At 36.8% G+C, this 288,358-nt stretch overlaps 1 protein-coding gene and 1 long non-coding RNA gene across 4 annotated transcripts; one reads left to right on the forward strand and one right to left on the reverse strand.

The window, feature by feature from the left end:
* Nucleotides 1–69,822: 69,822 nt before the first annotated feature.
* ELL2 (elongation factor for RNA polymerase II 2) lies at nucleotides 69,823–175,310 on the reverse strand. 2 transcript variants are annotated; one of them, XM_056824678.1, is made up of 12 exons: nucleotides 174,963–175,310; nucleotides 153,776–153,823; nucleotides 118,150–118,271; nucleotides 113,458–113,621; nucleotides 106,149–106,408; nucleotides 101,612–101,736; nucleotides 101,349–101,442; nucleotides 97,431–98,052; nucleotides 94,694–94,760; nucleotides 88,862–89,033; nucleotides 73,581–73,625; nucleotides 69,823–73,493 (listed from the first exon to the last, which is right to left on the reverse strand). In XM_056824678.1, exons 1-12 carry the CDS (start codon nucleotides 175,110–175,112, stop codon nucleotides 73,377–73,379), a joined length of 1,986 nt encoding a protein of 661 aa, XP_056680656.1. In that variant the 5' UTR covers nucleotides 175,113–175,310; the 3' UTR covers nucleotides 69,823–73,376. The 2 variants fall into 2 exon arrangements, with proteins under 2 accessions (XP_056680656.1, XP_056680657.1); XM_056824679.1 differs by lacking the exon at nucleotides 153,776–153,823 and having other exon boundaries at nucleotides 174,963–175,251.
* A 108-nt stretch (nucleotides 175,311–175,418) lies between these two features.
* LOC103097505 (uncharacterized) lies at nucleotides 175,419–237,333 on the forward strand. 2 transcript variants are annotated; one of them, XR_008917901.1, is made up of 4 exons: nucleotides 175,419–175,645; nucleotides 229,744–229,798; nucleotides 233,368–233,507; nucleotides 235,287–237,333. It is a non-coding gene; the product is annotated as an uncharacterized LOC103097505 (long non-coding RNA). The 2 variants fall into 2 exon arrangements; XR_008917900.1 differs by having other exon boundaries at nucleotides 233,368–237,333.
* The last annotated feature ends 51,025 nt before the right edge of the window (nucleotides 237,334–288,358 follow it).

The raw sequence follows: 288,358 nt of genomic DNA on the forward strand, positions 1-288,358 counted from the left end.
CAATGAAGAGGAAATTAAGGCAATCATTAAAAACTTCTTTGCCCAATTATATGGCAATAAATATACCAATCTAGGCAATATGAATGAATATTTACAAAAATATAAACTGCCTAGAATAACAGAAAAAGAAATAGAATTCTTAAATAATCCCATATCAGAAAATGAAATCCAACAGGCCACCAAAGAAATCCCTAAGAAAAAAATCTCCTGGTCTTGATGGATTCACAAGTGAATTCTATCAAACATTCAAAGAATAGCTAATCCCAATACTACACAAACTATTTGACATAATAAGCAAAGAAGGAGTTCTACCAAATTCCTTTTATGACACAAACATGGTACTGATTCCAAAGCCAGGCAGGTCAAAAACAAAGAAAGAAAATTATAGACCAGTCTCCCTAATGAATGTAGATGCAAAAATCTTAAATAGAATACTAGCAAAAAGACTCCAGCAAGTGATCAGAAGGATCATTCACCATGATCAAATAGGATTTATACCAGGGATGCAGGGCTGGTTCAATATTAGGAAAACCATCCACATAATTGACCATATCAACAAGCAAACAAACAAAAATTACATAATTATTTCAATAGACGCAGAAAAAGCCTTTGATAAAATACAACACCCATTCCTATTAAAAACACTAGAAAGCATAGGAATAGAAGGGTTGTTACTAAAAAATAATAAACAGTATATATCTAAAACCATCAGCTAATATCATCTGCAATGGGGATAAACTAGATGCATTCCCAAAAAGATCAGGAATTAAACAAGGAGGTCCATTATCACCTCTATTATTTGACATTGTACTAGAAACACTAGCAGTAGCAATTAGAGAAGAAAAAGAAATTGAAGGCATTAAAATAGGCAAGGAGGAGACCAAGTTATCGCTCTTTGTGGATGACATTATGGTCTACTTAAAGGATCCTAGAAATTCAACCAAAAAGCTAATCGAAATAATCAACAACTTTAGCAAAGTTGCAGGATACAAAATAAACCCGCATAAGTCATCAGCATTTCTATATATTTCCAACACAGCTCAGAAGCAAGAACTAGAAAGAGAAATCCCATTCAAAATCACCTTAGACAAAATAAAATACTTAGGAATCTATCTCCCGAGACAAACACAGAAACTATATGAACACAACTAGAAAACACTCTCCACACAACTAAAACTAGACTTGAGCAATTGGAAAAACATTAACTGCTCATGGGTAGGACAAGCCAATATAATAAAAAATGACCATCCTACCCAAACTTATTCATCTATTTAGTGCCATACCCATTGAACTTCCAAAAACTTTTTTTACTGATTTAGAAAAAACCATAACAAAGTTCATTTGGAAGAACAAAGTATCAAGGATATCCAGGGAAATAATGAAAAAAAAAATACAAAGAAAGGGGGCCTTGTAGTCCCAGATCTCAGACTATATTATAAAGCAGCAGTCATCAAAACAATTTGGTACTGGCTAAGAGACAGAAAGGAGGATCAGTGGAATAGACTTGGGGCAAGTGACCTCAGCAAGACAGTATATGATAAACCCAAAGATCCCAGCTTTTGGGACAAAAATCCACTATTTGATAAAAACTGCTGGGAAAATTGGAAGACAGTATGAGAGAGATTAGGTTTGGATCAACACCTCACACCCTACACCAAGATAAATTCAAAATGGGTGAATGACTTGAACATAAAGAAGGAAACTATAAGTAAATTAGGCAAACACAGAATAGTATACATGTCAGACCTTTGGGAAGGGAAAGATTTTACAACCAAGCAAGACTTAGAAAGAGTCACAAAATCTAAAATAAACAATTTTGACTACATCAAATTAAAAAGTTTTTGTACAAACAAAACCAAAGTAACTAAAATCAGAAGGGAAGCAACAAATTGGGAAACAATCTTCATAAAAACCTCTGAGAAGGGTTTAATTACTCAAATTTGCAAAGAGCTAAATCAATTGTACAGAAAAATCAAGCCATTCTCCAATTGATAAAGGGGCAAGGGCAGTTTCCAGATAAAGAAATCAAAACTATTAATAGGCACATGAAAAAGTGTTCTAAATCTCTTATAATCAGAGAGATGCAAATCAAAACAACTCTAAGGTATCACCTCACACCTAGCAGATTGGCTAACATGACAGCAAAGGAAAGTAATGAATGCTGGAGGGGATGTGGCAAAGTAGGGACATTAATTGAGTGCTGGTGGGGTTGTGAACTGATCCAACCATTCTGGAGGGCAATTTGGAACTATGCCCAAAGGGCGATAAAAGACTGTCTGCCCTTTGATCCAGCTATAGCACTGCTGGGTTTGTACCTCAAAGAAATAATAAGGAAAAAAACTTGTACAAGAATATTCATAGCTGTGCTCTTTGTGGTGGCCAAAAATTGGAAAATGAAGGGATGCCCTCCAATTGGAGAATGGCTGAAGAAATTGTGGTATATGTTGGTGATGGAATACTATTGTGCTAAAAGTAATAATAAAGTGGAGGAATTCCATGGAGACTGGAACAACCTCCAGGAAGTGATGCAGAGCGAAAGGTGCAGAACCAGGAAAACATTGTACACAGAGACTGATACACTGTGGTACAATCGAAGGAAATGGAATTCTCCATTATTGTCAATGCAATGTCCCTGAACAATCTGCAGGGATCTAGGAGAAAAAACACTATCCACAAGCAGAGGACAAACTGTGGGAGTAAAAAACCAAGGAAAGGCAACTGCTTGACGACAGGGGTTGAGGGTACATGTCTGAGGAGCGACTCTAAATGAACACTCTAATGCAAATACCAACAACATGGAAATGGGTTCAAATCAAGAACACATGTGATACCCAGTGGAATTGCGCATTGGCTATGGGATAGGTGGTGGGAAGGGGGAGGGGGAGGAAAATAAAATGATCTTTGTCTCTAATGAATAATGTTCGGAAATGACCAAATAAAATAATGTTTAAAAAAAACTTTTTATAATTACATAAATAAACAATTTTTGACAATTGATTTCTGCATTTTGTGATTCAGATTCTTTCCCCCCTCCTTTTCACTCCCCCTCCCAGAGTCAATAATTAGTCTGATATAGATTATAAATTATATTATTATAGATTATATAATTAGAACTTTGCTCCCCAGGACTCTAAATTCCAGCATCCCATTTATGTGTTACCTATGTCCTGATGTAGGGTGGATATATTTTGATGTAGTCCTGTGTAAAAGATGATATTGGAGGGGATATATTTGATGGATACTAGATTGCTAATGGATCAGGTAGATATTTTCCTTTGTTTACCCTCCTCCCTCTATATTTCCCTTCCTCCCCTCTGCTTCCTTTCCCCCCTTCTTTTTCAGCCTCCTTCTAAGTCACTCAGGGTGAGCTATAATGTTTCAGAGGAAATTCTCTTTTCTCTTCTTCATCTCAAGTAAGGGTTTATTGGGGAAAACAGGAAAGATGGAGGATGGAGGTAAGAAGGATGGGGTTTCCCTATTATCTACAGTGAGCCTTAGGTTAGAGAATATTGAGAGAAATGGCAATTCAGTCACTAGCATGAAACAGAGCAAGTCAGAGAGAGATATATGGACTATTGTCCTTCTTCTTCTGCCTTCAAATCACCAAGCCACCTCCAACTTGATTATCCCAAGTCCCAGAGATAAACCCAGATTCTTCCTTTAAAGTCACCACCATCAGCCAAAGCCCAGAAATTTAGTCAGAAGGCTCTTGCCTTCAACTGTTTCCCGGTCACATTCCAAATGGAGTTTTCCTTTGATTGACAGCTGATCAATCTCCAGCTTCTTGTCTTGCTGCATGCCTTGTAATTTCTTTCCTCCACACCTGCATCTCACTCTTTTCCCAGGAATTTTAACTGATGGAGGTGGGGTGAGTGCCAGGCAGGAGAATTTCATTTATGTGGCTTTTACTCAGGTTTTTACTTTTGTTCTTTTATTTCTTCTACTTCAAGTGATTAATAAACTTCATAAAATATAATACTTGGAGTTATTGGATATTAATTCAAATCTTATAATACCAATGTTTTCATGCAATACATATTTCCATACTCATCATGCCCTGACAGAAGACACATATCATGCATACAATAAAAAATTCATAAAGGAAATAAAGTGAAAGATGGCCTACTTTGATTTGTAATTAGACTATAACAGTTCCTTCTTTGAGTCCCTTGGAATAATCTTAGGAGCTTGTTTTACTGATTATAGGTTAGTCTTTCACAGCTGATCAGCATGTTATATTTCTATTACTGTGTACATTGTTCTCCTGGTTCTACCCACTTCACTTTGCTTCACTTCATATAAGTCTTTTCAGGTATTTCTGAATTCATCTTGTTCATCATTTCTTATGGTGTGAAAGTATTCCGTCACAACCATATACTACAACTTGTTCAGCTTTTCCTCAATTGATAAGACACCCCCTTCTGTTTGTAATACTTTGTCCCCCTCTTTGTGATCTCTTTGGGACCTAGTGATGGTATTGCTGGGTCAAAAGGTATATATAATTTTATAGTTCTTTGGGTGTGGTTCCATATTGCTCTCTGGAATGCTTATGTTCATGTTCATGTTCATGTTTCTACCAACAGTATATTAGTGTCCAATTTTCCTACATCCCCTACAACATTTATCATTTTCCTTTTTGGTCATATTAGCCAATCTGATAGGTACTGGGCAGTATCTCAGGGTTTATTAATTTTGCATTTCTCTAATCAATAGTAATTTGGAATATTTTTCAAATACCTGTAGATAGTTTTAATTTGAGAAGATAATGTATTGAGATTTACAATGAAGATCACTACCCATCCATTCCTCTTCAACTTGTGATGCTCCCTGACTCACCCAAAATGAAAGGTAGGAAATCCTTATTCATACATTATTGCCCCAGAGAAGGAAGCTTGACTTCAAGGGAATGTTGGCCAGGAGATTTGAAGGGAAGAGTGGTGGGCAGGATGGGGACAGAAATTTTATCAACGGTTCCTCTACAGCTGGTGCTCTAAATGCCTGGATAAGGTAGTATTAGGTTATAATTGCTCTGAGAGACCCAGATCCAGCTCAGAGGGGAGAGAAGATGAGAATTCGCAGAGGCAGAGGGAAGGTGTTGAATGGGAACTGGTGATAGGAGAGGACTTGGTGCAGTTGTATTGAAGGTAATCCTCCCAATTGGTTATTATTAAAGATGGTGGGAATTTGACCAGTTCTCCTACCATATGATTGCCTGCTTATATAGTCCTGGGGATCATGGCACACCAACTTCTTTTTCTGCCTATAGAATCAATCTCTGACATTTATCAGAGTTCCTTGTCAACCATAGACATGAAATATGAAAAGTTCTCTAAAATTTTTCTTCTGATTCCACATATCTTCACTTTTATAGTTTCACTTATGGAAAGGAAAACTGAGATTGAGGAACCATTTTAGAATGTTGGCAGGAGGGAGAGTGGCAGTTAGAGGAGCAGAAAGGGCTTGTGGGATTGAGAGCTTGGAAAGGGGTTTTTTGCCCTGTGAACTTATGAGAGACAGGAACTAAGAACCCCAAACCTGTGGTGCCAGAGCCTTGCCTCCATTTACCCTTGCCCTGAAGACAGAAGATCCCTGACATCTTGGATCAGTGATTAAAGAAGCAAAGAAAACAACAACTGCTGCTGAGGGTTGTTGATCCCTTGAACCTCATGGGGGTCAGCGGGAAGATCTGTCCCATCCCATTGCCTTCCCAAGAAGGATGCTAGTGACCTGTTTAGAGTAGGATGGTAAAGTGATTAGAGAGGAAGAAGGGAAAGAAACGCTGAAGCCTGAGCCATTTGGCTCTGCTGAAGAAGGAAGTGACAACCTGATTGCTTAATCCTGTAGTAGTAGTAGTAGTAGTAGTAGTAGTAGTAGTAGTAGTAGTAGTAGTAGTAGTAGTAGTAGTAGTAATCTCTCTGTAACAGAGGATGCCGATTGTCTTTGTATGTAGGGTTTCCTATTCCCACTGACCTATTCCCTCCCTTGTTTCTTGAACTATTAAACCACCCTGATTCTGAAGAAAACCTCAATCAGATCTAAATTGTTATAAAAGTTAAGGAAGAGAGTTAGAAGGAGGGAAAGAGGGTGTTGGGGCAGGCTGTCCATTTAGCCTTGGCTAAACAACAAAGAGCAAATAGGGATGTTCAGCCTGCCAGACAAGACTATGTGTCCAAAGGGGCTTTTTGGGGTTCGGGCACCAGCCAAGTCCTGAGGACAAGTGAAAACCATAAATCCTACAGAAGCCTACTATTGACACACAGCCCCTGTTCATCCATGCCACAACATCTGCTCAAGGGTACCCTTCCTGTGTGTTTAAAGTGTGAGGGAGAGAGGGAATTACACAGACCCTCTCTCAGCTCCAGTGGTTCTCTCACCCTACCACACCAACCCTCTTATCCCTTCACCTCCTCCATCCCTGCTCCTCCCCATCTATCCTTCCTTTTATAATCATAATACACTAATCCTAAATCTAATAAATTCTGTGTTCCAGAGGAAATTTAGAGTCTGGGTGGGACAATACTGGTGAACTCAATGGGGAGAGATAATTTGATTTTATTCTAAACTGGGTCCTTTCCCTGCTTAGTTCTAACTTTCAGGATAATGCCAAGCAAGCAGCCCACATAGTTCCCTTACCTTTTCATTTTAAATTAATTTAATTTTAAATTCCTGCTATAATCTCTGTTGGCCAGTAGATGGTAGCCACATCCTATTGTTGAGGGCGGAGGCTGCATTCACACTGTAAAAATCTCTTTTCAGGATCCCCAGAGTGACCTAGTGTGAAGTTGGTGTGAGCACCCAAAGGCAGCTTAAGCCAAATGCAGATGATGACTTACACTGCTTGATCTCATCTGATGACACTGTAGGTCAAAAAAAAAAGTACTTATGTAGCATGTCTAACTGGAGTTCACATCACCCAGTTCCCTGGGTTTTACAGGCACAATGAGCTCATGTTGAATGCATTTCAAGACCTTACCATGACTCAGATTCACTTTCTTTAAATCAAGGCCAGCATTACACTTCCCCTTACCTTGAGATAATACTTGATATTTTATGTCACTATCGCAACTATAGTAATTTAAGGAATCCAATTCTTTTTAACTTAAAAAAAAAAAAAGAATTTAATCATTTCAACCAGAGTTTTTTCCAGTTTTGATTTTTGTCACCCTGAGTTTTACAGACAGGTAGCCAGGTCCTTAAATCTATATGATATATATTTTTATATATTCTTGGGAAACTTGAAAATGTTCCCTTGGGAGGAAGTCCTGAGGGACAAAATATATAGAAAGAAAGTTTGATAATGGGGAGAATAAAAAGAAAGACGGGAGTGTAGGAGGGAGACATTCAGGTAACTGGGTGTGGGAGTGAGTTGCTGAGATTTGTCCAGGGTTGTTTTTTACACCTGGTAAGAATGAATGGGTTGGAGGTGATGGTGACTGTTGGGGAATCCAGGATTTGTGGACCTGTGAGAGTTTGAGTAAAAACAATAGATATTATCTTGAATTTGCTATACACCCAAAGAATGCAGAAAAAATTCTCATAGCTAGCTTTTGACACTAAAATTTGTGAAGGTCTTTTACAAAGATCATCTCATTTTATCCTCACCATAGCCCCAGTAGGTGCTAATATTGCCCCTTATTTCACAGATGAGGAAACTGAGGCACCAGGGGCTTAAGTAAAGTGCCCAGGGTCACTCATATATCTGAGTCAGGATTCAAACTCAGATCTTCCAGGTGTGGACTCCAACCAAGGCAGACCAGAGAAATATTGACATCAAAGCAGAAGAAAAAGAATTCAGAGCGGGCAAGTTCTTTACTTTGTCAAAGGTCACTTGCCTGGGGGTGATTCCAATGCCTGTGGTTCTAATGATTCTCAACCCCCTTCATTCTTGTTCCCAGGCAGCTTCCCTACTGTTTTTGACCCCTGACCTTTTCTCTATTCATTTCTTTCTCAAAGGGAGAAACACTTCTCAGAAACCCATCTCTGGACCCCTGTTTCTATCCTAGACTGCTTTGTCTCATTTGAATCCCTTTCCTTTGCTTTGAGAGAATTCTGCTTTTCACCAAAAATGACTTAATATCATACCAGGGATTGCAAAAATGTCAGAAGGTTCAGGGGCTTTCATTTCCATCATTGGTTTTGGACTGAGAGATTTCAGGAAAGCCATCAGAGCAGTGTCCATCTTCCTTTCCCTTCTTACATGGAATCCTACCTTCTTTCTGCTCCAGGAGTTAGAGACCATGTGCCGTTCACCTGGTCTCCTTCCTCTATTGAATTCAGAGTTTATAGCAGAGACCACTCTGAAGTACAAGAGATCTGACATTTTAAATGGTATTAGACTGCAAAGTTTCTTTACTGTGGAAGCATAATATTATAGGCATAGCTTTGGATATAAAATCTTAACTGCAGAAATTTGCAGTAAATGTATTTTCCCAACCAATTTTTTCCTCTTGTATTTTGACTACGCTATCTGTGTTTGTGCAAAATCCATTCAATTTTATGTAATCAAAATAATATCCTAATAGTATATCCTTTGATTATCTCAAACAGCCTTGCATATGCTTTTTGCAATTATGGATAAAAGGATGTCCTTCCCTAAATCTCTGATTTGTTTCTGAAATGAACTTTACATAAACATATATATATATATAAGTACATACCTATTTGGAAAATATTGGTATATGGTTTGGAATATTGGTCTAAACCAAATTTCTTCCAGACTGGTTTTCTGAGTCATTTTTGTCACATTGTGTGTCCCTTTGGTATCCCTTTCCCTGAAGTTGGTGTCTTCAGGCTTATTGAAATCTACCCATTTTTTTTTCATTTGCTTCTGGGCCTTACATTTCTAATTTCTCTCCTTAATCAACTTTTCTATTTTTTAAACAACTAGCATCAACTAGTTTTTATAATTACTACTTTGCATTGTCATTCAAAATAGAGTACTGCTAAGCCCCTTTCCTGCCCACTTAAAAAAATTATTTTCCTTTCGGTTCTTGAATTTTTGCTCTGCTAGATTTTTTTGTAATTATTTTTTCTAGCAATATAAGATAACTCTTTGTTACTTTCATTAGTATGGCACTAAATAAATAAATTGGTTTACATAGTGGCAGGTAGTTTATATGGCATAGTGGCATAGTTTAGATAATGACAATCCATTTTTTAAAGCATTGGCATGAGTTGCAACACCTATCCAGTTATTTAGACCTGTTTTTATTTCTGTAAAGACTGCTTTGTTATTCCCATACAATTCCTGTGTGTGTTTTGGTACGGAGATTCTCAAATACTCTATAGATTCTTTAGTTATTTTAAAGGAGGCAGGGCCTGGAGTTTGGAAGATTTGAATTCAAATCCAGCCTCACTATTGTGTTATGTTGGAGAAGTCACTTAACCTCTGTTTGCCTTAATCTACTAGACAGAGAGATGGCAAACCACCCTAGGATTTTTACCAAGAAAACCCTCTACAAGGTCATGGAGAGTTGGATAAGACTGAACAACAAAAACAGTTATTTTGAAAGAAATTTCTTTTCCTATCTCTTCTTATTAGGATATACAGGAAGGATAATGATTTGTATGATTTTATTTTATATCTTGCTGAAATTATTGTTTCCGCTAATTTTTAGTTGAACCTCTTAGGTTCTTCAAATAGACCATAAAACCATCTGCAAAAAAAGTCATAACTGTCTCCTATTTGCCTATTTTATTTCTTCTAGAAAATCAAGAGCTAGCATATCTAGGACAGTATCAAGTAGAAACAATAATTATGGACATGTTTATCTTAATGAAAAGACTAGTGTTTTTCAGTTACATATAATGCTAACTCTTGATTTTAGATAGATTCTATTTATTACATTTTTTAAAGATCCATTTATTCCTGTTTTAATAGCTTAGAAAGCAGAAATGGGTATTATATTTTGTTTAAAACTTTTTCTGTACTAATCATTATGTGATTTCATCAATTTCTTATTAATGAGGTTTATTATATTTATAATTTTCCTAATATTGAACAAACTCTGCATTCCTGGTATAAATTCAATCTGATCATAGTGTATGATCTTTTAAATATATTACTACAGAGTCTCTTTGCTGATATTTTATTTGTTATTTTTCTGTCACTATTTCATTAGCAGCATTGGGCCACAGTTTTCTTTCTTTGAATTTTCTCTCTTTGATTAGATATCAAGACTATATTTGTCTCATAGACAGAATTTGGTAGGATCCTTTATTTTTATATTTTTTGTAGTTTATGTAAAATTAGACTGAATTGATGTTTTAATTTTTTTTAGAATTCACTTGTAAATTCATTTGTTTTTGTCCCCCACCCTTACCATGGAAATTTATTTAGGGCTTGTTCAATGACATTTTCAGAGATGATACTATTTAAATGATCTACTTCTCATATTTCCCATCTGGCATTTTTTATATTGTTATAAATATTCATCCCTTTTTATGCTATCAAGTAGTCACAAAAAAAGACAAAACTGATAACATTAATTTCTAATCATTAGTTGGGCAAAATAGTTTCTAATAATTTCCCTTATTTGCTTTTCATTTAATGTGAATTTGCCATTTTTCATTTTTTATTGGAAATTTTGTTTCTAATTCTTTTAAGAAACAAATTAATGTTTTATCTATTTTATTTGTTTTTTTAAATACCTCCTAGAAATAGATTTTGAACAAATACATATATAACCCAGTGGAATTGCTCATTGGTTCCTAGAGGGGGATGGGAAGAGGAGAGGGAAAGAACATGAATCATGTAACCATGGGAAAATATCCTAAATTAATTAATTAATTAAATATTTTTTTTAAAAGAAAGAAATTAGGGAACAACAGCTACCTTTTAAAAAGAAGTACAAAGCTACATAGGTTCTTTATTTTTTCCCCTTATTTGGGAGCATTTTTTTTCAAAAATTAGAAATTTTTCCACTGGTAAAGAGAGTACAAACTGGCTGAAGCCAGGGTTATAATAAACTTTTGTCTTTCTATATTAAAAAAAATAGCTCCTAGTTTTGTTTATCAATTAGATAGGATTTTTTCTTTGTTCAATTTTGTTATTTGTTTGATTTTTCCAGTACTCTATTTTTTGCAGTTAGTTGGGTTATTTTTGGATTTTATAGTTCTTATTTTTATTATTGTTATTGCACACTCAATTCATTGATCTGTTTTTCCTAACTTTTTTTTGGTCAAAGTATTTAGTTAACTCTTCTCTTAAAGATTGTTTTGGCCATACCCCAAATGTTTGGCATATTGTCTTAATGTTTTAAAAATGAAATTATTGATTGCTTGTTCTTTGTTATTGTTAAATTTATTTATGTGGTTGGACTTGAATATTTAAATTGGTGATCACCAGGGATTTAATTTCTAAATCCAAAAATGAATTACTCACATAAATGGAATTATTGGTAGTTTATTTACAATAGAGAAAGATATTAAGGAATGAGAGAGAGAAAAAAAAACTCTGGCTTCCTCTGAACCAGGTAGAAATTTTAAGGCCCTAATCAGGGAAAAGAGTCTCAAGAAGATGGGCCTTTCTCAGGCCTCCACCTCCAGAAAGGCAGGAAAATAAGTCAACCTTTCACTTATCATGGTGACCATCTAAAAGGAAAGCAGTCTGAGGTCTCCTGCATGAGCTCCTCCAGGGGTTCAGTTCCACAGCCAAGTCTGAGTGTCTGTCTTCCAGTCTCTCCTCCAAGTGACTCTTCTTCACTCTATCACAAATCTCGAATGCTCGAATATATCAAATCTCCAAATTCTTTGAATGATACTTCTGGACTCTGTGATCCTCTTTGTAAAGATCTTTTTCTCTTGTGTTACCTCCCCTAAATTTCACATCTACCAATCACAGAAGATGCTCCTCTCCAAGACTGCCCACTCTTTAGTTCACAGCTTCTTTGGTTAGATAATACCTTGTTTGATTAGATCACACCTTTAGTAGTTAGTTTGCACCTTTTTGTAGATTGAAATGGGTAGATCTACTTCAAATACTGAGGACACCTTTTGGGGATTAAAATCTAAAAATAAATTGTGGATTACAATTCAATCTTCCCAATAAAGAAAGAGCTAAGTATCTTCATTGTTACAATCAGGGATTACAATTTAATCTTCACAATAAAGGAAGAGCTAAGTATCTTCATTGTTACAATCAGGAGATAGCTAAATCCAATCTTCACATAACCTTCTGGGTTATAGTCTTTATAAATTTTTTTATTTTATTTTCAGTTTCAAAGTCTCTTTTTAATAACTTTCTCTAGCTCATTGAGAAAGCAATAAGTACAATACCCATTGGGGTAGGGGTGGGTGGGGGGAAGGATCAACAAGAAAAAGAAAGAGAAAAAAATATACTATAGGCTATTCTCTGGGTCTATCAGTTTTCTGTCTGGAGGTAAATAGCATTTTTTCATCTAGAATGCTTTGAAATTGTGCTAAATCATTGAATTGATCAGAGTTACTGTCTCTTACAGTTGTCTGTCTTTACAATTTTGCTATTAGTCTAAATTGTTCTAGCTCTGCTCAGTTCACTTTGTACCAGTTCATATAAGCATATAAGTCTTCCCAGGTTTTTTTCTATAACTATCCCTTTCATAATTTCTTATGGCACAAAAATATTCCATAATATTCATATACCACAACTTGTTCCATCTTTCCCAACTGATAGACATTTCCTCAATTTTTAATTCTTTGCCACCACAAAAAGCTGCTAAAATATTTTTATTCGTATGGGTCTTTTCCCTTTTTCTTTGATCTCTTTGGTGTATAGGCCTAGTGGTGGAATTTCTGGGTCAAAGAGAATAGACAGTTTAATAGCTTTTCTGTCATTGTCCCAAATTGTTCTCCAGAATAGTTGGACTGGTTCACAACTCCATCAACAGTGTACCTATTTTCCCTAAATCTCCTCTGGCATTTGTCATTTTCCCTTTCTGTCATTTTAGATAATCTTATGAATATGAGGAAATGCCTGAGTCATTTTAGTGAGCATTTCTCGTATTGTTAGTTATTTAGAGCATTTTTTCACGTGACTATTGATAGCTTTTATTTCATCTAAAAACAATCTGTTCCTATCCCCCCTGATCATTTATCATTTGGGGAATGCCTTTTATTCTTATAAATTTGGCTCAATTCTTATACATTTGAGAAATTCAACCTTATCAGAGAAACTTATTGCAAAGATTTATAAATACCAGTTTCCTACCTTTCTTCTAATTTTGGCTACATTCATTATGTTTGTGTAACAATTTTTAATTGTACATAATCACAATTATCCATTTTACCTCCAGTGAACCTCCCTGTCTCTTTTTGGTCAGGAGCTCTTCTCCCCAGAGACCTTATCAGTAATTTCTTCCATACTCCACTAATATGCATATGATATAAACCTTTATGTCCAAATCATATACCCAATTGGAGCTTACCTTGGTATACAGTGTGAGATGTTGGTTCCTGCCTCATTTCATTCAGACAACTTTCCAGTTTTCCCAGCAATTTTTGTCACATAGTGAGTTTTTGCCTTAATAGCTAGAATCTTTGAGTTTTTCAGAGTTTAGGTTAAAGTAACATATATTTGTTCTCCAATTAAGTTTGAATAATTTCTTCAAAAGTTCTTGACTACGGGGTATCTAGGTAGCTCAGTGGATTGAGAGCCAGGTCTAGAGAGATAAGACGACCTAGGTTCAAATCTGGCCACAGACACTTCTTAGCTGTGTAACCCTGGGAAAGTCACTTAACCCCAATTACCTAGCACTTACCATTCTTCTGCCTTGGAACCAATATGTAGTATTGATTCTAAGGTGGAAGGTAAGGGTATAATAAAAAAAAAGGTTCTTGACTTTTCTTACTCTTAGTAAAGGATAAATTAAATCTTTCTGCTTTTCTGTAATTAAGATTCTAGTTTTATGTGCCAGCACATTGTTAGTTTTCATAATGTTGTTACGCTGTATAAAGATTAAAATTTGGGAAACCAAGGCAGATAGAAATTAGTTTCTCTCTGCAAGGAGTATTATATTTTTAGAGTTTTATTTAAGATAAGGAATTTAAGAATATACAAGTAAGAGAAGCATGTGCTAGGTGGGCCGAGAGGACCACTCAAATTTCACTCACATCATGAGATGTGTCTGCTCCGAAGCGAAAGTAGGAAAGAGACCCAGTAGTCTTTACAGCCATGTTAAATACCCCATCTCGCTCTCGGCCCAGGTGAGGTTACAAGGCATTTTGGGAAGTGAGCAAGGACTTCTGGGGACTAGAGTCCTGGATTCAAGTCTCCATTTTTACAGCAGACCTCAAAGATCTCTATATTCCTTTTGTAGTCCCATTAAACAATCACCAAAAAGCTATCATATCAATTTTTTTCTAAAATTCTATTGTTTCTGAAGTTCTTATTCATTTTTAATTAAATTTTTATAGATATGAAGGGAAATACACTAAGATCACCAACTATTATAATTTTGGTATATAATTTCCCCGTAATTTGATTAACTTTTTCTAACTACTTTAGAAGCTATGCCATTAAATGTACAAATGTTAAGAACTGATATTATTTCATTATCCATGATGTCTTTAAACATAATGTAATTTTTACATTTTTATTTTTATTCAATTTTTAATTAAAAATTATTTTATCTGAAATTAAAAAAAATCTATTCCTGCTCTTTTGATTTCACAAAGCACAATAACTTTTGTTAAGTCTATGTGTTTCAAGTATAAACCTGTAAGCAACATATTGATAGAGTCTGCTTTTTAATCAAGTTGGCTACCCTCTTCTATTTTATGGGCGAGTCCATTCATTTACATTCATGGCTATGATGGCTAATTGTGTATTTGTCTCCATCATATCATCTTAACACATTTTTTTTCCTTTTTGTCTCCCACAAACCTCTTTATCAAAGAGTAAAGAGGAAAAGAGAAGGAATTTGTTTAACATTATTGATCTATAACTGACACAATCTGATTTGATTCCATTGTTTCTCTCTTGCTGAGAGCTTGATTACAAATTCTTACATTTTCTTTATTCCTTTTTAATTCTTTCTTCATGATTCATACTTCGAAGTTGAAGTTTCTTTTGCTTCTATTTGCTCCCAAACTCTACCTTTCCCTTGATCCATTCCTCCTCTAGTTATCCTATTTCTCTCTTCCTTTTCATGGCTGAACTCTTTAAGAAAGCCATTTATATTTGGCATTTCCATTTCTTTTCAGTTCATATAGGAGTGTGTTGTGGTGAAAATCACCTTTAAAGGTTGTTAAAATATTAATTTATGGTCGCCAGGGAAATTAGCTATGTAATTCCCTAAATGAAACACTCAAGTCAGAATGGAGTTTATTGTAGTTTAATCAAAATCGGGAGTAAGAAAAGGGAGAGGGAGAGAAGGAGAGAGGAGGAAAGGGAAAGAGGTTAACTCAACCTTCTGATAGAGTCAGAGGGAGTTTTTAGGCCTGGAAGGCCAAGGTTAAGAAGGGAATCAGTCCTTGACTCATGTGACCAATCTGAAAGAAGCTGTCTGCGGGCCTCCTCTTTGCTCAAGCTCCTTGCAGGCACTGCCTCTCGCCCTGTCCACAGGAAGTGAGCGAATTCCAGAGGCTGTTCCCTGCCTCACAAGTGCCAATGGTGGCTCTAGCTTGACCTAGGACTGCCCAGAGGTCTGTCCTTTTTTGCACATGTCTGTTGAGGGCCATATTCTCAAATAATTAAATCTTGAGCTTTTTGCTGCAGCTCTTCCTAATCTCTACCTGAGTAGGATGGAGATTGCAGTTTCCAAGACCTGACTCTGTTACTCCAAGTATCTCCATTGTCTTTGATCAGGAAATAGCTAAATCCCATCCTCCAAAGAATGGTCTGAACAGGGTGGAGTAGTTTTGAAATTCACAGTGAGGTTCATCTGATAATTTGTTTCCTGTTTCTCTTTATTTTTATATACTCTTCTCATATTCCCAATTATGAGAAATAGTAAGTTTTTATTTTTCTTATTCATTTTTTTCTCTAGTATATTCTTCATCCTTTTTCTTTATCTCCTAAAACCATCAAAACAGAATAAAACTGTCTCTTGTTGCTGTTTTTTTCTTGTTTAATTCCTAGTGTGACCCTTGAAATCAATAGGATCATGTAGACAACCTTTTTCTATTTCCTTCCTTTTCGGTGTGAGTGCTTTCCTATAAATTAGCACCTTCTAGTTGTTCAAACCTTTCTAGGATCCTTTTGACTCCTGTGTTCTCATTTTGAAGTTTCTGTTCTGGTCTAGTCTTTTCATGAAGAGTACCTAAGGGGGCAGCTATGTAGCTCAGTAGACAGAGAGCCAGGCCTAGAGACAGAAAGTCTGGGGTTCAAATTTGGCTTCAGATACTTCCTAGCTATGTGACCCTGGGCAAGCCACTTATTCCCCCATTGCCACCTCTTACTATTCTTCTGCCTTGGACCCAATATATAGCATTGATTCTAAGAAGGAAGGTAAGAGTTTAAAAAAATGCTTGAAAATTCTATATTCCTTTATAGATCTGTTTTTCCCCATATAGGAGTATATTCCATCTTAAGTTATTCTGGGCTATAACCCTTTATATTTTGCCTTTTAGAATGTCATATTCCAAGATTTTCTCTTCTTAATAACTGTAGCTTCCAAGTCTTATGCAATTAAAACCATGGTTCTTTATTACTTGAACTCTTTCCCTCTGACTTTTTGCAGTGTTTTTTCTTAGTTTTGACCATATTTCTAGCAATTTTTTTCCCTAAAGGTTACTAATTTTTTTATATTCTCTTTACCCTAGAGAACTAATAGGTCTAGACAGTTTCTGTTCACTGTTTCTTCCATTTTCATGTCTATGTTTATTTTCTGTGTTGTGGCGAGATGTCAAAATGAATTATAAATTCTTTCCTTTCTATCTATTTTCTACATTAGTTGTTTCTGATAGTAACTACCTTACATTTTCTTCTTTTTTCTCAATATTTTCATTTTGTTAAAATATTTCTTGTCTCATCAAGTCATTGGCCTCATTTTACTCCATTCTAATTTTTAGAGAGTTTTCTATTTTGACAAAACCCCCTACCTTTCGTTATAAACTATTTATTATTTTTCCAATTCTTTCTCACTGAGCTGTCTTGTTTCATTTCTTCTATAAGACATATTGCTATGGCTAAGTCAATTTCCCCCCTCTGAGGTTCTGCTTGTGGTGATTATGGACTTATTCTCTCCTGGTTTTATCTTTTTAGAATCACTTGACTCATAGTTCTTTATAGGGTTGGTGTTTCCTTCTGATTATTTATAACTATAACTTCATTTTCTAATTTCGGACTTTGTACAAAAGACAGATTCCACTATTTCCAAAGTCTTGAATGAGGTGGTAAGGTCCAATTTGTTCTTGATCCCTATTTCCTGGGTTTCTGACACTGACTTCCACCTCTTTGGTATATCTATGTACAGAAACCAACAGGTTTCAGTGTCCCTAGTGAGAGCTCTTAGCATTTCTTTTCTCCCTTCATAACATTTGGGGGATCAGTGTCTTTTGTCCTGTTGGCCCCAGGGCACCTCTAGTTCGCTAGGTCTTCCAACCTTCCAGGGCATTTCCAGTTGGGGTGCTACCACCAGCTTCTGATAGGGGTTTTCCCTATCAATATACTACTGTAAGCTTCCATCCCCCCTTTGCCTTCCCCTGGTTTGGGAACTGTGGAGGTCTCCCTTCCCCCTTAGAGTGTGCCAGTCTGTCTGGATTGCCTGTGCTCTTGATGACTTTTCTGGCAAAAGTCCCTTATAGAACCTTTTATGTAGACTTGGCTTGGCTGGAGGATTTTACTAGTTCTTTTCCTTGGAATTCCTTGGTCACTGTTCAACTTAGTACACACTATGTAGGTTGTTACTGACTTTAAGGAGATCAGAGGACACTCCTTTTAGGCTCTTAAAGAGGAAACCTGGTGATCCTAGGGAGAGATCTGGGCCGCTCTGCATCCTTCCATGTGACCATCTTCTTAAAGTCATGCTTCAAAAGCACTTTTGTATACACTATCTGTAAGATGGGAAATCAATTGGCATAGTGGATAGTGTAGCCAGGTCTTGGTGTCAGGGGGACCGAAATTCAAATTTTGCCTTTCCAATGCTACTTGTGTAACCACAAATAAGTTACTTTACAAACTCTCAGTGTCCTCAGGCAACTGCCTAAGACTTTCAATTGCATAAAATTTGCTGATCTATACAGATATAAAGAATTCATAGTAGTAATTCCTTTCCTTAACTACACACACACACACACACACACACACACACACACACACACACACACGCATCACACGCATCACAGGTCCAGACCTGCTCCTCCTTTCTCCTACCTTCCCCAAATCTGTATATTAGGAATGAACTGTTTCAGGGCTTCTCTACCTCTAGCTTGGTTTCCATGTGAGAGTTTTGCTGGGATGGAAATATGGCTACTACTTAAATAGGAGAGAAATTGCATTAATCCAATTTTGTCCAAGTATTACATGGTGGTATGATTTTAAAAACAGAACTAAGTTTATTTTCACAGGAATTTCCCCCCTGAAATTATTTTTGGAAAACTAAAATGAAAGAAGTTTCAGAACCCTCTAAAATAAATCACAATAATGAAATTGCAGATTAGGTTTAAAAAAAAATATTACAGAAAATCATTCCAGTAGACATAAAGAAAATAAATTCTTAATCAAAAAAGAAAAGTATGAAAAGAAAATAGTGGTAGATGAGCAAAAATTATTAGCCTCATTTTATAAACAAAGGGCGGGGTAAATCAGTTTCTTAAAGTTAGTATTTTAGGGGGCATTGAGGTGACTCAGTGTATTGAAAGTCAGGCCTAGAGACAGGAGGGCCTGAGTTCAAATTTGACCTCAGATACTTCCTAGCTGTGTGCTCCCAGGCAAGTCACTTAACCCCCATTGCCTAGCCCTTCCCACCCTTCTGCCTCAGAACCAATACATAGTATTAATGAGTTTTAAAAAATAGTTGGTATTGTAATTTGGGGCCAAGCTCTTCTGACATGTAATCCTGGGCTCTCCTTATCACAATACAAAATTTCCTCAGGAACCTTGTAAGGTTTCCCAGAGGTTATATGATGTATCCTAAAGATAATTGGTGAGATAAATGAGGAAAGGGAGGATGGGGCTTCTTAACCCTCCTACCCTCTTACAGGGGAAATTGAAATTCAGAGACTAGTTCAGGATCAAAGAGGGGAAGCAAGCCTAGAATTCCCATTTCCTGTTTTTCAGTGCACAAACTCCTCAAGATCCAGTAGAAAGTTTTGTTTCCTGTGCTCACTTATGAGGAAACTCAGACACTCATGCCTTTAGAGTGTATCTTTGAAAAAAAAAAGTCTTCTGTCTTAGTATCAATTCTAAGATGGAAAAGCAGCAGAGGATAAGTGATTTGTCCAGGATCACACAGCCAGGAAGTGTCTGGAAACCGGGTCCTCCCAATGCCAGGCTTGGCACTTAAAGAGTATTGACATCAAAATAGAATTGGAAAAGGAGGAAAGAGGAAGGAAATGGAGGCATGAATCAGTGAGAGATCTTAAGTTTTCAGTGAAGTATTTCATCATATTTCTTCCTCTGTAAGAAGCTCACCATTTTTTGTTCAGTACTCATGTAGCTAACGACAAGGTTTATGCTATGGTCTGAGCCCTCAATCCTGTGGCTCATCTTCCATTCCTGAAGTGCTTTTGCATAGGAAAAACTTCCTGTCTGCATGTTGGAGTGCTAAATTCACCCCCGTTGCTTAAGTATCTGTATCCATGATAGACTGACTCATGCTGCTTTTCAGATGGCACTCAGAGTAGTAATGACTAGTGTGTGGAATTAGATCAGAATGGAAATTCCACAGGCTTTCGTGAAGCATAGAATGGAATACAGAATGGGAAGGAAGTGAAACAAGCAAAGACCTCAGAGTCAGACTTGACCTGAGCTCAAGTTCCGGCTTTCCCCCGCCCACTTAGTTTGTAGGACTGGCTGCTCTTAATCTAAATTGCTCTCAGAGGCAGTATGGTACAGGGGAAAGATGAGAGATATGAGTTCAAATTGGCTTCTAATTTGGATCACCTGTGTGATTTGGGGCCTGTCACTTAATTTCTGTAAGCTGCAATTCCCTTATAAAATGAGGGGGTTGGAGTAGATGGCCTTTCTGAGGTCCTTTTCAGCTTTTGTTCCAGTGGTCTCTAAATCAGCTTCCTGGTCTACCTGCCAGGGTAGTGAGGCTCAAATGAAAAAGGAGGTTGTAAATTAGAAGGTGCTACAATATTAGTCTTATTTCTTCCCTTCTCCTCAGGTTCCACTGACTCTTCATGACTCTGTTCCTAGACTGATTGGAGAAGAGGAGTACAGATCAGAGAATTCTTTGTAAGGATGAAGTGAAAAAAAGAAAAAGAAGAAAGAAGAAAGGGCTGGAGGGAAAAGATAAAGGAGGAAGAAAGACCTTCATGAGAAAACCTCCAAGAACCACGTAGTGCACGACGCTAGTCCTTTTGCTCACTGCTGTCTTGCTGACTTTTAAAGTGGATATGCATTTCTGACTCAGAGCATCAGCTTTGCAGCCACCATGGCCAAAGCATGGTGAAACGGCTGACTCATGACTCTGCGCCTTTGCTGCAATTACAAACATTATCATCTCATCTGGAATTAGGTGGGGTGGTGACTGGATATGAAATATATACATTTGGGAGCAGTTTTGGCAAAGTTTAATAAAATACTTAAGCCTGGGTCCTTCTCCAAATTCAGTAGTTAGAGTTATAAGGACAGAGTTGATAATTCTCCTACTTAATAAAAATAATCTGTCTATTATAAATTAATTAATAGACTTAAATAATAAACTATGTATTAGGTTAAATCATAACAAGACTAATAATGACTAGCATTTATATAACACTTACTATGTGTCAGGCACTGTGCTAAGTGCTGTACAATTATCTCATTTTATCCTTACAGTCCTGGGAGGTAGGCGCTATTATTACTCCTATTTTACAGATAAGAATATCCATTGCAGAAGAATAAAGAGGAGAAGAAGAATAGCTAACATGGATATAATGCTCTTTACATACAAGGCACTGTGCTAAGCACTGTACAGTTATTGTCTTCTCTGATCCTCACAATGACCCTATGTGGTAAATGCTGCTATTATCCCCATTTTAGAGATGAAGAGACTGAAGCAAACAGAGGTTAAGTGACTTTTCCCTGGTCATACAGGTAGGAAATATCTGAGACTGGATTTGCACTCAGGCCCTATCCCTCCATCTACCATACCACCTAGTTTCCTTATTGTCTAGTCTAATAATATTTTAATAAGTAATAACAAATGATACATGTAAACAATAAACAAAATACTTGTTAGACTACTTAAAATATCAGGGGAAAAGACTGACACATAGATCTCACCTGGGTACCACAAACACTTCTGGTAATTTTTCCCACAAAAGATGTCTTCTTTCCTTTCTACCCACTTCTTTCCCATCCGTTGTATCTTTTGAGAACTTGACTCAAAATCCATCTCCCCTAATAAGTTACCCTGGACCTCTCATTGACCATTTCCTTCTTCTGTTTCCCATCTCAATATTCATTTATTAAATTCATGGGAGATTATTTTGACTGACTCACTTTTGTTTGGTGAAGGGTTCAGTGTAGTTTTGCTTGTTTTTTGTCCTCTCAAATAGAGAGTAAGCTCCCCAAGAGCATGGATCAAATCTTATGGTCTCTTCTTTCTCTAGTCAGCTCCTTGCATAGTTATTGTTATGATAGCCTGGGTTCTAGAGATAGAACTACACTAGGCCTGAGTTACAATCTTTTCTCAGAAACTTCTTAGCTGTCTGACCTAGGTCAAGCTGTTTGACTTCTGTTTGTCTTAGTTTCCTTATTTGTAAAGATCTTTTCTTAGCTCTATATCTGTCATCTATATTTATTATTATGTTTTAGTCCAGACTAGCTACCAATGTCATTGATTTTCAAACTATACCAACCAAATCCCCCGAGCCAAAGCCTGAAGGTGAATACGAAATAAAAGAACATCAGGGATGTAGATCTGAAGGAGCCAGGACTTCCCAATACTGAACTAATTAATTAACATGGCCCATTGCACCACCATTCAAATTTGACTTTGCTGATAGAATCTCCTATTAGATGACACATCCGGATGTTTCTATTGCATGGTTGCCATTTGTCACATGCTTCCTGAACAGGTTTCCAGGTAACCTTAGTGGCTGTGCTTCTGGGGAAGGAGGAGTAGAAAATAGCTCACCTCTTCAGTAAGTGGTTTTAAAAATATAACAGCATTTAAAAGCTTTTAAAGGGCAATGTGGTCCCATCCAAATTGAACCACGCTTGCTTAGTGATAGTAGCCCACGTGATGACTGTGGCAAGGCAACTTCTGATTACTGCAGAATATGGATTTAAAAGTACTAACTACAGTTGGGAGTTGTTTTCCCCTCCCCCCTTCTTCTTTAGGGATTTACATAAGGAGAGAAGAAGGGGAAGGATTTATTTTGTGAAGCAGTAGGTCAGTGAGGGTTATTATTACTACATCACCCATTCATTCCCATGTAAGGCTAAACAATTCCATGACTAACAAGTGATCTCAAACCACAGAATTGAGCAACTCAAGTCTGAGCGCCTAAGGCAATAAGGGTTTCAGTGGGTGAGAAGTTCGAGCTATAACAGGCTCGAACATCCCAGAGGTATACAGGAGCCAGCTCCAACAAGCTCTTGGGAGCCATTGTTGGGTTTTCAGTGGGACAATTTGCACCTCAGAAAGCTTACAAAAGGCTTCAAATTAGGACTTAATTTATTGGTTACTGATTTCCCAGTGATGGAGAAAATGTTAGTAATGCAGATCAAACTGAAAAGTTTTTTGTGCTTTTTGGAGAGCAAACCTCTGTTCATCACGACCCTTCCTTTCCAGTCATTTGCTCTTGAAATTGTAGGGACAATTTCCTAGTATCTCCTACAGAGTTTCCTTCCCATTGGCCAAAATCTAGATGTGATGAACAATTCTAAAAGACCTGGCACAACTGAATACATCACATGGGTAGAGCTGAGCAGAACCAGGGAAAATCTGTAGGGAATTTTCCTACTTAGTCAGATCTCAGGGTTTGCCTTCTCCAGAGTATTAGTTGAGTTTTATGATGACAACAATCATAAAGTCTGTGATTTATTCCCTTCAATTGTAGCATGAGCAAGGGGAGGAGAAAAAGTTTAATACAGAACCTTGGTATCATGGAAAGGCCAGTCAATTGGTCAGCAGGTCATTTAACTTCTCATCTGTAAAAGGTGGAGTTAGAGGCAGTTAGGTCACTCAGTAGATCAAAAACTAGACCTAGAGAAAGGCGGTCCTTAGTTCAAAGTTCACCTCAGGCACAGGCAAGTCACTTAATCTCCATTACATAGCCCTTACTGCTCTTCTGCCTTGGAACCAATACCCAGTTCCAAGATGGAAGGGAAGGGTCTAAAAAAACATAAAAAGGTGGAAGTGCCCTCATTGACCTCTAAGTTCTCCTTCAGCTCTAAATCTATGATCTTGTGTTCTCCCTGAGTCATTTGTAAAATGGGGATAAAAAGTCACTCTACCTAATTCAATGGACTTATAGCAAAGAAAGAAGTCATAAACCTTATAATGTCCTCACTTTAGCACACATAATCTAAGGAGAAGAGGCCAATGCCATTGGGATATTAAGTAGGGGCAAGTATGTTAATATACTTTTTAAGGTGAAACCTTAAAAAAACTGATTTTTTAAAAGAAGGAAACGTAAAAACTTTTAAATTTAAAAATTATACTAATTATTATATATAATTACAATTTAATTTAATAAATAAAAATAAAATTTTTATAATTCCTTTTGAAATCCTTATAAATTATATTGTAAAATCATCTATATATTCTGTTCTGTTTTTTTTTTCTACAGGCATACTTCATTTTATACACCATATTAGGAAAGATTATATGAATCCATTAATATTTTTAACTGAGTGGGAGAGCTTACTGCATGAAAAAAATTCCACTGTGACTGAAAAAGACACCAAATACTACCTAATTTATATTTTGAGTGACATTTACATTATTAATAATTATATAATACATAATATATGGTTATTATGTGTTGGCTTATATTTATATTATGATTACTACATTATCACAGATAATGTATAATATTATAACATGGTGACAGCATCATTTGTACCATATTATTAATAAGATCATTGTGAGGAAAAGAATGTAACTTGGAAACTATTTCATAAAATTGACCCATTAAAGACCTAGAGGATGAAACACTGTCTAACTTGACACTTGGAGATTATGAGCAAAAGAAAAAAAAATGATAGGCAGATAGGGAAAGATATGTTAGGGTAGAAATGCATTATCCAAGAATTGGAGGTCCATCTCATTTGAGAATAGAATTCATATTATTACAAATCCTACTGTTGATTGACATGCCCATATATTTGTGATGAGAATAGTAGCTCCCATTTATATCACCCTAGCAATTTATAGAAGAATATTTATTTTATATTTATAAAAATTCAATGACAACTAGGTAGGTCCCACTATTTCTCATCACTATTTTAGAGATGAGAAACTGAAGTTCAGAATTAAAGAGTTGGCTCAAAGTTAAAAGCTGAAGCTAGAATTTGACTAGGTCTTCTGACTCCAAACTGAGTGTTCTTTTTTGCTCAGTATAACCTCTGTTTCTTGTAAAATGATATGCTCAGGACCTGAGGCGCTGAGTCTTGGGAAGTTTACCCAGCTGCTAAAACACCAACTAATTTTCATTAGACATCTAAGACACAGAACTTTCTTGAAGGGAAATGCTGACATTTTCTACCAATCAGGTAGTAAACCTGCCATTTTGTGACTAGATGTTTTCTTAAGCTTCTCTACACTGGTCCAGAAGCAGGGGCTCAGGTGAGGAGAGGAGTCCATTGATTTCCCCAGCATCTCCTTAGAAACAGCAATAGTATGCATTTGTGTTCAATATTCTGTGGGTTATCATGTCCCAAGCCTCAAAGGAACAATCACCAGATTTTTAAGAGCCTTTGTTCTTGTTTGGTTGTTTCAGCTGTGTCCCACTCTCTGTAAGACCATTTTGGAGTTTTTTGGCAAAGACACTAGAGTGGTTTGCCATTTCTTTCTCCAGCTCATTTGACAGATGAGGAAGTGAGGGACACCAGGTTAAGTAACTTGACCAGGGTCACATAGTAAGTGCCTGAGGCCAAATCTGAATTTCAGAAAGGTGAGTCTTTCTGACTCCAGATCCCCTCTATCTACTACACTACCTAGCTGCCCTTTATTAAGCACCTACTATGTGCCAAATACTCTGCTAAGTACTAGTCACTATTTGATTATAAAACTCTTTGAAAATGAAGTATAAAGGAAGCTCTTACATTATTTCATTTGCATAATATGTGTACATAAGATACATTTAATTAGACATTCACCAATTCATTCAAAAGCAACTGAGATATAAAATAGTCATGAAAACAAAACAAAACAAAAAAACACCTTATTTGGCTTACAAAGTCCACCACCATCTGCTTTCATAAAGTTCAGTCTCAAATGACCATATTCCTCACCCTCCTTGAAAAGGAGCCTGAGGTGGTATATAACCATGTGAGGACATCAATGGTAGAACAGGATGGAAAAGGACCAAATTTCCTGAGCCTTTTACTTAATGAAGATGATAACTTTATAAATGTTTGTTGAATTGAGCTGGATGGTAAAAGAAAAATAAAATAATAATTCACACAACTGGACATTAACAGGAGCCTTTCTATGGGAGCTGAGCAAAGGACATGTAGTGACTTGATCTGACTGAATTCTTGGTGGATTGTCTCTCACCTGCATGTGGCCCAGGGCTGATCCTCCGAATCTTAATGATGGTAGTGGAGGCCAGATTGTAGCTGAGACTATAAGGCACCTGTTCCCTGCAGTTACCAAGCAGAGGAGGGGCTATATACTCAACAGTGAACACTCTCCAAAGAGACTCTGGAGTGGGTGGACTTCAGAATGTACCAAACATTCATTTTCAGGGCTTGGATAATGGATGTATTTAGTTTAAGATTTGCATACATTGACCTTCGGATCACAAGCCTGTAGGCAGACAGACAACTTTTAAGGAGGGACTCCTGATACAAAAACCCAACAAACATACAGGGCCTCTTAAGAGTAGGAGCTTGTCCAGGTCAAACCAAACTGATATGTCTGTAGCCCTTTCCCTCCTCCCCCTCCAGAGGTCAACAATCTAGGGCCTTATCAGAACAGGAGGGCAAAGGAATTTCAAAAGCCATTTTGAACACACCCAGATTTGGCCCCTGAGATTCAAATCAGGATTGGGAAACAGCAAGCTCCAGTGTGTATAGGGCTCAAAGTTAGTCAGAGTTCTTAATCCTTTCTTTTTATGAATCCCAAATTTACTCAAGCAGTTTAGAAATAGAAATTTTTATACTGTTCTGATTATACACAGAGAAAAAAGAAAGACAATTCCCAAACAGGAATCTCTTCTCAAATGGTGTTGACGTTCAGTTTTTTTGGATGATGCATTTCAATATGTAACTTTTCCCTATCTTCTCATCATTTTCCTCTTTTGCTGATATGTCCAAGTGTCAGGTTGGGAGAACATTTCATCTTCCAGGTTTTTATGGATTGATTTTAGGTAGCATTTTTCAAGTACAAAGATATTAATAATCATTATATTATTAAGGTGTTACATATGATGCTGTCATCATTTTGTAGATGAGGAAACTGAGGCTCATAGAGACATTAAAGTGATTTGCTCAAGCTGAAGCAATTAGTAAGTGGCAGAAGTGGAAATCAGATCCAGATCTTACTGATGCTCAATCTGTTATACCTTCAGTTGAGCCAAACTGTCTGTATTTGTGGCATTAACATACCAAAATGGTGAGCAATTTTGCTTATTTTTAATAGTTTGGTTGTTAAGTGTATTTGTTTTAAAAAATCACAAAAATCATTTCCATGCTGGAGCCAGCTCCAACCAGCTCAGGAAAGTCCATTATTAAATTTAAATGTAAGCAATTACATCTGAGAAATTGGCAGATGCTACAAATGAAGACGATTTATTGTTTTGTTGATTGGCTAGACTTAAAAAAATGATGGAAAAAATGTTAATAATGAAACTCAATTTAAAAAGTGTGTCCTGTATACATTTTTTGGGGGGGAAGAGCTATTTGTTAAACATATGTCATGTTAATTTATTACTTCAGAGCTATACTTCTATCGTACAATAATACCCTTAGATTTCTCTGTGTCCTTTAGAGGCAGGATGATAAGTAGAAAGATATGGGGTCATGACAACTATTTTTTTTAACATGTAGACACAATTTGTAATAATTATTTTCCAGCATTTTGTAATCCATGTTTTCTCCCTCCGTCCTTCCCTCCCCAAGATGGCAAATGATATAGGTATACATGTTCTATCATATAATACATATTTAAATATTCATCATATTGTGAATTTTGAATGGTCATATTGTTCATATAAGAAAAAAAAACCTCATGAAGAAATAAGTGAAAAACGGTATGCTCCAACCTGAAGCCAAACTCTGTAGTTTCTTTTACAGTGGTAGTTAGACTTTTCTGTCATGAGTTCCTTGGAGTTGTCTTGTATTCTTGTATTACTGTTTGATTCATGGTTGATTATCATACATCATTGCTGTTACCATGTATAATGTTCTCCTGGTTCTGCTCACTTCATATGTTTTTTCCTTTTGTGTGTGTGTGTGTGTGTGTGTGTGTGTGTGTGTGTGATCATCTTGCTCATCATTTCCTTTGGCACAATACTATTCTATTGCAATCATATGCCATAATTTGTTCAGCTGTTCCCCAGTTGATGGATATCCCTTCAGTTTCCAATTCTTTGTGATCATAAAAAGAGCTACTATAAATAATCTTTGTACAAGTAGGTCCTTTCCCCCCTCTTTGACCTCTTTAGGATATTGTGACAGAGGCTGGCACATAAGAAAAGTGCCAGGTTGAAGAGTGTATGGAACTGATCATCTTGATGGGGGGAGGGCTCCCAGGAGTGGGGAATCTGGAGGAGGAGAAGACTCTGGCTGGTAGAGGAGTTGGGCTCTCAGTTGAGTTGGGAGAAGCTGAAGAGAGAAGGTTGAATGCCATTTGTATTCTAGGGATGGTTAAATCAGTATATATATATATATATATATATATATATATATGAGAGAGAGAGAGAGAGGAGAAGAAGAAGAGTGAAGACACCCCCTCCTTCTCAAAGCAGAGTTCAGGGGAGACAGCTGATGTCTAGGGTTTGCTCAGAAAGAGGAGAGGGGGTTTTGAAAATTTTCCCCCTTCTGCCTTCTCTCCTTAGCTAAGGCTGCTCTCCCAGATTTGCTCTTGTCCCTCTTGTCCCCCCTACACTACTTGAGACCAAAGGGTCTCCCCTTGATCTGTTCACTCACACTTGTTCATAGCTTGGGGATGTCAACTAGAAAAAACACAGAACTATTAAATAGTCAAAATCACTCTTTAATCAAGGGGAAAAGGGTTAGCGCTACTAATACAACAACAGAGCTGCTTCCCATGACATGCACAGAGTCAAGACGCCCTGGTCACTAGCCCCTGGGAGTGCCACTGACTCAGGATGGACTCCCGGGAACAAAAGAACTTGGGGAACCTATATACCCTTTGGAAATCCAGGGGCAGGGAAAGATGATTGACATCACTATGGCTACAAGGAAAATGGGAGTGTTCAAACTACACTGACAAGATGAAATCAAGCTAGAAGCTAGGGTGCAAGAGAAGGGGGCTGCTTACAAAGTTACTAAAGGATGGTTCATGCCCAGGTCTGACCTTCCTGAGAAAAGTTTTAATACAATAGGGGACACTACCTAAAACAAAGAATGTCCTTAGCATATGCTTATCTCACCCAACCAGGATTATCATTTCCCTTCAGGATAGATTCTTATGGGAACAGGGAACAAGGACAAGTTTTGGGGGTCTCCAATCTACAAGCTAAATCTAAAATTGGGGTTCATCAGATCTCACTAGGTAACAAGTTTGGGATTCCTAAATTCCATGTTGACAGGGAACAGATAACTTTTTAATGTCAACTCAATCAGAGTAATACAAAGAATAATTAGCATGGAAAGAATAGGAAAGGGAAGTAGGGGGAAGGGGGTTCCTGCTTCTATCTAAAACTCTTTTCCCTCCCTCCTTGAGTTTGGGGGGAACTCAGGATTTGGCAGCCTAAGTCCCCTGAGAGAAAGTCAGGTTGACTCACCCTGGGTTTGGTCCCTTGGCCACAGTTCAGACTAAGGGCAACAGGAGCTGAAGTAAAGTCATCAGAGATTCTAAAATGTCTTTCTCAGGTTTCCTCTTCAATAGTCTTTTCAATTGGGAAATGTTGGGGGGAAAGATTTCCAGTCATAGACAGGAAAAAGTGAGTAATCCTCAGGAGAAAGTCTTTTTCAACCTTCTCTCTTTGGCTTCTCTCAACTGAGAGCCCAACTCCTCTACCAGCCAGAGTCTTCTCCTCCTCCAGATTCCCCACTCCTGAGGCCCCTCCCCTGTTGAGATGATCAGTTCCATATACTCTTCAGCCTGGCACTTTTCTTATGTGCCAACCTCTGTCACAATATAGACCTAGTATCATTATTTTTATGTGAAAGGAGATACACAATTTCATCACCCTTTGGACATAGTTCAATATTGTTCTCCAGAATGGTTGTATCAGTTCATAGTTCCACCAACAGTGTATTAGTGTCCCCATTTTCCACATCTCCTCCAACATTTATCGCTTTCTTTTTTTGTCATATTAGCCACTCTGAGAGGTGTGAGGAACAACTGGTTTTAAATTTTGGCATGACACTTATTAGGTTTGTGACCTTGGAAAATTTAGGTTAGACAGCTAGGTAGTTAGAGTGCTGGATCTAGGGTCAGGAAGACCTGAGTTCAAATATGATTCCAGTCACTCACTAGATTTATGATCCTGGGTGAGTCATTAATCTCTGTTTGCCTCAACTATAAAATGTGGATAATAATAGCACCATCTTACAAGGTTGTTATGAAGATCTAATGACTCAAGTAGGTGAAAGCAGTTGATATAAAGTATTTTTTTTAAATCCTAGTCTGTATTTGAGATACTATATGCTAACAGATGTTCACGAGGCAGGTTTTCGTTCTATTCCTCTCAATCTTGTATATTCTTTTTGTTCTATTTATGTCAAGGTTCATGTTGAATTTTATAAGTTTAAAATGGTATCTACTGACTCATGAGTGATTCAGCAGTTGAAAGTATGAGTCAGCTGAAACTCAGGGGAAGAGGTATCTTCTCAAGGCTCCCAGGCCAATGTGTAAAATAACGCTGGAATGTAACAAGTGCTGTGGGACTTCAGTTTATGGAATTACCCTCTGTAATTCAATTCGCTGTTTAATTCTGGACACCATATCTTGAGAAGGACATTCCTAAACTGAATTTCTTCCAAAGGAGGTTGTCCAAAATAGGAAAGAGACTGGAAATCAAGACAAAGCATTGTTGGATTGAAGGACTCCTAAAGGTTTGGCCAGTGGGAGATAAGAATTATAGGACACAGAACTATCTTTATGCATTTAAAGGATTGTTGTATGGAAGAGGGTTGGAGTCAGTCTGCTGGACCTTAAAGAACTATCCAAATGAAGAATGGATGGCCTTTTTAGGAAGTGAAGGCTTCATTCAAGCAGAGGTTGAAGGAATACTTGTCAGGTATGCTGTAGATGAGATTTCTGCTCAGTTAGGAGTTGGAATGGATTTGACATCCCTTTTGAAGCTAAGATTCTTTGAACCATTGATCAAGAAAGATACTAAGATAAGGAAGACATAGTTTCTGCCCACAAGGTGCTTACAATCTAGTATAACCTACAGGATACTGATTTTTTTTTTGTTTTCTGTAAATCTAAACTGACCTCCAATTCAAGAGAGTAAATACTTAAGTTGTAGTAGCTCCCAGAGCAAATAACTCAGAAACCAGTGACTAGTAAAACTCGTTAGCATTTATGGCAGTAGTTACAGAGACACTGTTGAACCTAAGGACCAAATAACTTGTTATTACCCTAGAAAACATGAATAATCATAACCTCAGAAAGCATTTGGGAAGCAGAATAAAGGAGGGCAGTGAGTGTTTGGAACCTATGGTTTAAACAATACTGGACCTGGCCTTTTCAAAGATCTTTCCACCCTCTCAATGACATTCCCTGGCTTGGAAGACTTGAACACCTGCTAGAAGCCCAAGTCAAAAGCAAATTCCTTAAGCCCTGGTCATTATCAGCTGTCACGTTTCTATTGTGATTGGCATATTTTACAAACCAGCGATTCAAGTTTGCCTCTTAACCCTCTGATGTCTTCTTGGCAAGTAGCCCAAAACAGTCATCTAGGCTAAGTGAGTTAGTTTTACCTTTGTTTTCTTATAGTAGCTACTTATAAATTCTGACTTTCAGTTTACCACACCCACTGGCTTTTAAATACTTTGGAAAAATTCCAAATTGAATGGCGAGAAATGGAGTTTGAATTCATCTGGGAATCAAAGTCAATTCTTTTGCTTCAAAGCTGTGGTGAGGTGATCATTTGTGTTATGTGAATTCAGAATCAGGAATTTAGTTCATAATATGTTATTCGCTCTAAGGAGCAAAGTGACCTTGTTTTGATCTTGGACTCTGCCTTTGCCTGAGGAAGGATATTCTTCTTTCCAGCTCAAAATCTAGGATCCTGTGAAAGCAGAGTTGATGTGTGAAATCTAGTGAGGTGAAGAAATACCAAGCAGGGGACAAGAGCTGGCTACAGGTTGAGACCAAACAGTGAGTGGGACAGGAAACTAGGCAAGAAGGGGAAAGTGGCTTGTGCTCAGGCAAAAGCATTAATACAGGCTGAAGAGGCTCTGTTCTTCTCACTGGGGCCTGGTCAAGAACAGTGTAAAATAACCCATTTTTCCTCAATTTCCTTACCTGTAAAATGAGTAGGAGAAGGAAACAGAAAATCATTCTAGTTCCTTTGCTAAGAAAACCCCAAATGGATTCATGAAGAGTCTGACATGATGAAACAACAAGATGCTTTGACTTTTAACTTCTTTGCTCTCCTATTTTAGTGTAAATCTAGCTTTTGGTGGGGGAAGTGCTTACAAAAATATCTTCACTAATATAAACAACTTTCCTAGTAAATGAAGCCAGATAAAAGCAACTATGTGCACTTATTTTATAGTTAATATCCAGAAACTCATAATATCTCTAAAGGAATGGAATATTCTTAACTTCTGTGTGTGTATGTGTGCTTTAAACCTTGTGGTTTGTTGAACAGATAAACACTAGAGGAAGTTTAAAAAATAAGATAGTGATAAATTGTGGTTGTATTTAGTTCTCTGTTGCTGCTTCCTTTAAAACATCATACACTTACAATCGTACACCATGCATCACTTAGACCAATAGCCAAAGGTGAAAGGGGGAGGCATGGGGTTGTACTCATCTGGGACAAGTCTTAGGTCATAGTCAGTACCTGAAATGACTAAAAACAGAAAACAAGCTATATAGTAAGACCCTTATTTGGAGAATATAAAATTTGTTTTTGCTTTTGAAAATAATTTTTTCACCCCAAAGAATAAATGATATCTGGTTGACTTGAGAATCAATGCTTCCAATTTTTGTTAGTGTGAGTATATACACCTGACATTAATGTAACCCTCTCTAGGTCCCCATGCTTTTATATACAGTTTCATGGAGGACTGTAGCTGAAATGATTCCTGCCCTGGCATCACCAGCTTTCTGGTGATGCCTTTCTCTGCCTTTGGCTAGATTGCTTAATGGGTAATAGACCTTGGGCTTGCTACTTGGCCTATGCTTGAAGTCTTGCACTCCACTAGAGAACTCAAGGTCACCTCTGCACCAAGATGAAGCTTAGGAAAAAGACTTGAGCAGAGGAACATGTAGCTTAGTCAATGGAAAATTTGTGTACTGATGTAACTTTTCCCAGTTTGTCCCTTGGAACTGAACAACTGAAGGTGGAGAAATATGAAAATTGGAAAGGTTTTGAGTAGAGCTAGTGACCTTAGCATCTATCCAGGAAGGGCTATTCTAGCGAGGCTTATCACTCAAATGTTGGTCACTGGATCATTTCTGTTCTTAGCAAAATTTATCATGTTGAGGGGCTAGAATTGTGTTTTCTACTTTGGGAAGAATTGTTTGAAAACTGGTGGGAGCCTGTTCTATACATATTATACCTTTACATCTGTTCTTCTTTTAGAGAAAAATGGAATCCTTTCATTTTATAGTTCCCTGCATACGATGTTTATCTTATTTTTTCAATTATCTTCTTTATTATGAACTCAATCACCAATGAACACAAATATTCTAATATACAAAAACAGTGAAACAATGTAATTGAAATTCTAACTTACAGTCTATCTTTTTAAAGTGTGTATTAAATATTTTGGAAGGGGATAGCTAGGTGACTCAGTAGATTGAGAACCAGGCCTAGAGATGAGAGGTCCTGGGTTTAAATTTGACCTAAGATATTTCCTAGCTTGTGACCCTGGGCAAACCCCTTAAACCCCAATTGCCTAGCTCTTCTGCCTTGGAACCATTGCATAGTATTGATTCTAAGACAGATGATAAGGGTTTAGAAAAAAAAATGTATAGGTAGGAACAAAATTACTGTGTGTTCCATCTCCTTCTGAACTGCTTGTTTTCCTCTCTGCATTAAAAAGAGGAGGGAAAGTTTTATTAATTTTCTTCCCTTTAAAATTTTTTTTAATGTATTTCTAATACTTCCCACCAACTCATATTCCTCCTCCAGTGGAAGCCATCCCTTATAGGAAACAAGTATAGTCAGCAAAACAAATCAGTGCATTGGCAACATCTGAAAATGTTTTATATAATATTTATGTTTGAAATTCCTAATTATGATTTCACAGTGATAAGGATTCCAAAATTCAACCTCTGGAAACATCACATTGAAATTTCCCAGGAACTTCCTGTAGTTTTTGAAAAGAAGGAGTGGTAACCTTAAGGCTTGTCCTAAGAAGGAAGAAACTCAGCCTACCTTTTCTTCATTGAAACATATGTCTGTCCTTCTATAGCCTTTCCACAGACAGGGAACATTTAGAGAAGTACAACTGTACATGAAGTTCTAGAAGCTCTATTCGGATTAAGATTGACCTTTAGCTGAGGAACCCTGCAGTACAACTGTGAGATTCTGACCTATTTTCTCTGTACATGTATAATGTTGCACCTCTAAGGAAAACAGTGGCAGCTTCCCAAGCGAACACTAGGTCAGAGTCTAAATATCCTCAGAGAACTTCTTTCACTATTAGTGGAAGTCTGTACACACACATTAGGACAAATCCCAAGACTTCCATTAAAAGATTCCTTCTAAAGGAGAGTGAGGTACAATTTTGGGAAGATTTTTTTTTTTAATTTTTAAATAGTATTTTACTTTTTTCCTTAATTAAATGTAAAATCAATTTTTCCCTTCATTAAAATTTTTTGAGCCAAATTCCCCCCTTCCCTCCCTCCCACCCTCCCTCCTTCCTCTTCCTCACTTCCTGAGACAGAAAATAATCTAATATAAAATTTACATGTGCACTAATGTAAAATATTTCCTTTCCATATTAGTCATTTTGTAGAAGAGAATTCAGATAAAAGAAAAGATGACGAAGAAAGAAAGAACGTGAAAGATAGTACGTTTTGACTTGCATTTAGACTTCATCAGTTCTTTCTCTGGAGGCATATGGCATTTTTCATCATGAGTCCTTGGAGATTGTCTTGGATGGCTATATTGTTAAGGAAAGCTAAGTCATTCACAATTGTTCATCATATAATATTGCTGTCGTTGTATACAATATTCTCCTGATTCTCCTCTTCATTCTGCCTCAATTCACATAGGTGTTTCCAGGTCTTTGTGAAATCATTCTTCTCGTGATTTCTTATAGCAAAATAGTATTCCATTACAATCATATACTACAACTTGTTCAATCATTCCCCAATTAATGGACATTCTGGTAGGAAGATTTTTTAAAGGTGGGAATATAAATAGTTAGTCATCAGTGAAGAAACAATGGGAGAAATATTTTTAAAATATTTATTCTTATATGTGTTGAACAGTTTAAAAGTTAGATTTGGTTTTATTCAAGGACAATTTTAATTTTAATAGGAGAACAATGTCTGAATTTGGAGTGAGAAGCTGAATTCCAATCCTAACTTTGCTTTTAATTCTCTGTATAACTCTGTATACACCTCTCAATATCTTTATTTCCTGAGCTGAAAAAAGTGGAGGCCTACCTAGAAGAGAGAGGGAGGGTTTTTCTTCCTCTTCTCCATTTCCCTCCCTTAAATGCCATATTTTTCTATATCTTAGGGTTGAAAAGCCTAGTTTAAATGTGCAATGAATAAACATTTGTTAACTTTTGGCTGGAATAAGTTCCTAAAGACTCATAATATCCTATCTTTAAGATTGCTCTCTCTTTGCACATTGCCAGTTTTGTTGATGTATGTTGATAGATTTGGGGCTTGTTTTAACTCTACCTTTACTTGTGATTTTCTTGTCAACTAAAATGCTATCTATCCTTAGAGATGAGCATTTACATGCATTTTTTTCTGATTGACATTTATGTGGTTCAAGCAATATCCAATATTTTGACATTTTAAAAATACTTTTAAAAACACTTTTTAACAATTTAACAATATCTAACAATTTTAATGCCTATCTCTATGCAAGTTAGGCCAGTTCTTTAAAAGATATTAAACTGTAATAAATCTTTCAGATAGGATTGGCTCAGGGGACCAAGGGTCAGGCTACTGACATAGATTCCTGGTCAAAACAAAGAAGACACAATTCCTGAGATTTCAGTCTGCTCACCAAGCAGCATGAACAAGATTGAAAACTCAAATGAATTAATGGTTTCTTCAAAGGACTGGCTTGATTCAAATTTCTGGACTACACAATTCATTTTGGCCACAGTGATTTGGTTTCTGAGAAGATTCTTCTCTGGGTAATCTTTTCAAACACGTTTTTCCAGTAACATCATATACAATTCTGCTCAAAATAAGGATTTTTCAGGTCCAGAAGGGTTCCTCATTAGCTTTCATGAACCCATGTGTGTTACAGGGATTGGCCAATGGGAGCCCAAGCATTTCAACATTCATAGTGTGTTCTTTCTGGTATCAGTTCACATATAGACCTGGGAAACTGCACCATAATTGTATAATGTGATACAATGGAGAAATCCTGCCCCTGATTTCAGAGCAAATATTAAACTGAAGTGGGTGTGTAGCTCTAGAAATGCTCTCCTAGCCCATACTTCTACTGGGGGGTCTGGTTAGTCATTAGTTGATAAGCGTTTATTGTCTGCTTTATGCCAGGCCCTAGTAGTGCTGGGGACACAAAGAAAGATAGAAGATAGCCCTTGATCTTAAGGAGCTCACAGACTAAGTGAGGAGACAACAGGCAAACAACTCTGTGCCAATGAAATATAGACAGGATGAATTGGGGATAGTCAACAGAGGAAAAAGACTAATATTAAAGGGGATTGGGTAAATCTTCTTGTAAAAGGTAAGTTTTTAGCTGGTATACTCATTTACCCAAGATCAGAAAATAATAGACAATACACAGATAGAAGAAAAAGAGATAGCAATAGTTACACTGCCATATGGTAGGCTCAGGTGGGGAGAGAAGACAGATGGTACTACCTTTCTCCCTACCCAGAGGTTTACTCGGGCAAGTCATGTAATCTCTATTTGCCTCAGTTTTCTCATCTCTGATGATAATAATGGCACCTACCTTGATTGATTGTTGTGAGGATAAAATGAGATAATAATTGAAATGCATTAAAAAAAAGGTCTTCTACACAAATCTTTATTTCCTGTAATAATTTTCAGTCTCTTCTACATCAGCTAGTGTTTGTCATACTCAGAAAAACAATTGTTTGGATTTCATACAAGACACTTTTCTCCCTTCACCCTACACTTGACCTCTAGGAAAATGATGAAGTCTTACTGGACACTGAAAGTTCTCTCTGTGTTTCAAATTAGCCTGAAAAGATTGCCCTAATAATCCCATTTTCACCCACCCCTCCCTGCTCCCAACTCTTTAGGTTTAGAAGTATCCCTGGAGGTACCACTTGATGGATATTTCCACTGAATTTGTTTAGCAGTTTTTGCTTGTTCCAGTTGGGCATAAACATTTCCTTGCAGAGCCTAGAAAGACTTGCTGCCAGTCATATGTCATAATGAAAGACACAAGAAAGAATTGAGATGGAGGGTGGTCCCTTGAAGGAGCTCTTTCCATTAGTTTTTGTTCCTATTCCTTTCTTCTTATTATTCATTTGTATGGTAAATGACTTGTGTTTGAAATCTCCGAAGATGGAGATGTCTCAAGACTCATAGCTGGGGAAGTCTCTTGAGTGAGTCTCAAAAAGGTGACTACCATCCACTTATGGCCTCAGCTCAGAAAACTTCTGATAGAAACAAGTGATGGTGAGATGTTCTAGTCCACTGTCAACATCTTCCACAAATGGATAGATCTCAGCTAAGAATCTTTGGTGTGTAATAAGCATAGCAGATCATGGACCAATGGTAAGCTATTCCATACCAAGTAGTTGAAAGAGTAGACAACTTTGTAGTCCACAAAATAGCCCCAAAAGGTGGCTGAGGACCTACAAAGATGATGCACTGCACCTACCTTTTGCCCAACAATTAAATGGAAATAGGTTGCTAATGACTGCCTTCCTAACAAATGGGAAGAAGACTCTCTACAGGGGTACAGCTGAGAGCAGAGAAAAGAGTCCCAATGCTCTTAGGTACCTGGGGGAAGCTGTGGTAGGCTTGTAGCTGAGAGGGAGATGTGATAGGCCTGTCCCTGAGAATGTGAGGCCAGAATAAATAGAGTTGAACAGGTATGGAAATAATAGCCTTCTTTTCCTATGTCAGTAATGAGAGCTATTTATTATTTAATATAGGTGGCAGCTGGGCAGCTAGAAGACAGAGTGGGTAGAGTTTTGGGCCTGGAGTCAGGAAGACTCATCTTCCTGAGTCCAAATATGGCCTCAGTCACTTACTAGCTGTGTGACTTTAAACAAGTCACTTAACCCTGTTTGCTTCAGTTTCTTCATCTGTAAAATAAGCTAGAGAAGGAAATGGCAAACTACTCCAGGGTCTTTTTTTTTTAAACCCTTACCTTCTGTCTTAGTATCAGTTCTAAGACAAAAAAGTGGCAAGGGCTAGATAATCAGGGTTAAATGACTTGTCCAGGTCACACAGCTAGGAAATGTCCGAGTCCAGATTTGAACCCAGGTCCTCCTGACTCCAGGCATGGAGTTCTAATCATTGTACTACCTAGCTGCCCCACTTTATTATCTTTGCCAAGAAAACTCCTGGAGTCATTGACAGTTGGAAATAATTGAAAAATGACTGAACACCACTACCACCACCATCACCAACAGCAGCAATATAGACGGCAGCTAGGTGGCACAGTGGATAGAGTGCTGGGCATGGAGTTAGGAAGACCTGAGTTCAAATATGGTCTCAGACCTTAAGAGATGTGTGATCCTGGGCAAATCATTTGATCTCTTTCTACTGGGTTTCCTCAATTATAAAATGGGATTAATATTATATCACCTACCTAGTAAGATTGTTGTGAGTATCAAATGAAATAATATTCATAAAATGCTTAGCAAATCCCTTCCTTTATCTTTTTCTCCCCAAATAATAATTGGATAGCTAGCTGGTTTTTCTGTTAGACAGGAGGAAAATAGGGATGGAAGGCTTTTATTTTACAGATTAGGAAACTGCTCCAGAATACACAAAGAGTTTGCAACACAGTCAGGATTAGAATTTATGTCTTCCAATGTCCAGGTCAAGGCTATTTCCACTAGTTTATGCTGTTTACACAACTTTGTGATCCTGGCTAGTTATTTATTTCTCTGAGCCTCAGTTTCCTCATCTGTAAAATAGGATTAATATTACAATATGGGCTATTGGATGGATTAAATTTGAAAATATGTGGATGACTCTTTGTAAACATTAAGATCTATATAAATGGAAACTATTATTAACCTCACAGGACTGAAATTTCCTCCTCTGTAATATGGGACAGGAGGGGGGATAAATAATTCTTTCTAATTCTTAACTGTCATAACATTTTTTATTAATTAAAAAGATAGTATAGACTAATGGATAAGTGGGTCTAGTAGACAGGAAGGACTGACACACAGAGCTGAGTTAGCATTAACAAATCATATCACTCATGTCCTAGGTACTACACATCTAAGACCCCAAATTTCTGAATCTAAAAGAAAGACAAAATTGCATGTCTGAAACCTATATTCCCCCTTGAAACATTAATTTCTTAGCTTCTTTAGCTGTCAGGATAAAAATAGGGAAATTTAAAAAATCCAGAGGTGAGTATTAAGATAGATATTGGCATTTATAGTAACATAGATTTGATGTCCCAACTGTCACCAGGAGGCAAACATTCCTATATGAAGATGCATTGTACTCTGCGGGATGGGTGGGGGGAGACAGAAGGTAGCACATGCCCTGGCACCACATCATGATGACCACCATTTTCCCTTAGATCCTGATGGAGACAGACCAGGACCTCAAACCCCAAAGTGTTGGAAATAGCATGGTTTCTAGCTCAGTGCCCTCAGACACCATCCTCGAAGCAGTCCCTTTGGAGATGCAGCCTGGCAATAGATCCTTCCAGTGGTAGAGCCACAAATACTAAAGACCCAGAAAGGAATGTTCTTGCCACCCAAGTCCTTGGCATTGTCAAATGGTTCAATAAAGGAAAATGATGATTTTATCAGTGGAAATTATACTAAAGAAGAAGCATTGACATCTACTTTGCTGTGGACTAGTGGACCAATGGCTAGGACCTTTCCATCTGACTAGAAGATGGAAGCTTCCACACATATTTTCTGCCCCCATTGAATCTGAGCTCCAGAGGCTGGAACTGTCTTACTTTTCTATTTTTATCTACAGTTCCCAGCACAGTGCTTTGCACGTAGCAAATGCCTAATAAATGCTTTTTCACTCACTCATTCATCTATCCATTCATTCATTCAAAGAGGCTTATACTAGCAATATGTATTGAGATAAAATGGAATTTTAATCAAGTAAAAGAACAGCATTGAGTCCAATTCAAAACAAGCAATACCAAAGTAAAAAGAGCTGACTAAAAAAAAGGAATTTCTGGTTTAACCCACTAGGTTGAATCAAATACTCTTAGAAAGCTCAGATGGTTTTCTCCAGGGGAGAAATCCCTTTATCTCACTTTATCCCAACCCTTTTGATTAGATTATCTTGATTAGTATTCAGAATTCACTTTGCCTTTTTCTGTTTTTTAGATTTGTAAGGTATTCTTAGCACTTAGTATAGTGCTTGGCATATAGTAGGTGCTTAATGTTTATTAATTGACCAATAGAGTAAAAAAAAACACCACCACCTTACCTTCCATTAAAATCAATACAGTGTTGGGGGCAGCTGGGTAGCTCAGTGGATTGAGAGTCAGGCCTAGAGATGGGAGGCCCTAGGTTCAAATCTGGCCTCAGACACTTTCCAGCTGTGTGACCCTGGGCAAGTCACATGACCCCCATTGCCTAGTCCTTACCACTCTTCTGCCTTGGAGCCAATACACAGTATTGACTCCAAGACAGAAGGTAAGGGTTTTTAAAAAAAAAAAAAATCAATACAGTGTTTTAGTTCCAAGGCAGAAGAGCAGCAAGGGTTAGGCAATCACACAGGTAGGGAGTATTTGAGATCATATTTGAACCCAGGACCACCCATTTATGGGCCTGTCTCTCAATCCATTGAGACACCTAGCTGCCCCTAATAGATTGATTGTTTAATCATTATTGATTGATTGGTTGAGAGTAGGTTAGGAAATGCACTTTTTAAGTACATGGTAAGTGGGTGAGAATAGGGGGTGGCTCTAACTCAGATGTAGACAGAATTGCACTCAGATTTGGGGGGAAGGGTGGGATTTGCACTAAGAGTAAGAAGATCTTCATTTTGATCTCTGCTCTGACATGTTACCTTAGGCAAATCACTTTGCCTCTGGAATCTCCACAACTAAAAAAATGGGGATAATTTTTGCCCTATTTCTGTTCTATTTCTAAGTATTGAAGAAAAGATCAAATAAGAATTTTGCCTCTTTTTGTATCCTTTGCACAGTGCCCAGTACATACATATATGACTTAATAATTCTACATGGAAGTGTTTTGAAAGCAAAATAAAATGCAAGGTAGCTGGATTTTGAGGAGTAGAGAAAACACTAAGCTGAGCCCACCCAACATAAACAACTTTAAAATAATCCACCAAATCTAATTCTGGAGTGATAAGAGTAAACAAAAGATCAGAGTAAAACATTCTTTCAGTCCAAAACAACTTAGAAGGTTGGAAAGAGAGGGCAGCTGGGTAGCTCAGTGGATTGAGAGCCAGGTCTAGAAATGGAAGGTCCTAGGTTCAAATCTGGCCTCAGACACTTCCCATCTGTGTGACCCTGGGCAAGTCACTTAATCCCCATTGCCTAGCCCTTACCACTCATCTGCCTTGGAACCAATACACAGTATTGATTCCAAGACAGAAGGTAAGGGCTTAAAAGAAAAAAGAAGGTTGGAAAGAGAGATCTGTGACATGGGTAGAGTTTGGCCCAGAGCCCACATGAACAAAACACTAGTGGGAACTAGGAGGTGATGACATAAGCAGCAGCAGCTTCCAGGACTCCCAAGTCAGAGATGGTAAAGTGAACTATTAATTGGTTATAAAGAGACTACAAGGGAACCCTGTGCTAGCACTGGATGTAGGACCAGACACTATTTGGCAACTCCATTGCCTATACCCACTTCATAGTTGAAGGACAAGGAGTAGTACTTTTGGTTAAGAGAGAGTGGAATCCTTGAGGAGCAACTGATTAGCAACTGCACTGTTTATGCCCACTTCTGTGTCATAGCTCAAGGATGGAGAGGAACAACTCTATTTTCTGTACCCATCTCTGGGTTCCAGGGCAATGAGGAACACTTTCATTCAAGAGGGAATGGAAGCCTTGAGGAGCAGTATGGATTGCAATCCCTAGGGATATGGGGCACTTCCTGAATAGAGTGTAGACCAGGGGAGCAGTGACCACATCTCTTCCCAGATTATACCACCTTGGAAGCACTGAAAATCTTCCAAACTAGCTTTCAGGACTTTCAGAATCAACTCTTTAAAAACAGCTTTGTGAAAAAGGCCCAAAGCTTGAGACAGTTCCCCTCCTATTCCTAGCATCAACATAAAGTCCCAAACCCAGACACAGGTGGAAAAATGATCAAACAGCAACAACAAAACATAGCTGATTAATCAAAAGCTACTATGGTGACAGAGAAGACCAGGACACACACAAACTCAGAAGAAGTCATGAAACAGGAGCAAAGTCTCAAAGGAAAAAAAGGTGAATTGGACACAAGCTCAACAAGAAATCCTGGAAGAGCTAAAAGTGATTTTCAAAATCAAGTAATTAGTTGTAGGGGGGGAAATGGGCAACTAAATGAAAGCAAAGGAAGAAAATAATGAATTAATAATTTGGTAAAAAAAAAGGCACAAAAATACTGAAGAGAATAACATCTTAAAAAAAAAACAGAATAAGCCAAATGAAAAAGAGGTATAAAATTCACTTTTGAAAATAACCTCTTAAAAAGAAGAATTGACCAAATGGAAAAAGAGATACAAAGGCTTACTGAAGAAAATCATTTATCAAAAATTAGAATTGAGCAACTAGGAGCTAATGACTCCATGAGTTATTAGGAAACAATCAAATAAAGTCAAAAGAATGAAAAAGGTAAACAAATTTTGAAATATTTCATATAAAAAAAATTACCCATGGCAAATATATTGGGGAGAGATACTGAAGAATTATTGGATTACATGAAAACCAAGATCAAAGAAAGAGCTTAGACATCATATTTCAAAAAAAATTGTCAAGGAAAACTGCCCCAATATCCTTGATCCAAAGGATAAAAGAGAAATTTAAAGAATTAACCAATAACTATCTAAGAGATTGCAAAATGAAAAATCTCTGGAATATTATTTTCAAATTCTAAAGCTCCCAGATCAAAAAGAAAATATTTAATTTAAAATAACCATAAAGAAACTATTCAGGATCATTGGAGATTTCATAGCTACCACCTTAAAGGTCAGCAATATGATATTCCAGAAGGCAAAAGAGCTAGGATTACAATTAAGACTAACCAAATGTTGACTGGGATAAAACACAGAACTATTAAATAGTCAAAATCACTCTTTAATCAAGTGCAAAAGGGGTTCAGTGCTAATAGGCCTCAACACAGAGCTGCGCACCACACATGACTGCACAGAGTCACTGACCCCCAGGAATGCCAAATGTAAGAGAATGACAATTTCAAAGCGTCATTAAAGTTGGGGAACTTAAATACCTTTCTAGGTAAAACATGGGGGCTGAGGATGAGAGGGACAGTTGATTGACTTTACAATGGTAAGAAAGGAAAAGGAGGAATTCCAGACAGAAATAACAGTGAGGGGCTGATGCTTTACAATGGACACAAAAGGGAAAGACCCAGCCCAGGGCGGGGCCACCTTGGTAAAGGAGTTTAGACTAGGGGGAGAAACACTGGGATAAAAGAGATACTTAACCTCTGATGGGATTAGCTATTTCCATCAAAACTACCAGGATATCTATTGTTAGCCTGAGACCAGTGAAGTAGGACCTTATCTCAGGGAGAAAACTCACCTGTGATTAGGTCAAAACCTGGGGTTTCTACCTCCAAACTACATAAACTGGGGACTTCTAGATCCCACATTGACACAGAAAACACTATAACCCTTGAAGGGGAAAATGATTATTTAATGAAATAGGACTTTCAAGTATTCTCAATGAAAAGACAAGAACTGAAGAGAAAATCTGACTTTCAAATACAAGATTTAAGAGAAGCATAAAAGTAAATAAGAAAGAGAAATCATAAAGGACTCCATAAATCTGTTTACCTTTCCAAGTTTTTGAGGTAAAAACTCAACATTTAACAAAAATTGCTGGGAAATGGGAAAACTGAAAAGTAATTTGACAGAAACTAGGCATAGGCCTACATCTCATACATATCAAGATAAGTGATTTAGACTTAAAGGGTGATATCTGTCAACATGGAATCGAGAAACCCGCAAACTTATAGCCTAGTAAGATCTGATGAACCCTAAGTTTAGAACAAGCTTGTGAGTTGGAAACATCAAAGCTTGTACTTGTTCCCTGTTCCTGTGAGAATCCACCCTGAAGGGAATCTCAGACTAGCAGTTTCAGATTGAATACACCTAAGGTAAATGACAATCCCAGTTAAGTGGGGCTAAGCAAATGCTAAGTATTCTTTTTGTTTTAGGTAGTCTCCCCCATTGTATCAGAGACCCTTTTCCAAGAAGACCCACACCTGAGCAGGGATTCTCCTTTTAGTATCCATGGTAAGTAGCTGCTTCACTTACACCCTAACCCCATGATGGTGATCTTATGACACATGTAGCCATTTTCGATGACACGTGGCTGCATGTAGCTGCATACAGAGAGAAGTATAGGGCTGCATGCTGAAATGGATGTTTCATCCTCTGCTAATGTACAGCCAGGTGCAGTAGTCGAGGACAAAACATTTGCTGTAATATAGTGTAGACACTCTGTGCCAGAGGTCTATAGACCAAAGCAACAGAACTCTGGCACAGAGCATTTTGTTCTGAGACTTCCGGTTAGCCCATTAGAGGATCTTTGACCTCACTTCTGGCCAGCGGAGCAGGGAGCAGTGGAATGCCATGGCGGTGTATCTCTGGAGGTCCTGTGATAGCTATTAACAGAAACTACATAACCACAGCAACCATCATCCCATCTACTATTCTGGGGTGTCCTGGATTTCTAATTGACCATCATTACTGAGATAAGTGAGGGGGAGGCTGGGAGAGGCAAGGGCCTGTGCTATGGGTGCAGTTTCCCACCATTAGAAATAGAGGCAGCAATCTTAATTTACATAAGGAACACCATCTTGCAGCATAGTGCAGACTCCATTTCACCACTATTATTGTTGTGCATCCTTATTAATCTCTATTTCTGCTTATTAACACTGCCATTTCCTAAAAGACAGTTGCATGTGCCATCTTGTGGTCCATTAGGCTAGTTAACCCCTAATTGCCTGCAGGGCTAACAGGCTATCTATAATTCTATCTTCTGTCACTGCCGCCTGATGGAAAATACCCAAATTTAAAAAACAAACAAACAAGGTTAAGTAAAGGAAGTGGTAGTAGCAGTAGCTGACCCTTTCAAGAGACATGGACTGAGATGTATGGCATCATAGAAAATACGTTGTATGTGCTGAAATGGTAGTAAGCAGAAAGTGGAATATAAATAGACATTTTGAACCTAATCATCCCCAGCTCTTGAGAAAAAAGTGAGGATGAAAGGAAGGAATACATTTCCAGGCAGCTACACCTTTATAAGAACCCATATAATTCCAATGTTAAATTTGTAAAAGGCTCTACAAATTTAACATCTGCAAGTTTGAGTATTGCTCACTCCATAGCTCAGAATGGAAAAGCACTCAGTGAAGGATAATTTATTAAAGAAACTCTCCTAAGATGTGCACCAGTTCTATTTCATGATATGCAGACTAAAGATGCAATTATTAAGAGAATATCTGAGTTACCCCTCAGTAGAAATATCATAAATATAAAAAACCAAATAATGAGACAAATGTACATCAATTAAAGAGAGATATAAGTAATTGTAAATATTTTTCGATCTCTCTTGATGAAACTACTGATGTTATATCACATGCTCAGTTGGCCAGTATTGGTTGATATTTTGATGGTCTCACAATGAGAGAAGAGTTGATAAAGTTAGTATCAGTGCCAACAAGTATATCAGGAAGCAAAATATGTAAGGTTGTTATACAAACATTTCATGACCTAAGCATTGATATCTCTAACGTTGTGTCAGTGATGATAGATGGGGCACCAAACATGGTGGGGAAAAAAGTCAGATTTGTCAAATTATTTATGGAAGCTATTGTACATCCAATTGTACCTTTTCATTATATTATCCATTAGGAGGCTTTATGTGCCAAGGCAGGATTCACCAACTTAAATGACTTATTGTCAGTTGTTACAAAAATAGTTAATTTAATAGCTGCTCGCCCCCTTCACAAGCGAGAATATTCTGCACTTTTACTGGCGGTTGATTCCACCTACTGTAACAGTTAAAATTAGTGTGTCTGCTAAAAGTATTATATTTTTAGAGGTTTATTAAAGATTAAGAAATAAAGAAAATACAAAATGAGAAAGCACGTGCAACATAAATCTTGCCTGTTAGGTAGAGAGCCACAAGTGCCTAGAAGCAGAAGCCAAGAGAGAGAGCCAAAGTAGGCAGAGAGTCAGTTTAAATACCCATTTTGTTCTCTCCCCAGGTGAGCACCTCAGGTGAGATTTTAGGGAATTCTGGGAACTACCAAGGACTTCAGGGAATTGAAGTCTGATTCAAATATCTATTTTTACATTACTCCATTTGATCCTATTGGGAAAAGTTTCCCCAAAAGGATCATGAAAACATAATAAACTTAAAGATTACAACAATTTGAGGATAAGAGGAAAAAAAGAACAAAACCAATGATTGCTAGACACATTGACAAAAAGTTAGAGGGCAGTGCCCTTTGGCATGAAAGTATACATACAAATAAATGTTCAATCAACCACACCCAAAGTTCATTCTTGATCTTCTTGTGCAGCTTGTGGTCTGGAGGCATCTTCATGGTGTCTTCTCCAAACAGTTCAGTTTCTGGATTCAGAGAAATAGCATGTTTCTTAACCTAAAATTCTTCTTAAAAGGAATTTAAACTTTGCAATTTAAAATAATAATATTTTCATATTTCCCCATGATGAGGGTGATTGAAAAACACAGGATCACTTAGGGATGCATGGCTGAGTTATGAGGTATATGAATCAATTGGCAAGAGAATTTAAAAAGACATCAGAAAAATCCAAATAAAAAAGAAAATTTCTGGATGAAAATATAAACTATCAAAGTCTTATGTGTAAAAATTCCAAGTAAAGGAAAAGTAAATCTACAATAGGTCCTTGAATCAGGGCCCAAATAAAATGATCTAAGCAATGATGCATCTACCCAGTCAGTAGCCAGGACTGCAGAAAGTTTGCCACACTATGAAAGACAGAAAAGGGACTAGATTATAGAAGCCAAGGAGGAGCCAAGTTAGGGATACTCGTCTGTAAGTATTTTCAGAGTGAGTGTGGATACAAGGAAAGTCTACGTCCTAACATATGTTAAGCGTCGCAACCTTGAGTCTTCACACTAGTATATCCTGTGTGCTCTTTGTGGCACTAATCAGGTTTAGCTTTGTGCTACATTGGCCCTATGTAATGGCTCTTTTGTATATGTTGTCCTGGAATCAGACAGACTCATGAAGCAAAGTCCCATAATTTTTAAAACAATTAGTGGCGAACTTCCGGTCAAGATGGCGGCTTAGAGAAAGCTAAAGTTCAGATCTCCGGAAAACCCTTCCCGACTGATCTCAAACTATAAGCTCCTAAGGCACCGAAATTCAAAATGATCAACAGCACAGACCCTGGGAATCCTCCTCCTGGACCTGGACCTGGATCAAAAGGTACGGCCCCCCTCAAAAGCCAGAACCCAAGATCTCGGACCTAAGGGGTAGGAGCGCAGAGTCCAAGGCTCTGGGAAGCCCATCCCCCCCACCCCCCAGAGAGCAGGGTCATCTGAAACAACAGCAACCCTCAGGGCAGGCAAGACAGCCTCACCAGCTGGATCCTGCTATCCAAGACTCAGTGAAAGTCACTGCCCTCAGAGCTCCGGGAAGCCCTGGCCCCTTCCTCCGCAGAGAGCAGGGTCCTCTGAAACAACAGCAACCCTCAGGGCCGACAAAACAGCCTCACAGCCAGCTATTCTGAAGGCAACTTCTGGAAAGCAACCCGACCCAGTGGAGGGGGCACCTTAGCAGCAGAGAAACAGAGAGAATGGGGGAGAGTGTGGCCCCCTGGTCTGACCCTTCCATTCCAGTTCCAGTGAAAGTCATTGCCTGAAGGCGTACTCAATTTAACCCAGGGAAAGCTCATAGAACTGACAATCTGCCCAGGACTAAAGCCTCTGAACACCAGACAGAGATAAGAAAAGCTAATCCTCCACATTCAGAGATGGCAAACTCCACAGAAGCATATAAAGAACAGTAGTACAAATATGTAGGTTATCAATATCCCCCAAATTCTCAATAGCACAGTTAATTACAATAGCAAAGAAACACAGTATCATATTTCACATAAGTTGCTGTATGGCATTTTTAAAAGCCTATGAACTGATGGATATTTGTTACAATTTTTACAAATGTAGCAAATCTTTCAACCTTGGTGAACATATTTTTAAACAAAGTAAAACTTATTTTGGGTTTTGAACATCATCAAGAATTTTAGATATCATTCTGGTGGAAGTAAAGTGAGCTGAAGAGTTATAAATGAGAGATGCTCCCTTTTTTTGGAGGGAGGCTTCTAGGGGTACAATACCCTGGGATTAACTTCCCAGCTTCCATTCACATTTTTCTAAATGCGGGAATTGGGATTATAATTGCATTTCACTTCAGGTACTAAAATGGGCCTTACCTCGTGTTAGGGGCAGGCAAAATGACCAGAGATTGTTAAGAAAAATTCTACAAATCATGTCTAAAGAACCCTTAAAACCAACTTGAGATATTTAGCTCATTAAATTTTCCAAAGTTGTTATAGCAATTTTCTGATGGAGTCCATCTATCCTCTATGTGACAATTTACAAAGTCAAAGATAGAAAAGCTGTGGGCCTACTCAATAATGTTTGTTCAGTATAGTTATAAGGGAAAAGCAATAGAATTTAACAGTAGTTAAAACCCAGTACATTAAAATGATCCAATGTAACAGTATTCTGTATTCTGTATTGAATGCAGTGATATATGAACTTAAAATCACAAAGTTAAATCTTAAACAAAACAATCAGGAAAATGCAATAGAATACAGAGATTTTTATAAAACTTTGGAGTCTGAAAAACCTTAAAAATATAACCTTAAATCTCTTTAAAGTTCTTTGGGTTTTTATCCATTTAGATGCCTATTATTAGAAGGCAGAAGCTTGGTAAGCGGTAGGCGATGGGGGTTAAATGACCCGCCCAGGGCCACACTGCCAGGCAGTGTCTGAGGCCAGATTTCAAATAAGGACCTCTTGTCTCTAGGCTTGGCTCTCAAATCACTGAGCCCATGATTTGCCTCCCAATAGTGAGGGTGGATTTTAGGAATCTCAAATTTTGCCAAAGAATTGCAGGGAGTTGAATCTCTCCCCTGAACCTCAGGTGAGCTAAGTGAAAGAATCAATACAATCAAAAGATATCCTTTTAAAGTAGCTATGCTTTAAGTTGCCATTTGGAAAAGTCTCTTCCTTCTTTCCCTCTTTCCCCCTTACTGTGATCTCCTGCCCCTAGTCCACGTGGAGGCTAATTGTAGCCTAAAGAAAAAAAATCACCCCCATTTTTTACCAGCTGGTTTTTGATCCTGAAGAAATTGGGTCTTCTACCAGCAGCCGGGGTCAGGGGCGATGAGCGATCTGCTCAGAGGCCTGCTGGCGCCGAGGAGCAGGAGAGAGACCAGGAGCAGCAGTCGGAGCAGGAGTGACTTGAATCAAACAGGTCTGGATTGCAGGAGATCAAGAGGCTTTTCTGAAAATTCTTGGAGGAACTTGGCTTAAAAAAAATCTAGGCACTAGCTATTAAAAGCTGAACTTAGTAAAGATTTAGGAAAGTTAAGAAGATTGAGGGTATTTCATCACAACCAACGTGGTTTGCCAAAACTGTAATAGTTAGAATTAGTTTCTCTGCTAAAAGTACTATATTTTTAGAGGTTTATTAAAGATTAAGAAATAAAGAAAATACAAAATAAGAAAGCACGTGCAACCTACATCTTGCCTGCTAGATAGAGAACCACATGTGCCTAGAAGCAGAAGCTGAGAGAGAGAGAGCCAAAGTAGGCAGAGAGTCAGTTTAAATACCCATTTTGTTCTCGCCCCAAGTGAGCACCTCAGGTGAGATTTTAGGGAATTCTGGGAACTACCAAGGACTTCTGGGAATTGAAGTCCGGGGTTTAAATCTCCATTTTTACACTACATTGAACTGCTGATGTACACTAATGTAAGATGGCTGAGTTGAGGCAAAGTTCTTGAGTGCTTTGTGGAGTGCTTTGAAGAAATTAAGGTATTTCTTGAGGATAAGGATCTGGGAAACTTTCCTCAGCTCAATGATGATAAGTGGGTCAATACCCTGTTGTTTTTTACAGATTGCTCTGTTCATATTAATGAACTGAACTTAAAGTTACAAGGTTTTGGCAAAAGTATTGACATTATGTTTGGATACATAAAAGCTTTTGAAAGTAAACTTAAAATTTTCAAGCGAGATGTGGAAACTAAAACTTATAAGTATTTTCCTTGAGTAACAAAATATTTTAAGAAGGCCAGTGCAGCTATACAAAATGAAATGGAACCCTTGCATATAAAGTACCAGCATGTTTTAGACTCTTTACTTGACCAGTTCAGTGATAGATTTAACCAATTTAGAAGTCTAGAACAGACCATGAAAATAATTAAGTATCCTGATGTAGTAGTCTACAGTAGTTTGGAATTAAATGGTTTCCAATGGATGCAAATTGATGATTTGGAGATGCAACTTGCAGAATTTCAAGACAGCATCTGGGCTCAGGTGTTTGTTGACCTGAGGTCAAAGCTTGAGAATCTGGAAAGGTGCTGCTTGGAGAATCAAGAGGAGTGCCACTACAAATAGGAAATTTGGAGTGACTAGAACCAATTACCAGACACTTTTAGCACCCTGAAAAAATATAGCAATGGCTTTACTCACAATTTTTCCCTCTATGAACTTTTGTGAATCCTTATTCTCAGCGTTAATTAAAACCAACAAAAGAAATAGATTGACAGATGAAGTTAGTAGCCCTTGCTTGGGCTTGAAGTGTACAAGATACCAACCTTCAATTGAAGATTTAGCCAATGAAATTCAGCAACAAAAATGTCACTAATGTTTGTTAAAGAAGTTCACCTGTCCATCACTTTAGTTCACAGTACCTCACAAAAGTTAAATAATATCAAGACCAACAAAAGAAACTGACTGACAGATAAACAAAGAAGTCACTAGGTAAGTTAAATAATTAGTTTTTGGTTTATTAAATATAGTTATATATTACAATTATATATTTTTTGTTATTTAAACTATACATATTGCGAAATTATGTTTTTTTTCCCCTTGAAGTGACACACACCTGAGTTATGCTTGTTTTTTTGGTGAATTTTGACACACCAAGCTCAAAAGGTTGCTCATCATTGCCCTAACTTCTAGCTATGATTCCTTTCTTGTATTATAGCTTGTCAATATAGTTTGAATACTCCCATTTCCTTATAGTTTTGGTAATGTCAATCATCTTTCCCTGCCCCTGGATCTCCCAAATGGCATATAGTCCCCCCAAATTCTTTTGTTCTTTGGAGTTGTCAATCTAGTGCAGTTGGCTCTCCCAGGAGTCAGTGACTAGAGCAACCAGAGTCTCGAGTCTCGGGACTCTGCATGGGTGTGTAGCGTGCAGCTCTGTGTGGAAGCTTTGAGGAAAGCACTGGTTCCTTTTTTTTAAATTAATGAGTGGTTTTTCTAACTATTCAATAGTTCTGTGTTTTTTCCCAGTTAACACATCATAAGTAAATTATGGAGAGCAGCTAGGTGGCTCATTGGATAGAGAGCCAGGTCTGGAGACAGGAGGTTTCAATCTGGTCACAGATACTTCCTAGTTATGTGACCCTGGGCAAGTCACTTAATTGTAATTGCCTAGCCCTTACCACTGCCTTGGAACTGATATTCAGCATTGATTCTAAGACAGGATGGAAGATTAAAAAAAAAAAAAGCAAAGTAAGGCATCATGTTAAAATATACCGTCAGATCTATGGAGAGGGGAAGAGTTTATGACAAAATAAGAGATCGAGAGGATTATGGGAAATAAAACAGATAATTTTCATTACACAAAATTAAAAAGCTTTTGCACAAACAAAATTAATGCAACCAAAATTAGAAGAAAAACAGAAAACAGAAAAAAATTTACAGCCAATTTCTTGTATTAAGATCTCATTTTTCAAATATAAATTGAACAGAGCCACACTTGTAAAAATTAGAGCTATTATTCAATTAAGTGGTCAAATGATATGAACAGTTTTTGAAAAAAAAATCAGTTATCAATAGTGGAAAAATAATATGCAAAAAATAAACTATTAAAATATAAGGATAAAAAAGGCTTTTTAACTCTAAGGGATTCCAACTCCACCCAAATAAAATTCTCTGGTTCCTCAAGGAACTGCTTCTCCTGTTTCCACAGGCTACACTGATCCTTCTTGATCTAACTAACCCAAATTTTCACTATTCTACAATAAAGTAAATATTATTATCCTTATATGAAGTACATAACTCTTAAATTTGTCTCCAAGTTATGAAAATAGCAAAGCCTAGCTGGCTGAGCATCGGCAAGAATGAAGTTAAACTCAGAGTCTAAACCAAAGACCAGGTCTTTCTTTGGTCTTCTCAGATATAAAATCAATTTATGTAACAGCAATAGATAGTGTTTCCCAAGTTGGAAAAGGAAAATGATTTGGCTCCTTCAGGTTTTTCCTTCCTTTCCTTCTACCTCAGACAGTGAGGAGAGATAGAGAAAAGATGTCACTTGCTCCCACTACTCCAAGAGAGTCACTGCTACATGCTCAGAGTAACTGCCACAGAAAAACCATTAAAACCTTACACACATACTGTCAACCTTTGAAATTGACACTCTGTCTTAGATCTGCTTTAAATTCCAATTCTTTCTCAAGCTAGCTTCTCTCCTTCTTATCTCTAAACGAATATAACAAGACTCAATTTCTAATATCATTCTTCCTTAGAGCATATGATGAGATAAAAAATCTCTCCCATATGCTTGCTATTCTATATAATTTTAAAGCCATATCTAACCTTTTTATTATTTCCCTTAAAAATGTCTTAATCTAATGCTTATCATATCCTATTCTTATTGCTATACCTTATCTATGTTAACCTGAACTAGGGAGAAAATTTCAATGAAAACAAATAAGCAATGAAAACATACTTGTACAAATGCAAGTGCAAAACATACAATTACAGAAATTCAAAATGCAAAATACAAAATGCAAATGAAACAATAAAATACAGTTACAAGAAAACCAATTTATCTTATGTTTTACAAAAGACTAAAGCCTATTTAAAATAATAACTATGCAAAATTCATGCAAACTGAATCTTACAAATCCCATTTGAACAATTCAAATGAAACATTTTATTATGCAAAGACCTTATCCTAACACTAATACAGAAAACCAAACTAACTACATTAAAACTCAAAATCAACTTGCTAAACTAATAAAATCAAAACTTTGTAACAATTTACCTATATACACATCTATATAAATATACAGATCTGTAAAATTTCTATACTTATGTATGTTATATACAAATTATATTATAGACTATGCACATAGTATTTACAAACTATTTACATGTTGCCAGAGGAAAATAAACTTCCCTTCCTTAAGATAGTCTCAGAAAACCTTAAAGATTTTCTTTAGAATGATATATGTTTTCCTAGGAAAACATAAAGTCTTCCTGTGAGATAAGATCTTATTAATTTAATGTGTACAATAATTATTATTTTTCCAAGGTGATTTATCTGCATTTCTTTCTTTCCAGGAATACTCCTCACCTGGGTATGATGTTGCAGAGTTTGTGAGAAATGTGTCCTATATGTGTATATTATTTTATAGTGAATACTTCCCACATCTTTAAAATCATCTCCGCTGCTACTTTCGTCTATCTTTGTGCTGTTACTATGTAGTGTTTGTTTGCAACTATAGTGAAAGTGTATAATGTTAAAATGGTACAAAAATCTTACAGTTCATTTCCATAATCAGTACATGTTTCTCTTCTCTGTTGATTTTTTCTGCAATGTCTTTGTTACAGTTTGTTCTTTCTCCTGTCATCTTCTCTGTTTCTTCTATGTTGTCTTTTCCTTTGTCTCAATCTTGATCTCTGCATGCATTTTATTTTTCTTCTTGAATAATTTCTTCTTCTGATGTCTTTTTGACTGAAGCAATGTTTCCTGATATAATCTCTTCTGCTGCTATTGCTTTTTTCACATGCGAGCAATGCAGCCACAATTCTTTTTCTAATACACAAACAGCTTAAGGTGTTGTCAAAATAATATAGAAAGGCCCTACCCACAATGGCTGTGTTGTGCTAGTTCTATTAAAGTTTTTGATGTAAACTGAATCCCTTGGTTGTATCATATAGAGTGCATAATCTAATGGGCCCCTTGAGTTAAAATTCCCATTCCCTGTAATTCTCTAATCCTGTTTTATAACCCTGTGATATATTCAGCAAGTGCAAGATCTCCTTGCTATCTTAAAACTTTTTGCCTGCAATGGTGAATATCCAAATAATATTTCATATAGTGAGATATGCACATCTCCTCTTGGTTTAGTGTGCAGATAGAATAGTGCTACAAGCAAAATCTCTAGCCACTTCAAATGAGTTTCCATGCATAATTTCCGAACCATACTTTTGACTTCTCTGTTTAGTCTCTCTACCTGACCAGAACTTTGTGGGTGATATGAGACATGAAATTTTGGCACAATACCCAGGTTCTCATAAACTTGTTTTAGAACCAAATCTGTAAAATGGCTCCCTTTGTCAAAATCTACTCTTAGTGGTATACCAAATCTTGGAATGATCTCTTTCAACAGGATTTTGGCTACAAAGATTGATGTAAGAAATTTTTAGAAAAAAATAATAAAATACAAGGTAATTTTAAGAACTCACTTTACTTTTCTTCTATGCCCATCTTTGTCTAGAAGTATTCCTGAATCTTACCTTTTCAGCTCTACTGTGCCTCTTGGAGTACTCTCACAACCCTTCTATTACTCTTCATGCCTTTTAGGTTTGTTTATTTTTGTATTTTTACATTTTTACAAAAAAAAATTGTATTTTTAATCAGTTCTGGGATTTCATTGTCATTGGTAACTCCTAGAGAGGACACTTCCCTTACCAATGCAGGTTGAAGGTGGTTCTGCTATAGATCTCTTAGAAAATTTCCTGGGACACTGAGAAGTTGATTCAGATGACCAATATGTTCCATTGGTTGAACCTGAACTCAGATTTTCCTGATTCCAAGGTCTGTCCTTGAACTCTTATTATGTTTGTTTCTTTGTTTCCTGTTTCATCACCAAATTTAGTGCCCCTTCTACTATGGTTCCCAATGTAATTACTAATTTTAGCTCTTAAAAGTTAGTTAAGTTGTAACTCTTTACTAAAATCCTATACAAATCTTATTATTATTTGAAAGGAACCTTGTTTTTTTGTAGGATATGCCAATGGAAGTCAAGCTCTAATAGGTAGTAGTTGTAGTAATAATAATAATAATAATAGCAGCAGTTATTCATATAGTGCTTTAAGGCTTATAAATCACTTTATAAATATTATTTCATTTGAGCCTCACAACAATCCTGAGAGATAAGTGCTAGGAATATTCCCACTTTTGTGAATTTTAGATTTACTCCACCCTGCTTAGTCTTTAGAATTTTAGCAATAAGGAATGTATACACCCCCATTTAAGGATTAAGTGTAGGGGAGGAAGGTCTATGACCCACATGTGCTAGTAAGTGACAAATCAGAAACAACTGTCTGAATCCCTGGGCCATCCAATGCCAAGTTTAAGCCACCATTGGCACATGTAAGACACAGGAAGTGATGTAAATAACTGCCTTTATATTTCCTGTAAGAGGGTCTTGGTGGAAGAACTTGACTGTGGAGGAGCTGGAGCGTGAGACCTCAGACTGCTTCCCTTAGACTCTCACATGGTGAGTGCAAGGCTTACTCCTCTTTCCTTAGCTTTTCTGAAGGCACAAGCCTCTGAGGAGGCCCCTGACCTTGGAGGAGGTCTCGTGGTTGGAAGTCGACCTAGATTTGACCTTTGACTGGGGCCTATGAACTCCTGCCTGATAGCTCTCTCTTTTTCCTCTTTATTTCTTCCTTAATATCTTCACTCTATTGTAAATAAACCACCATAAATTTCCATTTTGACTTGAGTATTTCATTGGGATTTAGAATTTAAATCCCTGGTGACCAATTAAAAATATATTCAGTCCGACCATAAGTTTTACCCCTAACACTTTACAGATGAGGAAACTGAGGTAAACATATGCTTAGTGGCCTGCCCAGGGTCACACTACTAGTAAATATCTGAGGCTAGATTTGAACTCATGCTTTACTGATTCTACGTTTACTGGGTCACCTACTTTCTTTTAGGCCCTAGTAATCTGAAGTTTTAAGTAAGAATTTGGCTATTTGGCATTTAGATCTTTAATTTATTATCTGTTCATGGATAGATAGATACATACATAGATACATAGATAGATAGATAGGTAGGTAGGTAGGGAAAGATTTACAGTGGCTTTACAATGGACACATTCAAGTTGATTAACATTTTCAAGAAATTGGAGAATAGCTTTACAGTGGGTACATTCAAGCACTTTAACACTGTAAAGAAATGATCAGGAAGTTCAAGACAGATACAAAGAAAAGAGTTTGGGGACTGGATTATCTGGGAGGTGCTTCTATGAGGATCAGCCCAGCCATTGGTCTGGACCTCCAGGAAGAAGCTTCAGATACAATAGGAGATATTTCTAAGAAAAAAGGGTACTCAAGATTGATACTTAAGATTTGTTGATGGGTACTTCAGGGTCTAAGAACAGTCTAACCTGGGACTCCTGCCTCAGGCAAATTCCCAAGCAAACTCCAAAACACCCAATCCAAATTTGTCCTGCTAGGTATTTATAACTGAATAACTTGAGAATGATACTAATTTCTTATTCCACATAATGCAGACTGAGAAGAGGGTAAGGGTAGAAAACATGTCATTTAAATTGGTGGAGTATGTGGCCACAGGGATAAAATTGTTTCCTTTATACTAGGATCATAGATTTTGAGTTGGACAGAGCTAATTTTGGATCAGGCAATTCGATCTCTTCTTTTTATAGATGAGTAAACTGAGGCCCAGAGAGACGTCCTCTCTCAAAAGTGATTTGCTCAAAATTGCACAGGTAATGAGTAGCAATGTTAGGATTGAAACCTCATGTTTTATTTAAAACAATTTTTTTAAACCTTTACTTTCTGTTTTAGTAACTGTCAACCTTGAAAGACACAGAACCACCAAATTAGTTAGAAAAAACAAATCTTTAATCAGAACAAGGAAGATAATGCACTATTGGCCACTACCCAGAGTCATGTGCAAAATACCATGCAAAGACAAAGCTCTGGGACTCTGGGAAAACTGTCTCCCAGAAAATACACCTCAAAGGGGGATTTTCCAATGAGCTGAAGAACTTGGGGTCTTATATATACCTTTTGGGGAATAAAGGACAGGAAGGTCAATTGGCTTTCATGGAGACCAGGGAAGGAGGATTCCAGCCAGGGTCTGGACTACCTGGGAGAAGCCTGGAAAAATAAGAAGAAACTTTCAAGATAAAAGAGTATTTAAGGTTTGATTATATCTATTAATTCTATATAGGCTGAGATCATTGGGTACCTTAAGGTTTATTCAGGCTAAGACAAAGGTCAGTCTGGGAGTTCTCCAAAGGCAAGTTCCCAAGGGACAAAGACAAATTTGGGGGTTCCATAAAACAAAGTCCTCATGACAATTCTAAGACAGGAAGATACGGGTTAGACAAATGGAGTTAAGTGACTTATTCAGAGTAACACAGCTAGGAAGTGTGAGGCAAGATTTGAATTCAGGTTCCCCTGCCTCTAGACCTGGTGCTCTATCCACTGTGTCACCCCAGCTGCCCCAAACCCATTTCTTCTTGATTCTAAATTCTGGCTTTTCTATTTTTTCATGTTGACTCTGAGCTAGAAATGTTTTATGGCTACCTGTAAAAAAATTGCCATTCTAATGTGTCATTTTCTTCTTTAAAACTGCCCTGGGCAACAGACTCTTATAAATTGGCTAGACTCCCTAGTATAGCTCAGAGAGGCATTATAAATTCAGTCTAAGCAATCTTAATCCCCTATGCATTCATTACACACCAACCTCTAACCTCAGGGATTTAGGGATCATTGTGGGGCTCCTGGGGAAGGCAATCATTACTTCTTCCAAAGTTTTAAACTATTGCCATATTTTAGGCCATGAACATATATAACATTTCCTATATGTCTGAATGAAGAGCTCTGATTTCAGGATTGGTAATCTCGAGTTTAGCGGTTGTTTGCAGTCAATAGTCTGACCAACCAACCAAAACATCAATAGCAATAGGGGCAATGCTTCAAAATGGTCCCATGTCGAGTCTGAAATGTAATAAACAAGGGCATTTTTCAAAAACATTCCCATTGAGAGTACTTAATATAAAGAGACAAACCACAATATGACCTAAATATTTCTCTATTCTAAACAAAATAAGACTTGATAAAGGCTATTGTTGAACTGTGTGAAAGAAATCATTGGATTCTACTAGTTTCCATCCTTCTCTGTGACCCAGCTCTAGCTCCCCATCATCACTACTCCCTGTTGCTTGGAACCCCAAACAAAAAGGGGACAAGATTTCTATGCTGACTGAAGGGGACAGTCATGACCATGTCTTGTATTTGCTTATCCTAGGACAGGAAAGGATAAGAAGGAGCAGGTGGGGAGGTGATAATTGGCTTCCCCAGCACTCCCAATAGGACATTAAAGATTTGTCAACAAAAGGGAGGGTTGAAGGGGAAAGCAGGAGGCTGAGCTAACAGCTCCATGGTGCTACCATCTACCACACAGCTGGTCCCAGCTTGGAGCTTTGGTAGCTCAGGTGGCCATGACTTCCTTGGAGACCCTCCTGGAACTTCTTTGACCCCATTTAAAGGAACACTGAACTAAAAGGATTCTTTCCATGTAAAGGGCAACAAAGTTTACAGAGCCCTGGGTAGAGTTGTTTCACAGCAGTGTCTGTCTAGAAGCATTTGATCCACGATTAACCACGTCCACCACCAAACCCTGAAAACAACCAGGTGGCCTCAGTTCCTTGGGTGTGTGAATACTTTTGTTATAAACCCTCCACCCCTTTAGGACCACTGAGACTCAATTAAAAGCCAGAAGCTGTAAAGTTTAGCTAGAGAGAGAATGCTGAGACATGAATCAATCAAGATCCCTGAAGGCTCTTTGTAGTATTTAGGGGACAGCTTTCCTATTGCTCCGTGACTAAGCTGCATACTTGAAAACAATATTGAAAGCTGATTTCTTTGAGGATAGGGTCAATTTTTACTGCCTCAAATTGTGTCTAGTACACCATGGCTGTCTCAAATAGGCTATATTCAATTCCTTGTGAAAGCATCCAACCCAAACCTTAGCAATGTTATTTGTTGGCTGGTTTTATGTTGGAATACACTTTATTTGGTCAATTTGTCCAGGCTCTCTTTAGGACCTGGAAAAAAAATCAGATCTATTTTTAGCAATTGGCTTTATTCCTTTAGCATTATCTAATTTACTGCCTTGAGTTGCTCCACATGTGGAAATGGTATCTCTGTAGTAAGACTGTAACCCCTTTGAAGGGAAGGAGCAAGCTTTCTGACCTGGTAGAGTCTAGTCTACTCTCTCTGTCTCTGTCTCTGTTTCTGTCCACCTTTCACAACCAATTGTGTGATCTCGAACAAGTCCCTTCATCTATCTGGGCCTCTTCTGTAAAATGAGGGAGTTGGAATACTAAAGAGGAGCTCTTAACTGTGAATACATTCCAGAGGGTGCATGAATTTGGAACTTTTGATGTTCTGAAAAACATAATTGATTTCCTTTGTAATCCAATGTATTTCTTTTTATGCATATTAAAACATGAATATGGAAAACATCATACATGGTAACAGGAATATTGTGGGATGATCAAATATGACAGACTTAACCACTCTCAGCAATACAATGTCCCAGGACAATTCTGAGGGACTTTTGACAAAGACTGCTATCCACTGCCTGCCTGGGGAAGAACTGGAGGAGTCAGAAGGCAGATGAGAGAACACAATTTTTCACTTGTTTATTTGAGTTTATGTTTTGGGGTTTTGGTTTTATAAGATAAGTCACTTACAAAAGTGAATAATATGGAAATGTTTTGCATAATACATATAGAACCCAGACTGAATTGCTTGTCAGCTCCAGGAGGGGGGGAAGGAAGAATGGAGGATGACAATGGGGATCATATAACATCAGAAATTTGTGTGGAATTATGTGGAAATTTGTTATTACATGTAATTGGTAAAAAATAAAGTAACATGAAAAATAAAATAAAAGCACTATTATGAGAACTCCCTTAATATAATTTTTTCTTTATTCTTTATTACTGGGTCTTTTTGTAATTTTTTTCTACTTGTAGTCCATAAGTACTCTATTCAATGTGCTAGAGGCCTTACTCTGATTCTTTTAATATATCAGAGGTACTGGTATTTTCCTTGGCTGCTCAATTTGTTATCTATGCTTCAGCAATCCAACTTAACAAATACCCACAGGGTACCTATTGCTAGGTGGCATAGTGGAGAGACTACTGGATCTAGAGTCAGGAAGACCAGATTACTGCTTTAGTCACTTACTAGTGGTGTGACTTCAGGAAAGTTACTTAACCTCTCTCTGCCTCAGTTTCTTCATCTGCAAAATGGGGATAATACTAGCATCTCTCTCACAAGGCGTTTGTGAAGATCAAATAAGATAACATATACAAAGCATTTTATAAATCTTAATGCTATTATGTGACTCATTATTATTTTATTTATATAATTATTGATTATAAATTATGTAGAATATATTATAACTAAATATGTAAGATAAAATTATATCTATAAATTATGAATAAAAATAAAATATTTATATAATAATATTATTATTAGGTACCAGGTACTGTGCTGCCTGCCCTTAAGAGCTGATATTCTACTGGGAGATAGCAACATGTACACAAATGTAAATGCAAAACATATACCACATAAATACACAATAATTTTTCAGGGACTTGGGGCAAAGATAACAATGGGGAAAATAAGAAGAAGGCCTCTTGAAGTAGGTGTCAGTCACTTGAGCTGAGCACAGTTGAGGGGGCATCAACATGAAGCAGATGTCCCCTAGTAGGAGGGAAGAATGTGTGTGTGGGGGTGTAGAGACTGTGAGCCATGTCCTGGGCTTCTTCAGCAAGGAAGAATGTTCACTCCATGACCAGCTCGTCTCTTTTTCTAATCATACACAGTATTTTCACACCTGCAAATCATCACTGGTTTCAGCCTACTTATTACACTCACCATCATCTTATTACTGCTTTTAGGTTATCTGCAGCATTGATACTTCTGAAGTCATGATGTTCTATTATTTGCAGCCTGTGAAGATTGGATTTGGCTCTCCCTTGATTGTAACAATAAAGGTTGTTAGCTCTTCCTTTATTGTGAAGATTAAATTGCAAATCCCATCTATTTTTAGATTCTAATCCCCAAAATTTAAACCTAGTATTTAAAGTAGATCTACCCATTTTAACCACAAAAAGGTATGAACTAACTACAAAAAGGTGTGAACTAATCACAAAAAGGTATGAACACCCATTTTATACATTGAGTGGGAGGTCTGTGACCCATGTGTGGGCACGTGGCCACAAGTAAGCAATCCTGGAGAGGAGCATCTGCTGTGATTGGTAGACTTAAAAATTGGGGGAGTTGACACAAGAGAAAAAGGTTTTTAAATAGTGGAAACAGAGACTTGGATTTGGACTGGAAGAGACCCACTTGGGCTTGGAGTGAAGAAGAGTCACTTGGAGCAGGAGGGGAGACAGATACTTGAGGAGAGACTGGAAGACAGATACTCAGACTTGGAGTGAAGATACTTGGCTGTGGAATGGGACCCCTGGAGGAGCTCATGCAGGAGATCTCAGACTGCTTTCCTTTTAGATGGTCACCATGGTGAGTGAAAAGACTGACTTCCTTGCTCTTTCTGGAGGTGTGAACCTCCGAGAAAGGCCCATCATCTTGCGACTTCTTTCCCCTGACTGGTGCCTTAGAATTTCTAACTGGTTCAGAGAAAGCTGGAGTTGTCTCTCTTTCTCTTTTAATATCTTCCCTCTGTTGTAAAAATAAACTACCATAAATTTCATTCATTTACTTGAGTAATTCATTTTGGGATTTAGAAATTAAATCCCTAGCAACCACAAATTAAATAATTCAGTCTCAACCATATACAATTTTACAAGCCACAGAACACACTGACAGAATCTTAGTGTTTCACACCACCCATTTCTTCCATCTTTTTCACATTATCTCAATTTTCTGTTCAAAATTTTCCATAGCTCCCACCTACAGGATCATTTTGGGGGGCTTCTCTACAACCTAGAGCCAAATATACCTTTCTAGTCTTATATAACTACTAGTCTCCTATCTAACCAAACTGGACTAACTACTTCTCCCTTGAAATAATAACCTGTACTTTCCTCTTCCCATTTCTAGAATTCTTTCCCTTCCCTATTTAAAGCTTATGTTGAAGACACAGATCAAATCCTACCTCCTCTTGAAAGCCTTCCCAGGGAGCCTCTCTCCTCTGATACTTATTTACTGCCCCGCATTTTTAGTTACATTTTTATATGCATTCTTATCTCCACAATTAGATTGCAAAATCTTTTGATGTAGGACCTGTTCCCTACACAGTATCTTGCACCTATTAAAAAGGCATTTATTTACTACTTTGGAACTTTTATGGGGAAGAAACTTTCCCTAGAAGGACTGAGAAACTAAAACAGCATCAATAAAAATAATATGGTTCAGTGGATTGAGAGCCAGACCCAGACACAGGAGGTCCTGGGTTCAAATCTAGCCTCAGACACTTCTTAGCGGTATGTCTTTGGACAAGTTAGTTTACCCCAATTGCCTAGTCCTTTTTGCTCTTCTGCCTTGGAACCAATACCAGTATAGATTCTTAGACAGAAGATGAGTTGTTGTTTGTTTTTAAAGGAAATATATGCAAAAAAGAAATTGCGGTAATACTATGTTGAAATTCAAAAAGTTCTGATAGAACTCATAAAGAAGAAAAAATGACTATTCTACTACTATATAAAATTTGAATGTTGTAGACAATTAATTTTCTATAGGAAGAGTCATTTCTTAAAGGCTTCTCACAACCAAAACATTATATTAGGTTTATGTTGGTGAACTTATGGCATGTGTGTTGGAGGGGGACTGCTCCTCTGCCCCTCTCTATGAACACCTGAGGACATTCCTCACTCTCCGCCCCCTGCCCTCTACTCAGCATCCCAAAGGGAGCACGCTTCCTCTCTCCCATCTGTGGTAAGGGGAGGCTCAAATGTAACTTGAGGGTACAGTTTGGGCATTCAGTTTCTAAAAGGTTCACCATCACTGTACTAAATCTTGAGGATGTTCAAAGATTAAAAAATGGCAGTCCTCATCTTCAACTCAGGAGTTTACATTTGTGAAAGGGAATTTCTTTATCTTAATTTAATCAAATACTTTGGGGGTACTCCACCCTTTTAATTAAGTCAGGAACTTGTGAATTCTTTTGATAAGAGTTCATACCCTCAGAGATTGGGAGGTGGATCCTACAGACACTGCTCCCTGAGCAGTGTTAGGCAATTTGGAAGCTGTGATTGGTTACCCTGAAGCAGGAGAGAGACAGGAAATGACATGGAAAAAGGAAAAGGTGAGATGGAAAAGAACATTCATTCATTCTTGACAAGGAGGATTCTGAATGATTTTGTGCTGGATGTGCTTTCTGAGTAGATGACTGGAACTGAAGGAAGCACCAGTGAGACCTATATTGAAGAGGTTATCTGACTTCCTTGTGAAGATTAGGACCTGAGGGAGCTTTTGTCGTAGTTGAGCTGAATTTCTTCAGATTGGCAATTATAGGGTATTTAGCTAGGAAATATTTTCTACTTCCCTCTTATGTTTATAATAAATTATTAAGAGCTACTTTTTTTACTTAAGAAGTGAATTATTTTTATAAATGGCAAACACAATCTTACTTTTATAACTCTCACATTTAGTCAAACCTAATTTTAAATATCACACATTCTATAGTAGCAATGATTCACAAAATCACTTTTCAGAGGGACTATGAGGTTAAGATCATTTTCATAATAATACTGTTTTAATTTCTAATATGGAAAATAGCAACATATGTAACCCATAAAAATCAAAGCTATTGGAGATCCTCAATATTTTTTAAAAACCCTTCTATTCTAGCTTAGAGTTGATACTAAGAATCGGTTCCAAGGCAGAAGAGCAGAAAAGGTTAGGCAGTTGGGGTTAAGGGACCTGGCCAGGGTCATACAAAGCTAGAAAGTATCTAAGGCCAGATTTTGAATACAGGTCCTTCCAATTCCAGGCTTGGCTTTCTATCCACTGAGCCACCTAGCTGCCCTCATTCCCCATTCCTAAATAGTGTTAAGGGGGTACTGAACCCAAAGAGTTTGAGAATTGATGTACTACAGTGATAAAATATAATGAATGAGAAAGCATTGATGAAGTTCTTACTATGCGCAAAGCACTCTATGCTAAGTGTAAGGAATACAAAAAGAAAAAACAGACTGTCCTTATTCTTAAGGATATCACATTCTGAGAAGGGGAGAAAACACACATAGGGGCCAGGGTACTAAGGGGATGTCAAAGTAGATGGTAATGAATCTTTAATGTGATGTCCATGCATAAGCCAAAGATAGACACCAAAGAAAGGTGCTACCTAAACCAAAAGTCCGCAGCTTAGACCATGTGATAAGAGCTTTCAGCAAGGGTGTTTCTTAAACATGAATAGGTAGAGGAGGCAGCTGGGTGGTTTAGTGGATGGGAGGTCCTGGGTTCAAATCTGACCTCAAACCCTTCCTAGCTATCTGATACTGGGCAAGTCCCTAACCCCCCATCATCTATCCTTTACAGAATCTCTTCTGCCTTGGAACCACTACACAGTACTGATTCTAAGATGGAAGGTAATGGCTATATCCCCTCCCCCCATCATAAATAGGTACAGGGGCTTAGTTGATAAAGACCCAGGTCTGGAGATGGGAGATCCTGAGTTCAAATCTGGCCTCAGACACTTCTTAGCTGTGTGACCCCAGGCAAGCCTCAATCTCCTTTGCCTAGCCCCAATTCTCTCCTGCCTTGGAACCTACACTTTGTATTGATTCTAAGACAGAACATAAGGGTTAAAAAATCCCCAGAATTCATTGATTACCTTCTTCATAGGTAGGTGGAGGGGTAGGAGAAAAGGAGAAAATTTGAAACAAAAAAAAATCATTAACTGAATGTTAAACATAAATAATACAATATTTTATAAGAATATAATCTATGATAATATGAAATATAAATATGAAGTCAACAAGTATTCATTAAACACCCACTATTTCTTGAGATCTATGCTAGGTGCTAGGGAAACAGGTGAATAAAATAATTTGATTCTTATGGAGCTAAATCCAAAGACTGAAAGGTAACTTGCTGCTAGTTTGCATAATATATGTATTTATTTTTAGCCATCTGAATTTTTACCTAGGATCGTGTTTATGCCTCACCAAAGTGAGGTTTCTCTCTAGAATGCACAGTGCCCCTTAGGGTCCCACATTATTTTGTCTCTTGGCTAGGAATGGGAGCAAAGTTTTTGTAGGCTAAAGCCTAGCTACTCTGGTTTCCTGTTGATAACAGAGAAAATGAAGGGTCCTAAACCAAGGCTCTGCCAGCAAACTCAGATAAATAAAATGTTTCCTACATTTCAGAGACCAACTTGTATAGCTCATTGTCTTTCTACAAATAGTTACATTGTGCCAAGGATTCAACTACAGCAAATACAGCAAGGCATGGCCAGCCCAGCTGAATCATCTAAGCAAGGGAAAGCAAATGGCCCATGTTCAAGATCTCAGCCCTCACTTCCCATTCATTAAGTCACAGATGACAGAAGTATTTGGACCCCAACCATGCATTTAGCAAATAACCCCATGTCAGGGCTACCAACTACCATTGCTTCCCTGGTTAGCTTAAACCTGTAGGGCAGGTAAGTGTAGGCTTCAACCCTTAATAAAACAAACCCCCAAACACCCCACCCCAAAACATCAAGCCTCTCTCCACCTTTGCCTCCTTTGTATTTAATTTAAAACTGATTCATCACAGGGTTCCTCACCTTGAAACCAATGGCCCCATAGATCTTTAAGACTATCAGCACTGGGTTTATATTTAAAATATCTTTCATCCATGGAACTGCAAGTGCTTTCCAAGCAATAATTAATCTTTAGGTTTGTCCAGTGAGGTAGGCATTATTTTTATTTTTAGAAGAGGGATAGGTTAAGTAGACTGGACAGAGCTATAAAGCATTCCATGGATGGAGCCCCAATCCAAAGCTCACTCCTCCCAGTGTATTGCTTCATCAGATACACACATGGTTGGAACTGAAATTCTGCATGACCAGACTTAAAACACACCTGAAACACCATATAAATCTAGTAGAGAACAACATAAGCAATTCACAGTTTACTCATTTAAGAAGTTTACTACATTATAAATTCCTGCTCTCCAGCTTCAACTGGTCTATCATCCAAAAAGGCAGTATCTTTCTCTAAGTGACTCCCTGGCTTACTTATTCCCCAATGACACCATTCTAAACCTTTTATTTTCTCCTCACATTTCCCAGAGGAGGATCCCACCTCTTTACTGAGAAATTGAGATGATTCAGTGTGAACTTTTTCTCTTCTCCCCTTCATCTCAAATGCAAGACACTATACCCAACTCTCCCCTACTTTCTTCTAATCTCTCTCTGTTTTAAAAACAACAACAAACACATCTTACCTTCTTCTTAGAATGGGTACTAAGTATTAGTTCCAAGGCAGAAGAGTGATAAAATTGGGAATATGTGACTTTCCCAGGGGTACATAGTTAGGAAATGTCTGAGGCCGCATACAAATGTCTCCAGAACTGGCTCTCTACCTACTGAACCATCTACCTGCCTTTTCCCAGAGCCTTTAATGAAGTCGCCCTTCTCCCAACCAAGGCCAAACCCTCTACTGCCCTTGATCACATCTTGTGAACTGATTAGATCTTATCTAGCATTTTGCAAACTCAAATCACTCCCAGTCTAATCTTATTTCTCCCTATCTGCTAAGATCTTTCTCTGGCAGCAAAAACATTCGCACCTCTTCCATCATTAAATAACGTTTTCTACACCTTTCTATTCCCTCAAAGATTGAGGTAATTGTCCAAAATTTCTTCAGCCAAACTCCTAGAATATGGTTATTTAGTTGGCCCATGTCTTCTCCTCTCATATTCATTTCTTAACCCTTTGTAGTCTGGCTTCTAAACTTATCAGTTAACTAAAGACGCTCTCTCCAAATTCACCAAAGATCTAACTGCCAAATCTGGTGATCTTTTCCCCAACTGTAGTACTTAGTACATAGTAGGTAGTTAATAGATCCTACTACAGTTGAGGAAACTGAGGTAGAGATTAAAGGACTCACCCTGGGTCATAAAGCTAGTATCTGTGGATGGATTTGAACTTAAACTTGTCTTCCTTACTCCAGGTCCAGAACTTTATTCACTGCACCACCAAGCTGCTATATGGATTTAATTACTGTCTCAATGTAGATCTATGTAATTCAGCCACAGTCTCTCTGGAGTCTCAGGACCACATTACCCACTACTTACTGGCCATTTCAAACTGGAAGTCCTCAGAGATTTTTCAAACTCAACATAAAAAATGAACTCATTATTTTTTTATCTGAAATATATTTCTTTCCCAAATTTCTGTCAAAGGCACCAGAATTCTTCCAATCTCCTCAGTCAGTTCAGCATTATTCTCAGTTCTTTACTTTCCTTCATTTCATATGTCCAATCAATTTCCATATCTTGCTATTTTTTCTTTAACATCTTTGACCTGATTCCTTTTTCCTATTTATACAGCCACCACCCTTGGTTCAGGACCTCAATTCTTGCTTTGATTATTACAATAACTTCCTAATTGATCACCCTCCACACTGCTGTCAAGTCATTTTTCTCAAGTGTCACCCCATTCAAACTCCAGTGACACTCTATTATTGACTCTAGGATAAAAAATGACCCCTCTTTTTTATCTTTTAAAGCCCTTCAACAACCAGATTTCAATCTAGCCACACTGCATTTTTGCCAATCACTTCCCTTTCTCCATTGCTGGTTAGTCAAACTGACTTTCTCTCTCTCCATTACAAATGACATTCTCATCTCTTGGCTCTTTGCCTTTGCACTAGTCATCCCCCATACTTAACAATGCACTTCTCACTTCTACTACATAGAATCCTCTTCTTCCTTCAAGATACACTTCAAGCATAACTTTCTATGAGAGACTTTTCCTGATTCCTAACCTACTAATGCTCTCCTTCGAGCAAAACTACTTTGTACTTTACCTATTTTGTATTTATGGCTTTTGCAGTTATTCTCCTTAAATGTAAGTTCCTTGAGAGCAGGGATTAGTAGCACCTAATATAGTGCCTGATGTAGAATATGAACTAAATAAATGAATTTAGGAAAATCACTATGGCACTAATGCCTACTGGATTTCACACTTAGAAACGAGACAATTTTTTTTAAACCAACATTAAAAAGGCTATTCATTTTTCTTATTCCACATTATTGATTTTCCAAATACAATTTTCTCCCAGTATTAATACTCTTGTGAAAGTAGTGGAAGCATGAGAAATAGAAACAAATTTTTAGAGCATAAGTTTCTAACCTTGGGTTTATGAAACTTAAAAAAAAATGTTTGATAACTATTTCAGCATGATTGGTTTTCTCTGTAACTCTATGTATTTTAATTTATATACTTTAAAACATTATTCTGAGAAGGAATACCTCCATAGATTTTACCAGCCTGACAAAGGGTTCCATGACACAAAAAATCATTAAGTATCCTTGATTTAAAATTTAAGAATACATTCTTTTGTTTCTAAAACCCATCGCTTCTGTCTTAACATCAATTCTAAGTATCTGTTCCAAGACAGAAGAGCAGCAAGGGCTAGGTAATTAGAGTTAAATGACTTTCCTAGGGTCACACAGTCTGGAAGGGTTTGAGGCCAGATTTGAACTCAAATTCTCCCGACTCTAGGTTTGGCACTCTATCCTCTGTGCTATCTAGCTATCTATAATTGAAATCTTAAGAAGGAAGTCTTTTTTGCTTATTTTCAACTTTTATTTTCTGAACTCATCTGATAAAAACATATCATCAATTAAGATTATCCTCCACTGCCATGATATTCTAACTTTTCTTTTTAACTCATTTAAGCACTTTATGGCTCCTCTTTATAATCACATTAGATACAATGCAAATGCAGAAATGTCCTAAGCAACTTGGGATAAGAGAATGAGAGATTTAGAGTTGGAAGCAACCTTGGACACCAGATTTCCAATTGTCCTTATTTGACAGCTGAGGAAATCATGTCCAGAATTACATACCTATTATTATGTGTCTAAGGCAGGATTTTGAACTCATACCTCCTTGATGTCAAGTCTACCATTCTTCCTGCTACGCCACTTTTGTCTCCTCAGAATTGAGACTGCCATTTTCTGAAGCTAATTTTGCATGTTCAACAATTTGCAAATTCACCTTAGCTGGAGGAATGCTCCCTACTCAGTGAATATCACACTTGTATAAATGAGACAGGTTTCTACAGTAATAACTTTTTGAGCCTTTATAACAGATACACAAAGACTTTTTCAAAAGTTAAATATTTTGAAGTGAGATGAGAGAAACAACAGGATTGCAAAGTTAACATTTTTTATTGAACTGAAATTGGTATAGAACAGTGAGGGCAACAATGGCTCATGTGTTCATTAGCTTAACAAAATGCCCCTGTGGCATTTTACCTTTGAGAGTCCTAATGCGGATTGTGTGGAACCAAGAAATAGTATAGGTACATATTTTTTTAAACACTTCAAAAAATTCAGAAAGGAGCCTCACAGCCTTGTTTATTTAGTCTTCATGTTACAAAGCACTTTGCAAATATCCTCTGATGTTTTCCTTTAGTAGTGTCAGTTTAATATTCTTCCCCCAAAATGTTCCTTTCACAGTTCTGGCTATATTAACTCTTGTCTATTGGGTATGTGGAAGGAAAGGATTTAGTAACACTTAGGCAGATAGCTAGTTGTAACAACTTCAAAAGTAGCCAAGCATATGTGGTGAGTCAACATGGCCAGAAAGGCAATGAATTGGCTAAAATGACTCAGTAAAGTTTTAAAAATAAAGATGCACTTAATGGAATGAGTAAAAATACCAAGTTACAGTATCTTAACTGATGGATCATTTCTGTTTAAATCTCATTTCAGTTCCTTGCTTCTAACATGTGAATCTGCATTTACATAATATGGTTAAATACTTCAAGGGAAAAGGAAATTCTATAAAGATTCTAAGATTAATTAGAGAGTTAGAAATTAACACTGAATTAAAAAAATAAATAAAAGTAGCCAGCAATGATCTGAATTCGTTTCAACTAGCTACTTTGCAAGAATAAAGATGACTGTCTATTTAAAAGGTTGAGCCCTTATCCTAATTTTATCATTTGAGAAACAGAAACCAACAAAATGAGAAAAAAAACACTTGTGGTTTATTTTTTCTTTTATAAAACTATTTAGTATCATTTTGGTTTGATTTAAATCACCTGCTCATTCCATTTATAAGAAATAAAGAAGAAAAAACTCGTTACTATTAATGTTTTTCTCAAATGAATCAAACTGTATAGAGAGTAGTGTAACTGAATCTGCACCATCACCATCACCTGAAAAATTTCATTTGGCTTTCATCTGAGAGAATCAACAAATCTTGCAGAGAGATTAATATTATTAAAAAATATCACTTTGAGAAGTTCATATATTTATTCAACAGAGATGTAGACTAGAGTAAAAGCAGACTTAAAGAACTACATTTTGTAACCAATAGATGGACATACATTTTGCAAGGATAGGCACAATGCAAAAGATGCCATCTACATTAAGGCTTTTACAGTAGGTGGTGAAGCCTAAGGATGTGCAATGCTGGACTCTACAATTTAAATCGTTACCCAACCTGTAAACCAGAAGATGTGCTCACATATTTGTGGTAATAGTTTTAAGCAGGATAAAAATTTTTGGCTACAGGGAAAGTTTTATTTGTAAACATAGATTTAAATAGGAATTGGCATGGAAACAATTAGAGAGGGCCGCTTATGTCACAACTAGAGGAGAAATGACTTGTACATGATGATGGGTAAACACACATGAATAGCCTTTTCTCTCTTTTTCTGTTTTTTTAACTTGTGTTTTAACTGAAAGATGATCTCTAAGGTCCCCTTCCAGCTCTGAAATACTAAGATTTACAGACTTAAAGATTTGGAGTTGTACCTAAATTTTTAGAAACATATATTTCTAGTTTTAAAGCCAATAATTTCTTGTTAATATACTGATTCATCATCAACCAAGTAGTATACCTATTAATCCCTTCTGGGATGAACTGTGTTATTTATAGATCAAACCCTTGAGATATAATAATAAAATTACACTATATGTAAAGACCAAATTCTACCCTATCCCCTTGGTATTTGTAATTTTGTAAATTTGGAAACCTATTAATATCTAATAATGATTGCATCAATTATGAGGTAAGAGAAGAGCACCAAGAGTCTCAATGATGAGTAGTAAAATACCTTGAAATTCACTCTACAAAGTAATAGGACTATTGTTTGTAGTAATGTGAATGAGGTACAGTCAAAGGCAGACTTATTGAGCCTTTGCACATTTCTTCAAATGACCTAATCTTTTCAGTCAATGTTTTGCAGGGACATTGGAGAGAAAATCCCCCTATCATCTCTTACTACTGGATGATGAGATAGTACCCCCAAGGATCCTAACCACCAAACATATTCTGGTTTACAGTGATACATAACAAATTTGGTTGGAGTTGGGTTTTTTGGGAGGATGCTGGAAACATTTATTAAAGACACTACAAAAATTTTGGCAAACATTCCAAAAATCAGATTTGTAAACATAATGCTTCCCTTTTCAATTGGCAGCACTTTGAAAAGACAATACGGATAAGACAACACAATTTAAGTCAACATTAGTTCAAAGTCCTTACATGTTTGACCAAATAACTTATGTTCCCACATGGTACAAGTGATAGTTTAAATCAAAGTAAACAGATAAACTGCATGAAATGAAAGTTTGTGCTGTTTGATGAATCACAGTATTTTATAGTTAAATATATCTGTTCTTTGTTATATTCCTGTCACCCAGGAGAAAAAAAATCTTTAAATATACATTTCATGTAGGCAATAGCTTCTTTGCATATCTCTCTTCAAAAAAATACTTTATAGCAGTATATAAATAGGTTACCTACATGTTTAATTTTATAATTTTGCCCCAAAACTATAGACTGGTTTCATTTTCATGACATCAATTTTTCCCAACATTAATAAAGCTGACAAACTGTTGAAATGGAAATGCTTTTGTCTTCCACAATAGAAGTAGCAATTTAATAGGAACAAACCTACAGTAACACTCGTCAGTTGTTTTAACCTGAGCGTTTTGGCCTACTAAGAGTAGCAGCTTTTTTTATTCATGCATGCTCACATCCACACAACCTCTGCACACATACAGGACAAGCACACTCTTACAGACACTGGTAGGCCACAAAGTGCTTCCCATTGCTTTAATAAAATGGGAAGCAGTGTAGCTAATGATTAACTACACTATGGATACAACAAGCAAACACCTTAAGGCAATCATTGCAATGGGGGTTTTTAACTTGCAGAGATAAATTACTGTTTGAGATCAATTCAGGCTGTGTATAATTTATACATATATATAAACACACCCTTCTATTTCTTAACCCTCCAAAACAATGTTTTAACTTTTTTTTTTTGTATTTTGTGCAAATTTCTAAACCTTCTACCAATTAAGGCAAAGAGTTCACATGAACAAAGGTCAGAAGACAGGCCTATGCTTATCCAAAAGCATCTCAACTTGCTACATTATTTCTTCTAAAATGTGCACTTTTAAGTATAGACACTGGATCCCCACTATCTAAAAATGATTTCCAAGGACACACCCAAGTCTTGAAGGGGGAAAAGGGACCAGAAAAAAGCAGCTTTAAATATGCAGGGAAGCAAAATAATAATAATAATAATAATAATAATAATAATAATAAAAGTAACTCAAAGTTTGCTAATACTGAAACTTTTGACTGACAAAGTTTCAACTTTTTAGAATCTTGGAGCAACTCATTTGGAATCTTAAATAAATAAGCTTAAGTTTATTCACATCTTCTGGTCTAAGCAGAGGTCTAGTGCCAGGACCCTGCTTGCTGTTGGTCGAATTCACCGATTAGTCTTTTGATGTGAGCCAACTTGTTATGGAGATATTCACATCTGTATTTTTCTTCATGGTAATTGGGACTAGACTGTAGAAAGGAAAAATAAGAAAGGTTTCAGAAATATATAGTACTTTCTTACTACAGAATAGAAAATGAAATACTGAATGTCCTTACCTGATTGATCTTCTTATATTCTTCTAAGACTTCTTCGTGAATAGTCTACAAAAGAAAAGGCTTGAAATCAGAATAGAAGAAAGAATTCTTCATGAAGATTGAACAATTGATTTCCTTGGCAGGAGCTGAATTTCATTATTTTACTTTTAACTAATAATGCAGAAGTAAATAAAAACAAATCCATCTCCATTGCTTATACCCTAATTCACTAAGTAAGTAATCCTGTAAAAATGACCTATAAAGTCTATGTAAAGATGAAACCTGTTAATCTATTACATAACAAACCTCTAGGACATGGGCTTTCAGGTTGTTTTTCTAAGGGAGGTTGAGAGGAACTAATTTATAGTGATCCCTTCCTATTCTTATCTATTCATTTATTTTTATTTCAATGGGATTGAAATGAGGGCAAAGTGATTCCACATATAAATAAGGACATAACATATAGATTAAGTACTAACATACAAGAGTTTCAGTGGTTAGTAAACAAATATTTATTAAATGCCTACGATGTGCAATTTAAGTTACCAGGTATTGAAGATGCAAAGGCATGATGTTTCTGTCAACAAGGAGACAAGAGCTCACAGTCTGATAGTGAGGGGCTAAGCCCTAAAAAATGTGAGATGAGGCAGAATGGAATAAGTGCTATGAAGAGATCCAGATACAGTGCTGGGAAAAATCTAGGAATTTTGGATAGGGAATTCAAGGGAGGCTTAATAAACTGACAAATGGCTTAGATTATGAAGGAAAGGAATCATTTCAGAGAGGGCAAAATGGGAATGGTACCTTGAGGGGATGGCATGAACAAAAGCATGAAGACAGGAGGAAAAAGGAAAAAGATGGGACAGTTCAACTTGGCTAGAATATTGAGTACATAAAATGAAATAGCATGAGATAAAATGTAGGAAATACTACATAACTATAACTAGTGTCAGATTGTGGAGGACTTTGAATGCCAAGATATTTACACTGCAATTGTCAGTCAGTTTTTGTTTTTAGTAGATTGATGACACTGCCTAATCAGTGCATTAAGATTCATGTAAAGGGTACAGAAGAGAGACTTAAGGCAAGAAAACCAATTAGAAAGCTATTTCTGACTTTAGAAGGACTGGCTGGTATAGTAAGGGATTTTAACAGGGTAAGTTGACAGCAAGAGATCCTGCAAGTCAACATTCCACACAGAACTCTCAGGAGCACAGAGGCAATTTCTGAGAGCAGTTGGTTGATTCCTCTGGAATAGAGAGAGGCTGCTCTTTTTTTCTCTAGCAACCAGGAGAGCCAAGAGGGATTCTATCTGGTATTTCTGGGGTGGACTCAGAGAGCCAGCAATTCCCTCTTCTTTGGTTTTCTTAATATTCTACCTGTCCTTGCTGCTGTTGGTGCTGGTGCTGCCTTCAAGTGGATTTCAACAGAGCTATTACTGGGACTACTGCTTGACTCAAAGAGGACTCCTGGTTGTGAGATTCTTTGGCCTTTGTCCTTGGTTCCTACAACCCCCCCTAGCCTTAATTACTATTGTAAGAATTTAGTTTAGAATGATTATAGAAGGTATAAGGGTTTTAATCTCTGTTTTGGATTGGACGTTATTTCTTGGATTAGAAGTTATTAATTCCCTTTCCCCCCCTCCTCCCTTTAGCTAAATAAACCTGTTATTTTATATATATAGTTTTGATGGATTTGGAAGAATTAAGGAGAAAAGCAACTTATTTGTGCATGGATAATGATGATAGATAAGAAGACAGGGATACAGTAATTGAGGATTTAAAAAAGAAATTAAGGGATGCTGAAAATAAAGACAATGAAATAAAGGAAATAAAGGCAGTGGCAGCATTTAGATCTGTGCAATCAAAGAACCAGTACAGGCCAAGAGAAAAGAGATCTGGACCTCAAAGATGTTTCTTATGTAATTAAGTAGGACATTTTGTTAGAGAATATGGATTCAGAGTGCAACTTTCCAGGCAATTGAATCAGAATAATGGACATAATCGATAGTATAACAATAATTGGAATAACAATAATTACCAGAGAAGAAATACTAATAATTGTCCTAAGGCTTGCTTTCAGGGAGCTCAGGCACCTGATTTGAACACTATGCAAAGAATGGGTAAAATCAGGAGCAAGACCCAAGTACAGCCAAGTAGTTAGTGGATATAAGTGTGATCAGAACAAAAGGTCATGTTCATTATGGAGGTGTACCTGGAGTTCTCAAGTATTTGACAAATCAAGGGAAGAGGGATTGGAATTAAATGGAATTGAATGTAATGGAGATAAGGTTAATGAATTTATAAATATTGTGATTGAAACAAGGAATAATGTAATTAGTGTTAATAATTGTGAAAAGAAACTTGTAATGTAAAATTAGTGGAAAATTATAATGATTGTGAAATAATGGAAAATAATGAAGAATGTAAATTGGATAAAGATTAATGTGATTATAAATGAGAACAATGAGACCAAGATAGAGATTATAAAGACTAACCAGAGTATTGAAAAAGCTGATGATGGTATTAAAGATGTGAAATCCTGGGAATATCATGCAATTCAAGCAGATGTAAATTTTGATGGGCAGAAAATGACTGAGTTTTGTACTGATGTTACTATGTTAGCACCAGTGTTGGAAACATTGCAACCACCAAATAGTACAGAATCATATGTGTCTGTAACTATTGGAGACCAGATTTATGATCTTCTGGTTGATACTGGAGCCAGTAAATCAGTTTTGCAATTTTTTCCCAAGAATTGTAGAGCCATTGGTATAATGGAAGTAATAGGTGCTACTGGCAAACCACAGAGAGTAGCAAAATTACAACCCAAAATGATTACTTTAGGTCCATTATCTGTGGAGCATGCATTTCTGTTTATGCCAGACTGTCTAATGAATCTTTTAGGTAGAGATTTATTATGTAAATTAAGGGCAATGATCCAATGTACTGATACTGGTGATATCTCATTACATCTACCAGAAGAATCTCTGAAAGTTTTCCATTGCTATTCTTAGATTCAGTAAGTACAGAGGGTGATTTAGATTCAATCTATCCAATGCCTGAGGATATCGCTGAAGATCTTTGGTCAAAGTCTTCCACAGATGTAGGTCTATTGAAAATAGATACTCCAGTAAGGGTGAGGACTAAGGAAGGACCAGTTCCTTGTGTACCTCAATATCCCTTGACTGAAGAAGCAATTGAAGGTATCAGACCAATCATTGAATCCCTAATTCAACAAGAGATCATAATACCTTGATTTTCAGAATTTAACACTCCTATTCTTCTAATAAAAAAGCCAAAGTTAGATCAGAATGGCAAAGTTGTATGTCATTTTATACAGGATTTAAGAGCAGTCAATGATTATGTAATCAAGACTCATCCTGTTGTACTAAGTCCAGCTGCTATAATTTCTTCCATTTCCAGTCAGGCAAGATATTTCACTGTGGTAGATTTATGATCACATTTTTTTTTCTCAATTCCACTTCATGAAGATTCTCAAAAGATCTTTACTTTTACCTGGGAAAAAACCCAGAGGACCTGGACTCTTGCCCCAGGGTTTTATTAACTCTCCAAGCCAATTTTCACAAATTCTAAATAGTGATCTGAAAACTTTAACATTCAAAGAAAATAAATTAATGCATTTTGTGGATGATATTCTTCTTGCACCCCCAAATGCTAAGGAGTGTCTGAGAGATAGCAAGATTCTTTTGTTAGAAATATATAAGTCTCCCGGGTAAACATGGCTGCAATCTAGACGCTTCCCCTCCCAGGCACTGAACGAAAAAGACTACATCAAAAGAGCATAAAAATCACCTTTGGAAGAACGGAGGGACTCTCCAGTACCCCACAGAAACGAAGGTATGAGGGGTTTGAACATTTCCACACTATAAGGAGGAGGAAAAGCTCGCACAAAAACGTGAACTGAGCCGCCCATCCCCCCCACCTCCCCACCAAACCAGAGTAAACTATCAGAGCCCTCGCTGGGACAGCGAATGAATGAGGAGCTTCTCTGTCTGGGGGGGCACACCAGGGTTCTTGGGATCTAAAGACTGCAAGGAAACGACCTCTCAGGGCGGTTTCACGGGAGAATCCTGCACTAATCACAGGGGGCTGCGGAGCCGAACTCCGGGGCTGTTGCACTGATCGCCTGGGCGGTTAGGCTGAACACAGGGGCCCGCGCTCTAAGAAACCTCAGGAAGAACTAGTCTGAGGCAACCTAAATTCACAGAAAACCCGCCCATATCACCCAGAACCCAGACCAAAAAAGAAAGTGGAATAAAACCACCAATGGGATGGCTCACACAGGCCAAAATCAAGCCTCCAAGAAGAAAGGGGGAGGGGGGGGAAGTGACTACTGAAAACTTTTATGGAGGGAGTACCCAAGGAAAAGAAGAGAATGAGGATGAAATCCAAACAAAATAAGAACATGCCTCCCAAAATGGAAACTATCCACAAGCTCTGGAAGATCTAAACCTGGAGCTTACCCAAAAGATGGAAACCTTTTGGAAAGAAAAATGGGAGAAAGAGATCAGCAGTCTGATAGACAAGACTTCACAATTGGAGAAGCTGGAAGCATCTAATAGAAGGGCAGACAAAGCTGAAAAGCAAAACCAGTCCCTAACAACCAGAATTAAGCAACTGGAAGACAGTGAGCATGCCCAAAAGATGGAAACCTTTTGGAAAGAAAAATGGGAGAAAGAGATCAGCAGTCTGATAGACAAGACTTCACAATTGGAGAAGGAGCTGGAAGCATCTAATAGAAGGGCACACAAAGCTGAAAAACAAAACCAGTCCCTAACGACCAGAATTAAGCAACTGGAAGACAGCGAGATTACAAAACAGCAAGAATCAATAAAGCAAAGCCAAAAAATTAATGAATTAGAAGAAAACATGAAATATCTCACTGAAAAGGTCACAGACTTGGAAAACAGAGGAAGAAGAGACAACGTCAGAATTATTGCTCTCTCTGAGAAACCAGAGATAAACAAAAACCTCGATGCTATTCTACAGGAGATTATAGAAGAAAATTGCCCACATATTCTGGAGCAATGGGGCAAAATAGAAATAGAAAGGGTTCATAGAACACCCTCTATACTAAATCCCCAAAAGACAACCCCCAGGAATGTAATCGCCAAATACAAGAGCTTCCAAGAAAAGGAGAAAATCCTAAAAGAAGCCAAGAAGAGGAGCTTCAGATATAGGGGGGCTCCCATAAGGATCACACAGGACTTAGCGGCTAACACACTAAGAGACTGCAAAGCATGGAACACGATATTTAGAAAGGCAAGAGAGCTGGGTCTCCAACCAAGAATCAACTACCCAGCAAAACTGACTATATACTTCCAGGGGAAAGTATGGGCATTCAACAAAATAGAAGATTTCCGAGCATTTGCTAAGAAAAGACCAGAACTTGGTGGAAAATTTGATATCCAATCACAGAAAGCAAGAGAAACATGAAAAGGTAAATATGAAAGAAAGGGGAAAGGAGGTAAATCTTATCTTTTTCTTTAAGTCAAACTCTTCTATAAGGACTACATTTATATCAAATTTTATATATTAATAGGTGGGGAAAATGTATTATGTAACTCTCAAAAATTGTATGCATCATAAGAGTAGTTAGAAGAATCATACATAGGGAAAGATTGGGGCATCAAGAAGATTTGGTGAAAGGAGAAGCAAAGAAAGAAAAAGGGAAGGGGGGAATCATCGATAATACTAACATTTACTTCAAGAAATGGGGGGGGGGGCCTAAATAGAATAATCTTTCCCATACAAAGATACACATGGGAAGGGGAGGGGAAGAACTCTCATATGAGAAGGAGAGGAAGAGAGCGTGAAGTGGAATTACTTAAACCTTACTCTCAGTGAAATCAAATCTGAGAGGGAAGAACATCTAGATCCAGTGGGATCCTGAATTCTATCTTATCCAACAGGGTAAGAAAGAAAGAAAAAATCAAGGAGGGGGAGGGGGAAAAGAGTATAAAAAGGAGGGAAAGAGAGGGGGGAGGAGAAGGGAGCATAAAAAGGGAGGGGCTAGAAAGGGAAGCATATCAAGGGAGGGGACTAGGGGGATTGACATAAAATAAATCACTGGTGCAAAAGGAGATAGCTAAAGAAGAAAGGTCAGAACTAGGGGAAGATATCAAAATGCCAGGGAATCCACAAGTGAAAATCATAACTTTGAACATGAATGGGATGAACTCACCCATAAAACGTAGACAAATAGCAGATTGGATTAGAACCCAAAACCCTACCATTTGTTGTCTTCAAGAAACACATATGAGGCGGGTTGATACTCACAAGGTTAGAATTAAAGGATGGAGTAAGACCTTTTGGACCTCAACTGATAGAAAGAAGGCAGGAGTTGTAATCATGATATCTGACAAAACCAAAGCAAAAATAGACCTGATCAAAAGGTATAGGGAAGGTAAATATATTCTGTTAAAAGGGAGTATAGACAATAAGAAAATATCACTAATCAACATGTGTGCACCAAATGGTATAGCATCCAAATTTTTAATGGAGAAACTAGGAGAATTGAAGGAGGAAATAGACAGTAAAACCATATTAGTGGGAAACTTGAATCAACCACTATCAAATTTGGATAAATCAAACCAAAAAATAAATAAGAAAGAGGTAAAAGAGGTGAATGAAATCTTAGAAAAATTAGAGTTAATAGACATATGAAGAAAAATAAACAGGGACAAAAAGGAATACACCCTCTTCTCAGCACCACATGGCAAATTCACAAAAATAGATCATACACTAGGTCACAGAAACATTGAACTCAAATGCAGAAAAGCAGAAATAATAAATGCAACCTTTTCAGATCATAAAGCAATAAAAATATTGATCAGAAAGGGTACACGGAGAGCCAAATCAAAAATTAATTGGAAATTAAATAATATGATACTCCAAAATTGGTTAGTTAGAAAACAAATCATAGAAACAATTAATAATTTCATTGAGGAAAATGACAATGGTGAGACATCCTTTCAAACCTTATGGAATGCAGCCAAAGCAGTACTTAGAGGAAAATTCATATCCATGAGTGCATATATTAACAAATTAGGGAGGGCAGAGATCAATGAATTGGAAATGCAAATAAAAAAACTTGAGAAAGAACAAATTAAAAACCCTCCAAAAGAAAAGCAAACTAGAGATCCTAAAAATTAAGGGAGAAATTAATAAAATCAAAAGTGATAGAACTATTGAGCTAATAAACAAGGCTGGTACTTTGAAAAAACAGACAAAAAAGAGGAAGTACTGGTCAATCTAATTAAAAAAAGGAAAGAAGAAAGGCAAATTAACAGCATCAAGGATGAAAAGGGGGACCTCACCTCCAACAAAGAGAAAATTAAGGGAATCATTAAAAACTACTTTGCCCAACTATATGGCAATAAATATGCCAACCTAGGTGAAATGGATGAATATTTACAAAAATATAAATTGCCTAGATTAACAGAAGAAGAAATAGATTTCTTAAATAATCCCATATCAGAAACAAAAATCCAACAGGCCATCAAAGAACTTCCTAAGAAAAAATCCCCAGGGCCTGACGGATTCACCAGTGAATTCTATCAAACATTCAAAGAACAACTAACCCCAATACTTTACAAACTATTTGACATAATAAGCAAAGAGGGAATTCTACCAAATTCCTTTTATGACACAAACATGGTACTAATTCCAAAGCCAGGCAGGCCAAAAACAGAAAAAGAAAATTATAGACCAATCTCCCTAATGAATATAGATGCAAAAATCTTAAATAGGATATTAGCAAAAAGACTCCAGCAAGTGATCAGAAGAATCATTCACCATGATCAAGTAGGATTTATACCAGGGATGCAGGGCTGGTTCAATATTAGAAAAACCATCCACATAATTGACCACATCAACAAGCAAACCAACAAAAATCACATGATTATTTCAATAGACACAGAAAAAGCCTTTGATAAAATACAACACCCATTCCTATTAAAAACACTAGAAAGCATAGGAATAGAAGGGTTGTTCCTAAAAATAATAAACAGTATATATCTAAAACCATCAACTAATATCATCTGCAATGGGGATAAACTAGATGCATTCCCATTAAGATCAGGAGTGAAACAAGGATGCCCATTATCACCTCTATTATTTGACATTGTACTAGAAACACTAGCAGTAGCAATTAGAGAAGAAAAAGAAATTGAAGGCATTAAAATTGGCAATGAGGAGACCAAGTTATCACTCTTTGCGAATGACATGATGGTCTACTTAAAGAATCCTAGAGATTCAACCAAAAAGCTAATCGAAATAATCAACAACTTTCGCAAAGTTGCAGGATACAAAATAAACCCACATAAGTCATCAGCATTTCTATATATTTCCAACACAGCTCAGCAGCAAGAACTAGAAAGAGAAATCCCATTCAAAATCACCTTAGACAAAATAAAATACTTAGGAATCTATCTCCCGAGACAAACACAGGAACTTTATGAACACAACTAGAAAACATTCTCCACACAACTAAAACTAGACTTGAACAATTGGAAAAACATTAACTGCTCATGGGTAGGACAAGCCAATATAATAAAAATGACCGTCCTACCCAAATTCATCTATCTATTTAGTGCCATACCCATGGAACTTCCAAAAATTTTTTTTTACTGATCTATTAAAAAACATAACAAAGTTCATTTGGAAGAGCAAAGGATCAAGGATATCTAGGGAAATGGTAAAAAAAATACAAAGGAAGGGGGCCTTGCAGTCCCAGATCTCAGACTATATTATAAAGCAGCAGTCATCAAAACAATTTGGTACTGGCTAAGAGACAGAAAGGAGGATCAGTAGAATAGACTCGGGGTAAGTGACCTCAGCAAGACAGTATATGACAAACCCAAAGATCCCAGCTTTAGGGATAAAAATCCACTATTTCATAAAAACTGCTGGGAAAATTGGAGGACAATGTGGGGAAGATTAGGTTTAGATCAACACCTCACATCCTACACCAAGATAAATTCAAAATGGGTGAATGACTTGAGCATAAAGAAGGAAACTATTAGAAAATTAGGTGAACACAGAATAGTATACATGTCAGACCTTTGGGAAGGGAGAGGCTTTAAAACCAAGCAAGACTTGGAAAGAATCACAAAATGCAAAATAAATAATCTGGTATACATCAAATTAAAAAGTTTTTTTTACAAACAAAACCAATGTAACTAAAATCAGAAGGGAAGTAACAAATTGGGAAACCATCTTCATAAAAACCTCTGACAAAGGTTTAATTACTCAAATTTACAAAGAGCTAAATCAATTGTACAAAAAATCAAGCCATTCTCCAATTGATAAATGGGCAAGGGACATGAACAGGCAGTTCTCAGCCAAAGAAATCAAAACTATTAATAAGCACATGGAAAAGTATTCTAAATCTCTGATAATCAGAGAGATGCAAATCAAAACAACTCTGAGGTATCACCTCACACCTAGCAGATTGGCTAACATGACAACAAAGGAAAGTAATGAAGGCTGGAAGGGATGTGGCAAAGTAGGGACATTAATTCATTGCTGGTGGAGTTGTGAATTGATCCAACCATTCTGGAGGGCAATTTGGAACTATGCCCAAAGGGTGATAAAAGTCTGCCTGCCCTTTGATCCAGCTATAGCACTGCTGGGTTTGTACCCCAAAGAAACAATAAGGAAAAAGACTTGTACAAGAATATTCATAGCTGCACTCTTTGTGGTGGCCAAAAATTGGAAAATGAGGGGATGCCCTTCAATTGGAGAAGGGCTGAACAAATTGTGGTATATGTTGGTGATGGAATACTATTGTGCTCAAAGGAATAATAAAGTGGAGGAATTCCATGGAAACTGGAACAACCTCTAAGAAGTGATGCAGAGCGAAAGGAGCAGAACCAGGAAAACATTATACACAGAGACTGATACACTGTGGTACAATCGAAGGTAATGGACTTCTCCATTAGTGTCAATGCAATGTCCCTGAACAATCTGCAGGGATCTAAAAAACACTATCCACAAGCAGAGGATAAACTATGGGAGTAAAAACACCTAGGAAAAGCAACTGCTTGACTACAGGGGGGAAGGGGATACGACTGAGGAGAGACTCTAAATGAACACTCTAATGCAAATACCAACAACATGGAAATGGGTTCGAACCAAGAACACACGAGATACCCAGTGGAATAGTGCATCGGCTATGGGAGAGGTGGTGGGAAGGGGGAGGGGGAAGAAAATGATCTTTGTTTCCAATGAATAATGTTTGGAAATGACCAAATAAAATAATGTTTAAAGTGAACAAAAAAAGAAATATATAAGTGTGGGCATAAAATCTCCAAGGTAAAATTACAATGGGTTTTGCCTCGAGTGCAATATCTTGGTTTTGTGTTATCAGAGCTTTCAGGAAGAATCATGCAGAAGGAATAGCAGGTATGCATAAAATGAGTGCTCCTCAGACCAAAAAGCAACTCAGAGATGTTCTTGGAACAATTAGATTCTGTAGATAATGGCTATCTAGATATAGTGAAATAACAAAATGTCTAACAGATTTAACCAGGAATATAGAACCAGAACCTTTGAAACTAAGGCCTGAATATCCACAAACCTTAAGTAAGCTAAAAGATGCCATTTTATCTGCTCTAGCTTTGAGTATCCCAGACTATACAAAACTATTCCAACTATTTGTTAATGAAACTAAAGGTATTGCTTCTGGGGTACTGACACAGGCTTTAGGACAAAGTTATTGTCCAATTAGACATTATAGTTATCAGCTTGATCCAATAGCTATAGGTAACAGTTCCTTGTCATGTAGCAGTTGCTTCAGTGTTAGTCCAAAAGTCAGCAGATTTAGTTTTGGGATGTCCATTGTATATTGTTCACATCAAATAGAAGCACTAATGAGGACATTTCATACTCAAGCTTATTCAGATCAATGAATGTCTAAGTATGAAATTGTTCTCCTGGGTAGTGAGAACATCCATTTGAGGAGGTTATTAAATCCAGCTACGCTTCTTCCTCATTTGCAAAAAAATGGTGATCCATTACATGAGTGTGTAGAAGTAGTAGATCTAGTGGATATGCCAAGGATGGATTTGAAAGATGGTTGGTATTATTCACAGATGGTTCTTCATATTTGTGTGATGGAATTCGATGTACAGGTGCTTCAGTGGTCACAGAATTTGGGACACTGTGGTATGGCTCATTACTTAGTAACCTTAGTGCTCAAGGAGCAGAGTTGGTGGCATTGAAGCAAGCATGTCTTCTAGCTGATGGTAAAAATGCTAATATTTTTACAGACTCTTGTTATGCATTTTCAGTATATCATGCAACAGGGAAGATATGGAAACAATGAGGTTTTATTACTGCATTGGGAAAATCAATTGTACATGTAGAAATAATAACTGAGTTGTTGGATGCTATCCAAAAACTTAAACAGCTAGCAGTAATCCATTGTAGAAGTCATACTTGTGGCAGAGATTCAGTCTCTAAAGGAAATCATAGAGCTGATATAACTGCTTAGTTTGCAGCCCGGAATGCTCAAGTGTATGTAATGAATTTGTCAACTATTGAGTCTGATGATTTAGAAAGAGCTGATGTAGGATCAGAAATTCAGAAGTGGAAGGAGAAATACAGAGCAAGGAAAGAACATGGAATATGGGTTGCAGATACAGGAAAACTGCTATTACCTAAAAGATTTATTAACCTATTTGTGTCAAGCCATTCACACAAATGGTCATTTTGGTACTCAAGCTGTAGTTGACTCTATAAAAAGGCAATGGGTAGCACTGGGAATAAGTACTGTTGCAAATAAGATCTGTACAGGTTGTTCTGTTTGCCAAAAATTCAATCAAGGTGCATTCAGAAAGAAAGGTTTGGGTGGTAGACTATTGACATATTCTAGAGTTTGCAAATCAGTATGCCAAAGGCAGGAAGATACAAGTTGTCTTGTAATTGTTGATAGATTAACAAAATGGCCTGAAGCTTTTCCATCTGATACTAATACAGCTGGCTTTGTGGTGAAAGTATTGGTTAAAGAAATTGTTCCTAGGTTTGGTGTACCAATTACCATAGATTCTGATAAAGGATCTCATTTTACACAAGATATCCTAAAAAGAGTCTATGAGAATCTAGGAATAACACCTAAATATCATATTCCTTATCATCCACAAAGTTCAGGTCAAGTAGATCATGTAAATAGGGAACTCAAGACTATGGTGGGGAAAATTTGTGCTGAAATTCATCTAAAATGGCTAGATATTCTTCCCATAGCTTTATTTTAACCTACGTACAAGACCAAGAGCAGATTTACATATATGATCTTATGAAATGCCCTTCAGACATGCTCCATTGCAGGCAAAAACTTGTAAGACAGTTTATACATCTCTCTTAGGAGGAGATTGTCAATTTGCTTCATATTTAAGTGCATTACAACAACGGCTTCGAGAACTGCATGATATGGGAGTATTGATCCAATTTAGTCCATTGGATTATTCTTTTCATAATTTTCAACTAGGTGATATTGGTGTATGTGAAAAATTTTGCAAAAACACCAGCAACTCAAGAGAGTTGGGTAGGTCCTTATGTAATTGTGTTAGTTTCACCATCTTCAGTGAAAATATTAGGAAGAGATTTGTGGTATCATTGCTCATATATTAAATTAGCTCATTGAATTGATAATGAAAGTGTACAAATTGTAGAAGAAGAAAATGAAGAATTCATTGAGATTCATCAGTCAAATACAGTCTGCAGTCAAAAAGATCAGTAAGGAGGGGACCATTCCAGTGGAAGAGGACATTTGGATGGAAGAGGACATTGCAGATGAAGAGGAGGATTCATAAAATTGATGGACATTGTAAAAAAGACTGAAAGACTTATAAATATTAAGCAGATAAAGACTTTGAAAGGGAATTCGATCCTCTTCATTGAAAATTCCCTTCAAAGTCTTTATCAAACACTTGATCCTCTTCATTGAAAGTGATTGATAGACTAATGGTTCTAAGGAATTTGGGTAATGTAATATAATACAACATAACATATATTCACAAGCATTCATTACTACATTTTACTACCATGGATTTTGGAGGGGAAGAATTCTTCAAACAAGATGAGAAGAAGGGGGCAGCTAGGTGGCTCAGTGGATTGAGAGCCAGGCCTAGAGATGGGAGGTCCTAGGTTCAAATCTAGCCTCAGACACTTCCCAGGTCGGTGACCCTGAGCAAGTCACTTGACTCCCATTGCCTAGCCCTTACCACTTTTCTGCCTTGGAACCAATACATAGTATTGACTCCAAGACAGAAGGTAAGGGTTGGAAAAGCAACAACAAGGTGAGAAGAATAATAATCTGAAATTTTGGTAAGTACACTGCGTGCAATAGTAACACAACAATAACACAAACAGTAACACTGGCATAACACTAACAAAACAACATAACATAGCATGAATAACAACAAATACATATACACAAAAATATAAACATGGTTAGGTTACATTGATTCACTAGTTGAATGAGTGAAACAATGTATAGATAGATACTAACAATGTTATAGTTACAATATAGTATATATATAATTATAAAGTAGTTACTAACAAAAATAGTTAGCTACTTAGTTTAGAATAGTAATAGTGTAGGTAAGTGATATTAGTTTTAGGAGATTTTATTAAAATAGAGCTAGAGTTAGATAGATTAGAGTTTAAGATTGACAAAATAAGGTAAGATATTGAAACTACACTACAAAATACATTGCAACATACATAGCAAAATACCTTACATAGTACATATAACATCACATATCACACAAAATTGTAAATACATATGTAAACAGTGGGTATTATAGTTATAATTGTAAAATTAATTGTATTATAGTGTGTATATATAAATGTGTAACATGTGTAAATATGTAAATATGAAGTATATTGTATGTATTATATGTATATATGTAAAACTTATGTAAGCAGATTATATTTGCTAAATTCTTAATATAGAATAAGATTATGTTTAATTTTCATCTATTGTTAAATGTATTTTGCATAAGTAAGTTTGATGGTTTGGTTTAATTTTTTTTGGTAAAACTTATGCAATGTTGTGTTTATTATATTTTTCAAAATTTTTGTCTAAGTGTGCTGTTTATGCATTGCAATAGTAGTTGAATTTTTTGTATTAGTTGATAAGAGTAGTGTTTTATGATTTTAATGTTTTGCATGAATTTGTGTTTGTATTTTGATGCTATTTGCTTGTTTTGCTTTTGCATATGTTTGATCTGTATTTTGAACTTTGTATTACATTCCACACAGAACTCTCAGGAGCACAGAGGCAGTTTCTGAGAGCAGTTGGTAGACTCCTCTGAAATAGAAGCTGCTGTTTTTTCTTTAGCAGCCAGGAGATCCAAGAGGGTTTGTCTGGTATTTCTGGGGTAGACCTAGAGAGCCAGTGATTCCCTCTTCTTTGGCTTTCTTGACATTCTGCCTGTCCTTGTTGCTGGTGCTGCTGGTGCTGCTGGATTTCAACAGAGCTGTTACAGGGACTACTGTTTGACTCAAAGAGGACTCAAAGAGGTTGTGAGATTCTTTGTCCTTTGTCCTTGTTCCTACAAAATCCTCTAGTCTTAATTACCACTGTAAGAATTTAGTTTAGAATAATTATAGAAGGTATAAGGGTTTTAATCTCTGTTTTGGGTTAGAAGTTAGGTATCCCCTAATTCCCCCTTTCCCCTCCTCCCTAGCTAAATAAACCCATTATTTTATATTAAAAAAAAAAATATATATATATATATATATATATAGCTAGTTAGTTAGTCAGTCAGTTAGTTTTGAACCCTTCTTTTAACCCATCTATTACACTGGTAAGAAAAGAGATAAAATGAGAAAGAACATTTAGTTCACTAAGCTTACATCTAGAAAAAAAAGAATATTTGAATAATTAAATTGGAAAAATCTGGGAAAAGTTAAATCAGACATGGCAGCAAACTTTAAATATTTTTTTATGTGCTCATAAGTGTTTTGATGATTTTAAATTTTCTTTTGCATGATAAATGCAAAAAAAGTTATTGACCTATAATACTTTCTTTAAGTACTGTTGGGTCTGGAAACATAGTATGTGTGCTCTAAGGGATAGGCCCTCATTTTTATCTATGTCAAAGTGGTACTTCTCTTATGGCCCTAAACATTAAAGTTCAAAGAGTTAATATTATACGTCCCAAAAAGCTACATTCTTTCCATGCAAGGGATGAAATTCAATAACTCTCTGTAATAATTTTTCTATTAAATACCTCTTTTAATTATTTTTGCCTCTCTAATATTCATTACCTGATACTCCTTGGAGCCTGGAGAAAGGCGCTTACGTTGTGCATCAAGTTTAATAAACCTTCTAGCGACAGTTTCCATCTTGGCATGCAAAGTTCTGTACTCATCATACTCTGCATTGAAGTCATCTTTATAATTCTGGCGTTGCTCATGTGAGACAATAGCAATATATTTTCTAATAAAAATATATGAGGATTAATATTATGAGGCAGAACATAAAAAACATTAAGTATCATCATTCTGTCCAAAGATTTTATTTAAATATTTTTAAAGACATCTTCAATAACTTCTACTTTCATGCTTTCATTACCAAGCACAAGAAAACTACCTATATTCTCTTTGCTGAGTTATCACTAAACAAGCTATCAAAAGCTTAAAAGTCTAAATAAAATGCAAGAAAATGTAAAATAGCATTAATAACAACAACTTGGTAACAGAATTAAAATATTTTCAGGTAAAAAAAGAGTTTGATGCAGAGTGAAGTAAGTAGTCAAGAAAATAATATTCATAGCAACCACAACAATATAGGTAGAAAAAAATCTAACCAATAAATCAAAAGAAAATCTGAGAAAATTATAAAGATCAAGCATCACTTGATTGATGGGATATGAGAGGACAAGGTGGAAGTGGGAGGCCCACAGTTACATGCTTTTTGGGGAACTTTTCAATGTTTTGATTGATCAATGGTGTGGATTTCCCCCCTCTCAAAAAATACCATTTGTTATATGGAGAAGGAACCTTGAGACAATTATAATAATGTAAGATACAGAAGATAGTAATAAAATTTACTTTAAAATAAAAAAGTCATAAGGAATTCGAATGCTAAATATATAGTCAGAAAAACAATATCATTATATTTTACAATAGAGCAGCAATTGATTCAATTTGTTTTGTAAAAAGCATATTTTGTCAATTTTGTTCAGTATAATTGATTGACTTTTTAACCTTGTATTTTTTAAATGTATTTAGAAACATTATTCTGTGAAGGATTTCACCAGAATGGCAAAAGATATATGACACAAAAAATTAAGAACTCTTACAAGTGAATATCCTTTAGCTCTTTAAGAACAACTGGCATGGGGGCAGCTGGGTAGCTCAGTGGATTGAGAGCCAGGCCTAGAGATGGGAGGTCCTAGGTTCAAATCTGGCCTCAGCCTCTTCCTAGCTGTGTGACTCTGGGCAAGTCACTTGACTCCCATTGCCCAGCCCTTACCACTCTTCTGCCTTGGAGTCAATACACAGTATTGACTCCAGAGACAGAAGGTAAGGGTTTAAAAAAAAATTAAAAAAAAAAAAAAAGAACTGGCACAAAGAGTATTTCATAAGGGGGTAAGTTTGCATCTTAATTATATCATACCCTTTGCAGGTATATCCATAGACTAGGTTTTCTTTATCATTGAATTTAGTTTTTTGAAAACACATATATCACCTGGAATTCAGTAGTATACATTTTAAGCTGAGTTTATTATATTTTCTAACATTGGGTTACTTTACAGTCAACTCTAATTTAATACAGGATCCTATCAATTTCCTAGTAATGGATATATCACAGATGCTACAGGAAACAGTGATTTAATGCTCCACTTAGTATTTTTATTCATGCTGAGTTGGTATGCAAGTTTAATTTCAGTGTAACTGAGATAGCATCGCCATGCCAATTTCAAGCCACCTTGCTGGCCAAATTGCCAAAGGAGGGGCAAATTAATCTTTATTGCAAGTGGATTGCTTTTGACTGCACTCCCAGAGGAAACCCAGAAAAAAAAAAGAGAGAATTTAGAGAATACCAAGGGTAGGTAAAATGGCTACACAGAATATCAAGTTTAGTTTTATTTTACCACTGAAAATATTTATCATTTGCCAGATTCATGATTTCCAGATAAAATTTTATTTAGTGGTTCCAAACCATTAGGAGACATCACAAACTGGATTGTATTGTTGTGCTTCTGCTATAGAAATGTTTGGTTATATAGTTTAGAGTCTTGTCAGTATTTAATAATTTCTATTTACACATTAAAAAATTTTTTTCTTTTAAGTTTTATTTTAAAACAAGGAAATTAGCTCTCCTTTTTGGTTATAGAATGACATTTAAATTGGCACTAGAGCAAATAAAAAATAGCAATGAAACATGCAAAATAAATTATAGTTCTTGTGGCCAACTCCCAATTTTTTAGGGAATTATTTACTAAGTTTAACACTATTGCTTTTCATTCTGCCTTCTTTGACAATCAGTGTTAGCAAGATCAGGAAGCTGGGATAATAGAAAAGAAAGACAACTTATTCCATATCTACTTCACTAATTTAGCTGGGGTATAATTTTTAGTTAGAACTAATTTTAGAGTTTATGGAGGAATTATTTGTTCAATAATTTTATTCACTTAAACTAGGGAAAAGAAGAATGGACATGGACACAACTATTACATTCTTATATTCTCTCCTCATGACAGTGTTCTGGATTGGTTCTGTTCACACCTGCAGGATGCATCCTTCTAGTTTCCTTTTCAGGATGATAATCTCTCAGTTCCATTCCAATTTTGTCAATTTACCTAAAAATCTTCTGTCCTGAGACCTCTTTTCTTACTATACCCTTGGTGATTTTATCATTTCCTATGGATTTCATTTTTCTATGCTGACAAATCTCAGATTTCTGTATCCATCTCTCTCTTTCTTCTGAGCTCTCTTTAGTCAAGCATTTCCAACTACTAGACATTATTATCTGGATGTCCCAAAGGCACCTCAAACTCACTACATCTTAAACAGAAGCTATTATCTTTTTCTTTATGCCTATTCCTCCAATATTAAATTCTTTGGTTCTGTTTAGTGGGACCATTATTCTTCTAGCCAATCAGACTCTCAACTTAGGAATCATCCAACTTCTCACTCTCATTCACCTCCAACCCCATATCCAAGGTATTACTGCCAGGTATTAATGATTCTGTTTCTTGAATATATTTCACATCCATTTCTTGACTCATATCACAATTTTGATAACTGATCCTTATTATCTCTCATTTAGACAAACTGACTTTTTAGATCTCCAGTCTTTCCAGTCTTCGCAAAACTGTTAAAATGGATAGTCCTAAAGCATAGGTTGGCACATATCTCTACCCTACTTAAGGAATGTTAATGGCTCCTGTCCTTCTTTGATAAAATACAAGTTTTTCTACTGGTTATTAAAGCTTTTCCTAATCTGGCTCTAGCCTACCTTTCCAAGATGATTGACTGCACATGGATATTTCTTGCACACTCTATACTCTAGTCAAGCTAACTTTTTATTATGGCATTTATATGGTTCTCATTTCTGCTCCTATGAACAGTCTGAATCCCATTCCCCCATGCCTAGAATAATCTCTCCTTCTTACCTGCCATTGATTATCCCTGGCTTCTAGCTCCCTTCAAAAGCCTCTGCTTACTCAAGTGCCATCTCCTTCAAGAACCCTTTCTTGATTCTTTCAGTCCCCTAATCCTATGTATTGCTTGGTATCTATTTTGTATATATCTTTTATTAACTTGTCTGTGGACATGTTGTATTCTCTCCCTCCCCAATCTCCAAGTGAAATGTAAATTCTCTGAGGGCAGAAACTTTCAATTTTGTATCCTTATTCTCAGTACCTAGCCCAGTGCTTGGGACAGAATAAATACTTCATAAATGTTAATTGATTCATATTGTGGGAAATGCTGGTTAATTGATTATGTTGGAAAACTTCTTAAAAGTATACAAATCCAAAGATGCTGAATAAAGAACCAGCACGCCTGTTAAGGTTTCTCATTTAACCCTAACACTCATTTTTGTATCTATACATAAAAACAGTTACTAGCACACAATTTGTTAATCAAAAATATCAACATGCCAACTTGTGTTGAAAGGGCTATAAGAGAGCTACTTAAATTATGATTTCTTTGAAAAAAATGTAGTTACAAATGCTTCTGAATTTCCATTAGGAACTGAAGATAAATAAGAAATGGAATCCTTTCACATTCCTTAACAATGAATCTGTCATCACTAGTTATGTGGACAGTGGGAGGTGAGGTTGGTTCCACTCAGTAATAGCCAATGTATGACAAATTACATTTTACTATTCCATTGTGGTAGATCCCATATCTACAAAAAAAGAATTTAGGATATAGTTCTGCCACTTATTATATGAGAGTGGCCAACTTTCAAAGAACAGAACAATTTCTGTGGTGACAAAAAAGCATCCTCTTTAGCCATGGAATAGGTGCTGTCTCACCAGAGAGCACTGCTGACTATCAAAGACACTGGAGTGCCAACTCAGCAGACAGTGCGAAGTAGCTGATTTGGTCCTGGCTGCTACTGGTTTTTTTTTTGTTTGGTTTGTTTGTTTGGTTTTTTTAGGCTCCTCTAAAGAGCTTTAAAATCACACACTAATTTAATTGAAAGGGATTTTGTTTAGCACTATTTCTTGCATTCCTTTTTAGATATATGAATAATAACTAAGATGGAAAGCATGTTGGATCTGGAGTCCAAAACCCAGCTTGCTACTTGCTACTTATGTTACTTTCTTCAGTTACTTTAACCAAAAAATGAGGGGGGTTGGATTAGATCAAGAGTGGCAAATTCAAGCAGAAATGGGGGCCATGAAACTGCACATGAGGATTCACTTCTTTGTGGGCTACATATTGATTTAGAAAACCATATATTAACATTTTATATGTTTTATGGTCTTATTTATTTGATTAAGTATTGCCCAATTACATTTTAGTCTGGTCCTGGCTATAATTTGAGAGTGTATTGGGCCATGAGTTTGACACTTCTGGACAAGATGACCCATTATGGGTCCCTCTTAGCTTCAAATCTATTATCCTATGTTTTAGGAAATTAGCATTCATAAATAAGTTTGTTTCTCAAAATAAAGCAATCACATCTTATAGCATATCTAAAGATATATTTTAGAAAGAGAATTTTGTAAATTTGGATAGCCAAAAAATTTGGCATGATTTCTATCTAGTAAAGGTCTTAGGATGGCAAAAGTCTATTCAAACTTAGCCTCAATTCCATTTAGTTTTTAATTTTTCATAAATATTGTACATTTGTTCATAATTCATTTTGAACAGGGTTTGCCTGATTCCATTTCTTTATCTTCATGCTGCTTAGTTATTTTCTATTCCAACAGGACCTATGATACTATAGAAAGCAGATATGGATAGCTAAGTCATGATTTCTGTTTATAAGAACATTCCCACCTCAGCATTTTAATATGTTGGTGGCATTATGATGATATATTTTTCATACACATACCTATTCGCATACATGAAGAAGAACTAGAAGCATATAGGCCTTGTTCAAATTTCAAAATTTTCTCCATCTTAAAGGGAGAATAGATTCTGAGTGTTTGTTCCAATAGTTGAAGGAAAACATTTCGCTGTCCTTTATATGATTTAAGAGTATGTTGTAAATCCCAGTGATTCCACATTTACCAATAACTAAGCCTCCCATTGGGAGCCTAGAAAATGACTGCACCCTAAGTCAGGCTTGTCACCTTTGAAGTATTGGAGAGTTGAATTCTTCCATATTCAAATGCTTCATCTGCTCATGGGAACAAAGAACAGAATTCTTGTGCACTTAAAGGCCATTGAACAGAAGAACAGCCCAGAAGAAGGATGGGGCAGTATTACATGCCTAACCAGGAAAGCCAGTTGGCAGTACTAATTTTAGAAACACAAGCTTTTTAGGGATAGTCCTTTGGGAAGACAACATTGTCTAAGCATTTTAATTTAAGTAAATCTTCTTAAATTTTCTGACTTGGAAACCATGGAGAGAGAATTTGCAGACTTTTAAGCATCACACTATCATTGTGTGGCAGATATTCAACTTACATCAAGTAATCTGGTAGCTCAATGGTTGATGAAGGATCTGTGGAGGCAGTGCAAACCTCTTTAACTCCTAGGAAGAAACAGAATTTTAATATGTTCATCACCTAATGTGGTTACAATAAACCTCAAGTTCTAATCCAGATCAGAAGCACCCAGACCACTCTTCCTAGAAACTATTCTGCCACCTCAATAAGCAACAGTGAGCAAGGAATACAATTGAACATGAACAATAGAGGCCATATGACTAGCTCTACCACGGCCAATACCAGGAGTTGAAAGTGCACTGGCCACTGCAGCGTCTGCACAATAAAGGAATCCAATCTTAACCCAAGGTCAATCTTCTATTATTTCAAGAAAAGTTGTGGCATCTGCACAGCATTCAAGTACTGTGGTGGCAGATGCAGCCAAACAATTGGAGAAACAAGTTTTACATCAACATCTAATTTTCATGGGATTTGAACAAGACAGACAAGACAATAATGTGAGGCAGCAGGCTGCTTTAGTCACTGTATTTTTACAGCCATCCTTTTTGAGGGGAGATGTGGAGGAGGAGTATGAAGTCTGCTGAATTGTGTCAGAAGTTTTCCCATCAGTTTCAAGACACACACAATAAGGGAGTACTATGTCCTAATTCATACTGAACTAACCTCCTGTTACTAAAGACGGCTTTTTTTTTTTTAAAAAAAAGGAAAAGAAAAATAACGTCAGTCCCTGAGCACTGCTAGGAAAGTGTGTAAGATCCCCAGAGTATTTCATTTGAGTAAACTACCTTCAAAGAGTATGTTTAATGATTCTTTAATGAGCGTAAATTTGTGCCATCCAAAATAAAAAAAGGCTAATAAACTAAAACTCTATCACTTGCTTGCTGACAAAATTTAAATCTCCCTTGCAAAAGAAAAATGAACATTTTGCAATTTCATACTCATTTTTCCCCCTCACTCCCCCACTTTAAAATGCAGATCTCGCCTTCCAGACCATGCAGACTTTTAAGGATCCTATGAGCAACGTTTGGATAAAACAAAACAAAAATTTCAAAAAACTCTTATGATTTTATCTCTTACATATCTGTCTGAGCTAAAGGAGAATACGTTCTTGTGGATACCTGAGTACATGCCATCTAGTTCTTTTCCTGGTCACTAAACAGAGATTGATTTTTAAATCAAATTTGGAGAATGTGGCTTTATATTTTCTTCTTGTTTTCTTAGTTCTGGGAGACTCCAAATTCTAACTCAAAAGAAGCTTTTGTTTGACATGAAGTTAGAATCTGTCATGGAAAAGGAGTCGAACTGTAATTGAATTCCTGAGGAAAAACTGAATCTGGCTAAGAGTTGACTTGACCACCTTAGAAGTGTGAAATAATTGTCCCCAAGCATTAAATTGTTCTGGACACCAGCACCAAGATTAAGCCAGAAAAATAATTCTATCTTACAAGCAAGAGAGAGGTTAGGAGACAGCACATATTTAGAGATCTGACCTATGAATTCTGAATGCTTGACTTCTAATGTTCTTATGGGTTTTGAGGAAGACGGCCCCTGCCTCAGACTTACGATGCTACGAGTCTATGAAAATACTTTAAAAGGGCATAAGCTGACATGCTATTATAACCAAGTTCACATTAATGATAAATTTTACTACAAATTCATTTTACTGTTTCACTTCTGTAAATTTTCCCCTACTATAAGCATCACACAGGAAAAAAAAGGGGAAAAAGTCAGAGAATTGTACCATTTCAATTATATGCACAAATATAGAAAGTAAAATATGGCATTCCTTATTCATATACTTGACTAAAGCAGTATTTTTCTAGGCAATTTGCCTTAGTCATCGCCTGCATTTACAATTAGCTACAAGACTGAAAGATGGGCTTTGATTCTTCCATTTTTTAGTGAGCTTGACCTCAACTCTTAGAGAAGTAACTCCACAAAGCTAGTATTTTCTTTTGAAAATCAAAAGGCTGAATTGTATTATCATGAGATTTTAAGTTCATCGCAATGATTCCAAGGAAGCACCCCAGAAAGTCTATTGTGGGAATTATAGTACTTTAGCCATTAATATTTTATCTAAACAGTGCTTCTTAGCATATCTAGATTTTTTTTTACCCTTATATGTCAAGCTCCTGCCAGAATATACATACTTTCTGTATTTTATGGTTCTTAGGAAAAGAGGACATTTGATTTCAGTTTGGATAAAGAAATTCATGCACTCAATTATGCTAAATATCTGAGTTAATAGAAATCCAGAATTTTCTTAATTATGTTACTTTACTGATATATACAGTATTATTGTCATAATATAAAACATTTGCACAAGATATCAAATGAATCAACTAGCAACTTATGGAAAATTGGCAAGGCTCTGAATGAAACTGACATTATGAGCCCTCAAATTTAATTTCATTTGCAAGTTAAAAAAATTTTTTTTACATTTTCCCACTTCTAATGCTAATTCTAGTAGATATATCCTTTTTATGGGGAGGTTAATAAAGATTTCTTCTTAATATTTCTAGTTAAATAAGTATTAAAATGATATTTATAGTTATTATAATGTCCTGTAAAGCTTCTACAAAAGGCCTAAAAGATATTCTTGGGAGGGCTGATATAGTCAATACCATAATATTATTACCAAATACTGCACATGTAAAATCATGTTTAGAGATTCATTAGAAACCAGTAATCCTGAGCGTCCCAACAGCATTCCCTCATTGTTTTAAAAGAGCAATCTTTACAGAAATTTCAAATACCTTCGTTTAAATCCAGACTGGAGTTATTTAGCTTGGCAATTTCATCTTTTGTCTTAAGGTCTTTCTCCTTTTCCTCAATATTTTCAATGTCCTGTTTTTTAATTTGGTTCTTTTCCTTATGTTTTTTAGATTTTTTTTTAGATTTTTTATGTGACACTGAATGTTTTTCTTCCATTGGCTTTGGACACTTTGATAGAATTGAATCAGGTGGTGGGATTTCCAAAGAAGTCCTAGAGGTATATTTGTCCTGCTGGTCCTCAAAGATGCTACTTCCATTTTGATTAAAACTGTCAATAGGTAGGTCTTGAGTTCCCCGGCCTTCTGGAGTGCTAGGGGAATTGGAGTTAGAATTTACAGTCTGAGGAGGATTTGAAACTAGAAGGTGGGTTGAAGGAAGAGGTGGTAGAGTTGGGGTGGCAGCAGTTGCAGGAGGAGGAGGAGGAGGTGGTGGTGGAGGAGGAGGAGGAGGAGGAGGAGGAGGTGGTGGTGGTGGTGGTGGTGGTAGAGCATGGGTGGAATTCAAATGACTGTTTAATGTTGGGTGAACTCTATTTGTTAGGTGAGATATCCTCATTTTTTTATTCATTAAAGGATCTGTGAAATCTGAATCCAAGAGGCGTTTCTGAAAAACAATAATAGGAAGGAATAAAAACAGGTTAGTTGGCACCAATATGGAACACAACATTTAAATGACTGGTTAATGCACGTCCAGCAGAATAGCCTTGTTCACACCTTAATGCTAACGGTGAAACATTAACTTTTTCTCAAGCGTCAGCAACAACAATAACAACAAAAGTGAAGTCATCTAACAGTCTGGTTCATTGACATTTCTTAGGAGATGGTATTCAGATCTGTCTGATCAGATCACCACCTCTCTCTAAATGCCTCCCTCTGTCACAGAGATCTTAGGGCATAGTAATAGCACTAAATAAAGCAAGTAATCCAGCTCTGCTGGCCACAGTTGACCTAGTTTTAAACGTGAGGAGGGAGCAATTTATACCATTTCACCCTGTGAGAACTAATGAGACCTGGCAAAAAACAATAGGCCAACACTTATTTAGTCTCTCCTAATGTGTGAAAAAGTTCTGGCTTTAAAATGAATATTACACTCATAAATTTATTATTTCATCTTTTTTGGAACAAATGCTTATACTAGTAATGCCTTAACCACCAAATCTTTCCTGAAAAATACTAGTAGCATTTTTTTTACTTAAATATTCATTCACTAAGTTGTAATGATAAATAATGACAGCTAGCATTTCATATAATACTTTCAAGTTGACAAAGTGCTTGATCTCATTTTATTCTCATAACAACCCTAGAAGATTGGTGTTATTATTATCCTCATTCTACAGATGAGAAGTTAAGTGATATGCCTACGACCACACAGCTGTTGAGTATCTAAAGACATATTTGAATTCAGGTCCTTCTCACTCTACATGTAGTGCTCTATCAAAGGTGCTTTCTAGGTCATGAGAGAGCTGAGTGGCATTGGTAAAAATGATAGGGAATGTTTTCATCTTAACCAAGAGAATAACTACTGTCACAAAATTATAGATGGGTATAGAATCCATCTGCACCAGAGATCCTTAACCATGGATCCCAAAGGAGTTCTAGGTAGATTTTAGAAGGTTGGTGAAGTTGGATGGGATGAAAATTATATCTTTATTTTCATTAGCCTTTAACTGAAATTTAACATTTTCTTCAGGACCTAAAAACATTAGTCTGAGAAGGGGTCTGCAGGGTTCACCAGGCTGCTAAAGGAGTCAATGACATAAAAAAAGATTAAGAACCTCCCTTAACCTCCCTTACTATATATAGAAATGATACCCTTTAAATAAAAATTGAGGCAAGGCAGTTCCATGTAGAAGTTATAGATTTAAAATTAAATGTAGGGGGAAGCTAGGTGGCTCAGTGGATTGAGAGCCAGGCCTAGAGATGGGTTCAAATCTGGACACAGATACTTCCTAGCTGAATGACCCTGGGCAAGTCACTTAATTCCCCATTGCCTAGTCTTTACCACTCTTCTGCCTTAGAACCAATACATAGTACTTATTCCAAGATGGAATGTAAGGGTCAAAAAATGTTTTTAATTATATTAAATGTAAGATAATACCATATAGGCTTCATATATGATACAAATAACATAAGTAATAATCAATTCATTCATCTATCCTCTCCCTATAGAAGTGAACACCACTTATTTGCCACTACAAGTATCAAATCCTTCTCAGTATATAATTATATCAGAGTATAAGAAGTGTCATAACAGTTATTTGCTATGTGGTTAAAGCTCCTACAAAGTAAGAGTAAAGCCACAAATCAAAAGTTTTATTTTTTCCTCTGCTCCAATATTTCCTAATAGTTGAGGGTAAATTTCTTAACAAGAAGAGTGGAGATGTTATGCTCCTGAGATAATGATGAGGGTGAATTAACAGCTGTCATTAAACCCAAGGCTTGCTTCATTACTCTTTACCACATTACTCTTTATTCTCAGGCCTGGGCATGGGTGCCTAGAGTGGGAGGTCTATTCTGGTCATCTGGGTCAACTGTCAAGAATAAATGATCAAATTTGTTCAAGACTGCTCCAAAAGTGTGGGACAGAAGCAGAATATGTTCAATCTTGGGCAAATTGGTTCTGATTTAACCCAGAATTGCTCTGATCTCCTTCTGGAGCAGGCCTAATGCACTGGGGGATAATTCCAAGCCAGGGGATCACTCTGGGACACCCCACTTCAAAGAGATTACAACCCAACTGGCTTCTGGGAATTGAGATGCATGGCAAATGGTTCTTTGCTTCCTTACATTAAGTGATAGACTTCTAATAATAGTGAGGATCATCTTACTTAATGCGTTAAGACAAAAAAAAATTTTAAAAACACACTAACATTATCATTATTATATATATATAATGTATATATATATTATATATAAATATATATATATATAAAATATATATATATATAAAGACAAACATTATTGTCGTTAATTTGAGTTCACAATTTTTTTTCCTACCCCTGGAACACAGAGAAAAATGTTTCCTTTGAACCTAAAAGGATATTAAAAACAAACTTACTTGATAGCATTTTTTCCTTCCTGAAAAGGGATGTGAAAATTAAGCTCTAAAAAAGTGAATTAGGCTTCAAATGTATTAAGGAAGGCTTCCAGCAGCTTAAGTAGATTATCTAAGGAGAATTTATTAGAAATAAATGGCTAAGAATCAATCAAGGTGAATGAAGTGTTGAAGGGTTGCAATTTACACCAGTAGAAGGTCAGCCTACACCAAAGGAGAGAGAGAATAGCTCCATTTAAATATTCAAGTAAGGGAAATGGTGAATGCTTTTACAAAACAAATTTTTCTGTAGTATGAATAGTTACCTTCTATATTTACAATATTTGGCTTTCTTTAAGAAGTGGTACACACAGTACTTTTCTTAAATCATTTTTTCTTTTTGGGACTTTTAAGAAAATTGCTAAAAAGGTTTCAAAAATATTCAAGTTATACATGTTTCTAGTTAAGATTAAATTTGCTGAATTTCCTACAGTAAATCATAGAATCATGGGGCTGGAAGGGACTTGAGAGTCATCTAGTCAGTTATCAATGGAATAGAAGAAAATCCTGTTATGATATATAAACTTTCAGAACAACAAGTACAATTTCATCTGTTGCACCAGTGGGTCAAAGTGAAGCATTCCCATTAAGATGCCACCAGGAGTGGAAAGAGCCCTGGACTGGGAGCCAAGGGTCCTGGGTTCTAGTCCTGACTCTGCCCCTCTCCAAGTGGTATGGCCTTCAGCAATCACTTCCCCACTGTGGGCCTCAGTTCCTTGATTTTCTATAAATCATAGTTAGACTTGATGATCTCCAAGGTCCTTTTCAGCTCTAACATTCTATGATTCTATGATTTTATGAAATACCTGAGAAGGAGAAGATGCAGCATCTTTATTAGAACATATAGGAGATTCTGAACCGGTGGTGCTGGTAGCATTCTGAGGAGATGGATTTAATTTTCTGTAAAGGACACACATGTTCCAGGTTATACTAAAGATTTCATCAAGATTTTTAAGAGAAAGTTTACCCCTTGCTTCTCCTTCCCACCCCTCAAATCAAAGCAACATAAGTACCAATGTTTAGCGTCCTAATTTTATTCTTCCCCTTAAAAAACAACAAAACAACTTACCTAGAGAGCACTAATTCCAGTGACTGTCTGTCTATCTCATTGTATCCAGGCCAATCTTTTTGGAGTTCTTTAAATACATAATCCTTTAAGGTATAAGAAAGGTCCTTAGGATTCAGGTTTGCTACCTACAACAAAGAACACAAAAATACATTAGACTAATTTGTAAAAAAAAAAAAAAAACTCCACTGGTTCCTTATCATCTCTAGAATAAATTATAAAGTCTTCTCTTTGGCATTCAAACCCCAAAGTTTTTATTTGCTTGTATTTTTTTTTCTTTTTATTTCCAATGCCTGGCACTGATTTAGTAAATGCTTGCTGATTCACAACTGTAAGCTACTTAATACTTCTGCTAGTACAGAACCAGCAGGAACCTTTAAGATTTACACTTAAAAGCCGCCACTACTGAATTAATTAGCATATCAGAGATGGCTGATTTGGTACATAGTACATTTCATTAAATACCCCTTTTTTATTTTAGAAACTCTAGTTGCTATTTTTCTCCCTTTGTGGGCATCTAATGTTTTCTTTGTGAAAGGCTTTTTTACTTATATAATACTATAATATACAAAGACATGTAGGAAAAATTCATTAGGATAGATGAGGAGAAAAAAGTATTTCTTGGATACATTTATCTCCATTTTCCCAATCAGAGGTTCACAGTTATGTTTACTAATATCTCTATATATGTCTAGTTATAGCAATATTACTCTCAAAAGGAAGTTAATTCTCAAATTATCTGTGTTCCCTATAAACACATTGTTTACAAGGACACAAAAAACAACTGTGCATGTGAATTAAAACCCCCTAAACTTTTACCATAAGAAATATTCCTCTGGCCATAGTATGGAAATATAGATATATAGAAGAAGGGATGTGATTACACTGTTAATTAATGTCCGTTTTTTACCAAGTCTGGTAACTTGTTTGCAATACACCATTCAAGTCTCTATAGATATTTAAATAGATTTTAAATAACATTCTCCTACCTTTCACTAGCTAATAGAGAATCATTATTCCAGAAGCACTATAGGCATAATACAAAGTTAAAAGGAAATGGGTGTATCAATTTATTTTTCTTTATTTTTTACCTCTAATACTTTATTACCTATCCACTGATGCTATCATTTTCACAAATGCATGGCTCCAGAAGGAATTAATTATTTAAAGTTACTGAAACCCATCTAGATCAGTTTTAGGGAAATGACTGAGGCACACAGAGGTTGTTGGACTTCCTAGGGATCACACAACCAAATGTCAGATACATCTGAACACAGGTCTTCCTTCCCAACTCTAAGTCTGTCACTCATCTTCACTATGCCATTTGTATATATGATATGAAAACTAAAGGAAACTATTAGTTTTGTGTTAGAAAAATTATAAGTGAAAATTGTTAACATTAAGTTATATGTGCAGTATTTTTATGCAAGGTCACCAGATTTTTAAAGTGCAATTCCATTTTTCCATGAGAAATCCTTAGACTTCCCACTATCCTTTATGAAATTTATGACTATTATCCTCCTTAATAATCTGTATCCACATCTCTGGTTATCCTGATCACTAACTATGACAGTCATGAGGCCAAAATTTTTCAGGCCATGATGGAAGCTGAAGTATGATTTATAATTTGGGGTGTCACATTTCTATTGAATGATCAATGATCCTCAGGTTATTACTAGTGGAAATATTAGTTTCACTTAAATGAAAAGTCAGTCTTAAAAATTATGTCAATGTGATCTCTCTTTACTTTTTTATTTTTATATTTAAGCATGCTTTTAAAACTCTCTTTCATTTGAAGATCTTTTTGATGTTATCTTTTGAAATTGAAACCAGTTATTTTAACATTAGATCACAAAGGCACTGTTCTCCTGCCTTTCCAGTGTGCTGGGCTGTATAACTGTCAGTTCAACCTTCCATTTCCCTGGGCAACTTCCTAAGATTATAAATTACAGAAGAACTGCTGATATGCCTTGGTAGAAGGAATTTCCACAGTGAAATCCAAGTTAATTCTAGTAAAGCAAAATGGAAACCTAATTTGAATGCCCAGATAATTTGAATAGGAAAACTCTTTTTTTTTTTTTTGCTTTGATGATCAGGCTACTGAAGGCTGTCCTGGATTAAAATATAAATTAGTCACTGTAGTGCTTTCCTTTCTAAGTATAAACCTGGTTTTAACATTTGAGCTGGTTCTTCCTGTGCCAGGAAAATAGATGCATAATATTCTCTAGAGAAATACAAGGAAAAATTAAAAAAAGTCATATGTGTTATTTGTATAAGGAACAAGTTATCAAAGTTACCAAAAATATTAAGCTAATTTTAAATTTAGGTATAATCATCTTAGCCAGAGTTTAGTCTGAGGAGCTATCAACTTTCTGAATTAATAACTTTCAAAGGATGACTTGTAATAATCAGGTTGAGCAACAAATCAGCAAACATCCCTATTGGCAGAGGAGGAAAGGATTACTTTGGGCAGCTTTTCAACTTTTATTACTCAGGAGAGAATCAACCAGTTTGTGGACGATCCCTTGTTCTTTCTCTTTTCCCCTTTTATATGTACTTTTGGGCAATCTTGTTATATATTTCCATGGATATCAGAGAGAAAGGAAAGGCAGTAAAATTTTAATCAATACATTTGTGAACTACACAGATAAAGATTTAGATTGAATTAAATTAGATATAATTTGATACTTAAAGTATTTAAGTGCCTGTTCAATATAAGGCCTAGGGGACAAAAAGACAAAATTGAATTAGGTTCTGCCCTCAAGAAACTTCTGTTTTACTTGGGAAAGGTACTACCATAAAAATCAATTTTGTCAAGTGTTGGGAAGTTCACATTACTGATTTAAAGGAAGTTTTTGTATTGTTGGTGAATTTCTTCTATTTCTGCTTTGTCTTGGGCTTCTTAACATTATTGTACCTGATGGCTCAAAGGGAGTCTGAATATAGTCAAGAATTACCAGTGTGGGATCCTTACCTATCAATAATCCCAGAATGACTTACCTAAATGCTTCATTCATTCACATTTCATGAGTACCCAAGGTTTTATACATCTTTGTATACAAATATACATATGTATAGTTACTTTAGGCTTCTCAACCCCATGTTTATAATAAGTTTTACTAGACTATTACCGCCCTACTCCAAAGCAATAATTTCATTTCTTTAATTTGTAACTCGCCTGCCTGCGGTACACACCATTCCCCCAAAGAACTCTCTGCCATATGAACTTAAAACTGATTTTGTTTCTTGGGTTGCTTTAAAAAATATTTATTCAAATCATCTAACACCCCAAGATATGATTGTATAAATGCTGGGATGGAACACATTGAATGTCTATTATCTCTGCTCTAATCTGCATATCATTTAAGATGGTGCCATGAACATATTAGGTAAGGGAATAAAACGATTTTAATCTTGGAAGTAATAGATTAAGGTTTTTAGTGAAATTTAATATCTACTCCTAACATGGAATTGTTTTAAGAAAAAACAAAGGATAAAACTTCCCAAACTCATAACTATAATAAGAGGTCTGAATGCTATTCAAACTTGAATAGTTTCATAAATTAAGAGGCTAATACTATTAGCTTAAGAATTAACATTCAATTACTAGATTCATACCCATGATTATGATGCTATAAGGACTAATGGTCACTTCAAATTCTCCCCAAATTCATAATCTAAATACACATTTTATCTGCATAAAAATGAAGTTCTAGTAAATGTAGTTCATGGAAAGGGTTGGATCAGAAGAATACCAATAAGGAACCATTAATAAAACCCATATTCTAAATTGATCTTTACTTTTAAAAACATGTTAGCCAAAGTCATATACAACAAATGAGAAAAAAAGAGACAATTGTCAAATTCCTATTTGTGTCTAAGTCAATGGAAACTGGGGAAATTGTTCAAGTAACTCAATAAAAAGCGTGAAATATTCTTTCTTGCTTACATATTCTAGATCATAATTTCAAGAAGGAAGGGGTCTTTAGAGGCCATTTACCTTCCTTCTGGTTTGCCTTTCTCATTTAACAGATAAGGAAATTGTAGCCCAATGAGATTAAGTGACCTGCCCTATATTACATGGTAGTAAATGGCAGTACTGGGATACAAATACATTCATCTGTGGGGTACATAGAGGTCACAGGTTAAATGAATTGCTCAAGGCTTTGCAACTTTGATCTAGAATCCAAATGTCCCAAACTCCAGGTCCAAGAATGCTTTCCTGGTGGCTCACTGAAATTTGGAGCCTGCATAGTCCTTTAGTTTAGACTATCTAGATAAGAACTTCAAAATTTCTATTTCTATTTAGAATGTTTCAGCTTACAAATCTAAATGAATGAATTACATCTAAAGTGAATGAATTAAATGGCTGCCCTGAGGTAGCTCAACTTCACATAAGTTATGCTTTTTAAACTGTCCCTTTACTAAATTGAGTCTGACAGTTCTCTATTTTAAAGAGGAACCAGCCAGCTTAATTAAAGGTGAGGATTTCTCTAGAAGAGGATGAGAGGAACGACCACAAAAATTAAACTGGTCTCACCTGTTGAAGGATAGCTCCAAGGGAGTTCTTGTCTTTTTGATTAACACCATCTTTCTGTAATCTAGCAAGTAGCTCTGGTTTCTTGTAAGTCTTCAGTGCCAGGAGGTGAATCACCCTGTCTCTATAGGGCCGCTGAGAAACATTGTTGTTTAAATGGATCTTTCTTATTGTATTTGCAGGGTTAATAGGAGTTGACCTTTTCCTCTCAGGTACTGCATCTGGAACGACTTGAGGTGCTTTCCGAATCTGTACTCTTTTACCTAGGTCCATTGGAAAAGACAATGATTGTGTGCTACAACATGTGAATCTTCTAAAGGGCTTCTTTTTGTTTTCCCTAATTCATTACCTCAAAGTTCTTTTTAACATTGCAATTTTTCACCTAGAATTTGATAATCCTAAAGAAGATGAAGGGGGCACTTGGAATGTGACAGTGCATGGTTTTGCAGGGATGGGGTTACATAAGGTTGTCTGGTTGAGTTTTGAGTATGTCAAACAATTTACCTATTACTGCCAATTACTGAGGCAAATAATAATTCAAAGTAAGGTTTGAGGATTTCTCTATCAGGTCAGGTTTATCTAGACTCACTCATTAGATGAAGTCTAATGAGATCATATTAGTCCAATTTCTGAGGTCCAGAGAATTAAAGTGACAGCTCAAAATCACAAAGGGACCAGAGCCAGGCTATAACTAAGTCTCCTTACTCTTAGTTTAATATTAATGACATAATCACTAACAAAGATGAACATTCCAGTATACACAGAACCAAAAAAAAGACTGTATATGAAAACATTAACTTCTTTAATGCTAGTTTGTTTTTCTGTGCTGTATATAAATCTAGAAAATCAAAAGGTAAGATTAATAAAAATTGCTCTAGACTGCACTGAGAATGGGATGAATGACAGTTATGCAAATATTATATTAACCTTTTCACTTCAGGCACAAACTGTAAGGCTAGTACCTACTAATTTTATGTTCTTTATTGATGGTTGAGCTAGAAATTTTGGAAGCTGAAAAAAATTTTTCAAGAAATGGCCAAATAAGATCTTTATTCCTCAGCAATGGAAAGATGGTGAGTAGTATAATTATGCCTCTGCAAAAAGAAAAAGGAGGCCTTTCCCATTCTCTTTATGTAAACCACATCCATAGGAAAACCCTTTTCCTTATGAGAACCTAAATCTTACTAAGTTCTGCTTTATTTCTGATATTGATGCATCTTGTAGATATAGAAAGCTTGGCTGAAATAGGCATTGTATACCTAAGTACATAATTTATTGAACAATTTTTTTGGGGGGGTAAAAAGACTTATTATGAATGTTGTGTTATCTGGGGCTCATCTAGTTTTGATCCCCTTCCCTAGGTTTCCTGAAGAGAAGTCATGCTTATGCTCCTTAGTTAAATAGCTGTTTAGATTATTAAAATGACAGTCCAACACACCAGACCATGAGTTATAAATAAGACTAATTGGCATCAAATATTTCAGAAAGAAAAGTAAATGTTGGAATTCAAGCTCTAAATAATTCTGTCAGTAGCTTTATAACTGAAGTTAGAGCATGGAAGGTATGGAAAAGGAAGAGTGGTGTGGAAAGATGGTTTATTTTTTATTCTCAAGCAAAGTTAAGGGCACAGTTTGAATGATCTCAAGGAATCTCTTTCTACCATTATTATTTTTTATTTTAGCATCTGGACACGATACATGGCAAAAACCATTCCTCAAAGAACACAACAAGAAAGGTGGGAAAGTTTAAGGACTAAGGGATGAAATGGAAAAGAATTAAGATTAAAAAAACAACTTTTTTTTGCTCCCCCCCCCCAAATTTCAGAGATCATCAGTTTGGAAGTAAACATAATTTCTAACAATAACAAGAGCAAATCTTTCCCACCTTGCTTAGCTAAGCGCATCCTACCAAAGTAAACAGGTAGTTTCATGGTCAAGAGCAAGATAAATGTTAACAAACACAAAAGGTAGTAAAACTTTCACTATATGGCAGTTTACTTCATCCTTTCCTAATATGTATGGTTTTTCCCCATCTTAGAACAGCATGGAGGCCAGGGTTCTGGTTTAGTCTGTTCTTTTCTCAAGGCACTATCTTCCCTGAGGACAGGCAGTGAGACAGACAAAAGGGGCAATTTGGTTATGAGAGCACAGGAGTGATGTCAGGGTAGTGACATAGGAAAAAGGTCTAGGCTGGATCCTAGTACTGGCCAGGTAATCTGCCCCTTTTGATCTAGTTTTTATAACCAGCTGCCTAGCCTGAAATGAGAACCTATCCCGTGGAACTGGTGAGTTATTTGCAACAAACATTTGCACATCCTTTTGCCCACTCTAAGGTTCCTATTCAATTCGAGAAAGAGACTGTGGAAGAAAGAAAACATTAGTGACCAAACAGGCAGAAAAATAAAGCAGGAAATATTAAGTACAAGGGGCAAGGGTAGGGATGGGGAAAACATCTTTTTTTTTTTTAATTTTAGAAAGTTCCTTTAATGAAACCTGTGGGAGAACCTAATTCTCTTTCCAGACCCAACTTCTAATCAATCCCTAGAGTTTTTTTTTTTTATATAACTGGTGGTAGCAAATCAAACTGTGTTGTGTGTGACCTGGGGACTGCTCTTCTGAATCCATACTTCACTATATTAAGAGAGATACATCCAGGAGGTTACTGATATTTCTTCCACTCAATATGAGACAGAGAGTTAGTCATTATCTACATCTAACAACTATCAAATAAATAAGCAAGCTAAAACAAAGGCAAAATACCATGTCCCAGAAAGAGGGTGGATACTCCCAACTGGCTTTTTGAAATTGTTTTTCTGGCCTGTGGGAGGGAAAAAATAAAAGACACTGGCTTGGCAACATAAAGCCAATACTGGGCTTTAAAAACACCAGTAGTTAGTATAGGGATGCTGTATGTTATAACATATGGCTCATTGAACATATAAGCATAAACTTACATAATATATAATTACTTAGTTATTCAGTACAATGAAATATGCCATTTTTTGGAAGGCAACAAATACATATAAACACACATACATACAAGTATAGAAACAAATACTGCTCACACATTTTTTAAATGGGAGGAAATAGACATAGCCCTGGGAATTATATGTGTTTTATTTACTTATATCTAGAAAAATCAATGGCCAATAATGCGCATACTTGGAAACATCACTATATAAAAATATGCTTATAAGCATTAACAAGATCACATAGAGAGGGTAAAAAGCAATAAAAAGTTTAGGAATTTTTATAAAGGAATAAGAAATTTGGTGGACTGGCAAAAGGAGCTATGGCCAGTATTCTCTTAACAAAGTCTGTCTCTGCTTGTCTGTCTGTCTGTCTCTCTCTCTATATATATAATACACTTGTGGGAAACTTGGTAAAAGTAGAAATATAGAAGGACTAAGACTATGTATTCCCATTTAATATTGATTCTTCACTCTCATTCAGGCTATGGATTTCCAGGCCTTTCAATCTAGATAATTCACTTTTGCCTCTGTGTGATGAGTCTCTACCCACTGATATGAATCTATAGTACAGAAGACCATGATGCACTGGGTAGGGAGGGGGATCTCCCACATGCTATTGTCATATAAGCCTTGGCTGACTTTTCTGAATCTTCTATTGGAGACAACTCCTTGGTTGCCACCTGAGATCAGAACTTTCTTTAACCCTCCTCTTTGTTCCCAGGTAGACTTTCTGTTGAAAAAGAACTTGGGTTTTTTAGGCATCACTGCATTGACTTTGAACTTGGCTCTCTATAAGGGGCATTCTGTTTTATGAAGATTGCACAATTGCTTCAAAGACTATTTGCTGCTGACAAAATTTGGATGGTTAGTCAGCATTTAAGAAAAAGATCTGAAATAATCTTGACAAATTGGTTAAAATGGGAAGATACAAAAAGATAATTAGAAATATGACTGAAAGAGATCTGATGCCTAAGGGTTGAATATAAATGAGATAGCAATATGGCCCTCTGAAAAAGCATTATAATAAAGATCAGACCTTCATTAAAGCAGTCTGTCCAGTTTTGAATTCAGTGATGAGAAGAACTGGAGAGGATTCAGAAGAGAGCAATGAAAATGATTAGAGGGCTGGCATAGAAGCCATACCAAGAAAGATTAAAAGGACCTTGGGTTAGTTAGCCTGGAGAAGAGAAGCCAAGAAGAGCTGTAACAACAGTATTTAAGAACATGAAAGAATACTGTATGGGTGACTGTCAGCAGCTGGTTCAATGAGGATGAAGAAAAGGTTTGAGAAGTTAGTCAATCCTTAAGCATTTAGTAAAGTACCTCTTATGGGCCAGGTACTGTGCTAAGTGCTAGGGATACTAAGAAAACCAAAAGACAGTCCTGACTCTCAGGCTGCTCACAGACTAATGGGGAAGACAGAAGGAAAACAATTATGAACAAACAAAACACACACAGGATAATTTGAAGATAATCAATAAATCAAAGGCAGGGGCAGCTAGGCAGCTCAATGGATAGAAAGTTAGGCCTGGAGATAGGAGGTCCTAGGTCAACTTCAGACACTTCCTCACTGTGTGACCCTGAGTGAGTCACTTAACCCCCACTCCCTGGCCCTTATCACTGTTCTGCCTTGGAACTAGTACTTGCATCAGTTCTAAGTATTTAGAAAATAGGTCGGGTTTAAGATAAGAGTTTTAAAAAAAGTGAGCAAAGGCACTAACATTAAGGAATATCAGGAAAGAGTTCTTGAAGAAGGTGAGATTTTAGCTGGGCCTTACAGAGGAGGGAAGGGTATTTCATGCATGGGGAACAGGCTGTGAAAAACCCTGGGAGATGGAGCATTTTGTTTGAGGGACCATAGGGAGGTCAGTGTCACTCGCCTACAGAGTGAGGAGGGAGGGGAAGGGAGGAGTAAGGTTGGAGAAGACTGGACAGCTCTAACTGCCAAACAGGGCATTTTCTATTTGATCCCAACAGTGATGGGAGAGTGCCTACAGCTTATCAGAGTGGCAACAAGGCCAGATTTGAGCTTTAGGAAGATCGATTTGCCAGGTGCGTAGAAGGTGGCCTGAAGTGGGGAGAGACGCAGGGTGGGAGATTAACAAGCAACCTGGTTCAGTGGTCTGGGTGAAATGCTAAGAGCCTGCACCAGGGTGGTGGCAGTGTCCTAGGAGATTGAGGGGCTTATTTGAGAGATGTTACAAATTCCTAACCCTACCTGAAAGCCTAGGAACTGCTAGCAAGAGAAATTGTTAATAGTAAGGTAGACAACAACTCTATGTCTGGAATGGCTGGGTACAGCTATAACTAAAAATAGTACATTGTATAGAGCAGACACAGTATTTGTTGGTCTTCACTGAAGCAGGGAGGCTCAATAACCTCAAATCTCCTGAGTCCTTAAGTTATCTCCTGGAAGGATAGCGTTCCGAAAGCAGTGATACCAAACTACAATTTTATTTTTTTAGAGGCTGAAGTAACATGGTTACTCTTTAGTACCATTACATAGTAATGAACCTGTACCAAGTGGTGTGCAGGTGTTTTGAACCCAGTACACTCAAACTCTAAAAGCATTGCTCAACAAACAAGTCTCAAACACCTGAAGCCTACTTAAAACCTCCAAGCCATTCCCATGCAAAGTCAATTTTTTCATCATAAAACCATCTCTGATGAGCAATCATTGTCTTTTTACCTCTTTCTATTTACCTCCTCCCATTCCAAGCCCAACTGATTTCTCTGCTTTATAATAAATCAAAATATGTTTCAAGTCATTTCCAACTGGCTCTGCCACAGGGAGAAATTCTCTGACTTTTATTTGACTTCTGCCTTCCTTGCTTCACTTCTCTCTGACTCTTGTCCCAGATATCTAAGACGACTTCTATCCCCTTATGAAATTCAAAAATGTTTCACTTGAACTTCAATTAAAAAACTTTACGGTATGTTGAATGAAGAAAATGAAAAAAAAAATAAAAGTAATCTACAATGTTCATCTTTAGTACTTTTAGATAATCTTGTTCCATAGGGTTAAAAGGGGATGAGAGGTAACTTGAAATAAATACTATATTGTTAATTTAAAAAATAATACTATAACATTCAGACAACTGGTACATATATTTAATTAAGTGAATTTTTAAGATAAAGGAATAAGAAAGGTGATAAAAGATTGTTATTTCACTCATCAGAAAAGGGGGGAAAATGCTCTTTGGTGGCTGTGTGCTATAGAGAGAACTTGGTCCTGTGTGTACAGACACCTGGGGAAGTTATGAATTGTTGTTAGACCAAACTAAGTGTATCTAAGCTAAGCACCAGCTCCCAGGAGCATTGGCTTTGTTCCAAAAAAGTGCCTATTAATGACAGAAGTGTAGTTTCTAAACACTGATTGCATTGTAGCTGGTTCACACATAGAAGGGAAAACACAGAAGCAGAATTATACTCAGCCATGGAAAAATGAAGATTAAGGGGCCTGGTCCACAGAGAGGCTGTCACTGCTAGAATTTAAGTTTTGAAATTAATAATACTTCATCTTTTTTTTTTTAAAAGCATACTTGTGTTGTTTAAAACTGATAAAGGGTTCATCCTAATTCCTGATAATATTAACAGTCATTACAATTAATATACCAAATTAGGTCTGTTAAACATCTACTTCTTTCTTCATATCAAGACAAAATAAGGGTCACAGATGACAATCACTTTGCAGTCCTTTGTTCTGGTGGTTATGTTGACTAGAATTGGCACAGCCTGATTTTTAAGCCATTCTCCTGCCTGGCAGATGAAAAAAGCACCAGAATACAAGATGACAGTCTAAATTACTAAAGAGTAATTAGATTTCATTCCTTTAATGCCTGTACCCTGAGGCTTTGTAGCTCTTGAGAAGAAAAAAAAATTACTTTTTAAGCATCCGTTGCAAAATCCAAGGAGAAGTCTGTAATGGTGAATTGCCAACCCCCCCCCCCCCAACAAACAAACAAATTAAAAACTTACTACTAGAGAATTTTTTACTTTAAAAATAGTTACCAAACTGTAAAATAAAAACCATCCAAAATTTCTCATTGTTAAAATTTACTCCACTAGAAATAGTTTGGGAAATAAAGAGAAGGAAAAAAATAACTCAAAAATTAAGTTAAAAAATTTTAAATAACAAAATATTCTTCCAGAATAATTTCCACAAGATAATATAAAACTCTTTCATATTTATACTCCCATTTCCCCCAACAACCAACTTCCCAACTTCTTTGATTAAATAAGGTAATAATGGAAATGGAATTTACACATGGCAACCTAAGCTACTTCAATTGCTCTTTATGAGAGGTGTTTAAAAAGGAAAAAAAGGAAGTATATACATACCTACAAATGGTCCACCGGGTTTTATAACCTTTGTACTTCGGTTACGGGATTCCTCTTCTGCCTGGGTCATTCGTTCTCTTGTCATTTGATAGGAGTCATTTGTTGCACATACTGTAATTTTATCTTGTATAAATCCCAGGCAATTGAGCTGTGAGGCACCAGAACTGTAGAGTAACAAAGTAGCTTTGTAAGAGAAGATTATTTTAAATTTATTTTTCGGTAAATAGAAACAAGCTAGAGTTTTAAAAAAATTATTCTATTCTTGCATCTTGCCCTAATTTCTGACATGTTCTTCTCATTTACCCTGCTCTAGCCTTTGTAGAGAAGAGAAGCCATATAGGGTTACTAGAGGTGTATGTTTTTAAGAATCCTTTACTGATTCTTACTAGAATTGAAATGAAGTCTGTGTTTAAAAGCAACTTGTAATAAATTCTCTTTTTATAGGACAAAGCCCTAGCACTGAGCTGACTAGTGAGATGTATCTTGAATGTAATTTGCAAGCAATCTTTTACTTGGTGACAATATTCTAGCAAGCATTAATGCCATTTTTATTACCCTAGGATTCATATACCTTAGGATTTATATTTACCTTTCTGTTTAAAACTCACCTGTAGGGAATGAATTATTGGGGGTGGGGGTGGGGGGGAGAAGAAACATTATCTTAAAACAGTTGTAAGTTCTTTAACTTTCTGTAAGCAAGCTCTACTGTCAATGGATGCAAATTTATTATTAAATACAAAGGAAATATAACTATGAGTTGCTTTTTAAATGCTACCTGGTTTTATTTTGTTTTTTTTTAAATCAAGTTATTAAAAATTGACTTTAGAAGTTGTTTTAAGAACTGCTTTACACAAAAATTTGTACTTCTGAAATGTGTTAGTATCATTTATTAAGTGACACATAGCTAGAAATAAGGCAAATAAGATGAGTTTAATTTGCGTTTAAACTTCGATTCTAACATAAAATGGAGTGACATTTGGAGAGATAAATTTCAGGTGAGCAATTTCCTCTATAGCACTATTATTATGGGTCAAATTTTGTTTGACAACTAGGTGGCTAAGTGAATAGAGTTTCAGACCTGGACACAAGAGGTCCTGGGTTCGAATTTGTTCTCAGGCACTTTCTAGCTATGTAACCCTCAGGAAGTCACTTCATTCCAATTGCCTGTTATTGCTCTTCTTGCCTAATACCAATTCCAAAGAGAAAAGGTAAGGTTTTTTTTTAAAAAAAGAATATATGGTGCTGATATTTTGTGGCAAGTCATTTAACTTCGATTTGCCTCTTTCTTTATCTGTAAAATGAGGATAATAATAGCACCTACCTCTCAGGATTGTTGTTGAGGATCAAATGAGATCTCTGTAAAGCACTTAGCACAGTGCCTGGCACACAGCAGCAACTATATAAATGTTAACTATTTATTATTCCTATTAGTTATACAATACCATCATGAACAGTCAGTCACAACCAATCAACCAGCACTTATTAAGTATTTACTATAAGCCAGACACTATGCTAGATTCTGGGAATACAAAGAAATGCAAAAACACTGGCTATGCCCACAAGGAGTTCACATTCTAATGCCAGAGAAAGGCCTTATTTCTTACCTGACAAATATGGTGTAAATGGAAGGTACTAGCATCAGGGAAAGAGAAAGCCAGCCTACAGAAGGTGGGATTTGAACTGAGTGTAGAAAAAAGTCAGAGAGTCTAGAGGCTGAAGTGAGGAAGAAGAATATTCTAGACATGGAAGACTAAGGGCAATAAAAAGCACTCTATAAAAAAGCAAACAATACTTCCATATCCCAGTGGATAGATTAGTTATTTCAAACAAAATTCAATACATTCAAAAGTTTCTATTCAAATTCAAAATCCAGAACTTCAGATAAAATTCTAAACTACATAAAGAATATGACTAGTCTTTTCATATTGTTCAATTTAGTTAGCTGAAACATAAGAAAAAAGATAAAACAGTTTATAATTACTCAAATCAATGGTAAGAACATCAGAGCTTAAATAGTTAGAGGAGGCAGCTGGGTAACTCAGTGGATTGAGAGCCAGGCCTAGCAATGGGAGGTCCTAGGTACAAATCTCATCTCAGACACTTCCCAGCTGTGTGACCCTGGGCAGGTCACTTAACCCCCACTGCCTAGCCCTTACCACTCTTCTGCCTTGGAACCAATATACAGTATTGATTCTAAGAAGGAAGGTAAGGGTTTGAAAAAATAAAATAAAATAAATATTAAAAATAGCAGTCTTCAGGTTCCTTTCCCAATATTAATTTGTCCCATGGAAAGGCCAAAGTATACCTACCTATTGGTGAATTTCTATTAATAATTATAGCCTAATAATGTCACAGGCTAACATAATAAATGGGAAGCTTCAATGAAAATAATATCAACTAGAAAGCTAGGGTAGTAAAAATAAAGTAAAAAATAGGAGCTAGTTTTAGCATTAGTGAGAGATTAGAATAAAAAAGAACAAAAGAAAGTGAAAACTGGCAAGGCTTAAAAAACAAACAAACCATTTTTCTTAATTATTGATTCCTTAGAGACAGACTTCCCTAATGTCTTCCCAATACTATCACTTTAGGTCTTTTGAAGTACATAATTACAATTAAGACATTTTTCTTTCTGCTTGCTTTAAACACAAAGTGAAACTCCAAATAGCTTCTTTTGGCATAAGGCCATGGAAAGACCACCCTACTAGGGGGAATTTGAAAAGAAAGAAGAGCCAACCAGAAAAGTTAATAAAGGAATCTAGTCAACCAGTATTTGCTGATGTCAGGTTATGAGTCTAGAGACAGTCAGAGACAGAATAAATATAAGGCACAGTTTCATTCCTGCAAGTTTACAATTTTGTTCATGAGATAAATTTTATAAGCACAAAAAGATCAGAAATCAACACAAAAATCATAGAATGTCATCATATGTAAATCATAAAATATAGATAACAGGCTGACTTTTAAACTATAAAGTCTGCAGGGTTCCCATTGATGGATATATTATATACTTAGGCTGAGTAGGATGGGCTAAATTATAGAGGGCTTTGCACACAAGTCTGATGAAAGACAGAGATAATTTCCTTCACTTTCGCATTGCCCATCTTAGCGAAGTAAGGTATATATGCTCTATCTATAAGAGTAACAACAATGACAATGAGAGTAATAACGAAGCTAACATTTACACAGCACAGAAGTTTTCAAGAAACTGATAGGGCAATTAATTGAACAGTATAGCTTATTTATAAGATGCTGTTAAAGCTACTTAGTGAAATTTAAGAATTTTTTTCTAAAAGCAATCAGTTAAATTAACTGACAAAATGTAAAAGTGTGGTATTTTGGAATGAAAGTCAGGAAATTTGGATTCTAAATCACTGATATCTCCTACTAATTAGCTGTGTGACCTTGGATGAGACAATCAAAATTGATAGGCTTTAGTTTCCTCATCTGAAAAAATAAGGATATTGTTCTGGATTATTAAATAGTATCTTTGGCTTTGAATATATGTCCCTTTGAAATATAAAATTAGGGCCTAGTTAATCTCTTTTTTTAATTTATAATGAAAAGTCTAAGGGAAGAGAGGTATTTTTCTTTGGTTATTATAGTTACTACATACCCAGGTGAAATGACATAGTTACCTCTGATTTACAGCAACTTATCAAAACAAAATGACAGAGTTCCATTTAAAGAACCTATTATGCTAATCACCTTAAATGCTATGAAAGATTTCATCCTTACTTCCTCTAGACTTTCTAATCTCTGCTGGCTCATTTTGGAACTTCCCTCAGCACCTGGGGCCTTCTTGCCCAGGAAGAGTCTAGCACCCCTGCAGCTCACTACTCAGGGAATGTCCCTGAGCAAAGCCTGCCCCTACCTTCTGCCAATGATGAGGTTCTCTTGAAGCCTCCATCATTTTGTGGAAGGTCTAGCCTTCATTTTCCTCTTGGCCTTGTTCCTGATTTTCTCTGGAGTTTAAAACTCGGTCCCTGCCCTGAATCCCTTTATCCACCCCATCCCCTCCTTTTTCTGCCTCCCTTTTGTGTGTTATCCTTCCCCTACTGTGGGTACAGGTATTGTGTTTCTTTTTGCTTTTATCGGTACCCCCAGAGCTTAAGCACATATAAGTACTTAATAAATGCCTGCTTTTTACCTTCCTTCCTTCTTATGCTTCAAAGCAAAATTTCAATTATTTGTGTTATTTCTGTATATTAATCTTCAATCTCTCCCTGGTATTTTTTCTCCCAGAAGAAATAAAACATTCAGAATCTTTACTAATACTCTATGAGAATCAGGCTGTGACTGGACAATTGGGCAACTGCTGGAGGCTATATTCTGAGGAGTGACCTAGCCCACTGAGATATAGGAAGCACTAAAGCCACTTCATTAATAAGGAAAGGGTATAAATTTTTCATGGGGCTTTTTATCAATTAGAATTATGTCAATAGTCAAATAGAATTATTGCAATTAGAAATATGTCAATTAGAAATACATTAAGAAATACTAAATAAGTAGCCAATTCATTGTCACGGAAAGAAGGTATGCTTCTTTTATATTGCATATATAAAATTCATGTAAATTTGTTTTTTAGTGTTATTTTATATTAAAGAATTCTAACTATCCTTCTGCAATTTAATAAAAGTCTCAGACATAAAACAAATATAATTCCCTCCTGATCATGCCTAAAAATGTACTTACCTTGATACAGTTTGCTGGATGCAGTCAAAGCTTCCCTGAGGGTTATCTTTGCCAACATTTGACAGGTAGAAGTTAAAGTTATGCACTTCATTTGGGGGATCATTTTTGGGAATTTTGACAAGCTAAAAGAAAAAAAAAGAGAATTATCTTAGGTTATAAATTCAGCATAGGACTTTATAATAAAATATGCTATATCCCCTCTTGATGACTGTGCTCAAATCACAAAATTGTTAAGTTCAAAGCAGTCATCATTGAAAAAGGAATCTTTCTCCAAAAATTCTTATCTGCATCCTTTTCTGTAGGTATAATTATTTCCATAAGGTTTAGTAGATCAACTGCACATTAGCCAAATGAAAGAAAGAATAACAACTATCTTAAAATCCTCTTCTGGTTCTCCTCTGATTTGTTTGTTGATCAGAGTCCTTTTATAGATCCCAGTCAAGCAATCAATGAACATTTATTAAGCACTAAGTATGTACCAGGATCCCTCCTAGACTCTTCTTTTCTTTCTACACATTCTCTTAGTGAACTCATCAATTCCCAAGGGTTCAGTTATCATCCTTATGCAAATAGCTTCCAGATCTATATATCCAATAAATTTTCCCAAATTCCAAACCTGTATTGCCAACAATTTTGCTAGTCAGTCCCCTGGATGTCCCATAAGCATTTGCAAATCAACAGAATTCATTATCAGACCTGTTCTCTCCCTCCTGGCTTCCCTGTGTTTGTTAAGGGCATCATCATCCTTGATATCACCCAGGTTTGTAGTTTCTAAGTCAACTTCACCTCCTCTTTTCAGCCTCTCTTACCACCCATATCCAATTGAGTTTACAAATGTCTTTTGGATTTGAACTACAAAATCTCTCATCTGGCCCATTTTCCTCCATTCACACAACTGATACTTTAGTTCAAGGCCTTACTGCTTCTCACCTAGACGTAATCATTCTAATTTCAATCTTTCTCTTTTCCAAAAAACACCTTCCATATGGCTACCAAAGTGATGTTCCTAAAATACAAGTCTGATTGTATCAGTCCCCTGCTTAAGAAGCCTCATTGACTCCCTATAGCCACTAGGATCAAACAAAAACCTTCATGGGGCATCTAAGGCCCTTCGCAGTCTGAATTCCAGCTAATTTTTTCAGCTTTCATTTCACATAAATTTTCCTCAAATGTCCAAAGTTGCAGTAAAAGTAGCCTTCCATACTCATGGACATTTCACTTCTGCCTCTTAGAATATCTAACTTCTTTCAAAACTCAGCTAAAGAAGTCCTGACTTCTTCGTTTCCCTCCCAGAAGGCACTGTTGCTTCTACCAAAGAACTTTGTATATATTAAGTAGTTCCTTAGATGTATACCTGAGACTTCCCTCTCACTCCTGAACCCAGTTAACCAAGAGAGATGTAGAAGTGTTCCTTTTTTGTCTTGTATTTTTAGCATCTAGCATGTAGTGGGTGCTTAATGCTTATTGCATGCTTATTTAAAAAAGGAAATAGTTGATTTGGTATCACTGCCTTTCAATGAAGTCATGTTAATTTTTTAAAACACATTATATGAATCTTTTGTTTTATACTTCCTATATTTTCTTCACATTCCCTTCCCCCTCCCAGATGGTAAGTCTTTCTAATAAAGAAGAAAAAAGTCTGATGTCATAATAACAGTACCTAGTATTTATAGAGCTATAATGTTTACAAAGTATGTTACATATACAAATTCACTCATTTGATCCTCATAACAACCCTGGGACAGAGTCAATCAACTACCATAGTCTACCACTGCTACAAAGAGGTAGGGGAAAGTGTCTTGGAGTCAAACTTGGTTATAATTTTTAAACAATGTAAATCTTATTCAGTTAATCGAGAAGCATTTATTAAACCCCTAGAATCATTTGGTCTTATGTTGTATAATGGAGATACAAAGACAAATACCAAACAATTCCTGACTTCTAGGAGCTTATATTCAATTAGAGGTAATACAATCCATACATATATAAATTGAGTGCAAACCAAGAGAAAGTAAATATTAAAAAAAAAAATTCAGTAAGGCATTAGCCTCTGGGGGACAGGGAAAGGCTTTACATAGGAGATGACAAATGAGCTGAGATTTGAAGGAAGGTAGAGATTCCAAGAGAAAGCAGGATGTATTCCAGGTATAGGGAACAGCCAATACAATCATTACCTGGAGGTAGGAAATGGAATATTGTATGTAAGGAAGCGCAGGCCAGTTTGGATCACAGAGAGTATGTGGAGGGTAGTATTTAAAAAGCCAGGAAAGGCAGGTTGGAGCCATTTTATGCAAGGCTTAAAAGTCAAAGAGTTTGCTTTTAATCCCAGAGGTGACCTCTTTTTCAGAGAAAGGCTGTATTTACATTATCAGCCCTAATTTCTCTGGATATCTCCAACTAGATGCTCAGCAGTATGACAAATTCAATCATTATCCATTATCCTCTTCTACCCCCTGCCAAATCACCCCCTCTCAAACCTTTCCTCTATCTTTTGGAGGCCCCATTATCCTTCCAGTTACCCAGGTTTTCTTAATCTCTACCTTCAACCTATACCTGACTCTTCCATGTTCCTTACATATCAGATATGATCAGTTGCCAATTTTTACCAAACCCCCCCCCATGCTAGTGCTTTCTCATTCATCAAATTATATTGTATTTACTTAGAATCACAAAATATGTGCTCCTAGATTTAGAACTGAAAGTGACCTGGAAGTCATTTTATCCAATCCCCTTCTCATTTTATAGATGAGGAAACTGATGCCCAAGAAAAATAAGTCCTTTAACTCTAAACCCAGAATTTTTTTATGATATGACACAGGTGTTTCTTGACATGTACTCTATCCTAGGCAGTATCTCAGTTCCTTGAGGGAGCTTTGTTATCTTTCTACCATAAGCCAATGCTCAGCATAGTGCTTGGGATATATTTTAGGAAGGCATGTACAAATTACTGAATCTCAGTTCTGGAAGGGACCTTGGGGTCCAACTTATCTTAAACAAAAATCCCTTCTAAAACATCCTGTACCCACTTAGTTGCCATTTAATGTTGGCTTGAAGACTTCAGGTGAGGGGGTCATATTATCCTCCCCAAGAGAGCACATTTTATTTTGTCAGTTCTTAATTTTAGGAACTTTTTCTTCTGTTAAACCTAAATTTGCTTCTCTGTAATTTCTATTTATTCTTCTCAGCTATGACCTCTGGGGCCAAGCTGAACAAGTTTAATTAATCCCTTTTTCACATGACAGTCCTACAAATACTTGCAGATAGCTATCACATTCCCTCTAAGTCTTTTCTTTTGGGGAGGGAGGTTTCTAAGTTTTATTACTATTAATAATAAGCACTATACACCAGGGTATACAAAATGCTTTTCTCACAATAACCTTGTAAAGGCTTCATTTTACACATAAGGAAATTGACTCTTTGGAGGCAAAACACTTGTCTAAATCTTTTTACACTTGTCTAAATCTTTTTGCTAAACATGTCCATTTCTTTCAACTAATCCTCACATCATTAATTTCAGTCTCTTCACCATTCTAACACCCCTACTTTAGATGTTCTCTAGAAAATCAGTATCTAGAATATCAATAAACCTGATAGCCAGCTAGGGTCTGACCAAAGTACAATATGGTGGGATTATTACTGTCCCCAGTCCTGTATACTAGGCCTCTCTCAGTCTAGCCTAAGTTTATATTAGTGGTTTTGTCTGACATAATACATTGTTGACTCATGTTGAATTAGAGGTCCAGTAAAGCCTCCAGGTCTCTTTCAGACAAACTGAAAACAAAATGGATGTGGGCAAGTGAAAAAAAAAAGAGATAAGGAAAATGGGTGCTAAATGAATTTAAAATTTTCAATGAAAATAACTAACAGTTCAGATAGTGACTTTTTATCTATAACCACTTCACCATTTAGCCAGTCTTGCTAAGATTTAAATAATTAATTAGGAAGTTATCAACTCTGAATTTATTTAAACTTTACTTGACCCCATATTTTTGAAAAACAGAATAACATGGTAGTTTATGCCCTTTATAGATGAGGAAACTGAGATTTTAAAAGGTGAAATGATTCATTCAAAGTTATATACATAATGAATACTACCTCTTAGAATAACAAGTTCCACAAATTTATTGCTACCTGTATAAACCTGTGAAAATTCTTTTAAATTTTGAGAATGTTCCCTAGTTCTAGTATTCTGAGACTTTGTGAACAACTTGTTTTTATACTACATATACCATTATTCTACCTATCACCTTCATGATTTTAAAAACACAGGAAGGAGAATAGGCAGAGACAATGCTAAGGTAAGATGGAAGGAAAAACAAATCTATTCTTGTAAGCTGGCGTAATAATTTCTCTTTGTTTTAGTTATTCTGTGAGCAATATTAGTTTGGTAAAGAAGTTATGTCAGTATTCCCTTACTTCTAGGAGAGAAAATTCCCATGCCTATCTTCTCATCTCTTTTCTACTCTCCCTAGATTAGGACAAAATCGTGGCACAGGTTTTCTAACGTCCAAGTTTGGATAAGATAATACAGTCTAATGAACTGAAGTCTAGATCTGGGGTCAGGAATGATGACAATAATAGTAGTACTATTAGTAATAGTAGCAGCAGCAGTAGTAGTAGCTAGCCTTTATTTAGCACTTTCAGGTTTGTAAAACACTTTATAGACATTTCATTTAATCTTAATGGCACCATAAATAGGTGCTATTATCTTCATTTTACAGATGAGGAAACTGATACAAAGTAGAAAAGTGGCTAAGTGGCTTATCCAGGGTCACAAAGCTAAGTGTCTGAGGCAGGATTTGAACATGTCTTCCTAATTCTAGGCGCATTACTCTACACATCGTGCCATCCAGCTGCCTCTAAATCTTGCCTCTGATTGTACTTATGTGATCCTGGGCATGTCACTTAACTTATTTGAGACTTTCTTTCCTCATCTGAAAAATTAGATGAATACCACACAAATTATACCTTTTGGGGGTTATTATGAAGCTCAAATGAGATAATGATCACAAAACACAATGAATGGGGCAGCTGGGTAGCTCAGTGGATTGAGAGCCAAGCCTAGAGATGGGAGGTCCTAGGTTCAAATTTGGCCTTAGACACTTCCCAGCTGTGTGACCCTGGGCAAGTCACTTAACTCCCATTGCCTAGCCCTTACCACTCTTCTGCCTTGGAAGGTAGGGGTTTAAAACACACACACACACACACACAATGGAAATATACACAGTATTATGTAAAGGTTAGTTACAAGGATGATGATAATTTCTATGGAAAACTTAAGACTCAAAGAAGATATTTGTACTACATATGTCTGGAGCCTGGTTCTCTCAACACACAGGTATGGATGATCAGTCAAAAAACACCTCCAATGGCTCCTCACTGGCTAATCAATAAAAACCATATCTCTTGACTTCAAAACTGACCAAGGTTTGGCTCTGGCCCTATATTTCTGGCTTTATCTAACATTAACAACTCTTATGGATTAAAGTGCTTGCCATGAAATTATTATCATTGTTATTACAGATAAAAACTGGGAGGGAGCTGGAGGTTTGAGAATTGCTGCTCTACTTAACCCTCTAGCAAAACTAATTTACTTGACATTCCCTGAAAATATTCTATGCTTTCCATTCCCTGTACCTTATCTCTCATGGCTCAATATACCCATAATGCTTCCCCTCTACTTCAGTTATTGTTGTTGTCTATCTACTGAGGTTTAGCTCTAAGGTTACTTCTTTCTTTCATAAAGCCTCCAGAGATCTTGCATCTTGAAGTAACAAATTCCTCATGTAATCTGGCATTCTGGAAGGCTTTAGTGTCCTTTGACATGGAAAAATACTAATTTATATACCATATTTATATTTATTTTCTCTTACCAACTACAAGTTCCATCAAGTCAGGGATTCGGCCTGATTAGTTCTATGATAATGATAACTGCCAACAGCATTTTAGGGTGTGTGAGGCAGTTAGGAGAGTATAATGAATAGACCACTGGACTTAGGTTCCAAGTCAAGAAGACCTGAGTTCAAATTTGGTCAAGAAATTTATTATTTATGCCACTCTTGGTAAATCACGGAATCTCTCTCTCTGCCTCAGTATCCTCAACTGTAAAATGAAGGTAACAACTGCACCTAACTTCTAAGGTTTTTGTGAGGATAAATATCTCTATCTTTACAACTACTACCACAGGTATAAGATTGTTGCCATTTAACTGGATTACGATAATATGTCCCATACAAGTTTGGAAGAATTAAACACCCATTATGTGCCAGGCTATGTTAAGCACTAAGTCTTTTTTACTTCTATTCTTATCTCCCCCCAAAAATAATCTTTTACAGAAAGTTACGTTTCACTTATGAGCTTCCTTTTACTCTGATTATGATCCAGTCAATCAATCAGTAAATATTATTAAGCACATAGAATACCAGGTATAGTGCTGAGCACTGGGCATACAAGGAGGCAAAAGACAGTCCTTTCCCTCCTCAAGAAGCTTACAATTTAATAGGAGAGGTAACACACAGACAAATATATCCAATGCAAAGTTAAATAACAGGCACTGGAATTAAGTGGGGTTGAGGAAGGCTTCATGTAGGAGGTGGGATGTTATTTGAGACAAAAAGCCAGAGAAGCAGTAGTTGGAGTAGAGAAGGGAAAGCATTCGACAGCCAGAGAGAATACCAAAGGCCCAAAGAAAATGTCTTATTCAAAAAAATTAGGAGTGTTACTGGAAGTGATGAATGGCAGGGAGAAAAATGTAAGAAGACTGGAAAAGTATTAGGGGGCTAGGTTATGAAGGGCCTGAACTAGAAAGGTAGCGGTGTCAAAGGAGAGAAGAGGGTGTACTCAGTTTTAGTGATTCCCTGATGCTCTTTTCTTCTGTTTTATTTTAGTCCTTATCTACCTTGATTCTGCTTTGTTTTCCAACCCTCCAGCCCCACCAAATCCTCCTCCTGGTAACAAGTGAATAGATAGAGGAGAGAGAGAGTCAGACAAAAGAAAGAGATGCACCAGCTATGTCTGAAAATACATGTCCCATTTAGTATTTTTAATTGATCACCTCTCTGCCAGGAGATATGGGAAGCATGTTTCATAGTTGATAGAGAGCTTGGCCTAGAGTCAGGAAGACTCACTTTTCTGAGTTCAAATCTGGCCTCAGATACTCACTACTAGTTGTGTGACCTGAACAAGTCACTTATCTTTGCCTGAGTTCCTCTTCTGTAAAATGAGCTAGAGAAGGAAATGGCAAATCATTCCAGTATCTTTGCCAAGAAAACCCCAAATAGGGTCATGAAAAATTCGACACAACTGAACAACAAAAACTATCTTGTAAAACAGATAAATTTGCTGCAAATATTTCTTCTTAGTTAACTACTTCCCTTTTAAATCCAAGTGTATTGATTATGTTTGCAAACTTTTTAATTTTATGGATTTGATATGGTGCCCTTTCAAGATCTCTCTTGGAGCCAATATGGGAGAACTGGGTTCCTTGGAAAATTTTCAATAGTTCCATCTTACCCAGAGGTCCCTTGGGTTAAGATTTTCCTCCTCAAACTTCATTTCCCACAGCCCTTCCCCCAAAATGGTCAGTTCTAAATGGTCAGTTGTCTTTTTTTAGTCATTTTTGCCAATGTGATGAATTATAAAGTTGAAACTTAAAGCTGTTTTAATTAACATGAAGAGTGAGAGTGTTGCTTGCAGCCCAGAGAAATTAAGGGTTTTTTTGGTTTTTTTTTTTTTTTGCCCAGGGTCATAAATGTCTTAAGTGAAACTTGAACCCAGATCTTCCTACTTCTTAGACTGGCTCTCATCCCTCTATTTTTTTTTCAGACTTATACTCTTATTGGACCATAAGGTATCTGTGGGCAGGAACTGTACATTATCTAAACTTCTGAGATTAGCTAGTACCTAATACTGTGTTATTTAGATGATACCTGCTTAATTAATAGTTGTGCTGCAAAATTTAGAAAAAAACACAACAAAATACTGTAATCCATTCAGCTACTAAAGTAATTTTCCTAAAACACAAGTCTGATCATGTCATATTCTCTACTCAACAAATTCCTTTGGCCTTCTACTGCCTCTGTTTCATATTCAAAGCCCTTTATAACCCAACACCCTCCTAACCTTTTCAGGCTTCCTACATGTTATATTCCCTGATATGTATTATTTCATGCAGTGTCACTGGCCTCCTAGCTGTACTAAGAACAAGATGCTCCCCATTTCCAGCCTTCAGGAATTTTTTTCCTAGCTGTCTCCCATTCCTGGAATATTCTCTCTCCTCCAATCTAACCACTAACCTCCCTGTTCTCAAGGAGTTTGCAGTTTAATGGGGGAGATAGCATGTAAATCTAAAAGCATGATCAATCAATATTACTATTACACATCTCTCTGGGTGTGTTAGAAAGGAAAAGAGTGGGGAGTTTCGAGTAATAATAGATGAAAGGGATTGGTATTCATTGTATTGGAGATAAGAACTAGACTGGCTATTTTGTGGAGGATGAGGTAAAACCATGTTTCTGCTTCTTAATTAGTTGATCACATAATCCTTAAAGTTCTTCTCTGGCCCTCACTTTATAGACAAATGCTATAGATAGCTGGTTATCAGGGCCCAGAGCAGGACATTTACTCCATTGTGTTTATAGGTAGGTCTTTCAGACTTAACTTGGAGATTCTGGAACATCATTTAACTTATGGGGCAAAGTTGCTCACTGACAGTGCTTCATCCCAAATTCCCCAGTGCTTTCAGACACAGTATTTATTATATGAAAAGTGTTGTTTAGATAAGTATCATTTACTAGCCAATAATGGTGGCAGATCAATGAATGGGTTGGCTCGCAACTAGTTAAGACATATTTTGCTTGTCTGTCCTAGAAAAGACCTAGATTTTGTTCCCAAGTCTGACAATGATTTTACGTGATAGTCAGGAATCAGTAGATTAATACCAGCAAGATAGGAAGGCCAGAAAAACCATTCTGAAAGTAATGAAGGATTTCTTGAGGTATTTTGTACTCTTTATATTCTCATTTTGCTTTGTACAGGGTACAAATGTAATGATTGGGGATAGATGTCTTATTGGATGATTCCCTCCTCTCACTCTCATGCTGGTCTAGAAGGTGAACTAGGTTATGAGGTTGCTGCCCTAGGTAGGGTGTGAACATGGGGGAAGGAGAAAGGAGGTTCCCAGTAGGGGAAATTTTCCTTATCACATACTATAATGATTCCATGGCAACAGTGGTTAAATAAAAGCCTATTTAACTTCCCTCAGGACTCAATCACTATTTACATTTAAATTTCATAATATTTCATATAAGGAAGAAAACTTATAAATTTTTTTTAAAAAATCAAAATGAATGCTATAAAAATATCCCATTCTGTTCTGGAAAAACTTGCAAAGCAGATTTTTATTTTTGTTCCAAAAATGAGAGACTGCAAATCAAAGGTTAAGGACCACAATCCACAACTCTTATCCCAAACTCCAGTCTGTCTCTGATAAAAGCTATGAATAAAAAAGTTTCAGGGAACTTTCAGACATTTATAATTAACATAAACACAGTATACCATGGTATATATATGTTGAAGCTTCTAATTATTTTCACTTTCATGCTCAGACATGTGGCAATGGGATAGAATACTATGTGAACTAGCTTTTCACCAGTTTTGTGTCTCTCATTTCTATAAAGACTGAAGGCTAAAGACATACCAAAGTTACTACCACAACTGTTTTAATATTGGCTTAAAGTACCAATACTACCTCTATTGTAGGAGACTTCTAACATTTTGGTCAAAGGAAATTTTAGCTCAATTGTGTATAGGGGCACTTTCCTAAAATATCCAATTCTCTCTCAGTACTAACAGTAGGTCCATTTTTACCCAAGTTATTGGTAAATTCTCATCGCATAAGTCCATAGTTCTGTGATAAGCTCTCATTAGCATTTATTTGGAAGGACCTAGAAAATTTTCTAATCAGACTTGCTTATTTATCAAAGAAGAAACTGAGCCAGAGGCAAGAAGGGTAGAAATAACTAATAAATTAAGGGAATACATATTTAGGGAGTATAGTTGAAATTAGCCCACAGAGCCTTTTGCTTCTAAATAAATCTAGCTTTATATCCATTTTGAATCTAAGTTCCTTGTTTCTACAATGAAGGAAAATAAGATTCATGGAAATTAAACAATTTGCCTCAGTATTCATGGTAGTTATATATATATAAACTATACCATATCACCTATTAATGTATATAAGGTTTACTTCCTTTTTATACTCTATTGCAATGGGTACAATAGATTTACTGTTCTTAGAAGCTTAAACATTATGAGATTTTACGTAACTTTTCTATCAAAGCATTTTCATTTAGTGAATGATATAGATGATTTCTCAAGTCTCCCCTAGCAAAGCGATTTTATGCATCACTAGAGTGAATTTAAAATTTTGAATTCTACCAGGAACTTCCATTTCCTTAGATTCCTCTGGCAGAGCCTAGAGCAAAACTAGGAGTTTTGGGGTTGGACAGAGAGCTAATAACCTCAGGTGAGAGACAGATTTATGAGAACACGAGAAAACACAACAAGGTATATTGTAACTGATGATGAAAAAAATAACACTAAAAAAAAGTCTGTAAATTCCCACACGATTCATATGGGACAACAGTAATACTATGCCTACCTACCATGAAAGGAAGTCAGTACAAATTAGAGCAGTGCTTATTTCCTTCCTGGTAACAGTGTGGCAGCAACCATGCTAAGTGCAGAAGATATCAAATACATACAAGATATCAAATAAGTACTTGTGTATGTAAATAAGCAAGTAAGACAATGCCTTCCCTTAGAGAGTTTACATTCTAATGGGGAAGACAATATGTAAAGGTGAATTGAAAATGATAGATAGGTAGAAGAGATATGGCAAAATTGGGACACTAATGCACTTCTGGTGGAGTTGTGAACTGAACCAACCATTCTGGAGGGCAATTTGGAACTGTTCATACCTTTTGATCCTGTAATACCACTATTGGGTCTATATACCATAGTGATCAGAAAAAGGGGGAAATGACCTACTTGTACAAAAATATTTACAGAAGTTATTTTTGTGATAGCAAAGAAGTGGAAATTTAGGGGATGCCCACTAATTAGGGAATGGCTAAACAAATTGTGGTACATGTTGATGATAGAATGTTACTGTACTATAAGAAATGATAAGCAAGATGATCACAGAAAAAACTAGAAAGATCTGCATGAACTGATGCAGAATGAAATAAGCAGAATGGGGAGAACATTGTACATGGTAACAGCAATATTATACAATGATCAGCTGTGAAAAACCTAGCTACTCTCAGCAATAAAATGATCTGGGACAATACTGATGGGGAATGCTATCAATCTCCAGAGAAAGAACTGTTGGAGAAGGATGTATGGAGATGAAAGCACACTATCTTTCACATAAGTGTATTTATGGTTTTATTTGGGGGTTTTGGTTTTGTACAAGTGTGCTCTTAAAACAATCGCCAATATGGAAGTGTGGTTTTTGTGACAGTTAAAACAAAACAAAAAGAAAAAAGAAAATACTGGAGGAAGGGACATACTCACCTAGTACATGTTGAAGAAATGGCTGAGAAAGGGTGTAGAAGATTTGCTCTGGGCAAGATCAGGCAAATGCTGAATTATCAGAGTCTAAAGTACCAAGGGAAGAGTCCATATTTCTTGGGGGTAAGGAGGGGAAATAAGGGAAAGAAACCAGAGTACAGGTGGCATGATGAGGAGATTTTTGGGAAGTGAAACTTTAGTATAAGCAATTAGTCTGTCAACTCCAATAAATCTTTTAGTACAAAAATGAATCCAGATTTTCCTTGCATTCTTATTTGGGTTAAACATATACTAAATATAGAAGGTACTAGAAATAGAAGCCTTCCCTATAATTCATTGTTCAAGTATAATCTCCATATTCATTATTAGAGCTTCTTAAATAGTTCTGTTAAAGAAATGCATTAGAAAAATATGTGATGGATCATGTAGTATGATAGGGCTACGATTGAAGTTTTGATGTTAAAGGATTGCTCTACTGCAGGAATAACACAGAAATAGATTTTGAACAATGATACATGTATAACCCAGTGGAACTGCTTATTGGATTCAGGAGGGGGGAGGAAAGAGTGGGATGGTGGTGGTGGTGGTGGATCGTGAATCATGTAACCATGGAAAAAAAATATTCTAAATTAAAAAAAAAAAGAAAAGAAAAAATAGTTCTGTTAAAAAGTTCTCCATCCGTAGCTAGCTTTCTTTTTCTATTACTCAGTGAGGAAACCTCCTGAAGATAATCAATCGGTCCTGGTAAAACAAAGTATTCTTTTTCAGGCATGATTATTTAGGGGGAAAAAAGACAACAATAATGACAGGTTTTGAAAGCAACTGTAACAGAAATTACAAATAAGAAATATAGTCTGGAGTAGTGAAGGGTAAGCTTTTAAAACTCAAATACACAGGAACAGAAAATGAAAAATTAACTTTAGATTGTTTTTCTCTTTCCTATTAAAGTGTCTGATAAATGATCAAGATATTCTTAATATCGTTGCATTTATCTTTATTGTTAAATGCAATTAATAAAATTTTTTTAAACCCTTCCCTTCCATCTTGGAATCAATACTGTGTATTGGTTCCAAGGCAGAAGAGTGATAAGGATAGGCATTGGGGGTTAAGTGACTTGCCCAAGTGTCATACACATGGGAAATGTCTGAGGCCAGATTTGAAGGTAGGATCTCTAGGCCTGGCTCTCAATCCACTGAGCTACCCAGCTGCCCTCTTCAATTTTGTTTTAATCAACTAAGTTAGTGTTTTCCAAAGCAGGTTTTGATATTGCTCAGCAATGGTTACTAAAAATTACTTGGAAAACATTTTGGTATAGATGGCCTTTAAATAAGTGTAAGGATTGAAGTGGATACTGTAGGGTAGAGATCTATAAACTTGTTTAAAAAATATTTTGATAACTGTATTTCAAAAAATTGGTTTCCTCTATAATCCTATGTATCTTGTATTACTTCACATATTAATCTGAGATGGCATTCATAGACTTGGTCTGAGAGTCAAAGAGGTCTGTGATATAAAAAATGAGAAGAACATCTGGTGTAGAAGATGATGTCAATTTTTAGGTAATGAAAGAAAAGTCATAGGGGGCCGAAAATACTTAAATGGTAAGAGAAGGTACTGCTTGTGGAACTTGAAAAAATAAGAAAGTTGCATTAAGGATGGTATACTAATACCAAAATTGTTCTTGGAGGATAGGAGAGAGGGAACGACAACAGGGAAAGAGAGAAAGAGAAATACAGAGATGGAGAGAAAGTTTATCATGCCAGTCCTCCTCAGTTAAATGTTTAGTTTTATTTTTGCTCTATTTTTTTCTGGTTATCTGTGATTTTATTGTATAGGAAATTCCTAGGAGGGAACTTCCCTTAACCAATTCAAATTTGCAAATATTTTACAACAGTCTTAGAGATTTACATGAGGCACTGAGAAGGTTAATTGACTCCTGACAAAGATAGGACCTTTTAGGAAGTTGTTTTTAGAGTATAATTTACATATCAAAGAATTATGCAAGGATTTTTTTTTACAAGGATGCCTCCTAATATGAATTTGCTGAAGAAAGTCATGAATGAACTTGTTTTGTACTTTTACATAACTTTGTTAGGAAATTATGCCAAAAAATTACCACAATTATTTCTTTGTTTATTCTAAGAATTAGCACAGTTAAGATTTTAACATAAATTTTGTTAAATATAAAATAAAATAATTTTCATCATTTACTTTCATTTTTCAAGATAAATTTCCAATAAAAATTTTCAATTATTTAAAATAAATAATTAAAACAGTTTAAAGTGAATTTATTTTAAGTAACCTTTTTATAATATCAATCTTTGGATAAATGAGGATCTTTTGTATTTTGTTTAAATCCAGTCATGGATAGAACCAATTTTCACTGGTTAATGATACAATAAAGAAAAACTGAAAAGCTTAAATGTCCAAAAGACAAACATTAATAACATTGTATATAATTTTTTATTGACTCACTCTCTTTAAAAGCCTAAATATCCCACAAAACCAATGTTTATACAGAAACAAAATTTGGAGGTAAGTGATAGAGCAACTTGATAAAATATAAGCCAAACATTGTAAAATTGGGATTCCAAACTTATGGAGGCTTTTAAGAGTTCAAAGAAAAGTAAGCTGATCAGGTAAGAAAAGAAGAGAAAGAAACCTAAAACGAAATAAAGGGAAGAGTTATTATTTCATCAACTTTATTGCTTGTCTTCTGGATGTCATTTAACTTTATAGTTAAATAATCAGAATGAGAGAATTTGTTTTACCTCTTTCTGCTGTGCTACAAATATATCCCTAGGTTATATTACTTCTTCGGTTTGTAGGACATAGATTTATGTTCTGCATTTTTAGCTCATCATTTTTGTGTGAAAAGAGCTGTTAAGTTCTGACCTTGTCAAGGTGAGCTTCCTTCAAAGATGACTATTTCATAAAGCCCTTTTAAAAAGGTACACCAATTTATTCTTGAAAATAGTACTAGATTTAGTGTTTTAACATTTCTATACTTATGTTTTAACAAAAATGTATGCTTTTTCCTATATTTGTTTAATGCTATCTATACACGTTGTGAAGATCTGATTTAGCAGGAGCTGGAAAGTGATAACAGGTTTCCTATTGCTACACACAATCAATTATTCCCCCAGATTCACTCCATTCTAGGGATGTTTTGGTTCAAAACATTTGAGAGTTGTTTTTTGAGTATTTTGGGGTTTCTTTGGGGGGGGGAGAAAAGTTATAGAATTTACTGTGCTGAAAATTTCTTTTATGGTCCATGACTTGTTTGTACCCATTATCCTTAAAAAAACAAACAAACAAAAAAACACACACACTTTTTAGGTTCTCTCAGTGGCTTAAAAGCCATTGAAAGTGAGACTTTTTTTCAGCTATAAAGCTAAGTGTGGCTGTTCTTTCTCTTAGATTTCTGTTTATTTAAGTCATTCATGTACTCTCCTAAGGAGAATGGGAGGTAATGAAGTGTTTAAAGTCCTTTCTGATGTGTTGAAGACTAGTAATAAATCTGTAGATAATGAAGAGACTCCACCCCACTTCCTCCAGGTTTGTAGAAATTAAGCAACTAGGAACTTGGATCACAGATTCAAGGTTAGATTTTAGTAGATGAATTCTTAGTAAGCAATTCAAAATTTCTTCTTTCATAAGTTTACCAAAAAATCATAGCCATATATCCAATTATTCCAAAACTTAATTATGGATAAAAGAGGTGCAAAAACTTTCAACTTTAACACAAATACAATGATGAAAAACTAAAGATGACTGCTGTTTCTCTAGGAGATTAGCAAACACTGCTTCCCAAGTGCTCTATTCAGAAAAAAAATATGCAGCCTTCAGAGCCCCAGAGAGCCCCACAAACTAGTTACAGCACAACAAAGACAAGAGGAAATAAAATTAAGAGTTCTCATGGGAATGACAAAAACACCTTAAAGCATTGTCTTTGTAAATGCTGCCAAAGTTTTTTAGTTAGTATTTTTTCCTTGCATTTTCTTGTATTAAATAGCCCTAAAAATGCAGTCCTAAAAACTGCCAGTAAAAAGTTGCAAGGAATTTTGTATTTACTTTCATTCATGGTTCTCAAGAGGCTTTATGAATACCTATTTTCACAATACCCCTGTGAGGGAGGGTAAACTCATGCCAAAAAACAGAGCTCATGTTGTTAACAATAATTAGCTTTGTATATTTGTTTTCCAATTCTGCAACACAGAAGTCAGTTCTTAGAGATTTGATTTATCTGTATGACAGTAGGGTCATACTAAAATTTTATTTGAGAACTAAATAAACTTTTCCTCTATAATCTTTATTTTATAAGGGATTTTTTGATAGATTTCAAAGACCAGCTTTGCTGGGCTAATGAATCAGAAGCTCTAGAGTCTAGACTGATATCAACATGTTTGCCACTTTACTGCCAATATATACCTCCTATGTGCCATAATGCTAAAACATGAGTTGTCTTGCTGCCTGTCCCCTCTCTAAATACCTCCCAACCCCGTGCAGGAAGTGCCTATGGGATTGATTCAAATATCCCAAAGGAATAAAATATTTTTTCTCTGCAATAACATAGATCAGGAATAAAGAATGTTGCAACTACAAAATGTTTTATAAATACAAGTTATCATATTGAAGGTAGCATGAAAATCAGAAGACTTAAGTTCAGGATAAGTTCTTCCATTTGTGTGATACTGGGCAAGACCTTTAATTTAATATGAACCTCAATTTCCTCATTTTAAAAATGGGAATGATATTTTGAAGGTCAATTGAGATAATCAATCAATAAGCATTTATTAAAGCTCCTAGGTGCTAGAAATGCAAATATAAAGGTGAATTGGTCTCTGACCTCAAGGAGTTTACATTCTACCAGGGTCGGGAGAGGGGAGGGGTGGGGCGCGGGGGGGGGGGGGGGGGGGAGATATAACATGTTCGCAAATGAATAAAAACAAAATATATTTTTAAAAATGCAGGGTGAAAATTCTTAAAGGAAGTTACCCTGGAGCAAAGGCTTAAAAGGAGTCAAGAGTTCCAAGAGATGGGGGTAAGGAGGAAAAGCATTTCAGGAAAAGGGAATAGCAACAACAAATGGGCTGGTTTGGAGCACAGTGTTCATGACAGGGAGATGAATATAATAAACTTGGAAAGATAGAGGGGAGCCAAACAGTGGAAGGTTGTAAGCACCAAAAAGAAGTTGGAATTTTATCCTTACAGCAATGGGAAGCCACTGAGTGGAAGAGTGACATGGCCTGACCTATACTTTAAAATATCAGCTTGGCAGCTCTGTGTGTTTGTGTGTGTGTGTGTGTGTGTGTGTGTGTGTGTGTGTGTGTGTGTGTGTGTGTGTGTGCGTGCGCGCGCGCGCGGGGGGGGGAAGGGGGGATAGACTGGAGAATGAGGGGTGGTGGAAGTAATGAGATCAAATTAGGAGGTTACTGCAATCATAATGAGGGCATGCACTGGGATGGTTGTGAGGTGAGTGGAAAGAAGGGGACATTTATGAGAGATGTGGAGGAGGTATAATCAAATAAGACTTGGCAACTGGTCTTATATGGGGGCCTAATGAGGATAACTTCTATGTTATGAACATGGATAACTGGAAGAATGGTAGTATCCTTTATAAAGAAAAATTGGAGAGAAGAAAGGTGGGTTTAGAGGGGAAGATTAAAAATTCTCTTTCAGAAATGTTTGAGTTTGCAGTGTCTATAGGATGCTAAAGTTGAGAAGGGCAGTTGAAAATGTGTGAATGCTGATCAGAATAGAGATGAAGGCTGTGTATGTGGATACTGAAGGCACTTGCACTGAGATGATAGCTAAACTCAGTAGTTGGTGATCTGGTTACCAATTTACAAAAGCACTTTTAAACCCTTTTAGGACTTTACCCTATAAAAATGGGAGCTATTATTATGTTCCATATAGAAAAGGGCTAGGAGACCAAAGAGGAGGTGGTAGATATCTGCTGTGATCTAATGCAGCTTCTTCCCCTGAGACAACAGACTCTCCAAATCAAGCAGCCTCAATACCTGAGAGAATAATGAATCTTTTTCTTTGATCTTTTCCTTCTTTCTATCCCTCAGGAACTCTAAATTAATGCTGTTTAGGTTATAATTTCATCATTTATTTTCTATGTAGGTTTTGTTTTCACTGATTTTTTCTATTAATTTATTTGGATTAACATTTCAAAATGAAGTTCATGATTAATAGTAAAAGTAAATCAATGATCCAGTACAATTTAGAAGGCCATGTGAGAAAGCATGCGACCCACCTCAGAGAAAGGAGTTGAAGATTTGGAATGTAGATCAGAGGATACTATTTTTTTACATTGGTTTATTTATGGGTTTTATTTTGGGGTTTTGGACTTATATGATTATTTTCTTACAACAATGAACAACATAGAAGTATGTTTTGCATGATGATACATGTAAAACCCAGATCAAATTGCTTACTATCTCCAAAAGAGGGAAGGGAAAGAAGGGGAGGGAGACAATTTGGATCTTATAATTTCAGAAAATTTATGTTGAAAATTGTTATCACATACATGCAACTGGGAAAATAAAATATCTTTGATTTTAAAAAATAATAAAATAAGTAGTCAAAATAAGAAACTATCCAATTTTTAGCACCTCTTCATCCCATGTTCTAGGATCTGCAGGATTCTGTCTTTTTCTTTTGGTTCTATAAATTGTTTATCTGTCTAATCTCTGGGTTTTGCTATCTAGGGCATCCTTCACTTCTCTATCATTGTACCAAGCCTTTGCACTATCCAACTGCCCAGAAATGTTAGTGCTGACTTGTAGGAAAGTGGCTTCTCCTCCCACATGCCTGATAACAGCCAGTAACAGTCTGTGCGCTTTCCTTTCCAAACAGTGATCTGAGGGCAACAACTGAGTTCTCCTACTCAGGCAATAGTTGGCTCATGAGATACTTGGCTAGCTTTGGATAAATTTTCAATTTCTCCCTACTTGAATAACTTTTCCTTGTAGACTGTTTTTCAAACTTTTAGTCATTTCCCATGGCTCTTCATAGCACTTCTTTTAAGTTTTCTCCTTTTTCACTTAAATTTAAGACCTCAAATTTCATTATTAAACAATACTAAATTCACAAGAGGATGACCACCTTATTATAGTCTATCATCATACTTCTCTGTAAAACTTCATTACATTCCTAATTTATGTTCAAATTGTCATTCTTTAATATCTTTAAACTAACATACCTTGTGGTAGCTCAGTGGATTGAGAGCTAGGCCTAGTGATGGGAGGTCCTAGGTTCAAATCTGGCCTCAGACACTTCCCAGCTGTGTGACCCTGGGCAAGTCACTTAACCCCCATTGCCTAGCCCTTACCACTCTTCTGCCTTGGAGCCAATATACAATATACAGGGTTTTATTAAAAAATAATAATAACATACCTTGTAAATATTTAATAAATGCTACTCATTCCTCATGCTAACTATATTAACCTGCTTTGTTTTCCAAGATGTAAGACCAATTTTTATTTCTGTCTATGAGAACCTAATATGAATTTCCAGTAGTTAGAATGTAATATTCTTTTGTTTTAGCATTAGAAAATATCCTTTCACTAGAATCAAATATAAGAAGAAATTTTTTTCTCTCAATATTAGACGATATGAATTTTGATTAATATCTAGAAAAACAGATCTTAGAATTGCTGGGTATAAATTCAAGGTGCTCGTAACATGTTCATCCTCCTCTGAAGATGAATAAGTCTTATTCTTGCCTCATCACTGTATAAGGATAATCCTGGGCTCTTAGTGGTTGAGTCAGAATAGTGGAAAGCTCTTGGTAAGTTCACCAAGCAGGAAAGGCTTCAGGTATAGGTGAGGAGAAACACTCTTAATACCTCCCCAAATTACATCAGCTTTCTTGGCTGCTATATAACATTGCTAATTCACATTGAGCTTGCAGTCAACTAAAATCTCCAGGTCTTTTTTTTTTCCTTCCTCAGATTCATTGCTGCCCAGGCAAGTGCCATCATCACATAGATAGCTGGTTACTAGCTGAAGATTTTTTTCTATTACAGCTCTTAAATATATCTGTTAAGGGGTAGGGGTACCAGTATACACATATGATTGAAATTATAATTCTTTGAATTGTAGAAGTATAAAAAGTTCACAGTGCCAAGATTCAACATGTAACAAAAGTTAAAAGACTTGTTGAAATACACAAGCAATATAATAAGACATAAGTAGGTATTTTATGCTGCATATGGTAAAATTGAAAAGATCTTAGTTATAGAGAACTGTGAAACTCCAGCTAGGATAGCACCAACAAGTGTTATAAGACATGGCATTGGGTTTACATCAAACTATCTAAGTTTAATAATCAGAACTTATCTTTTCCTTAAAGTGACAGTTTGCTTATCTAATACATACAATAATAACATTTATATTTTAATATTCTCAACCTGTTTTTAATTGAAATCATGAAATTCAAATCTAATTGAAATCATGGTTCAAGCAATTCTACAATCTCAAAGGCTATTAGTTCATCCCATATCTGAATAGGCACCTATGGACCAAATGAACTGAATATAATAATCTAGATACACCTGATTAGCACAGATTACAACCTCCCAAATGTTGTTTTCTTTTATAATAAAATTGCCAGTCCTCAATTGACACAAATATTTCAAATGTACAAAAAGAACATGAAACCTATATAAGAAATTATGAACCTCTGTTATTTACAATTTATTTTTTAAGATGTGTGTGTATAGATGTATATATACACACACATACAAATTTTAACAAGGGTAAGAAAACTTTTATTTGCCTGTGTGCCTTTCTGAGCTTTTTTATTTACTTTTGTGCATTTAAAAGATGTTTTATTGATGCTCTTTTTTTTCTTTTCTCTCTTTTTTTAAACCCTTACCTTCTGTCTTAGAATCACAATACTATATATTGGTTCCAAGGCAAAAAAAAAAGAGTGATAAGGGCTAGGCAATGGGGGTTAAGTGACTTGCCCAGGGTCACACAGCTAGGAAGTATTTGAGGCCACTTTAAACTAGGACCTCCTGTCTCTAGGCCTGGCTCTCAATCCACTGTGCTACCCCCTCTCCCAGCTGCCTCTGATGCTCTTTTCCCCCTATAAACTATGCCTCTTTTAATATACTCCCAAATCATATTAGCTTTTTTTTTGGCTGCCATATAACACTTAACTCATATTGAGCTTGCAGTCTATTAAAGTGTCCATATCCCCACTTCCCACCCCCAGTTCATACTGTCTAGTCAAGTTTTCTCACATTGGAAAAAAACAAACAAACCAACCCTAACAATCAGTTTGGGGAACTCAAATCCAATTGAATCCAAGAAGACACTCCTCCAAATGGCCAAAGTACAACTCCATATTTATCCCTATTACATTTCAAATTATTTAATTTGGCCCACCATTCTACTATTCTGAAATCTTTTCAAATTCTGGCTGTCATTCAATATGTGAGCTACCCCTTATAGCTTGAAGTCCTATACAAATGTGATAACCATGCAACCTATGTCTTTACTCAAGATAAAAACTTCAATCTGTAAGGTCCAAGCATGAATCCCTCAAACCATCCTCTAAGCAATCTTCTTATTTTTAAAAAAAAATTATTTAGTCAATTTAGAACATTATTCCTAGGTTACAAGAATCATATTCTTTCCCTCCCCTCCTCTGACCCTTCCTGCAGCTGACTCTCAATTTCATTGGGTTTTACATGTGTCCTTGATCAGAACCTATTTCCATGTTGTTGGTGTTTGCACTAGGATATTCATTTAGAGCCTACATCCCCAATAATATCGGCCTCAACCCATGTAATCAAGCAGTTGTTTTTCTTCTATGTTTTTACTCCCACAGTTTTTCCTCTGAATGTGGATAGTGTTTTTTCTCGTAAATCCCTCTGAGTTGTTCAGGATCATTGCATTGCCACTAATGGAGAAGTTCATTACATTCAAATGTACCACAGTGTATCAGTAAGCAATCTTCTTATAGGATGACCTTGAAACATTAATTAATTCTTTGGGTCTGACAATTAAACCATCTTCAAATCCACCTAATTGTCTAGCCTATGCCTCTGAATCTTCTTCCTTAGAATAGCATGAGGGATTGTGTCAGATGACTTGCTAAAATCAAAGTATGTAGAGTATTCCCCTTCTACAATAATTAAAATAACTAACAATTACTTAGTTTTTTAGAGTTGAAAGTGATTTGCATACATTATTTCACTTAATCATTTAATTCTCACAACAACCTTGTGAAAGATGTACTTCAGGGTATTATTCCCATTTTATAAATGTGGAAACTGTCTCAGTTAAGGTAAATGATTTATTTATGTTCGTGCAACTGTAAATATTGGAGGAGGGACTATGGTTCAGAACTCGCTTAATGATTTAGTAATAGGATTCCCTGTCTAGAAACTATAAAAAAATGAGGTAAATCTGGCATGAACTTTTTTTGATGAAACCATATTGTCTTCATCTGATCATCATTGCCTTTTTGTTCACTTTCATTATCCACTGTGGTACAAGTGCAAATAGCTGAATTAGATATCAGAGGGGCTGGGTTTAAATGCTGGGCTCTTGTACTTATTACCCATGGAACCTTGGGCAAGTCCCTCAGCCACAGTTTCCTCATCTGTAAAATAAAAGAATTGGATGAGATGGTCCAAGAGGTCACTGTCAGCTCTAAACCTATGATCCTTTGACAAGAATTTTACCAGGAATCAAAGTTGAGTTTACTGGCATATAGTCTGCAGACTGGTCCCATTTTGGCAAACTGGGGTCAGTGTCTGCTCTCAATAACCCTGTCGCATCTCTCCTGAAAATTTTCAAAGATCACTAACAATGGCTCTGCAACCTCTAATTCTTTCAGTACATAGTTCATTGAAGTCAGATGACTTTAACTAATCAAAGGTAACTTAAGTGCTTTATTACTATGTGACTACTTAACTTTCACTTCAGCGAAGATCTTTTGGCTTTTTACTTTTCAAATCTCATCTCCTTGGTAGAGAAAACAGAAGCAAAATAAGAACCAAACAACTAGTTGTATTGTTTCTTACTAAGTTAGTACCTCATCCACCTCATTCGGTGGTCCTACCACTTCTTTGACTCTTCTCACCTTATTTTCTCTTAAAAACAAACAAACAAAAAAAAACAAAGAAAGAAATTCCAAACATATTTATAGCTTTCTTCATCAGCTTCTGTTCATTCTAAGTTTTAGTGTTTGTGATCCAATTCTATAAGAATAGATCATGTTTTTATACTACTTTTTTGTTAACTATTCTTACTTTTCTGTCTGTTACATTCTTAAAATTGATATATGAGGGCAGCTGAGTAATTCAGTGGATTGAGAGCCAGGCCTAGAGATGGGAGATCCTAGGTTCAAATCTGACCTCAGACACTTCCCAGCTGTGTGATCCTGGGCAAGTCACTTAACCCCCATTGCCTAGCCCTTACTGCTCTTCTGCCTTGGAACCAATACACAGTATTGATTCTAAGACAGAAGGTAAGGGTTTGAAAAAAAACATATTTACATAAATTAAGACAGTGGCCAAAACATTCAAACATACTTTCAGACAAATGCAGGTGTCTTTTTAAAGAATCTAAGTTGGCTGATGAATTTCCTGTGTATTCCAGAGTTTTTTTAAGCTAACATAGACTTTAATTCTCTTTTTTGTATTTCTCTTTTGACTTCACAATTTCATTGAGAGCACCTCATCCCTTGAAAGCTGACTTCTCTGCAGAATTTTAATCTATGGGAAACAATTTATTCTTTTATAATTTATAAGTCAGATTAAACCCAGCTTTTTTCTATACAAGATCTCTGAAGAAATAACTTTTGCCTGAGGCTTCTATCATGTCTACCTTTCCCTTCCACATTCAATTCCTCTTTAAACAGAAGTTCCTTTCATTGATTCTTCTACCTTTTAAAAGGATGAAATAATTCGTACATTCTGTTTTTAGCAAAGAGTATGAGTGGTTGTATAACTAACTAGTAACTGATAACTAAAGCCTCTCATCCATTTATGTCATGTTTTCATGCCAGCCTTGCGATTTGTTTTCCAAATATACCCTCTATTTTCTCCTTCTGTTCATGTGGTTGGAAATATACTACCATGACAACACTGCCTTCTATTTACTTTCTGTGTTAATCTTCACCCGAAGATTTGGAGCAAATTTCTCTTTCTCTCCCCCAACCCCTAATCCTGGCTTTCCTCAAGTGAGTATTTATTCTTAATATACAAAATTACTTTCTTTCACTCATATCCTCACTTCACTTATACTGTTTCTTTAAAATAAGGGATGCCTTCCTAGAGGCAGTCTAGTCAAGGGTCCAAACTCACCACATATCATTGATAACAACTAATATCAAATTTTCTTCCTTGTATTACATATATTTATATATTTGTCTAAAGGTATTTTAGGCTATGCATTTTACATTTCAATTTCCTGAAAATTTCTGCATATGATTATAAAAAGGATGGCTCTCATATAAATTTGCCACATATTAAAAAAAAAGGTTAAGTGTGGCAAACTGAGTAGAGAACTCATCTTGAAGTCAGGTGATAACCTGGTTTCAAATCCATCCTCTGCCTTAATTAACTTCTATGAGAGAAAAATTTTTCTCATGGAAAAAGAAAGGAATATTGTTTGTAGCACCTAACTCTCAGAATTTTTATGAGGGTCATATGAGAGAATTCATATAAAATGTTTTTGAAAATTTTAAGTGCTTATTAAATAAACATTAGTGCTTATTGTTAAAGGCAATAATAATAATGAGTATAATTTAGTAGCACATTAGAGTTTGCAAAATCTTTTACATACATCTGACTTTTAGAGAAATAAGCCCATTACCCATATAATATACACATGTACCAAGTGAAACAAAATAAAACAAAATTGAAAGATTTTTATCTAGGCAAAATCTTGGTAAAACATCACTGAATCATCTAAATTATTCTATTTTACTGTTATTTTGTAGCATCAAAATGCTTCTTAAAATAGGCAATGCTTGGCTTCTACTAAGTTATCTGTTAAAATGGCCATGGATCTTTATTTTTATGACACTGGTGGCTCAAATTTAGGGAATACTTTAGCAAAAAAGTGTTTTTTAGGAGTGTCAACATGAATAATTTTTTAAGGTTTGTCTTTTCAGCTAATGTAAATGAATTAAGCAACATTCCACTCAGCAAGCATTTATTAATAACCTATATTATACAAGATACTGGGAATACAAAGATGAAAATAACGTAAGTCCTCAAGAAGCTCACAACAGAGAAAATATTTATAATTTTGAGTTCTTCCACAGTCCCCAGAAAAATTATAAGGTTCCTATAATAGGCGTAAGTACAAAGGAAAAACATATACATATATATAAGCACTTGTTAAGAGAGAAGAAAATGAATATTTCTATATTAATAGGATAGAGAACTTTTCTCATTATTAACATATATGCCTCAATGAGCTAGAACTTAAAATTGAAAGAATCCTGGAGGAAAAAGATGGTTTTTGATTCTTCTTAATATGGAATGTGTTTCCAGACTTAATGATCTTTCTTGGAGAACTATAAAATTATGTTTGCAGCTGGTCTAAGCGCTAGCCTGTGTTTGGGTTGGGGGGTGAGGAGGGAAGTATCTCCAAGGAAAAGAAATGATTTAGAATCCCTTAGTAATCACATTAACCCCTTAGCCTCTTAGTATTCATGCATGGATAAAATTTATAACACTGAACACTGGGGTAGTTTGATACTCCAGATAACTCTTATCACCTTCTCTCTGCTATTCTCAAAAGATAATTATAGATTGCTATGGGAAGGACTATACTGCCTTATTTTTAACTCGTTAGTGATCATTCCTTTTAGGCCCTTCTGTTACCATTAGACTGTCAACATTAGAACTCCTTGAGACCAGGGATTGTCTTTTGCCTTTCTTTGTATTGCCAGCATTTAGCACATTTCCAGACATAAAATGGGTGTTTAATAAATGCTTGCTGATTTGATTTCTACATATAACTGATAATCCCAAAGAATCTGAACTCTAAGGAGGTCTAAAGTTTGAAATGGGAAGCATTCAATAGTATGTAAAGTTATTTCTCCTTGGACCTTTTAGGATTACGTAGTTCTTCCCACATCAGAAAAGAGTTAAACCCACTTCTCTGAACCGGTTGGTGTTTTGCATCAGTCTGAGAAGTGATACCATCCATTCTTAGTGCCACCTATCTCAGATTGTTGTAGGAAATTATATAATGATATAAATGATATAATGTATGTCCAGTCAAAAAGTATTTATTATTATCATTATGTAGGCTATTGTGTTAGGCATTCTGCTAAGAAATACAAAAACTGTTCTTGACCTTAAGAAGTTTACAACTTAATCAAGTTAAGTCAATAAGCAATTATTAAGTGCCCACTGTCTTCCAAGCACTGTGCTAAGCACTGGTGAGCCAAATAAAGGCACTAGACAGTTCTTGCTCTAATGGAGCTCCCAAATCTAAATGTGGAGACAAAATGCAAACAACCATGTACAAACAAGATACTGATGGGAGAAACTGGGGATGTTTTTAGAAAGAAGTCAATAGCACTAGGGGAAACTAGGAAACACTTCATGTAGAATGTGGGATATCATATGAGGAAGTGCCTTCTAGACTTACTTCATTTTTTAGCCTTTCCTTTCAGTCTTAGAATTGATACTTAATGCCATTCTAAGGCAGAAGAGAAGTAAGAGCTAGGCAACTGGTGGTTAAGTGACTTTGCCAGGGTCACAATTAGGAAGTGTTTGAGGCCACATATGAACCCACGTGCCCCTGCCCCCAGGCCTGGTTCTCTTTCCACTGAGCTACCTAGCTGCCCCCTTCTATACTTATTAACAAGGAGGTATGGTGCAATAGAAAGAATTAGGAATAAGATTAGGATTAGGAATTAGGATTAGGAGTAAGAAAGCCAAAAATTAAATTCTAGCTAAGGTACTGACTACTTATGTAACTTTGGGTAAATCACTTAAATATAAAATACAACCTAAAAGTTAAATACCTAAATGTCATCTACTGTCAGTGCTAAACAAGTCACTGAGATAATTTATGGGTTATTCAAACCAAAGATGGGAAAAAAAAGAGGACAAAGGGATATTATCTAGGAAGGAAAGGAAGCCTTAAGGTTTTATTTTTATCTCCACTGCTTGTTTTAGGCCTGTAGTTAATTATGCCTTTAAAGTACATAATGAACTAAGGAATGGCAGTAGGCAGGAAGCACTTTTAGGGTCTAAGGCATAGGTGCTGGTTTCAAGTGGGCTGAAATTGCCTGCTAATTTGGAACACTATATAATTTAGTTTTTTAAACCCTGAGACTTCTGCCCATCCCCAAATAACTTGAAATGGATAATTAGCAAAGTATTTCTAAATGCTTTGTTGGAGTTTTTAAGGGAATTTTTTTTTTTACTCTTAGATATCCTCTAGACTGTTGTGTGTCATATTCAGTCATCTGTTTGACCTGAGATCTAATCTTCTGAGTTCTTTTGCAAAGCATTTATTTAAAACTTGTTAGGCTGGCTGAATCTTTGCATATTCTTCTAAATGTACAAGCCTAATATGTCGTACATATTTATTGCTCACCTGTGTCCCATTCACCTTTTTAAATGAATTTTTCTTTATTTAAAAAAAAAAAGACCAATCACCAACAATGGGAACAGGGGAAAGAAAGGAGGGCTAGGTTAACTGTATTAAAGGTTACTGTAGCATTAAGCCCCAAATTTAAGCAAATTAACAATATAATACAGCAAATATAAAGAGGGTAACTTTATTCCCTTAAACATATTGGGTTACTCTATTGGGACTTTAGCATTAAAATGAAAATTGCCTCTTATAACCCTATCATTTAATGTAATCATTCCATCGAGGATACAAGTTCCCAAAGCCCTGGAAGCAAATCTACCAGAGGAGGAATACCACATGGCTGCATAATCAGTCATTACTTACAGATGAAAATCTGTTTCACAATTCATTTAAATTATGGATATATCAGAGACATGTCAGCTGTTTAGTGAATTTCTTAATATCCCTTAGGATATTTTACCCACCAGTTGTTGTACTAATACTTGCTTCTATAACAGGGTAGCACAGTGGATAAAGAGATGGCCTTGGGAGCAAGGGAAGACCCGAGTTTAAGTCCCTAGGTAGGTGATTCAACTTCTCAGAGCTTTAGGAAACTTTTTATTACAAAAGTTGCATAAGTTATGTTGATTTGTACTGGTAGAGAAAGTTTTCACACCTGGAGTTCCCTACAGAAATTAAATCTGAGGTCTGAATAAAACTCCATCTGTGTATGGTTATACACATGCAGGCACACATACTCCTATCTCTGGTGGTCATGTTTCAACACAAGTTCTAAAAGGGCAGTTTGGATAAGTACTTCTTCATTACTTCCAGGATTCTAGAACCCTGGAGTCACCTCTATGCCACGGTGAAATAATGGGCTAGGATTTTGGCAGAAGAATTCTATTATGATTTTCTCCCCCTCATTGGACTGATGTGCTAAAGAGTAACAGTGGGGAAGGTAACTGCACAGTCCCAAGCTGATGCTGAATCATCATGGCATGGAGGTGACCCTGGATTCTTGGAATCTATGCTAGTGGATCACAAACTCTGGCAGGTTCTACAATGCTGGAAAGACTCTGAGTGCAGTCCCTATAACAGATGGTGCCTATTTTGCTAAGAACTATCTTAAGTACAGAGAAGATTATCACCCATAGGCTGACCACTTGGTGATGAATTCTTCAGCCATGGCAACTCATAAAATGAATAGTACAAAGTGGCCTTCATTCATATGCATCTGTAAGGTGGTGGCAAGGGTGCTAACAGTCATATAGCTTTTGGGCTATCTATAAATTTGACTATGGGTTTCCCAGCCTCGAATCTCTCCACACTATAATCCATGCTCCACGCAATTGTCAAATGGATCTTCCTAAAGTGTGCAGGTCTGGCCATTCATTAAACTCCGGTGGTTCCCTATCACCTCCACAATCAATTACAAAATCTTCCACATAGTCGATAAATCCCTTCATAACCTCCCTACCTTTCTAATCTTACACCTAACTCCTCATTCACGTATTTAGTGATACAAGGACACTGACCTCCTTGCTGTTCCTCTCACACGTGGCATTCCATTTACCAATTCTGGTCATTTTTGCTGGCTGCCTTCCATGCCTGCAAAGCTCTCTGTCTTCGCTGCCATCTCCAAGATTCTCTGGCTCTCTCAATCTCAGCTAAAATTCTACCTTCTTCTGTAAAAAGCTTTTCCCATTCCTCCTTAATCTTAGTGCCTTCCTTCTGAGGGAACTCCCAAATTATCAAATGTATTTCCTGTTTGTACATAGTTATTTACATGTTATCTTTCCCATTGGAGTATAAGTTTTTTGAAAGTAGGCAATGCTTTTGTTTTGTTGTTGTTGTTTTAAAGCCTAGTCCAGAACCTGGCACAGAACAGGCTATCAGTCACTTACTAAATGCTACCTGATTGACTGACTGATTGAGACTCCAAATGAAAGATTTATTTATCCAATGTCCTAGTAGATATACTAGAGAAAATGAACTGCATCAATATTGACATCCTTGCTATAAATGAAATTAGAAGACAGAAGGAAATTGCAGCTAAATGAAAAGATGGATGGGGTACAGATTCTTTTTACAGAGGCAAATAAAGAAACTGGCAAAGGTGGTTTTATTGTGCAACCAAAGGCAACAAGTTGTAAAATACATGGGACATTTGGACATGTCTTTACAATCCCAGGATAGGCATATGCAAAAAGATGACTAACTGCAGCTAATGTCATTGGCCCTCCAAATTAAATCTAAATATACTTTGATAATGGGTGCCTGTAATGCATATATAAGTACAAGTAAGAAAGGCAAAAACACATTGGAAAATTAATTGGGTTTGCAAACTACATGGAAACCTCCTGGTAATAAGTCACAAATATTATATTTTTTAAAATGGAAGATGCACAAGATGAACATAAAATACTACTATTATTGCTACTACTAATAACTAGCATTTATACAACCCACCTGTGCTAGGCATTATGCTAAGCACTTCACAATTATTATCCCATCTGACCCTCACAACAGCCCTGGAGGGTAGGTACTTTTATTGTTCCCATGTGATAGTTGAGGAGACTGAGGAAAATAGAGATTAAGTTATTTGCCTAAGGACATAAGAGCTAGTAAATCTGATCTCTCTATTTACTGATTATAAGAAGGGGGGGGGGGAGAAAAACCCATTGATTCAGTATAGCTAAGTGTTAACTTAAAGTTTTCCATCAACAAGGTATTACCCATGTAAGTCAAAATTATATAAGATTCCCTTAAAACGAAGACACCTGGTCATCAAAATCAAGCAAAGTGTAAATGAGAATAATGTTGGCTTGTCAAAGAGTTTGCCATGGTCAAGGGAAGAGAACTCCTGCAGAGTCCAACTCAAAGAGAGATTCCCTATGGACTGTGAGATGTTCTAGATATTCTTGTAAACTTTTATATATTATCATTTTGGTTGCTAGAATCTGGCAGTGTTCTAAAAGAGATCCATAATAATTCAAACCCAAAATAGTTTGGGCCTAACTATTTCACAAAGGAAAATACAAATGGATAAGGAAAATCTATTGTTCAGACTATTTTATGTGTAGTTGTATAGAATCCTGAGAGTTTATCTAATGTTGTACAAACACTAAAAAATGGACAATGATATGGGCCCCAGAAGTGAATGGAATATGAAAGCAGCTTGAATGGTCTCTGTGAGGCTTTAAGTTTCTTAAGCTCCCCGTTGTTTCACCCTGAAACAAAGGCCCATATTTTTAAAACCAATGTTCTTCTAGTGATGTAGTGTAACTACAAGACATAGAATACCAGACTCCAAAAAAAAAGATCCTTAGATCACTGCCCAAAGGGCATCAGAGAGGCAGGCTCATGGTGGATATGTGTAGGCTACAACACATTATAAATGTGGAATTAAACAGAAACAGAATTGTATCAATTTTGAACATTCTTACTAATCAGAAGACAGACAGAAATTGCAGCTAAATAAAAGAATGGCACACAGAGAAGCAAATAAAGGAACTGGCAAAGGTGGTCTCCCTGTGTAGCCAAAGGCAACAAGACACAAAATTTTACAAAACATTTGGTTCTCTCTTGCACAGTGCCATGATAATCATGTTCAAAAAGACAGGAAAAGAATTAAAAAGGGTGTACCCAAAGTAGTGTGTGACTCAATTCTCTCATTATTCTAGTCTATCCTACACAATGCTGCCAAAGAAAGTTACCTTCTACATAGACCAAATAACTCTTCTATTCAATCAACTTAAGTGGCTTCCTATCATCTCTTGGATCAAATAAAAACTCCTCTGTTTTCAAAGCCTATGCAACCTGACTCTAATCTATACTTCCAGCCTTTATTGACATAACTTTTTCTCCCACACTGTGATTCAATCAAACTGACTTTCTCTCTGTTCCTCATGTTTTATTCCACCTCCCTGACTCTATGCCTATGCACTGGTTGTCATGCCTCATGCCTCAAATGTACTTACTCTTGTCTTATCTAACCCTCATAAGTAGGTTCCCATAAGCCACAGATTAAATGTCAACTAACTTCTGCATGAAATCCTTTTTTACTTACCTCTCTAAATGCTACTACTACCTCTTCCAAACTACTCTGTGTATATGTGTATATAGCTATATACATGCTACTTATTAACTTTATATTTATGCTGTATATATTTTAGACATACATTTATATGAATACTATATGACATGTATATTTTAAATATACATCATGTATGTATAATGTAAAATGTATACTGCATACATTATATTACTTTTTGTCTTTCCCATTAGAATGTAAGTTCTTTGCAGGTAGGGATTATTTCATTCCTTCTATTTGTAGTCTAATACAATGCCTAGTATATACTTTTGGCACTTAATCAAAACTTATTGATGGACTATATTATTCATTCTTACACCCAAAGATCAGGAAAATAGATTTATTTTTTTAAAGTACCTCTAGAATACAAATTGTTGAAACTGTCCATGTAATATAATTTTTGGTATCTAAAGGAATTGTGTTCTGAACTTAAGTTTATAGGGAAATGAACATGAAGTTAAGAGGGTTGGCATTTTACCAGTGCAGTCCTTCCTAATAAATAATTTTAGCATGCCAATACAATAGTTCAAATAGAGTTCTAGCAAAAAACAACTGTCTTTACTGTTCAATAAAATTTATTTACAAAAAGAAACTTAATAGTCACTATAAAACTTTGAGCATCTTGGGCATAGGTTTGAGAACCACAAAGATGATTTGTTCAGTTAAACACATTGTGAATAAGGGTCTTTTTCAAGGGATTTTATAAAGAGTTTCTGACACTTATCAGTTTTAGAAAACAGAATTCCCTATTCTCACTGGAACATTTTCCTACTTCTCATCCTAGTTCTTGGTGCTTTATAAATAGGACAATTCAATTATGTGTGCTCTTTAAAAAGACAGGATATTAAAACCTATTCACACATTGTACACAAGAATGATAGTATAAAAGAGTGCAAATGAAGTTATTCAGAATTGCCAAATAAATAACTTGCCTAACATTCCAGGTTGTATATATTTAGAGGAAAATTTAAACAAGAATATACTCAGACACAAAAGTGAAATACTTGAGTTATAAATAATATATTGGGGGAAGCTAGGTAGCTCAGTGAATTGCAAGCTAGGCCTGACCTGGGGTCATATTTGACACTTCTTAGCTGTGTGACCCTGAGTAAGTCATTTAGCCCCCCACCCCCCTTGCTTAGCTCTTACCATTCTTCTATCTTGGAACCAATACACATTGTTGATTCTAGGACCAAAGGTGAGGGATTAAAAAAAAAAAGTTAAACTGAAGGTTCATGCATATAAAATGGAAAATGCTGGTCACCTAAAGCATGATAAATAACAGGGAAAAGCATAACTGAGAAGAATTCAGCAGAGGTCTTAGCAGGTAAATCAGAAGATGTAAGGACTCAGTTTTAAGACACCATAGGAATTTTAACAACATTTCAATTCATCTTTGAATAGGCCAATAAACTAAACAGGCAGGACAATTAATGTAGACTTAAAAACCAAGGCTAACACCTAAGAAATGTAACATTGTTAAATAAAATTGTTGAATGAATCCCTTCAAGGAAATGTCTCAACCACTGTACTGAAAGGGCTCCTCACAAGAAAAACATAGGAAGGAAATACAAATTTATGGAAATTACCAGATTTTTAAGTCTCATCTATATAGCATAGCAGAGTAGTCAGCCTTATATATGGTCAAGAAATACTGAGTTCAAGGGCTGTTCCTAACCCCAAATATCTGAGTCCTTGAGTGAATTATTTAGCTTCTCAGTGGCAAGCTGAGGTTAAAAGTAACAAATAAATTGTAATTCTTCATTAGTGATGAATGTTTTCACATAAGGAATTCCCTAAACTGATGAAATGGGGGGAGGGGGAGGTTTGGGAACTGCCCTCCCACTTACTGTTACTAAACAATCCTGAATTCACCTTGTTGCCTGTGGACTTGTTAATGTGTGTGTGTGGGGGGGGGAGGGGGGCAATCAGGAGAGAGGAAGATGTGTGCAAGGCCAACACTAAGATCCCCCTGTTTGTCTGTCTTCCTTATCCTCACCCCCAACCCCACCCCATGTCCAGTCTTCACACTGAGGGACAAAAGTTCTGAAAGGTAGCTGGAACTATTCCAAAGATGAACTCTGTCATTCTGCCCCAGGTTGGACAGAAAGTCATCTCCTTCGCAGTGCTTAAACTAAACTGAGGGCTCATTTGGAAGGATGCAAACCTCAGCCTTCCCCCATCTCCTTGGGGCAGGCTAGCTGGGGTGACTCTAGTCTTGGTATCTCCCTGACCAATTTGGTCTCCTCCCCGACTGGGTGGAGAGAGAAAAGGAGGAAAAGGACAAAAAAGGCAGAGATATAGTCATATTCAGCAAAGAGGGGCAAGCAGATTAGGCCCTGCCTCGCCTTATTCTCCTCCCACCTCGTCAGAGAGCCTAGAATCATATCTCCTAAAATGTGAAGGATTTCCTGTACATGTCTAAAGGAGGCCACAAAAATTCACATATTAAAAAGAAATTCTTCTGAGCCAATGAAAGATAATAGAGCCCCAGATTCATAGCCAAGAACTGAGGCTTGAATTCTAGCTCAGATGGTCTTTGACACATCCTTTGGGTGCTACATCTGTAAAATGAGGGAGTTGGACTATGTCTCAGGGCCTTTGCAAGCTTTAAACCCTTTGATCATAAGTAAACCGACATTCCTTGAACTTTTTAAACAACTATACAGTGGGGCCTAGCTATAACAATGCCTCTTCCAGAACAAAATTCAACCTATAAAGCTGTTTCATCTTACATCAAATTAGTAGGGTTGTCAGTTATAGAAATGTCAAAGGGATGTCATCATAAGGCTCAACCCTGACATATATGAAGATTTCTACTAAAGAGGAATATAAAAATTTCCTTTAGCTCAGATTTGGAGGGAAGAAAAGGCTTTTCTTCTTTCTTTCTTTCTTTTTTTAAATAAAACCCTTACCTTGCGTCTTGGAGTCAACACTGTATATTGGCTCCAAGGCAGAAGAGTGGTTAGAGCTAGGCAATGGGGGTCAAGTGACTTGCCCAGGGTCACACAGCTGGGAAGTGTCTGAGGCCCAAATTTGAACCTAGGACCTCCCGTCTATAGGCCTGGTTCTCAATTCACTGAGCCACCCAGCTGTCCCCTTTTATTTCTTAAAACCTGGTTTGTACAGAATATTCCTTTGTCCCTCTCTGTAATTATTAAAATAAAAAAAAAAGGTATACAGAGCTTTTTTACTTTAAAAAAAATGAAGGCACATTCCCTTTGACAAAGCTTAAAAAAAAGGTAACAAAGAATATATACCAATATCACCAATCATAAAATTTCTCCCTCAATTTCCTTTCCTGTTTGGCAAGAAAATCAACTTCCAGAAATGTATATATTTTTAAAAAAAACATATAATACAACCATTGCTTAAGACATGTATGTGAGGGAGGGGATTTTAATTCATGTGAAGGACATACAGAGAATGAACCTATCTTATCTTCCATCAAAGTAGTAATGTTTATATTTTATTTCTTTAATGTTTATATATAGGTCATCAATTTTATAGATTTATCTGTAATTAATATCCCATATCTAGAGCTTTTGCTATTATTTTCATCCCTAAATGGAGCAATAAACTAGACACAGGAAGCTTTGCTATATTCTTTAGATCTCCTACTTCTATGTGTACAAGAAACTCTTAATTTTCTATCTATACATTACATTTATACACCTTAAATGAATTGTGAAATTTTGCCACATTCCACTCAATACTGATGGTAATTAGGGATCCATAAATTGCTTCCAATTGTTTTTAATTCCTTAGACTAAAGCACAGAATCATAGAACCTTGTGACCTAAACCAACTCTCTCACTTTAAGAAAACCTTCCCTAACATTCTTAAAAAAGTAGTTGGTCAGGCAACCTCTGCTTGAATAAACTCCAGTGACAGATCATATTACTTAAAAAGGAAACCAGTTCCATTTTATACATCTCCAACTATTAAAAAGTTCTTCCAAATATTTAATAATAATTTTTTCCTATTTAAAAATATTAATATCTAGGTTTTCCTTATAATTGTTGTTAACTCCTTAGAGCAGAATCAAATGGAGCTGGACTCTGATCAGTTATATAGTCTATAAAGTCTATAGAGTTAAGAAGAAGTAATTCATATATTGCTTTTATTATAATAATTTATTTTAGTAATTTGTGGTTTATTTACATATATCTACTTATTTACTTTAAATTCACAAAGGATGAACTAACCATGGTGCTCATCAAACCAAACCATGAGCAAAGGATGCTAGTACCCTTAGTTATCATTGATTGTAAGAGGAACAGATGAAAAAAAAAACAGATTAGAAATTTAAACATAATAGGTGAACTATTTTTAAAAAGCCACTTTCCTGCAAAATTTTGACATTAAAAGAATACTCACCCCTTGGAGTCCTTGAAACTGAATTGAAGGTCTGGAAGGAGTTAAATTCTATTAAAAAAAAGGCAAAAAAAACCCCATATCAATCAGCTTAACATTGTGTTACAATAACAGTAATAACTTCTTAAAAACTTTAATTTTTTTGCAAATTTGGTAAGGATATGTTTCACAAAAAAAATCTTTGTTATTATATCTAACTTCTAACAACTCTGAGATTAAGATGACATGATAAAAATATAGCAATGTTTGAATTATAAAATCAAAAAATGTTTCTATCTTTTAGATTTTCTCCCCATTCTGACTTAATTTGTCAATTTGCATACAATATTATGTCATAAGAATATATTTTCTTGCTTAGTTTCTCAAATTTTTTAAGACTGTGTTAAAAAAAGAAACCAAAAGAAATAGAGAAATATAGCTGGCTGGTAAAATGCAGTAATTAAAATGTTTCAGAAGATTCAGAAGAAGACTAACCACCTCTATTTCCATTTTATTAGCAATGAACTGAGGACCAGGTAACATGGGGTATATAGATCTCCCTCTTCCCAAGGATCTACTTTCAAATAAGCACATTTTCTGGGACAATACTTTCAGTGTTTGAAACTTTTAAAATTTGAGCTGAATATCTGATCAAAAAGTAAATTTCCATTTAAATATATATGATTTGGAAAGATTTGTCTCATTTTTTACAAATGATGTATCTTGGAACCAATTTTTGGCAGAGGACAGGAGGATACATCTTCCAAAAATTTAGTTTAGAAAAGTTAAATTTCCTTCCTCTTTTTTTGTATCTCCCCATACCCCCAAATCAGGCTGTAAACTTAAGGTCAGGAATTTGTGTTGTAGTTAGTATCCAGCAGCATATATCCATTCAACAAAAATTTAAGTACTAAGTTGGTAGTACCCAATCAGTGTTGTTTGATTTGAGTATCTCTATTCCATGAAGTAAATCTGTACCTCATACTCAGTGTAGAATAATAATTTTGTAACACAACCTGAAAACATTAAACACAATTTCTTGCTATAGTATTCACTCTGATTCCAGATTAAAAACACACACACACACACACACAAGCACTCACAAGTACTTCTATGTTGTTCTTCATTAACAATTATTGGATAGTTTGATTTACAGTTCACAAAAAAATGTTTTCAAACTGAGGTTTTAGTAACATGGGAGTGACAGTCATTTAAATAGACAATAAATTAGAAGTACATGTTTCAAAGGGATATTATCTTTCTATAAAAAATCTAAGGAAAACAGTCACCGATCTATAATTCACAAAAATGACAAAAAAGTTTCTTGGAATATATATTCCATGACTAGGCACTACAATAGTAATTATCATAATGATGACAGCTAACATGCAGTCTTTACTCTGTGCCAGGCATTAGACTAAGCACTTTACAACTATTATCTCATTTGATACTCACAACCACTTTAAAAGGAAGGTGTTGTTATTATCCTTATTTGATAAATAAGGAAATTGAGGCAAACAGAGGGTAGCGACTAGCATAGGATAAGACAGCTAGCATGTATCTGAGGTTTGAAAATAACCCCAAAATAAAATTTTTTAAAAATATTAACATAACAACTACTTTTAGGTTTATCAACAAAAACTGAACTTCTTATTTTAAAATTAAAACCCTTACTTTCTGTCTTGGTAACAATTCTAAGACAGAAGGGCAAGGGTTAGGTAAATGGAGCTAAGTGACTTGCCCAGGATCACATGGGTAGGAAGTGTCCAAAGCCAAATTTGAACCCTGGTCATCCCAACTTCAGGTCTGGTCTTCTTTACACTATGCCACCTAACTTCTCCCAAAACCAAATTCATTTTTTAGTTTGGGTGCTATGGGCTTGAAAACACTAACTTTCGGTCATCCATCCAATTTATCATACTGTCTTTTGACAGTTAAACTGCCAGAACTGAGGTGGTCTACCCCTGCCTGCCTCTGACTTTCATCATTCCATTAGAATTACTTTGCAGGATCACCCAATGACCTCCTCCTTTCTCATATTGTTAATCTCCCAAGTAGAAATTATTATTTATAATCTACAACGGTAGCTAGGCCTGGTGCACAGAGCACTGCATTTGGAAGTCAGGGAGACTTAAGATAAAATTCTGCCTCTGACACTTAAGTTGTTTGACTCTAGGCAAATCATTAGTCTCAAGTCACAGTCTTGATTTCTTCATCTGTAAAATGAGAATGATAATCATAGCATTTACATCACAATATTGTGAGGATCAGATGAAATAATGTAAAGTGCTTTGCAAACCTTAGGTCACTAACTCATGTTATTGGGTATTCTTGACACTAATAGACATAACTTCCTTTTTGGAACTATCTTGTCTCTTGCTGTTTGGTCCTATATCCTTATGTGGCTTTTCTTCTGTTTCTGCCTCTTCTTTCTCCAGCCCTTAATTGTCTTTGGCCATCTTGTCTTTTTGTCATTCTACATTTGTTCTCTTAGGAAGCTTATAGTTTTAGCTACTTACCTTTAGCTGACTCCCTCCTCCAAAATCTAAATGTCCATTCTTATTCTCTTCCCCCCTCTAATCCTGTACCTATAAAAGCCTAGAAGTTATCCCTGTAAAAATATATCAATGATTCTTGATATGAAATGTCAAAAATTTATTTTCTTTCTTCCCAACCTCCCATCAAAAGAGGAGTTTTTCTCTATTTCTACCGATGACAACTAAGATTCAGAACTTAAGACTTATTTTTACTCTTCCCTCTCAATCCCTATATCAAACAATAATATATCAATACTTGGACGCAACACCATACCAAGTACTTATGAAAGACATACAAATAAAAGACATGATTCCCTGACCTTGAGTAGTTTATAATATAAAACAATAACATATTAAACTTTGTAGCAATTATAAAAATAACAATTCTGAAAGGGAAAAGAACAGAGCAAGTAGGACAGAGTAGCTGGGGCAGGTTATAAGCTACATGAAAGAAGAAAGAATTGAGTTGGATATTGGAGGACAGTGACAACAAAGTCATAGAGTCAAGAATAAGAATGATGTCTGCAAGGGAAACTGATTATGTCTACCAGGTAAAAACAGCTTTGACTTGGGAAATAATGGACAATAAACTGATAGGTTTGAATGAAGGCGAAATTATGGAAAGCTTTAAAACTGGGTAAAAGAGTTTGAATTAAATGAAGTATAAAATGGGGAATTATTACAGGTTTTTGAACAGAGGAGTGCTTTCAGAAGATACATTGGATATTGGAAGAAATTGTGGATCATTTGGATTTCTGCTGCAGTAATCCAGATGTGAGGTGATGATGGTGTCTCCTACATATTACCAACGGGGCAAAATGAAGGATTATGGGGACAACTGGGTGGTTCAGTGGATTGAGAGCCAATCCCAGAGACAGGAGGTCCTGGGTTCAAATCTGGCCTCTGATACTTCCTAGCTATGTGACCCTGGGCAAATCACTTAACCTCCATTGTCTACCCCTTACTGCAATTCTACCTTAGAACCAATATGCAATATTGATTCTAAGATGGAAGGTAAGGGTTTTAAAAATTAAAATAAAAAATAATGAAGGATTATATTGAAGAACTAGGTTCCCAGGATCATATATTTTAGAGCTGGAAAGGGTCTCAGAAAGGTGAAGTGATTTTTTACCCCTTTGCTTTTTTTGGCCCAGGGTGTTCCCCTTTACTAGAAGTTCCTGAATCCTCCTTGTCAATCCAGATTTATCACTCAGTTCTCTCACAGATCAACTTAGTCTTTATCCTTCTAAGATTTCCCAGACTATCCTCACTTCAGGCTGATTGCTCCCTGGCTTCCAGTTCCAGGACACTTAACTATATAATGTTATGCTAAGCACCTGAGGGGCAACTTGGTGAAGTGGAAAAAGGCCAGGACTCCAGAGTCAAAAAAGACTTAGGAATCTTTCTTTTAACATTTGCTAGTTATTTGCCTAAGAAGTCACTTTACTATTCTTTATTTAGCATTAGTTTCCTATTATGTAAAAGGGAAATAACACTGATAATACTTAACTACTCAGTATGATGGTGAGAATCAAATTATATAATACATGTAAAATGTTTTATAAATCCTAAAGTGGTAAAAGATTGTCAGCTACTATTACCGTTCATTATTATGGTTTTGCAATTTCTTCCAAGATGGGTGACTTGACTCTAGTGTTAATATAAGCTCCTAGAAGGCAGGTACTGTGTCTTCCATTTCTCTGGTTATTTAATATATTGTCCTTAGAACACACAGCAGTTACTCAAAATATACTTGCTGAATATATGAATTTTAGGATTTTAAGCCAACAGAATGCTCTGCCTAGATATTTGTAAAAAGGCAGTTATCTTTTCAGAATGTTTCAGTAAAGGAATAAGAAAGTTGGAGAAAAGGACCTTTTCATCATCATTTTGGTATTTTGATTCTAAAAAAGGATGACTTTTATATAATCATTTCAATTTTTCTCTAGTGTAGTTAAAACACTTTGACATAGGGGGAAAAAAAGCCCCAAGAAGCACATTTCTGTTCCTAAATATAATTCTAGTACTAAGGAATAGTCTACTGTAATGGAAGACATTTAATGGAATTATATCATCAATTTTCACTGAAAAAGTAAAAATTTCACAACTAACAAAAGTACCTTGCACACAGATCCAAGTATGCCAGAATAAAAGTTCTTTCCTGAACAGCTACAACAGAAAGTACATTGATGAGAGAACAACTTAAAATAGCTTCAAATGTATTGTTTTAAATTCTGATTCTAGACTCATATGCAATCCTGGACTATGGTTCTTAAATGACATAAAAAATGTAACAGGAAGAGACAGAATACTGTAGTACATTTGCTATATCTAAAAGTCCTTGGTCATGATAAGCCTAGTAAGTCTTGAGAATGAGCACCATTATAGAAATTCCTCAAACAACTATGACTTGACTTACATACTTATCTTATATCTACAAGCCAGATAAGACAATAAATTGTAAATCTAAGGAAACTTGTTTTGCCAAATGTTTCAATTATAAGATAAATGAAATGTTATGGACTTATTAATGTCCCTAAATTGTTCTTCAACTTTATACCATCAGAAGTAATGTGGAACATTGCTGGGGGTGGGGGGCAGGGTAGAAAGCCTACACTGGAATCAGGAAGACCTGGGTTCAAGTCACATCTCTGACACATACCTGTACTAAGGCAAGTCACTTAAATTTTTTGCTCAAGGCTATTCTCAAAGGCTATAAGATTGTAAGGAAGGTGCTGATTTGTACTGGTAGAAGGTTTCCTCAAAGGAAATTCCAATGAAATCATAGGTACTACCCTCACTTTCTCTCATACAGAATTTAAAATATTTTAAAGTGTTAAACAGAAATAAAAGTACAGTTTTGCCTTTTACATGACTAGCTGCAAAGAACTGAAAATAAGTTTTATTAATCAGTTAATTAGCAAGTATTTATGAAGTGCCAACTGTTCTAGGCAATGTGCTAGGGACTAGGGATACAAATGCAAACAATCTCAATATCTAAATGCAAAGAGCTTAAATCCTAATGGAAAAGACAAGGATGTACATGTATATATATATACTGTATATATACACACAAACTATATATAAAATACACATCGATATATATGTAAAATACACATAATACATATATATAAAATCCAAAACATATATTTAGAAGATACATAGGTATACTATATATTAAAAGGTGTATCTATATATGTATAGGTATAGACACACTTAAAGTGGTTGGGGAGGTACTAGTAGTTAGGTAGAATTGAGAGAGGCTTCATGAAGAAGATGGTGTTTAAACTATATCTTGAAGAAAAGAGATACTATGAGGAATAGGCAAGGAGAAAGTATTTTCAAGGGAGGAGGCTGGAGGTGGAGTACAGAAGAGAAGGCTGGTTGGACTGTGCAGGTGGGAAAATAATATTTAGTAAGGTTGGAAAAGTAGGATGCTAGCAGGGCAGGTTATATAGGACTTTAACAGCTAACCAGAGGAGTTTTTAATTCAATCATACAGGCAATTTGAAACCAATGGAGTTGACTTGGGTAATCGAGTCACACAGTAAGATCTGTGTTTAAGGAAAATCATCTTGGGGGAATCTACTGATGCCTCAGTGGATAGATCCTAGAGACTAGACCGCCTAGGTTTAAATATGGCCTCAGACACTTCCTAGCTATGTGACCTTGGGCACATCACTTAATCCCAATCCCTAGCCTCTTCTTCCTTGGAACCAGTTCTTAATATCAATTCTAAGACAGAAGATAAGGATTTTAAAGGAGAGGGGTAAAAATCATCTTGGCAACAGTGTGTAGGATGGACTAGAGTAAGGAGAGATTTGAGGCAGGGTGACTAATTCAGAGGCTATTACAATAATCTAGGTGAAAGGTGGTATAGACTTGAACTAAGGTGTGAGTTATGTGAATGGAGAGAAGGGGGAGAGGTAAGAGCTGCTATGAAGTTACAAACAGCCAGATTTGGCAACTAATTGGATATGTGAGATGAAGAATAGTGAGAAATCTAGGATAATGCTAAAGATATTAATCTGATAAACTGGAAGGATTGTGGTGCCTTTCAATAAAAATAGCAAAGAGGGAGGGATTTGGGAGAAGGTTATGGAATTTTGTTTGGGATATGTTGAGGTTAAAACTGTCTCTGGTACATCCAGTTCAAATATCTAGTAGGTAAGTGGTATAACAGGACTGAAGCCCAGGGATGAGACTAGACTGTGTATCTAAGGCTGAGTCATCTTCATGGAGACAGATGACAGTTAAAATCATAGGAGCAGAGGGCATATAGGCTTATGAATAGTTTGATGGATTATTAATTATTATAAATTAGTTGAGTGTTGTAAAGGGTGTCATCCCTCTTTACTTAGCAAAAGAGATGATTGGCTGGGTGCTAAACCCAGAGCAGGAGTGTCTTTCAGTCCCCATATGTGTTCTACTAGTGTCTTCATGAGGTCAGGAGGAAGGAAGGTCTCACACTCAGTATTTGGTTGTGGTAAACTTCTAGGACAACACTGGCCTCCTTGCTGTTGCTTGACCAAGACACTCATCTCCCAGGCCCAAGCATTTGCATTGGAATTCTGTTCCCCCTTGCCTCTACTGTAAGTTTCTACCGCATTCCAGGTAAAATCCCATCTTCTCCAAGAAGCCTTTCTCAATCTCTTCCTGTTAGCCCTTTCCTTTTATAGATTATGTCCATCTTGTTTGTACACAGTGATTTCCATGATTTCCCTATTAGACTATGTGTTCTTTGGGAGGAGGGGCAGTCTTTAGCTTTTCTTTGTATCTCTAGCACTTAGCAGAGTGCCTGGTACATAGCAGATGCTTAATAAATGCTCACTGACTATGACATTGAAGAGTACCATAAATTGGGCAGGCATGGATGGGTTGAGCTCTGCCTTCCTGGAGGAACTACCCACAGCCATAAGACCATGAGTGGTTCGTAATAAATGTTCATTGACTAAGAACTGCCTAATTAGAATAATCAAGCTTGACCCAGAGAAAAGAGGAGAAAACTCGCTTCCTTCTTTTCTATGCAAAAGGGGGACACTGAGAGTGTGGCACATTTTATGTACTCAGACATGGCTGATATGTTTAATGGATTTGCTGAACTGTTCCCCGCTTCTCTACTCCTTTTCTTTTTTTTATAGGGAATGCCTCTTCAGGGGTGGAAGGAGAAGAGGAGAGGGGCAGGTGGAGAAGAACATTATATAAAAATAATGTAGAAACAAAATATATCAATAAAATAAAATGAAATGAACTGATTGAAATGACCAGATCCAACAATTAGTAATTAATAGATTGGAAGGCTTCTGGTCAAGACTGCTACCTGAATAGAGGAAGGCTACCCAGCTTTCTTATTTACTTCAGTAAAACCTTGAAATTCTCACTAGACTGAATAATGATCAAGAAAATTAATGAGAAAGTACAGCACAGTAAGTGATTTCTTCCATCCATAAGTACATAAAATGTTAGCCAGCAGCCCATGGGCAATAGAAGGGACCATCAGCAAGCAAAACTAGTGCCATAGACAAATATGCCTGTAGCCTCACAGCTGGCCATCGAAGGGCCAGAGATATTCCTTGCCTATAGGGCTTTCTATCCTGAGGGATCACTATAAAAGGGCTCTCCTAGAAAGCCCCAGAGTAGCTATAAACCAATCTGGGGGCCTTTAGGAGCCCTGGGGGGGCACCAATGAATACAGCTCTGGTTAGGACAACTAAGAGGTCCCTTATCACTCTGTCAGGCAGACCTTTGAGAAATCTGAAGATTCAAAGCTCTAAATTTTAAAATAAGAAGGGGTGAGAAAGCCCAACCCAGAAAGGAGTCATCAGCCCAGGAACCCAGGTGACCCAGGGCAAAACTAAGCCAGGTTAACCTCCCCACCCAAAAAGCACTGCACAGGGAAGAGTCTGTTCCTGGCATAAAGCCCTGATTCAGGAAATAAAGCTGGAGAGATTGATAAAGAACCAAAGAAGACACTGATCAGTATAAATTTTTTTTTTTTTAATGTACAGGTCTCCAAAAGAAGAGAAACTCTATAACAATAAAAGCACAGGGGGGTGGGGAGAAGGATTTTCTATAAGAACTATATGAATACTTAAAAGAAATGAAGCAAGAGCTAAAAAAAGGAAATAAAAGCTATAAAGGAATAAATTGGGAGGATACATGAATGTCTCATGGAGTTTCTAGTCTATTCTAGTTTTCATGGAATCTTGTTACTTGGATAATAGTAAAGTTGCCATTTTCTCTTTGTAAATCATGAGTAGAACAAACTTCTTTGATCCAGAAAAGGAAACTAAAAGAGAAGAAAGAGAAAAGCAAAGAACTAGAATTTGAGGAGTTGTTAATCACCTGAGGGAATATCTGAACAAAATGTGGTATATTAATTCAATGGAATATTATTGAACCACAAGAAATGATGAAAGAGATGATTTCTGAGAATTCTTGGTAGTATGAACTCATGAAAAAGGAAGTAAGCAGAACCAAGAGATTATGCAAGCATAAAAAACACTGTGAAGAAAAACAACTTTGAATGACTTAAGAACTCATATCAATACAACAAATAACTATGTTTTCAAAAGAACTATAATAAAAAATGTTACCCACCTTCTGACAGAGGGACATGACACTTTATTTGTTTTACTTAACTATGCCTATTTGTTCAAATGAGTTTTTCCTCCCCTTTCTTGGATTTTTAGTTGCAAGGAGGTTGAGAGTGCCAAGGTAAATTCTGGAAGCCCCGAGTTTGCCCATTTCCCTTGAGAACTGGCCTTTAGGAAGTCCCAAATTGATTTTGCTTAGACTGAACAAGGGATCTCCAAGTATCCAGTAAGTGTCCTGAATAGGAGTAATAGAAATGCTCAAGTCCTCAATCACCCTTTTTGTCATAGAAGTTTCCTCCATAGTATCAGAGATCCATTCCCAAGAAGCCCAACATGGGGCAGGAGCCATCCTTTTTGTACCCATAGTAAGTTAGGTCACTCCTTAATACCTTAGCCTCTAGCTACAGCCTCTTTCCCAAGCCTGCTTATAAACTGTCAGTATATGTCTGCTGTACATAATTCCCCCCAAAAATAAGTCCCCAAGTTCTATTGTTCTTTGGAGAATCATCTGGTGCAGTGATTCTCTGAGACAGAGCCCCAGAGTTCTGACTCTGGTATTTAGCACTGGGCTCTGTGTGGCAACCGACTATTAAGGACCTGTCTCTTTCTTGATTAAAGAATTGGATTTTATGACTACTTTAGTAGTTTTGTGCTTTTCCAAGTTGACAGGAGAGAAGAAGGGGATCAGGTTTAGAAATAATGATCCTTGAATAGGGTCAAAGAAGCCTTTTTTTTTTTCCCCAAATGCACAGAGAACCAGGAAGATGGTCAGAAGAAATAATGAAACACGGGACAATTTTGAAAGTGATGTGTGGAATTATATGCTTTAAAAAAATATTTAAGTGAGTATGAAATGGTAATTCAAACTTTAATATTTAATTCCTTTTTTGTGTTGTATATGGAAATACCTCTTTTTTTTTAGTGCTTACATTCAAAATTAAAATGTAATTTTAAAAAGATCATTGGGTTGATTTCAACTTAGAAGTTGCTATGCCCTACAGATCTATCCTTAACTCCAAGCTGCTAAATGTTTCTATTAATAACTTAGAAGAAAGAATATATGGCATATACTTATAAAATCTGCAAAGGAAAAAATAAGTCAAAGAATTTTGGATAGAGCAGAAAGGACACAGGACAAAAGCATTTATTTGATCATGTGATGAATTCTATTTTGTTAAAAGTTAGTTTGGGTTAAAACACTGCCTCTTGTGTTGTATATTTATTCAGTTGCATGTTTATTCAATTGTTTTTATTGATGACTAGCTAGAATGATCTGGCATCGAGGTGGCAAAGTGTGGAACCTGAAATCAGGAAGACTCACTTTCCTGAGTTCAAATATGGCCTCAGAAACTTACTTAACTGTATTACCCAGTGCATGTCACTTAACCCTCTTTGCCTTAGTTTCTTCACCTATAAAATGAACTGGAGAGGGAAATGGTAAACTACATTAGTAATTTTGCCAAGAAAACCTCAAATGGGGTTACAAAGAGTAAGACAAGTCTGAAAAAAAAAAAACCAAGAAGCTAGAATGATTGGCTGAAATAATGAAAATTAATAAGAACAGATGTCTGTATTGGGGATTTTTTAAAACTGCACAGGTATAGAATGGAGGATGCAAAGCTAGATAATAGTTTGTATGAAAAAGATCTGTGGGCTTTCTGTAATTTTACAAAAGTAGAAAGAACTGCCATAGATACTGGGTTCCACATATCTGGAGGCTTTCAAGTAGCATCTAAAAGATCTCAAATGTTCCTTTCTACTTTGCAATATTTTGGTTCTATGTTGCTGAGAATCCCTGGCAAGTTTTCCCTTTCCATTCAGCATGTTTCTAGGTTGCCTCCATCTAACATTTTATGCCTATAAGAAACTTCAGATCGACTTAGGAAATTTCCATTCATCTCAATGCTATTAAGTCTTACAGACAATAACAGAAAGTTTGTGGGCAAGCATGGTCTTTGATATATCTTTAAGGCTGGACTGGTTTTTCTCAAATTTTGCCTACAGGAATCTGATGTTTATGGATTGATGATGAATCCAGCAAAGTTTTTTCTTCTATGGAGAGAGTATATTCTAAGAGCAGAATGAGTTGTGTATTTTAAGACACTGCCAATCTGTTCATTTGTTTTTGGTTTGTTTTTGCTTCACTTTACTTTCATAACAAAGGAATGTAATTAGTTATTTTGGGATTATTCATGTCATTCACACTCTTCAGTTTTAACTTGCAGATGTATCTATTTCACATGACAATTTTAAAAGACATGTTGCCTATATGAACCATCACAATCACAGGCAAGGCTTTTCCTTTTTTCCTCTGTGAAACAGGCTAAGTTTGATGGCAAAGAACTCCTTCCCCTTGCACACAGAAAAAAGTCTTCTAAGTCTAATGATGCTTTTTCACTTTTGCAACTGCCTAGTAGGATGAAGAGTTAGGATACTGAGTTCCCTACATTTTAGTAGAATAGATTCTATTTCTTCCATAAGGAGTCTACTATACTATTTTAAGAATTTTTACTTTTAAAAATATCTCATTTTTGACAGCTTTACCGAAATAAAAACCACCAGAAATGTGGCCAATGTAGTTTTAAGTATCTAGATGGGGAAGTATGCCTGGGGCAAGGGTAGCAGTGAGAGGAAATATTTTGATTAAAACACCTAAAAGTATTAAAATCAGACAGTCTTCTGATGAAATAAAATATAACTAAACTTTATTTTCTTGGGTTCATAGGAGGAAAGGGGAGAATAAGAGTGATAGCATAAATACCAAACCACAGAGAATCCAGTAAGAAGTTTTTATACACTAAACCCTTACTAAATACTACCTCTCAAAAGGTCAACAGGTTAGAAAATCATACCACTAGCAGCGACAATAACAGCAACTACTATTTATATAGAATTTTAAAGTTTGCAAAGTACTCTATAAATCTCATTTAATCTTCACAATAATCCTGGGAGGCACGTGCTATTATTATCCTTATTTTATGGGTGAGGGAAACTGAGTAAGCCATCACTGACATGACTTCCCCAGGGTCACAGCTAACTGATTATCTACAGCTAAATTTTCAACATGGGTCTTCCTGACTCCAGGCTCATTCCACTATGCCACCTACAAGTATTATAATTCTTCGCTGCAGATGTATAGAAAGAAACACATTTAGCAATTTAAGTAAGGAATTAATACAGTTTGTCCAGTAAAGAATAAGTTGACTGATTTCTAGTTATTATAGCAAATCCAAAGATGTAAGAAGAGAATTTTAAAAAACCAAAGATCTAGTCTCTGTTCCACTCCATAAAAATGGTGAGGTTTTTTTGGTTTCTTTTCTTTGTTTTAGAATTAGGTTTTTAATGCTTCATCTGTAAACTTAAAGAAAAGACTGCCTGGGCCACTGAGAGACAAAATGACTTGTCCAGGGGGACACAGCTAATGTATATCCATTTTCCTAACTCCTAGGCCAGTCTTCTACTGCTATTACACTGTCATTCTATGGGGAAGAATATGACTAAATAATAGCTATTGAAAAGCTATATTTCTTTATTATAAGTCAAATACTAAGAATATAGTCAAAGATTTAGCACTATTTCAATGTCAGGATTTTAGATGGCTCTGTTTAAGAGAAAATTTTATCTGAAACAGTGGCTAAACAAAAAATGAGTTCTTGTGAATCATTTATTTTGTACTTGCAAGAATACAATTTCCTTGTCTTTTTTTCCAAAGGGGAGATCTACTTTGGCCTTTTAATTGTGATAAGTTTATCTGTAGATAGCTAGCTAGCTAGCTAGCTAGCTAGATGGATCTGTTCCTCATAAAGAAAAACATAGTTCCCTATGATAAAAACCTACTGAGCTGAAGATTTACACTGGAAAAAAAAGGAAAATAAAATGACCTTTGCTTAGAGGTATCTGAGTGACAGACAGAAGAGGTTGTTTGAATCCTGATGCTACTATTTTACTACCTTATGTGACTTTGGGCAAATTACTTAACCTCTCTGGGCCTTGGATCATCTGTAAAGTGAAGGGGTTTTAAGGCCCCTTCCAACCTTCTATATATTGGCCAATGAAAAGGTTTATGGTTTTATATTGAAAACTTAGAAAGCTTCCATAGCTTAAGGGAGAGTCCATAGAACTCAGCTTCCAAAAGTACATCTGCATTGATATTGTACTATGCGCATACACACATATCGTAACTATAAAATCGAACATGTTGGTTTGCTGACAGCTAAAGAAAATTGGGCATTGTTTAACCATATGGAGAATATTTAAGAGTAACACTGAATTTAAGTCAATTATCACAACACTAAATGGAATCTACAAAATAGTTTTCCTCTTGCTAAGATATTTTAGAGGAAAAGTCCCACAATTTGAAATAAGTACTATAAAGCTCAAGACCTGGATTTTTCATTTGTAAAGGATTTGTTCATTTATTCAGCAAACAATTATTAAGGATACAGTGAGGGAAGTTGGGGAAAGGTCTATATTCTTTGTTAAAAACCACAAACAATTCCCAAATTATCAAAACCAGATATTATAGCCCACTTCATAAATCTGACACAAAAAAGCCTTTCAACAAACTCACAACAAATAAATGATTCCACAATATCCTTGTTTTCTTTCAAGATAACAGGATATATTATTTTGTAGATCTGATACAAATGTCTTCTTAATATTTTTACTGAAATATCTAGTAAGTTACTTAACTATCTTTTTACAATATATGTTCCAAGATCAGTCAGCCAATAAACATTCATTAGTGCCTACTATGTAATGGGCTTTGTACTCAGTGCTAGAAATACAAAGAAAGACAAAAGATAATCCCTGCCTTTGAGGAGCTCACAGTCATGTACAAACAAGCTACATCTAGGATAAATGGGAAATAATCTATAGAGAGAAGTCATTAGAATTAAGAGGGTTAGGAAAAGGTTTCAGGTAGAAGGGGAAATTTTTAGCTGTGTCTTCAAGGAAACCAGGAGGAAAGGTTTTTGTTTCTTTTATTTAACTAGCCTAGATCTATGATTTTATCCTCCATCACAGTGGATAAAATGCTAATAGGTAACATCAGTGGAAATAATTTTTTTTCAAAAAGCACTCATAAAAAAAGTATCTTCTCCAGATAAAAAATAAGCAAATAAGAGTATCTTAGAGGAAAATTTAATTTATTGGATTGTTCTTGCATAGATTTCTGATGTCAAATTCTCTCTGACGGGTCAAACCCCATCCAATGAATAAGAAATTTCCTGGCAGGTTTCTTCAATAGACCATGAACCAAGTATTAATAACTGGACCATTACAATTTCTAAAAATGAATGATAAAAGTTTTATGTATTCAAGTAATATATGTGCTTTTAAATTTCCTAAAAGAAAATCTCAAACTAAAGAGGAATGAGACAATCAAAAGACACAGGAGAACAGAATGGAGGGGCAAGGGAAAAAACAATGACTTCTTTTTCCAAGAGTTTAATTAATCATCAGATTTAGAAGTGGAGCTTCGAAATATAAGTAAGAGCATATACCATAGTAGTATTATTTAACATTTATATTAGTCATGAGTGACAAACTATACTGGTTATCTTCAAGTAAAAACAAATTTTTTATTAACCAATCTCTGCAAGTTTTAAGTAGAATTTATAGAGGTTATGCACTTAAGGCTGTCAAAAAAGGCTTAACCCACACATATAAAATCTAAATCCTCTTAGCTATGAGAATAAAAAAGGCAGACAAAAAATTCCCATTATACCTAAGATTTCTTCTCTGTTTGCTCTAAGAAATGTAGTAATGTCCTAATTTCACATCCTGATATTTTTCTAGGTGGAAAATCACTTTTCAAACCTTCACCCAAACAAACCACTTATCTAATCATCATTTAACTTAGCTGAAAAAACTTAGTGTACATCACTGAGCTTTAACACTGGAAGGAGTGTTAAAATCTAGAATCAAGATCTGTAGATTTGCTTTCAGTCATCTAAAGGTCATTTATGATTCGATAGCAGACACATTCTGCAATAAGGAAAGCTGAAGCATGACCCTATTTGTCTATATTAATAATTTAATTACTTGCAGTACCAGTAGAACAAACTTGTTTTGAAAATGCTGGCTAAATGTTCTGTATTCAAACAGGATCAACCAATTATTTCTGGGTTTAAGTTCCTGGATTTTGATTCATAAAGTCTTAAATCATTTATATACTCATTATTTAAGGTGCTGTCTTCCCCTCCCCCCCCCCCTTCTCTACCTCATACTTAAATGTCAAGCATTGATTCTGTTGACTGGTTCCAGGTATGTACTTTCCAGGTTGTCAGTGGAATCCTTAGAACCAGTTCTTCCTGAAGGTTTAACATAGCCCATTGATAGCAATAACTCCATAGCCAAGCAAAATAGAGAGCTATAGCCCTCCCATGTAACTCTGGCCTGGATTATGTTTCATATTTCCCAACAGTGATTTTGGCGTGAAAAACCAGTTAGAACTGTGCTACAATGCTACCTGCTTTTTTTAAAAAAGTATTTTTTTAAAATACAACCCAAGGAGAAGGTTCAATGAAATTAAGACAAAATAATTTAGCTAGGGGTAGATAGGTTTTGTTTTGTTTTTAATGCATTGGAACTTTCCGAAAAATCGCATCAACATACATATAAAAGGAAAAAAATATTAGGTCATTTAAAATGCATTACTTATCCTCTCTGAAAGGCATCTTTTTTTTACCTAGTTTCCAAAAACATCCAGCCAAAACTAAGAAATAATCAGGCTATATACCCTCTGTAAAATAAATAGAAGAGCCTGGTTATTGCAAAACTAAACCAATGACTCAACAGTTGAAAATTATATTTTAGCACCTCTGTGAACCTGAATTCTGATCACAATCTAATAAGCTGTATGAACATTACTTCTTTAAATAATTTTAAAGTAAAAATAAAGATGTAAAGACTGAATCTTGTTGCTATTGTCATTAAGCATATTAACAATTATTCCAAGATTTCCACATTCTTCTAATCATATGTGTGAGTATGTATATGTACGTGTATCTCTATATATGTATAACATTTTACTTTCCAAATTCTCTAACTTTTCAGACAACCAAGCCACTGTTTTTCAGAACAATCTCCTTTGTTGTCACCTTTCAACCTTCACTTATTGCTGAATGATAAACTCTTAAGAGTTATCTACTATATGAAATCTTGATTTTTGTCTGGCAAAAAGCTTGAGATCAAAGTTTGCATTTTTAATTATTTTAAATTTAAAAATCAATATAGATAATTTACTGAATAACAGTTTTGGCTACTTTGTAAGTGAAGAGGGATTTGTATTAATTGCTCATAAACTATATTTATGTGAGGGAGATGGAGAAATGTTAATAACAATTAGAAATAGAACATTGATCAGGGAAGAAGATGACAATCAAGAAACAGAGCATTAAGTCAAATTAATGAGCTTTTATCAAAATTCAGTCCCATTATATGCCTGTCACCATAATAGGGATACAAAGAAAGGTAAAAAATAGTTCCTTTTCTCAAGGAGCTCATAATTATACAAAGAACTGTGTTCAAACAAGATAAATTGGAAGTAATTTCAGAGAAGAGAAGGCTTAAGGGACCAGGAAAAACCTCTGGCAGAAGGTGAAATTTTAGCTTATCCTAACTCTTAACTAGAATACTTAAAACAACCATTAGTGAAATTTTGGAAACCTACCATGGCAAGGACCATCAACTAATAGATCTTGGAGTAACTTACTTTATTTAATCTAGGATTCAGAGTGCATATCATTGATAAAAGGGAAAGAAAACTAGGTTTTATTTATGATTCTAAGGTGAAGTAAAGCTCAACTCAAAAACTTATTAAACCTCTACTATGAGCAAGACACTGTGCACCAATGATTATTTTGTTAGCTTAAGTTCTGAGCATTTCTGCTTTGGTAATAAGTATTAATACTTAAGCATATTGATTTAAACCTTAATGCTGATCAATATCAAAAAATGTGGATTTTTAAATGCTTATATTTATATTTGTACATCATTTACTACCAAGTACTAATAAAAACAAGGCAGTTTTGTTCAAATATAAAATTAATATTTTACAAAATAATGTTAATGGGACACTAATTAATGAATGTGCTATTCTTGCTTCCTAGAAATTAACTTTCACCCAGTTACATACACACAACACACACACACACTCTCTCTCTAAATAACAGTAAGCTTTAAAGTTAAAAAGATTTTAAGTGTAAATACATAATTAACACAGGAAGTAGATATGATAGTGCTTTTCACATAGTAAGAGCATAAATGCTTTTTAATTAATTCATTCAATGAGTATCACTTAAATTTTCATCAAGATAATAACAAAATTAAATTGATTAGATTGGTAATGAAATGAACTGAATGTAAAATTTGCATAGAATTTTATATTTGTAATTTAGGAATTCAAACAGCAAAACGATTTTACCAATGGTAACTGGCAAACCATTTAACTAACAACCATTTGCTATAAAATTCAGTACTGCTCATGGGGATATAATTATATTAAAATAGGCTTTCCCCCAAATATTGGCACAATCACACAGCAAATTTTAAAAAATTTTATGTCTCGCATGCCCTTTTCCTTACTCAGCTTACATTTACCTGCAGTTAAGAAGACAGCTTTGCTAATGTCAGCAAATTATCCACATACTCATCTGCTCAAACATGTTTGGTTCATAATGCAAGTCATGAAAACCTTTTAAGTTAACACACTTACACATATGACCTGTTTCAAAATGTTTCCTGATTCAAATTGACTGGAAATGTTCTCATAAAATAAACTGTCTCTTACAGTCATTTTTTTTATTTGTAAATTTAATTTGTATACTAACTTAAAAATCAAATTGTATAGGTTAAGACATTGGCAATCATATGGCATTATATCCCTCTTTTCAACAAGTAAGAGGGCCCACAAATAACTAAAATCTATTAGTTTGAGATGCCTTATGAAGCAATAAGAAATTGTGATTTAAGAAATAAGAGATGTCAGAATTTTAATTAAAGCAAAATTTTAATGAACTCTTTATGTTGCATAGTTTTTTTTAGGTTCACTCAACTACTTCTAAGAACTTTTCATTCCCTCTACCGCACAGCTCTGAGAAGTTCCTAAATTCACCTCCTCAAAGTCTACCAATTTTCAAGTCAGAATGGATTATCTTGGAAGAGTAATTCCACTGGACAAAGAACTGAAGCTTAATTTATGAAAATTCTAGTAATTGTAATGTTGAAATTTCTGGCTCTTAAAAAAGTATTGTCCCTTTAAAATTTTAGACTGGGAGAAGTAATAATAATTGATTTAACTTGCCTAGCTTGAAGTTACTTGGGGGATGCTTGCTGTCTGGCTCAGATCTCTTTACAATGAAGAATACAGGAAGGCTGAGGGAAATTTTATGAGAAACTGAAGCAAATTTTTCTGTGAGCATAGGCCTAAAACTTCTTTCCTACTACATAACATTCAGACACATATGTACATTTCCTAATTACAGCTTAGTTTTAAGTTTTTAGAATTTATTCTGACATGGGCTCAGTGTGAAAGGAGACCCAGACCAGTATATTTCTACAGGTACAATATGCTTCTCTATTAATCATTTGGCTGACTAGAACAAAACTATTAGTCAGGAGGAAAAGATCACTATAAGTTAGAGTGAGTTCTAAGACAAAGAAAGATTCAGTACTTTGTGTCTGATTTATTTAGTCAGACAACATATTGGAAGAGAAAACAACATAATAACCTTCCATTAGCTGGTCTAAAAAAGTCAATGTGGCAGCTCCCTAGTTTCAGACAGTTCCCCTACCTTTTGAAACTCTTCCCACTTCCTGACCCATAGTTCTAGCAGCCTCACCCTGACTCACAGTTTTGCCAAGCATGTTAAAAAGTTCTGCTGGTGCTGAACATACAGCCTGAGCTATTGGTTTGGCCTTGGGATAGGAACTGGTTAAGCTCAGAGCTGGGCCTTGTCCTGTGGCAAATGCCAAGTCAGCAGGTTTTCTCCCCCCTCCCCCCTCCCTTTTCCCCTCCCTCCCTGCACCCAGGAACTATGCACAGTACCAGCAACAGTTTTCTCTCCAGCCTTCCAGATGGGAGAAAAGGGCTCTTATGTCTAACCCATCCCACCTGGCTCCCATGAACAGAGAAATAAAGGGACAAGAAAAAACAACACATTTTTTCTTAACGACTCGCTCTGTCCCTACACAAAGAGTATACATATTCCACCAGTTTGCAGATGGGAGAGGAAAGTAATTTTATGGAAAAAGCCCAAAGCTAACACAGCTAATATTAACCCCCTGACTGATTCAAGGACTTAAGTTAGCTGCCTAACCAACACCATAAAATCACTGTGGAGAGGGGGTGATGGGAGATTTCCTTCACTTCTCAGCAAGGATGATGGAAGATATACTTTTCTGCTATCCACACCCACAGCTGACAGCAGTGGGATTCAAATTAGCTTAATCTTAACCCCTTACTATCCAGATATGGAGAGAATAAGTGAATGCCAGAGAAAAAAGTAGGGAAAATAAACGGGTCTCCTTTCTCTGACCCTCAGAGGTGGTGCAGGGCAGCACAGACTCGGAATCACTTAATCATCCTGCAACCCTCTAAAAAGCATATCTCCCTGCATGTCAGGGTTGTTCTCTGCCACCCTCTGTAGCCAGTCTCTTCTCTTCCCATTGCTCCTATGTCTCCTGATTACCTTTCCGGGTATACATACCTCTTTCCTTATGAGACTCTTTTCCCCTCTTCTGTTAGCCACACCTGTCTGTCTGGAATTTCTCTCTCTCTCCCATCTCTCTAGGCACATAGTGTCACCCGTGAGACAATATCGTTGTCCAGTCCCATTCCCTGCCTCCCCCATTCTCCACAGAAGTCCTACTTTTCCTGTATTTGAACTCGTCTCTTCATCTGCAGGGCTGTATTTTTCTCAGGCTGCATGTCTGCCTTCCAAATCTGGCCTGTCTCTCCTATTTACCTTTCCGTATCCTTCTTGGCAATAACTTGGTGAAACAGTACACATTTATTTGTGAATCCCTCTCTCCATATTTTTCTACCCTCAACTCTGCTGGGGTTCTTCCCAAATCCCTGATGTTTGTTCTCCTACCTTTAGACTACGTTGTGCCCGTCCTTTCCCTCTGTATCAATGAATCTCTCTTCTGTGTGTAAAGCTTGTCCACTGGTGAATTTATGGTTCCCTCTCTTCCTTGTACATGGCTCACAAGTGTGCGTGTTTTTCTCCTTGTGGGTGTCTCTATGTGCACCCATGTACCTTCTATCGTGTCGGTATCCCATTTCGTGATCCCGTGGGCACATGTCCCCACCTTGCTGTTCTTTATGTCAGTCTCTCTCTGGTCCTACAGCCTGCACTTCGATTCCTTCCGCTTGTTTTTCCCCTACGGGTAGGTGTCCATGTGCCATTCATTCCACCTCCACTTAGTGGGCGCCTCCAAGTTGCTCCCTCCCTCACCTTCCACGGGGTTTGAGTGTGCATCTTCACCACTATCACCCCACCCCACCCCCACCTCCAAGAAGTGTCTATCGGGCAGCTGTCCCCGAGCCTGTACAGTCGTGCCGGACTGTGTTCAGACTCTGTCCCGGGTCTGCCCCGGTGTTTCTCTCCTCTTCTCTACGGTGTTTGTGGGGTGTCCGCTCCCCCGAGAGCGGTGGGTGGGTCTCTCTCTCAGAGTCGCGACGGACACGGGTGGGGGTGGGGGGAGTGAACGGACCTCTCTCGGAGCCTTTGCTTGGGCTTGGGGGAATCCCACCGTCCAGCTGCCAGCCGAGGAAGGGGCATTCGCGACCGACGCCGCCCACCCGCTGGCCCCAGGCTGTCCGAGACCTAGCGAATACTCCTGGGAGGAAAGAATTCTCCCGGGCCTGAGGTGAACAGAACGGTTCTAGGAGGGAGGACGGAATCCTTCCAGGGCTGAGGTGGCTTCTGCCTGCCTGCCCCGTGACTTCCCTGCTGGGACAGGACGGGATGGGACCGGAGCGGGCAGGAGCTCGCGGCGCAGTCCAGCTCTGGAGCGCCCGCTCCGCTCAGTTCTACTCCGCAGCCCAGCCCAACCCAGGCTCGGACTCACCTTATGGGTCTGGTACGTCTCCAGCGCCCGGATCGCCGTCTCTGTGAGCTTCACATGCAACACGGTGATGTTGTCCTGGCCGAGCCGCCCGCAGGATAAACCATAGCGCCGCTCCTCCCGCAGACCGGCAGCTGACCCCCCCGCCGCCATCTTAAACTCCCCCGGGTGCTGCTGCTGCTGCTACTGCTACTGTTACTGTTGCCTCCACTGCGGCCGCAGCTGCTCCGGCTCCTGCAGCCGCCACCACAGCTACGGCCATCCCGCTGCTGACGTACTGTCATATACTGAGCGCAACTAAACCCTCCCGCTGCCCCGCTGCCGCCACGCCACGCCCCTTTCCATTCCTTTCCGCCCCCCAGGTCTGGTCACCGCCTCCTGCCTCCTATCATTGGCTCGCTTACTTCAAGGCCCTCCTCCATTGGCTGCACTCCACCCGGAGTGGGGCGGAGTCTCTAGTGGCTTCAGTTTCGCTTCAGAGACTGGATGCCAGGGAGCCCAAAAGCTTTCGTAGAGATGACGAGCTCCTTAATTATTTCTGACGTCACGGATGAACAACTTGCCCGGTCGGCCGTGATTGGTTAGCCTGGACTGTGGCTCTTGTCCTAATTGGGTAGCTAACTTTAGGTTTTGGTTACCTGGAGTCGGAACCCCTCCCAGTTAGGAAGTGAAAGCGAGGGTTGCCAGTGAGTGGTTCTATTTTTTTCTCCCTTTTCCGTGGGATGCCTGAACTTCTGTGTAGTCTTTGGGGATGTGAAAAGCCAGGATTGAGTCAGGGGATGGAAGTTGGGGAGTAGAGGTGTGGTGATAGCCAAGTAGGAATTTGCCCTCTTAAGTTTTGGGGGAAACTCCTAGTTTTTCGTGAGGACAGAGGATAAACTTCTTTCCAAAGCTCTGACACTACAGACAGGGGGCGGGGACTCTGCAGCTGGGAACCGGGAGTCTCGAAGCTGGAGGGCGGGGACTCTACAGCTGGAGAAGAAGAAACTTGCTCTGGGGAAGGGAATCTAGGAAAGAGGATTCTTTGCATTACGGAATTGGTGCTATAGACTTTGTTTGGAAAGTTGTATTAGCTTCCTTTGATTTCCTTTATTGATATGGAAAGAAACTGAATATTGTTAGAGGTCCATTCGTGGTTCTGCTGTTCATTAACTTTGTGACTTTAGGGCTTTAAATCATTTAACCGACCTGGGTCTTCTATTTCCTCATCTATAAAACGAAGGAGTTGAACTAGATAGCCTCCTGGGTCCCTTTAACTCCATTCTAATTCCACAAGAGTCTTTACTAAAACACTTATTCTAATGGAAACATTTGAACATATATCCAGTGGCGGAAATAGTACTGCTGAAATGCAATTAAAAAAGGCAAGAGCACGTTCCATTACCACTGCAAATTATATGTTTGTGGTCGAAGTTGGTTGGATATGAATATGGTTAAGTGCCTACTATGTGTGCATAGATCTATTGCCAGTTTCTGAGGGAGTTTCAGAGATAATAAATTATTCTTTCAAAGGATTGAAAGCCTTTGAAATTGAAAACCGAATTGGGTTAGGCTTTGGCCCAAATTCTAAGTAATATTGTTAATTGTATCTACATTTATTTAACTGGGAAGTAGGAAACACCTGAATGAATTAAAATGGCAAAGTAAGGAAGGCGTTTCAGAAACCAGCAGGGATCTAGGCACAGTAGAGAAATAAGGGACCGTCTTAATATTTCCCATTTAACAAAATCCTTCATTTGAGGAAAATAATTTCTAATATATCCCAAATTATATCAGACTCTAGCTTTATCGTGAACATGACTGAAAGTACAACAAATAATCAATAATTCTTTTCCTGCTTCTGTGGAAAGAACTTATAGATAGACTGCTGAAAATTAATTAGTGTTAAATGCATTGTTGGAAATAACATGGAATAAAGCCCTAGCAAGAGTTAAAGGGATTATTCCCCATAATGTCATTCCCATTTTAACCTGTCCTCTCAATACAATTAAAACATCCATACTGCTTTAACTGTAAGTTAATTAGATCAAATGAGATATTTGTAAAGTCCTTAGCTTTCCATTTGATTACTGTTGTCTTTTTTTCCCCCTTGACTTTGTCAGTTATGTATTTATAGTGTTTGCAGATAACAAAAATAATCATCTTTAAAATCTTTCCCTACATGTGGTTATGGTGGGTCAACTTTCACCTACAAATCATCTTAATTCTATTTTCCTTTTGGTGGTAACTCTACTGAAGTGTTTGGATGAGTAATTAATAGTATTTATTGCCACTGCAATTTTGAAGCCCCTTATTAGGAATTTCACATTCTATAATTTGGGATATATTGGAAATTTTTTTTTCTCAAATGTTAGAGCATCTACTGAATTAATGAAGGATTTAATATTTACATTTCTATTTTTTCCTTTGAACTTTAACATTTTATTTCTTGTGATTAAAGATATTCATAAAGACAACTTACCAAGCAAAAATGTTATTTGAGGGATCTTGCTAGTCATGCACTGATATCTCATAGCCACCTAAGTACATCATGCTTGCATGAGGATAGTCAGATTTGTGATGCTGATTAGGGTGATTATGAAGGGAGTTGATGAAGGTTACTATTTTTTATTTTTATAGCTATATCCAGTTTGTCATATCAATATTTATTGAATACTTACAATGTGTAAGATGCTATGGGATTTTATTGGATACCTACAAGGTATAAGATGCTGTGGGTATACAAATAAATATAGCATCTGTAGTTCCTGAATTCTAAGCAGCATATGTTCTGTTTGTGGTGACAGAGCCAATATACATAAAATAGAAAACCATTGAGTGCTGAATTTATTACTAGATCAGTATAGCAGGAATTCAGGAAAGGAAAGACCTATATGGCCTGTCATAAGTGAAAAAGGTTTCATGAGAGAGGTAGAAGAATTTGGGCCTTGAAGAATGAGTAGGATATAAATAAGTAGAGAGAAAGAACTATCAGATAAGGAGGTGGAGGTAGAGAAGGAATTCTCTCTCCTCAATCCATTGGATTTTATTTTTATTGTGATGGTGTTAAATGTCCAGGAGGGTACAAAATATACAATAAAACCCTATAATAAAGTGATTCACTGGAGTACATCTTAGTCAACTGCAATATTTTCAGGTTTGGTAATATTATTAGTGGACTTAGTCAGTGGACAACTTGTGGACTTAGTTGATGGCCTTTGAGAGTTGAGGTGCTTGAAAAAATTTATTGTTGTTCAATCAACCTGCTAATGAGTCATTCTGAGCCTAATTAGTTTGGCTAGAGTAATCAGTCAATTTATATGAATTATGATGCACCTTTTATGGATTAGGGAATTGAAGTAGAAAGAATAAAATTATTGCAAAGAACTTGCATTCTAATGAAGAATAAAAGAAGTAAATATAACAATATAGTTATATACAAAGCAGTTGGGTGGCTCAATGGATAGAGTGCAGGGCCTGGAGTTAGGAAGATCTGAGTTCAAATCCAGATTCAGACACTTACTAGATATGTGACCTTGGGTAAGTCATTTAACTGTTCTTTGCTTTAAGTTTCCTCAACTATAAAATGGGGGTAATACCACCTACCTCCCAGGGTTGTTGTGAGAATCAAATGAGTTAATATATATGTGTGTGTGTGTGTGTGTGTGTGTGTGTGTGTGTGTATGTATAACACAAATAAGTATAAATATTTATAATAAGAATTTAAATACAAAGTAATTTGGGAGGGAAGCTATGAGGGAAAGTTTTATGCCAGAAATAGTACTTGAGCTCTGTCTTAAGTGGAAGGAAGAGACTTTAACACAGAGATAAGGAAGGATAATGGCAAAGGCCACATTGGGAGATTTGTTTATTTCACTCATTCAGTAAGCATTTATTAAGCATCTATCATATGCCAGGCACTGTGCTGAGTTCTGGAGCAAAAGACAGTGCCTATTGTCACATAGTTTATAATCTAATGGGGGAGATAATATGTAGATAAATATATACAGAGCAAGCCATACACAGGATAAATAAAATATAATTAAATGAGAGGAAGCACAGAAATTAAGAGAGCTTACAGAAGGCTTCCTATGGGAGGTCGGATTTTAGTTGGAAATTAAAGGAAGCCAGAGAGATCAGTTGGAGCAGAGGAGGGTGACCTTCTAGGCCTCATGGACATTCAGAGAAAAACTTGGAACCAAAAGGTAGAATGTCTTGTTTGTGGAATATCCAGAAGATCAGTGTCTCTGAATCAAAGAGTACATGTCAGAGAGTAAGGTATAAGAAGACCAGAAAGGAAGGAGGGGGCTAGGTTATAAAGGGTTTTGAGTGGCAAACAACATTTTGTATTTCCATCTGGAGGCAATGGATGTGGGAGGAGCAGAGATGTCAGGCCCCTACATCACAGAATAAGGAAGAAATAATGTCCAAAGAGGCAACAAAGATGGTTGGGAAGAGCTTTAAAAGCTCAAAGCTATTTGATGGGAATTGATGATGTAACTACTCAATCAACATGGGTCAGACCTGTGCTTAAGAAAAATTACTTTGGAAGCAATGGGCAGGATGGACCAGAATGAACAGACACTTGAGGCAGATATACCACTTATTCTTAGAAATCTGCCATATGTGTAGTAAGATACATGTACACACATATACTCTACACAGCCCATTCCTGGGCCAGTTCTCAAAAACGTTCCTGCTTGATAGGATCTACCAGAATGTATTCCTCATAGCCACATCCTTTGAGAACTCAGTGTCCCCCCTATCCTAATGATAAAATATCAGAGAATGAATTTTTGATCCCACAGATAGGAATTGGACCAGTGACTGTATTGCCTTGGGGAACTCCCAGATGAGAGAACTTCTTTGGCCAGTGGAAGTTGTATTCTGTAATATAACTGCCTAAAAAATCATTGGTAAGCCCTCTAATCAGTATGTGTCAGAAGCAGGACTAGAATCCAGGTCAGCCAGTGTTGGAGGCCTGCTCTCTATTAGCTATGTTTTGCTACCTCATACTATCTGCCTCTCAAATCATAGCTCCTTTTTTCCTTTTAAAAGCCATACCCATGACTTTAATGGGAGAGGGAATTCCTGTTAAGGAAATTTTATTGACATGAAGTTCTATATCTGTTCCACACTCAGTCTTAGAGAGTTATCTGTATTACTGAGAGGTTAAGTGACTTACCAGAGATCGCATAGTTGGTATGAGTCAGTCAGGATTTTAAACTACAGGTCTTTCTGACCTTAGGGTTGGTTCCATTGCTACTTCAGACTTCTTATTATTCTTCCTATTTAGGAATATACAAAAATTTTCTGCTTCCTTGGGCCACTGGTAATGCTATAATTGACTTGCAGTTTTCTCCCTGTAGTCTAAAGTCATCTAGGTCAGGATGATTAAGATGTGATTAAATCTTAAATCCAATGGGCAAAAGTGAAATAAAATATAGTTTCTTCCCTCAAGAAACTTACTGAAATGAAGAATGGAGGAAGTTAGGACCAATACCCAAGTAACTGTAATATAGATATGGGAAGGGGATAAAAGAAACAGAACCAGGACAGCTGGGCCAGGGGACCAACAGGTTAACGATATTAACTATATTTCCATACCTTCAACTGTAAGAAACAACTGAGGACCTCTCAGTTAAGGACTATGCCTCTAACTTGCCAGAAAAGAAAATCGAGGTCAGTTGATGTGTGCTCTCCCTTTCTCTCTTTATCTCAAAGTCCCTTGACTGCCTCAAGGAGCCCTTCTTGATAAGGCCTTATGTGTATATGTGTAGTTGATTACTATAGTTCTTCCTCTTCATCTATCAAATTACAGTTTTAGTCATCTCCCCTGTCAAATCTTCAACTTCTTTATCTTTTGATTCTTTACTCTACTGCCTTCAAAAATGTTCAGATTGGCCTTTTGTCTTTATGCAAATTCCACTCTTTCATTTCCTTGCCTTTAGTCTGACCAAGCTCCTTATCTGAAATGCCTTCATCACCTCCACTTCACAGTCTTCCCCTCTCCTCGTTCAAGATGCAAATTAACTTTAGTATATCTAAGATAAGAAGGGAATTGGCTGAATTGGGAAGGAAAAAAGAGTAATAGCCAGGTGGTTCAGTAGATAGGGAACCAGGCCTAGAAATAGGTCCTGGGTTCAAATTTTACCTCAGACACTTCCTAACTGGGTGACCCTGTACAAGTCACTTAACCCACTATTGCCTAGCCCTTGCAGCTCTTCTGCCTTACCAGTACACAGTATTGATTCTAAGCTGGAAAGTAAAGATATTTTTTACAGAAACAAAGTATCAAATTTCTCAGATTAGGGTTTACAGGATGTCCCCCCAATTTTTTTGGGGGGGGGAATTATTTTTTAAATTAAAAAAAATTTTCCCCATGTTTCCATGATTCCTTTTCTTTCCCTCACCTCTTCCCTCCCCCCACCCAGAGCCAATAAGCACTTCCACTGAGTTATATAAATGTTATCACTTATAACTATTTCTATATTATTCATTTTTGCAATACAGCAATCTTTTAAAACCAAAACCCCAACTCATACCCATATAACAAATGATAAGTCTTGTGTTTTTCTTCTGCATTTCTACTCCCACAGTTCTTTCAATGTGGATAGCATTCTTTCTCATAAGTCCCTTGTGATTGTCTTGTAGTAGCAAAGTCCATTACATTGGGTTATCCCACAGTGTTTTACTTCCTGTGTATAATGTTCTTTTGGTTTTGCTCATTTTGCTCTGCATCAGTTCCTGGAGGTTTTTCCAGTTCATATAGAAATCCTCCAGCTCTTTGGCTCTGAAGTGTGAGAGAGCACATGGTATTGGAGACTGGGAGCTCTACATAAGCTCATACCTGATGCATTGGTACACCTGCCTCCCTAATAGTAGTATTTCTGGATCAAGAGGTATGCATTCTTTTAGTGTGGTTTTAAACATTAAATGATTGAAAGCAACTAAAATGTCCATTACTGGGAATATATCCCATGGAAGTTAGTGATTAAAAAAAAAAAAGCCTTCATATACACAAAACTATAGCCACTAAAGCTTAAAACTGCATTAAGACTTTTGGGAGATCCTGCTAAGTACAAAAACCATTCCTTGGTAGATCAAAGAATATGAACTAGCAGCTCTCAAAAGAATTACAAACTATTGCTATTAACATGAAACATGTGCAACAATTACAAAATATGAAAGTCAATGTTACCAGTCTCCAAGAGAAACGGGGACCATTAGACCATACTTGAACATCCTATAGGGTAGTATATGGACTTAGAGAACCACATTCTCATATCTATGTTTTATTGTATTTTTATTTGTTGTTAAATATTGCCCAATTATATTTTAATCTGGCTCTGGCTGCCCTCAGGAATGTTGTAGGCCCATAGGTGTTTGACACCTCAATTCTAAATCAATAATGATAGAAAAAACGCAAGTCAAAACAACCCTGAAGTTTTGCCTCATATCTAGAAAATTGGCAATGAAGACAAAAGATGATATGAAAGGGAATTCTTTATTCCCTGTGTCTAATTTGAGTTAATCAAAAAGTTAAAGTATTCCCTACTTAACACTAAGTAACAGACTTCACAAGTCACTTACTAGAAAAAGTTCACACCTCCAAAGTACACAAGCGATGTTCCCCCCTCCCCCCAGTGCTTAGCAAATTGGGAAGCTGTGATTGGTTCCCTGAAGTGGGAAGCAACAGGAAGTGACATGGAAAAAGGGTTATAAAAGGTGACACTCAAAAGATAATTGAGTCTTTCCTTGGCTCTTTGGGGAGGAAACTCCTGGAGGAGTATTCTGCAGAATTCAGCAGTAGAGGCTTTCTGGGTGAGTGACTGGAGCTGAAGGAAGAGGCTTGAGTTGGTGAAGCCCTTGCTGAAGACACTACAGGGACTCCTGGCTTAAGAAACTACCATGACTTCTTGGAGATCAGGACTTGAGGGAGCCCTTGCTGGATTGTACTTTTTTTGGCAGAAATTATAGGGTGTCTAGCTAGGCAATACTTTGTACTTCCTATATTTCTCTCTTTTACTATATCTCTATTAAACTAAGTTGTTAAGAGCAGCTAATAGACTTGTGACTTAAGAGTTAATTTTATAAATAGAGACCACAATCTTATATTTTTTAACTCTTATATTTAGTCAAACCAATTTTAATTTTTACAATGCAAATCAAAGATAAGGCATACTTTAGTGCAGCTATAGCAAACCTTTTAGATACCATGTGCCATGCCCCACCCCCACTGCATGCTGTACCCCACCCCCCAGAGACCCAGTTGGCCCCCCAGACAATGGACCCTATATGGAGGATGGTCTACTTTTCAGGCCACCTTAGGCAGCTCTCCAAGAAAAGCCAGGTGGCAGAGATTCCTGGGCCAGCAAGTCTTGGCACTATTTGATTGAGGGGAAGAGAGGCAGCTTAAACAGGGTTCAGGAATAAGACTGACTTCCCTTTTAAAAAAAAAATCATTCTTTGGGGTAGCTACTCCTGATCTGGGTTCAAGTCAAGTCTGAGCTTGCAGGAATTGCTTTACCAATGATGCTGGCCTGGTTGCTGTTGCCTGGCCTGAAGTCTTCTAGGTGAGGGTGGGCCTCATGTTTCCCCCAGTCTGGGAGTCTCTTTCCCTTCAGAGAGCCAGCACATTGTGCACTCACTCAAACTCTTTGATGGGGATGTGGGTTGTTGCAAGTGGGTCTTGATGGCCCCTTGGAAGTGGGGGGGTCTTGGTGCAGCAGAAGTGCCCTCCCTGGGCTTTGGTGAGGACTCCTGGGGAGGTTTGGATCTTAAAAGCAAAGGAGGGGCCCAGGGAGGCTCCACAAGCTCAGAAGTCAAATGGGGATGGGACATTGGGTGGGAGCCTCAGCGCCTTTCCCTTCCTTCAGTATAGCTATGTGGTGGGGCTCAGCTTAGGGACCGATCTGCCTCTCAGCCCCAGCCTCCTCTTCAAAGGCAGGAGAGTCAGGAGCCCAGACCAGGCAGAGGAGAGGGAGAAAGGGAGAGACCCTGCCTGAGCACTCTGCTCAGGGGAGGGAGGGGTGAAGAGAGAGAGGAGAGTAGCTCCGCCCCAGTCCCTTTGTCTTTCTCATAACTAACTCTGCCAGGACAGCACATGCCACAGAGAGGGCTCTGTGTGCTTTGGCACACATGCCATAGGTTTGCCATCAAGGCTCTAGTGCATTGTTAGTGGGGATGAGTCAATGTAACCATTTGAGGAAGGAAATTGTATTTATGTAAGTAAAATGACTAAAATGTCCATGATGGTGCAATCATAAGTTCATGTGGTAGGAATTGCTAAACAAATTATGGCATGTGAATATAAAGGAATATTGGTGTTCTGTAAGAAATGACAAAAATGGGAATTACTAGGGAGTATGGAAAGTATAAAAAATGGACTCGAATACAGGACTACAATCCCCACAAGCCTTTGCTCCACTTCCCCAGAATGCCTTGTAATCTCACCTGGGCCGAGATTGAGAAGGTATTTAAGCTGATTCAAAGGCTTTTGAGGGTCTCTTGGCTCTTGGACTTCCATTTTGGGGCAGATGTGGCTTTTTTTCATAATGTAGGCAAGGTTGTGTCTAGGCCTGTCTATGGCCTGGACACGTGTCTCTTATCCTGTATTTTCTTTATTCCTTAATCTTCAATAAACCTCTAAAAAAATATAATACTCCTTGCAGAGAGAAACTAATTTCTACCTGCCTCAGTCTCCCCATATATTCCCTAAATTTTAATCTTTACAAAAGACACCAGCTGATGGAGAGTGATATAGTCAAGAAAACAAACACAATGACTACCATAATGGAAGTGGAAAGAAACACCATGACAAAATCATTGAAAGTGAACGTTATTATTCGGCATGTCTGACCCATTTGGGGTTTCTTGGCAAAGATACTGGAATAGCTTGTCATTTCCTTCTCCGGTTTACAGATGAGGAAACTGAGGCTGTCAGGGTTAAGTGACTTGTCCAGGGTCACATAGCTAGTATGGATCTGAGGCCAAATTTGAACTGTCTTCCTGACTCCAGACCCTGCACTCTATTCACTGTACCACTTGACTGCCCCAAAGTGAATATTGTAGAACTACAAAGAATAAGCATTAACCCCTAAGAAAGAGATATGAGAAGATACCTACTTTCCTTTGCAGATGGGGAGGGGGGTCCACTGGTATGGAACATTGAGTATATTTTCAGATTTTCAAAAAAAATTATCTATTGGCTTTGCTGGGGTCAAAGATAAATAAAATTTTATTTAAAAAAATGTAACCCTACCACATATATTAGAGATTCTTAACCTGAGGTTTGTGAAATTTTTTAAGTACCTATATTTTGACAGTTATTTCAATATAACTGATTTCCTTTGTAATCCCATGTATGTAGTCTATGATTTAAAAATGTTCTGAGAAGGGTTTCACAAGACTGCCAAAGCTGAGAGCTAAGCCTTGGATCTATGTGGTTCTGGGGGCACCACCAAGGAGTAGGCTACCCCTGAGAATTAATTTCATCAACAACCCCACTGCCTTTCCCACTCTGACTACAATATTTGTAAGTTCACCACTGGTCGGAGATTTTAGGCCCAGTGTTCCTGTCTTCCCAGAATGGTAATTTATGGGAGATCTCAGATCAATACTTTCAAACATGCACCAAAGCCATTCTTTGTCATTTTGTTCATTTGTTAGAAATAGAATAAGTATTTATTTGTTTCTGGAATCTTTTAAACAAGGGGTATCTAATTAAACATCAGTTCATGATCAGCTTTATTCTCAACTAACAGCATAATTGGTATAATAGATGATAATGATTCTTTAGAGTTTAAGAAAACTGGAAGTTTTTCATTCACCATAGAGTGAATGCAAGTGGACTTGCCTTGGACTAATTTTTATAATTGACAGAGTGACATGCAAATAATTTACTGTAATTTATGTTAGGAGTACATTCCTTTTAGAACTGAAAGGAACCTCAGAGAACATTTATTTTAATCTCCTTATTTTGAAAATGAGGAAATTTTGGTATAAAGGGGTTAAGTATCTTGTGTGGTATCAGAACTCATCAGTTGTAAAACTGGAACCTCCACTTCTAAATTATTACTTTTTTTTCCGTATTAGACCACATAGATTATCTATAGTTTGAATTTTATTCCAGAATAGTGTTGCCAGTTTTCATGTTGGCTCAGTATAGTTAGAGCAAAGGAAAAGGCAAAAGCAAGGAAACTGACTCAGGATCTGCTGCTCTTGTTGTTCAGGGCACAACCCAAGGATAGCAAATTCTATAAGAGAACTTAGGATAGCATGGGCTCATCTTTCATCAATTTAGCTTTGTTAGTTGCTCTAATATCCTTGGCTGTCTAATTAGTACCCATTACCTCAGTGGTTTTCCAGATTCTAGGGAGACCAGTTTTATACCAGACTTAGAAATTTACCTTTCCTTTTTGTGAGGCTATACAAATGAGCAACTCTAAGTGGCTTTCCAGCAAGGTGATGGCTCTTTAAGATTTAAGAGTCTTATTTCCTGGTGTCATTGCCAAGTTCAAGAGCCAGGTTTCTAAATTTTTATATCTGAATGATCTATATGATCTTTAAGGACCCTTCCAAGACTAAAATCCTCAGACTTGTGGCAACATACATCATCTAAGTGTGACTCATTTGAAAATCATTCTGAAGGTTGTGATGCTTTCTATGTATATGTTCACAAAGATCTTTCCACCCCCCAGCCCCCAAACCCTTATCTTCTGTCTTAGAATCAATATTGGGTATTGGTTCCAAGGCAGAAGAGTAGTAAGGGCTAGGCAATGGGAGTCAAGTGAATTGCCTAGGGTCACACAGCTAGGACATGTCTGAGGCCAGATTTGAACCTAGGACCTCCTGTCTCTAGACCTGTCTCTCAATCCACTGAGCCATCCAGATGCCCCCCACAAAGATCTTTGAACACAATACACACCGAATTCTGATTTGTGACTGTTAACTATTATTTCAGGGTCTAGTGTCATTTTTGGATTTGTCATAGATCTACACAATTTTTTTTAAAATTGAAGGATCATTTTATATGTGTTAAAAATAAACAATTATTAGCTTGGTTAAAGATGAAATTATTATGGCTTTCCATGTTTATTCTATGACACCTTTAAATACTTTTTTAAAAGGTAGACATTGTTATGATTAAAATAGTGGGAGTTATAAACTGTGGCAGATAAAAGAGTGGTTGCCTTAAATTGTGACTGCAGAAAATATGGTTTCAAGACGGTGTCTTGTTTTAAATCAAATATAAGGTGGTTGCCAGGGAAAAATTCCCAAATATTAAATATACCCAAGTCAACTGGGTTTTATAGAGATTTTAATTAATACAAATGAGGAATTAAAGAAAGGGAGAGAGAGAGAAAAAGGGAATAATGAGAAAAAAAGGTTAGGCCAGCTTAGGCCAGCCTTAAGAGAGAGAGAGATCAGTCAGTCTTCAATCCACTCACCACAAGATTTGTCCCAAGCAAAATTCTAGTGTTCAGAGAGACACCATCTGCTTCCTCCAATTCAGCTTTTCCCAACTGACTCTCCTCAGAGAGACCTCTTCTCTCAGCTTCTGACCTCCTTTAAGAGGGAATGTTCTCCTTTGTCACCTCTCCTAAGTTCTCACATCTACCAATCACAGTAGACATTATCCAAAGGACAGACCATTCTTAATTTACACCTAAGTAGGTTTAAACTTTTGATTAAGTTCACACCTGAAAAACCTCTGAGTAAGTTCTCACCTCTTTGCTCCTTGTAAATTCACAAGTTGCCTGACCTTTATAAGTACTTAGCACCCTTTTGTATTAGATCTAAAAATAGGCACAGCTTAAGAACTTTTGCCTTATTATAAGTATACCTTAAGTACTTTTCATTGTTCAGCAAGGAGTTTCTTCCCCTAAAGTATGTTTAAGTAGGGGGTGGAGTAGAGGTCTCACATTCCTGATCTAAGTCCCTTCATTGTTTAAATGGGGAATGGTCTTAACCAAACCTTATGAAGTAGGGTCTGAGAATTTTTTAAGGTTCACAACGTGTAGCTGTTTTTGCTACTGCTATTGCACTGAGCTTGATGTTTTTACTTAAATCTTGAGATTGGAAGAGACCATATATATTATTAGACCCACTCAGACATCAAAGGAATACCCACTGCAAAATAGCTAACAAGAGGCCAACAACTCCTGCTCAAAAACCTCCAAATTGGAAACCTACCACCTCTTGAAATAATATATTCCACTTTGGGGCAATTCTGATTGTTAGGAGCTTTTTTTCCCCCTTTTGTACTAACGTTTAGCCTTTTTCCTAGCTCTGACAGCAAGTTTGCAACTTCTTCTTTGCAACCTTTATGCATTGCTCCTAGTTCTGCCATCTGACATCAATAGAACAAATCTGATCCCTCCTTTATGATAGCTCTTTGGATACTTTAAAACTATAATTTCTCCTCTGAGTCTTTTTTTGAAGCTAAACTTGTCTAGTTCCTTCAACTAATAGCTATATTTCAGTCAACAAGCATTTATTAAATATTTAACATATACTAGCACTGCAACTAGGAATCAGGGTGTTACATAGAAAAGTAAATAACAGAGACACTGGACCCTTAACTATCCTGGTGGCCCTCTGGATGTTTTCCAGCTTATCAGTGTCCTTAAACTGTGACATCCAGAACTGAACATGGTAGCCCAGATAAGGTCTGATGAAGGAAGAATGCAGTGGGGCTATTGCCTCCCTATTCATGGAACTATACCCTTCACTGCAGCTTAAGATTTAAATAGATTTTTTGGCTGCCACATCACATTTCTAAGTCATATTGAGCTTGTGGTCCCCTTATAACTGCCAGACCCCTTTTGGAACAATTGCAGTTTATTCATGCCTATCTCATCTCTCATTTGTGAAGTTGATTTTTTTTTAACCCAAGTACAAAATTTTACATTTATCCTATTATATTCAGACCTATTCTCTAGCTTGTCAAGATTTGTTACTAAGCAGGTTAGCAGTTTGTGTTTGTACCAATTTTGTGCAAATTTGGAAAATATGATATCTCTTGCCTTTTTATCTATATCATTAATAAAAATATTAAAAAGCAGAAGTCTAAAAAGTTGTTCTCCCTTCAAGGCCAAGTCTTTGTTCACTAAGTTGTCTCAAGATGAATATGTTTTGCTTGTACAGAGATCATGAATATTTGTATTCTGAATAAATTGTTCTTTTGTTTTCTTTTGAGAGAGTCACTATGTTTTAGTTCAAGTGCCTCTGTTTCCAGATGACTTATCTTAGTTTTTAAGTTCTTTTCCCAATTGTCTTCAGCCTCTCTTAATTGTGTTTTGAATTGCATTTTGAGTTCTTCCAAAGCCTGTATCCAATTCCCTGGGATTTCTGATTTTTCCTTTGCTGATCCCTCCCCCTCTGTTTTGTCCTCTCTTTGCTCATTACCTTTGCAAAAGCTGTCTATTGTAATTTCTTTCTTCTTTTTCTGTTGTTTGCTTGGGTTTACCCCTTCTTTGCTCCCCGTATTTGTCTGTGCTCTTGCTCCTCTCATTTTTTTTTTTTAGTTTTGGTTTTGGGACTGTCAGTCTCCCCTCTTGGAGCTTTGTCAGATCTCTTGGTACAGTCTCTAGGGGAGGAATGTTAGCTTCCCTGTCCTCTGGAGGCTTTTGATCGGGTTAAGTTCAACTGGGTTGGGCTGTATGTGCTCTGAGGCTGAAGACTCCTGGAAGGCTGGGCCGCCCAGGCTCTCTCCAGTTCTCTCCAGCTGCTTCTCTGCTGTCCTCAAGGTTCCCCAGTGCCTTTGCCTGCCTCCCTGAGCTCTGAGGAGTCCTGATGGGATTATGTTCAACTGGATTGGTCTGGATGTGCCCGGTGAGACTGAAGCCTGATGGAGGGACCAGCCAAGGCCCCTGGTCTCTCCATGGCTTTCTCCCCGCTGTCCACGCTGGATGCTCGGTGCCTGGCACCCCGCTGCTCACAAGGTAGACCCTCCAAACCAGTACCTTTGCCCGCTCAGAGGTTCCCGCTGCCACTGGGGGCTCAGCCCTCTGGGTTGGGGGGGAGGGGTCCTGGGACCTTCCCTCTGCCTTCCCCTTAGACCCGAGTATTCTCAGGTTCCAGCTTTTCGGGGGGCGTACCTTTTGATTTGAGTCCAGAAGGAGGGTTCCCCACATCTGTCCTGTTGCTCTGCTTGAATTTCGGTGCCCTAGGAGCATTCCGTCTGTAATCAGTAAGGAAGGGTCTTCCACAAGGTCTGAACTTTTGCAGCTTGCTAAGCAGCCATCTTGACTCCTGAGAGTCACTATGGTGAATTCCAGTTTTTCTATTTTGGCTTTTTTTTTCTTCTGCTGTGCAAGTCATACATTCTGCTTTCATAATTTTTATTTCCCTTTTGAACCATTTGGGAACATTCTGCTCTGGTTCCCTCTTCTTTTGGGTCCTTTGTCTCATTAGGTGTTAATACTCATTTGCTTTGCAATATTATTCAGAGATATCTGGATTTGTTTAGATGTTCTGGAGGCCATCTTCCCTTATGATTTAGTATCTTGCTTTTAATCTGCTTGTGCTCAAGATTTTTGAGTTTTCTTCCTTCTGAGATCTTTGGTCATTTCAATATTTATTTTACTTATAGTGCTCTATCATTCACTTTTGAACTCCTTCTTTGATGGCAGATCCCCAGGGCTGGATGTTAAAGCTGTCTCATCTTCTCTCCACATTAGGGAATTTCCTTTTTACTAGCTTCATCCTTTCCAAAACAGTTTCGGGGAAGACAGAATTGACCTCAGTTGGATGTCAGTCTCCTTTCCTTTAGGTCTGGTGTGGCCCTCCACATCCACTGGTACCTCTGCCCTTTGTTCTTTAGTGCTCTGGATCAGTGTTACTGCAGGGTAGCATGCTACCACCCCTGGTATAACACTCTTCCTTTTTTTCTATACCTTTGGCTTCTCTGTAACAGTAAAGGTGGACAGAGTTCAGTTCCACAGATTGTTGCCACAAAATTGTGGGTAAAAGTAGAATTAGGGTGTTCCAGAAGAGGCTGTAGGAGCCACAAGTAAATTACTGACCCACAAGCCTTTAAGTCCTGTTTTTCCCCTCTTCAAGAGTGTGGGGACTAGCTGAAGAACTGATACTAAATGATAGGATTAGGAATTATTATTACCTGTGATTAATTCTTCAGGTTGTTACTTCATTAGACTTTTGAGTATCTGTGTAATTACTATACCTCTTGTGCAAAATTCTTATATTGAGGAATTTTGAGAGGTTTTGAAAAAATGTATGCTATTTTCTCATGTTGGTCAGGTGACCTGGAAGTCCTTTACATCATTTCCCCTATTTTAGTCTTCCTGATTTCATTGGATTGTCATTTATTGTATACAGGTACTAAACATAATGGTAAAAATTTGCTATTTTTGTTTCCAAAAGCAAAGAACTTTTACTTCCCAAGAACTTCCCAAATATCTGGACCCTGCTTCCTGAGTCATCCAAGAAAATACACTTAAGGTTAACTATTTAGAAAACTTCTTAAGCACCTTCTAGTTGTTTGTGTCATAACATCTAAGAAAGTAGCTTTCTCTTCTAGATTTCTATCTAATTCTAATATTTTTAGGGTTTTTAATAAAAGATGATATATATTTGTACACACAGACATAAATGCATATGTGGGATGCATTGTGAGAGCATAACTAAAGGGCCAATCTTGGAGTCAGAAAGACTCTAAGCTGCCCTGCCTAATACATACTAGCTTTGTGACCTTGGAAAATAATTTACCTTCTTAGTTTCTCAAGTGCTCTAAGATTATAAGTTATTGATGAGTTATTCATCTATATCAGTAGAAGAAGTTTTCATATGGGGAATTCTCTGAACCAAAGAAATCACAGATCTTAAACCTGAAAAAGCATGTGTATACATACATATGTGAAATAATTGACATATCACACTTACTAGCTAGTATGTTATTTAACTTCACAAAGCCTGTTACCTTTTCTATAAAATGGGAATGAAACTGTAGGCAACTGGTGCCATAGGAAGAGGAAGAAAGTACTTCCTTGGGGCAATGAAGGAAGTGGGATTTGGCCTGGACTTTGAAGAATAGATAGGATAAGATGACAGGTAAATATGAGTGCAAAAAGAGAATAGCATTAGCAAAGTTATAGAATGGGCAAGTATGAGATTTTTTTCAAGAAGTGGATGGTGGAAAGGTTATTTTGACCATTATTTTAACAAATTCATTAACTACTTTTCTCTCTTCAAGGTAAGAATTTTAAAGATTAAAAAAATGTATTCACCTCTGCTTTAAATTCCTTCATGTACCAGTACAATGCTACAAATGTTTATTTAGCAAGAGGGATATAGTTGGGGGTCTAGTCAATACCCCTACTGCGTAGGGACCTCACCCTCTCAATTGGGCCTATGAGATACCCTCTTGCTCTGTGGTTTTGGTTTGCTCATTCTCACCTGCTCTCACACTAGCAGTTCTCAGTTTCCAGAGATAAACCAATACTAAAGATTACATTTAATCTCTTTCAGGGTCCTAGGCTAATTTTGTGAAGAGGTGTTTCCCTTGCTGACCACTCTAGCTCTTGAGCTAGAAGTCCACTAAATTTTCTGTCTGTATAACCTACCACCCAAAACCAAAGAGCAATGTATCTACATAGTATTTTGACATTTACCTAATCAGCCATTCACAATAATAACACTTTTAAAAGATCTTAAACATAATCACTCAACAAAAATGATATATATATTTTTAAACCCTTACCTTCTGTATTTGAGCCAATCCTATGTATTGGCTCCAAGGTAGGAGAGTGGTAAGGGCTAGGCAATGGGGGTTAAGTGACTTTGCCCAGGGTCACACAGCTAGGACATTTCTAAGGCCAGATTTGAACCTAGGATTCTCAATCCACTAAGCTACAGCTGCCCCCTAAAATGATATTTGTACCTACTAATATTTATGGAAATGCATTAATAAAATGCATCCCAATATACATACATATAAACTTGGAGGGTGATCTTCCACCAATGAGCTCAATATCTAGTAGGTACATATTTACAGGAACCTGGCAGAGAAGCCACAATCTTTAGCATTTCTCTTTAAGTTAGAGAAATGAAAGCTTATCAAACTGCCTAGCTCTTGGTTATAGAGAACAGACCATCTAGTTATTGATTCACCTGGACATTTGTCACTGTTAATCTGAACAGAGTTCATAGCAATACAGACTATGTTGACTCAGTAAGCTGCCTCTCTAGGATATCTAAGCAGATTGTTGCTGCTTGTCCTTTGTGTTTGAAGAGGACCAGTGACATCATGGGGTAATGACCTAGGAGTGAACTGGATTCAAGTGAGACAGATTTGCCAAAATCCTCAGCTTTGCTCTCTCTTCCACAGTCATCAAAGTATAGTGGCAAGACTAGAGTCAAGATGACAAGTGGAGGCTTGGAATGTAGATAGACATCTTCCATGTCTCACCAAGCTCTAAGTGCTCCACAGAGTGCCCGCTTCAATCACCTTTGTGGACACTGGAAAATTTTTTTCTCCTCTGTCCCTTCTGCTAGGAGAAGTCTTCAAATGCTTGGGAGTAGATGTCTCCCAAGTCACCCACTGGATTTTTGGTTATCGGTAATCTGGTTTTTTTGCTATTTGCTAAGATAATTTTACTGGGATGTGACCAGTGCACATGCTATGGCTTCTTGGAACCACAGGTGAGAGCTGGATGAAAAATAACATGAACAGTGGATGAACAGCCTACCTCACAGCAGAGGTTCCAGCCTCCCTGAGCATCCCATGTGCTCCCCCAACAAGATTCTTTGAAGGTCCTGGCTTTTCCTCCTCAAGCCAGATGTGGCAGCAGAGTGCAACAAGCCTAATGAAAAGCTTCATCTCCAGTGGCATTAAAGGTAGCTGTAACTGTCCCTGGAGCTCTTAGCCAAAGAAATCAATTCTTTCTTTGCTGACCAATTAGGAGTCACTCTACTAAAGCCTTTTATCAGTTACAGCTTCTAACTGCCACAGCTCTAATGAGGCATCTTTGAGCCCAACCCTTCTAGTCAGGATCTTCTACAACCCAGTTTCTCTACCTTTCAGTGGTTCACCTGAGAGCCTCCTGACTTTCAGTAGTAACATGTATCACTTAAAAAGTCACATATCTCCAAGGTTTTTTTCCTTTTTTAAGAATGCCTCAGTCTCCAATATCTATGATTTTTTTGTATTTTATTAGTTTTCACCCTCATTAGAAATAAAATATGCATATGCAAATTAGCCGAGGTACCTACCCCCTTGCAGCTCTTGAATGCTTCAGCATGATCCTTCATCTCTTTAGCGCTGTTGAAAACATTTCTTTGCACTCATATTTATTTCTCTATTTAATAAATAAAACCTTTTCCTCTGCTTTTATATAACAAAAACTCCCCACAAACACAAGGCATCACATTGTTAACAAAGATCTGGACCCTCATCCTTATACCACAGATCATTCTCAGTCCAAAATTATCCAAATCCTTTCTGAAAGCTATTTCTTCACACACAGCTTACCAGCAGATAGTAAAGTTCCATTCAAACTTTGTATGAAAATGTTTATAACAGTGCAATAGCTTATATTCTTTGACAATACAAATCTCTTCATACCAGAACATTTTTCTGTTCCTTTTACCACTACTACATTTATCTTAAAGGGGCAGGGTACATCAGGATCATTTATCTTCATTATTCTTACACGGGCAATTCAGCTTCTCCAAAGCTGTGAAAAAGAGCTAAAAAGTACTCCATTCCATTATATTTTTATTTTCCTTACCAAGTTCCTCAATCCTCTATGATGCCATTTGCAGGGTTTAATGAGAACTTTCTCCTTGTTCCATTGAGAGGCCTCTCTGTAAATCCAAACAATACTTTAACCACAGGAAACCTAAGACTTATGTCTGGCTAACCCATCACCACATGCTCCTTTCTTTCCACCATTTAAAAAATACATTTAATGACAATGCCATTGCAAAATCACACCAGCTGACTTCAGATGTTTTCAGCCAGGCCTAGATGTTTTCATCCTAGACCAAACCAATGATTCAACTTCAGGAATTAGAACACAGTGAGACACTTGAGGACCTTAAATGTAATCAAAACAATGAAAAGAATACAATTTCCAAAAGAAAGAATACAGAATCAAATAAAATATTACCTCCCTTCCCTATGGTAACCATGGCAACTGGCCACCCTAGGTCAGGAAGACATTTCCCTCAAGGCAAGGAGGCACTGTAGTAAAACTTGACACCAATTCCCCCTAGACTGAGTCTTTCATTCTACGGGTAGAAAGGAAGCCAAATGGCCTCCCTGCCCACTGAAAGAACCAGTCTAGCCTTTAGGCTGTTGGTGCCACTCCCTGGTGTGTAGGTAGGATGCTGGGCAGGGCCACAGAGAGGGAAGGAGAACAGGAAATTGGGGGGCAGGGGTATAAGGAGGAAGAAGAGGAGGTTATACGGGCAGGATATTCTTGTTTACCATGGAAAAAGAAGAATCTCAACATGCAAGCATCTTACTTGGAGAGGAAAACCAGGGAGTTATTTGGATAGTGCAGGAGCATAGGAAAAGGGATTGATTTCTTGTTCAGCAGCACCACAAATATGTTTAAATTATGAATCGGGTCTAAACACAAGGTGTTATTCCAAGTCTTTGGGGGGACTGTGTGTGTGTGACTCAGAGAGAGAAGAATCTTGCTTGAATCAGGGTATTTCTCCAATGATATCATTGGATCAGCTTCTGGCAGGAGCTGATAAGCTAGATCTTTTCTGTATTTATCTGTTCATGAACTTTTTATATGAGTTCTTTCTGTCTTTTTCAGTTTGGGTGGGAAAAATAAAGACTTCCTTATACCTATTATATGAGTAGATTGTACTTTGGATGCAGGAGATCCTTTTACCCAAATATGAGTACCTAAAATATAACTTACATATGAGTATTCTATATTTTCCTCAGTCAACTCTAGGTGTGGGGGGAATGAACCAAGGTATAATTAATCTCTTGGATTCAGATCTCTAAAATCAGATCTAGCCAATGTGACTTCAGGATTTTTGGGGGGCCTTGGGCCATAGGTTAAAGATTAAAATACTCTGTAGTAGTTTCTTAGTCTTCTGCTATAGCTCTTTTAAAAGGCAGGTCTAACACAGTCATTAGGCTACAGAAAGGAAAAAAAAACCCAAACTTCCTAAGAAAGCTCCATATGTTTGTTTGTTTGTTTTCTGAACCTTGATTACTTTTATTTGGTCATTTATTTTCCAGGAAGATATTCCCTGTCCCAGGCATCAAAAGACAACCCCAGTTTTATAATTTCCTTAGACTTAATTTTAATTTTTTTGAACTGTGTCATTTGACACACATTTTAGCATATAATTTCCAGCTTTTTAGAGCCCTTTTTAGGTTAAGATCAGAAATTTTCTGTTTAATTTCCACATGCTACACTGTTCTCAACCTCTTAACCTCTTTAGTGGTTGTTCTTCAGTCTTTTTTTTTTTCAGTCATGTCCACCTCTTTATGATGGTATTCAGGACTTTTTAAAATGAAGATATTGGACCCAAATGATAAACGGTCAAAAGATATGTACAAACAATTCTCAGATGAAGAAATTAAAACTATCTTTAGTCATTAAAAAATACTCTAAATCACTATTAGAAAAAAGAAAATTAAAACTCTGAGCTACCACTTCATACCTATCACATTGGCTCATATAACCAAAAAGGAAAATTATAAATATTGGAGAGGATGTGGGAAAATTGGAACACTAATATACTGCTGATTTAAAAAAAAGATATAATGGTGTAAGGGGGAGAAAAAGTTTTTGTTTTTTAATAAAAGGTTGGATTGGATTATTTAAAAATAGGGTCACCAGGAATTTAATTAATTCCAAAGAAATTTATTTAACAATTTATTTACAATATATAAAAAGAGTGAAAGTAAGAAAATAGAGAGGATAGGGTAAGATATCTAGCCTAAGCATTAAGTATTTTGCTCCAACCCCTGGCTCAAAAACAGGCAGGGGAGTTTAGTACTTAACCTTAGAGGCCTCGGCCCTTGTAGCCAATGACCTGGGGATGCAGGGAGCCTCACTCAAGAGGATAGGTCTCTCCTGAGTCTAGTCTCTTCAGAAAATCTAGGAAAGGAGTAGCTCTTTTCACTCACTACTTCTCAGTCCAAAGGACAGTCTCACCAGGAAAGGTCTCAGGTCCAGTCAGCAGATTCTTCACCAACCTCTAACTTGAACTCAGAACTCCAGAAGAAGTTGAAGTCCTCTCTGAAGATCTCAGATGAAGATCCCCCACAGGATGTTGTAATTCCCTTTTAAATACACTTTCTTTTTAGTCTCTTCCTGTGCCTTTCTCCACTTTTTGGGTGGATAAATCGTAGTCTAAAGCTTTGCTTAGGACTGCCCCCCCTGGGCAGTCAGTCGATTCTGATTCATCGCTCACTATCGCACACATGGGTCACAGACCCCCTCCACTCAAGTGTGAATGGGGTGTTTACACCTTTGGTGATTAAATAAAAATGAGCAGGGGAGTGAATTTAATCTTCACAATCAGGGGAGAGCTGACTAAGTTGCCTATCTATCTCAGTAGTTGATTAGATTTAGTTCAACAGCTTTCTCTGAAAACCATTATGATTGATCTCAAGTAACTAAGTTCACCCCAGGGGGTCTGACCCCTGAGATAAAACCTCAAAGTCAATCTGACAGGATTTTCAGATAGAAACCTGGAAAACACAGCAGGTGTGGTCAGATCCTTTTCTAGAGCTTTCCCAGTCAAACAGAGAACCTCCAAAGATGATTTAGGGGTTTACTCCTCCACAGTCAGGTTGAGGTGGATGAGCTCCAACAAGCTCACCTTTTCTCCACCCTTCTGGACAGGGAGTTTAATCCCCTACAGGAATTTAGCTATTGTCACTTCCAAACTGTTCCTCCTCTGCCTTCTGCCTGCTAAAATCCTTTCCCTTGAGTTCCTAGTCTGCGCCTTAAAGACAACCTTCCACTTCTCTTAAATCTTATTCAGTCTCTATCCTTTTCCCATTACATGATGGAACTGTGAACTGATATCACCATTCTGGAGAACAATTCGGAACCATGTCCAAAAAGCCATAAAAATGCCTACCCTTTGACCCAGCTATACCACCACTAGGTCTGAATCCCAAAGAGATCAGGGATTGGGAGAAAGGACCTACTTGTAAAAGATAGCAGCTCTTTTTGTGGTGGCAAAGAATTGGAAACTCAAAGGATGTCCATCAATTAGAAAATGACCAAGCAAGTTGGAGTCAATGATTGTGATGGAATACTATTGTGCCATAAGAAATGACCAAGAGGCCATAAAAAAATCCTATAAAGACTTATATGGAGTGATAGAAAGTGAAATGAGCAGAATCAGGAGAATGTCATACACTGTAAGAGCAAGACTGTGTGTTGACCAACTGTGAATGATCTGACTATTGTCAGCAACACAAGGATCCAATACAGCTCCAAGGGACTCAACAGGAAAAGCTATCTACTGCCATAGAAGGAATTGATGGAGTCTGAATGCAAATTGAAACATTTCATTTTTCACTTTCTCTCCTTCATGAGTTTTTTTCGTATAAAAGAGATATGTGTCTTCTTTCACAACATGATAAAGATAGAAATATATATTGCATATTATAATATGCATAACATATTACTTGCTATCTTGGAGACGGGGGAGAAAAGAGAAGGAAGGAGAGAACAAGGATCACAAAATATCAGAAAATTATTATTTAAAATTATATCATCATGGAAAAAAAATTTTAAGCCAACCAAGATCCTGGAATGATTTGCCATTGCCTTCTCTAGCTCATTTTATAGATTAAGAAACTGAGACTGACCCTGGGTAAGTCACTTAATGATCCTGGGCAAGTCACTTAACTCCCATTGCCTAGGCCTTACCACTATTCTGCCTTGGAACCAATACATATTGATTCTAAGGTGGAAGGTAAAGGTTTTAAAAAAATAAACTGAGGCAAACAGGGTTAAGTGACTTATCTAAGGTCACACAACTGGTAAATGTCTGAGGCCAGATTTGGATTTAGGAAGATGAGTCTTTCCAACTATGGGCCCAGAACTCTCATTGTGCTACCTGGTCATCTCTTTAGGTAGAAGTCTTTCAGAAAATTGCTATTCAGTCAGGGATCCCTCAGTTTCTCAATTCTAAAACTCAAATTTTGTCCTTCCATTCAGATAGGAAAGTGAGGGGGCCCAGTGAGTTGTGTTTTTGATCAGAAGTTGAGAAGACCTGGTTTCAGACCTGAATTCAAATTTTCCCTCAGACACTTAGCTTTGTGACCCCAGGCAGTCACTTAATCTCTATGTCTGCCTCAATTTCTTCCCTCTGTAAAATGAGGATAATAATAGCACTTACCTGACAAGGTTGTGAGAAGCAAATGAGATAGATGTTTGTTGTTATTGTTATTGTATTTGTTGTTATATAAGTGATAAGGGGAAAGGCTCCAGAACAAAACTTAAGACCAGAGGACAGGACCTTTGTTTCTTTCCTACTTAGTCATATTTTTGATATTTGATATGCAAATTATGGACAAAGACTTTCTACTTGGTCACATAAGCTCAATACAAGTTGATTTAACTGGCAAAGGCTGTGCTAGCTCATAATTAGAATAATCCTATTTCTCTAAAAAAATTAGAACAGTAATGATTTATTGAGATCTTCTGAACTTGATTTTAGAAGCAGATCATTTTTAACTCTGGTAAGTTTTACACCTACTACCAACAGCATTTTGCTTTCTATAGAAAGCTAAAAACGTTTATATTCTTCAGAAGGGAAGAAATGAGCCCCAAGCAAAATTTGACTAGGGCTACTGTTTATACCTCCTATTTTATTTCCTGATTAATTTAAATAGAAGTTGAATTTCCATGTCCTGTGGTTTTTTAAAAAGTCCTCCTCTTTTTCCATTCTTAGCCTCTCTAGATATGTAAATGGGGGGAAATAACATTGGCTTAGATATTTAAGTGTAAGGTATTTTTAATAAAAATTTTAATGTATGCATAATTAGTTTCTATTAACATTTTTTCTAAGAAAGACAATACAAAATATTCAAGTACAAAATTTCTTAAAATTGGCTTCCATGAATAGATTGGATTGACCCAATTGGAATGATCCAAGCTTCTCACTTCTCAGTGGCTCTCTGCATGTTTTCATTTTCTCTTTCTTTTTAATACAAATAAAAAGCCCAATCCCCATCCACTTAAGTTGCTTCTTTCTGAAGTGACTTCATATTATTGTTTTTGACTGGGAAGTGGTCCAGCCACACCTGCTTCTCTTTTCCTTTTCCTGAAAGGGAAAAATTGAGCTTCAGAATCAGGATCCAATGGATCATTCTGTCAAGCCAAAATTCCAAAATTTATATAAAAACTTTACTTTAGCCAACTACTTTGAGAAACTCCCTCACTATTCTCCATGAAGAGCTCTTTTGTTAACTGGGTCCTACAACACCTCTAGAGCTGTTTAGATAGTAGTTATACCTATAAACCGAGGAGAATCAGTATTTCAGTGTTTCTCATCAGGTGGCATAGCAAATAAAACCAGATGTGTAATTCATCTTTTCTATTTCATCCTTAGGTTGATTTTCAAGTGAAGGTAAAGGATTTCACTTTCATCAATTTGAATGGTATCAAATTAGGAGGAATTTCTTTACCAAAGCAGTCTGATTTTAGTTATCTTGGAAACCAAGCTTCACATCCCTTTAGAGTTTGTAAATATTTCAGGATTCCATCTCAGGCAAATAGAAATGTGTTACCTCATACAGTTAGGCCTGCTGAGAGAGTTTCCTGAAAAATAATCAAGTGTAGCAACTTCTGAGTAAAAGAGACCTTGCATTATATCCTTCCTTAACCTCACAGAACTTCTTAGTTCATTAGTAGGAAAAAAAATCCCTATACAGGACATGACTTATATTTGAATGGGGAAATGAAAAAAACAAAAAACAAAAAACCAAAACACTTCTTGCTCCCTGAAATGGTTTCAACCTTTATTGAAAGAAATCATAAAATTCTCCTTGTTCTACTGAAGTAGTTTCATCCTGCTGCTTTGTTATAGGAGTGGTGACAACAAAAATAGCATGGGATTATGGATTAAAGAATTGACAATATGATTAACTATGAATCTTTCTCTAAGGTTTGTTAAGTTTTTGTTAATGTTATTAGTTTTAACATCAAACATCAATGGGAACACAAGTATTTTTCACATTTCTATGGCCCTTTCTATAATAGGCAGTATGTGGATTACAGTATAGAATTCTACTTCTATGTGGTCATTGGGAAAAATATACATATAGGCAGTATAGTGGATAAAATGCCAGACCTAGAGTCAGGAAGACTCATCTTCCTGAGTTAAAATCTAGCCTTAGACATTTACTAGCTGTGTGACCCTGGGCCAGGCACTTAACTATTTGCCTCAGTTTCCTCACCTGTAAAATGTATTTGAGAAGGAAATGACTAACCACTCCAGTATCTTCATCATGGAAAACCACAACTGGGGTCCTGAGTCAAATTCCACTGAAACAACTGAACAACAACTGAACAACAACAACAAAATATATGTATATATATTTATTTATTTAGGCATAAATCATAACTACTTTCCCATTGACTTGTTAGTTTTGTACAGATAATCAGAATTCTATGAACCCTGTACAATCAGGTATAAAAAAGGCTAAGTAAACATGATTAATTTTGGAGCTTAGTGATTAAGGATAGTGATGATGTGATGACAATAACAATAATTGAAATAGATGGGTTCTCAGATAATATTGTTCAGGAGTTAGCAAACTATAGCAAAAAAAAAAGGCAAATCCACTGAATTTTATTTTATATTGTAAAAACCATTCTTATCTTAGGGGCTACAGAAAAAAGAGGGTAGGCTGGGTTTGGCTCTTAGATGGTAGTTTGTTCTCCCCTACTACAGTATATGGAATATGGGATTTGGAGTCTAGAGATCTAGATAGATATCTTTTGTCAGAGAAATACTATATTTGTGATGCTTTCATCTTTATTTCCTCAAATATAAAATGAATATAATAGTACTCATACTACCTCATAAGATCTGTTGTCAGAAAAGTATTTTGCAAGCCCATAAGTTCTTTTGTCAAAGCTTTTTTTCTTTATCTATTGAGATAATCATGTGATTTCTGTTGCTTTGATTATTGATATGGTCAATTATGTGGATGGTTTTTCTAATATTAAACCATCCTTTCATTCCTGATATAAATCCCACCTGATCATAGTGAATAATTCTCATGATCACTTGTTAGAGTCTTTTTGCTAATATTCTATTTAAGATTTTTGCATCTATATTCATTAAGGAGACTGGTCTGTAGTTTTCTTCCTCTGTTTTTGGTCTGCCTGGCTTTGGAATCAGTACTGTATTTGTGTCATAAAAGGAATTTGGTAAAAGTCCTTCTTTGCTCATTTTGTCAAATAGTTTGTATAATATTGGGATTAGTTGTTCTTTAAATGTTTGATAGAATTCACTTGTGAATCTATCTGGCCCTGGAAATTTTTTCCTAGGGAATTCCTTGATGGCTTGTTCAATTTCTTTTTCTGAAGCCCATAACTTCTTGAAAATATGTGTTACTTTTATCTGTGATAATCTCAATATGTATGCTCTCTTCAGCAATGTAAATTGTGGTCTATTCAATACTTCTTACCTTGGGTACATTTTGTTTGTGTTTTCCCACAAATCTTCCATAGACTGACCAACATATATGCTGGAGGCACTTTCCTCTAAGTCTTTTTATCATTACATAGTGTCATATGACCAATATCTATTCTACCCATCCCAGAGGACTTTTTCCCTTAAAAAAAAAGGCAAAGAAACAATCTTCAACACTTAATTGGCCTCTAAAACCTAGTCTCTAATAATTGACGCCCAATAGCTTTTCAGATTTGACATACCACCCTGTCTGGAGATGATACTATGGCAAACGGGAAGGTGAGGACAACTGCACCAAAATGAATCAACCCTCTATCTTTGTTGTAGATATTTTTTTTTAATGTATTGATAGACCAAATTGGTGACTTGCTAAACAACAAGTATTCTTCAAGTGCTTGGCTTTTCCTATGAACTTTGTTGCATTGAACATTTGTGAGTAGTAGTGAATCCCATTTAGGGAGCCCTGTAGTGTTCCAGAGTTTGATGCCATCAGTAAAATGTAATCTATGAAGGAGAATAGAAAAGACTCTGCAAATAAAGGGTCCCTGTTCCATTTGGATTCTGTACTACATATCCTCCATGACTGTAGGATAACCTTGATGAGCATATATCTTCTTCTTTTATGCCTCAATTGGTTTTAATGATCAGAGGATCATTGAACATCTCTCCCAAGGAATCCTGTTGCTTCTTAATTTTACACAAGGTACCTTGTTGAAGATGTGCTTTTATAGTGGCATTTTACTCAACTGAATCAAATACTTTTATTTATTTATTTTTTTAAACCCTTACTCTCTGTTTTAGTAACAACTCTAAAACAGAAGGTCAAGGATTAGACAAAGGGGATTAAGTGACTTTCTCAAGGTCACACAGCTAGGAAGTATTTGAGGCTAGATTTGAACTCAGATGCTCTCAACTCCACAACTCCTCTCAATTCACTATGCTATCTAGCTACTTCTAAATACTTTTTAAAAGTCATTTACAAAAATCTACAAAATCTGATTCTGGCACAGTAGGTAGTGCATCAGCCTCGCAAGCTGAAGGTCCCAATTTTGATCCTCAGAAGGAGGGTGTGATATATTGGGAGAGGCTTCTGGAGATGAAGAGTCACTCAACTTTGGCCTGGGCTTAGTCCCTGTCTGAAGTGGATTGTTAAAACTGAGATTCCCCTGGGGTGGATTATCACAGGAACAGGCTCAAACCTGAGACTTTCACCTCCAAAACTAAATGGACTAGGGATCACTGGGTCCCTCTGGACTACAAGTCTGGGAACTTTTAGATTCCACATTGACACCCTTTAATTAAATCAATTGCACCCAAAAGTTCATTCTGGATCTTCTTGATGCAATGTAGGTTTTTGCAGGCATCTTTCTTCAAACAGTTCACTCTCTGGATTCAAGTAGTTAGCAAGCTTCTTTTCCTGAAAATTTTCAAAATTTTAAATCTTGGATTTTTATGAAAATACAATACGATCTTCTCTGAAGAGGGTGTTCACCAACACCCAGATTAACTCAAAAGTGGTTGAGTTATGGGATATATGAGGCAATTATCAAAAGAAAAACTAAAAACATTAAAAGAAAAATAAATGGAAGAGAAAATTAAGCAATGGGAGAAATAAAAAATTCAAGATTCAGAATAAAAATATCAAAAACTATATAATATTTCTGAATAAAACAATAAGTTCATAACAGGCCCTTGTATTAGGGTCCAATTAAAGTAAATTTCTGTCCTACAAATCTGTAGGTAAAAAAATGCAATAATATTTTATTTACCCATTATAAGGCAGGGCTACAGGAAGTTACCATACTATAAGAGAAAAAAGGACTAGATTTTTGTGTAAAAAGGAAGTGTCATTCTCTTGTCTGATCTTTCATCATTTCTCAGGGATAGGGGAGCCAGAACAGTCAATTGTTAGGTATTTTCAGGGACAGCTGGGTAGCTCAGAGGATTGAAATCCAGGCCTAGAGTTGGGAAGTCCTAGGTTCAAATCTGGCTTCAGACACTTCCCAGCTGTGTGACCCTGGGCAAGTCACTTGACCCCCATTGCCTAGCCCTTACCACTCATTCTGCCTTAGAGCCAATACATAGAATTGACTCCAAGACTAAGGGCTTTAAAAAAAATTGTTAGGTATTTTCATAGAAAGTATTTTACATCCAGAGAAAGAACAGTGGGAGCAGAAACAGAGAAGAAAAATATATGATTGATCACATGGTTTGATATGGATATGTTTGGAGTTTTGATCTCTCTGTAGCAATTATGAATACCATGGAAATAGGTCCAGAACAATATACATATATAACCCAGAGGAACTACTTGTCAACTCTTGTATGGGGGAGGAAAGAGCAGGGGAGTTGGGGGGTGGGGAATCATGAATCATGTAACCATGGAAAAATATTTTAATTTAAAAAGAAAAAAAAGAAAAGAAAATTGAGCCTTCATTTCACTCAAAATTTTATTGCCTTTCATCAGGCTGTACTCCAGACTTCTTTTTAATCCCAATCCTCTTCAATTTCCTTTTACATATTCTCTTTCTCCCTTATAATGTAAACTCTGTGAGCATGAAGTATTTTTCATTTTGCTTATATTTTTAATCCCCGTGCTTAGCTCTATGCCTGGCTCATAAGCAAGCAATTAATAAACATTTGTTGGTTAATTTTTTCCAGAATGATCTGATACAATTTGGTCTCTGGTTGTGCTTTCTGCCAATTTATTTTTCTCTCCATCATTTCTTTTTTTCTTTTTTCTTTTATAGCTAATAATCTCCCCACATCTTTCTCTAAAAAGTTTTATGAATAAATTGACATTCAAAACCTGTTTAAGGTATAGACTTTCCTCTGACAAGGAGAACTGAATGTTTTCTGTGTGACACAATTTCTAGGCTCTTTTGTTCACATTGTGACTATTTCTTATCGGTTAAAATTTTCTAAGAAAACTAATGGTCCGTGTTGATGTCTGTTTCATGATCCGTGTTGATGTCTGTTTCATGATCCATTTCTGTCTCTCTTTTTTTTAAACACCAATAGCCAATTTGAATAGGTCAACTGGGAACCATTTTAATTATATGCTTTGAATCTTCTAATCTTTCTCTAAATAGTTGTTTATTTTGATTCTTGTTCCTTCACTGGTCTGACTGTTCAAAGGCATCTGATTTAGAAATTATTCCTTCATTAGTAGTCATTTCCCATCTATTCATATAGGGTCAATTGTATTTTTGATTGGTACTTGGCAAGGCCAGTGCATTCCAACTCTTTTTTTAAGTTTAAAAAGTATTTGTTTTTACAAGAATTTATTATCCTTTCCTTCCTCTATCTCCCTCCCCTCAAATGAACAATTATAAATCTTTAAAACTCTCACAACAAACAAATCCAGCAATAAAATAAAATAAAATTTCCATGTCCAAATAGGCATGCTAATTCTGGATTTTATATCTTATCACCTTTCTAACAGGAGGTGGGAAACATGGTTCTTTTTTTATATCTTTGGATTTATAATTTACTTTTGCATTCATCAGAATTCTAATGTCTTTAAAAGTTGTTTTTCTTCTCTGTAAGTTATTGTATAAATTGTTTCTCTATTTCTGTTCACACATAGAGGTTTTTCTAGTTTCCCATGAAATTATCCATTTCATTATTTCTTATTGCACAGTAATATTCTATTATGCGTATATACCCCAATTTGTTTAGCCATTCCTTAATACGAGGGTACCCCCTAACTTTCCCATATTTTGGCTCCTACAAAAGAGCTGCCATAAATATTTTTGTACAAAGAGGCCCTTTTTTGTTTGTTTCTTTGATCTCTTGGGATATAGGCTGAGTAAGTATATATGGGTCAAAAGGAATACACTGTTAGTAATTTTGAGAGGATTGTTCCATATTGCTTTCCAGAATGGTTGGACCAATTCACAGTTCCATTATGATTGGATTAGTGTGCCTATTTTTCCAGAGTACCCCTAACATTTGTCATTTTCCTCTTTTGTTGGCTTTGCCAAATTAAAGCCACCTTGATAAGGTTGAACCTCAGAATCTTTCCCTTCTTGAATTCCCTTCTTGAAAAGAGTTTTACTTTTGTACCAAATAATGGTGTGTTAGAATAAGTTTTACTGGCTCAGGAGAGCCAGTTGTTAAATTTTCAGTGTGAGTGCTGCAGAAATCAGCAAGTGCTCAAAATCAGGTCTTGATTTATTTATTGTTTCGTTGATTACATAGACTTAAGAAAGTTACAGAGAAAATGTTGATGATGCCAAATAAACTTAAAATGTGTTTCATGTACATTTTTTCCCCCTTCTGGATTGTTGATTGGTTGTTAAAATGTTTACCAGCACATCTTATAGTCCAGAACTGTGAATTTATTAGTGCAAGGAATTCCTAGTATGGGAAACTCCTTAAGGCTATGCAGCTACCACCTCATCTTTAACATATATTGTTAGTGAGTAGCTTGGGAAATTGGAATCTATGTACATGTATTGATGAGAATTTAAACCCCTGTCTTCCTAATGCTATCCACTAAGCAAAAGAAATTTTTTGTTATATATGGGCATGAAACTTCTCTGTCATTTATAAATTCCATAGTTTCTTTTCTTGATTTTGAATTGTATTTTCCATCATTTGAGGGACCATCTTATCCTAAGTACATCTTTATATGGAAATCAATGAGTATCAAAGGACGTGTTGATCTAAATTGGATGATTTGATGGAGTTATTCATATAATTTATCTACCTTCTCTTTCTCTCAACAAATGTTGGCCTATAAGCTTATCATCTTCCTGTGGTCTCTTTACTTATGTTCATTGTTAGCATCATAATTTAAGATGAAGAAATGTCTTATGAAACAATTTGCTATTGTTTTTGTTGACCTTTGATTGAATGGCAGAACCAATTTCACCAATTCCTTTATTTACTTATTTCTACTTGGAATACGAAATAGAACCTGTAAGCTATCCTTTCATTTAGTTGTAACTTCTTATATCTTGTGTTTTTATTTATAATTTAAATGTCAATGATAATAATTAGTTTATCCAGCAGCATAGTATAGACTTATTGATTTATTTGTTTCTCACATATCATGCCCTATCTACCTCCTGTCTCTTTGTCTTTATGCTTGGCATCTTCTGTACTCTTTGCAGACACACCCTTATCATCTTCACTTCATGGAACCCCTCATTTCTTTAAGATGCAGTTCATATGTGACTATTTCCTACATAAAGCCTTTTCAGTGTACTCTTTCTAAAACTAGTCCCCTCCCTCTTGCCAACCTGAAAAAACACAGAACCACCAAAGCAGTTATAATCATTAATTCTGATAAAGGAAACTATGCTCTTCTGGCTACCACACAGAGCCAATACACCACACAGAGGTAGCTTTCTGGGACTCTGGGAATAATGTCTCTGGGAAAGACACTAATAATGGGAATTTCTTTCAAGCTAAAGAACTTGGGGTTCTATTTATACCTTAGGGAGTATAATCAAAGAGGAACAACTGACCCAATTACTTAGAGACTTGGGAAAGATGCTGTGGCCAGAGGCTGGAATACCTGGGAGAGGTGTAGGTACAATAAGAGAAACTAATAAGGCAAAAAACATACTTAAGATATGACTTCCTGTCCCATTCAAATCCAGGGTGATGATGGTTGCTTGATAGTTTCTTGTTCAGTAGAGGAGGGTCAGTCAGGGATTTTTTTTTGAAGACAAGTTCCCATGGGAAAAGGAGTTTCATAAAACAAGGTTGTCACTTCCTAACTATCTTTTATTTAATGGTATTTTTATTTTATTTATTTTATATTTACTTGTTCTTTTTTATAATTCTAAATGAACATGTTGTTTTTCTTGATAGAACATAAACTCCCTGAGGATAGGATTGTTTTTACCTTTGTACCTGAGCACCTACCATCAGGATATACATTTTGGTATGTGTATCTTGGGGGAGGAGGTGTGTATGTATAAGAATCCTAGAAATTAGGATTAGAAAAGACTTCAATGATCAACTAGTCTAACTCTTATCTGAAAAGGAATCCTTGTTAGGAAATAACCAACAAATGCTTAAATTCCTACAAAGGAAGGAGATTTTCAAAGTAAAATCTTCCCTAACAATTTCATTGGCATTCATAAATATGCAATCAAGTGAACACCTTTATATCCTTGCTTGATCCATTTGAAATGCAAAACAGAATGATTTTTTCAATTGAAAGCAAAGTTTTTCAGAATATGGGCAATTCTCCTTTCCCATACAATAGTAGCTACAAATAGAACCATTTAAAATTGTTTTATATATAAGTCACTGTCATTTCAATGCTATCAATAGCTGAAGTTGGAAGCAAAATTTTTTTCCTCTCAAATAAGGCTTTTTTACTACTTAGCAATTCTAAGAATTATCTCATAAAATGCAAGCAATTTTTTATGTCACCCACATAGCCTTTGAAAAAATTTGGTTTTCTTTGTTAAAATATTTTATTTTGAATAGTCCTACTATCTTACAAACATATTCTTTATGTGTAATTTCAAGATGTTTCAATATATTATATTTCATGCTATCTTAAGCTAAATGACTTCCACTGAACAGAAAAGTTCTTTTGAATTTGTATGGTAAATATAGTGGATTAGATTTTCAGGATTTGGGTTTTTACCCAATGTTTCTCAATGTTTCTCTATTTAGATTGTCTCAGTTGTCTTTATAATTATGTATTTATGCATTTGAAGAGATCATTTCATTTTAAAAGGGAAAATAAAAATTTAAATGAATTTAAATTTAATTATTGAACATTTCAAAGGATTACCTTTAACTTTTCTCTAGTGATTGTTTGTAAAGTGGAAGTATTTTGGAAAACTGCTTGATATTTAGTGAATGGTCTTCAGAAATATAACATTGTGATACTTTTCATTTTCACAAAAAATTGTATTTAACTTTGATTAACATTTCTTGTTCAAATGCTGCATACAGTTAAGAAACACAACTCACCTGCCTCACATGAGTCTTTGCTAAAGATAGTCTGCCAGCTAGCGCATCTATTGACTCAAACTTGACCTTGTTTATGCATATCATATAAAATAATCTCTGGACTGCATTCACTGTCAACTGGGGTTATTCCCACTTTTTCAACTTCCATTTTGAGATTTGTTTCCAGAAAAAAAAGTAGATATATTTATGTGAAAGTTGTACCTAAAATTATCCAGATATTTTGACTATTGTTTTTAGAATCCTTTCCATGAGGTCCTTGCACACTCTTCCTGGAGATTACTCCCCACCCTTCCTAGTTCAGTAATCTAGAGTTTCTTAATTTTATCTTGATCAGTATTGTGAAATTTTGACAAAATTTATTTCAATGAGTTTGAATATTTTTGTAAATATTTTTGTTATAAAAGACTTTTGTAAGTAGGAGAAGGTATCATGAGATCAAATAGCAATGGATTTCTGGAAGCCTGAAAAGTCTGGACACCATCTTAAATTTCCTCTACATGACTTAGAATATGATGTGGAAGAAACTTTCTGCAGAACCTTCAGCTTATCAGTTTCAATGAGAAGTCATTACTAGGGGGGAATAGGTGGTTTCATGGATAGAGAACCAGGCTTGGAGGTTTAAATCTGGACTCAGTCACTTCCTAGCTATGTGACCTTGAGCAAGTCATTTAGCCACCATTGCCCACCTTTACTTTTATTCTGTCTTGGAACCAATACATAGTATTGACTCTAAGACAGAAGGTAAAGGTTTAAAAAAAAACTCAATACTTATACAATTACCATTTTCAGGTCATTCATGACATCTACAACAAATGAAATAAAAACAGCCATAGATCTCTAAGGAATTTCACAAGCTTCCATCTAAATCATTCCTTGCCTACTGAGTTCTTAATGATGTTACTCAGAATGCCATTAAATTAGCAACATTTTAAGAACAGATCCCCAGACAGTAATCAGGGAATTTTATAATTCTATCCCTGACCAAGAAATATTAGAGATAAGATTAAGATTAGAGGTGTCAATTTTTAAGGGCACTGTGCCTTCTTGGGACAAGGTATATTCTGCTTCAGGGAAGATTCCATAAAACAAGCCAGAAACCCCAAGAGAACCCCTTTTTAATTCAAGCAGGATCTCATGACCTACTTTTAGAAATAATTTGAAAAGTCCCTGTCAACCGCAAACAATCAAAACCCAGATCCGCTGTCATCCTTTTATAACTAGTATCATAACTGTTCCATCTGCTCATCCAGACAGCGTAAATACCCTTTTGACAGCTGTTTCTTTTCTCTTCTCATTGGTACCCTTAAGAAGGGAGAGAATTAGGTTTTTGATGAAAGGATTTTGCACATTGAAATATAGGTTAACACAGTTCTTTCCATGGGAAATCGAATCTCCAACCTGGAGTCATATTCCAGATAATTATTGCAGTAAGGAGAGCTAACAAATCATCAGAGTCTTCCTCTTATTTCTTTTGTGTTTTTCCATCAATCCTTCTATGAATCTGAGTATTTAAGTGACCTGTTTGTGTGAATGTATTGAAAAATGTGAGCCCTTTCTGCATATGTAGAGTCTTCTTTAGTCTCTGACTGGAATTTGTAATAGCAGACCTGATCATACTGACAAATAACCCTTTCAGGATTATGGTCAGGAGTGAGGAGTGGGAAGATGGAAAGGAAGGGAATAAGCATTTATTTAGTGCCTACTTATGTACCAGCCTCTATGCTGAACACTTTTTACAAATACTATCTTATTTGATCCTCTCAATCAACCCTGTGAGGTGGGTGCTATTATTGTCTCCATTTTAAATTTGTGCAACTGAGACAAAGTGACTTGGCTAGGGTCATCCAGCTGAGGAAGTATCTAAAGCCAGAGTTGAGTTCAAGTTTTCCTAATTCCAGGCCTGAACTCTATTCATTGTACTACCAACTGCCTCTAAAGCTGCAGTTCTTTTTTTTTTTTTTTGTCAGTGAAAACAAAATGTTTATTTGTTAAGTGAATTACAATTCAGTCCTTCCTTAATGCTTCATCATAGTGTTAAGTTCCCATTGACTTTGATGGGGAATATAGTAACCTGAGGTCCATGAACTTGGATTTTTAAAAATATGTTGGTAACTATATTATAATTGGCTTGCTTTGTAATCCTATGATGTTTTATTTTATGCTATTTAAAAACATTTTCATGAGAAGAGATTCACAAATTTCATCAGATTGCCAAAGGGGTCCATGACACACAAAACTCACTGGTTTAGAACATAAGGCATTGGCATAATTTACCTGATGGCCAAATGCCAGATTGCTTACTTTTCCCATTGTTTCTCAACATTCCAATTTTTTTTATTTTTTTTTAGATAATTTTTATTAGACATTATTTTTTGTGTTTTTTATTGTATTTCTATCACTCATCCTATTTCCAGAGTCCTTCAGCTTCTCTAAGTTACATAATCTCTTATCTGTTATCCATTATTTCTTTATGTCTTACCTACCAAAATTATATGGAGGCAGGCATTGTTTTGAACTCAGCACACTTAAAAAAAAAGTATGAAGAGAAGAAATAGGCTTCACTGAAACTTTTTTAGAAAATACATTGTAAACAGCAGAAATAAGTTGAGGGTCACACTGCCATGATAAATTTATCCTATAATTAAAAAAAACTATATATCATTAATATTCAATTTTATATAATATCTACTTCATGGTTTTCTCTGAATGTACAGAGTTCATATTAATCTTTGTCAAGTTCAAACAAACAACAACTAAAAGATCAATAGATTGATATGTTAGAATTTGGTAGTTGATGATCCTTCATTTTTTTTTAAATTTTAAACATTATTTTATTTGGTCATTTCCAAACATTATTCACTGGAAACAAAGATCATTTTCTTTTCCTCCCCTCCCCCCTCCCACCACCTTTCCCTCTCCCATAGTCGACACACGATTCCACTGGTTATTACATGTGTTCTTGACTGAAACCAATTTCCCTGTTGTTGGTATTTGCATTAGAGTGTTCATTTAGAGTCTCTCCTCAGTCATATCCCCTCAACCCCTGTAGTCAAGCAGTTGCTTTTCATTGGTGTTTTTACTCTCACAGTTTATCCTCTGCTTGTGGATAGTATTTTTTAGATCCCTGCAGATTGTTCAGGGACATTGCATTGCTACTAATGGAGAAGTCCATCACCTTCGATTGTACCACAATGTATCAGTCTCTGTGAACAATGTTTTCCTGGTTCTGCTCCTTTCGCTCTGCATCACTTCCTGGAGGATGTTCCAGTCTCTGTGGAATTCCTCCACTTTATTATTACTTTTAGCACAATAGTATTCCATCACCAACATATACCACAATTTGTTCAGCCATTCCCCAATTGAAGGGCATCCCCTCGTTTTCCAATTTTTGGCCACCATAAAGAGTGCAGCTATGAATATTCTTGTACAAGTCTTTTTCCTTATTATCTCTTTGGGGTACAAACCCAGCAGTGCTATGGTTGGATCAAAGGGCAGACAGTCTTTTATCACCCTTTGGGCATAGTTCCAAATTGCCCTCCAGAATGGCTGGATCAATTCACAACTCCACCAGCAATGAATTAGTGTCCCCACTTTGCCACATCCCCTCCAGCATTCATTACTTTCCATAGCTGTCATGTTAGCCAATCTGCTAGGTGTGAGGTGATACCTCAGAGTTGTTTTGATTTGCATCTCTGATTATAAGAGACGTAGAGCACTTTTTCATGTGCTTATTAATAGTTTTGAGTTCTTTGGCTGAGAACTGCCTGTTCATGTCCCTTGCCCATTTGTCAATTGGAGAATGGCTTGATTTTTTGTACAATTGATTTAGTTCTTTGTAAATTTGAGTAATTAAACCTTTGTCAGAGGTTTTTATGAAGATTGTTTCCCAGTTTGTTGCTACCCTTCTGATTTTGGTTACATTGGTTTTGTTTGTACAAAAACTTTTTAATTTGATGTGTTCCAGATTATTTATTTTGCATTTTGTAATTCTTTCTAGTTTTTGCTTGGTTTTGAAGTCTTTCACTTCCCAAAGGTCTGACATGTATACTATTCTGTGTTCACCTAATTTTCTTATATTTTCCTCCTTTATGTTCAAGTCATTCACCCATTTTGAATTTATCTTGGTGTAGGGTGTGAGGTGTTAATCAATTCCTAATCTCTCCCACACTGTCTTCCAATTTTCCTAGCAGTTTTTATCGAATAGTGGATTTTTGTCCCAAAACCTGGGACCTTTGGGTTTATCATATACTTTCTTGCTGAGGTTGCTTGCCCCCAGTCTATTCCACTGATCCTCCTTTCTGTCTCTTAGCCAGTACCAAATGGTTTCAATGACCGCTGCTTTATAATATACTCTGAGATCTGGGACTGCAAGACCCCCTTCCTTTGTATTTTTTTTTCATTATTTCCCTGGATATCCTTGATCTTTTGTTCTTCCAAATGAACTTTATTATGGTTTTTTCTAAATCAGTAAAAAATTATTTTTGGAAGTTCCATGGGTATGGCACTAAATAGATGAGTTTGGGTAGGATGGTCATTTTTATTATATTGACTTGTCCTACCCATGAGCAGTTAATGTTCTTCCAATTGTTCAAGGCTAGTTTTAGTTGTGTGGAAAGTGTTTTGTAGTTGTGTTCATATAGATCCTGTGTTTGTCTTGGGAGATAGATTTCTAAGTATTTTATTTTGTCTAAGGTGATTTTGAATGGGATTTCTCTTTCTAGTTCTTGCTGCTGAGCTGTGTTGGAATTATATAGAAATTCTGATGACTTATGTGGGTTTATTTTGTATCCTGCAACTTTGCTAAAGTTGTTGATTATTTCGATTAACTTTTTGGTTGAATCTCTAGGATTCTTTAAGTAGACCATCATGTCATCTGCAAAGAGCGATAATTTGGTCTCCTCCTTGCCTATTTTAATGCCTTCAATTTCTTTATCTTCTCTAATTGCTACTGCTAGTGTTTCTAATACAATGTCAAATAATAGAGGTGATAATGGGCATCCTTGTTTCACTCCTGATCTTAATGGGAATGGATTTAGTTTATCCCCATTGCAGATGATATTAGTTGATGGTTTTAGATATATACTGTTTATTATTTTTAGGAATGACCCTTCTATTCCTATCCTTTCTTGTGTTTTTAGTAGGAATGGGTGTTGTATTTTATCAAAGGCTTTTTCTGCATCTATTGAGATAATCATGTGGTTCTTGTTGGTTTGCTTATTGATGTGGTCAATTATGTGGATAGTTTTCCTAATATTGAACCAGCCCTGCATCCCTGCTATAAATCCTATTTGATCATGGTGGATGACCCTTCTGATCACGTGCTGGAGACTTTTTGCTAGTATCCTATTTAAGATTTTTGCATATATATTCATTAGGGAGATTGGTCTATAATTTTCTTTTTCTGTTTTTATCCTACCTGGCTTTGGAATTAGTACCATGTTTGTGTCATAAAAGGAGTTTGGTAGAACTACCTCTTTGCTTATTATGTCAAATAGCTTGTATAGTATTGGAGTTAGCTGTTCTTTGAATGTTTGATAGAATTCACTGGTGAATCCATCAGGCCCTGGGGGTTTTTTCTTAGGAAGTTCTTTGATTGCCTGTTGGATTTCTTTTTCTGATATGGGATTATTTAAGAAATCTATTTCTTCTTCTGTTAGTCTAGGCAATTTATATTTTTGTAAATATTCATCCATATCACCTAGGTTGGTATATTTATTGCCATATAGTTGGGCAAAGTAGTTTTTAATGATTGCCTTAATTTCCTCTTCATTGGAGGTGAGATTCCCCTTTTCATCCTTGATGCTGTTAATTTGCCTTTCTTCTTTCTTTTTTTAAATTAGATTAACCAGTACTTCGTCTATTTTGTCTGTTTTTTCAAAGTACCAGCTTCTAGTCTTGTTTATTAGCTCAATAGTTCTGTCACTTTTGATTTTATTGTTTTCTCCCTTAATTTTTAGGATCTCTAGTTTGGTTTTCTTCTGGGGGTTTTTAATTTGTTCGTTCTCAAGTTTTTTGATTTGCATTTCCAATTCCTTGATCTCTGTCCTCCCTAATTTGTTAATATATGCACTCAAGGATATGAATTTTCCTCTAAGTACTGCCTTGGCTGCATCCCATTAGGTTTGAAAGAATGTCTCACCATTTTCATTTTCTTCAACAAAATTATTAATTGTTTCTATGATTTCTTCTCTAATTATCCTATTTTGGAGTATCATATTATTTAATTTCCAATTAATTTTTGATTTGGCTCTCCCTGTACCCTTACCAATCAATATTTTTATTGCCTTGTGATCTGAAAAGGCTGCATTTATTATTTCTGCTTTTCTGCATTTGAGTGCCTTGTTTCTGTGACCTAGTGTATGATCTATTTTTGTGAATGTGCCATGTGGTGCTGAAAAAAAGGTGTATTCCTTTTTGTCCCTATTTATTTTTCTCCATATGTCTATTAACCCTAATTTTTCTAAGATTTCATTCACCTCTTTTACCTCTTTCTTATTTATTTCTTGGTTTGATTTATCCAAATTTGATAGTGGTTGGTTCAAGTCTCCCACTAATATGGTTTTACTGTCTATTTCCTCCTTCAATTCTCCTAGTTTATTAAAAATTTGGATGCTATACCATTTGGTGCATACATGTTGATTAGTGATATTTCCTCATTGTCTATACTCCCTTTTAACAGAATATATTTACCTTCCCTATCCCTTTTGATCAGGTCTATTTTTGCTTTGGCTTTATCAGATATCATGATTGCAACTTTTGCCTTCTTTCTATCAGTTGAGGCCCAAAAGGTCTTACTCCAACCTTTAATTCTAACCTTGTGAGTGTCAACCCACCTCATATGTATTTCTTGAAGACAACAAATGGTAGGGTTTTGGGTTCTAATCCAATCTGCTATTTGTCTACATTTTATGGGTGAGTTCATCCCATTCACATTCAAAGTTATGATTGTCATTTGTGGATTCGCTGGCATTTTGATATCTTCCCCTAGTTCTGACCTTTCTTCTTTAGCTATCTCCTTTTGAACCAGTGATTTACTTTAGGTCAGTCCCCCTAGTCCCCTCCCTTGAGATGCTTCCCTTTCTAGCCCCTTCCTTTTTATGCTCCCTTCCCCTCCCCTCTCTCCTTCCCTCCCTTTTTATACTCCCTCCCCCTCCCCCCTCCTTGATTTTCCTTTCTTTCTTGCCCTAATGGATAAGATAGAATTCAGGATCCCACTGGATCTAGATGTTCTTCCCTCTCAGATTTGATTTCAGTGAGAGTAAGGTTTAAGTAATTCCACTTCACGCTCTCTTCCTCTCCTTCTCATATGAGTTCTTCCCCTCCCCTTCCCATGTGTATCTTTATATGGGAAAGATTATTCTATTATGTCCCCCCCTATTTCTTGAAGTAAATGTTAATATTATTGATGATTCCCCCTTCCCTTTTCCTTTCTTTGCCCCCACTTTCCCCAAATCTTCTTAATGCCCCAATCTTTCCCTATGCATGTTTCTTCTAACTACTCTTATGATGCTACAATTTTTGAGAGTTACACAAAACATTTCCCCCCATATTAATATATATAATTTGATGTAAATGTAGTCCTTATAGAAGAGAGTTTGACTTAAAGAAAAAGATAAGATTTATCTCCTTTTCCCTTTCTTTCATATTTACCTTTTCATGTTTCTCTTGCTTTCTGTGCTTGGATATCGAACTTTCCACAGAGCTCTGGTCTTTTCTTAGCAAATGCTTGGAAATCTTCTATTTTGTTGAATGCCCATACTTTCCCCCGGAAGTATATAGTCAGTTTTGCTGGGTAGTTGATTCTTGGTTGGAGACCCAGCTCTCTTGCCTTTCTAAATATCATGTTCCATGCTTTGTGGTCTCAGTGTGTTAGTTGCTAAGTCGTGTGTGATCCTTATGGGAGCCCCCTTGTATTTGAAGCTCTTCTTCTTGGCTTCTTGTAGGATTTTCTCCTTTTCTTGGAAGCTTTTGAATTTGGCAATTATATTCCTAGGGGTTGTCTTTGGGGGATTTAGTATAGAGGGTGTTCTATGAACCCTTTCTATTTCTATTTTGCCCCGTTGCTCCAGAACGTGGGGGCAATTTTCTTTTATAATCTCCTGTAGAATAATATCGAGTTTATTGTTTATCTCTGGTTTTTCTGGGAGACCCATAATTCGGAGGTTGTCTCTTTTCCCTATGTTTTCCAGATCTGTGACCTTCTCAGTGAGATATTTTATGTTTTCTAATTCATTAATGTTTTGGGTTTGCTTTATTGATTCTTGCTGTTTTATGATCTCACTTTCTTCGAGTTGCTTAATTCTGGTTGTTAGGGACTGGTTTTGCTTTTCAGCTTTGTCTGCCCTTCTATGGATGTTTCGAGCTCTTTTTCCAATTGAGTAGTCTTATCTGTCAGACTGCTGATGTCTTTCTCCCATTTTTCTTTCCAGATTTCCATCTTTTGGATAAGTTCCAGTTTGAGATCTTCCAGAGCTTGTTGATAGTTTCCATTTTGGGAGGCATGTTCTGATTTTTTTTGGATTTCCTCTTCATTCACTTCTTTTCCTTGGGTACTCCCACCATAAAAGTTTTCAATAGTCACCTTTTCCCCTTTCTTCCTGGAGGCTTGATTTTGGGCCATGTAAGCCATCCCTTTGGTGGTTTTATTCCCCTTTCCTTTTTGGTCTGGGGTCTGGGTGATATGGGTGGGTTTTCTGTGAATTTAGGTTGCCTCAGACTAGTTCTTCCCAGCCTCTGAGGTTTCTTAGAGAGCTGGGGCCCTGATCACAGCCAAACTGCCCAGGTGTTCAGCTCCGCCCAGATAATCAGCGCGTGGTCTGCCCCTGGTGTTTAGCTCCACCCAGTTGTTCAGCGCAACTGCCCCAAGTATAGCTCCACGGACCCTCATGCTCAGCACCAGGTTCTCCCGTGAAACCGCCCTGAGATGTTTTTTCCTGGCAGTCCCCAGATCCCAAGGACCCTGGAGTGCCCCCCCCAGACAGAGATGTTCCCCACTCACTTGCTGTCCCGGTGAGCGCTCAGGTAGGTCACTCTGGTTTGGTGGGGGAGGTGGGATGGGGAAGGGTGGCTCTGTTCATGTTTCTGTGCATGCTTTTCCTCCTTCTTATTATAGTGTGGAAATGTTCAAATCCCACATACCTTCGCCTCTGTGGGGTACTGGGGAGTCCTTCTGTTCCTCCAAAGGTGATTTTTATGCTCTTTTGATGTAGTCTATTTCATTTGGTGCCGGGGAGAGGAAGCGTGTGGCGTCTAGATTGCAGCCATGATTACCTGATCCTTCATTTGTTATGTCTTCTTATTGACACAAGATAGTCTTTTAAATTACCTTATTGATTAATTATATATGAAAAGAATAGCTTATACAAATATTTGATGAATTGATTTTTGTATTTTCATCAAATAGGTCAGAGCTAATTTATGGATCAATACTAAGGACTTCTTATCTCTAGGCCTGGCACTTAATCTACTGAGTCATCTAGGTGCCCCCTAACAAAGAATTTTAGAGTTGAGATTTTTCATCAACTCTCCAATACAACCCTTAATAGAAGAATAATTCCCATTACAAAATATCAAATGATAGTCATGTAGACTGTTTTAAGACTCCAAACAAGGAAGAATTCACTGTTTTCTAAGGTAGCCTATTCCACTTTTAGAGAGCTGTTCAGCTTTCTCCAACCCTGACATCAAATCTAAATTTTCCTCTTTACAACTTCTACCTTGTGTTCTTGGTCCTTCATTCTCATCCCTTTCAACTCTACTACTCCAAAGTTTTAGCTTAACTCTACCCAATCCTTCCACTGTGCCCTCTGCAATATCTGTTTCATAGATAGCAAACTTCTCTTCATCTTAAATCTTTTCCTCTCCTACTTCCAACTATTAGCTCTTACTAAATTCTTGCTTCCCCTGGTAACAGCTTCTCTTGCCTCTTTTTCCTGTATTGGCTATCCTTTCATTCATTATCCTTGACTCACTAGTTGAAGTGGAGGATTTGGAATAATCCATTGTCATTTCTAAGTTCTACCCCTTCCTAAAACAGGGATTGTGGGTTTGAGTCCCATGTGGGGTGCCAATGCCAAGATGTAATAGAGTGTTAGTCTGGTGGTAAAGAGAGAGAGGGAGAAAGAGTAGAGACCTCCCCTCTCAAAGTGGGGTTCAGGGGAGACAGCTGCTGTTTAACTTGACCAAGCGAGAGGAGAGGGGAGTGAGCAGTTCCCCCCTTCAGCCTCCCATCAGCTATGGCTGCTCACCCCAACTGCCTCTTGACTTCCCTCTACTACTAATATCTTTCCTCAGAGAGAGAGAGTTATACTCCCCCTTAAGCTGGAACTGTTTCCCACTTACACTAGAGTCAGTTGGGGAAAAAATGACAAACTTTATTCTAACTGAATCAATTTAGGAATAACACAGGGAAATGACTACGGGAAGGGTTTTTGTGAGGAAAGAGGGAAAAAGACATCCCTATTCTAGCTACCCTTACCTCCCTCCTCAAGTTGGGGAACCCAGGCCTTGGCAGCCTTGGGCCCCTGAGAGATTCAGGCTTGGATGGCCCTGGTCTTGGTCCATGGGGCACAGTTCAGACCCAGGGCACCAGAAGCTGTGAGGTGATCTTGTCAGCTGCTTGGCTATCTTCTCCTACTGCCCCTTCAGTTGGGAATTGGGGGGGGGGGAAGGTGTCCAATCACCAGGAAAAGAGGTAAGTCTTTCCTACTGTAAGGATAATTGAGGGTTGTGACCTAATCTAAATTTGATTTTTGGTTGCCAGGGGATATCCCAAATAAAATACTCAAGTCAGTTTGGAAATATATGATGGTTTAATCAATATATAGGGAAGAAATCAAGGAGAAGAGAGAGGGAAAGGTATAGGGTTTCTCCTGCTCAGCCTGTGCCAGGAGAGTTCAAATTCCACTGCCACGAGGTCTTTGAAGATTAGAGACTTTCTCTAAGAGGATAGTGTTTGGAAGGTAAAAGAGAGAAAAAATCAGCCTGAACTCCCAGAGATCTCAGAGAAGAGCCTCACCTGAACTAGGTTACTAGGCTTCCTACAGTATGGTATCAAGGAAAACTCACTGCTAAACCCAGGCAATAGCAGCTGCCATGCCAAGATGCCACCACAAGCAGCCAGCTGCTGCCAGCCACCTCTCTGCCCTCAAAGAGGCCCGAGAGTGGAAGTGACGCAAAATATATAGATGGTTTTACATCACTTTCCTATGTCTCACATGAACCAATGACATCTATCATTTGGCAGTTGTTTCTGATTTGTGATTTGCTAGCATATGTATGTCATAGGCCATCCTCCTAAATACTTAATTCTTAAGTATGGGTGTAGACATTCCTGATTTTGTTAGACTAAGTAGGGTGGAGTAATCAATCTAAAGTCACAATTTCCTGATTTTTGTTAGACTAAGTAGGGTGGAGCAATCTAAAGTTCACACTCAGGAACAAAGTCTTTACTAGACTTCTCCTTAGGTTGTCTCAGAATTGAGAGCTAACTGCCTCTCTCTGACAGAAACTCTTGCTCTCCCAAGATTCCAGAACATCTTCTGGGGCCCCTCCCCTGCTCTGGCTGAGACTCCATCAATTTCCCAGACTGTAACTCCAGTTCTAGGGTTTGAAACCTCTATCACAATCATCATTCATTGTCCTCTCTTCCTTTTAGGTTAGGGTTATGCATATTAATCACCTAATTAAAATCCTGCTAGCTATTGTCTACACACTCCCAGATCACTTCTCTTCCTTCCTCAGTGAGTTCAATATCTGTCACACAATTTTCCTCTCCTCCACAACTCCTTCCCTCTGTCTATTCCTCAAATAGCCTAACCACTCAGTTCCTCAACCTACTTACTGTCCATGAGCTACTCTTCAACCCCACTTCAGCCATATACAAAGTCATATGGTTGATATTTCCATCATCCATAAATATATATAACTTTTATGTTCAAATCCCCTTATAATGACAATAATCTATTGGTTTTTCCTCTGCCTTCCCTTACAAAACTCCACTCTTTATCCAAACCATGACCTCAATATTCTCCCAGGCTATCTTCCCTGCACTAGATCTTGACCTCTTGTTGAACCAATTAAACTAGTTTGTCCTCCTCTCATAAATCTCTATCTCTATTATCTTATTGTCGATTATGTCCCAGCAAGACTCAGCCTTGAATCACTGTCACTATTCTCTTACCTTTATTCCAACACATGTTGCTGAATAAAGGTGGAGAAAATAATGAAACTTCTGCCTGAACCCACTACAAATTATGAACTTTCACTACTGATAGACAATACAATTATACTTCCCTTATCAAATTATTATCTCACTCTCATAGCAGTCCTTCCAAACCTTTTCTTCTCTCCTTAAACATCATATGGTTCCCCCTCCCTCTCTCAACTGAGAGCCTTGCCTCCTATTTTACAGAAAAAAATTGAGCCCATTCTCCTCTTTTATTCATCTCCTATCCCTCAAATGCCTTCTGCCATAATCTCTTCCTTCATCTCTAAGTAGCCTTAATCCTTACTAAAGCTGACCTCTCTACTTGTTTACATGATACCATTCCATCCTCTTTTCTCCAGGAAATTGCCTTCTCTGTCATCTCTATTCCTTCACTTTTTCCAGTCTTTTATTTCCTACTGGATCATTTCTTACTTCCTACAAACATGTCCATGTCTCCCCTTCCTGAAAAAACCCTCATTTCATTCTTCTACCTGAACTATTGTCATATATCTCTTCTTCCCTTGGTAGCTAAATTCCACAAAAAGTCTATCTATAATAGGGCCTCCATTTTCTATCTTCTTTACTCTTTTCTTCACCCCTTAAAATCCAGCTTCTAACCTTATTATTCTACTGAAACTGCTCTCTCCAAAGTTACTAATGATAGCTTAATTACCAGACCCAGTGACCTTTTCTCAATTCTGATTCTCCTTGACCTCTTTGCAGCCTTTTACACTATTAATCACTCTTTTCTCCTTGATACTGTTCCCTTTAGGTTTTCAGGATACCACTCTCTCCTGGTTCTCTTTCTACTTATCTGACTGCTCCTTCTTTGGATCCTTTGCTGGATCCTCTTACAAATCATGCTCTCTAACCATAGGTGCTTATCAGGGTTCTTTTCATGGCTCTTTTCTCTTCTTCCTCTATATTATGTCACTTGGTGATCTCATCAGTTCTCAAAGATTTAATGACCATCTCTATGCTAATGATTCTTAAATATATCTTGCCCCAAACTCTGCTGACTCTGATTCTTGAATCTCCAATTATTGTTCAGACATCTCAAACTGGATGTCTATGGAAGGAAAACAGACTGAGAAACCATTGTAGAATTTTGGCAGGAGGGAGAGTGGCAGTTGGGTGAGCAGAAAGGGTTTGTGGGATTAAAAGCTTAGAAAGGGGTCTTTGCCCTGTGAACTCGTGAGAAACAGTAGCTAAGTTTGGGACCCCAACCTGAGGTGCCAGAGCCTTGCCTCCATTTCCCCTTGCCATGAAGACAGAAGACCTCTTACATCTTTAGATCATTGATTAAAGAGAGCAAAGGAATAACAACTGCTACTGAGGAGTGCTGATCCCTTGAACCTCCCAGAGGTCACCCTGAAGACCCACCTATCCCATTACCTTCCCAAGAAGGATGCTAGTGACCTGTTTAGAGTAGGATAGTGAAGTGATTAGAGAGGAAGGAGGAAAAGAGATGCTGAAGTCTGAGTCATTTGGCTCTGCTGAAGAAGGAAGTGACAACCTGATTGCTCAGGCCTATAGGGTTTCCTATTCCCACTGACCTATTCCCTCCCTTGTTACTTGAACTATTAAACCACCCTTGTTCTGAAGAAAACCACAGTCAGATCCAAATTATTACAGAAGTTAAGGAAGAGTTAGAAGGAAGAAGAGAGGGTGTTGGGGTAGGCTGGCCATTTAGCCTTGGCTAAACAACAAAGAGCAAACAGGGATGGTCAGCCTGTCTGACTAGTAGGGCTTCTTGGGGCTCAGGTACCAGCCAAATCCTGAGGACAAGTGAACTCCATAATCCCACAGAAGCCTATTTATTGAGACACAGCCCCTGTTCATCCTTGCCACAACATCAGCTCAGGGGCAACCCTCTTGTGTGTTTCAAGTGTGAGGGAGAGGGAGAATTACACAGACCTTCTCTTAGCTCCAGTGGTTCTCTCTCCCTTCCACACTAACCCTACTATCCCTTCATCCTTACTCCATCCCTGCTCCTCCCCATCTATCTCCACTTATAATCATAACACATCTAAAACTTAATATGTCCAAAACAAAACTCCTTATCTTTACCATCCACCTAGTCCCTCATGCAACCTATAACTCAACCTGGATTTCTCATCTTTTACCAGCCTCTCCATATTCAATCTGTTGCCAAAGCTTATTGATTTCACTTTTGCAACATCTCTCAAATATGCCCCCTCAGGCCTGATGGTTGGTCTGCCTGCCTGAAATCTCCCTGCCACTTTCCCCTACTCTAATATATTCTCCAGCCACCAAAATAATTTCCCTAAAATGCAGTTCTGATCATGCTACTCCCCTATTCAATGAACTTCATTGGCTTCCCACTGGCTGTAGGATCATATACAAAGTATCCTATTTGACATCCAAAACTCTTCATAGCCTAGCCCCCTCTTACTTTTCCAGTCTTCTTATACTTTATTCTCTGCCTTGTGCTCTCAGAACAATGACATTGGCCTCTTGGCTGCTCCATGAATGAGAGACTCTGTTTTTGCCTCTGGGCATTTTCTCTGGCTGTCCCTCAAATCTAGAACATTCTCTCTTCAGCTCTAACTATTGACCATTCTAACTTCCTTTAAGTGCCAACTAAAATCCTACCTTCTCCAAGATGCCTTTCCCAAAACCTCTTAATTCTAGTGTCTTCTCTTTTAATTATTTTACTTATATCCTTTGCATGTTGTCTCTCCCACTAGATTGTAACTCCTTGATGATGGTGACTATCTTTTGCCTATTTCTGAATACCTAGCACTTAGTACAGTGCTTGGCACATAATGGGTGCTTAATATATATTTATTGATTGGTTGATTGATTGATTCTTCTCTTGGATGCCAAACAGAACAAGTCTCTTCCATATGACAGCCTTTCAAATACTCAGCTGTCATTTTCCCTACCCATGTGCTGCTGTCCCAATGTAGATTATCTCCTCTAGCCAAATATTCTCAGTTTTTTCAATTTTTTCTAACAGGGTGTAGACTCAAGGTTCTTCACCTTCTTGGTTGCCCTCTCTGGAAGCTCATCATCCCATCAGTGTCTTTCCTAATCTTTAGTGCCTAGAATGGAACACAATATTCCAGGTATGATCTAATCAAGATATGGGATAGTAGGTCTAGGTCATATCTCTATTCCTGATAGCTGTGTATCTTCCAATGTAGCCCAAAGTCAAAAATGATACTACCACATCACACTACCAATCTCTTTAGATTTTATATTCCCCTAAAATCACTGCAATTTTCCCATTTAAACTGTTTTGCCTTATCCTCACATTCTTGTACTCATAAAATTAAAATTGTGTGTTTTAACTGCCAAACACCTTACTGTAGGAAAATGGAGTTTACATAAAAGTTGTTGAAAGTATATTTTATTATCTGCAAATATTTATTGAGCTTCCATCAAGTGCATGCTGTATGTCCCTTGACTAAAACATAAAACATGACTGTAATTAACAAAGTACTTTTATGTAAACTGAAATTATGTGCTTCTCTCCTAATTGATAAACTGCCCAGCCCCAACCTCCAGAGTACACCTGCTCACTGACTTAAGTGCATATTGCAGTGATATTCATAAATTTGGGGAAGAAACTGAGTAAGACTTGGGGGATAGCCAAAAGACTCCATAGAATTTCTATACTCTCTTTGTGATCCAGTTATTGTACTGAGGGTATTAATTATTTCTAAAGTGAATTAATTGGGTGATTAGGGTTTGATTAGTTCTCTTAAATTTGGTTGTCAGGTGTCAATTTAATTTTCTTTTTTTAACATTCTGTTTTCTACCTCAATTATAAGAAAAAAAATTTTTAACCATCCTTAAAAAAAATTTTTTTGAGCCAAATTCTCCTCCTCTCTCCCTTTCTCTTTCCCCATGATGGGAAGCAATCTGATATAAATTTTTCATGTGTAGTAATGTAAAACATTTTTCTATATTATGTTTTATGTGAGATCATTCATCCCACTCTGTTTCTCCCTTCCCTCTTCTCCCATTGCAGTCCTCTTTCTCCTCCTTTAATTAAGTTTTGTTGGATATCATCTCCAACATCAATAGTTAATTCATACCCACACTCTCTATTTATGTCTATTCTTTCTAATTGACCTGAAATTTATAAAATTCATGAGTTATAAGTATTATTTTCTCATATCAGAATATACACAATTTCACAGTTTAACTTTATTGAATCCCTTATGTTTTCTCTTTCCTATTTACCTTCTTATGCTTCTCTTGAATCTGCCATTTGAATACCAAGTTTTCTGGTATTCTGTCACTGTCTTTTCATTAGGAATTCTTGAAAGTTATCAATTTTATTTAATATCAATTTTTTCCCTTGAAAAAATACTGAGTTCCACTTGGTAGACGATTCTTGGTTGTAATCCTAGCCTTTTTTTTTTTTCCTTATGGAGCATCATATTTCAAGTCCTCCAAAACTTGTAAGTGGGAGATGCTAAACCCTGTGTAACCCTGATGATGGCTCCATATATTTCAATTGTTTCTTTTTGGCTGTTGGTAGTATTTTTTCTTTGGTCTGGGAGTTCAGGAACTTGGCTATAAATTTTAAAGAATTTTCCTTTTGGGATCTCTTTCAGAAGGCGACTAGGGGATTCCTTCAATTTTTATTTTATCCTCTGGTTTTAGGATGTCAGAGAAGTTTTCCTTGATGATTTCTGGAAATATGATGGCCATGTTCTTTTTTTGCTTATGATTTTTAGAATTTCAGATTTGCTTATGATTTCAATTGTATAATTGAAAATCTGTTATCCTAAAAAAGAACTAAAAAAATAATTCCTGGGAGACCACTGACTTCTTGTCATTATGTATTTCTTGTAGACAGGGGATATTAGGGTCCCATGCTCTTTTTGGCCCTGGTGGTGAGCATGGTGGTGGTGAGTGGGGACTTTGAAATGGCTAATCAACCATGGGCGGGTGGTCCTTATTTTGTATCCCTTTTATTCCTTTATTTATAATTGATCATTAATAAATCTTCTAAAATATAATATTTTATTATTTGAGATTAATTTTAATTATTACATTGATGGAAACCACTAGTCAAAGAAGAAACTCTCAATTTTTTAAGATAGCCAAGATAAAAATCTTTAAGCCACCTTTCTCCTGCCAAGGCTTTTCACCTCCCTCCCTACTCACCCCCCCCCCCCCACAAACTCTGAGAGAACTCCAAACTCTCTTTGGAGTTGCTGCTTTACTACTGCCATTCCCACCTTTTGCCTGGTTGCCCTCCCTACCAGCTGGGCTATTTTTAGCCAGGGTATTCTTGGCTGAGAAGAGATAAACTGCTTCTCTCACCCATATTCTTGAGCCCATGTTCCTCAGTTCCTCACTGCTGCTTCTGGCATTACTGCTCCTGATTCTGCTCCATTCAGTTGTTAAATCTCAATGGCTTGCTTCTTACTCGTGCTCCTGCTCCTGCTACTGCTGGCAATCCAGTCTTCTGGGTTGTCCCAGCCATCTGCAACAGATCTTCTTAATCCTGATTGCTCCTCCTCCTCCTGCTCTGGCCCCAGCCCCAGTCCCAGCCTGGCCCCAGACTGCTGGTAGCTGCCATTGTGTCTTTGGAACTCACAAACTTGGAGCCACTCTCCAGGCAATGGCAAAAACCGGGGATGTATTTTCCTTAGGCAATGATTAGCCTCCTAACTCCCTCTCTGTCTGATTGGAGAAACAAACTGTTCCCTAGCATTTTACTTCAGGGGGGAAGGGGAAGAAGTTTAATCTTTCAAATATGAAGTAAAAATTTTGCAAGCTTGGCACATTCTATGAAAGAGCAGTACCTTGACTATTTCAAACAGCTTATAGTTTTAATATGTTTTTTCTTTCTACTCCTCATCCTTTTACTTATCTTGCCTGAGATTCAGGGGAGAAATTCATCTCCCTACAACCCTTTGCTTTTTGGGTCTTCCCAGTCTCTAAGATTCATCCAGTTTGAGATTCCTCAAACCCATGTTCTTCCTCACTATGGGAAATACCACAGTTCTGACAAAAAGAATCTGAATGGATAGAGAAAGGAACTTTAAAAAGATTGGAGGTGAAAATTTTAAACCTTTTCAGACTCCATTGTTTTATGAAAGTCTCTGTATTTCATTGTATTTTGCTGATTGTCTACTTTAAGATTTAATTCCATTGTTTTAAGTTCTTATATTAATGTATTCAATATTATTCTGTTACACTGAATCAGTTTAATCTACTGTGTTTTAACTATTACATATAGTCTGTTACTTTCCCCCTATAACTACTGAACAAAATATTGTAAAAGTCCATAAGCAGCTTTTTCTTTCATTTTGGCTTTGTTAAATTGTCACATAGGTGATTATGGACTCCATCAACCTGTTTAACAACCTTTAGAGAATTTATTGAGCTAAATATCTCAAATTAATTTTAAGGGGTCTTTAGACATGATTTTTAGATTTTTTCTTCCAAAAGCTCTGACTGATCATTTTGCCTACCTCTGAGATATTTGTAACAAGAGGTAAGGGGTCCATTTTTAATAGCTGAAGTGAAACACTAATAATGTAAAAATGTGAATGGATGGAACATAACAGTCTCATACCAAAGTAGCTGGGAAGTTGATCACAGGGCATGGTCCCACTGAATGGCTCCCAAGAGGGAGCATCTCCCATTTGTAACTATTCAGTACACTCTACCCTTCCACCAGAATGATCTAGATTCTTGGTGACATTTTTTTAGACCCAACATCAATAGTACAGAGGTTTGGTTTTTTTCTAGACTCCTCTGCCACATTTTTGTAATGATGGCAGTAAGAGATTTTTTTTTTTAATATCTCAGCCAAGGCTGAAACATTGTTATACCTGAAAAACTTGTGAAAAGTATCCATTAGTTGTAAATATCACACAGCCGACTCATGTGAATCCTATATGATAGTGGGTTGATATTGTAATTAAATGGGCTATTAAAACTTTAGGAATTTTGATACTTTTTGAATGTGCATTACCTGTTGTACTACTATTCTTTAAAAAACTATTAGTGGATCATGGCCAAGTTTAAAAAGGACATGAATCTCATTTTTTGGGTGAGAAACCTTTGTATTCTACCTTTTCTTAGCTGACAGTGTGTCAATGATTTTAAGCTATATATTTTTGATTCTTAAAACTCTTTTATTATTGTTTTTCCTTGCATGTTTCAAAATAGTATCTGAGTTTTATTTTTTCTCTCTTTTTTTTGTATTTGAAGCACATGTCAACAGTATTGAGAAGATTTTTTTAAATTTTTTTTATTTTGCAGTAATATAAGTTTATAATACATTTGTCCTAATGCCAATGCATACCCAAGAGACTTTAGACTATAAAAATAATGCCATTGATTGTTTAAAAAAATTATGTGACTTTGCTTAATGATTCTGTCTGATTCCAGGAGAAGGGAATACAAAAAAAGCCATTGCACAGTGTCAAAGAAGCACAAAGCTACTTGCATAGTACCAATAGAGCACAAGGTCAATGAGACCAAACCAATCCTACATGGATTGATGACATTCTGTGCAAAGAGCACAAGGATTTGATTATGTGTGAGACTAGAGGTTGTGGCTGTTTAACATATGTTGAATACAGGACTTCCTTATAACACATACTCCATATCAAGTATATAACATCAAGTGTTCTGGCTCCAAAGACCACACACTGCACCAGAAGATCCAGAGTAAACTTTGGGAAGTGGTGATTTGAACTGTGTGGGGTTGAATGCATTTGTTTTGTATGTATACTCTTATGCCAAAGGGGACTGCCCCATAACTAGCTTTATGCCATTGTGTCTAGCAATCATTGGTTTTGTTCTCTTTTCCTCTTATTCTCAAATAATTTACAAGTTGGTTATGTTTATAAGATCCATTGGAGAGACTAGTCTTCCACAGATCTCAGGGGGAAATGTATAATTGCAAATCTGTTACCCTAAAAAAGAACTACATTTTCTGGGAGCCCACTGACTTCCTGTTGTTATGTACTCTTGTAGACAGGGAATATTTGGCTGGGATACGGAGGGTCCCACCCTTTTCTTGGCCTTGTTGGTGAGCATGGCGGTGGTGAGTAGGCATGTGGTCTTTATTTTGTATTCTCTTTGTTCCTTGATTTCTAATGATCATTAATAAATCTCCTAAAATATATTATTTTTATTATTGCACATTAATTTTAATTTTTACACAGTCCAATAATTCTTAAGTTATCTCTCTGTCATCTATTTCCCAAGTCAGTTGTTTTTCCAATGAGAAGTTTTACATTTTATTCTATTTTTCTATTATTTTGTTTAATTGCTTCTTGAAGCCTCATGGAGTCAGTTTCTACTTGCCTAATTCTAATTTTTAAGGAATTATTTTTTTTCAGCAAGCTTATGTATCTCCTTTTCCATTAGACTGGTTCTATTTTTTGAGGACTTATTTTCTTAATTGAGTTTTTTGTAACTCCTTTTCCATTTATTTGGTGTTATTTATTTATTTATTTGCTATTTTCCCCACATAAATCCAAATTGTTTTTCAAAAAGAACAGTTTGATTACTTAATTGCTATACTAACCTTCTTTGGCATTTTTTCTTTTGATATCTTTTTTCATTTCCAAATATATCCTGCCTTCATCCTTGATCTAAAGAACCACTCCTAAAAATTTAAAAAATGAAAAAAGAAAAAATGGGCAGTTTAGAAAAAATAATCAAACTATCAACATCTGACAGCAAATGCAGAGTTCAACTCAACTCATGTTCTATCTCTGGAAGAAAAGAAGAGAGCAAAATTTTCTCACCCTTTCTTCAAAGTCACACTTGATCAATATAATTACATAGTATTCTATTTTAACATTTATTATTGTTCTTTCAGTTTAAATTGTTGTAGGATCAAATGAGATGACATATAAAGCCCTATGTAAACCTTGAAGCATTACATAAATGCTATTAAAGTACATAGGGAATATCCTCACTGTCTTTAGCATTTAATAAACATATTTTAGAAGTAGTCAAAGGGACAGCAGAAATAAAAATAATTCAGTAGGGAAAATAAAATAAAAATGATCACTGTATGAATCAATATGAGCCCTGAATATAAAATTCATTGTACTAAACACCATTACACATCTTGACTTTTAAGCCATCTCCTCTATTTTCTCATAGCTACATATGTCATTTTCTCCTTTTCCAATTTTTAGCCTTAATCTAATTCAAATATATACTTTATTCTTCACATGAATCTCTTGCCTCCATAGCACTACCTAGAACTTGCCAAATCTCAAATCTGTATTACCCCTACCTTCTCCTCTCTTTAAAAAATCCCTTTAGGTGGAGGTAGGGGAGGGAGGGAAATAATGTGATTCTTATAACCAGGAATAATGTTCTAAATTGACTAAATAAATTAATTTAAAAAATTCCTTTACATATCTCCCCCCAGGCCCTTATTCTTTCCTCCTTTCTCTGATGTAAAGGTAGTCTTTTTCTTCATCAAGAGTAGCACCTCTATTTTGTATCCTTCACTTTATCTTCTCTGGCAAATTTTGCCCACAATCTTCCCTTTTCTCTTATTTTTCCTTTGGATTGCCTCTTTCTTTGTTGCCCATAAAAACAACAATGTGACCATGTCTTCTCCCTCCTTAGGAAAACTATTTCATGCACATTACTCTCCATTCCCCTTCATGTAATCTATGTTTTAGACAAATTGGTTTACTTATTCTCCATAGCACACTTCCCCCTCTGGTCTCTGTGCCTTTTGCACAAGCTGTCACCTATGCTTGGGAAGCACCCCCTCCTCATTTTTGTCCTATAAAACTTCTAGCTTCAATTATGGCTCAATCTAGTTTTTTACATGAGGGGCTTATATTGGCATATCCTGTTCTCCCTCCGCAATGTAAAAATTAAAATTAATATACAGTAACTTCAAATATTATATTTTATAAGATTTATTAATAATCAACAGAAGTAACAAAATAAAACCACATGCCCATGGCTAATCTACCTACTCAAACAGCCCGCTTCACCAATATCCCAACCCAAGAAGGAAAGAGTTCTAGCTACCGAAGACCACCCAATTTATTTCCTGTCTATGTCATCATGTAACAATAGGAAATCAATGGGCTCCTGGGAAATGTAGTTCAAAGGCACAAGATTTCCAATTACACACCAAGAAATTACTGTGTATTTACTTAACTGTGTACTTGTTATTTTTTTCTTTTAAAATATGTAACTCCTTGTTCACTATAGATTTTATTTCTTGTTTTTCTATCCCAAGTACCACAGTGCTTAATATATAGTAGACATTTTTACTAATGCTTATTCCATGAATGAACTTAAAAACTTAAAAAGGCAAATATAAGGGAGATGAATTAACTCATCTAATTACTGCCAAATAGATGGGGGGAGGGGAGTAATTAAAAGATTATTTCTGAATATCATAGTTTTCATTCCATAGGAAATTGTTCATAGGGCAAGAGATGAGTCAGTAATGTCATTATTAATGATCAGTTTCAAGACTTTTATAGTGGAAATGAGAGAGTATAAGTAAATGCCATCAGCTCAAACCTGTTCGACTGACCATTTTTCTTGTTCTTCTAACTTTTATTTCAATCTTGTTCTTTGCATTTTCTTTCCTCTTCTCTGCTACTTTGCAGTTTCTATCCTTGAAAAAGTAGGAAAGGATATGTCCTGCCTTTAGAACTAGAAAAACATTTAAGAATAATGAATTTTAGTAGGAATAAGGAGAGAAAGAGCCAGAACAAATAAAAAGTGTTTATTGACTACTTATTATTTTCTAATCACTACTAAGAACAGGGGATACAAGTAGAAAAGCAATGGAAGTTTTCTATTTTCAAAAGGTGCTTATACTTCTTGAGGGAGATAACACATATGAGAGTTCAAGTGAAGGGTGGGGGGAAACTCTCAGAAGTCCCAAGGGTGGAGCCCCTATGATGGTAAGATCTTATGGGTACATTAGAAGATCAGATTCTAGGTTTTGGGATGGTGGTAGAGAAGGTCTACTTAACACCTTTGGGAAGTGGGGAGTGGGTCTGAGGGTCCAAATGGAACAAGGATTCTGAGTTCCCTTTCATAGGTGTGATGATAGGGGAGAGAGGTCAGTGATCAGCCATGAGGGGATAAAAGGAATAAGAAGGAGGGGGTGTATAATTAGAATTTTGTTCCCCAGGCTCTAAATCCCATCATCCCATTTATGTATTTACCTATGTCCTTATGTAGGGAGAATATATTTTGATATAGCTCCTCCCTCTCTCTTTTCCCCTGATCATGGCTGGGAAAGTTGGGTGAGTGCCAGGCAGGAGAATTTTTCTCAGGTGGCTTTACTCAGGCTTTTACTTTTGTTCTTGTATTTTTTCTACTTCAAGTGATTATTAATACCCTTTATAAAATATAACACTTGGAGTTATTGTATATTAATTTTAATCTTACATTTTTGACCAACCATAAAAGAACAGAATCCTTGAATTTTTTTTAAGAAAGTTTTTGAGTAAAGAATAGGGAGCAGATAAATTTTGTTCCTTCTGATAAGCTGCTCTTTGCCAAGCTATTTTTGTTTGTTTGTTTTTTGTCTGGCCACCCTGCCCTGGGGCTCCTTGGTGAAACAGATAAGCCTTCTGCCATTTCTCCTAGCCACAAGCTACTGCAGTTCATGCCATTGTTCCCCTCCCATGCCATGACCTCCCTACTGCTGCTGTTTGACTGAAGGTCTGAGAGCTGTTTGGAAGTACCTGAGAGCTGTTTGGAAGCAACTTCTTTTTCCTGCTGGAAGGGTGAGATCCAAATCCTGTTAAGCTACCCTTTCCCCCCTCCCCCCACTTGGGTCTCAAGTCTGCTACTTTGCCATTTCTATCCTTGAAAAAGTAGAAAAGGACATGTCCTGCTAGCCGCTTTTCATCAGGGGAACACAATGTGGAGCAGCCAATACACACTATCCACCTCAACCCCAGGCTAGCTAACCCAGTGGCTCTTCCATGCTCCTGGCTGTGGGAATGGGGACTGAGGTGTCACAGGACCACTGGCTTTACCCCTGGGGAGGGGAAGGGACAGAGCTCTTCTCCCAAATATTCCTTGTGAGGTTTTTACTCTTAGCCATTACATACTAGGCTAGCTCCACCTATGAACAGGAAATAGATTTACAACCAATTTAATAAGTAGGATTGCAAGCATAGCCCAGTTTCCTAACTATATCTCAAATAGCTCCCATTCCTGGAGAGCATTACTGAGCTCACACAGCTCAAAGTTTTAGGATGTCTTTTCTTGCTGCAGTTCCTGGGAGTTCTTGTATTGATAGGATATCTTGCAGTTGATAGCTTGAGTAATCTCGAGATTCAGAGGAGAGATTCATCTTCCTACCATTTTGGCTGCCCAGTCTTTGCAACATATCCAATATGGGGTTCTTCTTCCACACTATGCTCAGTGTGGGTATGGGGAACCCCAGAATATGACCAAAGGAATCTAGATGAATGATGATACTCAGGAGGGGAAGGATCATTAAAGAGTCTCGAGGTGAATTTTAAGCCTTTTCTGACTCCCTTGTGTTATTGATGTAAACTGTTTCAATTTGTTCCCCTCCAAATAGTGAAGAAGTCTCTATAATGCAGCTATTGGAATTGGAGAAAAGGACTCTTGAATTCATTGCTCACATCCTGTCACATATATTCTATTTGTTAATTGTTTTAAGATTTAATTTTGTTCTTGAGTTTACATATTAATCTAATCTAAAATAGTCTATTACACTATGTCACTTTAAGTTATTGTGTTTTGGCTATTAGCTATGTGTTCTGTTACACTGTTTTTATTTGTACTGTTCTACTATCTTTATTTATACTGTTCTATGCCTAGACTGGAGATAATACCATTGTAAAAACCTATAGTCTAGTTGGGGAAACCCTTTCTGTGACTTAAGGACTCACAAGTCCTTAAATATACTGGGTTTGTCACCAGATCTATTGAGGTCACATATTAACTATGCAACCTTTTATATCTTTTTGCCTTTGTTAATTGTCACATAGATGATGATGAATGTACTCCATCAAATTGGTTACAACCTGTATCAGTAACTTTTGGAGAATTTTATGATTTCTTATGGTTTGGGGGATTTGGGTACTTCTTTGAATGTGATTTAGCTGTTGTACTACTGTGTTTTGTTTTGTTTTTATAAAGCTTGTTAAAAAATCATGTACACTCACACTGTGGATCATGGCCAAGTTTAAGAAGGAAATAATCTCATTTTTGAGTGAGAAATCTTTGTGTTGTGCCTCTGCTTGGCTAACACAGTGTCTCATGGAATGTGCACTATGAATTTTAAAAAATTTATTATTGTTTTTCCTTTCATGTGCAATAGGATATTTGAATTTTCTTTCCTCTTATTTTTTTGTACTTATAGTTTTAGCAGTCAGTATTAATGTTTTTTTTTTATTTTGCACTAATATAAGTTTATAATATTCATTAGCCCTAATATTAATGCAAACCCAAAAGCTTTAGACTATGGAAACCTGACATTGATTGTTTAATATGGGACTTTGACGAATAGTTGTGTCTGATTTCAGAAGAAGGGATTACAAAAGAACTGTTATACAGTGCCAAGAAGCACAAGATCAAGATCAACCAATACTGATGGTATTGATGAGAATCTGCACCAAGACAGAAGATTTGTTTTGGGGTTCAAGGAAGTGACTGTTTGACAATGTCAGATGCAGGATTTCCCCATGCCAGATTCAGACAAAGTACCTCAGTTTGGCTGCCATTTTGACTCCCCCAATCTTGTGAGTGAAGGTAAAATCAGACCCAGGAATGCTATTTCCCTTTTTTCCTTCAAAGTCTAGTCCCTTTTCTCTCTTTCATAGTGTGGTAATTTTCTATAGTCTTGGCTGCTGATTGGGTGGTCCTACAGGCTTGTAGAACATAAATCATTTTATTGGGCCCCAATTCTAGGACCTGTTATGGGCTTACTCAGAATCTTTATATACAATTTGATTTTGATTTTTTCCCCTTTTCTTTTATTTGAGTTTTTTTTAATGTTTTTTATTTTCTTTTGTCAATTGGTCCATATACCTCATAAATCAGCCCTGTGTTGGTCAACACCATTCTCAGGGGGCATTGTATTATTATCCTATTGTTTGAGAGTAATTTTAGGATAAGAAACTTGCTACCTCCCCAAATCAAGAAAGTGAACTGTTTGGAGAAAGTGCCATAAAGAAGCCTGTAGAAACCATGCACTGCACCAAAAGATCCAGAGTGAACTTTGGGATGTAATGGATTTGAACTGTGAGGGGTTGAATGCTTTTATTTTGAATGTACACTCATATGCCAAAAGGGACTGCCCCCAATTGGCTTTTTGTCAATGTGCCTAGCAATCATTAGTTATGTTCTCTTTCTCTTTTACTTCCCTATTATCCTCAAATTATTGTAATTTCCCCTTAGAAAATGCAATATTGTATATACCTCTAGTTAAAGATCTTTAGAGATATAAGGTTATGTGTAATGATTCATTGGGGAAAGTAGGCATGTAAATCTTAGAGATTTCTACATGCTTATTTTCCAATGGAATCACGGGGAGGGGTTATAATTAGAATTTTGCACCCCAGGACTCTAAATCTCAGCATCCCATCTATGTGTTTACCTATGTCCTTATGTAGGGAGAATATATTTTGACGTAGCTCCTCCTGCTCTCTACTTCCCTGATTGTGACTAGGAAAGTTGGGCAAGAAAATTTTTCTCACATGGCTTTACTTAGGCTTTTACTTTTGTTCTTGTACTTTTTCTACTATCAAGTGATTATTAATAAACTTTAAAAATATAATACTTGGAGTTATTGGATATTAATTTTAATCTTATAGGGGAGAGAGTAGAGTTGTGGTATGATTAAAATATCTCAATATACTGCTTTTTGGGTAAGAATATAAGTTTATTGATTACATCAGGTTTATTGATTAGGCCAGCATCTTAACTGATAAAGTGATATAGGTCTATAGCTCCCTTCCCAACTAAAGATGACCTGGATTGTATCAGGCAGCCTGATAAATAGATTTTTAGGAGCTCATTTTTCAGTGCCAACCTTGGACATCCCAATACATTTTTAATTGGTGATAATTAATTAAGGGGTGGTCCATCAGACCCTCAGCCCTTTCCCAACTGACAGGTGAAATTTTGTGTGTACACCAGAAAAACCCTCCTCCCCTTCATTTTTAAAAAACAAAATGCCATTAAAAAGGAAGACATTCTTTGGAATTTCCAAGGGCAAAGAAAATGCAAAAAGTAGTAGTTTAGATGATATTTCTGATCCAGATGCCAGACATTGGAATATGCATTGGTTCTTCCTAAAACATATATAGGATAAAGTATATGAAAAACAAATTCTCACAGTAGAAAAGGCTCTGTGCCCCCTTCCCCCCAAGCTTAGTTCTATAATGATATGGGAAATTTCCTCCTTCTTTAAATTGAATAGAAACATTTTGAGGTATAAGTAATTGGCAAAATCTTTGAAGAATCCTTTAAAAAAGCAATTTCTAAGTTTAAAAAGAATTATATACCCTTTTCTGTCAAAAAATGTCTGAACACATGCCATCAATATATATGTGTTTAATTATTATAAAGGTAACCTCTGCATTATTAATGTTATATGCATTCTAAGACATTTGCAAAACTATAAGTTTAAAAGGATGAGATTAGTATAAAGTAGACATTAACATTTTATTTTCTTTATTAACAGTATAAAATACCATTTTGCTCTCACTAAAACTATGAAGCATTTTCACTGATATTTAAAGATTAGTTTAATTCATTCTAATATTTGATTTTAATGGCTGTCAAAGGTAGAAAAGATACCCCATAAAATTTTTGAAATAACAATGGAAGAATTTATCAATTGGCTGCTTTGCCTGTTTTTTTTCTCCAAGTTTCATTGAACAGTTATAAATTCATGAACAGTTATAAAGATTTTTTTTGGTTGAAATTTTGCCGCGATCCTGGGTCCAGCACAGTACAAGGCTTCAGGAGTCCTTGGTAGGCGGAGCAGCAAGGCAGAAATAAAAGATGGAAGAAAGCTGTGTATGTGTAACTGCCTGGGGCCAGGTTCTGCATGGAATGGCTGCTTCACCATGCCCAGAGTTAGCTTTTATTTTTTTACCCATTTTCTTGGCATACAGCTACATTATTCACCATATGTGTTCAAATAAAGATAATTGGAAAAGTGATACATTAACTTTTAACAAATCATTTGATTAACATTCTGAGATTATTCTATACACTTATATTGTAACTACTGATTCTGACAGGTTACACAAAGGTTTTGCACAAGATAAATTGTTTCATCACAGGTGGCTTAATTTTCTCATTAACTTGTGAGGAGCTTGAGCTTACAGACACTAAAGGAAGATCACTTATTACCTTTAATAAAATTAAATAATCAATCAGAAATTCTAGAGACAATCAACAATCAAGTGGAGAGATCAAGGAGGTACTAGAAACACAATTCAGATTTAATATTAGACTAATCATTTTTCAGAATTTGTTGGACAGTTTTCCAAGAAAGGTTTTGGTTGGTAATTCAAGTCACTGAGGCATGATGAGGCATGGTATACTAAGGCATATTGTACAGGCCTCTCCTTATGTATGATTTATGTACTGGCTTAGGAGAATAAATTTCAGAGCATGGGAGTAAGGGATTTCTGGGCATGGCTTCATGGGCACAGCTTTTGCTAGGAATTATATACCTAAACAAAAGTTAACCCATGATGGTCTTTTGGGTTTGGTTTTGTGAGTCTGATCTTTTGATGATATTTTGGTGAAGTAGTGTACAAGTATTTTGCTCTTATTTTATTCCTTCTGAGACTAGGGAGAGAACAATAATCATATCAATTCCGTTAGTAAGGGATATTGATGAGAGAAATCATACAGAGGGGGGTGAGTGGGTGATTCCATCCTGCCAAGGAGTCACTTTGTGATCTTTTGGCTTCCACGTGGCTTGTCAAGACATTGTGGCCTGATGGCTCCCAGCAAAATTTGGTGATTAAATTTTGATTTTTTATTGATATCAATCAATTCTTTTTATAAACTAATTGGAAAGTTATTATATTTCTCTACATATTTTTAACAAATAATTTCAAAACTTATTGCTACTTTTCACATGGAAGATTTTAAAATAAATTAGAAAATTCTATTTCTTATATTTGTGCAGTTAAAAGATTTTTTATAGATGACTCATGGTTCTCAGTAACAGCAGCTTAGTTTTAAAGTATCTAGCTTATTATGTTATATTCATATAATCAGTAGCTAATATCACAAGGCTTAATATACACTTAGAGTGAGATTAATCACTTAATGATAGTGATTATAAATATATGTATACATATGTTTCAAATAACTTTGATAATTTTGACTATTTTTGTCCAACTTCATTATATTCATGGTTAAATTGCCATTTTAAAATGTTGTAATGTGGCTGATGAGTTCATATTAGGAGTAGAACTCTCATGTCCATTATTTTCTCATTTATGTTCACATTATTAGTTTTATTTTAAATCCCTAGTGTTTTTGCCAGGGTCTTTTTAAGCAGTCTTGTGAGGGAAAATTTACTGAGAATTAGATAATATTTGTAGGTTAATTAGATTATTAATTAGACAATATATGTAAATCCACTTAAGATAAACTAAAACAATATTGTTGCAATATCCTGAAAGTTAACAAATGGTTTCACTGTCAGTCTTTCCAGATTGTATAATTCCCATTCTTTTCCCAGAATACTTTTTATAATGTATGAAACAAATAATTATCTAATATGGACCAAGTATCTAATGTCAATCTATACATTAGAAATTAGTAAAGCTTATTTGTTTAATTTTTAAAGATAAAAATAAAAAGAATTGGAAATTGTAATATCTTCCTTCACCCTAATGAATCATCTTGTACACCATTTTATAGTGAGCACCTCACTTTGGAGTCTGCTGCTCTATAACATTGTTGTTGTTTGTCCTTCATATTTGAAGAGGACTAATGACATTGGGGGGGGGGAGGTGTCCTGAATTGTGCATGAATTGGATTTCAGTGAGGCAGAGTTGCACAAAGTCATCAGCTTCACTCTTCCAGAGTCATCAAAATACAAGGGCAAGACAAAAGTTAGGATGAGTGGGGATGGCCTGAGATGCAGTGGACTTGGCATCTTAGATTTTCAACCAAGCTCTAGGCAGTACCCAGTACCTCCTTCAGTCACCTTCATGGCCATTAGAATCAATTGTTCTCATCTGCTCATTCCACTAGGGGAAGTTTTCACATGCTTGGGATAGACATCCCCCCAAATTACTAATGGTCACTAAAATGAAAAATAAATACTTTTTAAAGCTACACTGGGGACAAGAGAAAAATCAAAGTAGAAGTAAGACCATTGTGTGTGTAGCATCCTCTCTTGGTTTATATCCACTCCAACATGTAGTAGCATTGTAAGTTGGGTACCCAGAAGGTAGCAGGTCCCTCAGGTTATGGGGTATTTTATGGAGAAAGACTTATAATACTTTATCTTAGGAGCCTTCACTGGTGTGCTTTCCAAGAGTCAGACATCCCTTGTCAAGTGTATTTACTAAGGCATGTGAGATTTTATTTTTCATATACTGTATTAATTCCTATGTATTAGGAAGGAATATTGTGTATTCCTTTGTCTGGGATCTGGGTTAGAGATACCATCTAGTCCACTGCCTTTTTGCATTTTCTCTGTCCTTAGGAATCCCAAAGAATGTCTTTTTTTTTTTTTAAATAGAATTTGGTTGGTGTTGAAGGGAGCAAGGGTTCTTTACCTGTGTATGTATTCCCCATGATGTGGGTAAGTTGATGGACCACCTCTTAATTAATTATCACCAATTAAAGATGTCTTATAATGTCCAAGGTTGGGGCTGAATAATGAGTTCCTAAAAAAAATAAAAGCTCATATCATCCCTGGTTTTGGAGAGAGCTGTAGAGACCTACATCAATTATGATGCTGGCCTAATCAATAAACCTGATATAATCAATAAACTCGTATTCTTACCCCAAAATCAGTCTCTTGGGATCATTTTAATCATATCACTATTCAACTCCCCCCACCCCCCACCCCCTGGTACTATTTACCACACAGCCAAGCATTAAAGAGCCTAGAAGAGCAGGTTTAAGCGGATCACCTCTCCTTCTACCTTCCTGCCCCCCTTTTCCCCATCCTGGCTGATCCCTGACCTCTCTCCCCTTTTATAAAACTGGGGCAATAAACATACAGAGTCCATGAGAAAAGTGGCCTCTACCTCCTGTAATAGATTCAGTAAACAAAGCCTAGAAATACTTTTACATAGTAGAATCATGCTCATTAAGAACAAGGATAAGAGAGGGATTCATTTCTTCCCATCCCCACCTTCCAGTTGATGACTTGGGATGTAGGAACAACATATGGCCAAGGCAGTGGACAATTCTGGTACCACTGGATTGTGTCTTGGAGAGTCCTCCTGAGGCTTCTGCCCCTGACCCCCTATGACTCCTCGGCAGACTGCTCAAGTGGGTTCCCCAATCTGCATCTCTGTGCAGCTCTACTAGAGGGGAGCCCTTTATTCTTTGCTGTAGGAGCTCATTCTCCTTTATTCCATCTGCAGCTGCAAGTGACCTCCCTGTTGGGATTCCTGTTTATCTGCAGTAGGTATTTCTATTTCCTCATCTGTGCCTCCAGCATTTTGACCCTGTGTCTGCACATAATAAAATAACAAAATAAACAAAATTTAAAAAATCGTAATTCCATCTTGGAATGGCTTCATTGCTCTGGCCATGGCTGATGAGGATGAGCCTGAGAGAAGGGAGAGAGAAATTCTCTCTTCCTACCCTGCAGGAGTAGGTGCTCCTGGCCTGAGTTCTTTAAATTCTAGGGTTTGAAATCTTTTTAGTCTGACCCATCATTTTGCTTTTTTTTATTTACCCAGAGAACATTTGTGCCAAAGCCCTACCGGTTGCCAGGAATGAAGTTGGAGTCCTCCAACCTCAAGCTTTGGAAAGGGATATCACTAATAGAATAAATTTGAATCCTGAGAGAGGGAAAGGCTTTTTTTTTTCCCCTGGGGAATTCAGATGGAGAAGGTCTGGCTCACAGCTCTTGGAGAAGGCTTGTTAATGGAATGGCCAACCCCATGTGACTAGAGACCTTCTCTTTCTCTGGTCTGCTTTTTGTTATTTAATAAATACTTATAAATTAAGATACAGTCCCTAGAGATTTTTAACCTTAACAACCCCTTGAAGTTTTTCGTTGTTTTTTGGAGGGGGAGTATTATATTAAATCTGTAATTAATCTAGATAGCATTTAATTATATCTTCATAGCCCAACCATAAAGAATGACTATTTCTCCAATATTTTTCCTTAAACTAATTTGTTATTTGTTAAATTATCATATGCTATCTATCTGTTATCATAATAGCTAGTATCATTAAAGGATTTCAGAGGCATCGATTCTCTCCCCTTCACTTTTACTATTTAACATTTGAAGAAACTAAGGTCTAGGAAAATTAAGTGACTTATACAAGGTCACACAGGTAGTAAGCACCTGAGATATGATTTGAACACGGGTCCTCTGACTACACAGATAATATTCTTTTCACTGCTCTGTGTAATATGGAAAAAAGTGATCATTTTCTTTTCTTTTTAGCTATGCTTATTTTCCCAATTTAATTCTTTTGTCTTATTGCTATAGCTGGTTTGTCTAGAACAATTTTTAATATTAATGGTCACAATGAATATCCTTGCTTTTCTCCTAATTTTACTGAGAAGACCTCTTATGCATTAAACTTTTTTTTATTATTATGAACTAGACAAATATCAACAATCATGAATATTTCCTTATACCAAGAAGAAAAAAGGAGAGAGCTGTATATATGATACTGTGAATCTTTGTTGTATGCAGTTTATTTTTAAAAGTAAATATTAAATATAACCCAGTAGTTCCAATAGTACCTTGCTTGCCTGTGTACACTTCAGAACTTCCTTTTACTCTTGGCTACATATTTGTTTTATCATTTCATTAATGCTCTTTTCTTTCTTATCACTATCACTACTGAACTATCCCCCTCAAATCTCTCAACTACCAAAAGCCCTTTCCTATATCAAGTAACAATCAAATAAAATAAATCCATGTATTAGCCATGGGGGGAAATGTGTGCATCATTTTGTATTTCTAGTCTACCAAGAGCTAGGAAGCATAATTCATCTTGAGGCTTCTGGAGTAATTTTTGTCATTGAGTGAATGTTCTTAATTCTTTGACAGTTGTTTTCCTTTCTATTGTTTTATAAATTGTAAATTGATATAATTTATTTTATAATAAATTTATATAAAATATAAATTATAAAATATAACAATTGGCATTGTTTTATAAATCTTTCTACCACTTCTGTTCACTTTATACTGTGTCAGTTCATATAAATCATCCCAGGCTTAGTAATAAATTATATCCAAATAGAAAAACTTGTTCAACCATTCCTTAATTGATGGGCATGAATAAATTGGGCTACCCAACAAAAAATAACTATTTTGTGCATATTGATTCTTGGTTGATATGAATCCTTTCCTTCTGTCTTTGATTATCTGCTACCCTGCCTGATCTCAACTCTACTGAACAAGATGCCTCTTCCAGGATAAGCTCATAATTTCTAAACTCACCAGCTTGTTCCTAACTCAAGCCTTGACCTCCTTTAGCCTCCTCTGACTGGAGGACCAGACTACAGGGTCCCAACTCTTACCAATGCCTTCTTTTATAGGAGACAGAAACTAGACTCTCAATGCATTCCACTTTGCCTCTGCTCCTCTGCTTGGTCTCAACTCCATCCAAGGTTGGGTACCATCTAGTGTCGTCCCCTCCCCCCTCATCTTTCCTTGTTTCCTTATGTATATTATCTCCCCCTGTGGAAGGTGAGCTCTTTTAGGTCAGGGCCTGTCTTTGATTAATTGTATCCCCAGCACTTAGCACAGTGTCTGCCATATTTGTCATTCAGTCATTTTTCAATCATGTTTGATTGTTTGTGACCCCATTTAAAGGTTTCTTGGCAAAGATACTGGAGTTGTTTGCCATTTCCTTCTCTAGGTCATTTTACAGATGAGGAAACTGAGGCAAATAGGACTAAGTGGTTTATCCAGGATCACACAGCTAGTAAGTATCTGAGGCTAGACACTTACTTTGAACTCAGGAAGATGTTTTTCTGACTCCAGACCAGCACTCTATCCACTACCCTACCTGTTCTCTTAGAGGATAGGTATTTATAAAGCACTCAGGTTACCATGTGAAAGAATTTGTTGAAAGTGTGCTATTTTTTCATTAAGCCCATTTTTCTCTCACTTAATACTCAGAGAATGAAGTGTTTAAACATAAGAAAGCTGACTTCTCTTTATGCCTTTTTTTTAATAAATTGACTATTTGTCATTTTGTATTTGTCCTTGTGGGTTGTTATAGCTAACTAGCGGCTAATTTAGCTTTGCATACTTTTATTCTTATCACCATTGTTCATTTTAGATTAGAAGCTCCTAGAATGCAAAGTGCCCATGGAGCACTTTAAAATGCTAATATGGAAACACTGTTGAAAACCATTAAAAAATCCAATATGTTATCATTAACTAGGAGCTTGGAAAACTAAAATATATTAATTATCCCTAAGCATAAAATATTTGTGCCAATGTGCTATTGTATGGTTTAATGGATTACACTGTCTTCTGTCTCAGCCCCTTTCTGAACCATAAAATCTGGAAGATTCCTGGGGATCAGTCATACCATCTGTGCCTGAGAAATGGATTTTCCTCTGTGCAAAATACTAACTCGACTATAGGAGACTGACTGTACAATCTTCATACTTGGTTAAAGTTTTAAAGTAGAAGCATCCCAAAGAAAAGCATCATTTGTTATGCCTATATTTAAAACCCTCTAAATACACAGAGCAAAATCCACATATTTGGAGCTGATCCAGCAGTCATTATCTTTGTCTAAAGGGATGGGGTTGACCCAGCAATATTTATTACCTGGTGGTGTGGTTGGGGGTGGTGGGTGGAAGGGGTTGGTTAAAAACCAAGTAAAGACTTGGAAATCAAATATCTCAACTATTCTGCAAACTGGAAAATAATTGCAAGACTATTTATTGGATAGTGATACTGAAAATACATCAGCAGACATCAAATTCTATCCTGAAAAGATGGTCTCTAAAGTTCTTCTTACATTCTGACATAATCCTATGAAAGCATTTTTATTCCAAGATTTTGCAAAAATTGGCTGAAAAGGATCAGATATATTATGCATTAAAAGCTCATTGTGCCCTATTTAGGGTTCTAGCTGTATATAGTTGCTCAAGCAGAAATGACAGAGTACAACATGACCTTGTAAATCAGGACTTTCTTTTTTGAACTAGTCCACCTCTAAAGTTAAATTCCCATAGGATAATAATATAGTACCAGCATCACTGATACTTATCTACTGAGTCAGGCATTAGACACAATGACCTTTAACTTAGTGAAAGCTGGATAAATGAAAATTCTTTCTTAAATGTCCCAATCCATTCCAAGGTATTTTTGGATATATAGTACACTTAAAAATAGTAAAAGTTTTTTAAAATCTCAGGATTTCCATGTAACTAGAAAATTAAATCAACTGAATTTTAAGGTTACAATGTTTATCTTATCAAAAGAAGTCTGTTTGGGTTACTATTTGGTTTCTGGCCAATTTGGCTTGTTTACTAAGTCTAAGAACTTGCAGCAATTAAGTGTTCAAAGAGCACCAATCTGCTGTTATTTCACCTGGGAAAGAAACTATATGAACTAAAACTATCTTCCCTACTAAACATGAATTATAGTATTTTACCCACAGGGTGGGTAGGGAGTTAACCTTTGGTCACTTAAGTATGTTCCAGTCTCATACTGCATAACAGAAAAGTATAAGGCATCTAAATAATAAAAAATGGCAAAGCTGTGCTATATTTTCAGGTTTGAAAACTGAAGAAATTATTAATAGAGTAGCACTGTCAATGGAAAGTGCTCCAAGATGACAAAATATATACAAAATAAACAAGTAGAACCTTCTCCATTATGACACTGCAACTGTTTTAAAGCATGTTTGTGAATATTTCAAGATTTTTCATATGTAATCATTTGAAATATTACTAGACATAAGAGGTACTGTTTAGACTTTGATATTCTCTCACATGTTGATCTTGTGTTTAGATAAACAAGTAAAGTAGTTGTATATCATTTATGTAATTTATATAACATATTTACAAATTTTAAAATTTGTCCTTTGAACTTTGAAATTTGTAAACTTAATTGATTTGTATTTAAATGTTAACTTAAAAATGAAATGCCTAAATTAGTCTGAGTATATTCAAAGGAATCAGGAAAGAGAGTTTAATATGTTAATATTTTTTTAAAACCTATCTCTTCTTTGATTACATTTGTTGGGGTTGAAAGCATTTCAGCCTTTGTTTTCTGTCAACCAAGATAATCTCACTGCTTTATTTTGCTTCAGGGAATGACTAAAGAAAATTATTGTAAAGAACTTAAAAATATAAAGGATAATCTAAGGCAGGTATTTCCTGACTTTTTCATAAAAATGCTAGCCCCTTTTTCCTTCTTACTTACTCCCCCTTCCCCCAAAAGCAGCTCCACTCTGGTATCTACAGAATCCTTTAATAGAGTAAAAACAAGTTAATAGCCTGCTTCAAACAATATACAAAATGATAGATATCACTTCCAAACCACAGGGGATTTGAAAAATATAACTAATTGGATGGCTCCATTGCTTGTTAATCTCTAAACTCATCTACAGGAATATAGAAAGAAAAGTCAATGTAAAAGGGGGGTCTTGGTGTTCTCCAACTGTTTTACTCTGCTTTTGATACTGCTGGAGCCAGAGGTCTTGCCTACTGTCAACAGCAGCATCTGTCAATAGTTCTTTAGCACAAAAGAGAAGAAAAAGAGGATAGCATCAAAATTTATGTCTTGGTGAAGCAGAGACCCTGCGGCCTTAGCACCCATGAAAAGAGAGCCCCCTAGCCAAAAAAGGGAGCTCAAATCAACTGTTGTCATCAAAGAAGCTCTGTAATTAGCTTTTGCAATTTTTTTTTGAGAATTATAGAATTTTCTTTTTGTGGGGGTCCTAGTTCACCATTCATTTTATGGGTAAGAGAACGAAGGCCCAGAGAAATTGAATGATTGCCTAAAGTCACATAGCAAATTATTAGAAGAACTAGAATCAGAACCCAGTCTTCTAGTTTCCAGTACAGAGAGGCTGTTTTTGGACAAAGAAATTTATTTCCTGCCTCTATGGCTAGAAGCCTAGATGGATTTTCTAGAATGAATGACGTTATGGTAGAGTAAGGGTTAAGGAGTGGGGAACTCACTGAAGTCCAATGCCAAAGAAGTGGGGAAGGACCATTCACTACTCAGTTAGTTGATCAAGGTTCTCTACAATCCCTTAAGTATTTTCAGGCCTTCAAAGTTTCTGTGGACAAGTTCCATCTAATTCAGACCATAGAATCTATGTGACTTCTATGGAGCACAGATGCAAAGGGAATTAAACATGCAGGTACCAAATTGAGAGGGAATCTTCACCTAGTCTAAAGCTTCTTCAGAATTCCTGATTATGCTCCATAAGAGTAATCTAAGAAGGTATTTTCAGCTTTCAGAGCAGGTAACTTCTTTTCATCTGAAGGCTGAGTTTATTCCAAAGCAATGAAATAAAAAGAAAAAATAAGATTTGTGGAAAAAAAAGTTAAGTGGAGGAATTTAGAGCACATTGGAAGTGGTTATAAGGGTCCACTTATAGGCTGCCTTGGGATAGGAAGACCACCAAATTAGGTTCTGGTAAGCAGGCAAAAAAGTCAATAATACAGGTGCTTAAACTGTCACAGCTATAGAAAATACTGTTGTAAACTTTATCCCTCAGACTATCCATATACTCCTTCTCTCCTGGCATAAAGGAATAAAAATAGAAGCAATTTTTGTTTGTTTTAGATTATCCTCAGAGATGATTTGTTGCTCTAAAATATTCTGTGGAAATCATCTTGCTATTAATCAGCACATAACTCAGCTGATTTTCATCTTTTGTGTATATTCTGAAGTAAAGTGAATTAGTGACTTTGAGGTGTTCTTTTAACTATAACAACTCCACATGCTTTGATGAAAACATTTCATAGGGAAATGTTGCAAGATATTTTAAAGAGAAAGCTGTACTTGCCTGATAAGCACCTCTAAAACTCAGATCCTCCTCACTCAAAACTATTTATCTTCCTTTGGGTTTAACATGTAAACCACACCTAACTTTGTTTTGCCATCTGCTTGATTTGCAATATCCCATTTGAAGCTGTCAGATAACCATTGTGTATAGAGTTTGAGCCTGGAGTCAAGAAGACCTGACTTCAAATCTAATCTTAGACACTTACTTAGCTCTGTGTTCTTGGGCAAGTCACTTAGTTTATAATCCTCAGTTTCTTCATCTGTAAAATAGGGATAATAGTAGTACCTCCCTTCTAGAGTTGTTATAAGGATCAAATGAGATATTAATGACGTGACTTGCAAACCTTGAAATATACATATGCTTGTATATTTGTGTATGCATACATACACACACACACACACATATATATGCTGCTGTTATCTGCTGAGAGAGGCAATTCAAGAATAAGGCAAGGTCAAACTGTAGCTTGAATTTCAAAATTCTTTTGGACAGTTTGAAGGTTTGTTGTACATTCCCCAAATGATAAATGGTCAAAAGATATGAGCAAAGAGTTTTGAAGAAATCAGTTACATATAATTATATGAAAAATGCTCCAAATCATAATTGATTAGGGAAAAAGCAAATCACAACAACTCTGAGATATCATCTCACACCTGTTGAATTGGCTAAAATATTAACAGTGCAAAATAACGGATGTTGGTGTGGCTGTGGGAAAGTGGGGACACTAATACACTGTTGGCAGAGCTATCAACTGATCCAATCATTTTGGAAGACAATCTTGAATTTTGTCTAAAGTGTTATAAAGCTGTGTATACCTTTTGGACCAGCAATACAATGATTAGATTTATTTCCTGAGCTAATTAGGAAAAAAGGAAAAGAACCTGTATGTTCTAAAATGCTTATGGCAGCTCTCTTTGTGGTGGCAAAGAACTGGAAATTGAGGGGATGTCCATCAATTGGGGAATGACTTAACAAGTTGTGGCATATCATTATGATGTAATACTATTGTGCCATTTAAAATGACAAGCAGGTTAATTTTTAAGAAAAACAGAAAAAGACCTACATGAAGTTATGAAGAGGAAAATGAGCAGAATTAAGAACCCATTATAGATAGCAAAAGAAATATTACTTCAAGATTGACTTGTGTATGTTTATCTCCAGAGAAAGCATTGATAAATAGAAATAAGCAAGATAGTTCTTTTTGTCAAATGATGCCTTCTCTAATGTGGAGAGAACAGGTAGGTAGAGAGTTGCCTGGGTATTTTAATGTAACAAATAAATACATTTAAATTAAAAATAAAATAAAAAACAACCCCCAAATCTTCAAACTGGACAGTAAAAAAAAAAAAGCCTCAAGGGAGATTAGAGAGCACAGAGAAATAAAAAGGAGATAAGAAAAGTTCTATTCCAGGGAATCTTTAGATTTCATAATTTTAAGCCATGGTTTAAATCACACTAGATTTTGTCTGTCTCTAAAGTAAATTAACATTACAACATGAATTCTGGCAGTTAAAATTCCTAGGAAATCTCTGCTATTCAGTCTTTGCTCATATTTTCAATTAGAAGAACCTTAAACAATTCACATATTATTATTAATAAAACCCACATGGGAAATAGTCTGGTCACACTAGTAATGGGTTGTTAATTTGGATTGCTGGTGGATTCTCAGAGTAATCTTAAATTTAGGGCTCTTTTCACAGAACAGATTTGCTCTTTACCAATCCCACTTCTCTTATTTCACATTTAGCCTTCATGCTGAATTCCAAGACAATCATAAGGCACAAAGTAAATTAAAATAGTGTCACTATTAATAAATGAAGTTCCAAAAGTATCATATGATAAGAGTTTGTTAATACATTGGCTTTTAAAAAGCCAATTAGAATACTGACTGAATTAGCAAGACATTCAAATAATCATGTTATTATCATTCTGGAAATCACACCTTTATATCCTATCTGCCATGTAACTAAGTAGACTAAATGCAGTGAAGGTAACTAGCCCAGTAACAGAGAAAAGTTAACTTAAAAGAGCTAAAAGCTAACAGATAGGTGAAATTCCATTTTAAGTAGGAGCTTTAACTTAAAAGAGCTAAAAGCTAACAGATAGGTGAAATTCCATTTTAAGTAGGAGCTTTAAAGTCCAGAGACTCCAGACAAATTGATCTGTGAATCATAGACAACTGCCCAATTATCTTTCTCTATGGGAAAAACTCTCATGAATTGTAGTGAGGAGAAAGGAGAGGAGCCTGTCCTTTAGATAGATCTGATATAATACTACTATGTTCTGAGTTAATTTTTTATACTTCCTGTTCTACTCTGCTTGTAAAATACAAAATATGTTACAGAAATATTTATTCTGGGATAATACTAATCCCAAAGTCAAAGAAGGGGTGTGGAAAAGGAGGGTTAAGGCAATAAGCATTTATGCAACTCCTGATATGTGCCAGACACTGGGTTAAGGTAGGTGATGTTATTATCTTCATTTTGCATTTGAAGAAACTGAGGCAAACAGAGGTTAAGTTACTTGGGCAAGGATCACATAGCTAGTAAATACTGAGGTTGGATTTGAACTCAGGTCTTTCTAACTTCGGGCCCAGTACTCTATCCACTACTACTAGCTGCCTCTAAGAAAATTAGTTAATATTATTTACTTCATAATACTGAAACTTCTTTTAGTTTAAATCAAAATTTTGCTGTTTTTAGTAAAAATTTCATCCTTTCCAAATAGCAAAAGTTTCACCATGTCCACATTTATAGCTGGACTCTGGGACAAGAAGATTGATATGGTAATAAGCATAAAGGCAGTGAAGAGAGAGATTGAAAAGATTCCCTTCTCTGTTTGCCCCCTCTATTCAAATGTTCCAGAAATCCCATTGGACCTCTGTTTAGAAAAACATGGCACTAAAATGGCAACTTTGCAAATCATATCATATACAAGTTTTTTCTTGTATTCTTAAACATTCTTAAACAAGACCTTAAGTGCATGCACTTAAAATGTGTCTCACACTTGCCATGTGAGATAGGAAAAAAAGAAAAAGTCAGGTACTTTGGGCCAATATTTTCCAAAATGTATTAATCACTGACTCTGACTCAACCAAAATTGATTGATAATTTTTAGTAATAAGCCCTTAGAAACTATATTATCTTAAAAAGACAACTTTGGGACTTTTCCCCTGATTTTCAATGACATGGTTAAGTCAACCAACAAAAAATGAGGAGCAAAGTGCCTTTTGAATCCATAATGTGTTAGGAAATTGCTCTGATAGATAATAAAATAAATATATTTTTTAGAAGCAGAAGAATACACTTCAGCCTCAAAAGAGTAGGTTGCCTTTAGAGTGTAATTATTAATTCATTTATGGGAGATAACCAAGTCACACTAGTAAAATTTGTGGACTGGCATTGTTGGTGGGGTCTCAGGATAAATCATTCTTAACTCTAGGGCTATTTTTCCAGAACAGCCTTGGTCTAGATCACTCAACTGAACTCTGAAGAAATGTTAAAGTTCTTAAGCCCTCAAAAATTGCTGCTTCAGTACATGAAGTAGAAAATTCAAATAGCCCAATTACAGAAAAATAAAATGAGGAAGTCATAAAAGAACTCTCATAGGAGAAAAGAAAATGAAGCATTGTTATCTGTGAATTTTATCTATTATTCTAAGAACTACTAATCCTAATACTACTGTGGAAAAGAGAGAAATTATAAGGCATGCAGCAAAACAAGACGCAATGGCTGGAGGTTGATCAGCTATCCATCAAAGGAAGATTCCATTTGGAATGTTACCGGGAAATAGTTGAAGGCAAGAGCCAACTGCTGACTGATTTTCTGGGCTTCTTGGCTAATGGTGGTGACTTTGAAGGAAGAAGCTGGGTTTATCTCTGGGACTTGAGATAATCAAGTTGGAGGTGGCCTGGCTGATTTTAAGGCAGAAGAAGAAGGACAATAGTTAGTCCATATATCTCTCTCTGACCTGCTCTGTTTCATGGTAATGACTGAATTGCCATTTATCTCAATATCCTCCAACCTAAGACTCACTGTAGATAATAGGGAAACCTCCAACCCTCTTACCTCCATCCTCCATATTTTTCTGTCTTCACAAAATAAATCTTTACTTAAGATAAAAGAAGATAGAGAGTAATTTCATTTGAAATATCATTAACTCACCCTGATTGATTTAGAAACCAGAAGAAGAATAAGGGAAGGGGAAGCTGAAGGGAAGCAAAGGGGAGGAAGGGAGGCTGGAAGAAGGAGGAAGGGAGGTATAGAGGGAGGAGGGTAGGCAAAAAGGAAGATAACTGCCTGATCTATTAGTTATCAAGTATCCATCAAATATATTCCCTTCAATATTATCCATTACAATTTGGTACCTCAGACTGACTGAACTTTACAATCTCCAAAAATAACAGCAAGATGTTTAAGCAAGTGCTCTGTGGGGTAGTTGTGCTGGCAGCCATTATGGGTAAATGGATTTATAACCGCACAGGAAAAAAGTGCAAATGAAGTGAAAACATTCTTGGAGAACGTTTTTCAGTGCAGAGTGGGCACAGGGATTGAATTGTGTAAAAGGAAAAGACAGACAAAGTCACAAAAAGTTACGCAGGAGTTAGTGAAAGATACAGAGAAACAAAATTTCGATTCCCTACAGGTTACTGTTACTAAAGATGTAAATACTTTGAAATCATTCACAGAATTGTATAACATCCCACAGAACTCAGTTAAGTCTTCAAATAGTTATATGGAACAAGACTCCTTGGAAAAAACATAAACTTTGAATCCTGAAGCTGAAACTTTCCATCTTGCAATGACTGATTTAGATAATACAAAATTTACTGAAAATGAAGCTGACATTATATTTGAAAACAATAATCATATTCCAAGTAATGGAAGTGGCATGACAGTTGAATTCGAAAAGAGGAATGGAATGGATGTCTTGGTAACTGGAGGAATAACCAAGGATTCAAATGGTAGACTTGAAGCCAAGACATTCTAAGTGGCATAGAGGAGTTTGGCCAGATAAACTTATATGAAAATATAGTACTATCAACCTCGAATGTAGACTTCATAGGAAATAATTTAAATCAAAAAGAGTTAACTGATCCAAATATACAGCTGGCATAGGGTAGCAAAGAAATGAACAGTGACTCATTAGCAATAAACACCTTAGCTAAACAGCCGGAAACATATGTATGTAGTACTGTGGGAAAGAAATTAATATCTTATTACACTACATAAATTGCAAAAATAGAGAAAAGAAAGCTATTCTACCAAAATCCTTCTATGAATCAAATATGGTCCTTATACCTAAACTATGGAGAAACAAAGCAAGAAACTTATAGATCAATGTCTCTAATGAACATGAAGGCAAAATATTAAGTAAAATGTTTGCTATGGCTAGGTTTTATTTATATAAAAATTCAAGATCATTTTAATATTAGGAAAAGTAAATAATAGATTAGATTAATAATAAAGTAATAAAAATCATTGTAGATGCAAAAAACACTTTTGATAGAATATAGTACCCACTCATGTTAAAAAACACTTGAAAGCATAAGAATAAGTGGAGCTTTTCTTAATATAGTAAATAGTATCTATCATAACCCAAGAACTAGCATTATCTTTAATGGAGGAACATGACTACTTCTGGTTAAGATAAAAAATGTATAAAGGTTGTTGGGTAGTACAGATTTTACATTCAGCCCAACAAATATCTGAAAAAGATCCCAGAAAGAGCAAGAATGACAGTGGAAGAGAAAGAGAAGTAACCTCCTAGATTCAGTGTATAATTTCACCAAAAGTCAGACAGAGTTCAGCAGAACTTGGGACAGTGTTTGCATTAGAGATTTAGTTTAGCTGAGCCAGGGAAACCAGGACCAAGTAAATGGTTCTGACACCTGTGGATAACGAGAGAGGATTTCCAATAGGAAATCTGGGGGGATCTCTGGTCTGTAAGGATAATTCAGGGTCGCGACCTAACCTAAATTTAATTTTTGGTCTCCAGGGGATATCCCAAATAAAAATACCCAAGTCAGTTTGAAAATATATGGTGGTTTAATCAATATATAGGGAAGAAATCAAGGAGAAGAGAGAGGGAGAGGGTATAGGATTTCTCCCGCCTGGCCTGTGCCAGGGGGAGTTCAAAATCCTCCGCCACAAGGTTTCTGAAGAAGATTAGAGGCTTCTAAGTGTATAGTGTTTGGAAGGTAAAAGAGAAAGAATCAGCCTAAAACTCCAAGAGATCTCAGAGAAGACGCCTCACTGAACTAGGTTACTAGGCTTCCTCCAGTATGGTATCAAGGAAAACTCACCACTAAAAACCAGACAATAGCAGCCACCACGCCAAGATGCCGCCATGCTCAGCCAGCTGTCGCCAGCCACTTCTCCGCTGTCCAAGAGCCCCGAAAGAGGAAGTGATGTGAAATATATAGATGGTTTTACATCACTTTCCTGCATCTCACATGTACCAATGATATCTTAGGCTTGACTTAGGACAGCCTGGGGGTCTATCAGTTGTTTTTAATTTGTCATTTGCTAGCACATGTCTGTCATAGGCCATTCTCTAAAATACTTAATCCTTAAGTATGGGTGTAGACATTCCTGATTTTGTTAGACTAAGTAGAGTGGAGTAATCTAAAGTTCACAATTTCCTGATTTTTGTTAGACTAAATAGGGTGGAGTAATCTAAAGTTCACAGGTCATAACCATGGTTGTGGTTTTCTTCTGTTTTGTTGGTTTTAAGAGAGAAAAGAACAGGAAGGAAAATGCAATATACCAGAAAAAATGAGGGAAAAGGTGGAGAAATTTACTACTTCATATAATTCAGGTGTGTGAGACAACCATTCAAGCATGGAGGAAGAAGGGTAGGAAGAGTCTGAAACCTTCTTGAACCCGCTATGAATCATTCAATAAGAGGCAGGAATACACATACACAAAGAATGCACATACACAAAGTTTGATGTAGAAGTACAGGGAAAGATGACAAATAGCATGTGACTAAAAAATCAGTTAAGTCAGACAGTCAACAAGCACATATTAAATAATTACTGCATGCAAGGCAATTTGCTAAGGATACATAAAAGGGCAAATTGTGGTTCTACCCTCAAGGCACTTAAAGATTTTAATGGTGGAGAAAACATGCAAACAACTTTGTACATTCAAGATATGTATAGAATAAATGGGAGGTAATTATAGAGAGAAGGCACTATTATTATTATTATTATTATTGTTATTATTATAGATGATGTAGATGATATAGAATGGAGGACCAAGAAAGGCATCTTGATGGAGGGAAAAACAGATGATCTAGACAGAAGGAGAAATTAGATGTAGAAGTTGAAGGACAGGCTACAGACCTTTCAAAGAATTATTATTTTTTTATGAAAGAAGTCTTAAAGTCTTACATTTTTTCTCCCAGAACCAGGTCAAGTGATAAATTTGTGATTTATCATGACTATTTAGTCCCTTAAATGTTTGGAAGAAATAACAAAGTGAATTCTATTTCTGGACTTGATTCTAGTCAATGAAGAGAAACGAGTTACAGAAGTAGAAATGACAAGACTTGAAGTCTATATTGAGGATAAGAGAAAGATCAAAGAAGGAATAGTATCACTCTCTGGTACAGAGGTATCTAGATTATAGTGATAATAGATGATGGGAAGAATATTGACCTACAGAACTTTTATTTCCATTCTTTCTTCCAAGGAGAATACTCTTTAGATAGTAAAAGGATAGAACAAAAATGGTTATTAGTACAAGTCCAAGATAAATGAGTAAATGGTATCTAGATTATTTCAATGAATTGAGGTCATCAGGCCGAGATGAACTAGATCTTCTATCACAGAGGAATCAACCACTCCTCCTACAGCCTGCATTGTGGGTATTGTGGGCTATAACACTCCTGAGTATGACAAATCAGATTAAATGTAATTGGGAAAATAGTTAACAAAATAAAAATCCAATAAAACAGAGATAATATTAATATGTGATTTTCCAAGTCAATAGATGGCCAACATGGATCCTTAGATATAGTTTAATAGCCTATTTCTATTTAAGTTGGTTACCATTGCCTTGGAGTATTGAAAAAACTGGCAGATGCCATTGTTGAATTACTGTCACAGTGATTTTTCTTTCTTTTAAACTCTTATCTTCTGTTGTAGAATCAATACTATGTATTGATTCCAAAGTAGAAGAGCTGTAAGAGTTAGGCAATGGAGGTTAAGTGATTTGCCCAGGTTCACACAGCTAGGAAGTGTCTGAGGTCAGATTTGAATCAACCTAGGACTGGCTTTCAATCCACTGAACTACCTAGCTGGCCCTCACAGTGATCTTTCAAACATCTTGGAATCTTGGACTTCTATTAAATGACTAGAAAGGAAAACTGCCCTAGATTTTAAAATGGGAACTCAAGACTAGAAAACTTAGGGGATTGCCAGTACTTAGAAAGAGAAGCACTGATCACAAAAAGCTAGCATTATTTTGTCAAGAATAGGTCATTCTAGGCAGAGATCCTTGCATCATGGATTTCTTTGACATTCTAAGGAAGCTTTCACAGAATATTTTTGAATGCATAAAATAAAATATGTAAAATTACAAACAAAACATTATGTTGTAGCTATCAAAATATTTTGAAAATAAATTCATATACCTGAGGCTAAGAACTCCTTTTTAACTAGACTGACCTTATTTAATTTTTTTTAATAGTATAGCCTGATGAAGCAGCGAAATAGCACAGTGGATGGAGCTGGGCTTGGAAGCAGGAAAATTCATCTTCATGAGTTTAAATTCCATCTTAGACACTTACTAGCTTTGTGACCCATGGCAAGTTACTTAGCCCTTTCTGTCTCAGTTCTTCATCTGTAAAATGAACTGGAGAAGGAAATGGTAAATCACTTTAGTATCCTTGCCAAGAAAATCCCAAATGGGGTCATGACTGAATAACAACAAAACCTCATTGATAAATAAAGGAAATGCTGTATAGTCAAAGTTTATCTAGATTTTAGTCAAGATTTTTACAAAGTCTCATGTTATGCTTGTGGTTAAGACGGAGAGAGACAGATGAGGTAGTAGTACAAGTAAGTGATTTAAAACTGGTTGAATAGCCAGATTCAAAGAGGAATCATCAGTGGATGAAAAGTTTGTTTGGAGGAAGGTATATAGTTTTAATCAATCAACAAGTATTTAAGTGCCTCCTATGTTCCAGGCACTGGGGATACAGGTACAGAGAATGAAAAGATTCCTACTTACTTGTGGTGATGATATATTCTAATGGGGGAGATAACAGGTATACACATACATTTACATATATATGTTGTGTATATATATATTAAATATATATAGAGAGAGCATAAATAGAAAGGTAATAAATATATACATGTATACAAAGTAATTAAATACAGAGTATTCCAAAAGGGTTATTGACTGGCTTGTTGAATTCAGTAAAACTTTTGAGACTATTCAAAGTACTAAAGGAGTAAGGGAGTTGGGGTATCAGGCAAGAAGATTATGTTCAAGATGCATCTTTAAGGAAGATAAGGTCTCTATGGAAAAAAATAAGAAATACCATGATTGGGCAACAGCCAGCACAATGGCCCCAGGTCAGAAGATGGAAGGTCATGTGTTAGAAATAGAGAGAAGCAGTTTAAATAGATTACTGAGAGCAAGAGGAAAGGTAATATTCATCCAGCCTGGAAAGAAAAATTGAGGCTTTAAAAGCTAGACAGAGGTGTTTTTATTTTGTTCTGTACCTGGAAGTCTCGGGGGTTGTTGAAGATCATATGGTTGGATCTCCACATAAGGAAAATAATTTTGACAGCAGTATGTAGGATGGACTGAAGTGCAAAGAGGCAGAAAGACCAATTAACAGGTGGTATGAGACAAGTGAGAGGTGAAGAGACTTTGAAATAAGATGGAGACTATGAGAGTGGAGAGGAGTTTGATAAGAGAAAACTTGTAATGGCAGAAAGAGCAGCTTTTGGCCACTGATGCATCGTTCATGTGGGACAAGAGATGGTGGGAACAATGTTATTTTATAACAATGTTAAGATTATAAACTTGAGACAATGGTGGCACCTTCCACAGAAATAGGGAATTTTGGAAGAAGAGAGTTTAGGGGGAAAGACAATGCATTCAGTTTTAGACAATGAGGTTATGATATCTTGGGACATCTTTGAAATATCCAATAGTTAACTGGTGATATAAGATTGAAACTCAAAGGATAACCTTGGATTGGATATATACATATATCCAGGAATCATTTGTATAGAGATGATAAAGTTATGGGAGCTAATGAAGTTAGCAAGAGAGAGCATTCCTGACAAAGGGCACAACATGTTCAAAATCATAGAGACAGATCCAGTAAATTAGATGGTAGAATTATTTAGTTAACTTACAGTACAGAATGTAAGCAGATTATATATTGAATATACTTTTAAAAATAATGTGTTCTCATTGGTTGGGAATCTATGGTATATAACATTTTGGCAAAGATAAAAAAACATTCTTCTAGTATATTTTGAGAATATAGTTTTGATAAATTAAAATTCATGGCCTGGGGTTTTGCTTCTGACTGTGGGACATATACATATGAAACATTTATTGCACCTTTATTCATGAATACATACCTTCAAATTCAATTCGGGGGAGGAGGTGGATGTGGGGGAGGAGGGGAATAGTGTTGGGCTGCCACACCTGGAGGCTACATAGGGAGCTCTGGGAATCTTTGCTGTTGTGTGAGGACTGAACTTGAATGTTTTCTTCTCCTAATGGACGAGAAACTTACTGCTTTTTATATGTCAATGGAAGAGAAACTTACTGCTTTTTATATGTCAGTAGTCATAACATTTGAAATTTTTGAGATAGAATTCCAGTAACTTTATAGTTTTTATGTGGGAGTGTACTATTTGAGAGTGCCAGTATTGAGTATTTTATATGCTTTGATTGAATAAACTATAGGGATTGACCTTGTTCCATTTCTCATTTCTCAAACCATTTTTGATTTTGTTTGCCCGTGATTGTTATGGCAATACAAATTATATGGTAATAAATTGAGAGATTTAAAAATTTATCACGAATAGATTTAAATGATTGCTTTTTTACTTCAAGTATTTCATTTTTTTTTATATTTTATTTGATCATTTCCAAGCATTATTCATTAAAGACATAGATCATTTTCTTTTCCTCCCCCCCCCCACCCCCCATAGCCAATGCGTAAATCCACTGGGCATTACATGTTTTCTTGATTTGAACCCATTGTTATGTTGATAATATTTGCATTAGAGTGTTCATTTAGAGTCTCTCCTCTGTCATGTCCCCTCAACCGCTGTATTCAGGCAGTTGCTTTTCCTCAGTGTTTCCACTCCCATAGTTTATCCTTTGCTTATGAATAGTGTTTTTTTCTCCTAGATCCCTGCAAATTGTTCAGGGACATTACACCGCCACTAATGGAGAAGTCCATTACGTTCGATTATACCAGTGTATTAGTCTCTGTGTACAATGTTCTCCTGGTTCTGCTCCTCTCGCTCTGCATCACTTCCTGGAGGTTGTTCCAGTCTCCATGGAACTCCTCTACTTTATTATTCCTTTTAGTACAATAGTATTCCATCACCAACATATACCACAATTTGCTCAGCCATTCCCCAATTGATGGGCATCCCCTCGTTTTCCAGTTTTTGGCCACCACAAAGAGCGCAGCTATGAATATTTTTGTACAAGTCTTTTTGTCCATTATCTCTTTGGGGTACAGACCCAGCAGTGCTATGGCTGGATCAAAGGGTAGATATTCTTTTGTCGCCCTTTGGGCATAGTTCCAAATTGCCCTCCAGAATGGTTGGATCAGTTCACAACTCCACCAGCAATTAATTAGTGTCCCTACTTTGCCACATCCCCTCCAGCATTCATTACTTTCCTTTGCTGTTATGTTAGCCAATCTGCTAGGTGTGAGGTGATACCTCAGAGTTGTTTTTATTTGCATCTCTCTGATTATAAGATATTTAGAACACTTCTTCATCTGCTTATTAATAGTTTTGATTTCTTTATCTGAGAACTGCCTATCCATGTCCCTTGCCCATTTATCAATTGGAGAATGGCTTGATTTTTTGTACAGTTGATTTAGCTCTTTATAAATTTGAGTAATTAAACCTTTGTCAGAGGTTCTATGAAGATTTTTTCCCAGTTTGTTGTTTCCCTTCTGATTATAGTTACATTGGTTTTGTTTGTGCAAAAGCTTTTTAATTTGATGTAGTCAAAATTATTTATTTTACATTTTGTGATTCTCTCTATGTCTTGCTTGGTTTTAAAGCCTTTCCCCTCCCAAAGGTCTGACATGTATACTATTCTGTGTTTACCCAATTTACTTATGGTTTCCTTCTTTATGTTTAAGTCACTCACCCATTTTGAATTTATCTTCGTGTAGGGTGTGAGGTGTTGATCTATTCCTAGTCTCTCCCACACTGTCTTCCAATTTTCCCAGCAGTTTTTATCGAATAGTGGATTTTTGTCCCAAAAGCTGGGATCTTTGGGTTTATCGTATACTGTCTTGCTGAGGTCTCTTTCCCCCAGTCTATTCCACTGATCTTCCTTTCTGTTTCTTAGCCAGCACCAAATTGTTTTGATGACTGCTGCCTTGTAATATAGTTTAAGGTCAGGGACTGCAAGGCCCTCATCATATGTGTTTTTTTTTTTCATTATTTCCCTGGATATCCTTGATCATTTGTTCTTCCAAATGAACTTTGTTATGGTTTTTTCTAAATCAGTGAAGAAGTATTTTGGTAGTTCAATGGGTATGGCACTAAATAGATAAATAAGTTTGGGTAGGATGGTCATTTTTATTATATTGGCTCGTCCTATCCATGAGCAGTTAATGTTTTTCCAATTGCTCAAGTCTAGTTTTAGTTGTGTGGAGAGTGTTTTGTAGTTGTGTTCATATAGTTCCTGTGTTTGTCTCAGGAGGTAGATTCCTAGGTATTTTATTTTGTCTAAGGTGATTTTGAATGGGATTTCTCTTTCTAGTTCTGGCTGCTGAGCTGTGTTGGAGATATATAGAAAGGCTGATGATTTATATGGGTTTATTTTGTATCCTGCAACTTTGCTAAAGTTGTTGATTATTTCAATTAGCTTTTTGGTTGAATCTCTAGGATTCTTTAAGTAGACCATCATGTCATCTGCAAAGAGTGATAACTTGGTCTCCTCCTTGCCTATTTTGATGCCTTCAATTTCTTTTTCTTCTCTAATTGCTACTGCTAGTGTTTCTAGTACAATGTCAAATAGTAGAGGTGTTAATGGGCATCCTTGTTTCACTCCTGATCTTATTGGGAATGCATCTAGTTTATCCCTATTGCAGATGATATTAGCTGATGGTTTTAGGTATATACTGTGTATTATTTTTAGGAATGACCCTTCTATTCCTATGCTTTCTAGTGTTTTTAATAGGAATGGGTGTTGTATTTTATCAAATGCTTTTTCTGCATCTATTGAGATAATCATGTGGTTCTTGCTGGTTTGCTTGTTGATGTGGTCAATTATGTGGATGGTTTTCCTAAAATATTGAACCAGCCCTGCATCCCTGGTATGAATCCTACTTGATCATGTTGAATGATCCTTCTGATCACTTGCTGGAGTCTTTTTGCTAGTATCCTATTTAAGATTTTTGCATCTATATTCATTAGGGAGATTGGTCTATAATTTTCTTTCTCTGTTTTTGACCTACCTGGTTTTGGAATCAGTACCATGTTTGTGTCATAAAAGGAGTTTGGTAGAACTCCCTCTTTGCTTATTATGTCAAATAGTTTGTATAGTATTGGGATTAACTGTTCTCTGAATGTTTGATAGAATTCACTGGTGAATCCATTAGGCTCTGGGGATTTTTTCTTAGGAAGTTCTTTGATGGCTTGTTGGATTTCATTTTCTGATATGGGATTATTTAAGAATTCTATTTCCTCTTTCTGTTAGTCTAGGCAGTTTGTATTTTTGTATATATTCATCCATATCCCCTAAATTGGTGTATTTATTGCCATATAATTGGGCAAAGTAATTTCTAATGACTTCCTTAATTTCCTCTTCATTGGAGGTGCTGTCCCCCTTTTCATCTTTAATGCTGTTAATTTGCTTTTCTTCCTTCCTTTTTTAAATTAGATTGACCAGTACTTTGTCTATTTTGTTTGTTTTTTCAAAGTACCAGCTTCTTGTCTTATTTATTAAATCAATAGTTCTTTCACTTTCGATTTTATTAATTTCTCCCTTAATTTCTAGGATTTCTAGTTTGGTTTTCTGCTGGGGGGTTTTAATTTGATCGCTTTCGAGTTTTTTCATTTGCATTTCCAATTGATTGATCTCTGCTCTCCCTAGTTTGTTAATATAAGCATTCAGGGATATGAATTTACCTCTGATTACAGCTTTGGCTGCATCCCAAAAGGTTTGAAAGTATGTCTCGCCATTGTCATTTTCCTCGATGAAATTATTAATTGTTTCTATGATTTCTTCTTTAACTAACTGATTTTGGAGTATCATATTGTTTAATTTCCAATTGGTTTTAGATTTGGTTTTCCTAGTACCATTACTAATCATTATTTTTATTGCCTTGTGATCTGAGAAGGCTGCATTCATTATTTCTGCTTTTCTGCATTTGTGTGCTATGTTTCTGTGACCTAATGTATGGTCAATTTTTGTGAATGTGTATTTTTTTTGTGAATGTGTATTTGTGAAAGGTGTATTCCTTTTTATCCCTATTTATTTTTCTCCATATGTTTATTAATTCTAATTTTCCTAAGATTTCATTCACTTTTTTTACCTCTTTCTTATTTATTTTTTGATTTGATTTATCTAAATTTGATAATGGTTGGTTTAAGTCTCCCACTAATATGGTTTTACTGTCTATTTCTTCCTTCAATTCTCCATTCAGTTTCTCCATTAGAAATTTGGGTGCTATATTATTTGGTGCATACATGTTGATTAGTGATATTTCCTCATTGTCTAAATTCCCTTTTAACAAAATATAATTACCTTCCCTATCCCTTTTGATCAGGTCTATTTTTGCTTTGGCTTTATCAGATATCATGATTACCACTCCTGCCTTCTTTCTGTCAGTTGAGGCCCAGAAGGTCTTACTCCATCCTTTAATTCTGACCTTGTGGGTGTCAACCTGCCTCATGTGTGTTTCTTGAAGACAACATATGGTAGGGTTTTGGATTCTAATCCATTCTGCTATTCATCTACGTTTTATGGCTGAGTTCATCCCATTCACATTCAAAGTTATAATTGTCATTTGTGGACTCCCTGGCATTTTGATATCCTTCCCTAATTCTAACCTTTTCTTCTTCGGCTCTACCTTTTAGTCCAGTGATTTACTTTGAATCAGTCCCCCTTGTCCCCTCCCTTGATGTTTCCCTTTTTAGTCCCTCCCTTTTTGTTCCCTCCCCCTCCCCCCTCTCTTTCCCTCTCTTTTTGTTTTCCCTCTCCCCCTCCCCCCCTTGGTTTTCCCATCTCCCTACCCTTGTTGGGTAAGATAGAATTCAAGATCCCAATGAATCTGGATGTTTTTCCCTCTCAGAGTTGATTTCCTTGAGAGTAAAGTTTAAGTAAAAACTCTCTTCCTCTCCTTCTTATAGGAGTTTTCTTCCCCCTCCCCTTCCCATGTGAATCTTTGTGTGAGAACGATTATTCTATTTGGTCTTTCTTTTCCCCCTATTTACACATTAGATTTTCCCCACATGTTAGTAGACATAGATTGATATAAATGCAGTCCTTACAGAAGAGAGTTTGAGTAAAAGAAGAAGATAACATTTTTTCCCTTTCCTTAATATTTACCTTTTCAGGTATTCCTTGCTCTTTGTTTTTCAGTATCAAACTTTCCACAGAGCTCTGGTCTTTTCTTTGCAAAAAGTTGGAAGTCTTCTATTTTGTTGAATGTCCATACTTTCCCTTGGAAGTATATAGTCAGTTTTGCTGGGTAGCTGATTCTTGGTTGAAGCTGCTCTCTTGCCTTTCTGAAGATCATGTTCCATGCCTTACGATCATTCAGAGTAGAACTTGAAAGGTCTTGTGTGACCCTGATTGGCATTCATTTATATATAAATTGTCTTTTTCTGGCTTCCTGTAGGATTTTTTCTTTTGTTTGAGAGCTTTGGAATTTGGCAATTACATTCCTGGGAGTTGTCTTTTGGGGGTTTAGTGTAGAAGGTGTTCTGTGAGCTCTGTCAGTGGCTGTATTACCCCCTTGTTCTAGAATTTCTGGGCAATTTTCTTTGATTATATCTTGTATCACCATGTCCAGTTTGGTGTTTATTTCTGGCTTTTCTGGAAGTCCAATTATTCTTAAATTATCTCTTCTCCCTCTATTTTCCAGATCTGTCACCTTGTTGGTGAGATATTTTATGTTCTCTTCTAATTTCTTGGTATTTTGGCTTTGCTTTATTAATTCTTGCTCTTTTACACGATCGTTGTCTTCCAGTTGCCTGATTCTGGCCTTTAAAGCCTGGTTTTCCTTTTCAGTTTGATCACACCGGTTTTGTAGATGCGTGAATTTCTTTTGCATTATTTCCCACTTTTCCTCCCAGAAGGCTTCCATCTTTTTGGTCATTTCTGATTTAAATTCTTCATGGGTTTGTGGAGAGTTTCCATTTCCTTTGGAAGGTTTCGGAGCATTTTCTTGTGTATCGTCTTCTATCTCCTCTGTATTTTGAATTTTGGCTCCATAGAATGTGTCCAAAGTTGCCCCTTTCTTCTTATTTTTCTTGGGATTTTGGGGCTTCTGTGCTTCTGTGGAGTTTGCCATCTCTGAATGGGGAGGATTAGCTTTTCTTATCTCTGTCTGGTGTTCAGAGGCTTTAGTCCTGGGCAGATTGTCGGTTCTATGAGCTTTCTCTGGGTTAAACTGAGTATGCCTTAAGGCAATGACTTTCACTGGAACTGGAATGGAAGAGTCCGACCAGGGGGCCACACTCTCCCCCGGCTAAGGTGCCCCCTCGACTGGACTGGGTCGGGTTGCTTTCCGGAAGTTGCCTTCAGAATAGCTGGCCGTGAGGCTGTTTTGTCAGCCCTGAGGGTTGCTGTTGTTTCAGAGGACCCTGCTCTCAGCAGGGGAAGGGGCCGCGGCTTCCCGGAGCCTTGGACTCTGCGCTCCTACCCCTTAGGTCCGAGTGATCTCGGGTTCTGGCTTTTGATGGGGGCCATACCTTTTGATCCAGGTCCAGGTCCAGGAGGAGGATTCCCAGGGTCTATGCTGTTGATCATTTTGAATTTCGGAGCCTTAGGAGCTTATAGTTTGAGATCGGTCGGGAAGGGTTTTCTGGAGATCTGAACTTTAGCTTTCTCTAAGCCGCCGTCTTGACCGGAAGTCCCAAGTATTTCATTTTTATTTAGCAGTTGTTTTTCAAGTTACATTCATCTTTGGGAATAATAGGCAGTTTTAAACTATTTTAACTGTTTTATTTTGTTCTTCATGTAATAGTTTTTGATGCTATCCTTACCCTTCTAGTCCAAATTCTTATCTGGAAGATTTAAGTTTGAATTGTATGTCAGATATTTATTAGCTATTTGACACTGGGGAAGTTATTCCACTTTAGTTTCCTCATCTATAAAATGGGAATAATAGCATCTCCCTCACAGGACTGATTTGAGGATCAAATGAGATAAAATATGTCAAATGTTGTACCAACTTTCAAATACAGTATATGTATTAGTTATGATTATCATATCGGTAGGCTACAGTATTCCCTAGGGCTGCCACTTTTGGCTTTGGAGGCAAGATGATGCTGTAGAAAGAGTTCTGCTTTTGAGTCCTAGAAGATGAATTCAAATCCTTCTCTGTCACTGAAGAACTGTGTACCCTTGGACTGTGGTTGTCTCATGTAAAATGAGGGGCTAGGGCCAGCTATCTTCAGAAATACCTCCCAGCTCTAGTTCTGTGATCCTATAATCCTAAGAATGGGGAGTCATGGAATTCTGATAAACAGAAGCACATGTTTAGCTCTTGAATAGAGGACAAAAAGGATGCTTATCTTCAGCATTATTGTGTGAATGTTTCCTTCAGTGGGCCCATGGGATCTCTTTGATATTCGATGAACTTGAACTCCCTGGGAAGATGCTGCTAAACAATTCTGAGGGAAAATGCTAGTTACTGTTGTCCACTGTCCAGATAGAAAGCTACCATTACTAGCACCATTGCTTTTGCTTACTCTTTGAGACTACATAAAATACATTAGGATTATGCAACCATAACACACATATGTGCATACCTACATATACTGCATGTTTATAGGCAATATGCGATATATGTATTATATATGCATTTATTGTGTATATATGTATACACATACAGTCCAAGAAGCAATCTGCTCATTTATTAGTATGTGGAATTCCTAGGGTAGAAACTCCTTCTTCCTCTATAACTTTGGGGCTCAAACGCTTCCTGTGGCAGTGTGATGATAGAAACCACTCCCTAAGTTTGTCCTACCCCAGACCCCATTTTTCTGAACATTTCTCTCTCTCTCTATTCCTTCCTCTCTCTCTCTCTGTAACCTCCTGTAGTTACATATTAATATTTTTGTGGGTGAACACCTGAGAAGGAGATTAGAAACTGAGGGAAAATGGATAGAAGAGAGCAAGAGAGAGAGAGAGAGAGAGAGAGAGAGAGAGAGAGAGAGAGAGAGAGAGAGAGAGAGAGAGAGGAATAAAAACAGAGTCAAGGAGTTAAAAAATATGGGCTCCATCGTGCATGCTCCTCTGATTCATGCAGAGTTCAATCCTTGGACTCTGTGGTTGTTAGTACACAGCTCTGTGTGGAGGCCTACTATTACACTGAATCCCTTTTTCTTGGTTAAAGAGTAATTTTTTTTTTTACTAGTTCTGTGTTTTTTCCAAGTCAACACTTAGAACAGAGAAAAATTCATGGAAAAAACAAAGTGGAGTGGTACATTTCAATGTGCATTCAAATTCTGTCTGCTCTTTCTGTGGTGGTAGATATCTGAGTTATTCTGGATCCTTGCCTTGTTGAAAATAGTCAAAACATTCTCAGTAGATAATTTTTGTTATTACTGTGTGCAATGTTCTCCTGGTTCTATTCACTTTACTTTGCATTATGTCATAGAAGCCTTTCCAGGTTTTCTTATGATTACCTAGTTTGTCATTTCTTATGGCACAAGAGTATTAATTACAATCACATAATAACACGACTTGTTCAGCCATCTCCCAATTGACAGACATCCCTTAAGTTTCCAGTTCTTTGCAACCAAAAAAAGAACTGCTTTAAACATTTTTGTACAGGTAGATTCTTATTCCCAAGTTTTTAATCTGTTTGGCATACAGACAAAAGTAGTGTGTTTCTGGGTCAAAGGGTATGCAGTTTGATGATGCTTTGGTTCCAAATGACTCTCCAGAATGGTTGTATCAATTCACAGCTCCACCAAAAGTATATTAGTGTTCCAATTTTTCTATATCCCCTCCAACATTTATCGTTTTCCTTTTTCATCATGATAGCCAGTCTGGTGGGTACGAGTTGTTTTCATTTAGATTTCTCTAATCAATAATGATTCGGAGCATTTTTTCATATTGTCATGGGCATTGTACCCCCAGAAACTCAGGCAAACTTTTATCAGGGAAATTCCTCAGCTCCCTAAGGCCCTCCAGACTCCCAACCCAAAACACTGGACCTAGGAGATTACCTTCCTTTAATTGCCCCATTGAATTGAGATGAACCAAGAGACACACTTCATTCATTCATCCTCCAAATCTTGAGAACCACCCCCATGCCCTAGGGCTAACCTGCCCCCCCCCCCAAACCCTTGCTCCAGAGTCAAGTTCCCCACTGCTGTAGAAGAATATAGAAACCCCAGAATGGAGGCATTGGGGAGCAACCTCTCTGGTTGCTCCACTCATGCTGTCTTGTTGGCCAAAAATTCAACATTACTAATAAATCTCTCAACATTAATAATAAATCTCTCTCTTTACTTTAAAGCTAAGTTTCAGTCTTGCATTCTTGCAAAAGGTATCCTTCCTGAACCCCAGGGGTACACCTCTGCACCCCACAACATCATGACTAAAAACAGTTTTCATTTCTTCATCTAAGAATTACCTGTTCATATCTTTGACCATTTGCCAGTTGGGGAATCCTTTGTATTTTTTTTAAACCCTTACCTTCCATCTTGGAGTCAATACTGTGCATTGGCTGCAAGGCAGAAGAGCCAAGAAACCAGTTTCTTTACTCGGACCCCAAGGTAGTCAAGTGAACCAAACCTGATCTGCTTGACTTGTGGAGGAGGAGAGTAGTAGTTAGATAGGGCCCCCTTCTCACTCCTTCCTTCCTGAACCTCAATTTCCTACCTTCCATCTGCCATGTTCCTTTTCTGTTTCCCTCAAATAAATTCAGTTAATAGGACCCAGAAACGGACTCAAACTTTTACTAGAGGAAAGATTGAGATAAGGGGGAGAGAAGTGACATTTCTCTCCCTATAACAAAAGAGACTTATCACACAAACCTCTTCAAACAAGATCCTTCAGAGAACCCAGCAGTTAAGAGTTGAAGGCAGCCATAGTGGGGTTTGTCTTTTTTTTTTAACATTATTTTATTTGGTCATTTCCAAACATTATTCATTGGAAACAAAGATCATTTTCTTTACCCCCCCCCCCACCCCCCACAACCTCTCCCATAGCCGACACATGATTCCACTGGGTATCACATATGTTCTTGATTCTAACCCATTTCCATGTTGTTGGTATTTGCATTAGAGTGTTCATTTAGAGTCTCTCCTCAGTCATATTCCCTCAACCCCGTGGGGTTTGTCAAAGAGTGCTGAGGGGGAAAAAGACAAACCCAACCTCCTTCTCTCCCTTGGCTTATCGATGATATTACCTCCTCACTCTGTCCCTGCCTTAGAGGGAGAATACTCCATTCCTTTTTTACCCTTTCTTCCTTTATTATAAATCTCTCCCTTTTACTCCCTTTATTACTGAGGGAGGCCTGAGCAGGAAACTGCCGGGCCTTGGAAGTTAATATGTCAAAGGTCCCAGCAGCAGGTACCAGGTAGAATTTAGGGGCCATAAATGCTGGCAACAATGGTATTTACCAGATGAGGACTAGGGCGGGGGTGGGGGGTGGGGGGTGGACATGCATGCTGGAGGGTATATTAATCTCAGTATCCACAAAGACCATCAGAACTCTCTTGGCTGAGTTGCATACCAGTTCAATAAACGACCCTTTTGCTAATTGCATTGTCTATTGGTCTTCCGTGGTGGGGGTAGAAAACCTGGACCCTAACATTACAAACGTAAATGTTCCCCTTAATCCATAGGCCTGACAGATAAATTATTTTGTGCTCCCCTAATTTGTATAGGTGTATTTGTTTATTTCTTTTCTTTTTTAAACCCTTGCCTTCTGTCTTAGAATCAATACTATGTATTGGTTCCAAGAGATAGGAAGGATTTGGGGAAGAAGAGAATGAGCCAGAGTGGAGACACAGAAGTTTGATGGAATGTAGGAAACCAGGAAGTACTGAGGAAGATCCTAGAATCCTGGGGTAGGATTCTGAAGTAGGTCATTGTCATCTGGGAGAGGGTTTTGAACTCTAGAAAAGTAAACAGCTCCAAAACTAAGCTCTCTCCTACTATTGCTCTTTTTCCTGCATCCTGTGAGAAACCTACCAGTTCCAGATAAACATCTTTGATCTCGTACTCTGAAATAACATATAGTGATGTATCAAGAGAAAATCACCAGTGACAGTGACCTGAACTTCTGAGTTCCCTTGGTGGGTCCTGCCAATGCCTAGGTGATTAGGTCATGCCTGGCACCAATTCCTGACTCAACAATGGTCTTTGGCTTTCACTAAAGACTATAATTTGTGTGGGCTTAGTTTAGGTAGCCAGATAGTCCTGGGAATAGAGACAAAGAGGGAGTGAGAGTAGCCTCAACAGAGGAACCAACCCTTTTCAGGGTCAGTGGTGTGGGAAAAGGTAGGAATTATTAGTGATAGGGAATCCTTAGCCCACATCCCCCACCTCATTCAAATCAATACTTTATAATAAACCTGTTAAATGGAAGTCAGACTGAGTGTTCAAGATTGAAAGATAGAGAGAGAGAAGCCATCTTTCTGTGTCAGGGAAAAGTCATCAACAGATTGACATTCAACTAACCTCATTCAACAACCCAATTACCATCTTAAAACCCCAATTTACACAAGGCAGAAGAGTGCTAAGGGCTAGGCAATGGGGGCTAAGTGACTTGCCCAGGGTCACACAGCTGGGAAGTATCTGAGGCCACATTTGAACCTAGGACCTCCCATCTCTAGGCCTCAATCCATTTCACTACCCTGCTGCCCCTCACCCTTTATTTCTAAATTATCTATTTTTACTTTACCTTGGTACATAATTTCTGCCATACTGTTTTCCAGTTTTCTCAGAACTTTTTGTTGCTTTATATGAGATAATTTACCAACAACTTTCTCTCTTTTCCTAGTATATTCTTTCTTATTCCTTGAATCTTTTTTTGGGGGGGGGGGAGGATATCATTCTATTATATTGTGAGAGAAAAATCCCCTACTTCTTATATGAGGATTAGCTTTTAATGTTAGAAGAAGTCTTTAGATAATCATAATTGTAATTCTAAGATAGTTAGCATAAGTCATGATTTTAGCACACTTTTTGTGCTTATTCTAATATAAGTATTAAGGTTTTGAATTAAGTAAATAACTACTTTAGCATAGGCCTTGGTGTCAGCCCCACCCTTCAAGGTTGCTATGTCATGCAACCTCAGCAATAATAATGGAATGAAATAGTCATGACCTGGGGTTCAAAGCTTAGTACCACCCAATGCCGCTCACTCTTTTCCTTTGAATCTCTAGTCCAAGCTCCCCTGCTTCCCCCTTTTTCCATCAAGTGACTTCTAAGTCATGTTATTGTGGGATTGTTTAAGGGGAAAAGACAAGAGGGAAACATCTAAATATTTTAAGTTTATTGATGACAAATGGGAGAGGAAGGAGGGTAACAAGGGAGAAGGAAAAGTTCTTAATCTTATCCCCAAACCTAAATTCCCTTATTAATATCTGAATGGCTAATTTATCTAGGCTAAATAAGTTAAATTTTCCCTAAACAGAACCTCACAACTGAGTCCACGAAATGAGCTAAGATCCCAGAGGTAAGTCCAAAGTAGGCCCAGAAGAGAAGTTCTTCTTTGGTCTTTCTTCTAGCTGCCTGAAGCCAGTTCAAGCAGGTTTTCTCCTCTCAACCTGTATCTCCAAAAAGAACCAGAAAACTTCTAGAAAGGTGGAAATCACAGCTAACTCCAAACTTCTCCCAGAAGTCTATTTTTCTCAGTTGGGGACCTTAGAATCTTGACTCAGGCTCCCATGTCATTCTCTGTCATTTCCCTGTCAATCAAATGCAGTTCATTTTGCAGAATCATTTTACAATCTTTCTTTGCTGACTACGGTCATCATTAAATGACTTCTTCTACCAATGAGAAGTACATCCTGATCTATTAACATGGTATTTTTAACTTGATATATAAGTTGTGATATTCTTTGGGGTATACAGGAAGGTCTCTCACAGTGCTGTGAGTCTTTTGGTCTTGACCAGAAGTTTGGCTTTATTGTGGGACTTGGCCCTCTCATAATAAATCCATCTTTCTTTTATGGCTTGGAGACCTTGCTTATCATTTGCATTCCTGTGGTTAGAAATGATGAAACATATTCAACTTATTCCACGATCTCTGTCTATATATGTGCCTATTATTGCCCTAATAGTGATGAAGTTGTTAAGTATCTTTTGTACCTTAACTGTCCTAAGCACTTTAGGTTATCTTAGGTACTTCAAGTATCATAAATATAATAGTTATCATGTTCTTACTAGTAATATAATCAGTTTAATGCCATTGTTTCTCTTGATTACTTTAAGTATATTAAGTTCTTAAGGTATCTCCTATACCATAGAAATCTCAAGTATCCTAGTTATCACTTTACCATTCAGGGACATGATTAGTTTAATTTTTTTTTTAAACCCTTACTTTCCGTCTTGGAGTCAATACTGTGTATTGGCTCCAAGGCAGAAGAGTGGTAAGGGCTAGGCAATGGGGGTCAAGTGACTTGCCCAGGGTCACACAGCTGGGAAGTGTCTGATTAGTTTGATTTTAATGATTCTCTTGATTTTTTTTTTCTGTTTACCTTTTTATGCCTTTCTTGAATGTCAAATTTGCTCATCATATTTTCTTTTTAGCTCAGGACATTTCTTCAGGAAAATGTGTCAATACTCTATTTTATTAAACATTCATTTCTTTCCCAGGAGTATTATATTCAGTTTTCCTGGGTAGATAAATTTTAATTCTGGAATTTGGCTATAATTGTCCTGAGATTTTAAAAGTTGGATTTTCTTTTAGGAGGTGATTGGTAGATTCTTTCAATTTCTATTTCCTCCTCTTATTCAAGAACATCAGGGCAGCTTTCCCTAATAATTTCTTTTTTTTTTTAAACCTTCACTTTCCATCTTAGAATTAATAGTGTGTATTGATTCCAAGGCAGAAAAGTAGGGCTAGGCAATGGGGATTAAGTGATTTACCAAATGGTCACACAGCATTGAAGTGTTTGAAGTCAGATTTGAACCCATCTCTAGGCCTGGCTCTCAATCTACTGAGAAACCTGCCTGCCCCTCCTCCCCACCCAGATAATTTCTTATAATGTCTAGGTTTTTGTTTTTGTTTTTAATCATAGCTTATAGGCAATCCAATGTTTTTTAGATTATTTCTCCTAGATCTATATTTCATGTGAATTATTTTTCTAGTGAGAGATTTCAGATCTTTTATTTTTTCATTCTTTTGAATTTGTTTTATTGTTTCCTGCTATCTTATAAAGTCATTAGCTTCCATTTGTCTGATTCAAATTTTTAGGAAGTCATTTTCTTTTTTTGAGATTTTCTTTGTATTCCCTTTCTTGAGAAGTTATTTTTCTGTTTGAGGTATTATATTTTCTTTTTTGTAGATTTCTTTCTTTGGTAAGTTTTATTCTAATCTGTTGATTTTTCCCTATCATTTCTTTTTCTAGTTTTTCTTCCAAGTCTTTTTTTTATGATCCTTTTTTTGAAGCTCTTTCAGAAAGTCATTGAAAGCTTAATATACATTTGAGGCTTCACGTATTTTCATTTTTGAATTGCTCTCCTCTTCTGAGCTTGCATTTTGGTTTTCAATTTTCTAGAATTGGAATATTTTCCCAGCATTGGGCTTTTCTCAGTCTTTTGGTCATTTTGGAGTTTGTTTGTTTTTTTCCCCCTTGATTTTGTCTATATGCTGAGGCTTAGCTCTTTTCCTGCTGTGGTGGGAGTATTGTCCCATGCTTGCACTTCTATCAAGATTGGATTTAGCTATCTCCTGAGTTGTAACAATGAAGATACTTAGTCTAACAAAATCAGGGATGTCTTGCGAACTTTGCATTACTCCACCCTACTTTGTCTAACAAAAACAGGAATGTCTATAACCATGCTTGAGGATTGAGTGTTTAGGAGGATGGCCTTTGATAGAGAAAATGACAAATCAGAAACAGCAGACAGACCCCTGGGTTGTCCTAAGTCAAGCTTAGGCTACCATTGGTGCAGAGGAGACACAGGAAAGTTAGGTAGAATCGTCTAGGTATTTTCACGGGGCTTCCTCTCGTCGGTCTCTTTCCCCGGAGATGTGGCTCTGGCTGGCAGTGTGTCATTCTGACATCTTGGCATGGTGGCAGCTATTTGTCTGGGTTTTGGCCATGAGTTTGCCCTTGAGCTAATTCAGGTTCAGGCATCTTAGCTGAGCCCTCTTGGAGTTCAGGCTGATTCCTTCCTCCTTTACTCTCCAAAACTTTATCTTCCTAGAGCCTCTAATCTTCCTCCTGGCACAAGCCAGGCAGGAGAAATCCTATACATTTTCCTTCTCCCTTCTCAATTTATTTATACTATATTAATTAAAATCATCATAAATTTCCATCTGACTTGGGTATTTTATTTGGGATGTCCCATGGCGACCAATAATTAATATAGTTTCAGTCACAATGCTAAAATTATCTTTTATACTTTGAGTTGACATCCCAGATCTCCCACTCCACAGAGGCAGACTTGACATATAGATGTTTGTAGCCATGGAGTTCAGATGCAGTTTATGCTGAGTCAAGTTGGGTTCTACCTAATCCTGCTGAGGCTGGACCTTTTGGGACTGGACTCTAGTTCTACCCCAGCCTCTGTTACAGCTGGACTATGTGGAGGTACTTTTCTTCCACTGCCACCTATTCTGTATTGAGTAGGTTTCTGCTCTTACCCTGCCAAGACTGGATAGAGCTGGTTGTGTTCTTTCTCTTGCTGCTTGCACTGTGTCTATGTTTGAGTTCTGCTGAGGTTTGCTCAGTGCTCTCTTTATAACTCAATGAGATGAGTCCTCTTTGCTGTCTCTCCATGTTATTCTGGGCTAGAGTGCAGCTTCACCCTTTTTTTCTGTTGGCTTTGCCACACTCTGGGATTCATTTTGTGACATTTTTATTCTTCTGTGGTCCTTTGGAGGGTGAACTTTTGGCAGGCTTAGAATGTTTCTAACTCTGTCATCTTGGCAACTGCAACTCAACCCAATCTCTATGTCCTTTTTAAAGTAAAAATTTTCAATAACTGTTGGCTTAGCATGACATTGACAACTATAATTCTGACACTTTACCTTTATACTCTGTCCCCAGTTATTTAGATGCTCACTTCTGATTCTCTGACTACTAAAGACATAAAATCTACAGTGGCGAGAAAAAACCACCAACCAGGCACTTGATGACAATTGGGAGGCTGCCATAGCAAGTGTTATAACAATATGTTAAAAATAAACATTTGTTTAATGAATTAATGAAATACTCATCTAGCTAATAAGATCTCAATTTATACATGAGTGGATTAATATTTTTTGTGAATTATCTGTGGTTACATCAGGCCCTTTCCTCTACTACCCCTTGTAACTCAAGCAACAAAGGGAGCTACTTATTCTGCACCTAATGCTGAAGTAAAAATAACTAGAACCTGGGAAGGAAGTTAACCACAATCATCTCTGAAACTGACCTTAGATTTTTATGACCTCACTTTTTCAAAGTTTCAAAGTTTTCAAAATTTCAAAGAATTTGGGGAAAGGGTATATAGGATGCCATGACCTAAAATTTCGCGAAGGAAATAATCTCTCAAGAACAAAATTCTGTTAACATAATCAGTAATTCCAGAGAGGAAGAAAAGGGAAAGTTGTCTTAAAAGTCTTTAGATTATTTTATAGATATGTTAAAAGAAAATATGGTCTAATATGGCAGTTTTTATCATTTGGTACTTTGTGTACTGTTCCCTAAAAGCATCAGGTTATGTACTAAACTCAATACCACAAGAAGTTATTCTGCACATTTACTGGCCTCATTCTGTCGACGGAACATTTGGAAATGACAGTCCCACAATAGCTTAATATCTAAACTTAAAAAACACATTTTATAAGTCCTAATTGGTATAATGACCTATAATTTTCTTTTCTTTTTTGGCATTAAAAACTTTAAATCTTGAATTTTGGATTTACTGTAATCACATAATTGTCCAATATTCCTGAGGGGTTTTAAAAGGTGGTTTTGATGCCATGTTCCTCAATTAATTGACCAATATACTTCCATTACATATAATCTTGTGTGATTCTGATTTGCTTGTGAACAGTTCACAGCATATTTCAACAGTGCCTTTTGAACCTTTTGTTTCTTATACCATGGAATAAATGATAATTCCTGGTTGAAGGATAAAATTTTAGAGACACACAGAGAATAATTTTCTCATTGTGCCGGACACACCATGTAGGTTCCATCTTGTTCTCATTTCAAACAAATATTATGCCTATTTCTTCCCTCCAGCTCCCCACTCCCACCCCATTAATCTATGATTTCATTAATATGGGTGGCTCCCAATGAAGAAATTGTCTTCTCATGTACTCTGTGCCAGCACTGTGCTAAGCACAAAGAAAGGCAAAAGAATGACAACAACAATAAAAAAAAGTCATTTTCTATTCTCAAGGAACTCACAGACTGCTGGGGTAGATTGACCTCTGCTCTGCAATGTGGGGTGGTGGGGCTGGGTACTGAGAGGTTAAATGTTTTAGGACTATGGATTTAGAGCTAGAGGGGACCATAGAGATCATCTCTTCCAAATCTCTTTATTTTACAGATGGCAACTTTGAGGCCCAGAGAAGCTACAAGACTTGACTAAGGTCACAAATAAAATATGTGACAGAGTCAGAATGTGAATTCCAATCTTCTGACCCTAAAAGACCTGAGTTCAAATTTGAGTTTAGATATTTACTGGTTGTGTGACCCTGGCCATGGTATTTATTTTCTCTTAAAGTCTTGGTTTTCTTATTTTTCATTTTCTCATTTCTCATGTTATTTCTCATTTCTGTAAAATCAGGATAATAAAAGTACTTTCTTCCCAGGATTGGTTTGGGGTTAAAATGAGATAATCTTTTCAAAGTACTTTGTAAACTTTAAAGCATTATTTACCTGCTAGCTATTATTATCATTTATTTAATTTTATTATTTTAATATATCATTTTGTGAGTTTTCCTTTAGAGCTCCTTTTTCTCCTTATTTAAGTCTGATTTCAGTATTTAATTAATATATACTTATAAAACCTTCCTGTAATGCTCTTCTCTGATATCTTATTATTATGTAGAGGTGAACTGGGGTTCTTTTATTATTGTTATTATTATTATTAGTCTTATAGATACTTTTAAAACTTGGGTCTTTTGGTTTTATATCACATTAATTTCCACATATATCTCCCCTCCTTGCCATTAATTGTAACATATCAGGCATATTGGCATCTGGGAAGTATGATTGATGTATTGATATTATACTACCAGACACATGGTCAGAACTCTTGATGTTAAAGGGACAGTCCTAAGCACTAGCAAAGGACAGGCAAATTCTTTGGGCTGGGCATGGAGACAGCCACACTGCCTCTGCTCAGAGCAAGGTCATTAACATAGTATGGTTTGAATCAGGGCCTTCGTGGCTCTTGACTTCATTTACAAAACCATGGGATGGATTAAACTCCACCTCTTTGATCTTGTCATTTCAATTCAACCAATGTTAAAACCGATGTCATGTTACGTATATGTTCCTAAAACCCTCAATAAATACTGGGAACAAGCCAGAAACTCCTCCCTTACTAACCCCTCTCTTACTCTTACTAACGCTCTCTTACTAGCTCTCTCTGACTCGTTCTCTCACCCTTCAGTTCCTCTCTCTCTCTCTGTTCCCTCCTCGCCACTTACTCTCTTGCTTCACTATATCTCTTTCATAGTGACTTGGTCGCCCCAGTACCTGCTATTGCCATAGCGGTACCAGGAGCCAAAGCTCCACTCTTTCATAGAGACCTGCTCACCCCCAGTGCCTCCTATTGTGATAGGAAATACCAGGAGTAAGACTCCACTTTTCCTAGCGACGTTGTTGCCCCCAAAGCAGACTCTCTTGTCTAGGAGTATCAAGGGGTTGATACTCCCCATCTATTCTCTTGTTCCTCCTATCTCCTTGGAGTTCGTGTTACTCCCCATGTGTTTCTACTTCTGTCTTTGAGTCATTATTATTCTCCCATTTCCTTAGCCTCCTCTTTCCACCTCAGGTTATTCCCATAGATAGATGTTATAGGACTCATGTGGAGGGTTGCTATACCTCCCCTCTGGGTCTCTATATTAATGAACCCTCCTTTATAATAAAGATTAAAAGAAAAATCTATCAGTGAAACCAAGCCCCTTGACTATATCTGAAAGCATATGTAGCATTACATGATATAAATAATAGTCTTTCCTAAAAAGTATCTCCATTTTGCCAATGAGAAGAGAAAAGAACATTTTTCTCTACAATTTCCAGGGCTCATTAAGATTGCCCAGCACTCAGTTTTGATTTTGTTCTTTGCATTTATATTGTTGTAATCATCATGTATACTAGTTTGCTGGTTCAGGCTACTTTCCCTCTGCAATGATTCACTGAAATGCCCCTATGTTTCTCTGAATTCTTCATTTTTGTCAAATCATAACAGCAGCAAGGTAATGCTTTATGTGAAATCTATGTACCACAGATTGCTTGGCCATTACCAAAGTGATAAAACTCTCAATTTCTTGAAATATACTCCAATACTGCTTAATCTCTAATAGGTCTTATTGGTGGGAATTGGTTGCAAAGTCTTCATGTACCACCTCAGCAATGGTGTCTGTCATCTGAGAACTAGCCTAGTGAAGGATGGAGAAGTTGGTCAGTGGGATGGTTTCAGGCTGAGGAATTTCTTGGCTACTCTCAAAGACTACTTATCAAGCTGTAGAAATGTTTCAATTTGTATTTAATGGAGGGAATTACCCATATAGATGAAGTCATGGGCCTATAAAGAATATAAAACTTTACACAAAAGGGGCATCATAAAAGAATGGCTCACAGTTTCTCTAAGTTTTATTTACACTTATATATCCTAATAGCATGGTTTAAAAAGAAAAACGAATAAAGCTATGGACTTTCCCATCAATGTGTAAAATGTATTTTATTTGAAAACACTTCCTCCCTGAGAAGATAGCTATGTCTCTTCCTTAATAAATAAATTATTTCAACAAATATTTATTGGGTACCCACAATGTTCTAGGCATTATGCTTTGTGCTATAAAGGATGAAAAGGCTAATGAAATATACTTTTAGCTCACAAGGAGATTAATATGCCTTCTCATTGTGCATGGGAAGGACAAGGTAAAGTGAGATGGCATTCAGCTTTCCAGATGATGCTACACCATCCCCTACCTTAAAAATTACAATTAAATAGAAAAAAACAAACCCATCTTATTTCTTTCCTTCCCACCCCTTATCTCCTCTAACACATTTTTTAACCTAGCTTAATAGAATGGGCTAACCTTCAATGACTCAGAATGTTAAGGAAGCTATGACATTTAGTGCCAGGAAAAATACTTCTGCATTTGCAAGGTTCTTAAGAGTTCAGGAATGTATTTAATTTGCATATAACTACCTTCCATTGCAGCATGCCTCTTCTCAGGCAGTCTTCAAAATAAAAATATTATTATTGCTACCTATAATGTCCTGTCGATTTCTTGTCTATTTTTCTCCACTAGCCATTTTCATCCCTCTATACCCACATAGGACTATAGAAATCATGGACCTAGGCTGGAAGGAGAATGCCATCAGAAACCCTTATTCTCCCACACATAATTGTGAAGCTGTAGCTTGGAGAATGCTAGAATAGAAACAGGTATGGCTTCAAATAGTAGGAAACATAAGTAATTTCAGGATGTCTCTAGATGTTTTATTATGAAAAACTTAAGCTGGTTTCTTGCTTAGCATATTAGAGCATTTCCCAGGGAATTAATCCAATATAGATGATATAGTGAGATTTTAGTTGTAGAAATAGGGTTAAAAGGATAATAGTAATTTTCATAGTTTACTGAAAATATTTTTAAAATGAAATGGAATAATTTTAGGAATAAATAGAGATTTAAGATGGAAAATGTTTTCATATCCAATTATTAGGCCCATTTCTGATATCAATTGACTTGTATCCTAGAAACTGAAATCAAAAGCAAGATTTTATTTATAAGAAATGTGTATTTAATGAATTTTTTCTGATGTCTTTATCACAGTGACCTCTGTACGAATTGGAAGAAATCAAGAAAGTACAGAATTCATTGTACATGCATTCAGAAGGACAATGACACAGAAAACAAATACTCATTTAGAATTTATAGCTTTTTCCAGATATACATACCTATGAGTATATATGTATGCATAAGTGTGTGTGTGTGTGTGTGTGTGTGTGTGTGTGTGCGCGTGCGTCTCTCTATATATCTAACATTTAAATAGTACTTCTTATGTGTCAGGCACAGTGCTAAGCACTCTACAGTTATCCCATTTCATCCTCCCAACAACCCTGGGAAGTAGGTGTTATTTTTATCTACATTTTACAGATGAATAAACTGATGCAAACAGAGGTTAAGTGACTTGCTCTGAGTTACACAGCTATCAAAGTGGCTGAGACTGCATTTGAACTCAGGTCTTACTGACTTCAGGCTCTCTCCACTCACTGAATATTTTTTAAAGTATTGATAACATTATTATCTAAAATGTAGCCAGCAGTTTTGCTATTTACAAGTTCAAACACTCTTCATTTTTCCTCTGGATTACTGTAATAATTTTCTAACTGGTCTCCTTTGCTACAATTTCCCTCACTTCAGTTTATCCTCCATATGGATGCCAATGTGATTTTCTTTATGTACATATATGTCTTTATACCCTTTTATGTCTGGGATTAAAGATAAACATCTCTGACATTGAAAGCCCTTCATGTCCTGGCTCCATCCAACTTTTCCAACCTTATTATATATCACTTTCCTTCATGAACATGGACAGATATTAACAAATTTCTGTTCATTTCTTTCTGTTCCTCATACATAGTACTTCATCTCCCATCTCCATGCCTTTATCTTAGCTGTCCCTCATACCTGAAATAAACTCCCTTCTCTTCTTTGCTATTAAGAATCCTTAGCTTTCTTCAAGATTTGGTTCAAGCTCCATCTTGTACACAAACCATTGCTAATATTCCCAGCTGCTAATACCTTACCCCATCCCACCTTCAATTATATTTTGTATGTGCCTATACTTACCTTTATGTATCTAGAGGTGTTTGTTTGTTTGTTTTTTGTCAATTAGTCATGTCCAATTTTTGGTGATCTACCTCATGACCCCAGTGGGGTTTGTAAAAGATACTGGAATAGTTTGCCATTTCTTTTTTCAGCTAGATGGGAAAACTGAGGCAAATAGGCTTAAGTGATTTATTCAGGGTCACATAACTAGTAAGTGTCTGAGGCCAGATTTAAACTCAGGTTCTCCTGACTCCAGGTTTGGTGCTCTATCTACTTCACACCTAGCTGCTCTAGATAGATAGAAGTATAGATGGAGATAGAGAGAGAGAGAGAGAGAGAGAGAGAGAGAGAGAGAGAGAGAGAGAGAGAGAGAGAGAGAGAGATAGAGAGAGAGAGATGGATGGATGGATAAATGGATACAGATAGATCTATATCTCCCCTAGCAAGACTGTAAGCTTCTTCCCAGCAAGAACTTTTTAATCTCAGCATCTAGCAGTGTGCCTAGCACACAAATAAGGATATAAATATCCTTGAATAAATATCTGGTGATTGATTAATTGATGGATAAGACTAAAAGTGAAAGATTTCTAACCAGAAATTATTTTTGAATGCATGAAAATTCTCTATTGGTTTATGGATATATGTACCAAGCAGAAAAAAACAACAGAATTGTAATCAGTGACCTAAATTTGACTTTCCTTTTTATCACTTGATGTTTGATTTTGGGCAAATCATTTAACTTCTCTAGTACAAATTTTCACTGTCTCTGAAATGAAGATAACAATACTTGTCCTGTTTACAGATGCCTACTTACTCCCCATTTCCCCATGTGCAGGCTACCTAGGATCTGTGACTCTGAATTGAATAGTTGGTGAAAGGCTGCCATTTTGCACCTGTACATATCACAGTGCCCCAGCATAGATCTGGTAGTTCCCCTGGTGAAGTTTAGGACCTCTTCTTTCCCTGATGCTCAATCTTTCCCTGGGCCTTAGGCTTCTGCCTAGACTTAGTACCTAGTGGTAGTAGACCTCCTTGTCTGTCTCCCTATGCAGACCTGGGCAGGACAATGGACTCACTGTTAATTTTTCTGGAATTCTCTATCAGAATCAGTCTGGTGCATTTTCTAAATCTATTTAGAAGAGTTTTGTGAACAGGAGCTTGGCTATGTTGCTTCCTACTGCATCTTGGTTCTTTCCCCTCTTTCCCCACCATCTCTGCATATTTCCCCTCACTTCCACCCTTGATCTGGCTTAGAGAACTGAGAATCAACTGAAATACTAGAAATATACACATATACACTAAGTTAAGTGGTAGTCTCTCCGTGACTGAGAATGACTATTGTCTTTGTGCATTATCATCTATTGATGTACCCTCATGTCGCTTTGAAGTTCAAAGACTGAGGCGCAAAGTTTGTGGCACATGGGGCATGGGATGCCGGTTGTTACGGGAGGTGTGGTGGTGGCCTGGTTAATGGGGGTGTTGGCGTTTATGCGCAGCGGCAAGATATCAATGTTGTTCATCTTCAAAGTTGGTGGTGGCATGGTTAATGTGGGTTTGCCAGCTGCTTCTGACAGAGGCAGCGAGTTCTAGTTGCCTTTGTGTAATGCCAAGCCCACTTCAAGTTTGACTTTAGCTAATCCTTGAATCTTTTCTTTGGTCAACCTTGTTTACTGAGTCCAGCTGACAGTTCACCATAGAATACCTGTCTTGGTATTCGCTGTGGGTCCATGCGGATGACGTGTCCAGACCATCGTAGCTGGATTTTGAGGACCATTACTTTGATGCTGGTGGAGTTGGCTCTGTCGAGGACTTCCTGATTGGTGATTCGGTCCTGCCATCAGATCCTCTTAATTGACCGGAGGGAGCATTGGTGGAATTGCTCCAACTGCTTCATGTGCTTCTGGTACAGTGTCCATGTCTTGCAACCGTACGGGAGCGAGCTGAGGACCACTGCATTGTACACTTTGAGCTTCGTTGCAGTGCTTACACCGCTGTGTTGGAGGACTTTGCAGCGCAGTTGCCCGAGTGCCTGACTGGCCTTTTGGATCCTGGCATTGATCTCATGGTCTAGGGACCCGTCATTGGCAATGGTGCTGCCCAGGTACTTGAAAGTGTTGACGTTAGAAAGCTGCGTGCCGTCCATTGTAATGCATGTCTGGTTAGTTGGCCTCCCTGGTGCAGGTTGGAACAGCACCTCTGTTTTGCTGAGGCTGATAGTCAGGCCAAACAGTTTTGTTGTGGTGGAGAACCTGTCCACAATGGTTTGAAGATGATTTTCTTGGTGGGCCATGAGAGCACAGTCATCTGCGAAGAGAGCTTCCAGGATGAGTCTCTCTGTTGTCTTTGTTTTTGCAGTCAGGCGGCGAAGGTCAAATAGTGAACCATCCAGCTGGTATTTGATGTAGACGCCCAGGTCTAGATCCATCAGAAAATGTCGTAATACCATAGGTTGAATAGTACTGGAGCAAGGACACAGCCTTGTTTCACGCTATTGGAGATGTTGAAGCTTTTGGACTTCCCCTGTCATGTCGACATGAAAGAGCTGGATCAGTTTGACGAATTTTGCTGGGCAACCGAGCTTGCTGAGAATCACCCACAATGCGTTCCTGTTCACTGTGTCGAACGCCTTTGTCAGGTCTATGAAGACAATGTAGAGACTTAGGTTCTGCTCAAGGCATTTTTCTTGCATTTGCCTCACCGTGAAGACCATGTTGATGGTGCTGTGATCTGGTCGAAAGCCACATTGTGATTCAGGCAGGTTCTGCTCTGAAACAGATGATAGGAGTCTGTTGAGTATAACATGGGCGAGGATCTTTCCAGCAGTGTAGAGTAGTGAGATGCCTCTGTAGTTGTCACAGGCTGCTCATGAACCTTTGTTCTTGTATAGGGCTACGATGGACGCATCTCTGAGTTCTGGGGGCATGTCTTCCTCTTCCCATATGCTGGTCAGCACTATGTGGAATGCCTGGAGCACCTTTCCATTTAAGGCCTTGTACACCTCGGTTGGGATCCCATCTTTACTGGGTGCCTTGCCTGCACTCATTTGTTTAACGGCTTTTTGGACTTCCTTTATTGAAGGAGGTTTTGGGGGATCTGGTCAAGAGTGCTTTGGTCGACTGAAGAGGATTGGTCGAGAAGCTGACTGAAGTGTTCTTTCCACCTGTTGCTGATGCCTTTTTTATCTTTTATGAGAGTGTCACAGTCAGAGGATAGAAAGGGAGTGGTGGTGGGTTTTAATGGCCCATAGACAGTCTTGAGGGCACTGAAAAATTGTTTGTAGTTTTTCGTATCAGCAAAATGCTGGATTTCTTCTGCCTTTTTTTCCCACCATCTGTCTTGCATCTTCCTGATCTCATGCTGCGCCGTGGCTTAGAGAGACTTGAATCTGTTCTTTTTAGGAGCAGAGTTTGGGTTATTTTGCCACTCCATAAAGACTTTGTTCTTTTTGCTCAATAGGTCTTCAATAGCAGTGTTGTTCTCGTGGAACCAGTCCTGGTGGTTGCGTTGTTTGGGGCCTAGGACTGCCTTTGATGTTTCCTTCACTGCGTCTCTGAACTGGTTCCATTTCTCGGTTGAGCTTCCAGTGAGTGGTCCCTTGGCAGACAGCTTGTCGTTCAGGCAGGACTGGAATGTTTGAAAACAAGATGGATCTCTAAGACGACTCATGTTGTAAAATGCGCAAACTGTCTGGGCACATTTTGGATGGCGAGGCGCAATGTGCATTTGAAGAGTCGCTCTAACCAATCGGTGGTCTGTCCAGCATTCAGCTCCTCTCATGGCTCTGGTAATCTTTACATCCTGGATGTCTCACCAGCGTACAATGATGTAGTCAATGAGATGCCACTGTTTTGATCGTGGGTGCATCCACGTTGTTTTATATTTGTTTGCCATTCTGAACACAGTGTTTGTGATGGTGAGTTCGAACTCTGAGGATTTGCTGAGTAGCAGTAGGCTGTTGTTGTTCATTTTGCCCATGCCGTGTTTGCCGAGCACTCCTTTCCATCTTTCATGGCCCTGGCCAACGCGGACGTTGAAGTCTCCCAGTAGTATCAGCTTGTCATTTGTGGGCACTGAGTGCAGGAAGGCACTCAGGTCAGAGTAGAACTGCTCTATGGTCTCCTCTGTGCTGGTCAGTGTTGGGGCATATACGCTGATGATTGTGGCATACCAGTGTTTGCTGAGAGGTAAACGGATCTTCATGAGCCTCTCACTGATGTGCACAGGCAAGTCTGGCAGCTGTTTGAGCAAACTAGTCTTGATAGCCAGGCCAACACCGTGGATTCTGTCTTCGTTTGTGGCTCTACCTTTCCAGAAGAAGGTGTATCCAGTGGTGGGTTTGCTGAGTGATCCCTCTTCTGGTAAGCATGTTTCACTTAAGGCTGCAATGTCGCACCAGTTCTTTACCAATTAGAGCTTCTCTCAGGTCTTGGGGTATTCTCTCTATCAAGTAATGTTCTGATGTTTCATGCTCCTAGTAGGAGTTTCTTTGTATTTTGTTTCTTTTGATTTCGACCGCTTAAAGGGATGACCCACCAGCCGCGGCGTGCTGGCCGAGTGTTTGTAGGGCAGGCAATGTTTGGGACACCTTTTCTAGTCCCCACCCTTGTTTAGGGTGAGCAGTGCTGTCCTAGAGAGGGCTGCTCAGTCGCCCAGGATACTGCCGAATGTCTCTGCTGCCCTACAGGGCCGAGCGACCACTGGTCCATGGGCCGCCTACGTGCAGGGTCATGACTACAACCGCCAGTGGTCACCTCCACCTGTTGCATCGCCACTCCCCCATCGCCGCAGGTCTTGAAGAGGGTGGACGGGGTTAGGATAGATGAGTGTGCACAAAGATACTTGTGCGTGAAGGAGATTTAAGTGGAAAAGTCGATGCACAGAGCCAGTCCCACTCTCTCAGTGTTGGAAGCCTGGGTCCATTGGCATGAAAAATTGTTACGTCTGGAGACTTCCTCAGCTGCATTGGATGGCCGAGTTGTCTTGTGCTCCAACACACCCTAAGCACTCCACAGTGCTTTGCTGCATCGCCATCTCAGCCATTGAACCTTCTTATTGGTTTCTTCCGCCTGTTCCACTGAAGCAGTCTTCACATACTGGGTGAGCAAAGCCTTAGTTCACCAGGGGTCTATGACCCGATGGCTACCCTCACAAGGTTTAGCCGGCCTGTCAAAGCTGTTGCCTGGGGTGCCTGGGGTGTGGCCGCTGCCGCATGCTAGCAGCTACTGGGAGCCACAAGTGAGAGCTGGGTGTCAGGTGGGGGGTCAGAGGCTGGAGAGCTGCCCTAGGAGGGCACGACAAGCCCTCCATACCAGAGGTATGTACCATACCAGAGGTATGTACCATACCCGTACACCCCATACACATATACACTATTGCATATATATGACATAATTACATATTGATAGATACCTATCTTTGTATTCAATCCATGAAATAATGGGCAAATGTGAAATAAGAAGAGGATGGTAATGATGATTTTTATCTTGTTATTGAGTAAGAGGGCTTTGATTATTCCTCAAACTTATTAGGAAACAGTAAAGCATTATCATGGAGGAGATGAGAAATTGAGTATTTGATATTTTTTACTATTATCATAATATGTTCAGACAGAGCACACCTAATGGTAAAGGGTCAAGCTGTCTGTTAAGCAGCCCTTTGTGTCTTGGATCCCCTTGGAAAACAAACACATTTTAGTACTGATGAACAGCTGGACAGGCAACTTCTTTCTCATTGCTCATTCACTGTCCAAAAAATTCATTTATATTGGCAGGGGTGGCAAGGAGCCAATCCCTTGCTTCTACATTTCAATTACCATAGCTTAATTTTTTTAATTGAAATTTTTTATTTAATTAATTAATTTAGAATATTTTTCCATGACTACATGATTCATGTTCTTTCCCTCCCCCTCCACGCAGCCAATGAGCAATTCCATTGGGTTTTACATGTGCCATTGATCAAGACCTATTTCCATATTATTGATATTTGCATTAGGGTGATCCTTTAGAGTCTACATCTCTAATCTAATCATATCCCCATCGACCCATGTAATCAAGCAGTTGTTTTTCTTCTGTGTTTCTACTTCCACAGTTCTTTCTCTGGATGTGGAAAGTATTCTTTCTCATAAGTCCCTCAGAATTGTCCTGTATCATTGCATTGCTACTAATAGAGAAGTCCATTACATTTAATTGTACTACAGTGTTTCCATCTCTGTGTATAAAGTTCTCCTCCTTTCACTCTGCATCAATTCCTGGAGGTCTTTCCAGTTCACATGGAATTCCTCGAGTTTATTCTTCCTTTCAGCATAATAATTTTCCATCACCAACATATACCATAATTTGTTCAGCCATTCTCCAATCAAAAGGTGTCCCCTCATTTTCCAAATTTTTTGCCATCACAAAGAGAGTAGAATGCCATAGCTTTAAACCTTACTCTGATTATAGGGATTATGTGGGCAACCCTCTTATTTCTCCAGGAGAAATACTACTTAGAAAATTTCCTTCTCTCCAGAAAGTTAACTCTGGAATCACTCTTTTTAAAAATTTAAAAAATTTTCTTTAGTAATCCTTTACCTTCTGTCTTAGAATCAATACTATGTATTTGTCCCAAGGCAAAAGAGGTGTAAGGTCTAAACAAAGGGGATTAAGTGACTTTCCTAGGGTCACATACCTGGGAAGTATCTGAGGCCAGATTTGAACATCCAATTTCCTATCTCTAGGGCTGGCTTTCATTACACTGAGCCTCCTAGCTGCCTCTCTTGAGCCACTCATAAGGCAATCTCTAAGACTGACATCCCCTCAGAAACCTTCCTTAAAAGCTGTATTTTGGGATTAAACCAGCTAGGGAATCATAATCTCTCCTCCTTACACAGGCAGTGGGGGTTCAGGAGCATTATTCATGAGCTCTACTCTCTTAGGAGTGCTTTCTGAATGGGCAAGTACATTCCTGCTTATACTCCGTGCTTCTTTAGGGATTCAGTTATTGCTGAGGCTGCTGCCATTTTATGGGTAGAGAAAATCCACTTTGAGGAGGTCTCTTCTCAGGCTTTCTGAGCAAGCACATTTGCCTTTGCCATAGGCTTCTGTGCCAAGGAAACCACCACCATTCTCTGAAAAAATAAAAACCCCAAAAACCCAAAACCCCAACAACTGTGTATTTCCTCAACTCTTCTTCCCTTATTCTTGGAGCCTAGGATCATTCTGCTAGATACTGGCTTGTCTTCTAAACAGAATAAAGGAAAGAAAAAAAGACAAAAAGACTGAGAGATGGCTTCTCTAAAAAAGTGTTCTCAGAATCCCAGCTAATAATTTGGAAGGCAGGTCCAAGCCCTGAAATCCAGTAAGGAACTGCTTCCTGGCGTCAATGGGCATTCACACACTTTCATTGGGAAGGTGCCCATTGGATGAAGCAAAGACTCATTATCTTTTAAACCTTTTATGATCGAATTATGGGGGGTGGTGAGGTAGCCCAGTGTATAGAATGCCAGGTCTGAAGTCAGGAGGCTTTGGATTCAAGTTTGTCTTCAGGCATTTCCTAGTTGTATGACTCTGGGCAATAGGCTTAAACCCAAATGCCTAGCCCTTGCTGCTCTTCTGTTTATACCTCTTACAAATGGTATTTTAAAAAACTATTTGTGGTTCTATCTCTTGGTTTCTTTAACTTCAAAGAGACATTCATTCAACAAGCATCTATTGAGTATTGTTACTTTTAGTTGCTTTCATTGTTTGGCTAATTTAGAAGGAAATATGTAATCTTACCTTAAAAAAATTTTTTTTTCAAAGAGAGGAATGTAGTAAAATTAAACACTCCT

The sequence above is a fragment of the Monodelphis domestica genome, chromosome 3 (genome assembly GCF_027887165.1).
Source record: "Monodelphis domestica isolate mMonDom1 chromosome 3, mMonDom1.pri, whole genome shotgun sequence".
Classification (NCBI taxonomy): domain Eukaryota; kingdom Metazoa; phylum Chordata; class Mammalia; order Didelphimorphia; family Didelphidae; genus Monodelphis; species Monodelphis domestica.

Coding starts and splice junctions, on each gene's coding strand:
- ELL2 (XM_056824678.1), bottom strand. CDS start 175,112: ATGGCGGCGGGGGGGTCAGCTGCCGGTCTGCGGGAGGAGCGGCGCTAT. Junction 101,737..106,148: donor TTGGAGCTATCCTTCAACAG/GTGAGACCAGTT, acceptor TCTTTGTTGTAG/GTAGCAAACCTGAATCCTAA. Junction 73,494..73,580: donor AATATAAGAAGATCAATCAG/GTAAGGACATTC, acceptor TCCTTTCTACAG/TCTAGTCCCAATTACCATGA.